Below are 278,620 nucleotides of genomic sequence, written 5' to 3'. Positions count from 1 at the left end.
TTCCCAAAGTATCTGTGCCATTTTTCATCCTTCATTCTAGTTGCTCTGCATTTGGTATGGGCTGTCTGTCTGCCCTTCTAATAAGCGCTATAAAAACTATTTTAAAAGTTGTTTAAAATCACACATCTGGTGAGTAGCAGAGCTAATATTTAATTGTGATCTGTCTGTCTCCAAAATCCATTTATCTGTCATTCTGCACGTACTGCTCCTTAAACAATTCATTTACTCCAGTGGCCCAGACCCGAGGCTCAGCATCTCGCCTTCCTCCCCAACAACATGAGTCCCTGCTCCAGGTTCTCCACCAACTACTGGACTCTGGGCTCCATGCAGTCACCCGGCCACTGGGCCTGGCCAGCCAGCAGCGTGGTCAGCGTCTAGGCAGGCTCAAGCCCCCGGATCTCCGTGTCCCGCACCACCAGTATCTAGGGCAGTTGGTGGTTCAGGGGCCTGGCTGCGAGGATGGCTGGGGGTCTGGTGGGCACAGGAGAAATCCAGGAGAGAAGGAAGCTACATAATGCCTGAGTGAGCATCTAGCCCCTCATCTGGAGAAGTGCAAGGGCCTGGAGGCTGAAAATCAGCAACGGGAGAGCAAAATGCAGGAGCACCTGGCGAAAAAGGGACCCAAGGCCAGAGAATGGGGGCATTATCTCAAGGCAATCTAGGACCCGAGGTCTCAGATCTTTGCAAGTTCTGTGGACAGTGCCCGCTTTGTTCTGCAGACGGACAATGCCCGTCTTGCTGCAGGCGACCTCAGAGTCAAGTATGAGCCTGAGCTGGCCTTGCACCGGTCTGTGAGGAGTGACATCTATGGGCTCCAAAAGACATCAACATCGCTCGGCTGCAGCTAGAGACAGATCAAGGCTCTCAAGGAGGAGCTGGTCTTCGTGAAGAAGAACCAGGAGGAGGAAGTAAATGGTCTATAAAACCAGATTGCCAACTCTGGATTGACCGTGGAGTTGGGTGCCCCAAAGTCTCAGGACCTCGGCAAGATCACGTGGACACCCAGGCCCAGGAGGACCAGCTGGCTCAGAATGTGCCAGGCTGATGGAACAGCTTAATGGGATCCTGCTGCACCCAGAGCCAGACCTGGGCAGAAGGACAGCACCAGCCCAGGAGTGTGAGACCCTGCTGAACATCGAGGTCAAGTTGGTGGCTGAGATTGCCTGCTACCTCCTCCTGCTGGAAGAAGGGGAGGACTTCGATCGTGTCGGTGGCCTAGGCAACAGCAACTCCACACAATCCGTCCAAAAGACCACGCCCCCCCCCCAGAAGTGGGGACAGCAAACTGGTGTCTGGGGTCAATGACACCTAAGTTCTGAGGCACTAAGGCAGCAGAATGGGGCACCCCCGGGGGGCAGGAGGCCAATAAAAAGTTCAGAGATCATCAAGCACTAAAAACAAAATGAAGGAACAAAAAACAATTCATTTGCTCCATCTTGACTCGTGGCAGAGTGACGCATCATTGGTAAACACGCTGTACCAGTCAGCATAGTGTAGGTTACATCACCACAACCAACTCCTGGTGACTTTAAATACGGAAGATGCGTTCTCCTTTACCCTGCATATCCACTGTGGGTCAGATGGGGCCCCCACTGCGTGTTCTCCTCACCCCAAACCCAGGCCGATGGAGCAGCCACCAGCTGGAGCATGGCCACTTGCTGCCACAGCGGGGAGGAGGGCTCAGAACAGCCACAGTGCAATTACATGCTCCAGCCTGGAGGGGGTACTATCACTTCCGATTCCATCTCAGTGGCCCTACCCAGTCGATGGCCACACCCAGTCACCAGCCACCAAGCAGTGTAATCTTAAGGGGGCCAGAAGATAGAGAGGAGGAACAATCTGGAGAACAACTTTAATACCTATCGTATGGACTACAGATAATTGTTGATTCTTTAGAAGGTGCAGGGCAACATGAAGTGAAAAGGGGTTCATAGAAAGTATTGCATTATTCTTTTTAAAAAGATGTTATGTATTTATTTTTAGACAGAGGGGAAAGGAAGGAGAAAGAGAGGGAGAGAAACATCCATGTGCAGTTGCCTGTCATGTGCCCTCCACTAGGGTGCTGGCCCTCAACCCAGGCATGTGCCCTGACTAGGAATCAAACTGGCAATCCTTTGGTTCATAGGCTGGCACTCAATCCACTGAGCCACACCAGCCAGGGCGCATTGCATTATATTAAAGATTAGTCCAATCCAGGATTTTCAATGCCCTCTTGCCAGTAGCCACAGAAAGCCTTGGCTGGGTGCAGAGGCCCTGCAACTATATAAACAGACCTTCCAGCTGCCCTATTTCCTGGACTCAGGAAGAGCCTACGCTGCTTATAAATGTAATTTCCATTAAGGTCTCGAATAGACTGAAATTTAAGCCCCTGCCCCTTACTTCATTCCTAGCATTCATATTGACATCCCAGCCCTGCCCTAGTTCCTTTTGATTTATGACTGTGGCCCTTCATTCTGGGAGTGGGTGCCAGGTAACGCCCTGAGCCTCAGGGTCATCAAGTTCTAGGGCAGCTCCTGCAGGATAGAGCAAGGAGCTGTGGGAAAGGGCACCTCCCCTCAACAGTCCTGCCTGAGGCCTTGGACTAGACTTCAGGGGGTCTCCAGGCCAAAGCTCCAGGGATCAGAAGAACTGAGTGGTATCGTGAGTTACCATGAGCTCGGCAGACAGAAGGCCCAGCTGGGAACTTTGGCCCCCCTGTATCAGCTGTGTGACCAGGGACAGAAGTTCTCCGAGTTATTTCTTTTCTTTATTTCTTTATGTATTTTAATTTAGAGAGGAAAAAGGAAGGGGGTTGGTGGGGGAGAGAGACATCAAAGCATCAATTTGTCCTTCCACTTGTATTTCTGCATCCATTGGTTGCTTCTTGTATGTGCCCTGATCAGGGATCAAACCTGCAACCTTGGTGTATCGGGACGATGCTCCAACCAACTGAGCTACCCTGCCAGGGCTCTGGGCTGCTTCTTCATTCGCAAAATGAGAATGGCTATGACCTCTATTAATGTGCTATGAAGATTAGCAGTTTGTAAATGAGGTATCTGGCACATAGAAGTTTCTTACTAAATGGTGGCTATTATTGTGGTACTTGGAGCTAAATGAAAGCCCTGTGCACTTTCATCAAACTCTGCAGTGTTAGTTCTGGAAGCCTGGGACTTAATTTCCTTTGACCTTGGGCTATTTTAGAGTGAAAAGATGAAGTGTTATTGTTAATTGGTTAAACTAGTACACTGCTATTGTTTTCATTACATATGCATACATAACTTGCATGGATGAAATATAAGCCCAGCCCTGGCTGGTGTAGCTCAGTGGATTGAGCTCGAGCCTACGAACCACACTATCTCGGTTCGATTCCCAGTCAGGGCACGTGCCTGGGTTGCAGGCCAGTTCCCAGCAGGGGACTCATGAGAGGCAACCATACATTGCTACTTCTCTCCTTCCCTTCCTCTCTAAAGATAAACAAATAAAATCTTTTTAAAAAGAAATATAAGCCCAGTATGAATATAGATATAATAATCAAAAGTCCAAATGATGATTACAAAAGAAATCTAATACACTTTTTAAGATCTACAAAGAACCTCAAGCAAGTGAAATAAGCTTTCATTTCTTTTACAGTTTCACATTGTGGTTTTAATTCTTGAGTTTGTAATTACTTTATGTATTATAATACAGTGGCTAATTAAAACACAAAATCTGGAAACATTCACGAAAACTTTTTCAAAATAGATTGGCTTGGGTGGCTATATGCAAACCCCGGTCTGGGGCTGAGGCAAGGCTGCCCCCCTCTGGGACTTTCCAGTACTGCAGTGACTGCTTAAGAGGCCAGGCTATTTGGTGGCCACGGCTGAGAAGGGGCCTAGATGTATCCTGGCCATCTCTTTCCCCTCGGTGTATAGACCAGCTGGAGGCAGTGACCCTGAAGTGTTCTGGGCTTTTGTTACTCTTTTAGGAAAGAGAGCACATCTTTTCCTTCCCGACAATGCGTGCAATTTAAAGAGCCATTTCACACACATTATTTCACGCCATGGTAACCCTGTGAATTAAGACTGAACAGATGTTTTCCTCATTGTACATGGAAAAATACAGCTTAAGAGACAGCAAGTGACTTGCCCAGGATCAAACAGCTGGTAAATGGAAAAAATGTTCTGGAATCCAGGCCTCTAGGCACCCATGGTTGTGTTCTTGGTGCCTAACGATAATAAAATCATTACTTTTGTTTTCAAAATGTAACTTTTGAAATTACTTTTTCAAAATTTTGAAAATTTTTGAAACTTTGGGTCAGTGATTTTCAGCCCTAGCTATACATTAAAATCCCCTGGGGTACTTAAAAAAGTAACTCCATGCTGGAGTCCCACCCAAACCAATTACATGGGAATCTGCACTTAGAGTTTTAGGCATTTGTGGTTTTTATTAACTCCCCCAGGGGATTCTAATACACAGTGTCAGATGCTATTGTGTAGGTGCTTTATAAATACCTCATTTAAATTTAATCACCATCCCATCAGCTAGATAACATTATCCCCATGTTTCTGGTGAGGAAACCAAGGTGCGGGAAGTGTAAGTGCCTTTCCCAACTGATGCCAAAGTTCCCAAACTGTGCACCAAGATGTTCCTAATTGCCACAATGGGGGGTCCACGGTGTATTTGTAAATTTTCGGGGAAACAGCAATACTGGACATTGTGATCTGCTTGCTGAAGGCAGTTCCCCGTTTCTGCAGTAGATGGTGCTGCAGTCCCATCAGCGATATCAAGACTTCGCAAGGCTGGGTTTTCCCACCACCGTTGACAGTGGGAGTGGAAATGTGGGCGGTGGTGCCGGATCTGATTCCAGACTTAGAAAAGTAACACAGTGCCCAGCAGTCACAGAGATCCCATTCGTTATTGTGGTAATCTAATTGTGGTAACTTAATTGAATTAAAGTATTTTTTTTCAATGCCCTGGGCTGGGGTAGCTCAGTGGATTGAGTACAGGCCTGCGAACCAGAGGATCGTGGTTCGATTCCCAGTCAGGGCACATGCCTGGGTTGCAGGCCAGTTCCCTGCAGGCCAACTCCCATCAGGGGACACAGAAAAGGCAACCATACATTGATGTTTCCCTCTCTCCTTCCCCTCTAAAGATAAATAAATAAATAAAATCTTAAAAAAAAATTTTTTCAGTTTATGTGTATTGTTTTTACAAATGGCTATGTTGTTAGAACATAAATACTTGTTAAGTTGTCTGGACCAGGTTACTTAATAAAGGGAAATTACAGCATTTTTTTTAAAAAGGCACTAAAGCACTAAGGGCACCACCCTAATGCCAAGGTCACGCAGAAAGCAGAAGCAGGAAGGTTTGAATCTAGCCAGTCTGACCTGAGTACCTAACCATCCCTCTTAACTGGGATCAGCTGGGGCTTTTCTTCTGGGTCCTGTCCCCAATGCTAAACCCTAAACATGGAGTTGGAGGTCAACCTGCACTGATAGAGCAGACATAAAGCGGACGGTACATGGGGACCACGAATTGTTACAGTGTCCTTTAGCAAGTTATACATGGTCCCTGACTCTGAGGAAGGCCCTCCAACCAGCCTAGGTGCCTGAGTTTTCATCTTTAGATGTGAGTTTAGAGGGTTTGAAGGCTTTTATAAAATAGGCTTCTTTCTGCCAGAGGTGACTCTATATATTATCACCTGGCAGGTGGTTGAAATGAAGGTCAGCTTCTGGGGAGGAAGCGAAAGAAGCAACAGCGTCCCTTACACATTCACGTCATAAATGTCCAGTGAGCATCCACTGCGGGCCAGGCACGAAGGCATGGATGTGGACGAAGCACAGCCGCTGCCCTCAAGGGTGAAGGCCTGATGAAGGACAGGGGCAACTACAAATCCCATGTGATAGGTGCTAATGCGGGAAGGAAGGAGAGGCATTATGGGGGCACCTAACGGGGGCACAGCATCCAGACTCAGAGGGTCAAGAAAGACATCCTGGAAGAAGGGACACTTAGGCTGAAACGTAAAGGACTATGAAAAGGAATCAACCAAGTTAAGGAGTCAGGGAGCATTCTCGGTAAAGAACGGACAGCATAGGAAGAGGTCCAGAAAACAAAATCTCTGAGAATTAGGCGTATTTCACAACCCTGCGAAGGGGCTGGGGCACACTTAGGACTGCTTTTAGATCCAGAACCTCGTTGAATTTTTTTCATTTAACAACTACTCACTGAACTCCCACATGTATAAAGAGCCTCTGCTGGCTGTGCGTGGGGGCGCCTGCCCACCATGACAGTGTCAGCCCTCCACCCATCTTCCCTATCCTCCTGCAGTCAGACACGACCTTCCAAAGACTCGTGATCCCAGGCTGGAGTCCCACCTGGGTGGCAGGCTTGATTTGACTCCCCCCCCCCCCAAGCTGTGCATTTTGCAGCCCCAGGAGGAGGCACTGGTCTTAGGTGGTACTTGCATTAACCCCTCAACCACCAGGGTGAGTCGGTTAGAAGTGAGGTGACAGCGAGGTGGCGCCACACCCATCCTGAATGTGGAAGGAAAAGGGGTTCTACCGTATGTAACCTCCTAGTTTTATCTGATCATTAATTCTTAACTGGACAGGTCCTGGTGAGCAACTTTATATCACCCTAGTCCTATAACCTTTTAGTAAAAGGTTTACCTTTGCCTTAAGCAAGCCCTGTCCATCGTTTCTGTGCATCTAGGTTAACACAGGTCTGACGTGGCCCCTTTCGGGCCCCTTCTAAAGCACGACCTCCATCAAGAGAGCACCCAATCTTAACTGTCCTGTAACCCGATCCCGCCTTGCTTAGTTCCCTCCTGAACGCCAAATGCATCAGAGAAACTGAGAACTGTATTTCTTGGAAACATTTTTCCCTCTGTTGAGATGGTGCTTCCAGGGTATTCTCTGTTTGTCTCGAATAAATTTTCATAAAAATTCCCCACAGTTTTGGACATTCTTACTTCCACATGACTTTGAGAGACCTGGAGATGACTCATTGCTCCTACCAGAACCTTAAGCATAGAGAAAGGTGGCAAATACGGTGTTTACTCCGTAGCTGCGGGTTGGACACAAGAATTCTGTCCGTGGTTGAGGAGACGATTGGCTCACTCTGTTTAAATCTCTCGAGCTCCCAGGTCGTGCAAGGCTGGAGGTTGGGCTGGGTGCTGTCACGGCAGCCAATCTTAACGCGCTTGCCCTCTAATATGCACATGATGGCCTCTTTTATTATTAATAATTATTATTATCTTACATTCTTTTTTTGTTGTATTTTTTCCATTACCATCGATCTCGCGGTGGCTGATGAGCATCACAGTCCAGGTCAGTCCTGCTGCTCACACCTATCCCCACCTGGGGATTCGGAGTCACCCAAAACACCAACCTCACTGTAGTGGCCTGCCCAGGAGGGGAGCCAGCCAGTGAATCAATCAGATAAATGTAATGGCTAATGGCCTGCCCAGGAAGGGGGCTCGCAGCTGAGTCAACAGGATCAGGGAGAGCAAGTAACTAAGTAACTGAGGAGTAAGAACAAAGAAATTCGTATTAACTCTTATCAGCAGTTCTGCTTTCTTGCTTTTGCGCCAGAAGTAACGGTCTGAGTGGCAGACCGCCCTTCACCCTATATAGACGATTGTTCCCCAGATGGAGACTGACTCCTCTGGGTCCGCATGCGTAAATAAAGTTCCACTCCGTACACCCGAAAGCGGCTGAGTTGTTTTCTGTAACATTTGGTACCCTGACCGGGAATCCATACTCACTGGCGCAGGCCTTAGCCTCTGGTGAAGGTGGCGGCGGAGTGGCCGAGAGGGAGCCTGGCGGCCAAAGGGGACGCGCGGCCCCGGTGATTTCGGGTCCAGACACCCCGGGCTCCGTGGAAGTCATCCTCCTGACTGCTCTTCGACCTGGGCAGGTGGTGTGTGGACAGGAACTATCCGGACCCGAGAAGGCACCAATTGGTAAGTGCCTCAGGGACCAGAGCCCGAGACCAGGCCCAGCCTTGCAGTGGAAGGAGACTGATCACCTCTCAGAAGGCAATTAGCCGTAAGTCCTCTGGAGGCCAGTTGGCCATCTGGAAGGGGAAACGTATCCCCACCTGGGCAGTCCTACTCAGGCAGGACTGTATGCACTCTTGGATGTTTGTCTGTGTGTTTGTGTGTGAGTGACTGTGTTTGTGTCTCCACGGGTGAAAAACGTACGGAGTAAGAGTGGGCCCCAACCTGCTGTTCCTGTGTCAGGTCATACAGCATAAGGGCTGGAAGTTTAACCCAGATTCTACACAGTCAGCCTTAGCTAAGACAGACCCAAGCTCCTCGAGAGGGGGGGGCCAGGCAGGGGAAACAAACACCCCATCCCTTTGTTTGTCTGCACCGTTCTGGGAGGGTCACCATGGGCGGGGGTCCTTCCACTGTGTTAGACTGCGCGCTGCAAAACTCTGACCGATTCCGGGGCCAGGAACCGAGCGTGAATGCTGGTCACTTAGGGGTCTTTTGCACCTCTAAGTGGCCAACATTTGGCGTAGGCTGTCCCCCTGAAGGAACACTGAACTTAGGTATAATTAGGGCCGTCCACCTCATAGTAACAGGCAAGCCGGGACACCCCGATCAGTATGTTTATATAGACCGCTGGCAGGAATTAGCACAGGACATGTCGTCAGTGTGCAGGTCAGAAGCCTAAGACAGTAGGAAAGGCTGGTGGTAGGCGAAAAGTGGCGCAATCCCGTGTTTTAGTCACCCGGTCAAGAGAAACAAGTCCCCCCCCACCCCCCGTCCCCCAGCCCATTTTCAAAGGAGAGCCAGAGGAAGAGCTGCCTATCGGTCTGCCTCCCCTATATGCTCTGGAAACTCTTGGCCAGAGCCAGGGAAGCAAAGACCCTCACTGTGACCTAGATACTGGCTCCTGCCAATCTCTGGTGGCAGAGTAGAGACCCTGTTCAAAGGGGTTGGCCTCTCTAAAATATGCCCCAGTGTGACAGAGCAGTCGCCCAGTGAGGTGGCAGTCAGTGACACCCCCCCCCCCCAGAATGGGAGGTAGCCCAGGCCCACATGGCCCCCTGCACCTGGGCTTGCAAAACAAGTTGTCAAGGAGAGGAGCAGCACTACCCCAGCCCAGCCCCTGTGATTGAGCCAGGAGTGAGCTGTGAAGACCTCCTGGATCTGCACTGGCAGCCCCGGCAGTGGGTCCCTTAGGAAACCAGATACCTCCCCGGAGCAGGGAGCCACCAGATTGGCTAAGAAAGGAAATAGACCGGCACACCGGAGCATGGAACGAGACCAGTGTGCCTACTGCAGAGAGAAGCGGTACTAGAAAAGAGAGTGCCCCAAAAGGAAAAAGAAAAGGCCCACTGGCAGGCGACAAAGACCAGGGTTACAGACGCCTACACTCCTCAGCCTAGCTGGCTTAGACCCAGACCAGACCTTCACAGGGCTTCAGAAACTCTCCCACTCCCCTTGGTGAGGCCCTGGCCAGGGATCTAAAATCATTTACTGGGAAGGAGACTGACCCAGTGTTACTGCGGTGTGTAGATAACCTCCTTTCAGCTGCACCAACCAAAGACCGGTGCTGGGAGGGCCCTTGCCAGCTGTTCGAACTGCTAGCCAAGACAGGGTACCCTTCCTTAAAGAAGGGGCACAAATCGAAACAGAGTGGGCACGGCAAGCTGGAGGACACGAAACTGCTCAGGAAAATTGGAAGTTGCCAGACGGGAAAATATATGTCCCCCAGGGGCAAGCCAGCAATCTACTGAGGCAGTGCCCTAGCCTCACTCATGTGGGCAAGACGTTGTCCCTAGAAAACCTGTTCAAAAGGTACCTTTACTTCCCTAACCTGGCTGCGCTCTGTGCCTCTGTGGTGACGCAGTGTGTCACATGGGCCCAGAACAATGCGGCAGGGCACCCAGGGATAAAGCCAGGAATACAGCACTCCGGGAGGCAGCCGTTTGAGGACTTGCAAGTGGACTTTACTGAAGTCAGACCCAGCTGGGGGTATAAGTACCTCTTAGTCTCTGCCTGCACCTTTTCTGGGTGGGTAGAAGCCTTCCCCACCAGGACTGAGAAAAGTTGAGAAGTCACCCGGGCCCTGATGAGAGAAATAATACCAAGGTACGGATTGCCTCTGACTATTGGGAGTGATAACGGTCCGGCTTTCGTCTCAAACATAATACAGGAGGTAACAAGGCTCCTCTATATTGCATGGAAATTGCATGCTGCACACTGACCCCAGAGCTCGGGAAGAGTAGACTGCGTGAACCGGACTCTCAAGGAAACTCTAGCTAAGTTCCACCAGGAGCCTGGACTACCTTGGACTGACTTGCTACCGCTGGCACTACTTAGGGTTAGGAATGGCCCTCACCCTTCAGGCTATACCCCGTATGAGTCAGTCTCTGGGAGGCCTCCTCCCATCCTCAGAATAGACAATAGGGGACCCCAGAGAGCGGGAACTCTGGTGGTGACGCTGCCATATGGGGAGATGAGACCCACTACGGCGTCTCCAGCATGGATTCGCAGCCTCTGCAAGTGGGCTCTGCTCACTCGCCAAACCAGGGATTGGCAGTGGCTTCCTTAGCTCCTGAAAATGGAGCTGCAGGGCCCCCACCTTCACAGGTGGGCGGGACCTCCACCCCACCTCCACTGGTGACTGCACCTCAGTGAACCACCCCCAGTGGGTGGAGGGTGGCTTTGTGGTGCCCCCACACCCACCGGTGGAAGGGGCCTTGGGGGCTTCCTGAGCTCCTGAAACCAGAGTCCTGGGACCTTCGCAGGTGGACGGAACCAGAGTTGGGGTGCTGCTATTTTGGGTAAAATGGATGAGCCACTTGAATGCCCCACCATGGAGGAGAAATCATTTATGGGTGCCATCTTGGAACTGGCTAAGGCTTCTTTTCAGGTTATGAGCTGTATGCTGCAGCTGTGTGGACACTGCAGCAGTCAGGTTCTCTGTGTAACTGGTTCTGATGGGAAGGGCTCTGGTTTTGAAGGTCATGAACTGAGGTCCAAGGGTGACCATCTGATTCATAGGGTGTTTGCAAGGTCTAAGCTTCAGAAAGTTGCAAAATGTCCCTGTGAATCTAGGGACTTTTAGTAGAAGATGCCTATAGTGCTACGGACTTTTGGCTGCCACATACTGAATTTAAGTATAGTCCTTCCCATGTGGAAAAAGAACCAAGAATAAAAGAGAATAATAGGTAAAAATATGTATTAAGGATATAAAAGTTTTAAACCCAGAGTAAAGGAAACCTCAACTACTTGTTTCCTGGTTTCGTGGGAAAAGAGCAAATTTCTCACATGTGGTTCTGTTTCTGATCAGAAACCTGTATTGTAAGACCTAGGAAAGGTCGCCTGCAGCCGGTTGGGGAGAATGCTTTTGCCACCCGGGACCCAGGAAGGGTCATTTGGGACTGATGAGTGTATCAGCCTGAGGCAAAGCAGCATGTCTCTGCCATGAGACCGGGCCTGAAGGAGCATGTCTCTGTGAGGCACCAGTGGACGCACTGGTGCAAGAGAATGCCTCTCCCTGTGTATTGTTCCGGAACTCTGTGTTTCGGATTTTGCTCTGTATCTGCTCTGAGAAAGGAAATTGAGGGTTCCAGAAAAGGTTGAAACTTCATGCTCCATAAGAAAGTCAACAAAGGAAAGTATAAGATGTGTAAATAAAGAAAGTATGTGAAAGGATGTAGAAGTTTTTTGGATGTTGCAGAAAGTCCGTAGAAAGCTGTACAGATAGAAGACAGTGTGTGAAAGATTGTAGAAGTTGTGAAAGTTTTGGAAAGGAATTATGTGGGGTTAGTAATAGAAGGTATAAGGTATGGAGATGTATCTTGATGGGTATTAGAAGGAAAAAGATATTCCTTCAAGCTTTGTGTTTTTCTCCCTACCTGATCCCTCCAGAATTTGGCATTCTGAAGGAATGAATAATGACGTAACGTGTCTTTGCATAAAACCAATAAGACCAGTCGTTAATAGTGGTTTTGTTAACCAAGACTTTGACTGGAATGTCACACCTGAAGGAGGCATGTATGGGTTCTGGTCATTACCAGAAAGCTCAGAGGAACTGGGATTGACCTGTGAAGCTAGCAAAAGCCCATGAGAAAAGCCTAGTACTTTGGTTGGTTGTGCGGTTCCAGCCAGCCTTTCCAGGGAAGGAACAAAGGTTGCTTTCCTGAAAGATGGCTAAAAGGAATCTGTAGGCACAATGGAGGCTCAAGGATTTGAGTGGAACAACTGGTACAGGCGAAGCCAGATGGCAGATGTGTGGCTCTGCTTCTGTGCCCTGAGGGGCAGACTGAGAAGTCAATCTAAGGGTTCCCTGTGTGAGTTCCAGCAAAGCGGACTTAAGGATCATAAGTGATCCAGATTGCTCTTGGTGTGTTTATGCAAACGAACAGTCAAAATCAAAAGTGGGACCCAAAGTAGTCCCTGTAATAACAATAAGGGTGATCTTAAGGAGAAAAATTATAGTTCAAGGAAAATCACTATGCTCAGTATTGGACATCAGAATGGCACAGCTAACTGTCTTGAAAGTTTGTTTTCGTTTAAGAGTTGAAATCAGGTTTTTTAAAAAATATTTTTTTTATTTTTAGAGGGGGAGGGAAGGAAAGAAATATCAATGTATGGTTGCCTCTCGTGAGTCCCCTGCTGGGAACTAACCTGCAACCCAGGCATGTGCCCTGACTGGGAATCGAACCGCAATTGTGTGGTTCGCAGGCCCGCACTCAATCCACTGAGCTCCACCAGCCAGGGCTGAAATCAGGTTTGTGATGTCACCGAAGATGTACAATTTATGGGTGTAAAGGACCTGTCAAATTGCCACTGTGAAATGTCATTGGAGGAAGGACCTTGCAATGGAATGTCTTCCCAAAGGACAGTCTCACAGGCACAGCAACTGATTTGAGGATTATTGTGTGAATTAACCTGTGTGTTCTTCTGTTTACATAGGCCGTATGCCCATGACCTGCCTATGCCTATGGATGATTACTTACAATATAGGCCTCACTTAAGGAGCCCATCTTCATCATCGCCCCCTCCAAGACTCAACGGTTTGATTGAACTAAGCAGTTAGGTTGATAAAGGGTTGGGGTGGTCTGTGGGCTTCACTTTAGAACTGATTTTCCCTTTTTTGTCTTGATAATTTGGACAGGAAGGGCTCAGAAATCTGAAAGGAAGGAAATGCTAATGTATTCCCCTCAGCCTGAGTGAAGTATAGTGGGCCACAAGAGTCTTGGATAGGTGTAGCATGCCTTGTACACCTTCTTCCAGATAAGCCATTCTTTACTGAAGTCCCTGCCTTTGCCATTTAATGGTTATGATTTAATTGTGCTTCCAATTTCTTGCCTAATCTGTCACCTCCAGAATATGACCTGACCAGAAGGCCAATGGTTCAGTAATGCCAGCCTTTGGACACCAAGCCTGCGACTTCCTGGTGACAGCCAACTGACCAGGACCCTCTAAGGTCCTTCCCCTTGCAGGAGGGACTCCCTCCATGCTGCACCCCTCCTCTTTCTGGGTACCCTTGACCCCAGGGTAGGTAGGATGATGTCCACATCCAGCCGGAAGTAGTTACAAGAAGAAGAGACCTTCATCCATTATCCTTTATATAATTCCAGAAAGAAAGAGGGGTCTCAGAACCCCTCCCTGATAATAATTCACAGGAGGAGAAAAATGATAAAGAAAGAAACCTCATTAATGCTCTGAATCCAGGGAAAAGGGGGACCTGTACGTTCCTAGGAGAGGAATGTTGCAACTATGTAAATCAGTCAGCAATCATAGCAAAGAAAGTTAAAGAAATCAGAGAGAAGAAAGAGTTAGAATTAGAGAAACTGAGGAATAAATCCTCAAGCCTGGCTCCAATGGCTACTTCCCCTTCTAGGACCCCTAATTATTGTCTTCTTAGGTTTAAGCTTAGGCCCCTGTAGCCTGCGGATCATAGTCCAGAACTTAGAAGCAACAGTTACCCGCAGGGTAACCGCCAAGATTTTGTCCCTCCAGCGATACCATTATCAGAAATTACAGCAGCCCCTGCTAGAGCAGTCAACAGCACTGTCAAGCATCAAAAGGGGGGAATGTAGTGGCCTGCCCAGGAAATGTAATGGCTAATAGCCTGCCCAGGAGGGGGCTCACAGCTGAGTCAACAGGATCAGGGAGAGCAAGTAACTAAGTAACTGAAGAGTAAGAACAAAGAAATTCATATTAACTCTTATCAGCAGTTCCACTTTCTTGCTTTCGCGCCAGAAGTAATGGTCCCAGTGGCAGACCGCCCTTCACCCTATATAGACGATTGTTCCCCACTGATCGGGGCCCAGAATTTGGAAACTGACTCCTCTGGGTCCGCGCACGTGAAAACTTCCACTCCGTACACCTGAAAGCGGCTGAGTTGTTTTCTGTAACATGGCCACCCACCATCTTTTTAAAAAACTATCGTAAGCAACTTTAGCCAGGATAGAAATGTCCCCAAGGAGACAGTGCTTCTGAGAAGCCACCGAAGGCTTCAAGCCGGCTGCTCAGCTCTTGACTTGCTTGTGACCAGGGCAAGACCTGTGCCCCTCCCAGTTTGGGAAAAGACTCAGTCACTCTGGCCCTCCCTGCCCAGCCCAGGTTTGCTGACCTCACAGGCCCAGGTGAGTGGAGGCTTAGCTGGACTGGGACCTTTCACCCGCTTCCTGCGCGCTCACTTCCCTGCGGCAGGCAGTCTGGTGGCGGAAGCGGGAGTTGGACAGGACTCTGCCACCCTAAAGGGGTTGACGATCCTGGCCCAGGCTTTGGGGGCTCCCTAGGGTTCCCCCTCAGGTTGCTGTGCGGTAATCCTCAGGGAGGGGAAGCGGCTGCCTCAATGAGTTCGGGGACCGTCGCCTTCTACAGGCCCCTCCACGTGGAGGACACACACAGACCCCTTTCCTGAAACCTGAGAACAAGGTGATTTCGGAGGTGACGCATGATGGGCGGGGGGCAGGCCTGCGGTCTAAGGGGCCCGGTGCTTCCAGTCATCTCCAAAGCCCCAGCCCTATCCCGCCGGGCCAGCAGGGATGCTGGTATTTGAGGTCGGTCTGCCGGGACTGCCCCTGCCTCTTCCCCTGGGTCCCAGGGTCAAGGTGAGGACAGGCCCCTCCCTTCCCGCTGCGGGCGGCGCGGGGTCGCTTCCGGCTGAGTCAGCCGGGTCGGGGAGCGCGGCTCCGGCAGCCGGAGTCGGGCTCGGCCGCAGGGAGTTCCCTTCGCACTTCCTCCCACGCCGGGCAGCCCCGGGCGGCAGTGTTCTCGGGATCGCTGGCCCAGTGACCCGATAGACCGATCGAAGGCCCGAAGGCCGGCCGCGGGGCAGCAGCAGCTAGCGCGGGCGGGAGAGGAGCGAGGAGGGGCGGGCGCGCGGGCCCTGCGCGCGGGCCCTGCGCTCTCCCGTCCTCGGCTTCCGGCGGCGAATCCTCCCGCCCAGCCAGTCGCGGGCCTGGCTTCGACTCCCCTTCCCTCCTGGGACAGACTGGGTATCCTTGGGGAACTCGTGCTGAAGAGCGCTTCCTCCCCCGCTCACACCTTCGCTAGTGCGGTAGCTCCGGCCGCTGAGAAAGCAGTCGTCTCTGGCGTCGGCCCCTCCGCCCCTAGGAGCGCCGGGAAGGGAGGTGGACGCGGGAGGGATCTTCGAGAGCGCGCGTTCGAGTCCCGGTTTGCCGGGTTTCTTTCATTCCTTCGTTTGGAGCTGTGTTCCTGTTGTTTGTCAGAGGCTGATTCCTCATCTGTGACATGTATAATAATTATCATTGCGCCGGTTTCTTAGGGTTAAAGTGAAGAATGAGACAGAAAATACACGGAACGCGTTTAGCACGGGATCTGACACACAGCATGTACTCAGTGCATGGTTGTAAGATGTGCCCGTCAGGGGACAACGCTTTATCCCAAAAGCCAGGAATCTCATACAAAAAGGAAAATACCTCTGGGCAGGAGGGGTCTGTATAGCCACCCAAATCATATTGAGTAGACAGACCATGGCTGGCTTCCCACCAGTTATTTGTTTCCCTTCTGGATAAAACAGTCCCAGTAGAAGGCCAGCTAAGGATCAGAATGTGGAGAATGCTTCCTAAAACTCCTAAAGCTGACTGACTCCACGCTCCCGTCTGCGCACGGGCCCCACGTGCCCACGCACTCAAAGTTTCATCCCGGACCCCAAGGCCATAGGCTGAGAGGCAGCATGGATGTCTCCTTGTTGGCTTGATGTAATCAACTCTACTGATTTTTTTTTAATCATATAGATTCTCCCCCTCCTCTTTGTTCTTATTGCCTTTGTCCAAATTAGAGTCAGCTCTGGAGGCACCAAACATCTCAACTGAGTCTGAAATGATGAATGAGTTCCCAGGTAAAGAAAGAATCAGTATTGAGGTCATTTCAGGTATTGAGAGGAGTGCAGACAGAGGTCTCAGTGTCATCGCAAGACTCGTTCTGGGGGACGACGCACAGCCCCATGTGGAGGAACAGAGGAACTGAGGTCCCTGCCAATACGCTACGCTATGGCATAGTAGCTCAGCGCGTGAACTCACGGGCTACGTGGCCTGATTTTGTTTAATATTGCAGGTTTTCTTTCATCGCTGTTTTCTATGGGTCATATGGATACACATTTATGAAATAACATAAAACCTGCTGCTTTTCTAAATACTTGATTTCAGAAAAACTAGTGAAAGTAAATTCACCATTGTTGGTTGTAGATGAATCTCAATTGAAAAGGCAATNGAAAGAATCAGTATTGAGGTCATTTCAGGTATTGAGAGGAGTGCAGACAGAGGTCTCAGTGTCATCGTAAGACTCGTTCTGGGGGACGACGCACAGCCCCATGTGGAGGAACAGAGGAACTGAGGTGCCTGCCAATACGCTACGCTATGGCATAGTAGCTCAGCGCGTGAACTCACGGGCTACGTGGCCTGATTTTGTTTAATATTGCAGGTTTTCTTTAATCGCTGTTTTCTATGGGTCATATGGATACACATTTATGAAATAACATAAAACCTGCTGCTTTTCTAAATACTTGATTTCAGAAAAACTAGTGAAAGTAAATTCACCATTGTTGGTTGTAGATGAATCTCAATTGAAAAGGCAATTTCAAAAAATTAAGTCATTTTTTTGAAAAGGCAATTTCACACATATCTGAGTTGCCAGCAAAAACCTTCACACTTCTAAACCACTTTGGAGGCCAGAACTGAACAAAAAGTGTTGCAATAGATGCTGAACATTTACATGTCCTGGGAGAGAGGTGGGTCCATCATTTGGGGCAAGACAAATGGTCCCGGTAAGCTGGGTATCTAAGGAAAAGCAGGAGGTCAAAGCCAGTACCCATCACATGCAGTTAGGGTCCAAGGACTGAGCCCCCAGGGCAGGTATATGCTGCCTGGGTTTGAGTCCAGCTCTATTGCTTATTAGAAAGTCACTGAGTTTCCCTATGTCTCCATTCTTCATCTCTAAAGTAAGATGAAACGGCCCGCCTCCTAGGGTTGTTGGGAGGGTTCAATAAATTGACACATGAAGAGAATATAGAAGAGTAATGGTACATAGTAAGTGTTCCATAAGTGTTAGATATATTTTTTAATGTATATGAGTTTATTTGAACCAAAAGGGATGACAATCGCAGAGAAGCAAGATCTCAAATATTCCTAGATATTTCTACTTAACAAGCCGTATGTAAGCTTGGGAGCAGCACTTTTTTTTCCACCGTTCACCCCCAAGTCCACCGTCTATAAGAAGCTTCCTTTTGTTAACCTGAAATGACTATTCATTGCACACAACCCCAGTGCACTTCATTTCCCCATATCAGTGTTTTAACAAACTCCTCCAACACTGGCTGAGGGGTGGGTCACATCAACAGAAAGGGACGTTTACTGCAGCAAATCAAGGAGGTGTCTTGTGAGGCACTGACTCAGCTAATACACTCAACATTTAGTCAGGAAATATTTACCGAGCACTTACTTTGTGCTAAGCACCATGTTTCACAAGCCTTGCCCTAGAGTCCCACAGTATGGGAGAATTGGAGGAAGGGTGACTGATTCAGAGGTCTCAGAAAGACCAGCCTTTGTCTCTAATACCTGTCTTCCTGACTGCTTGACGGATTTAACACTGATGTTTTTATGAACAGGTTTGGATTCTTGTCTCCTGGCTGTAAACCAGGGACACTGATCAGATTTACTGAGGCTTTGCAGAGGGCAAGAACCCTGAAGTAGTTTCCCAGGTTTTCGTGCCAAATGCGGGGCTTAGGGGTTTTATGGCTTGGGAACACGGAAGTTGCTGTGGTTAACCAACCAGGGACTACATTAGCAGGCTTTTTCGTTTTGGGAATACTGATGTCCAGGTATACTCACATGTTAGTGAAGCGAAGCATTCTGGAATTGTGCAGCCCTTATTATGGGATGCAGGAAGGGACTTTCCCCACCAGGTATTGAGTTGGTGCCTGAGATTGATGGCTTGGCTTTAGATCTGCAAAGCAAACTTGAAAGAAGTGAAGGTAGTCCCTGGAGCATCGTTTTATAACTGCCTATGGATAACTGCCATAGTTGTGGCAGGGCTTACCTCAGTGGAACAATTTGTTTCATTTTACCTGTCTCAATTTCACTTTGTCAAATCCCTCTTAAGGGTGATGCATTCTGATCAGCAAGATTCTAGGTTACCCGGAGTAGATCTGGTATCCAACAGCAGTGGGAATTCCATTACCGATCAGCTCATCTTCTGGGATCCATAAAGGACTTCAGTGGACCTGTGAGCACTGGCTGTTGTGTGTTTATTTGTATATTTTGCCCCCTGGGAGTTCTATTTCAGGTGCTATAAGAACTAGATCATGCAACAATCTTCCCAATTACAAAATACCTTTTTAAAAAACAAAAAAACATTTTTAAAGATTTTACTTATTTTAGAGACGTGGGGAGGGAGGGGAGAAAGAGAGGGAGTGAAACATCAATGTATGGTTGCTTCTAGCACACCCTGTACAGGGGATATGGCGTGCAACCCAAGCATGTGCCCTGACTGGGACTCACTCCGGCGATGCTTTGGTTCGCAGGCCTATGCTCAATCCACCAGCCACAGGTCAAAAAAAACCAAAACAAAACATTTTTTGAATGCATAGCACAACTTGAAGGTAAAAAAGAAGGGGAAATCTACAGCGGCAACAAACAAACATGGGAAGATGCATGACCACGTGAAGACAGAGGCAGAGATTGGAGGTGTGCTGACACAGGCCAAGGAATGCACGAGGTCCCCAGAAGCTGGAAGAGGCAAGGAAGGATTCTCCCCTAGGATGGCCCTGCCAACGCCTTTGGACTTGGACCTCCAGAGCTATGAGAGGATAAACTGTTGTGTAAGTCCCCCAGTCTGTGGTTCTTTGTTATGGCAGCCCTCGGAAACTCATATCATTGGGGTGGAGCAGTGTACAGATAGGGATGAGAAGGATTCCAACACGAATTGGCGTTATTTACACATTTGCAGGAATATGTCAGATTAACTCATTTTAGGACCCCAGAAAGCTGTGTTGGATCATGGGGAAGGGGGTGGGAACAAGGCCCTGGAGGGAGGGCAGGGGATAGTGCTGTGGGACACTGGGCTTCCAAGGGTTGATGCTATCTGGGGCCAGACCAGGGCGGAGCTGGGCGCATAGGTCCAGGGGAAAGCAAAGGCCTTAGAAGAGAAGCTCTCCCATTGGTCGGTATTGCCCAAGAAACGACTTTGGGGGATGGGCCACACTTCTGGGTTCCCCAGAGGCAGAGAGTCTCACTCCTCACACCAAGGACTTCATTAGTTAGCCTGCATCCATGAGTCCACCTTTTGATTTTGTCTCCAAAAATTTTTGCCTATGAAGACATTCTGATTAACAAGTGAGAACTAGTAATAATTTATTCATTCACTTCAACATTTACTGTGTGCCAGGTTTGAGCTACTGGGTGGCCATAAAACCTGAAGGAATTGCATTCTCTACTCTTAAGCAACCTAAACTTAATTTAAGTAATTCTTGTCAAAATTAAATCACTTGACATTTCAGTTAGCCTAGCAACTATACTTGAGAGGAAGAGTATGGATTGCATCAGGCTTTTTGAAATATTGAAAATAGTTCTGGGAACCTTTTTAGTGTGGATAAAGCTCATTTCCTAATTCAGAAGGGTGAGCAGAGAGCAAAGTCTTTTGTTTTCTACCCCCGCAAACACTGCAATGCAAATAAAATAAAAGCAAGATTTAATGTCACTTCACATAGACCGGCAGACCCAGAGGCAATAAGAAAACAAAACAAAACAAAACTAGGGGGTAACAAGGGTTGGCAAGGATGTAGGGAAAATTCAACCTTCACGAATGGCTGGTGGGAATGTAAATGATGTCCCTGCTTTGGAAAAAAGTTTGCTAGTTCCTCAATGAATTAAGCACAGAGTTACTATGTGACCCAGCCATTATATACTAAAAGAGTGAATTTTATTGTATGTGAATTGTATCTCAATAATAATAGAAAGGAAAGTCTTCTACCCATCTCTGCGCTCTATCCAACATGTTTTCTGATAGCCATCTCCGAAGCTACCACTTGTAACTGTTTCTGGTGCATCTTTCCAGAGAAAAGCCACACATCTATAGGTATATACCTACCTATATAGATATTATCTTTTGTGCAATTTAAAAATGTCATGCAAAGCAACATTATTCTGGACATCTCATATAAATTAATTATGCAATACAGGATAGGTCAAAATATGTTTACAGTTCCAAGTACACAAAACAGTGAATTCTTGTAACATTATTAATTAATTATTGTATTATTTTCCATATGAGCAGCTATAAACCCACTTTTGCCCAAGCCTATATGTGGCCTCTTCTGTTGGGCTTCTTTCACTCAGCATAATGTTTTTAAGGTTCATCATCTGTGTGGTCGCATATATCAGAATTTCATTTCTTTTCATGTCCGTTGTATAGATATACTACATCTTACTCATCCATGCACCAGCTGATGGACATTTGGGTTGTATCCTTTCTTTGGCTACTGTGAATAGTGCAGGTGTAAATATTTGTGCACAGGTTTTTATACAAACTTATTGGGCAGGTAAGAGTGGAATTGATGGGTTATAGTGTAACTGTGTTTATTTGATTGATTTTGGAGAGAGGATGGGGGAGAGAAACACTGATTTGTTGTTCCACTTATTGATGTACTCATCGGTTGATTCTTTTATTTGTCCTGCCCAAAGATGAAACCCGCAACCTTGGCATATGAGGATAGCACTATAACCAACTGAGCCACCCAGCCAGGCTAGTAACTATGTTCAATATTCCAAGGAATAGCCAAGCTCTTTTTCCAAAGTGGCTCCTGAAAGGTTTTCTTAGGACCACCGAGAAAGAAATACCAATCAGCCACAAAGTCAGGCAATAAAGAGCTTTATTGGGGTTTGTGCACCTGGGCAAGGTTCCCCGGTCTGCAGAGTGAGGCCAGGGGAGTCGCACCCAAGCAGGGAATGTCCTGGGATTTTATTTTCATTGGCTCCCAGTGGGAGCTGGGGATTGGTCCCCTCTGAACAAAGCAGGGATACAGCATTGGCGGTTTCTGTGAGGATGTCCCTTTTGGCAAAGCCCTCCCTTCCGGCTCTCTGATCGAATGTTAGTCTGTGTTTCCAGGAGCCATTTTGATCATTGGCCATCTTAATTTGTAGTCCAGCTGGAGGATTTGTAGTCCAGCCTGGGGCTTCCTCCTATACCCACCCACCCTAACGTTCCGACCTTGACCTCTTTGATAGGATAAGGGGCATTGTGTTCGATCTGGCTGCTTCCTGCTGTCAGATGGGCTTAGAGAGGAGGGTCTAGAGGTCAGCTGTTTCTGGTTCACCAGGGAGGGGCAGGTAGGTTTGTGTCTGTAGCAACATCTGGTTAAAAGTAATCTGGAAGCCTCACAGATCCTTTTCTGGAGGAATCTCAAGAAACAGGGGCCAAGCATTAATAGTATGCAGATTATTATGATTGGCCCAAGGCCCCGGGCCAGGGTGGTAAAAAAATAGGGAACACAACTACAGGGTTGTTTCAAGAGTGCTGGGGTCTTCACGTAAGCTGTGGGGTCAGCACAGTCGGGAAGCAGGGGAAGGCTGAGGAGTTAATGGTCCGCAGCAGCATTCCATTGCACCAGAAAAACGTACCTGGGGGGCTGGTAGTGGTTCCCAATATCTGCACAGTCTGGTCGCATAAGTGCCTGCAGTAGTGTAACATACTTTGGGACTGTTTTGAAAGAGAGGTACATCCTTTGGGAAAAAAGGTGTCGGGGAGTTCGTGACCTTGAGGGGAGTGGGTATGGGAACTGCTGCAATAGGGGAGCGGTCAAGAAAAGCACATAGGAAACAGTCGGTGATGTTTCCTATGTCAATGATATTGAAGAGTTGAATTCCTTGGCATGAGGCTTAGCTAAGAAAAAGGGGCACTCTGTTCGATTCCCAGTCAGGGCACATGCCTGGGTTGCAGGCCAGTTCCCGGCAGGGGCCAGTTCCCAGCAGGGGATGCACAAGAAGCAACCATACATTGATGTTTCTCTCCCTCTCTCCTTCCCTTCCCTTCTAAAGATAAATAAAAGAAAAGAAAAAGAAAAAGGGTCACTCTGTTTTCTTTGTCAGATCTGTGTTTGCAAAGATTGTTCATGTGTTAATATGGTATTAGTCAATAGGGTTGTATTCCATGGTTCTGGAACAAGAGTTCAGTATATTTCAATGGAACTCTAGGGATACGAATATGAGAGGCTTTGGTATAGTTTTCCCTTCACTCCCTGTTCCCATCTGGAGTCCCATGGATCATAAATGGTAAAGTGCCACGGCCGGAGAGTATTCCATGTATGGCATCTGCAATAGTAGAAGAGGCAGCCTCCATATGTGTCTGGCCAGAGTTTGTACTTACTTTTTGTCTGATCATAGAGGAAGCAGAGAATGTGCAATCCATGCCAGGCAGACCAGCAGTCTAACCCTCTAAAGCTACTTTTGGGAGCAGAGAGACAGATGGATGTAGAGCAACCAGTAAGAGGGCAGTCCGCAAAAGTGACAGAGTGAGAATTTACCTGTCTGTTTCTGTGATATATTTCATGTACGAAGAATCTCCAGATGTATTTGGTTTGTAGGTTAGGAGGGGGGTTTGGCAGGGATGGGTAAGCAATAAGGAGGAGAAAGAGGATTTGTAGAGACTTCATTGGGAGAACATGGTGTTTTAGTAAAGTGGACTCGGGTATCTCCTATGGGCTGCGCTGACCACTTTCCTGAGGCAGGGGCCGGCTTAAGGCGGAGGAGGTGGACCCACACTGGCTGACCCAGCAGTTTCACTGCTGTGGGGGTCGTTAGGATAACAGTATGAGGCCCCGTCCACTTGGGCTGGAGCGGTCCAGGTCAGGGCTCTTTGAGTAATACCTGGTCTCCAGGCTGTAAGAGAGTGACTGGGCCTGTCTGCAGACACCACCCCCCCACAGGAGGAAGAACTCTGTAAAGTCGACCTGCCAATCCTGTCTTGGGAGGTGTCCATGGAGTTGGTGGCCAGGGACCTAAGGCTTCATTCCTCCCTGGGCAGATGTCTTGGAGCAAATGGCACATGTAGAGTGGACTTCCTTGATGGCTTGGAAAAGAGTGGGATGAATAAACAAGGGGGCTAGAAACCTCATCAGAGCTTTCAGACCAATGTGTAAAGATTGGTGAATTTCAGAGAGAAGTGCAGTGGCCTGTTCTTGGGGTAGGGCTATTTTTCTATTGAGGAAGACCCATCCCTCATTTCCTGGGTGCCCGCCCTGCTGGAGGAGAGTAGGAGAGTGGAGTACTCTTGGAGGGTATAGGCGGGGCGAATATCAGTGGTCAGAAAGAGGATGGGGTGTGGTGGGGCATATGCGATGAGTTCTCCAGGCACAGCATCCGCCTGCGCATTGTCATGGGAAACAGGGTCCTGTGAGGCCTGGTGACCCTCACAGTGGACCACTGCTATGGCAGTGGGCAGATCTGTGGCCTGGAGGAGTTTGGCAATGAGAGAGGCATTAACAACGGGTGAACCTTTAGTAGTGAGGAAGCCCCTTTCCTTCCACAAAGCCAAGTGGCTATGAATAATCAAGAAAGCATATTTGGAGTCTGTGTAGATAGTAACCTTCTTACCCAGGGCTAAGGGAAGTGCCCGTGTGAGAGCTATGAGTTCAGCTTTCTGAGAGGTGGTACCTTCAGGGAGCTCATTGGCTTCAAGGGTTTCAGTCAAAGTTACTACTGCATAGGCTGCTCGTCTTCGGCCATCAGCTCCAAGCACTGAACTTCCATCTACACACAGAGTGAGATCTGCCTCGGGGAGAGGCTTGTCAGATATATGGTCTAGAGGCTGACCCAGGAAGTCTAGTACTTCTGGGCAGGAGTGAGCGGCTCTATGTCCGTAGTGGGAGTTGGAAGGAGGGCAGCTGGGTTGAGGCGTGGTGAAAGCTGGAGAGACAGGGCCATCCCCTCGATGAACAGGAGGTGGAATTCCTGTAGACGAGAAGGGCTCAAAAGAGAGAGAGCTCGGTGGGATAGCAGGTCTGTAAGGCGATGAGAGGAAAATACGGTAACAGGTTGCCATAGAGTGAGTTTGAGGGCTTCCTTCCGGAGTTCAGCCACGCTCCCTAATGCCCAGAGGCACGGCTGCCATCCACGTAGGGTAGGGTCAAGCTGTTTTGATAAGTAGGCAACTGGGCAGTATGTTGGGCCTAACGGTTGAGCTAAGACTCCAACCACAATTCTCTGTCTCTCGTCTGTAAACAGAGGGAAAGGACAGGAGGGATTGGGAAGATTCAGGGAGGGGGAAATGGGTAGAGCTGGAGTAGGAGTTGGACTTTCTAATAGTGGAAGGATAAGGGGGGAGGAAGGAGGCGGGTTTTGCACGATCTGAAGAGTGGTGCCTAATAATTGCAGAACATCCCGTCCTAGGAGTGGAATAGGGCAGGAGGGTATGACAAGGAATGAATGGGAAAAGGGAAAGCCATCCAGAGTGCAGCTAAGCAGGGGGGTTCACCACAGGCGAGACGGGGTCCGTCAACCCCCATGACCGAGATCTGGGAAGGAGTAAGAGGTCCTGAAAAAGATGGTGAAACAGAGTAGGTAGTCCCCGTGTCTACTAGGAAAGAGATGGACTTACCCGCTACCTGTAGCATTACCCTGGGCTCAGCAAGGGTGATAGGGGTCTTCGAGTCCTGGCCGCTTCAATCACCTAGGCTGGTGCCACCAGGGAAGAGTCCGCACCTTGATAAGCTGGTCCCCAGCGTGGAGGCCCCGGAGATGAGCCTCTAAGGGGACAGGCATCCCTCTAGTGGCCAGGCTGTTGGCACTCAGGGCAAGGCTTCATTGGTGGCCAAGGTTGAGGACACTGGCGGACCCAGTGCCCTTTTTTGCCACACTTGAAACAGGCCCCCAAGTGGGGTGTTCTTTGGCCCGGACTTAGGCTTCACCCCTGCACCGGCTGCAGGGCCGCTAGTATGGCCTGGGTTTGCAGGGCTATCTTTTGCTGAAGGCGAGCCTGACGGGCAGCCTCAGCCTCTGCTTCCTGGTTATTGAAAACCTTAAATGCCATATTTACCAGATCTCGGATGGGGGTTTGGGGGCCATCCTACGCCTTTTTTCAGTTTCCTTCTAATATCTGGGGCCGACTGGGAGATAAAGTGAGTAGCTAAGACAGTGGCCCCAGCGTTAGAAGCTGGGTCAAGGCAGGTATGGAGCACCATTGCCTCGTTTAGTCTGTTGAGAAACAGTGCTGGATTTTCTCCAAGGCCTTGGGTGACCTCTCTGAGCTTATTGTAATTGACTGCTTTCTGGGCAGATTGGTGCATACCTGCTATCAGGCACTCGACTATTTTTCGAGGCATCTCCAACCCACTTGTCCTACCTGGTAGCCTCAGCCTGGTTCTGCCTCTGGCATGGCTTCAGCCTGTTCTGGCATTAGAGGATTGGTGGTGTGGATTTGGTCTGCATGAGCCCTAGCTGCAGTCTGGATATGGTCACACTCGTCTGGGGTCATGGTGGAAGTTAAAATAATGTGCAGGTCATGCTATGTGACGTCATACGCCTGGACTAGGTACTGGAATTCCCTGATAAAACTGGTAGGGTTAGTGGAGAATGAGCCTAGGCGTTTTTCAATTGAAGAGAGGTCAGCTAGTAAAAAAGGAACATAAACCTGAACTACACCTGCTCCTGCCACTTCCCGGAGGGGGCAAATGTGGGAGTCTAGGGGCTCTAGATTGAGGCGGAAGCAAGTATGTGAGCTGACCAGGGAAGAAAGGTCTTCAGGGGGAGGGGGAGAATCTGGTTGAGAAGGGAGGGCTGGGGCTGCAGTAGCTGCTGGCAGGAGCTGAGAAGGAGATGGAGAAGGAGGAGTAGCAGGGTCTTCAGGGGGGTCAGAAAAGGAGGAGGAAGGCTCTGGGGCAGCATGCTTGGGAAACCAGATGGGTTCAAGTTTCCCTCGGGCAAGGAGAACTTGTGAGGGAGCCGGGCAGGAGCGCAAGGCCCAAAAGCTCTGAATGTAGGGGACCTCAGACCATTTGCCAGTCCGTCTGCAAAAATTATTTAGGTCAGTAAGGGTAATGAAATCAAAGTGCCTTTAGGAGGCCAGGTTTCACGATTACTGAGCTGATGTAATGGCCAGGCTGTGGTGGATAGAAAAATTAGCTGTTTTCGCTTGAGGCCAAGATCAATTATTTTCAAATTTTTCAGAAGGCACCCTAGAGATGATTTAGGATCTGGCTTGGACTCCTGCCCCCCAATTCCTGGTCCCACGAGGAGCAGCAGATGGGAATCGGTGTCCCTCAACCCAATCTGCTGATCTGGTCTGTAAAAATGAGGATCTAGGCCCAGGGATGTCTCTCTGGTGCCTAAAGCCTCTCAGCCGAGGGAGAGCAGTCTCTTCTGTAAAGGTCACCTGACGCAGCGCTTGGATTTGGTGGACAGCAGTCTCTCCTGCAGACAAGGGCTCAGAATCAGTGTTTGGGGACCAGAAACTTAAGGGCAACGGCACTTACCCTGGTTCTTAGTCCAGACTGGTGGGGTGGCCATGAGGCTTCCTTGGGGAGTAGGGAGAGGAGCGGTCTTCAGCAGACAACAACTCCTCCCAGGTTTCGGCACCAAATGAAAGGTTTTCTTAGGCTCCACTGTTACCGAACAAGGGTCCGAGGGGGGGGGACAATACTTGGCCCACCGAGGGATGCCAAAAACTGCTACAGAAAACAGGGGCCCCTCCCAAGGACGATACACTAATATCTATAGGGCTCTTCTGTCCGCCGCCAATTGGAAAGACATCACTCAATGCCAGAGATTTGTGAAAAGGAAACAAAAAGTTTATTTAATGCTATTCAGACCTAATGCCTTCCTTAAAATATTAAAGTCTTTAAGGGTATACACCTACACACACACACACAGCGCTCCCTTCTCCCACTGTCCCAACTCCGGGTACCGTAAATCAGGAAAAGAGCACACGTCCGTTTTTCAGGCCGCTGGCACGTGAGCTGTGTCGCCTGCCTGTCCAGGCAGGATCTCCAATTAATCCAAAGTCATGTGGCACCTTTCACTGGCAAGAGTTCTTTGTACCAAGTTCCAGTCAAAGTCTCTCCTGCTTTCCAGGCCACTCAGCCAAAGGGAGCACGCCAAAGCTGCGTGGGCCTCTTCTACCAAAGCCGCACTCCACCAAAAGCGCGTCTTTCTTCTTCACCTGGCCGCAGGGATCTCCATTCTGGCAAAGCTGCGTGGTCTTCCCTTTCACCTGGCCAAGAGGGGGTCTGCACTCTGCTGAAACCGCATGGCTCTCCCTCCTAATGGCTACAGGGGTCTACATCTTTCCAAAACAGCGTGGCTCTCCCCCTCACCTGGCCAAGAGGGGGTCCTCACTCTGCTAAAGCCACATGCCTCTCTCGCAGGCACTCTCTCAGAGAAGCAGCCCCCAATTCCAGCCTGGTTAGCCCCCACTCTGCTAAAGCCACATGGCTCTCAAGCAGGCCCTCTCTCAGAGAAGCAGCTCCCAATTCTAGCCTGGGTAGCAGCCACTCACTTCTCCCTGGCCCAAAACTTGGCCACAGCTATTTAACATATCTATGAAACCAGTTAAAGGTTATAGATATGTTAAATGACCATTCCAGAGGTTAGCTGCAAAACTGTTGCTATGCAAAACAGCTCTCAATGGCCCTGCTCCATTCGTCCCTTCCCCCAACTGACACCTGGGTGGGATGAGGACATCTTAATATTTCCTCCAATATTCCTGTACACTTTGAGTTCTGGACACCATTCCAAATCTTTTCTGGGCCCCCCCCCTTGGCTGCACCCTGTATCACCACCGAGAAAGAAATGCCAATCAGCCACAAAGTCAGGCAATAAAGAGCTTTATTGGGGTTTGTGCACCTGGGCAAGGTTCCCCGGTCTGCAGAGTGAGGCCAGGGAAGTCGCACCCAAGCAGGGAATGTCCTGGGATTTTATTTTCGTTGGCTCCCAGTGGGAGCTGGGGATTGGTCCCCTCTGAACAAAGTGGGGATATAGCATTGGTGGTTTCTGTGCGGATGTCCCTTTTGGCAAAGCTCCCCCTTCCGGCTCTCTGATTGGACGTCAGCTGGCGTTTCCAGGAGCCATTTTGATCATCGGCCATCTTGATTTGTAGTCCAGCCTGGGGCTTCCTCCTCTACCTGCCCACCCTAACAGCCCCATCCGTTTAGAATCCCACCAACAATGCACAGGGCTCTACTTTTTCTACTAGCCTAGTGGTTGTGAAGTAGTATTTCATCGTGGTTTTGATTTGTATTTCCTAATGACTAATGATGTCAAGCATATTTTCACATGCATATTAGCTATTTGTATATCTTTTTAAAGAAGTATCTGTTTAACTCCTTTGCCCATTTTATTTAATTTATTAATTTTTTTAGAGAGAGGGAAGGGAGGGAGTAAGGGAGGGAGAGAAACATGAATGTGTGAAAGAAACATTGATTAGTTGACTGTTGCCCGCACCCACAACCAGGGATTAGGCCACAACCCAGGCACGTGCCCTAGACTGGGAATCAAACCAGTGACCCTTTGGTTTGCAGGCCAGCACTCAATCCACTCAGCCTCACCAGCCAGGGCTAGATTTATTTTTATTTATTTTTTTTAGTTTACCAAATATGTCTTCCATTCTATCTAATCTGATGTTTAACTTGCCCATTTAGTTTTTAATATTGATTATTATGGCTTTTATTTTTAGGTGTTCAATTTGATTTGGGTTTTTTTAAAGATTCTATCTATTTATTTTTAGAGAGAAAGAAGGGAAGGAGAAAGAAACATCAGTGTGTGGTTGCCTCTTGCGCCCCCCACTGGGGACCTGGCCTGGCCTGCAACCAAGGCATGTGCCCTGACTGAGAATCGAAAAGGCGACCCTGTGGTTCAAAGGCTGGTGCTCAATGCCCTGAGACACACCAGCCAGGGCAAAAAGCCATGTATTGAAAAAATAACTTAAAATAAATAAATAATTCTTTTTTTTTTTTTACTTTGTACCTAGTAAGGGTCCCATGCAGCCATCTACTGAGTATGTTGCTATTTGCTCATGGGGATTTTTCTTTTTTTAGTTTTTATGAGTTTATTTGAGCCCAAACCAACAGTTGCGGGGAAGCAAGATCTCAAATGCTCCCAGCTTTTCCTTTGTTTTTGTCTTTAATTTTTATTTATATGTGAGCTTTACTTGTCCACACTTTTTGTGGGAGATTCCTACAAAGCCTGGGGTTGAGAGCAGCTTCTCCAGAGAAACTTCGTACAAAGTTTCTTCAAAGAGACACCGTTCCATCCCTTGAGGTGTGGTGGCGTACCTCCCGCTCCACCTCTGTCTTCCTGTTTGTCCTCTGTCTGTGTCTAAATTTTCCTCTTGCAAGGACTCCAGTCATACTGAGATAGTGTGTGTGGCAAATAAAATAGCTGTAATCAGTAAAAGCTACAAGAACTGTTAACAGAGAAGATGATCCTCATAACTGAATTTACTGCTTAACGCTGGCAGAGACCAGCTCAGCCCCACACAGTGACTCATTCCACCTATGGTAACCCCTAGTCCGAACATTAGTATTCTAAACAACACACCCCTCATCGCCCTGAGCTAAATGTAAAAGCCCATCTAAGGACACAAAAGGACCCACCTGAGCTGCTCTGAGAAATCTCCACCCCTTTCCTGGGAAGATCCGGAACATCCCCACCCCCTTACTGAATATCCCACTTCCCCTCACCAATTAAATGAACTTCAACAGAGGAAGCAAATCCCACACAGGGGCTGCTTTGCCCGTGGAGTAGCCCACTCTGACTCACAACTCCACTAATAAACTCACTTTCACTTGAAACTCTGTGCTGGCTCATCTTTGAGTTCTTTCCTGCAAAAAGCCAAGAACCCACCAGTTACCCAGACCCGTGAAACACAAGCATCGGGCGGCATTGGAGTAAGGCCCACCCTCCTCCAGTACGGCCTCATCCTAACCTGACTTCATCTTCAAAACCCCTATTTCCAAACACAATCATATTTACAGGTTCCCAGAGTTATGGCATCCACATACATTTTGGCAGAACACAATTCAACCCAGAGCACCATGCTAATTTGCTTTCTGGAGTTACTGGAATTAGTTTTGCCCAGGCTCTCTGAAGGATTGACAGTGTTGACGTTAAGAAACATCCAACCTTTTAGATAATTTTTATGAGTTTATTTGAGCCAAAAGTGGCAACAACTGTCAGGAAGCAAGATTTCAAATGCTCTAAAGAATGACAGTTCATAGTTACTTTTATGCATTTGAGGTCAAGGAGGTAATATAAGGAGGATCACAGCCAAGGCAGGAGAAATTGGATTACAGGATAGTCAAGATTATGTGCTATCTTGAGGGTGGCTACGCTAATTTCAAAGGTGTGTTAACCTAGATGCAGGAACACAATGCACAGGGTTTGCTTAAGGCAAAGATAAATCTCTTACTAAAAAAGTTATATGCCTGAGGCATGACTTCCACCCCTGACCTGCCCATTTAGGAATTTATGCTCAGATCACCCTGGAGATTAGTTTCTATGTGACCGCTTTGCTGTCTGAACAGTGAGTTCCTGGAGGTTCCAACTCACTGCTTCAGTGTCTGCTTCAGTGTTTGCTGTCCTTTCACTGTTCATGTTTTTTATCTTCTTTTTCTAAGATAAGTCCCTTTAAAATTTCATATAATAAGGGCTTGGTGATGATGAACTCCTTGCACTTGACCTCATCTGAGAAGCACTTCATCTGCCCTTCCATTCTAAATGAAAGCTTAGCTAGATAGGGCAATCTTGGATGTAGGTCTTTGGATTTCATGACTTGGAATACTTCTTTCCAGCCCCTTCTTGCCTGTAAGGTCTCTTTTGAGAAAGCAGCTGACAGTCTGATGCGAACTCCTTTGTAGGTGACTGTCCCCTTATCTCTTGCTGCTGCTGGGATTCTCTCCTTCATTTTAATCTTGGGCAATGTAATTATGATGTGCCTTGGTGTGTTCCTTCTTGGGTCCAACTTCTTTGGGACTCTCTGAACTTCCTGGGTTTCCTGGAAGTCTATTTTCTTTGCCAGATTGGGGACGTTCTCCTTTATTATTTGTTCAAATAAGTTGTCCGCTGTTGCTATTCCTCTTCTTCTTCTGGTACCCCTATAATTCGGATGTTGGAACATTTAAAGAGGTTCCTGGAGGTTGCTAAGCCTCTCATTCATTCATTTTGAATTCTTATTTCTTCATTCTTTTCTGTTTGGTCATTTTTTTCTTCCTTCTGGTCCACTTGATTTGAGTCCCAGTTTCCTTTCCATCACTATTAGTTTCCTGTGCATTTCCCCCATTTCAATTAGTTTAGCCTTCATATGTTCCTCTAATTTGTGACTAAAATCAACCAGTTCTGTGAGCATCCTGATCACCAGTATTTTGAACTGTGCATCTGATAGGTTGGCTATCTCTTGGTCGCTTAGAAGTATTGACTCTGGGGCTTTGAGCTGTTCTTCTTGAGCCATAATGTTTTGGTCTGTTTGCCCCGGTCTGGCTGAATGGTTCGTTGTCGTCAGACTTACGTACAGTTCAATTTTCTGTCTTTTGGTTGTGTTTTTGTTACTAAAACTTTGTTGTCTTTAAACTTAGTTGTGCGAGGAGGCACAATGTTTCCACCTACGCCTCCATCTTTGCCAGAAGTCCTCTTCATTCTTTTCTGTTTGGTTGTTTCTTTCTTCCTTCTGGTCCACTCCATTGATTTGAGCCCCAGTTTTCTTCCCATCACTACTGGTTCCCTGTGCATTTTCCTTTATTTCACTTAGCGTATCCTTCATTTTTTCATCTAATTTGTGACCAAATTCAACCAATTCTGTGAGCATCCTGATCACCAGTGCCTTGAACTGTGCATCTGATAGATTGGCTATCTGTTCATTGCTTAGTTGTATTTGCTGTGGAGCTTTGATCTCTTCTTTCGATTGGGCCATTTTTTTTGTTGTTGTTGTTGTCCCACCTGTTATGTATGAGGGAGTGGTGCCTTAGGTGTTCACCAGGGCAACCCAGTCACTGGGTTGTGATACTATATGTGGGGGCAGGGTCCAAGAGGGAACAACAGCACTTGCTCTGCTCTCTGTCAGATCCCAGTCCTCTCCCCAGCTTCCCCCAAGCACACTGGACCCTTCTGGTGCTGATGCCATGTGGGTGGGCCTGTATACATTCTAGGACCCTGTGGGTCTCTCCAGTGAATTCTCCTGTGAGTCTGGGAGTCTCTCCCCACACCTCAACCCCCACTAGTGTTTGCATTTGGTGCTTTGAGGCTTTAATTCCATGGGCTGCGACCCTGGGTTGCACTCTGTCTCGCTCCCCAATTTCGCCTGGTTTATCTGCGCGTGAATGTGGGACTGCCTGGTCAGCCACCTTGCACAAAGTGCCTTGCTTCACAATCTCTGCCTCACTTAGTCTGCCCATTGCCACCCCGCGCCCAGGGTCTGCCAGCCACCACCTGGGGACCCAGCGTCCACTCGCTGCCTTCTTGCACGCCCGAGGTGCCTCACGCCTGGTGCCACCGCTTTTGTGCCACAACCCCTCTCCATCTGACCGCCCGACTTTGCCCCCTTACTGGTCTGGATGAATGATTGTCAGACTTCTGTACAGTTCAGTTTTCTGTCAGTTCTGGGTGCTTTTTTGTTTCTAAATTGTTGTCGTCCTTATTTTGGACGAGGAGGCACAGTGTGTCTATCTATACCTCCATCTTGGTCAGAAGTCCTAGTTCATTCTTTATGTGCCCTGATGGGGATCAAACCTGCAACCTTGGTGTATCAGGACAACACTCTAAGCAAAGGAACTATACCCAGCCAGGGCTATAAAAATTTAAGTGACAAGACCCAGAGTCTTATCAACTAAGAGTATGACTATACTATCAAGCTTCTTCTATATCTATAAGTTGAATAATTGAAGGGTAGAATGGAGGAAGAGTCCTAAAGACAAGGAATGAGTTCAGTCTCCAAATGCTTTGCCCAGTGGTTATTGGTAGTGGCATTTAATAAGCCATCCTTAAATAAGTCATTATTTAAAAAGAGGAAAATAATTATAAACAAAATTAAAAGCCACAGATAGGGAAATAGTTTCATAAATACAGTGGGAAAGGGTTCAACTCCATATCCTAAGAACTCAAAAAATTGATAAGAATTATGTAAACTCTTTAATAAAAAAAATGGCATGCCAAGTAAATGAATGGTTGGTTGAGGGCTACTAGAGAGATACCTCTCCCAGAACTCAGCATGTTCATTTTTCAAGAGAGCATTGGGGACCATGTGAGGACAAGTGAACTTCAGGTAGGTGAGAAGGGGACTTAATCAGTAAATGCACAATGCTTAGCGAGCAGCAGAGCTGGATTTGACCTCTTTGAGACAAGCAGGAGGGCAGGAGAGAGATTGCTGCATGACCTGACCCAAGGATCAGATGTCCCAGGCTAGGAAAGCAGCCAGTAAAATCAGAAGTGTATGCTGGTGAGCTTTCTGCTTTGGAAGCAAAAGTGTGACTTTACTGGGAAGGAGTCAGAGGGTGAACTGATCCTCCGAGAAGGAAATCCAACTCTGGTGGGTGGACAGCAGTCCTGGGAAGAAGACCCCGGGAGGAGGAATGCAACACTGTCCACAGACCACTGTCCACTGTCCACTCTCCTCTGTCCTAACAGGTCAGGGGAGCCCAGCCTCAGGAGCAAGGACAGTTGAAGTCTGGGCTCTGATGATCGAAGCAACTCTCATCCGTGTTTGGCACATGAAAACGCCCTCTCTGTGGTCAACCATGTGGTGTAACTTGGGGCTTAGCAACCTCGGGGTTGGTGACTAAGCTGGTTCCAGGCCCTCGTCTCATCCCTAGATTGTGGAATGACTTTGACCCGATGGCCTTTCCACTAGGGGCCTCATATGTATATTCTAGGCTTCACCCCCAGAACATAGGGTTACTTTCACAGTGCACCCCTTTTGTGGGAAGGGGCCATGCAGGTGTCCTGGTCTCTAGGAGTTGGAGGAAATAGCGACAGCTTCCCCTCTTTCCTGGCTTGGAAGAAGGAAGGGAGCTGCAGTCAGCCCATGCTTACCATTTACTAGGTGATTCAACCCAAGAACCTGAACTTCCTGCAGTGATGAACCCAGCACAGTTTCACGTACACAAAAACATCAACAGTCACATGCCCCTTGACTAAGTGACCTGCACCAGGAGATGGTGAAAGCCACATGCTCAGGTCCCCTGGGGCACCAGGCCACACTGACAATGACAACATCAACAGGCTTGAATCCACTGACAATACCAAGGCTTCCAGAGTACACACACCTGCCCTGATGTACACACACCTGTCCCAATATACACACACCTGTCCCAATGTGTATACTCAGAGGGCCCAGGGCTCTACACATCCCATTATTCACCAAGCTCATTCTTTAGGGTAGCCCCCACCTTGAGTGAGTCCCCAGGCTGCTGGTTCACTTTGCTATGAAGGAAGACTCACCATATTCCTCTTTTCATCCTTCTCCTGGACTTCTCCCTGTTCTGCAGAAAGGAGGCAAGAGATGGCTGTATAGGTTCATTATAGCAGCTTGAGAACAGGAAGCTGCCAGGACCCCAAACAAACACAGAGTTATGGAATCTAATCCACGAAAAGGAAGGTGAGAGCATTGTGAAGCTCCGTTAGTTTTAACAGTGAGGACCTCAAGACTGGAGAGGGGAAGAGATTCACCCACTGCTCCTGACTGGGCGTGGTTGAGTTTCAGTTTGGTGATGTGGGTGGGAGGGGTAGAAAAGGTTCAGGTTCAGTCCAGCTAAAGGTTTCAGGGAATTCAGGGAACTTACTGACCTTTAGTTCTTGTGAGTGACAAGAGATTGATGAACAGATAACTGCTGAGCACCAGGTTTATACAAGGGAAGGAGTAAGAGGCTGATATATATATTTATGGGAAGGGATTATATATTTTTTTTAATTAAAGATTTTATTTATTTATTTATTTATTTATTTATCTTTAGAGGGAAAGGGAAAGAGAGAGGGAGAGAAATATCAATGTATGGTTGCCTCTCGTGAATTCCCCGCTAGGAACTGGCCTGCAACCCAGGCACGTGCCCTGACTGGGAATGGAACCGCAATCGTGTGGTTCGCAGGCCTGCACTCAATCCACTGAGCTACACCAGGCAGGGTGGGATTATATATTTTTAAATCTTAAAATAACTCTTCCTTTCAAAGTGATTACCATCTAACAGCAGGAACAAGTAAAATGTTTGTAATAACTTTTAAGAATAGTGCAGGAGTTTCTCTGGACAGAACATGCTTATCAACTGGGAGACTTAAGCAAATGTTGAACTCTATGATGTCAGGAAGTGATACTTTGATATGCAAAAGAACCAGGGGTGGGGACACTGGGGGCGGTTTCCAGGGCCCAGGGAGAGATCTGGGAGCCTGAGATTCACAGTGGTGTTAGCTGCCTGAGGATCCTCGGGATCCTCTGAGGCCTGGCCCAGGAGGGCCTGGGGAGGCAAAGGTCCTGACTGAGGAGTCTTTGCTTGGAAGCAGCTTCTGCCCTTCTTGGCTCAGATCGGAGGCAGCAGGGCAGCCCCCTGCCCTCCATTAGCCAACTGGGAGCACAGCCATGGAGTTAGTCAGCTAACTAGGTGTGTGTGTGCCCTGACCAGGATGACCAGCAACCTTTCCATGCATGCGATGACGCTCCAACCCACTGGGCCACACCAGCCAGGGTGTATTTGTAGAGCTTTAAATAATGGTTCTTGATTTTAATTTTGCCTTTTAAAGATTTTGAAGGCAATACATTTTGTTTTCCAGATGAAATGTTTTTTTGAGAGTCATTGACAATTCTGTGGATCCCAGGTGCTGGTGCCTGTGGTGACCAGTGAATCAAGGGTCCTGCCTAGTGAAAAGTAATGTTAATGTTAATGTTACTGTTCAGGAGCATATCCTGTCACCCTGACTCATGTGGCTCTGTTGCTGGGGCATTGTTCCACAAAGTGAAAGGTCCCGGGTTCAGTTCTGATCAGGACACACCCCCTGGTCAGGGCCCCTGATTGAGGCACGTACTAGAGGCAACCGGTCAATGCTCCTCTCCCTCTCTTTCTCCCTCCCTTCCCCTCTCTCTAAAATTAGATAAATGAAGTATCTCTCTCTGTTAACTTATATGACCCTATAGTTTTGAATACTGTCTTTTTTCACTCTGCATTGCCCATCCAGCATTTCCCAAATAGAGCTCGGGCACAGAGGTCCAGGGTTCCAGCAGGGCTCACACACACACACACACACACCCTCACACCACACTAGCTTTTTAGGGCAGGTCCTGGAAACACACACCCCAGAGGAGGAAAGGCTTAGAGAGAGCTCACTTTCCTCCATCCTGCATTTCACAGACGAAGGGAACTCAGGCCTGGAGAAGTGACTCGCCCCAGGCCGGTGGTTAGTTAGCACCAGAACCAGACTCAGAATTAGGGCTCCCAGCCCAGGTAGGAGGTGAAGACACTGTTTGCTTTGAGTGTCCTCCGCTCATATTTCGGGGCTGGCTCTACCTTCCGTGGACACCTTCCCCGGGTGCCCCACACTGCCACAGCCCGCTGGTTCCCCTCCCACCTCACACGGCTGCCACTGTTCTTGACCCAATTTCCCATCCAAAATGCACTTGGCTGTTTTCCCTTCATTGCACATCTGTTGTTACAATGTTGCACAAGCAGTTAATTTAGAAAACTTGAGTAAATTTTATTTTTTTTCTCTGATTATAAAAGTAACAGATGCACACAGAAGACAGTTTGGGGTGGGGGAAAGCTCATAAGCATGGGACTCTTGTTAAAATGTCATATGTGATGAGCATTGTTAAATGTCTTTGTGAAACAAAGTAAAATGGAATCAATCCCAGAGCGGCTATTCTTTTTATAAAATATGAAATATCTCATATAAAAATTAATATTCATTCAATAAATATTTCTTGAGCACCTATGATACTCCAAGCACTGCTCTGGGTTCAGGTGTACAGGAATTGGACAAAATAGTTCAAGTCCTTGTCCACAAGAAGCTACGTTTAGTGAGGGAAGATAGATGGTTAACAAATAAACATAAAATGTTGGGAACCGCCTGCCTGGTTTCAGTTGTTGAAAGGTTTTCTTAGGCTCCGCCGAGAAAGAAATGCCAATCAGCCATAAAGTAGGCAATAAAGAGCTTTATTGGGGTTTGTGCAACCCGGTGAGATTCTCCCAGTCTGCAGGATGAGGACGAGAGAAGTCAGACCCGAGCAGGGAATGTAGTGGGGTTTTATTTTCTTTGGCTCCCCGTGGGAGCTGGGGATTGGTGCCCTCTGAACAAAGAAGCAGTACAGCATTTGTGGTCTCTTCCTAGGACTCAGGTTACCGTGAGGATGTCCGTCTTGACAAAGTCTAGCCGGAGCTTCCTCCTATCCCCGCCCACCCTAACAGTTGTAATTGCCCCCCATGGATAAGGCTGAGTGAGGGACCTCTGGAATGTGAGCCGCTAAGGAGACAAAGCTTGTCTCCCTGGCAGCAGTGCTGCTTCTGCTTCATCCATCTCTGGCCCCCAATGCTTGGTCGGTTAGTCAGTGATGGGTAAGACCTCTCAGAGGAGGGACAATCTAAGCCAGACACGATCATTTGGGAGACCCTCAAGGAAGGACTTGGGGGGCTGCAGCAAAGAGAGGGTGATGGACCCTTGCCCCCCAGCTTTGGTGAAGCCTGAGTCCTCAGTCTGTCTGCGAGAAGTCTCCAAGAATTCCTTGGCCCTCTGCCTCCTCTGCCTGACTTAAGCCTGAAAACAATGACAGAGGGTGGTGCAACCTTTGTGCTGGGAATGGCGAGCTCCCTGGGTAATTAGGCCTGAGAAAGGATATGTAAAATCCCCTGAAGCCTGCTTTGCTAAGTATGCTCTTAATTAAATGATAAAGGCTGGGCAGAAAATGAGTTTGTTTTCCCAAAGTTCTGTAGCCTTTTAGCTGATAGACCTTGACTTAAAAGAAGCCCTAATAGTTCTTTGTATACCATCTACTCTTTACTGTCTGGCAATGATTAATAAGTTGTATCTGAACTCCTGTGCAAAAAAAAACAATAGAAGCCTGTCTAGGCAAGGGTCAGCGTGCTCTCCCGCTGAGAGGGTGGCCAGGCCCTTTTGAGGCTCTCCCCCTTGAGGGAGTAGCCCTGCTGTCCTTTTTCGTCCACAGGACCTGGTAGTCCCTGTGAATTTGTCTTGATTTTCCAACCATAACACCACGGGCACTGCAGGCCAATGCACGTGTCAATAAAATAGGTGTGCTGGTGTTGAATACTATGAACTAAAAATGAAGCAAAGTAAGGAAGATGGAGAAGATGAGAAGTGTTGCTTTATATGGGATAATTAGGAAGGCTTCCCTGGAAAATGACATTTGATCAGGGCCCAGAAGGGAGTGGTGAGTCATTCATTCATCCATTCACCCATTCATCCAACAAATGTTTCAGGAACACGTTCCAGACCCTAAGGGCACAGCAGAGAATAAAAGAGACATTCTTTTCTAGGCCACCTGTCCTCTCCTTCACCGGAGATACCTTTGTTCTACTCAATGGCTTGAAGTCTGAATAGCTCAGGAAGGGAAGGAAGAGGAAGACCTACCCTAGACGTTTTAAAGAAAACTTAAAGTATCTAAAATTAACCAATCTCTACCTTCCTCCCAAACAAGAAGACTTTTTTCTACTCACCACTTCCATCTTAATTTAAATGTTTACCAACTTTTTTTACTTCGTGCTATTTTTACTTTCCCCAAAGTAATCATTATTATTAAAATAGTTTTGAGTAGTCATAATTTGTTTACATTAATCCGTATGTTTTCTAAATGTTTACTCACCATTTCTTCTTGCATCTCACAATAGTGAGAACCTGAACCTTCTGGGTTCAGTTTTCTTCTTAGGAATGTGCTTTGAAGCTTCCTTAGCAAGGGCCTGTGGTGGTTAACTCCCTGTTTTTGTTCATCCTCTGAAGATGTCTTTAATTTGCTCTCCTTTTTAAAGAGTAGCAGCTCTGTTCAGATAGAATTGCCATACCAGAAGTCACCCTTCTCAGGCGTACAGTTCGGTGGTTTAGAGTACGCTTACAGAGTTTGGCAATGATCATCATTGTCTAATTTTAGAACATTTTCATCATCTCGAAAGGAAACCCTATACCATTACTGTTACTTCCTACTCCTTGCCCTCTCCCTCCAGACCCTGGCAACGACTGACTGACTTTCTGTCCCTAGGGACGTGCCTATTCAGGACTGTTTATATAAATGGAGTCATACCATGTGTGTACTTTTCTCTCTGACTTCTTTCACTGGACATATTGTGTTCTAGGTTCATCCATATTGTAGCACGTCTTATTAGCATTTCACTCTTTATGACTAAATAATATTTCATTGCACCACATTTGTTTATCCATCATCAGCTGATGTACAGTTGAGCTGTTTCTCCCTTTTCTGGCATTTTGAATAAAGCTGCTATGAACACTTGAGTGCAAGTTTTTATGTAAACATATAGTTTCGATTCTCTTGGGTATATACTTAGGAGTGGAATTGCTGGGTCACACAGTAACTCTATGTTTAATGTTTTGAAGAACTGTAAAACTGTTTTTCACAGCAACTGCACCATTTTACACCCCTAACAGCAACGTGTAAGGGTTCCGTTTTCTCCACTTCCTCACCAATGCTTTTTTAAAACCAACATAAATAGCAATCCTCGTACATATAGAAGGTGATTTCTCATTTCGCATGTCCTATCTTGTGAGTTTATTTTAATACAAATGTAGCATACTATACAATATAGTATGCTACACTCAACAATATATTGCAGAGAGCACGTTGTATGTAGAAAAACTGCTGACTCTTCTGCGGCTCTGTGGTCATCCACTGTGTGAACGTGCAGTCCTGGTGCTGGTAATGTGCTTAACCAGTCCCCTACTGACAAGCTCTTCTGTTTTTCCCCAATCTTTTGATATTAAATAGTGCTGCAGTGATTGCCTCTGCATACTCTTTTCTCCGCACCTTAGGAGTCTGCCTGCCAGGATTGATCATTCCCTGAGTGGAATCTGAGTTAGGGCGTGTGCATTATTACAGATAGTGTCAACTTGATTTCCACAGTTCTTTAAATGGACCCTAGATCCTAACACCGAATTGTGAAGATACTGTAACTTTAGTAATTCCTGGGTGGGTGGACTACGGTGTCACTTCTTTTGAGGGGTTTGGGGACAAGGGCGCGGCTCATAAAGAGCTTTCCTTGGCAGGTAGGTCCCATGAAGGGGATAGAACCTGAAGAGGGTTTGTCTCGGGCCTTACCTGCCCTTTCTGGGTGGAACAGTGGGTACCCCCTGAAGATGTTGGGTAAGCATCATTTTTTCATTTAGTCCTTCAGTCAACAAATATTTATTGAAAGACTACTATGTGGTGCTGGATGAAATTATAATCACACCAGACCAGACATGCCTCCCATTGACCTTTTCAGGCTTTGGAGGAGAAGCAGACATTGATACGACCCAACTGAAGGTGAGGTGGCAAATACGGAGGGAAACGCGCTCGCTGCTGGAGCCTGAAACAACGGTCTGGTCAGGAAAGGTTCCCAGGGGGGTCCTTGTTCGCACTGAGATATGAAGGAGGAGTACAAGACGAGACGAAGCAAAGGCTCTTTTCCCTTTGGTAGAAAAATGTGTTTAACACTTCCTCACAGGGTTGTTATGAGAGTTAAGTTAAATAATACATGTGAAGCATTTAGCAAAGTGCTTGGCATGTGTCAATTGGTGAATGCTTATTTCCTTTCCACCTTTCCATTCACTGACGGTGAGTGTTAAAATTCCAGATATCGCCCTGGCTGGTGTAGCTCAGTGGATTGAGCACGGGCCTGTGAACCACTTGATCATGGTTCAATTCCCAGTCAGGGCACATGCCTGGGTTGCAGGCCAGTTCCCAGCAGGGGACACATGAGAGGCAACCATACATTGATAATTTCTCTCCTTCTCTTCTTCCCTTCCTCTCTAAAGATAAATAAATAAAACCTTTAAAAAAATAAATAAAATTTCAGATACCGCACCCCACCTCTCCCGCTGGTGTCACTCAGTGGATTGAGCACCAGCTTGCAAACCAGAGGATCTCAGGTTCAATTCCTAGTCAGGGCACATGCCTGGGTTGCGGGCCAGGTCCCCAGTAGGGGGTGCATGAGAGGCAACCACACATTGATGGAGTCTCTTTCTCCCTGCCTCCCCATATCTCTAGAAATAAATAAATAAACTCTTTTAAAAACTATTCCAGATCCCTAAGAAAAGCACTGCCACCCTAGTTACATTCTTATTTTATATTTTTCCACCACCTAGTCTTCTCTCTTCCCCTATTTCTGAGCTCCCAAGCACTAGAGTACACAGTCTGCCTTAGGAACTAATTAGACTAATAGCCACCATTTTTTCCCTTAAGCTATATAGTAAGTACTGTACATCTGTTATTTAATCTTCATAACAATCTTGGGTAAGAACTATTATTAGTCTAATTTTATAAATAAAAAAATCAAGACAAGCAAAGGTCAAGGACAATTGCTAGGAAATTGCAGAGCAGGATTCAAACTCAAGGCTGAATGATTTCTAACCACTATCCTATAGTACCTTGGGTTGCTAGTTAATCTTTTTAGGTCTTATTTACTCAACCCAGTGGTATGGTTCTTTAGGGTAAGAACCTGCCTTTATATTTTTCAGTAAAACAATAGCTACTATTTATTGAGCATCTACTTTGTAACCTGTACTTTGTATGCATTATTTCTAATTCTCGCAACAAGTCTTTTATATATTATTTTCACCCTTTTACAGATTAGGAAATTTAGACTCCAAGGGACTAATAAATTTAGCTAAGGTGGAGACAGGACAAGAATCTGATACAGGTAAGCGTAGTATCATCTCTAGGAACTATCATCCCTAGGAACCTATCCAGAGATGATAGTCAATAATATTTGCAGTTAGTAGATGGGAAAGCACAGGGCCATAATCTCCCAAACCCTGGTTGTCTCCATCTGTCATGAGCCTTAGACAATGACAGTGAACACTGGGGACAGGGAACTGCTACAGAGAGGTGTCCATCTCTTCCCTTGAGCTTTGTGAAGATAGAAACTTAGAGTTCAGTGCCCGCCTGTGTAGCTCTGTTGATTGGGCTACGTCCTGCAAACCCAAAGATTGCGGGTTGGATTCCCCCCTGAGGGAACATGCCTGACTTGTGGTTAGGCCCTGGGTCAGGTCACTTGCAGAGGGCAGTCTATCAGTGTTTCTCCCCCTCTCTTTCTCCCTTCCTTTCCCTCACTCTCTAAAAAGAAAAAAAGAAATAGAAAGTTAGAGCTCACAATACGCAGAGCCCAAAGGGTTATTGTGGAATTCCTGTGTTCACTCACTGAACATGGACTATTTTGAGCAAAGTCCCTCATTGGGAGTTTTGTAGTTGGTGATGCAGATAATAACACTTATGGAATGTTTTCTATGTGTCAGGAACTGTTCTCAGTGCTTTATGAAGATTAATTCATTTAATTTCCAGGTAAGGATAGTTACTATCCCATGTAACAGTTGAAGAAGCCAAAGTACGGAAAGGTTAAAGGATTCCCCCTGACTGGGGTGGCTCAGTTGGTTGGTGCACAGTCCCATAAACCTAAAGGTTGTGGGTTCAGTTCCCTGTCAGGGCACATGCCTGGCTTGTAGGCCTGGCCACAGCTTGGGGGTGTACAGGAGGCAGCAGGCTGTAAGAGCCAGCTGCAAGTAGAAATTTCAACAGGATATAGTTAGGCCCCCACCCCAGAATGTATTCAGTGTACAAGGCCAGTCAGGCATGAAGCCAGATAAGGAGAATGTGGAAGGCCAGTAGGAGGAAAAAAAAAGAAAAATATATATTCTGCCTTCCAACAAGGGGTCCCACCAATGAGTAAGGAGGCTATTGTTCAATGGTACCAATCGCTAACAGCCACATCTGCTTCTGTATATTGCTTGCTTGCAGTATTCTATAAAAACCCTTTAGTCTGTAAGCCAGGCGAGACTTCCATATTGTAGCTCTGAGGAGCTACGGTGACTCCGGTCACAGTTGGGGAAGTTCGCCCCTGCGCAGGTTAAGAGTTTGGCCAATAAATAACATCTAAATGCTCTAGGTGCCTGGACATTTGGTTACTCGCTCTTCGAATGTAACACAGGCCAATGTTTCTCTCCCTCCTTTTCCCTTTCCCTTCCTTTCTCTCAATAAAATCTTAATTTAAAAGAAAAAAGAAGAAAAAGGTTAAAGATTCTAGCAAGTGGTGGCATTTGGAACACCTGGAATGATTTGAGAGCTTGAGCCTCTCCTAATAAGTGTGAAGAGTAACTGAGTGGACCACAAAAACAGACGAAATTCTAGGGTAATGAAGGACCAACAATTCCTGCGGACTGAGTAAAACGATTAATTTCAAAGTGTCTGCCTGCCTGCCTACCAACATGTTTCCCACCCTAACTTTCTCCTTTCCCGGCTTCCCCACCCTCTCCGACAGATGATAGACATCCCGGAATGCAGGGTAAAGGTCACAGTGGGGATTTGGCTCCTCCTTTCCTGCGCGTTCAGTCCCGTTTCTGCGGAGCCCACAGAGGACAGGGATATGCCGGCTTCTTGCGCATCCAGTCTCGCACGCGAAACAGCCAGTCCTAGAGCTCAGCGGACCCGCCAAGAGTCGTCTGGTCCCTGAGCTTTGGCCCTCTCCCCGCCTCTTCTCCAGGAGGGAGGCAGTGAAACCACCGCCAGTCTTGCCTTCTCGGTGGCTTGGATGTTCCTTCCCACCGGCTCTCCACTCCCAGCGTCTCCCTAGGAGTTTACTACCTGAGACCCGCCATTAGGTGCTCTCACGACAGAACGTATATAATCTGGGGGTCCCAGCCCCCAAATCTGGGCGTAAGGCTGGACTAGGACGTCCTAGCATGTTGATACCTTCAATCTGAAGGTATCAAAAATCTCCAATAGCTACATTTTAGATTAAGAAGCAGGCCCAAGGAGGGCAAAGTAACACTCATGTGCAGTTAGGCGTGGACACCAGGACCAGGCAGTATTTCACATCTCCGTAAACAAGGAGACAAACTCTTATAGATATCAGAATGTGTTAGGTTAATCCTCAGGATTTGGAATGCAGGATGGGCGGGGGTGGCATCTGGAATCTTGTTATCTCTAAGGGAGGGAAACTCCAAAGTCGGCTCTTCAATCCCTTTAATGGAGAAAACTGGGGGCTGCAGCGGGGTGGGGGTCTGATGCCCTCCACCAAACTGTGCTTTGCTGGTGAAGAACCATCCTCCTCCCGGAGCCGTACTTCATCACACCCCAGCTGAGAGCCCTTGGACTGGGGCATTGCGGGTGTTTCCACAGATCCAGTATGCGGGGGTGGGGGGGGATGAACTTTCTGATTGCTTCCAAAGCTTCACGCAGCAGAAAAAGCGAGTGACGTCGACACACACGCCTAGTCACTGCCTACCTCGCTGTCTCGGACTCGCACGGTGTGTTTTCTCAAACATTTGTAACCACGAGCCGGTGGGACCGCCCGAGACCACTCCCCGCCCTCGCCGGGGGGCGGGGCCGCGTGCGTGCGGACGTGCGGCGGAGCGCGTGCGTGCCTGCGGGTCTTCGTGCGTGCTTGGGGGCCTGAGTGCGCGTGTGCGGACTTCAGGGCTGGGCCGCGGCTATAAATAGGCGGTGCGGGCCGTTTGGCTCTACCTCCTGCATCTGAGTACGCATCTGACTTGTAGCGACGGTCTGGGTTGTGACCTCGTGCTCTCGTTGGCGGACTTTCCTCCCGACTCCTGCACGGCCAGCTGTTAGAGCGAGCGGGCTAATCCAGGCCCTTCCGCGAGGAGGTGAGTGCCCCTGTGGGCTCCCCCGGCTTCCCACCCCCATCTTCTGGCCTTCGTGCCGTGTCTGTCGCCTCTTCTTCCCCGACTGTGGCTGAGCCTCCTGGAGCTTCCCTCCTCTTTCTGCCCCCACCCAGCTCCCCACTCAGCCACCCCAGATCTGCTTTCTCTGGAGTAGCCCTAACTCCCAGCGTCTCCCCCAGGAGTTTACTCCTACTCCGGAGAAGTTTAACTCCAGATCCCTCTGGGATCCACGTGGCCCACTCCTTGCTCCAGTGCTGAGTTAGGCGTCCGTGACATGCCCTTCCAGAGCACTCTTAGCATCTCCTTCCTGTTACGGCACTTGGCACGTCGTCTGTGTAGTAACTGCCTGTATTCTTACCTGTCGTAAGCCGCAAGAGGACGTGGTTCATGTCCCCAGAGCCCCATTTTGCCCTAGTAAGTTGCAGGATGCTTAACACGTGTGGGTATTCAGGGTTTGACTCTCTTAGGATTATTTTGACCTTCAGAAAGTTTATTTTTAACTTGAACCTGAATGAGATGTGAGGGAGGCTTCCCAGGCAGGTTGCTTTCTCAAGGGCATGCTTTTACAGCCCCGTTCCCAGGTACAAAAGGACTTGGCCTTTACTTAAGGAAGGTTTCTGACCCCTGGCCTGTGGCACAGGGATTGTGCATTGCACCTGGTAGAAGCAAAGGTTTTTACTTTAAAAAGAAGTAAGAGTTTTAAGGTGTGCTCATGAAAAGAAGCAAAACTAGTTCCATAGCCATGGAGTTTACAGTGTAAACATACTTGAGTTTCTGCTGTGAGAAGACATCCATGGGCCCCTGTACCCCTGGCTGGCTGGGTCTCTCCCTTGGCTTCATGGAAAGATAAAAGGGTTAGGGCCAGATGCATGCGCTTCCCAAAAGGCTCTAGACTAACCTTGCCTCTCTTTCCTCAGCATCCAGAGGCCTTCCAGAAGCAGAAGACAGCTCTGCTGCTCTACACAGGAGTGGGATCTTTTCAGCGATGAGACATATGTTGAACCTGTATCTCATGGGGGTGGTGCTGACCTTCCTTTCCATCTTTGTGAGACTGATGGAGTCATTGGAGGGCTTACTGGACATCCCATTGCCTGGGAGCTCCTGGACCACCAGAGGTCAACTAGCCAGCACAGAACCCCGAAGGGCCTTCCAGAACATCCACCCAGAGAGGTGTGATAAGACCTCCCTCCACCAGCTATAACCTTGGAACGTTGACCTAAATCTGTTCAGCCAGGTGTACAGGTCCCAGCAGGCGAGCCTAGCATCAATGTTATCAGAGAAGTAACTGTTACTAGGCCGTTGAAGGGCCCCTCCATCTGAATGCTTGCCCTGGAAAAAGAGCCTGTTTAATAGTGTGGGCGGCTTGCCTGTGGGATGGGGTGATTTCGCTCTTCTTGCCAGTCTGCCACACTCCTTGTCCTTGGCAGAGTGGCTCTGACCTCTCTTAGACGAGGGCTTGTGCTCCAGCTTCAGCTGTCGGGAGATGATGGTGTTTCCAGCCCTACTTCCTAAACATCTGCCAAGAGTTGCTTTGGACTTGGGTGGCTTATGGTCAGTTTCTTTGGTGTTTGGCTTCTCTTTCACTTTGGTGTTTGGCTTCTCTTTCACGTGACGGCCTCTGTACGCGTGATGGTTGAAGAGGTATGCGGTGTGTGCCCTGGCTCTAGGGAGGGGGAAGACAGTGTTCAGTGTCCAGTTCTCATTTTACATTTTTAAGTCCTTCCTCCAATGCGTTATGTCTCTGTATGTACTGGTCTGAAGGGGACAGTGGGGAAGACAAAGCCTGCTCAGGACATGGGTGTCACAGCCACCATGTGGCTCAAGTGAATTTTTCTAATGAAATAAAGTTGAATGTATGTTTCCAATATGTGTCATGTTGACTTCTGCCCTTGAAATTAGTGATTGGGGCAGAACCTTTAATTCATACATCTGAGGTTTAGCATCTTAAAACTTGGGGGCACGCAAGTGATTAAAACACTTTGTTTAAAACGAGGTAGAGGGCCCTGGCTGGTGTGGCTCAGTGAATTAAGTGCTGATGTTTCTCTCACACATGTTTCTCTCCCTCCTTTTCCCTCTAAAAATAAATAAATAAAAACTTTTAAAGTAGAACAAGGTAAAGGAACCTTTGAATTTGGAGGCAGGGGCAAACTGCTCAATCTTAATCCACTGTTGTGGAGATTGGCCAAGATCCTTACTGTCCTTTGTTTACTGTTAATCTCTAAACAAAAGAAAAACGATAGCTTCTTCCAGTTCCTTCATCTTTAGTCTCTGGGGAAAACAAAGCTATCCAGTCCACAAGGCCTTGATTTTTTTTTTTTTCAGTTTCTTAAAAATTAATTTTAGGGAGAAAGAAGCACTGATAGTTGTTCCAGGTATGCCATCATTGGTGGGTCCTTGTACATTCCCAGACCAGGGATCAAACCCTCAACCCTGGTGAATGGGGATGACGCTGTAACCAACTGGGCAACCAGAGCCTGGCTGTGGCGTTTTTATTCTGTGCTCATCCATCAGAATAACTACTCAATTCCACTTGCTCTCCAACAGGCTGGTAAAAGGTCAATAGCTCACGGATGACTGTTTCTGCTCTTTCCCAGGTCTGAGCAGCTTGGCATTTTTTTTGGTATCCGACACTGTCCCCACCCCACGTTGAAGCGAGTTCACCCCTCTGCCTGTGGCGATAGAGCCATATCTCAGACTCACTGCAGGGTGGGTCCCCGATTGCCGGTACAGTAAGTCACGTGGATTTACTGATTTCCCACTGCATGTGAAAGTCACGTGTACATGATACTGTAGTCTGTTAAGTGCAATAGCATTATGTCTAAAAGATAATGTGTATACCCTTCATTTAAAAATGCTAACCACACCTGAGCCTTTACTGCAAGGGTGTGAAACTCATTTTCACAGGGGGCCACATCAGCCTCACCGTTGCCCTCAAAGGGCTGAATATAATTTTAGGACTGTATAAATGTAACTGCACCTTAACTAGGGGCGAGGAGCTCAGCACTGCCACCCGGTGGAAACAAGGCGCCAGGCCCGACTCAGCCCACAGGCCTTGTGTTTGTCACCTGTGCTGTAAGTGGATGTCCATTTGCCTAGCCAGGCCCGGTTCCTGGGACGCAGGACTTGTGCTGAAACCGGGACACTTCTGAACAAACCCGGACAGTCACCCTGCCTACAAAGCTGTGCATGCTTTGTGTTTGCCATTCCAGACGTTTCTCAGTGTTATCTCTTATCATTTAGGGAGGAGAAGCAGCTGCCCCTCTGAGCCCTGCCAGCTTGCGATTTCTGCAGTCTCTCTAGATCCCCTGTGTCTGCTTGCAAGCTGGCTGGTTTTCCTCTTAGCTGATTTTGTGGTGCATTGTTGATAGCTACCAACAGTGTTCAATCTGGTAAAACTGTTCTCTGACTCTCCTAGCTTTTTGGATCAACTAGATTCAGGTATTCCTTGTAAGTTGCTGCAGGCAACAATTCTACCAAATATTTTGCTGCCATATAGCATGTGCTGCTATCCTTCCAGCCTCCAATAAGATCTCTTTGCTACCTTCCGAATAAGTTGATGTCACACATAGGAGGCTTTTTCTGGTGTTTGTTTTTAAACATGCAACACTGCCCCCTGGATTCCAATCTGTTACCAGTCAAGCAGGCATTAGGTTAGACTATGCTGTGGCAACAACCTAACATCTCACTCAGTAGCTTGAAACAACAGTTGCCTAAGAATGAGTTCCCAGGATGCAGATTCCCTAATCAAGGGAATCCCTTTTGCTTTCATCACATCTCAGTGGAACATCGTAATCACCAGGCTGCTGTGTCTCCCATTCTTCCCCCCTTCCCCTCACAGTGTTTCTCCTGTCCGTATTCCCCCATTACATATTAGATGGGTGGGGGCACATAGCCTGTCTCTTTTAGTCTGTAGATCTCCATCTCAAGCCACATCTGAAACTGGTCTAGAGACGATTGTGCATCACTCAGATTCCTGAGTTGAACGATGCTGTGGCTGAATGGAATTCTGGGGTTACTCCTTTGGAGTGTGCATGGTGAATGTATTCTGCCTGCAGGAGGGATAGTGAGCTGAGTGGTTACTGACTAGTAGGTCATTAGTGGTAGCCATTAGTGTTCTCCAAATGTTTCTGCCCTTGCCTTCTGGGCACATGACAGCATTGCACTTCCTGATCCCTTTGTGGTTAGATGGGGCCAGGAATTAATTTCTGGCCAATGAGTGTGAATAGACGTGACTTGTGTCAATTCTAGGTTGGAGCATGTAAGCACTGGTTCAAAAACCTTCAAAAAATTTTTCCTTCCGCCGCAGCAACCAGCAGTAGTACTCCAGATGGAACCATCCATTCATGTCGGTTCTGGAGCAGGCATGTGTGAAGCAGGCATGCGTGGTGCAGGCATGTATGGAGCGGGGCCCTCACCTGACCCCTGGTGAACATGCGTTGTAAATGAAAAATCAGCCTTTGTTGTTAAGCTACTTAGGTTTGGGGTTTTTTGTTACTGCAGCATAATTTGGCCCATCCTGACTGATAGATATACTGCTTACAACACCAACTGGTACCAGGCACTGACTAAGACCTCACTACCACCTGCCTCAGATGACATAAGATAGTAGGGGGAGAAGCATGTAAACAAGTTAATAACATTTTATGGTTCTGTGATAGAATATGTGTATAGTGTCAGCAGAAGGTGGAAGTTAAGGGAAAACATCTCCGAGGATCTGAATTTTTTAAAATGACTGGATGGTCAAGTTAGAGAAGAGTTTGCCATTGGAGTGTTAAGTGAGCAAGGGCTTGGAGGTGAGCCTAAGCACAGCACATTTAGAAAATGGCAAGTGCAGATTTTAAATTTCTGTTCACTGTTAACCTGAGGCCTTAACTCCAGTGCCACCCTGTCACTTTACTACAGAGGAAACAGAAGGAAGCTCAGTGACATGGGCCACATCACTGAACTAATGTGTTGATTCCCAGGATGCACGCAGCACTTTTTTTCAACATCATAATTTTTTTCCTTTTCTTTTTTTTTCCTATTTGAAGAAATTGAAAATTTATGAAGCTCCCCAACCAACCAAATTTCTGCGTTTGATTTTTTATTATTTTTTATTTTTTTAAATATATTTTATTGATTATGCCATTATAGTTGTTCTATTCCCCCCTTCATTCCCCTCCACCTTGCACACCCCTCCCCCACCATTCCCCCCCTTTAGTTTATGACAACATGTCTCTAGTACTTTAGATTCTGTATTTCCCCTACTATTCTTGTGCTCCCCCTATCTATTTTTTACCTACCGTCTATGCTACTTATTTTCTGTACCTTCTCCCCCCTTCTCCTCCTCCCACTCCCCTGTTGCTAACCCTCCATGTGATCTTCATTTCCTGGTTCCACTCCTGATCTAGCTGTCCTCTTGGTTTGCTTTTGTTTTAGGTGTGGTTGTTAATAACTGTGAGTTTGCTGTCCTTTCACTGTTGATATTTTTTATCTTCTTTTTCTTAGATAAGTCCCTTTAACATTTCATATAATAAGGGCTTGGTGATGATGAACTCTTTGAATTTGATCTTATCTGAGAAGCACTTTATCTGTCCTTCCATTCTAAATGAAAGCTTTGCTGGATAGAGCAATCTTGGATGTAGGTCTTTGGATTTCATGACTTGGAATACTTCTTTCCAGCCCCTTTTTGCCTATAAGGTCTCTTTTGAGAAATCCACTGACAGTCTGATGGGCACTCCTTTGTAGGTGACTGTCCCCTTATCTCTTGCTGCTTCTAGGATTCTCTCCTTCATTTTAGTCTTGGCTAATGTAATTATGATGTGCCTTGGTGTGTTCCTTCTTGGGTCCACCTTCTTTGGCACTCTCTGAGCTTCCTGGATTTCCTGGAAGTCTATTTCCTTTGCCAGACTGGGGAAGTTCTCCTTTATTATTTGTTCAAATAAGTTTTCCACTCATGGCTGTTCCTTTTCCCCTTCTTGTACCCCTATAATTCGGATGTTGGAATGTTTAAAGATGTCCTGGAGGTTCCTAAGCCTCTTCTCATTTTTTTGAATTCTTGTTTCTTCATTCTTTTCTGGTTGGATGTTTCGTTCTTCCTTCTGGTCCACTCCATTGATTTGAGTCCCACTTTCCTTTCCATCACTATTGGTTTCCTGTGCATCTCCCTTCATTTCAATTAGTTTAGCCTTCATATGTTCCTCTAATTTGTGACTAAAATCAATCAGTTCTGTGAGCATCCTGATGACCAGTGTTTTGAACTGTGCATCTGAGAGGTTCGCTGTTTCTCTGTCACTTAGAGTTATGGGCTCTGGGGCTTTGAGTTCTTCTTGAGCCATATTTTGGACTGTTTGTGCCTGTTATGTATGAGGAGCGGAGCCCTAGGTGTTCACCAGGGCAGGGTAACTCAGTCGCTGGGTTGTGACGCTGTATGTGGGGGAGGGGTCACAGGGGAGCAATGGTGGTCCTCTCTGTTGCCTCCCACCACCAGGGCCAAGAGGTCCGTCCCACTGCAAGCGAATGTGCAACTGTGTTCAGACTGCTGCATTGCACCCTCACTGGGTCCGCCGCTGGGGCCTGCACAGTTTCTCACTGTTCACCGCTCACTCCTTCGCTGGTTTACCTGCATGCGAATGTGTGACTGCAGTCAACCTGTCCAGCACCCCCACTGGGGCCACACTGCTACCCCGGCTGCCTGCGCGCCTGGGTCAGGGGATCCTTCCTGCCCGATCCTGCTCTGCTGCTGGCTCCACCCCTCTTACCGGTCCCGGTTCGTTGTTGTCGGACTTCCATACAGTTCAGTTTTCTGTTCTTTGGCTGCGTCTTTGTTTACTAAACCTTTGTTGTCTTTAAACTTGGTTGTGGGAGAAGTCATAGTGTTTCCACCTACGCCTCCATCTTGGCGGAAGTCTCTTTTCCTTTTCCATGGATTCTTCAAATGGGACATAACAAAATACATCCATAATGAACTTTTTCACCCCTGAGGTAAGTTTTACGTAGGCACAAGACACAGTTACAGAGCAAGTCTGTGGGAGGCTTCCCTGTGAGCGGGAGGGGTGGAAGGCTGGGTTTCCTGAGAGCCTTCCTTGCTATCCTGGCATCTCCTTGGGAGAGACATTTTCCTCGTGTTTGAAAGGAAAGTGGAATAGGCTTCATTACTGCTAGTTTGTAGCAAGTAAGAGAAGGGAGAGAAAAGCCTTGCTCCTCCCTAATCCTTCCTTTCCTCTTTTTCTCCTTTCCTGTTGCTGCCATCACATTCCTGATGTCATTCCTGCCATTGTGAGCCCCGCCTGGCCTGAAAGGAGGTCAGCCTGCCGAGCAGCAGGGACGGGGAGCTGTGGAGGAAAGGGGAGGGGGCAGCGGTCCATCAGACCTTGGAGTCGGGCTGGGTCTGCACGGAGCCCCAGGGATGTTCCCCAGCCCGTTCTTCCCAAGATCCAATGAGTAAAATCAGGGGCCTCCCTCCCGAGGTCAGAGTCCAAGGCCCTGGAGTGGAACTTGGGGTGGAAGATGGCCTTCTTTGTCAACTGATTCATTCTCCAGAATTCAACTTGTTTCCCAACTCGACAGTGTTCGAGAGCAACTTTATCCAGGTACCCTTTCTTTCCCTTTCTAAAACCTGTTCCCAGGGGTTGGTCCAAAAATGCCGTGGCCTTTTAAAGCCCCAGGGAGGAGAAAGAAGCCATTCTGCCTGGAGAAACCAGAGGATTTTGGTCTCAAGTTTGCCCATTTGTGCCCAGGGCATCATGGGGTTTTTTCCTCGCTCTCCTCCCTTTCTGGAACTGTCTTCACGTAATCTCCCTTCCAACCCCTAGAAACCCGTGCTGGCCCGTACCCAAGGATGGAAGAATAAATTTTGTTCTTACCAGTGCCTCCCCTTAAAGTTAGATGATGCAAAAACAATAAAAAATAATGATAAAGTTAGATGATGCAGAGGACACAAAGAAGGGCAACATGGCGTTGCTGGTGCCAATGAGCTTGTCTGTTTGGGGAGAGCCACACAAAGGGGGATGCAGGCCACGGCCCAGCCCAGGGTGCCACACGCCAGCGAGAAGCACGGGTGCTCCGATCTCACCACTGGGCTGAAGCGCTGCTTTCTAGCACCCGTGCCTTCCCCCTCTTTCTTCTGCTTCTCTGACCCAAGAACCTGGGGCTGATTTCTAGGTCGATAAGCCTGGGAACTGGATGAATGTCTATGAAGGGTCGACCCCCGTGATCCTTGGGGTAACCTCCACTGTGCCCTCCTTGCCACTCCCCAACATCCTGCTGATGGCCAACATCACCTGGCCCCAGGGTCAGCGTTCCACCTGGGGCACACCTGACCAAGCTCCAGTCATCAACCTCAGCAGGTAAAGAAAGGCCTCAGGGAAGGGCCAGGCTGTGTGGTTCTGCTGCTGGACTTCAGATGGAGAGAAAGGACAATGTGGCTTATGTACAAGCCATGCAGAACCTCGTTCATTCATTTAACAAGTATTTATTTAGTATCTGTGTATGCTAAGCACTGTGCTCAGTGCTGTGGGTGGAGTGTCAGTCTGTCTCAGCCTAGTTGTTGAGGACCTTGGGTCTTCTTTATTTTCTCAATATAGACCTGGGGGCGGAGGGGGGGGGTTTGTAAAAAAAAGGTGCAGTGTATGACAGCCAAATGGGATTATTAGGTGTTGAGATTGAGAAAATGCTGGATGTACCTTCTTACTCTTTCAGTAGAGATATCAGGTTACAGGGCGAAGGGGATCTGGAAATGGAGTCAGAAAACCTTAGTTCCAGTTCCCACTTAGACCTGAACTTGGGCAAATCCCTTAGCTTCTCTGAGCATCAGTTTCAAAATTTGTAAAATGCCCTGGCAGGTGTGGCTCAGTGGATTGAGTGCTGGCCTGTAAACCAGAGGGTCGCCAGTTCGATTCCCAGGCATGGTACATGCCTGGGTTGCAGGCCAGTTCCCAGCAGGGGGCACATGAGAGGCAACCACACATTGATGTTTTTTCCCCTCTCTTCCTCCCTTCTCCTCTCCTCTCCTTCCTCCTCTCTAAAAATAAATAAAATCTTTTAAAAAAACCCAAATCTATAAATATGGAATTAATAGTACTTATCTTTCCTTCACTGAACGGGTGTTGTGAGGATTACAAGAGATACTTTACACCAATTCCCAGCGTTTGTCATTGACGTGGGCAGATTCTTTTGTTACTAAAGCCCTGGGAAGGACAGAAGAGTCTGTCTGTGGAACCCTCCCACTCTCAGACCGTGGCCCTCTCCATATGCACCCCCAGGCAGAGGTGGCAGCCCAGGGAGGTCGAGCCACGCTCTAGGTAGGCGCCAGCATGGTGGATTCGAATCCTGGGCTCCTCGGCCATGGGAATTTCCCGATTGTGTCCAGGATTCTCCCCCTGAAGTTTGTGGAGCTACAAATCTGTGACCGGCTCCAACGCATCCTGCGCCTTAGGACAGTGACTGAGAAGATCTACTACCTGAAGCTCCACGAGAAACACCCAGAGGCTGTGTTTCGATTTTGGATCCGCTTGGTGAAAATTCTGCAGCAAGGTCTATCCATCACCACCAAAGACCCGAGGATCCAGTTCACGCACTGCCTGGTTCCCAAGATGTCCAGCAGCTCCACTGACACAACAGTAAGCGGGGCCCTCCCCCCCCCCACCCGAGATCTCTAGGGAGGGGGGGATGGGGTTGGAGGCATAGCATCCCCCTTGGGAGCACTGATGAGCGTTAAAGTCCAGCGCTGGGGGGCTGAGAAGACTTCATTTCAAAGGTCAGCAATATGTGATATGCACACACCTATGAAAGCAAATTCGTTTTTCTTAAGGAAGTGCTGTGATGCACTTAACTCACTTAAAAGTGTTCTTTTTTTTTTTCAGTGTCATGAAGGAATAATGCTCCCTGAGGAAAATCAGAAAATTACAGAAAAATCACCCCATTTTTCTTTAGCCCCAAGCCATCCCTTGGAACACTTGGCATATTTCCTTCTAGTCTTTCATTGTAAATTAATGTTTACCTAACATATTTGAGGACATTAAATACGTATACATCTTTGAATATTGCTTTTTTTCAATTTAGATAACATCATAAACATTTTTTCCATTAAAATATTTTGTATTTTTCAGTGACAGTTGACATTCCATATTACGTTAGTTTCAGGTGTACAGCACAGTGGGTGGATGTTTATATAACCTGTGAAGTGCTCCCCCAGAAAGTCTAGCACCCACCCAGCGCCACGCTGGGTTGTGATAACACTACTGACCACACCCCCGACGCTGCGCGTTCCGTCCTCTGTAACTGTCAGCTTGTACTTCTGATCCTTCCACCTTCTCACCCAGCCCCCTAAACCCCTTCCCATCTGGCAACCATCGGCTTGTTCTCTGTACCTGCCAGTTTGTTTAAAAAATATTTTAATTAATTTATTATTTTTATTATATTTCTTCCATTACCTTTTACCCCAGTTCCCCCGACAATCACCACACTGTTGTCCTTGTTCATGAGTCCTTTTATGTTTTTTCTCGAGTCCCTTCATCCCTGTATGAGTTTGTTTCTGTTTTATTTGTTTTTTAGATTCCACATATAAATGAAATCATATGGTATTTGTCCTTCTCAGTCTGGCTCTTCTCACTGACCATAGTACCCTCCAGGTCCGTCCATGTTGTAGTGAATGGCAAGATCTCATTCTTTTTTATGGCCAAGTGGTATTCCAGAAAGTATCCAGCCAGGTGATACGAAAAATAGAGACATTTATTGAAGAAGATACAAGATACCAGAAACATTATGCATAGGACAAGGATGCCTCAGTTCCCTTCAAGGTTACAACCATCTTGAGGAAATATGGTTCATGGGTAGTGGTTTGAATCAAGTCATTAGCAACTGCAGCACAATGTTCCTTCTGCTCTGGTAGCAGAAGTCTTGGAACGAATTTTGCCGTGACACGTTCCTGTCAAGATCCTGAGTCAAAATGTTGGACACAGTAGTTTTGGGAACCCCCAGATCAGCTCTACTTCTCACCCTGTCGGTTACCAATCTTTGTTGATTGCAGCCCGTACACGTTCAACATTCTCAGGAGCTCTGCTTGTTGCAGGCCTTCCAGAATGTGGATCACTTTCAACAGATGCTTGACACACTTTTAAAGATGTGTGCCACACTTTTTTTTGTGCCACACTCTTTGTATCATCCCTGAAAGCTTTCCGAATCATTTGAATAGGTCCCATGGAGGAATGTTCAAGCTTAGTGCAAAATTTGTTGAACATTCATTGCTCTACTTGGTCATTTTGAATGCGACGGCTACACAGTACGCATGCTCACTCAACAGTGTCTACTGCCCCCACTGACTAGTCCAGTGAAGTCATCATTGTTCACGCATGTGCATTCCAGTCCACTCTCCTTGGCTGCCAGATTACATCAATGTCACATAAACCATTCTCCTTATATTAACAAGGGCTGGACTTTTTCTGAACAGACCTCGTACATGTACTGCATGTCCTTTACCCAGTCATCCATCTATGGACACTTAGCTTGTTTCTAGATCTTGGCTTTTGCGTATGAAATATCCTTCTTTGTCATTTGTTACAGTTTTTGTTTTAAACTCTATTTTGTCTGGTGTGCATATTGCTACCACAGCTTTTTTGGTTTTCTTGTTCATGAGACACCTTTTTCCACCTCTTCGTTGCCAGTCTGTGTGTCTTGCGGTCTGAAGACGGTCTCATGTGGGCAGCTTGCGTGCTGGTCTTGCTCTCCTCTCCACTCAGCCACTTCACGTCTTCTGATTGGAGGGTTTGCTTTAAGCTAATTGTTGATAGGTATGTAGTTATTGCCATTATTGCCATTTTATTATTCATGTATTTTATCTCTTTTTCTGCTTAAAGAAGTCCCTTTAGCATTTCTGTAATACCAGTTTGGTGGTGATAAATGCCTTTAGCTTTTTATTGTTTGGGATCCATTTCTTTTAAAAGGTCTTCATACATGTCATTTTGATAATTTCATGCTCTTCTGATGTATGAATGAATTAAAATTTACTTTATGTCCCTAAAGTCAGGTATTTAAAGTTGTTTCTAACTTTTCGTCATTGTATATGATGCTAAAATGAGCATTTATAGGTAATGTCCACAGTTTTGACTGTTTCTCAGAGTAGATTTTTAGTAGAATTCAAAGGGTGTGAACATTTTTAAGGTTTTTAATACATATGGCCAGATTATTTCTAGAAAGTTCATGCTAAATTATACTCTTTCCAATAATGCCTGTATCACTGCATTCTTATCACAATTGAGAATGATAGATGTACATTTTTTCTAATAACTATAGGTAAACAGAAGTGGCAGGTCTGATTTTCAGTGAGTTTAAACAGTTATCTTTCTTTTCTTTACCCACTATTTAGTTTGTTCTTTGGCCATTTTCCTTTTGGCAGCCTTGTATTTTTCTAAATCTGTTTGTCAAAGAAAGCTTTTCACACATCAGAATTTTTAAGGGAATCATAGTATATTCACATATTAAAATATAAAATTATATTTGCACAAAATTTGCTATGATATGAAAATATGTTCATTAAATGAAGAAGGTTGATTTCAAAACACTGGGTTTTTTTGGTTTGTTTTCATTGTTTATTCTATCATAGTTGTGCCGATTTTTTTCCCTTTTCCCCCCTCCACCCAGCCCACCCATCTTTCCCAGTCCATTGTGCGTGTCCATGAGTCATTCACACATGCTCTTTGACCAGTCCCTTCCCCTCCCTCCCACCATTGCCCCCTCCCTCCTCCCCTCCTACAGCTCTCAGCCTGTTCCATGTTTCCATGTCTCTGGTTCTGTTTTTCTCATTAGTTTATTTTGTTCATTAGCTTCCAGTTATAAATGAGGCCATATGCTATTTATCTTTCATTGACTGGCTTATTTCACTTAGCATAACAGTCTCCAGTTCCATCCATGCTGTCGCAAAAGGTAGGAATTGCTTCTTTCTGCTGCAAAGTATTTCATTGTGTGAATGTACCAGAGTTTTTTAATCCACTCATCTACTGATGGGCACTTGGGCTGTTTCCAGCATTTGGTTATTGTAATAGCTCTGCTATGAACACAGGAGTGCAAAAGTTCTTTTGAATTGGCGTTTCAGGATTCTTAGGGTATATTTCTAGCAGTGGAATCACTGGATCATAAGGCAGTTCCACTTTTACTTTTTTGAGGACATTCCATACCGCCCCAGTCTGCATCCCCACCAATGGTGTGGTGGGGTTCCCTGTTCTCCACATCCTCACCAGCACTAGTTTGTTGATTTGTTAGTGATGGCCATTCTGACAGGTGTGACGGGGTATCTCATCATGGTTTTAATCTGCATCTCTCAGATGGCTAGTGATGCTGAGCATCCTTTCATATGTCTATGGGCCATCTGTACGTCCTCCTTGAAGAAGTGTCTGTTCAGGTCCTTTGCCCATTTTTTATTTTATTTATTTATTTATTTTTTAATATTTTTATTGTATTTATCTTTAGAGAGGAAGGGAAGGAGAGAGGAAGAGAAACATCAATGTATGGTTGCTTCTCGTGCATCCCCTGCAGGGAACTGACTCCTGCTGGAAACTGGCCTGCAACCCAAGCATGTGCCCTGACTGGGAATCGAACCGCGATTATCTGGTTCGCAGGCCCGCGCTCAATCCACTGAGCTACACCAGCCAGGGCTTTGCCCATTTTTTAATTGGGTTGTTTGTCTTCTTGGTGTTGGGCCGTGTGAGTATTTTGGAGGTCAAATCCTTGTGCGATGTCTCATTGGCAAATATGTTTTCCCATCTAGTCGGTTCCCTTTTCATTTTGATGATGGTTTCTTTAGCTGTACAGAAACTTTTTAAAAGTTTTTAAAATAAGCAAATGTAGTCTCATTTGTTTATTGTTTTTATTTTCCTTGCCTCAGAAGATAATCAGCAAAAATATTGCTATGTGGGATGTCTGAAATTTTCCTGCCTGTGTTTTTCTCTAGGACTTTTATGGTGTCATGACTTACATTTAAGTCCTTTATCCATTTTGAGTTTATCCTGGTGTATGGTGTAAGTTGGCGGTCTGGTATACATCAAGAATTTTAATCACAAGTGTTTGTAATTTTCATCACAAATTTTTGCCATATTCCCCCCGAGGATTTGCTTTTCCCTTTTAGTTTATTTAAGGCTTTATTTCCCCCTGGCCACACAGGAGGCTTTGGCAGGATCTGCTTAGGGCAGAGGCACAGGAAGCGGAAGCTGGACAGATTGGGTTGCCTAGAACCTCAGGGTCCAGACTCTCCAGCACCGTCCTCCTTTTGTTTCACGTGTGTGCTCTACATCCCCATCGCCGGTTTCCAAAGGCAGCTTTTATAGTTCCTGCTGCTCCGGTTCTCAGCATTCAGATCTGTGCTCTGGGCAGAGTAGCCACAGCAGCCCATCAGAGAGAGGAGGTGGTCCTCCCTGAGGCCTTGGTTTTTTCTGATGTTTCTGGGGGTTGATTTAAGGAACAGGTTCCCAGGACTAGGCTGAAAGACTCAAGTAAGTTCCTTCATGGTTCTGGCCAGAGGAGGCCAAGAACTATCAGGGAGCAGACGCGGTCATCTGACTATGCATTTCTCCATCCAGCCTGTAAGCAGCCTCCCGCCATCCTCCCAGCCCAGCGAAAACTCCATGCTGTTGGAAGCTGAGTGAACCAGCGGCAGTTTCTCACGTTTCCCAGGAAGGTCTCAGCTCACAGCAGACAGGTGAGTCCTTGGCGCAGTGCAGAGCGCGCGTGAGGTGAGTGATACCTTCTCCCAAGTGGTCTCAGTTTTTTTTTTAAATTCTATGGTTCTGTATATGACTTTCCTCTCAATGTTATTGGTTAAGTCTGTCCTTGAAAACAGTCTGTGGTTGATTAAACTGAATATCCTAGGCAAACCCCAGTGTTTTTAATTTATTTTAAAAATTTTAATAGTTTATTTTTTATTGTATTTTTCCATTACCATTTATCCCCCTTATACCCTTTTCCACCTCCACCCACCACCCTCCCTGCCTCCCCTCCCTGTCATCGCCACACTGAGCCCAGTGTTTTCACGTGGAAGGGGCTCAGCAGAAGGGATGGGGTTAAGCTAATAAAGCAGGTTTGTGGAGCTAGATGCTGACTACCTCCATTCCCAACTCACAAGGGTCCCCTGAGGAAGACAATCCTGAGTTCTCTGCCTATCTTTGCCTATCATCTATGTGAAACAGGAGAGACCTTATCCCAGAGGGAAGACCGCTGCTTGGCTGAGAAGTCTTCCTAATTTACTCAGTAGTCAGAGTAGAGTCTTTCTGGGATGAGTGATGGAAATCCAGAGCAAGACCATGCAGCCAGTATGTTGAACAAGTTCAACTTTTGGATATCATAAGATTTATCCTATCAATAAATGCAAATTTATTTTTGTCTTCCTTTATAATTTTTTCAGTGAGAGAAATTTTCCTCTTTCCTCTGAATAAAACCTTGTTCCCTGAACAGGGCCCATAGCCTACGGACTCCCCCTTAAGCTATAAAAGGTCCTCGGGTCCATTTAAATAACAAACACAGCATTGGTTCTGAACTTCAAATGCCCAGTGCCCAAAGATTAGCAAAACTCTGAACACATCACATCTCCCTTCCCTCAGCCTGGTCTCCTGACTGCAGCTCTGGTGATTCTGTGAGAACTTTCTTTCATGTGGCCACCAGCCCTCTCAGGCCCTGGCTCTGCAGGGGTTCGTGGTACCCAGGCACTGGCTGTCAGAGTCCCCTCATTCCTTAAGGGACCCCTCTTGGGTAGGGTCTACAATGGCTCCACCCTGGTTTTCTGTCTCTCTCTCTCTCTGGAGCTGTGTCTGGTCCTCAGGTAATATCCTCCCAGAATTTGGTCATTGGAGAGGAGCACTATGCCTCTAGGACGCAGAAGCAACTTCACATCACCACCAAAGAAACCAATTCTCCCATCTCTCCTGTCCTCCGTGTTTCCTGGGCAGGAATTTTACCCCCACCTACTGGGTCTCTCAGCGCCCAGGGGCCACAGCCAAAACTCTCTGGGTGGTCCCAGGAAGCCCCTGTCTTTCAGCTTGAGGGGAAGGAGGCAGCATCTCCTACAAAGGACTCTCCATACATCCTCTCTCCCAGTGCTTTCTGTCCCACTCAGGGTCCAGGGGTGGTCCTGCTGACCCACTTCTCCCAGGGCACAGGCTGCCTTTACATGTACTTACCAGATCTTTTTCTTTTTTCTAACTTGAAGATAGTGTCTTAAATTGTAATGTAAAATTTTCTCCTTTGGGTACTCTTATTATTTGTACTTTGGATTATCTTTCTTTTTTAAGAGTTATTTATTTATTTATTTATTTATTTATTTAAAGAGAGTGAGAGAGGGAGAAAAACATCAATGCGTGGTTGTCTCCTGCACGCCCCCAACTGGGGATCTGGCTCACAACCCAGGCAGGTGCCCTGACTGGGAACTGAACCAGCAACCCCCTGGTTTGCAGGTTGGCACCCAATCCACTGAGCCACACCAGCCAGAGCTCTATGTTGGATCATCTTTGTCTAATGGGTATTCCACTTTCATTTTAAAAAGATTTTTAGAGAGAGAAAGGGGGAGAGATAGACATCGATTTGCTGTTCCACTTATTTATGCATTCATTGGGTGATTCTAGTAAATACCCTGATCAGGACTGAACCCACAAGCTTGGTGTATTGGGACAACATTCTAACCAACTGAACTACCTGGCCAGGGTCTTTTTTATTCTTTAAACTTTCCTTCTTTTATCATTCTACTTCTCATAAAGTATTATGTGCTTTGCCTGTTTGCTCTCTCATGTTCTTTCTGGTTAGGCTTTGTTTTGGAAATAATGATTGTTTCTTTTAAAAATGTTTGACTGTTTTCTCAGTTGTATCACTGCATGTATAAATATTTAAAGTTGTGACTTATTTTGTTCTTTCATGTATTCTATCATTTTCTTAATTTCTTTTAGCTTATTTTGAAATGCCTTTTGCATTTTGGCATTTGCTTCACGGCACTTTTTAGTGTGCGATAAAACGCTTCATATCTTTTCTTGTATAATTTTGTGTGGGTTTTGATCATGAACCTTTTCTGATGCAGTTTATTTTTATGTGAAATGTTTTTTCTCAGCCTTTGGGAACAACAGATGGGTCAGTGTAGCTTTCTGGTTTGGGCTCTAGGGCTCTCTCCTGTTGTTTTTGTGAAGTGTTAATGACCTTCTGGGACTGCATTCCTCTCTCTTATCTTTAGCTGACCTTGCTCTTTCCTTTGCCTCTGCTGTTTGGATTCCATTTTCAGGGGTCCTTCCCTGCTGTGCGGGCGTGTCCTGCAAGGAAGTGTGTCCTGATGGTTTTGAGAGTTCACAAGGCACATCCTGCTCCCGCCCCTTCAGATTTGACCTTTACACGCACTTCCAGTTTCCTTCCTCTTGGACTGGCCTGCTGCCCTTTTCGCCGAGGATCTGGGGAAGATTCAGGAACATCGGATGCCCTGTTGCCTCTCTCTGCTTCCTCTCACACAGATACCGATGCCATATGGGTCTTGCAGCTGTCCATAGCTGTCATTTTTTTAAAGATGTTTTCCTTTTTAAAAAAAATATCCTCACCTGAGGATATTTTTATTGATTTGAGGATATTTGTATTGATTTTAGAGAGAGAAGAAGTGGGAGAGAGAGAGAGAAACGTCAGTGTGAAAGAGGAACATCAATTGGCTGCCTCTGGAACATGTCCTGATGGGGGATCGAACCCGCAGCTTCGGTAGGCACCCTGACCGGGGATCAAACTCACAACCCTTAGTCAGTGCACAGGACGATGCTGCAGCCAACTGAGCCACCTGGCCAGGGCTGTACCTGTCATTTTTTATCGCAAGCCCATTGTCTCAAATAGGCCTTTATCTGTGGGACTGATGTGGACCTAAACTGGGGGTGGGGGGAGACCCCAAGAAACCATTGTGATTTTTCTTCTGTGGAACACTTCAAAGATATTACCAACTCGAGAGAAATTTTTTGTATTAGCTTCTCAGTTCAGGAGTTCTTGGGCCATGTGTCAGACCACAGACCACATGAGGGCAGACCCGTAGGCCAGAATTTTCAGAAGAGGCTTCCCTCTCGACACAGAATCCTGGTTGATACAGTAGATACACTTGTGGCACTGGATGCCTGTCTTTCTAGTGTACCCTTTTGCCAAGAATGTGCTTTGAAAGTCCTGGATTTATGCAAATACCTCGGTAAACTCCCCACGGGGCAAGAGCCCAGGATTTAATGTCCTGTGTCACGAAGCCCCGGTCAGCAAGACCGGCAAGCCCCGCAGGCAGCCCCGGCAGCAGTTCTCATGCCACTGGCTTTAATTTGGGGCCTCTAATTCTTCTTTGCTTTTTGTGAGTTCAACAATGCATTTAAAAGTACGTGAACTATATTTTATCTAAATTCCTAAGTGTTTTGTGGCAAAGAGTGGTTCTTTTTAGTTTATTCAAACACATTGCCAGTCTCTAGCTAAATAACTCAAAAATTATACTTAAAACTCATTGCAAAAAGTGAAAGAAAAGAGAAAAAAAACAAACAAAACCTCATTGCATTAATTTTCAAATACAGTGAGAGGGATTTTTATTTTCTTTTTGGTGCTTTTAAAATAGTTTTTAATTTTTTTTTAGATCTTATTTATTTATCTTTAGAGGGGAAGGGAAGGAGAGAAGGAGAGAAATATCAATGTATGGCTGCCTCTCGTGAGTCCCCTGCTGGGAACTGGCCTGCAACCCAGGCATATGCCCTGACTGGGAATCAAACCACGATCATGTGGTTCGCAGGCCCGCGCTCAATCCACTGAGCTACACCAGCCAGGGCTAATAGTTTTTAATTTAGAAGAAGTATGTATTTTCCTTGGGATCAAAACTTTAAAAAAATTAGCCATGCTGTGTGTTTTCTAGACACACTGAGTTGCAGTTTTAAGTTGTTACTGTTTTAGAGAACTCTGAAGGTTTTCTTTGTGCTCATGCTGACTCCAGGCGGATTACAGTGGGCATCAGGCAGATCCCAGTGGGTTCGCATTTTGCCTTTGAGCTGTAACACATTAGATTCTCAACGCATAAAAGCAGCAGTTAAGGTTTGGAGGGGTGTCTGTTCCACTTCAGCAGAGCAGGCCTTAGCTCCAGCCTCCCTCCTGCTTGGCTTTCTCCACTCAGTTTGTAATAGATCCCCTAGTTTCTATTGCCCTGGGTTCTAATGCCCACTGCCGAGAATAACCGTGACTCCCAATGCCAGAGTCTTATGAGAAGGAAAGGAACTATTTATTCAAAAGTTATACAGGTTTAGAACAATGGTGGAATTCTGCCATTGAATCCCATGCCTGTTAGAAACAGAGAAATATCCACACACACAGTCTGGCCTCCCCTTGCCAAAACAGGCCAGTCAGAGGTACCATCTCTCAGGAAAAGAAACAGAAGTCTGTAGCTTAGCTGGGCAGATTCCTATCTGTGTCCTGGCTTCCTCCAATCGTCTGTGCTCGCTTCACTGGACTCCTGCTTTCAGTCCCAAACTGCTTCTTCATGGTGGGCTGGGGAATCCTTCTGCATCCTTTCCAATCGCATGGCCAAGACCTCGCATTGCTGCTACAGGGTCAAGAGGCTTCTCCTTCCCACTCGTATGGTCAAGAGAGCAGGGGGCCCAGAGCCTCTAGTGGCTCTCCTACTCTCCATCCCACATGGGCCAGAGCTCTAGCGTGGCGAAGGAGAGCTTGGTGCACAGGGGGCACGGTGGGGGGGGGGGGTGCTGGAGAGAGTGCGAGAGAGCGCATGAGCTCCCTCTTTGTGCTCAAACAGCATGGATAAGCCCCAGCATGGCTGCCAGCTCCTGGGTTTAAATCCCAGCACGGATCTTCCTCCGTGACTCCACTTCCAACTCCTCCCACACTGGGTTACGTCTGCCAGCACTCTGGCTTCTTCTGCCTTTCTCAGCTGCCATTGGTAGTCCTGGCTAGTGTGGTCCCTTGATGTAGGAGTCACCTCCAAGCTGCTCATGCAGCTTATGCAGGTGCAGGAAGCCCCTCCGGCTACATTGCGTCACACGTGACAGGTTAGAGTCCCGCCCATCTCCCTGGCACTGAGCAGGCACAGCTTTTAACTCTACTAAAGCACTGGCCCAGTTGTTCAGATATGCAGAGTAACCCTCCATGGCCCCCTCCACTTCCCCCATCCCTCAAGTGATAGCTATGGGGGTTTTCTCCATTTGGGGGGACCTCTAGCTGAGCACCCCATTACAAATTCGTTCTTAGAATCATACCATACAGATGTATTGTCACTGCCAATCATTTCCACATTCACACCTGTGTTCAAGGCACTCATGCTGGAAAAGACATAATTAAAAAGCAGTTTTAAATTAAATTTTTAACAATGTTTTCTTCTATTGTTTCCAGTGACCCCCAAATTCCTGGGTTCCAACAGAAACAGACACTGAGACTGATATCAGTGATTCCAACAGCTACCACACGACACCCTCGCCAGTGGCATCTCTAGTCAGTTTGAATATGCCCATGGGGACCTCCTTGAGCCACAGCCTCAGGGAGCCAGAGAAGCCGGATGACCACTTCCCACCAATTCCTGCAGCCAGTCCCCCTCGGAGAGAACTTGCCGGGACGCTGACACCTCGCCACACGGGGCGCTCTTCCTGGCTTTCGGCAGTGCACTGGCTACACCGCCGGTAATGCCGGTTTCTCACTGTGGGCAGAATGACCAAGGGAGGAGGAAGATGATGTTTAAAACAAGGTGCTTCTGTTCCTCCACCAATAAACCTCCAAGTGAGTCCCTGACTGTTGTAGGGTATGCTGTGGGGATGAGGGGGGATGAGGGGGGACGGGCACACAGCTCTGGGGTGGGGAAGGACTAGTAAGGAGCAGGAGCTCACTCCTCGGGGAAAGAAGTGGGAAAAACTTCCTTCTGCTCAGTTAAAATCCCCAAAGCAGCCAAGCAAAGCTAAGAAAGTCAGTCCAGAGGGGAAAGGGCCTGGTGAGAAAGCCAGCTTCCTCTTTCACAGGGAGAGGAGAAAACAGGCAGGGCTGCTCAAAGTCCAGTGTGAGAACAGTCCTCACAATGATGGTGCCAACTGGGAAACGCCTTTGTGTTGCCTCACCTCAAGCAAGAAGTTGAGTTTTTACCACCCCTCTGTAAAGTTATGAAGGCCTGCCCCAGGCCATGCAGGATTTGGTTGCTGATGAAGACATGGTTTCTGGAAAGGAAGATGGTGACCACCCACCACTGGGAGTCTTTATTTATATGACTCTTCTCACCTAGGACTTAATGAAAGCAAACTGGAAGACGCCATGTCAATGTGTTAGGAATAGGGCAGGGGCTTTGGCCAACCTCTGGACAAGTGGGGAATATTTACCTGGAAAACACTACCTTAGCATTGAGTAAGCATGTGTCAAGTCCCTGCTGGGTGCTAGACACTGTGCCCGGTGCCGGGGGTGGGGGGGGGGTGGTTAGAGAGAACAAGACAGAGGAACGAGTTTCCTGCCTTCAGGAAGGGTATGGGAGAGAAAACAAGCTCTATTTTGCAGACACGGAAGGCCATTAAGGTCGACACGATGTTTGAGGCACTTGGTCTGCAAATCCAGGCTGGCGGACTTGCTGTCCTATGGTTCCCACTGCAGGAAAGAGCGATGGAGGGAGGAGGAACACGACTGCCCTCCCCCTGTGCATCGCTGAGTGGTAGCTCCTGTCTAGACTGGGCCAGAAAAAACAGCTGAGCTGAGAGGATGCTTGGGATTTGTGGGTTTCTTTCTGCCTCTAATAAAAATAAAAACAAAACAAGTTTCCTTCTGGCAAGTTATAGTCAAGTAAGCTGAGCATAGTTGGTGCTGTTAAGAGACATTTAGAAAATGAACTTAGAAGAGGCGAATGGTTTCCGGGTGGGTTTGGCCAGTGAGAGGTACAGATACGAGGTCAGAGGGAGAGAGGAAAATGGGATCCAGACAATTATCCCCTCTCTCCTAGTCTCAAAAGGCTGGCTGTGGCCCTAAACAGAGGAAACTGCTCCTCTCAAGGTGGCTTCTTCTAGTCACCTCTCTCCTGGTTCCACTAACCATCCCCTCCTGTTACCCTTCATGTCCATTCATTGTATGGACTTAGCTAACTGGCTGCTCCTTCCTAAATTAAAAAAAAAAAGATTTTATGTATTTATTTTTAGAGAGAGGGGAAGGGAAGGAGAAAGAGAGGGAGAGAAACATCAATGTGTGGTTGCCTCTCACACACTCCCAACCAGGGACCCAGCCTGCAACCCAGGCATGTGTCTTGACTGGGAATCAAACCAGTGACCCTTCGGTGCTCAGGACGGCACTCCATCCACTGAGCCACGGCAGCTAGGGCTCCTTCCTGAATTTTGAGCAGAGATGTCACTCATCCCCAGGAAGATGGGACAGTGGGGGCAGCACCCTGACCAGGTGGCCCTGGCTGTGTGCCAGTTGCTGGGTTTCCATCCAGGTGTTTTTCTTTTGGCTCCTGCCTATCCCCGGTTTCCTTAACTTTCAGTTGTTGTCAAGACCTCCCACTAGTCTTCCAGCAGGTTCCCTTTGGCTTAGTCTGGGCTGTCACTTCCAGTGTTTACAACCATGAAGTCTAACTGATGTCGTGCTGTTCCCAGAAAAGTGGACGCCAGGTCAGCGAACACGGCAACAATCGTTGTCTTAGTTGTGTGTGTGTGTCCTCCAGCGCCCGGGTCCTACTAGCTGCCCAGGCAAAGGCCATGTCTGGCATAGCCAGCTCTGGTTACCCCTGCGTGTTCCTCCTCCCAAACGAGAGAAGAAACCACCATCTTCGCTGAGTGCACTTATCACTGAAATTAATTTCCCAGAGACTCTTAGGTGATAATTCCACCACATAAGGGATTGGTGAACCTTTTAATGGCCAATAAATACACCACTTAAAAGAGAAAAGGAACAAAACATTGTTATCCAGAGTCAGTTAGAGCCCACCAGGACATGACATTTGCAAAAACAGTCCTCCCCCTAAACAATGTAGGAATACACCTTAAAGTTTCTGAAGTGGAATTCAGAGAACATTTCCTCAAGGAATAGTACCAAGATGGACCCACTTAAAAATGTGTGATGGGGCTAGTTAAACTTCACAAATGTCCTTATGTCTTAAATATTAATAATAAACAGCTGGTCAATTAATAACGGTGATGAGACAGCAGGTAGAGGAAGCAGAGCTGCTGGGGACACTGAATGTGCAGAAATGAGGGTCCCGACCTGCATCTTGGGGGTGCCAAGGGATCCACTGATGACCTCTCAGAACCACAGGTCACTGATTTAGAAAACGAAACATAAGGGGTCTTATCTTCAGCAAGGATTTCCCTTACTCCTGATATTTCCTCTTGTCACTTTCCGTCTGCTGGCCCCCACCCTGCCCCTTCGCTGTACATCCCCACCTGCCTGGGCTGTGGTGGGAGTTGACCCAGTCTCTCTCCCTCACCACAAAGTCTCATCACACCCATGCCTGTCATGGCACTCAGGTCTTCCTGGTCAGGCTTAAAAAATAACTTCCATAACAGGCCAATCTTGAGAAAGCCACGAATGTGGTTTCAAAAGAGGGAGCCAAAGCCCTGGCTGGTGTAGCTCAGTGGATTGAGTGCGGGCCTGCGAACCACATGATTGCGGTTCGATTCCCAGTCAGGGCACATGCCTGGGTTGCAGGCCAGTTTCCAGCAGGGGACTCATGAGAGGCAACCATACATTGATATTTCTCTCCTTCTCTCCTTCCCTCCCCCTCTAAAGATAAGTAAATAAAAAAAATCTTTAAAAAACAAACAAACAAAAGAGGGAAACAACCACAGAGTGATAAAGTTTCCTAAAATGGGCATTTACAGTGAGAACTTTGAAATATTAAGTCTAAGGCCACTTACAGGAGCTATAACTTAAAGCAGCAAGACATGTAACAACCTTGGGATAATCTCCTTGGGATATTCTGAGAAGTGGCAGTTTTGGGTTTTGCTCTGATTCCTGCCTGACCTGTAGGGTAAATCAATTAATTTCCCCATTGGAGATATGGATTTTTAAATTTTTTAAGTTATTTTTCGAGAGAGGGGAAAGGAGGGAAAAAGAGAGGGAGAAACATCAATGTGTGGTTGCCTCTAATGCGCCCCCCACTGGGGACCTGGCCCACAACCCAGCTATGTGCCCTGACTAGGAATCGAACCAGAGACCCTTTGGTTCACAGGCTGGTACTCAATCCACTGAGCCATACCAGCCAGGACAAATTCACTAAAATTTTAATTATCCCCAAACAAAACAATGTTTTTGAATGTTGATAGTTACAGTAGTAACCAGAAGTACACCAGAGGTCCATGACGTACAGAGAAATATTTATAGTTTGTTCTGAATTGGTTTTAAAGCTCCCTAAAGTCTCTAGTCAAGCACAACGGCTTGCACAAAGATGGAAAGGAATTTCTGTCACATCCATCCCCCGCTCACAGCCATTGAAGGGTCATATCTAGATGCAAGGAGAATGTGGCCCCTAGTGGCATGGGATTGTCACATGCTCATACTCAGGACATGCCATTTGTAAATGCTTTGCTTTTTAAAAAGTGTCTTCACATCTACACTCTAATGTGATTCTCGTTACTATCTGAGAGGGCTGTTATTACAAGCTATACTTCCATGGACCCTGAGAAAGAAGATACCTACTAAAAAAGTGCTCGCAGTGGCTCACTGGGCTCAAATAAAAACAGCAAACAAACAAACCAGAGCCTGGCATCCATTTCTGCACAAGGGCCTCTTATGCAAACTGCACTTCAAAGAGAAGCCTGTACAGAACCCCCTTCCTGCACCGTGTTTCTCTCACCCATGCCTGACGTTATTATAAAGGAGTTCCTGCCATCGTTACAGGGGGGATCTGGCCAGATCGCTGGGCAGAGAGGAGGGAACCCTGGGGCAGTTCTGGAAGCGCCAGATGTGGCAGGATTGAAAGTGCAGCTGGCCCTTGACAGATTCCCATACCCCGGGAGAGGGTGCACAAACCAGCACTGCTTGAGAAGCAGCAGGACAAAGCCTACACAGAGTATGCGCGGGCTGAAAAGGCCACAGCGCACATGTACTGTGCAGGTTTACACAACAGCAGGAGGAGGGGCAGAGATGCTGTGCAGGTTGGCAAGCCTGGTGGATGCTAGCCTGGACTGGCTGGGAATGTGGACGCTTTTACTGCATGTGGGATGTTGGGCCTGGACTTTTAAACAGAGTTTGGGTGGAGACTTGCGCCTCTTTTTCCCTTCCTGGGTCAGGAGGCCAGAGTGCTCATAGGACCTGGTGGATGCCAGGCTCTGCTCACCCTTTTTTACCTTTTGCCCCTGGCTCACCTTGTTGGGAGCCAGTTTACACCAAGGGCAAGTCCACACTGGGCCACACCCTGCCAGTAGCTACCTGAGGGACACTGCAGCACCATGCCACAAGGGTCCCAGACTGCACCTCTTCTCTCACTCTGAGATCAGCACACGGACATGGGGACCAGAACAATTGCCAATTCTGGGGCACAAGCAGCAGTGGGCACCAGGCTCCACAGATGGAGCCCCTCCTTGTATGACCCACAGTGTGGTCAGCAGTGGCCAGGCCCTGGGGGACGGAGGAGCTGCAGCAAGGCTTGGTGCGTGCACTTCAGGGAGAGAAAGAAGCCAGAGATTCATTTGTGTAACAGCCTTGGGCCCCCGAAGACAAGCAGGAATGGAGTAAAGTGTCTGGACACTGACTCTGGCTCTGGGGGTGGCTGGGTTCCTTCTGTGCTTTGCAGAAGAGGTTGGCCTGGGGCCAGGGGATTCCCACTCTCCCAGATTGAGCAACCTTTCAATAAGGACCTTTTCCTTTTCCCATCAGTCTTTGTGTTACGCCTGTGTTCAGTGGCAGCTGGCCAAATCCCATTTTGCTCACTAGCGGGCTGACTGGTGTGGCTCAGTGGGTTGGGCACCGTCCTGCGAACTGAAAGTTTGCCAGTTCTCAGTCAGGGCACATACCTAGGTTGCAAGTCTAGTCCTTGGTTGGAGCCATGTGAGAAGCAACCCACTGAAGTTTTTCTCACAGGCTGACATTTCTCTCCCTCTCTTTCTCCCTCCCTTTCCCTCTCTCTAAAAATTAAATTTAAAAGTATATGAATAAAGGAGTTCCTGGAATCCTATTTCAACCATTAGGACTGAGGCTTTCCCCATCCAATTGGAATTGAGCAATTATATCCCCATCAGCACTTTCACCAACCAATGAGAGTGGTTCTGTTATGACCAATCAGGAGAGAGCCTTTGAGACCAATCAAACTGTGATGATTTGGAGTCCTCATCTACATGAGGTCAGACCAATCAGGGATCAGAGATGGGGACTTCTGTCTATGTAAGTCAGCTCCCCACTGGCTCTGAGAGAGCACTTTCCCTCTCCAAGACTGTGGTTTCTTGACCGAAGCTGCAGCACCAAAGATGTCTCAGCAGAGCAGAGCAGAGCAGACTAGTGTAGTAGGAGGGGCCTGGCCCCAGCATTGCTGCACAGCCATGCTGTGTCACAATTGAGCTGTTCCACCGACGTGCTGTTTTCACAGCCGTGATGTATCACAATTGAATTGTTTTGCACTGAATAAAGTTTCCTCTTGACTGCACCCCAAACTGGGAATTTCTGTTGCTACTGAGTAGGCACCAGCAACAGTAGAGCCCAGCACAGCTTCGTATGAACTTTGGGCAGCTGGTAGATAATTCTCAAAGTCCAGAGGGCAGTAGGGCAATACCATCTTAGTCTCTTCCCACAGGGGCAATTACCCATCATGCCCATACCTTGTCAGTTGGCAACACTGACACTTTGGTTGCAGGCTCAGCCAAGTCTGATTGGTAAACCAAGGGGCCCAGGCAGCCTACAGGCCAGACTCTTTCACACGCTTATATAAGTAGAGCAGACAACTGCCACCAGGTGGCACCCCATTGCAACGGGACACCATTGAAACAGACGCCAGTGGATCGAATTTGCAGCTCCCAGCCCCCTGCCTGCAGGGATTTTAATTAACTTCATAACAACACCACCCCACCCCAGTTTACTATTTGACATGCCACTTATCAATCTATAGTGGGACTTTACTGTTTTTGACTAGCCAATGCAATAAGCTCCTAGACCTTATTTTCTTACTGCACTCTGGGTACAAGTTTCTGATTAGACTCCACTATGACTTCTAATAGTCATGCAAGAGCACTTACATGTTGCGATATGTATTTCTAGTATAGTCCTCCCTCTTTACAATACAGTTGGGCAGCGTATCAACTTTTAATATGTATAGGTAGATTATAATCACTGAATTTTATTTCAGAATTATAAAAGAGACATTATGAAATATCTGTACTGAAAGGTGGCTGGGTCTGGCAGGGCTGAGGACCACTGCACTGGAACGCTGGCTGCCTGGATACCGAACTGCCCCGTGGACTTTGGTGTTGCTTTTCAGCCTCCCTGGCTGTCTCCACTGTCTCCTACTCCCACCTCACACTGGGCCTGCTCCTGGAGGCTCCTTGGCTCTGCTGGTCCCACACCCCCCTAGCTCTCAGGGAAGCAAGTCCCTGACAGCACCACTTGTAGCCCGGGACAGTCCCAGTGGGGTCGTCGCCCGCTCCGCAGGCTTTCTGCCCACTCTCCCCACTCCTACTGCGACATCCTGTTCATTCTCACTCCCACTCCCTCCTCATCTCCAAGCTCTTAAGGACCATCCGGTGAGAGCCTGGGCTAAATGCTCCCTCTTGACAGTTTTCAAATGTCCTCTTCTCTAGTTGGGGATGTATCCTGTTCTCATGGAGTAATCTTTGTCAATTCAGCCTAAAGATAGGAACAATGGCTAACCCAGCTGGGCTTTTCTGCCTCTACTGAGACAATGCTGTGATTGGTAGGGGCACCTACAGTGGAAATTTTTTCTTTCTCTTGTTTTCCATAAGCTGATTATTCATTTCCTAGCCAGCCTCTCTCAATTTGGCGGTGGTGCAGGGGTGAGGGGAGGTTGTTAATCTATAAGAAGACCACAGTTATATTAACTAGTTTTCTTTCTCCATCATTAGGCTATACCCAGATTTTCTGTTCTCTTTATTCTTTGGCCACCACTTAACTTCTTTGCTTGTTAGTTTTTCAGTAGTTAAATTTTTGCTATTAAAAAGATTACTCTCACCCTGCCAAGTGTGGCTCAGCTGGTTGGAGTATCGTTCCATAAACCAAAGGGTCACAGGTTTGATTCCTGGTCAGGGGCACATGCCTCGGTTATGGGTTCAGTTCTCAGTCAGGTGCCTGTGAGAGGCAACCAAATGATGTTTCTCTCCCTCTCTCTCTCCCTTCCTTCCCCTCTCTCTGAAATCAATGAGCATGTTCTCAGGCAAGGGTTAAAAGAAAAAGATTATTCTCCCTCTTCCACAGGAAGCCTATAGACAGGTAACTGGGGTTGCTGTCATGGTAGGACTTGAATCCTCCCAGGGATCTCGTGACATCATAACCAGGGTAAGGAAGGTCTGCTGTCTGTGACCCGAAANCTGGTCAGGGGCACATGCCTCGCTTATGGGTTCAGTTCTCAGTCAGGTGCCTGTGAGAGGCAACCAAATGATGTTTCTCTCCCTCTCTCTCTCCCTTCCTTCCCCTCTCTCTAAAATCAATGAGCATGTTCTCAGGCAAGGGTTAAAAGAAAAAGATTATTCTCCCTCTTCCACAGGAAGCCTATAGACAGGTAACTGGGGTTGCTGTCATGGTAGGACTTGAATCCTCCCAGGGATCTCGTGACATCATAACCAGGGTAAGGAAGGTCTGCTGTCTGTGACCCGAAAACATGGTTTTATGGGCCTGCAACTTTCCATGTGGAACTTTGGATTGCATTAAAAACATCCGTTTCCGGGGAGTGGGGTCAGAGGAACAGCCTCTCCCCGAGATGCTCAAAAGTAGCAAAGGCTTGGGCCAGTATGCTCCCAGCCTTCGCCTCTCAGATGTCGTTTCGGAAACAGGCAGATTTGTCCTCTGCCAGGGGTTGCATTTTCCCCCAGCCGGAACACTTTCTGTTCTGCGGGACTCAGGAGCTTGCTGTGTGGTGAGAACCTGAAAGGGGATTATTGCTCCCTGCGTGGCAAGTTCAACGCTCCTGTTTGAGACGTTGTAGTTTGGTAGCAATTCACAATGACTGCTTTCTCCCCTAATCTCTGCGTCTCTGGTGATTCCCGAGAAGTTCCCGCGCATTTTGCCAGCACTCAAGCCCAGGATGATGGGTAGTGGAAAATAGCCTTTGCCATCACTGCAAGTAAAGGAAAGTAGGGTAAGGGGTGGAGAATATTAATGAAACTTAGGTTGTTAAGACCTAAACTATAAGAGAGGCAAGGTGGAGGAAACATTAAGTCCCAACTATATTCACTCCAAAAGGTGAGGAAAGCCAGAGAATAGTCTCAGGTCAAGCCAAAATATTTCACCCAGGGGATGGGAATGGGTTTGGTTGTCTCCCTGAATTCTCTAGAATGTTCCTGGACCATCAGCCCTCATCTCGAGATCATTCTGTGTTTGGTTTCTGCCCCAGCCCTCAGGGCATAGTAACAGCAACCCTTCCTGTGACATTTACATGCCCTGTAAACTGGATAATTGTGCATCTGAGCCGCGAGTAGAAACGCCACAGATTCCAAGTGGGAAGAAACCCATGGTTGGGAGGCGGAGGGGGTGCCCCTACATCATGAGCAGGATGTTTATTCAGATGCCAGAGATGAAAACCATTGCCCTTTCCCAGTGGAAGCCGGCACCAGTACTTGGCTCACTGAATGACACCAGGTGGTGATGAGGGGAGGGGGATAGAAGGAGAATAAATGGTAATAGAAAAAATATATAATAAGGATTAGATATTTGCCCTGGCTGGTGTGGCTCAGTGGATTGAGTGCCAGCCTGAGAAGCAAAGCGTCACCGGTTCAATTCCCAGTCAGGGCACATGCCTGGGTTGTGGGCCAGGTCCTCAGTAGAGGGCACATGAGAAGCAACCACACATTAATATTTCTCTCCCTCTCTTTCTCCTTCCCTTCCTCTTTCTTTAAAAACAAATAAATAAATATTTTTTAAAAAGATTATGTATTTAAATGTTTACTTAAAAAAAGAAAGAAAGAAGTTGGTGAATGCAAGCTTAGTATCTCCCTTCAACCAACCTAATGAACTCTTGGCCTGTCGCAGGGGCACATTCTATCTATTTATTTTTATTCTTATTTTTTTTTTTTTAAAGATTTTATTTATTTATTTATCTTTACAGGGGAAGGGAAGGAGAGAGGGAGAGAAACATCAATGTATGGTTGCCTTTCGTGCATCCCCTGCTGAGAGTTGGCCTGCAGGGAACTGGCCTGCAACCCAGGCATGTGCCCTGACTGGGAATCGAACCGCGATCCTCTGATTCGCGGGCCTGTGCTCAATCCACTGAGCTACACCAGCCAGGGCTCTATTTATTTTTATTCTTATTTTTATTTTTTCAACTACGTGTAGTAAGTTGTGGAGAAGGCTGAATGACCCCATTTCCTACCAATGTGCATACCCTCTGTGGGGTCAGGGATAGTCCTGTCTTGCTCACAGTGCTCGCACTTGCTCGCACCCCCAGCTTCCGGTGCCCGCCAGGCGCTCAGGCGGGTTAGGGAGCGGATGTTTTCAGGGTTACTGTTGCCCGGTTTCAAAGACTTTTGAAGGAAACCATGACGCTTTACAGATGAGTTGTTAATTCAAAACTAAATCTTAGCTTCATCAGACTCCCTCGGTTTTTAACTTTATACTGCAGGGAGCACAATTTTTATTTGCTCTGAATTTGTGTGTAAGAAGGTTGCTTCCTTCTGTTCTGGGAAACTAAGGCAGTGTAAGATACTGTAGTGCCTTTTCCAAGGGTTGTTCTGAGGCGTAAAGCTGATAGGGGTAAAAGGTGACTATGGTTAATGGGATGCTTCTATTAAACCGCCTCTTTGGAATTCGTTGGTTTTGTATTTGTTTCTTTAGATAAATATGTGTTATAACTTTTGTAGTCCACTTAAAGCAATTTAATGAAAGCGGTTCCAGGCACTGAATGAACATTTCGATAAGAAGTCTCTCAGGGATCCTGATGCCCTGTTTATCCTTCCGAAAGGTTATTCCTGGAAACGAGTGCTGAGGTTTTTGCTGATTTTGTGAGAAGCTAGCAAAGGCAGCTAGTTCTTCCCCTGGTAAGAGAACTAAAGCTTGGAGGTAGTCTTTTGTTAAGGATCCAGAATGGGGGAAAGGCAGGCTGAGCGTGGGGAGGGGTGCCTCGAAAGATGTGGTTAAAGAAGTGGTAAGCAAGGTGAATGGCCCAGGGAAGGGGAAGAATGGAATGGAAGTTGACACAAGCAGAAGAGGGTAATGAGAGGTAATAAAAATCCTTTAAGATTATTCATAAAAAATAAAAAAAAAGATTACTCTGTACTTACTGCGGATGTCAGAGGGAGTAATTCTGTGACATGGCCTTTTCATCCTCAGATAATAAATAACAGAATTCCCCAGTACAAACTGGGCCTGAGGCCACCCAGCTAAGAGCTACATTTCCCAGCTTCCAGTGTAGCTGGGTGTGGTCATGTGACTGAATTCCAACCAATAGGATGTGAGCAAAAGTGATTATGCCATTTCCAGGCAATGCTCTTAAAAGGAAGGAGTGTGCAATCTCCCTCCCTTTCCCCTTTCTCGCTGGCCAGGAGGCAGACAGGCAGGAGCTGGAACAGACACCTTGGGACGAATAGATGGAAGCCACATGTTGAGACTGGCTGAGACTACCAGCTCTGGTTGCTTACCTTTAGACCACTATGTAAGAGAGAGCAAAACTTCTGTTTTGTTTAAGTCACAGTATTTTGGGGTCCTCTGACCCCCTGGACTAGACTCCAAGTAATATAGCTTCATGCGCTACCTGTCACCAGAGCCTTTACCTCATTATTTGTACTTGCCTTTTCTTATTTCAACTTTTATGTTTTCCTTTTGAAAAATTAGATTGTTAGCTAGTGGTCTGTCTAATTTTTCTTTTTTAAAGAACCAGATTTTAGATTTTTTTATTCTAGTGTAATTAGAGTTTTAAGGTTGTTTTTGCTATCTTCATCTTGAAATGAATTTCTAGCCATTTATGGAATTATTGGGTCACATTCTTTTCTCTGCAACATTCTTTCTACATTGTTCCATTGTCTTAGGCCATCGAAAATTGCCAAACAGAAGCCTGAGGCCAGTCTCATTTTATTCCCCTGGGCAGGGCGACCGTCTGCTTCCTCCACCTGGATGTTTGTAGTGGGGTGCTTTAGTTACCCCTAAGATCTAGGAACTTTCTGAGACCAGTTCTGGTCTCAATGGTTTCTTTGCTCAGTTTACCTGGAATATAGTAAACCCTGTTCATTTACCAAATTGGTAGGGAATGACTTCTTCTCTCAGGTTTTTGACTACTTTTTAAATTCTGTTTGTTCCCTTTTCACCCGGAACTCTACCTGCCTTTTGGATCAACATAAATGTCTTACGTATTTATCGTTTTCCTTCCAGTTATTTCACCTCTTTGCTCTTCTTTACTCTGTTCTGTGTGATATTCTCCAGCCTGTCATTCATTACCGACTCCGTTTTCTGTTGTGCCAACTCTGCTTCTTGCGGACTATAATGTAACTTTTAGACTTTTAATGGTGTTTTTTTCTATTTCTTTCCTTCTCATCCCAGTCTCTTTTCAGCTAATTTTGGTATCTCTGATTTTTTTCATTGGTTTTATAAAGTCTCATACTGTATTTAATTTCCTTGAGAGTACAGAAAAGACTCTTTTCAAAAACTTTGTCCTATTTCCTGACATCATTTTTTTCCTCTGATAAGTATTCTTTATATGTCTTTTCCTATTGATATTCTTTGTGATCTCACCGTAGCGCCATACTAAGAAATTGTGATTATTTTCATGGAAGGAAAACAATGCCTGGATGCACCAGCCCGTTATATATGACTTCTACTTCACAGGGAATATCCTTGCCAAAGGAGCCACCCGCATACCGCAAGGAAGCAGCCAGACAAATCCAGAAGGAGGGACACTCTGCGGCACAGCGGACTCCATCGCTTCTACTAGTAAGTGTCCTGAAAAGGGACGGCGCTAGAGCAGAATAAACAGAAGGCAACTCGAGGTCTCGGTTTGGATCCTGATTTGGATAAAGCAAGTGTAAGAATACTTGGAGTTAATTGCAGACAGGTTGAGGTGGCCTGGAAATCAGATGAGATGCAATGCGATCAGAGCCCACCAAAACACAAAGGTAGAGTGTGACTGAATAAAACAGGTCATAAGAAGGTCATGAACGTTTTTTTAGAGTATGATCTCATTTTGGTGCACACACACAGGTAGTTGTTGCAGTAATGTTTCCTAGGAGATAGGAATGTGCTGGGTTTCTTTATTTGTATTTTCTAATGTTCTACAGAGCACGTGCACGGCTTATGTAACAAACCTTTTTCATACTGACACAGATTTGCACAGGACAGCTTTACCATGAAGAAAATAAAGCTTAAGTTTCAGGGCCCCTTATTTACATGGCCCTTCCAAGGGCCAATTTTGTGTCATACTTTGTGGGATTTTTAAAATTTTTATCTTTTGCCCTGGCTGGTATAGCTCAGTGGACTGACACAGGCTGTAAATCAAAGAGTCGCCAGTTCGATTCCCGGTCAGGGCACATGCCTGGGGTGTGGGTCAGGTCCCCAGTGGGGGCCACATGAGAGGCAACCAAACATTGATGTTTCTCTTCCTCTCTTTCTCCCTCCCTTCTCCTCTCTAAAAATAAATAAATAAAATCTTTTTTATCTTTTATGTTCCAGCACTTTTGATTGTGGTAAAACTGTACTAGGTGAAATGCGCTGTTTTACCCATTTTTAGGCGTGCAGGTCGGTGGCATCATGCACAGTCACATTATTGTGCAGCTGTCACCTCCACCCATTTCCAGGATTTGTCATCTTTCCAAGCCCAAACTCCATGCCTGTGAAACAACCCTCGATTCTCCCCTCCCTCCAGTCTTTTTCATTTTTAAGAGTCTCCAAAATTGTATAAGCTGTAAACCCAAAATCTGGGTCCAGTCCCAACTGGTAACCAGAAATCCTGATCACTCCTGAGCAATCTTTGAAACGATACCTGAGACTTCCAGGGTGACATTAGCCTCAGACCAAAGGACAGCCAACAGAGTTCAGGAGACTGTCACCAAAACACTCGTCACGGAATGTGCAAAAGGCAAGGGCTGTGGCAGCTTGACAGAGCTGAGTGCTCGGGAAGGCAAAAGCAATGAGTTTTGCATGTTATTGAAATATGCAGTTATACAACTTTCCTCAGAAGGTCCTGATTTCTCATACATTAACCATAATTTCTTAATTGCTTAGAATTATTGATAAGCAGTTCCATAATTTCCTGTAAGGCCAGTCCAGAAGAGTAGATAGTACTTTTATATAGTTGTATCAGCTAGTTTAAGTCTGGCTCAATAAAACAGAAAACCTTAGTTTATTTCTCTGATGCATAAAAGAAGTCTGGAAGTATGATGGTGTCATGATTATCAAAGAACTGGAGCCCTTTTATCTTTCTGGGGGGCAGGAGGCTTTTATCTTGCTATGCTACCATTCTTATATGCTGCTTTGCAACCCAAAAGTCTGCTCAAGCTCCAGCCATCAAGTCTGTATTCCAGCCAAAAGGAAAAAGCAAGGAGTAAATAAGAGCATGCCCCTTCCTTCAATGATTCCTCACAGAAATTGCACCTAACACTTGAGCTTACATCTCTCTTGCCAGAACATATTCATATGGCTTTACTTAGTAGTAAGGGAAACCAAGAATTGTAGTATTTATTCCAGAAACTTGTGCCTAGTCAGAAATTCTATTAATGAAGGAATGGAGAGAATGGATAATAGGATATACAACTAAGCATGTGTCAAATAGTTTTTTAAAGGATATAGTGTGCTAGTTTTTGAGGTTTGCTGGGAGCAGGTAGGAAGGAGTAGATATCTTAATGCACCATTTGTATCACTGCTGAGTATTTTCTTTAAAGCAAACAGCTCACCTCCTCACAATGAGCTTTCTGGACATGGTGCTAAAGCCCTCCTCCACACACCAGAGTGGGTCAACAGACTTCTTTGAGAAAAGGAGAGAGGCATTTTCCCAATCGAAGGGGATTTTTGAATGTTTCAATAGCCAAATACATCTAATTCACGTATCTAAGCCAGTAAGTTTTACTGTTGTGGGTAAACTTTAACTGTGAAATCATCATATCAGCGTACCAATTGCCATCATTTTTGTGCTGTGTGTTTCCAGGGAAATGTACACCACAGGACGTAGTCTCTGACCCCTTCCTTAGAGAACATAACCATGGAGGACGTTTTCCCCCGTGGTACACGAATGAAAATGAGGAAGGTGAGTGCAGAAGTTGCTTTACCAACCAGGGAGCTCTTACAGGTGCTTGAGCAGCAGCAGCACAATAGAAATGACACCAGGTGAGGGGCTGATGGAATCACGGGATCGCCTGACCTCATGACCTTTCAGCATTCTACCTGACTTAATAATAAAATCATCATATCAAAATATATCTTCAAGCTTGTACATTGCATATATTGGTTGTCAAATCGCCTTTCTAAATTGATCATCTTTGACCTTGATGGTCAATACGTTGTTTAATAAATTCTGAAATTTTGTCCAAATTGGAGTATGATTTCTCCTTGAAATCATACTCCGATGACGTGAGTGGCAGTCAATCAGCTTGGTCCTTTGGCCCTGGCCTAGCTGCCCCAGGACTTGGGTTCTTTCTCCCTCTCTCTCAGGAATAAGGAGTACTGTCACTTGGAGAGTGATAACGGCCTGTTGATCAGCAGAGCTGCTCATCGGGGTCCTACTCCTCCGAGCTGGCACCCTCACAAAGCCAGCCTCTGGGTAAGAATCTAATTGCTTCTACTGCTCCTTCAGTTTGACCTCCTAAGGGACTTGGGCCTGCGGAAGTGGCCAGCCAGCCATAGGGAGGCACCTACAACTCCTTCCATGACCAGAAAAGCCTGAGGCAGATACACCAGGGCATGTGGGGCTCGCATTGTATGAAGCATGTATCAAGCAGTGGGTTTTATTTTTTCTTCTTTTTTAAATACATTTTATTGATTATGCTATTACAATTGTTCCATTTCCCCCTTCACTCCCCTCCACCCTGCACACCCTCTCCCACCCACATTCCCCTCCTTTAGTTCATGTCCACGTGTCATACTTATAAGCTCTTGACTTCTACATTTCCCATACTATTCTTACCCTCTCCCTGTCTATTTTCTACCTACCACCTATGCTACTTATTCTCTGTACCTTTTCCCCCTTCTCCTCCTCCCACTTCCCTGTTGCTAACCCTCCATGTGATCTCCATTTCTGTGGTTCTGTTCCTGTTCTAGTTGCTTGCTTAGTTTGTTTTTGTTTTTGTTTTAGGTGTTGTTGTTAATTATTGTGAGTTTGCTGTCATTTTACTGTACATGTTTTTTATCTTCTTTTTCTTAGACAAGTCCATTTAATATTTCATATAATAAGGGCTTGGTGATGATGAACTCCTTGAATTTGACCTTATCTTAATGGAAGGGCACTTTATCTGCCCTTCCATTCTAAATGATAGTTTTGTTGGATAGAGCAATCTTGGATGTAGATCCTTGCCTTTCATGACTTGGAATACTTCTTTCCAGCCCCTTCTTGCCTATAAGGTCTCTTTTGAGAAATCAGCTGACAGTCTGATGTGTACTCCTTCATAGGTAACCCTTTCATTTTGTCTTCTGCTTTTAAGATTCTCTCCTTATCTTTAATCTTGGGTGATGTAATTATGATGTGCCTTGGTGTGTTCCTCTTTGGGTTCAACTTTTTGGGGACTCTCTAAGCTTCCTAGACTTCCTGGAAGTCTATTTCCTTTGCCAGATTGGGGAAGTTCTCCTTCATTATTTGTTCAAATAATTTTTCCACTTGTTGCTTTTCCTCTTGGAAGGCTGGGTTGAAAACTCTTCCGCAGATGGGGTTGCTTTAAGAGTAAAGGGGTGCTGAAAGGCAGGGCAGGCATTTTCCTATTAGCAGCAGAAGGAGCTTCCCAATGGCCTTCCTTCCTCACTTTCTGCCTGGCTCACTACCTTCTCAGCAAGTTCTGGGGGAGCCGTGTCCTTGGGTTCCAAAAAGGGCTGGACAAGGTCAGGGCACCAACCAGCCAACCACGCACTCTGGAGGAAAAGGGAAGCTCCTCCACATTTCCCTTTCCTGCAGGCTCGCCCTGGTTTTTCATGATGTCATCTATTCATTATTGTGAGCTGATTGGTGGACCCAGGCCTTGGCCAGCTGCCCAAGGTCAGGAGGGCAGACAGAGATCCCAGGACAAATGTGCAGCAAGCCCCTGAACATGTGTGGAAATGTTGTCATCAGTTCCACCTAGAAAGACTTGGTGGAAATCAAAGACAAGAAAAGTCAAAGGATCCTATTCATCTTTTCCTTTCCTGAATGCCTGGGAAGAATTCAGGGGCCTCTTGCCTGTGGATAGAGAACCAAACCCCGGAGTGGGCCTGGGTGTGGAGGAGGGACTGCTCTGCCAGATGGTTCATTCTCCAGAATTCAACCTGTTTCCTGACTCCGTGGTGTTTGAAAGCAACTTCGTCCAGGTACTCTGGGGTCCCACGGAGGGCACCCCTCGATTCTTCTAAATCTGTTCCCAAGATGTGACCAGGAGAGTGTGTCCCTGAAATTGGAGAGAGACAAAGAGAAGTCAGTGGGCCTGGAATGCAAGGCTACCTGCATTTGACCCTGACTTTGCAGCACCCCAGCTGTGGCTTCCCCTACCGACAGTTGTTGCCCCAGGGAGAGGCCAGGTGTCCTCTGCTCTGAGTGGAGGGTTTGGTGTCTTCACCCCCCCAATTTGCTTCCACCTCCAGGTCAGCCCAAAGCAGTGATCAAGGAGGCAGTGAAGCCAGGTGCCCTCTGAGGGCTTGGAATAGAAATGCTGATTGATCAGAGGACAGAAAAGGGGCCCCCAGAGAGACCTGGGGTTCAGAGTGCAGTCCACTGTACTCTTGTCGGGAAGCATCACTGTGCAAGTGGCCTGGGCACCCTGAATCCCAGCATCCTCCATTGAAAAGGGGCCGGGCTGACATGAAGAGCATATGCAAACACAGGGACAAAGGCCTTAGTACAAGGGGCACTCGATGCATTTTTGTTCTCTCTGGGCAGAACTTGGGAGTTGCGAGGGACCTTACAGCACAGGGGAGTGCAGGAGATTCTAGAGCCCCTCAAGGAAGGGCCAAAGGACATTTTTCAAAGAAAAGCCAGGAAACAATCTAGGGAGGATTCGTGGAAATGTGACACCAGCCAGGAAACCCCTGGCTTATAGTTCTTGTGGGCAGCTGCTAGCCGCAGGCAGTGTGAATGCTGCTCGTTGTTTAACCAATATGAGCTGAAACAGTGGTTCTCACCGAGCAATGATTTGCCTTCCAAAACCAGAGAACATTTGCCCTGCCCAGTGTGGCTCAGGGGGTTGGGTGTCTTTAGATTCTGGGTCAGGGCACATGCCTAGGTTATGGGTTCAACCCCTGGTCAGGGTGTGTACAAGAGGCAACCGACTGATGTTCTTCCTCACATCAATGTTTCTCTCCCTCTTTCTCCCTCCCTTCCCCTCTAAATAAGTGAATGAATGAATGACTGCATATTCAAAAATCAGGGAACATTTGGCAGTGTCTTGGAGACATTTTTGGTTGTCACAGTTTGGGCAGGGTAGGGGGCAGCTTTCCCACTGGCATATCTCGTTGGTAGAGGCTGAGGACTCTGCTAAAGACCCTACAGTACGCAGGACAGCCTCCTCCCCTAACAAAGAATCACCCTGCCTACGATGTGAATATTGCCGCAGTTGAGAAACTCTCAGCAGAAATGCCCTGCCGCTTGTGCCAAATGCTCAGGCTGTGCCCACGGGGCTGCTTTGTAGGTGAAAAGGGGCAGGAACTGGATCGACATCTACGAAGCCTCCTACACCATGGCCCTCGGGGTGACCTCCTCTGTGCCCTGCCTGCCCCTTCCCAACATCCTCCTCATGGCCAGCGTCAAATGGCGCCAGGGGCAGAGTCAAACATGGAACAGACCGTCCATAGCCCCAAAAATCATCTTGAAGAGGTAAGCAACACCAATGGGAATGAAGGACAAGCAGGGGGAGGGGTGGACCCAAAGCCAAGGCTGCTTAGTGACGAAACTCAAAGTAGGAGAGCGCAGCCATCAGCAGTGACGTTGATTTTTTTAGACGCCAGTAACCTAAGACAGTGGTCATGCAGAGGCATCTTGGTCAGGTAGAGGTATGGTGTGGACAGGAATGAGGGGCCAGTCTACGTGCTCGACCTCTCTTCTCACTGCACTCGTCCCACTGAGTTCTTGGGAAATCTCTCCACCAAGGGGCAAGGAAGCCGTGAGGTCGGGCACGTGCAGCCTGGGTTGGGAGCTGCAGGTTCTAGTCCTTGGCATACAACTGGAGAGACTCATAATGTTTGAGTCATAAGTTACTTGCTGCATCTCAGTTTTCTTACCAATCAAACGAGTGGAACTAAGTGTCATTAGAACTGTGGCATCTAGTGACATCGTGTTTCTCTAGGATGAAACAGCCCTTTTTCATGTGTGAGCCTCTTCAAGTAATCCGTGGGATATTCAAGAATCCCTAGCTATTCCCAGGAGTCCAAGCAAACCTTTCATTTCTCCAAGCTGCCTCGGCGATGAACACCTCCACTATATCCTGGTGTACCTATAGCAAGGACAGCCCAGTCCCAGCTGATGGCTGTTCCACCCAAAGCTAGTTCCCCAAACCGGAGCTCCTTTGAAAAGAGTATGAGGCAATCGGGTCAGTGCCTGGACAAGCTGGACAGTGGGGCCAGCTTTGTGGCAGAGGAGGGTAGATCCCTTTGTGCCGTCAAGAAGGAAACTGAAAAACCCTCTGACCCCATTTACCTTCCTGGGGTCTTTCTCAAGCAGGCTCCTGGGACACCAGTGCGAAAATCATGGCAGGATGGGTGGAGGTTGAAAGGCAGATTCTGGGGACACACCCTGGACTTACTGCAGCTGAGGGGTATCTTCAGGTGTTTGCAGTTTAAACAAGGTCTCCAGGTGAATGTAATCTCCCTTAAGTTTAGTCCTGTTTTACTAAGCCCTTCCTTTCCTGCCTCCAGAAGCCTCGGTTCTGAAGGAGAGACTCCTCATTTTAATGCAGACTGGGTTGGATCAGGAGCGATGGGGTTGTCAATGTGTGTCTTCCCTCATGCCTTCAGGATTCTCCCATTGAAATTCGTGGAGCTCCAAGTCTGTGACCAGCTTCAGCGCATCCTGCGGTTGAGAACAGTCACAGAGAAGATCTACTACCTAAGACTCCACTCTGACCATCCTGAGATTGTCTTCTACTTCTGGGTCCGACTAGTTCAAATTCTCCAGCGGGGCCTGTCCATCACCACCAAAGACCCTAGGATTCTCATCACTCACTGTCTGGTACCCAAGAACAGCTGCAGCCCCTCAGGAGACTCTAAGGTAAGTGGGCATCGCTGCCACCTCCAGCCAAGCCAGAGCTGAGCGCTAGGGCTTAGGTGAGCTGGCATGTGAGCACCGTGTGAAGGCGATCCCTGCCTTTCATTGACATATATTATACAACCACCTGCAAGATTCACTCATTGTAAGTGCACAGTTCAACACTTCGAGGAAATGTAGAGAGCTGTGCTGCCACCATCGCAATCCAGTTTCAAAACATTTCCATCCCTGAAAAAATCCCCTTGTGCCCATTTGCAGTCATTCCCTGTTCCTATTGAAATGCTTTCAGTCTCTATAAAATCATATTTCTTCAAATTTCATATAAACAAAATCCCACACTATATAGAGTCTTTCGTGCCTGGCTTCTTTCACTCTGTAAATTTTTCAGGTTCATCCATGTCATAGCATCCACAGAGTCCCAGCCTGTCGATAATTCATTTCTTTTCATTGCCGAATAGTATTCCATTGTATAGATATGCCGCATGTTGTTTATCCATTCACCAGCTGATGAGCATTTGGATTATTACCAGTTTGAGCTTATTATGAATAATGCTACTATGAACATTTGTGTTCAAGTTTTTGTATAGACATAGTTTTCATTTGTCATGGGAAAGTGACAGGGAACAAAATTGCTGGGTCATATGTTAGGTTTATCTTTAAATTGTAAAGAAACTGGCCAACTGTTTCCCAGGGCTGGGTGCACCGTTTTATATTCCTGCCAGCTTGGGAGTTTCAGTTTCTCCACATTCTCACCCACACTAGCCTTGTTTGTCTTTTTGATTAAAGCCATTCTCGTGGATGTGTAATGATTTTATTTCAGATTTCCTCAGTGGCTAATGATGTTGAGCAACTTTTCATGGGTTTATTAGTCATTTATATATCTCCTTTGTGAAATGGTATTCAAGCTTTTTGTTAAAAAACCCATTTTTAAATTGATTTTGTCTTCTTAATTGAGTTGCTATAGTTCTTTGTATAGTGTGGATACAAGTCCTTTATCAGATATATGATTTGCAAAAATTTTCTCCCAGTGTGTGAATTGTCTTTTTCTGTTCTTTTTAAAAAAGATTTTATTTATGTATTTTTACAGAGGGGAAGGGAGGGAGAAAGAGAGGGAGAGAAACATTGGTGTGCGAGAGGTTGCCTTTCACGTGCCCCCTACTGGGGACCTTGCCTGAAATTCAGGCATATTCCATGACTGGGAATCAAACCTACAAGTCTTTGGTTCATAGGCCATCACTCAACCCACTGAGCCACACCAGCCAGGGCTGTCTTTTTATTTTCTTAGTGGTGTCTTTTGTGGAGCAAAAGTTTTCAATTTTGATGAAGTGCAATTTCTCACATTTTTTCTTTTATGGATCTGGCTTTTGATGTTGTAGCTAAGGCTTCTTTATTCAACCCCAAATCACAAATATTTTATCTTATAGATTTAGCTCTTACATTTAAGTCTATGATCCATTTTGCATTACCACTTGTGTGTTGTGGGAGGTAAGAGTCTAAGTTCTTTTCCTTTGCACATGTCGATGTGCAAGTTTCCCAGCACCATTTGTTGAAAAGACTATTTTTCCCCCTGTTGAATTGTCTTGGCACTTTTGTCAAAGAACAATTGACAGCAAATGTAAGGATTTATTTCTGTATTTTCAATTTTGTTTCATTGACCTGTTTGCCTATTCTTGTGCTAATACCACAATATCTTAGTTAATGTAGCTTTATAGTAACTTGTAAAATTAATTGTTGTTAGTCTTCCAATTTTGTTCTTTTTCACATTATTTTCACTATTCTAGATCCTTTGCATGTCCATATAAATTTTAGGATCAGCTTGTCAATTTCCAGGAAAAAAGGCCTCTGGAATTTTGACAAGGGCATGTTGCATTTATACATTGATTAGAAGAGAATTGCCATCTCAATAACATTGAGTCTTCCCATACTTGCATGGAATGTCTTTCCATTTATTTCAGTCTTCTTTAATTTCTCTTAGCAATGTTTTTGTACCTCTCAGTATACAAGTTCTATACTTCTTTTGTTAAATTTGTTCCTAAGTATTTCATTTTGTTGATACTATTTTGAATGGAATTGTGGTTTTTTTCTTAATATTTTATTTACTTATTTTTAGAGAGAAGAAAATGGGGGGAGAAAGAGAGAGAAACATTGATCTATGAGAGAAACATTGGCTGCCTCTTACATGCCCCCAACTGGGGACCTGGCCCTCAACCCAAGCATGTCCCCTGACTGGGAATCAGACTGGCGACCCTTTGGTTCGCAGGCTGGCACTCAGTCTACTGAGTCACACCAGCCAGGGCTGAATGGAATGGTGGTTTCTCAATTTCCTGTTTGCCTCACTCTTTGGTAGTATATAGAAATACAACAGATTCTTGTGTATTAACCTTGTTAATTAGATATAGTACTTTTTGTGGGTCCCTTGGAATTGTGTGTGTGTGGTTGCGCGTGTGTGTATATGTCATCTGCAAACAAAAGACAATTTTACTTCACTTCCAATTCAGATACATTTGTTTGTTTATCACCTACTGCCTTTGCTAGAACCTTTAGTACAATGTTTAATATAAGTGGCAAAAGCAACAGGGGGAAAACATCCCATCATTCATTAGGTATGATGCTAACTGTGGGATTTTTGTAGATGCCCTTGATCAGGTTGAGGGAATTCCCTTTTATTCCTTGTTTATTGAGAGTTTTATCATAAATAAGTATTGGATTTTGTAGAATTTTTTATCTGCATCTATTGAGATGGTCATGTAGTTTGCCCTTTATTGTATCAGTGTAGTGTATTATGTAAATTGATTTTTAGATGTTAAATCAACCTTGTGTACCTGTAATAAATTCCACTTCATTCCTTTCCCCCATATAATTCCCCATGTAATTACCCATATAATCCCTTTTATTTGTTAAGTGATTTGGTTTGCAAGCTTTTTATTAGGGATTTCTCATCTATGTTTATTAGAAATATTGGTCTATAGTTTTCTTGTGATGCTCCGGCTTTGGTATTAGGGTGATGATGTGGACTCTGGCCCATGGGATCTAAGTGTTGTGGCTGCAACAAACAAATTCATAAGGACTACAGAAGTCCTGTGGAGAAAAAGGGACGGCAAGGTCACTCTCTTAAGTGAGAGAGAGGGCCCCAACCCCTGCCTGGCCAGGCTTTTATTGCTTTTCTGGGTACATTACATTGAGGATGGTCCTCATTTACTATGCACAGGTTCGCTGTAGGTGATTGACTTTTATAGATAACAAAGGAAAGAACGTTGCTAATTACTTCAAAGAGAAGGATGTTGCAGATCAAGGGGAAAGTGGTTGAATTGGTTACACTCCATACTTGGGGGGTTTAACATAGATTTTAGGAAGCTACTTTAAAGATACACAGTGAACATTTTCTGCCTCAATTCAGGGTGAGGGAGTTTTAGCAAAAGCAAGCCTCAAAGCAGCCTAGATATAATGCAGGCCTGTTTTCCACCGGAAAGCCAATCCGCGGGGTTGGCTTCCTGTGTGCTGACTCGAGCCTGTCAGTTTTCTGATAGGGCTAGGCTACATTCGCCATACCATGCAAAACGGTTCCCTATAGGGTAATACTTGCCTCATTGAATAATTTGGTGTTCCCTCCTCTATATTCTGAGTTTATGAATAATTGGCATTACTACTTCTTTAAGTATTTAATAGAATTCACCAGTGAAGAAGCCACAGGCCTTGAAGAATAATGTAAGACTGACTTGAGCTCAACATAAATACCATGAATGCAGGGATTTTTATGTCTTCTTCACTCTCTATCCCCAGTGCCTGCCACATAGTTGACATTCAATAAAGAAGGAATGAATGAATATGATGAGCTTGTACTTCTGGAACACCTTTGGTGTATCACAGGCAACAGGAAAGAAAGCAATTTTAGCCAGGTATTAAAAGCAGCTCGACCCAGGCTGATGTGGCCCAGTGGATTGAGCACCAGCCTGCAAGCTGAGAGGTTGCTGTTTCAATTCCTGGTCTGGGCACATGCCTGGGTTGTGGGCCAGGTCCCCAGTTGGGGATGTGTACGAGCTCTCAATGTTTCTCTCTCACATCTTTGTTTTTCTCCCTCTCTTTCTCCCTCCCTTCCCCTCTCTCTAAAAATAAATAATAAAAGCATTTTTTTGAAAAGCAGCTCAATATAGGAATTTTCTTAGGTTAATTTTTTAAACATTCATTAAATTTCTACAATAAATAAATATTTGATTCCCCTACATTTAAATATGAAGCCAAGTAGCATACACTTTATTAAAGTATATATGAACACGCTATTTGATAAAACTAATAAGGATGGGTTATCCACTAAATTATTCAATGATAATATTATCATTATCATTAGGACACTGAAGAATCTTTATAACAATATAGGAGGTATAAGCAGACATGGCCTCAGAATTGCCGCTCTGAGCCTCTGACATGTCCACCCAATGGAACAGTTTGACTTCCGACACTCTAGGGTCTGGACCATGCATGAAACCCTTTCTGTATTAGGAAAATACAGAAGCCCTCAGGTCTTAACCACCTGGCTTTGCTTTTTTTCTCCATCTAGTTAGTGCAGGAGAAACTCCAAGCCTCCCAGCCCAGCGAGAGCCTCATGCAGCTGATGGCCAACGGGGAGAGTGAGGCCCTCTCTCAGATTTTTGCCGACTTGCACCAGCACAACCGGTTCAGGTACATGACTTGTATCGGGCCAGTCTGACGTTCTTTCCACAGCCCAGATGGTCTCGCCTATGAGATCCCCAAACCAAGGAACTTGGTTAATGTGCACAGGGAGGGCATGGAATCCTGCCACTTGGGGGGGTCCAGTGCCATCGCTGACTCAGGGCAACCTTATCCCAGTTCTCTTCACCTTATTCTTTTCTAATTAATTCATAAACTAATTATCCATACAGCAAACCTGGGAGGCTTTACTCCAGAGGCCGAATTTTAGGAAAAACACAAAGTAGCTCTTCAGTAATAAGAATGAGTTAGTAACAGAGATGAAATAGTAAAAACTGATTTCTAATCCAGACCCTAGTCCTACAGAGAAATAAACAAAACATTGTTTAAAACCCCGTCTACTCCTTGGGGTCCTTGACCTGCTCACCTGACCTCCACCTGGAGTTCACATGCCTGAGGGAATGGCCCTGCGTGTATAGATGACTTAGGGTTTCAGTGTTCAGACTGGCCAGTATGAGAAACAGGATTGGAGAGTCCTGGGACCACTGGGCACCACGACCAGAGAGCAAAGATTAAGTGGGATCCAGAGTCCTAGTCAATTTGATTTGTGGTTTTAAAGAAAAGGGAGAAGAGTTTGTAAATATCATCAGAAGAGAAAAATGAAGTACCAAAGAAGAGATTTTTGTCACAACAGGGACCAGCGGTTCAAAGACAGGACAACAAAAAGTGCTGTTAGTACTTCTTTTGGAGAGCTGTTAGTGAGCTGAAAACCAGTGAGGTCAGCGGAGGCGGTCTCTCCTGGGGGGTGGGAACTCACACAGGACTGGGCCCAGGTCGCTGCTCTGCCTGTGAGCCTGTGGGCCTATTGCTTAACTCTGTTGGGCCTCCAGAGGTCTCCAGAGCAGATACAGTGGCAGATTTAACCCAACTCTTACTAAATATTAGCTTGCATTAATAGCAAACCAATTTCTATCTTCACCCCTGTCTTGGGCTGGAGATAGAAAAGTATTAACACAAGGAAAAAAAAAACTTGTTAGTTGTCCACAGCTAAAGAATTTATACTGAGGTCATCACTCTGTATATCATATAGAAATCTGAAATTAAAAAATTTCTGAATAAGATGCTTGACCTGAAGAGTGATGGCCTCTAATAGGACAGGATATGTGGAAGTAGCTTTTTGTCTCAAAATGTTAAAAAATTTACATTTTTAAAATTACTCTTTGATGGATGGCTTCCGTCTATATTCACTGGCCACAATTCAGTCACATGACCACACCCAGCTGCAAGGGAGGCCAGGAAATGCAAGATTTAGATGCTTGCCCCTAAGAGAGAGGAAAAGAAGAAATCCCGGGGGTCTGTTGGCCATCTCTGACACAGACAACTTTGAATATTTCCTGAAGGTCGGGGGAGACCTAAAGGAGAAATGGGCATTAGCCCATTTGATCTGGTGATCAAGGTGGAGAGAGTTGAGCAGGTTAAGGGAAAAAATGAGTGTAAGACTTAGGCTTCACCCCAAGGAAGAAGCTGGGTGAGTTTAGAGAAAGGGAAGAAGGGCCAGGGTGCAAAGCAGTGTGGTCATAGAAGGACATTAGCAGAAGCGGGCAGGGACCGAGGCAGGCAGGACTGGGAACCCATGCAAATACGAACTTAGACTTAAAGTGCAATGAAAGCCTTAGCACCATTTTTAACTGGGAGGCAACATGGTCCAATTTACGTGTTGAAAAGGTCATGCTGGCTGTTGCAGTGACAGCTGATACAAAGAGCGGAAGCGTAGGTATGCAGAGACCAGCCCAGAAGCTATGGCAACCTGGCTTGGGCTGTCACGTACAAAGCAGACCGGAGGGATGTGAGAAGCAGGGGAAAGTTCATTTTGGCTCAACGATTGCTTCATACAGACAGTTAGTTTCTTCAGTTCTCCAGAACGAAGGTCTGAGCGATGACGTTTCTCCTCATTCAGGCAGGCTGGAGTCTGGTCCCAATTATATCAGTTTTTGCATGTTTTGACAACAATATGCAACTTAGAGCAGATCAAATATATGCTGGGACACAGGACCAGACAGATGGAGCCACAGCCACCCTCCCTCAGCAAAATCAGCAGCAGGGGTTCTGCTCCCCATCACCCCAGCACCTCCCATCTCCCCCTTCCCGATTTTTCCTTCCAGCATTTAACACGTGCCACGCCTACCCAATAGAGCCACAGCTGGCTTTTTTCAGATTTACATCTGCCTCTAAAACTCATATTAGGACAAAAATATAACTAGAAACAATATTTACAATGAGAATTTTATGCTCTATTTTTTTTCCCTTTTGACCTTCATTTCCTTGATCCTGAAATGGCTGGAGTTCCAGGAGCAGCAGAAAGACAGAGACCAAAAAGGACAGCTCAGGTAAGCGGAGGGCACAGGGCGCCGTGTCTCGGAGTGCCTTCTGCTCTGGAGGTGTGGGAACGAGGTTCCCCTCCAGCTCCTGATCCCAGCTTTTCTAGCTGTCATGATGTCCTTCTACAACTTTTATAGTTCAAGTTCCCTTAGAGTCATTGACCACCAGAGTCAATTTGGCACCAAATCTTACCAATTTTTTTCTTTGAAATGTTTCCTATGCCTTTACTTCATTGCTAGCCCCCAAATCCCACCCTAGTCCCCCTTATCACCTCTTGCCTGGACCACTGCAGCAGTCCTCTCATTCATTCATTCATCTGCTTATTCAGAAACACGCCCTGAGCACTTGGTAAGTGCCAGACACTGTGGATGGCTGCGGAGTCCCAATGAAGACAGACATAGTACTGCCTTCAAGGGATGTGCAATTCAGTGGAGTCAGATGGGTAAATCCCCAGATTACAAAACCTCTTCTTGTCCGGGCAGCATTCGCAGCTCATGCCTTGAGATACCACAGGGACACAAAGACAGGAGTGCCGCTTTCCTCCCAGGACGCTGTCCAGGAGGCCTAGGGTCTGAGCCAACTCAGAGGATGAGGACAAGCGGGCGGCCAAAGCGCATGAGTCAGGGCGTTCTGGGAGGATCGGAGGCTGTGTGAGAGAGCATGACACGTTCTGGAAACAGCAACTGATTCTCTGTTCATTTCCAGGTTTTCGTGGAGCCCAAATCCACCCATTTTGCATGCGTGACACCCTGGCTATTCACACCCTGGCTATTCTTCCCCACGCCTTACTCATCTCTCTCCTGCCCCCTTCACCTAAATCTCCACTCTAAACCCTACCTACCCTTCCAGGCACGCCTCACACCGCCTTTCTGCCCAGACAAATCTTTCCTCGGTCATAACCTTTCTTAGGTTATTCCCTAATTGCTTCACAGGTTTCAATGCAGTTTCTTCAACCAATACTAAAGGGTTTGGGGGTTGTTTTTTGTGTGTGTTTGTGCTTGTGAATTCTCCACAGTGGCAAGCACTAGGCTGGGAACACAGTAGGAGCTCGGTAAATATCTGTGCACCACACCAATGATAAATTATTTCTCCAAACTGGCTTGGGAGGCAGCCGGAATTTCATGTTATATTTAAAAATTTAGAGGAGTATGTAGCTCCTGGGGGGCTCTACTAATTTTCATCCAAACCAGGATTATAAACTCAACTGTAGGTGGTATAAATGGGTAAAGGGTGCACATGTTATGGATCTAAGAAATGGTTGACTTTGCTCTGAACTCTATTATTAAGTAAAGCAACAGCTTGGTTTCCGCATTGAGGAGACACAGCCAGTGGTGGGGACCGTGGCAATGGAAAGTGAGGGTTTCAATTAAGGCTCCAGTTAATTGTTTCCATGTCAGAACACAGGCCTGGTGTTGCCAGATACTCTGATTTTTCAAGAGAAGCCAAAAATCTGGATTTTTATATGACACGTTCCCCGCCCATACGAAAGCTAAAGCACAGTTAGTGGGCAAACAAAACATCCGTGCAGGCCGAATCCAGCCTGCCAGTCCCCAGCCCCTGTTCTGAATGGCGCGTGGAGCTGAAGCTGGCCCACATTCTCTCCAAGCCTGTGAATGCTTTCTCGCGTTTCGTGACTGATAATCAAATGGTGAATAACTTCCGATTTTATGCATACATTCAGTCTCTCTCTCTCTCACATATATACACACACCATGCCCTTTGAGGCTAGGGGTGAGGAAAACGAAAAGAACATTTCAAATATATTTTGGGACTTCAGAAAATTTCAGCCAGAATTTCAGTCACTGGAAAGCTGGTGTCACGGGAGCTACTCCCAACAAGTCCCTAGGCTGATTTCTTTTTTGAAGATTTTATTTACTTTTAGAGAAAAAGAGGGGGAGAAACATCAATGTGAGAGAAACATTGATTGGTTGCCTCTCCTACATGCACAGACTGGGGACTGAACTTACTAAGCTAGGCACGTACCCTGACTGGGAATTGAACTGATAACCTTTCACTTTGCGGGATAACACGCAACCAATGGAGCCCCGCTGGTCAGGCCCCTGGGTTGATGGCAGTTAACCATCCCGGGTTGTGCTCAGGACTTTTTCCTTGGAGCTGAAGAAACCCTTGTTTTCTGTACAGGCCAAGTACTGTACACTTTCCGTCAGGATGGCCCACCCCTCAGCCTCTTGGGATTTTTGGATGAAAAAAGAGGGCGGGGGAGGAGAAGAGAGAGCGCTATATTTGGAAAAACCAGTATCCCTAAGCTTACCTGCACGGCTAGACCTTTTAACTCCCCGTCAGAAGGTGATGGGACCTATCAAAGTGCTTCCCAAAGTTGAATGTGCCATCTGAGGGTCTTGTTAAAATGCAAAATCTGATTCATTGGCTGTGGATAAACTTGAAACTGTGCAATTCTTTAACATTTTTTATTACATTTTGCATTCAACACTATTTTGTATTAGTTTCAGGTATATAGCACAGTGGGTAGACATTCATACAGGTTACAAAGTGTTCTCTTGAAACTGTGTGTCTAATGTGCTCCCTGGTGATGCCAAAGCTGCTGGGCTGCAAGCCGTCCTTTCAGCAGCGAAGCCAAGTAGACCAACAACAGGCTCTGGCTTGGGGCCATCTGTGTTCAAGGCCATTGTGAGTTCAGCTAGCAGAGGGCAAATTCATTCGGTTGACCTCTCCAAGCCACAGTAGTTCCCTCCTTTTACTGGCATTGCCTTGTTCACACGACATAGTGGTAAAAAAACATGGGCTCTGCAGCCAGGCTCCCCAGCTTTGAATCCTGGCTCTGCCTCCTCGTTACGTGACCGTGGGTCAGTAACTCAACCTCATTGGGCCTCAGATTCCCCACCTGTAAAGTGGGACCACAGCAGTGCTGGCCCTTCGGGGGTTGTTGTGAGACCTAAATGAGCATTAATGCATATAATTGTTGGGAACAGTGTCTGACCCATAATAATCATCCCACAAATGTTGGCCATAATCTGTGAGCATGCTCCGTGAATGAAGACTACAAACAAATGCATTTTCTTTTTTGACCCAGAGAAAGATATTTCCTCTGAAGACAGCATTCCTTGCACCCGTGACCTCCGATGGAGGGAGTCCTTCACCTGTGGAGAGTGGGAAAGAGAGAACCCCTCTGGGCCGCAGCCCCTCTCGCTCCTCAGCACGTTGGCAGCCTCCACGAGGCCACAGCTGGCCTTGTTCATAGGTACGCTCATGGGGTTAGTCTGGCTGCCTTCATGGGATGGGCTTGGAGTTTGACCTCGGGCATGGGTTTAGATCCCAGGGGCCTGACGTGGCCTCCTGGAGGCTACGGGGTGGGAGTTGGGGGTGCCAGCCACAACCACCCAGCCCTTTTTACCCCCTGCTCTGCTCGCCAACTACGGTGAGTGAAACCCTGAGTGGGATGCCTCGGCAGCCCCCAGAGGCCTTGGGAGCCCCTGCCGAGTGGCTCGGAGAGGACAGAGACTCTGCTGTCGCACTAGAGCTGCCTTCTCTCTGCTGGGTGGAGTTGTGGGGGCTACCTCTGCCGAGTTTCCACGGGCTCCTCCTCTGAGGAGGTGGGCTGCGGGCTCTCCCTTGTCCTGTCCAGAGCTCCTGGGGGCCCCAACCATCTGCTGCAACAAGTGAGGAGGAGCTAGGCCAGAAGGGGTGGGGTGGGGTGGGGGTCAAACTTCCCTGGGCCCAGCCCTTATCGCTCTGTGCTTCAAGCTCATCCACCATCCACGAAGTCATTTAACGAACACTCATTAACTACTTCGTACGTGCCTCTGTCTGACCAGAGATAGGCAGAGTGGTTTGTGTTTTCTGAAGTAAAATATTGTTAATAAACTACTGACTCTCACAAGATACTTGTTATTAATGGTTGACAATTTTTAAAAAATGAAAACAAGTATCTGTGCTCACAGGAGAGCTTTTTAGGCAAGTGAGATCTTATTGAATATTTTTCTCTACCAAACCAATAGGAAATTCCATTTGAGCTGCCCTTCCACACTGGGGAGGACCTAAGCAGCCCTCACCAACACCGCTTTGCAGCATTCGACTTGGACTCTGGGCGAAGAGGAGGAGAAAGCCGCAACAAAGGGAAAACTAGAACCACCTCACACTGGTAGCATAGCCTTTCCTTGGAGACCCGTTTGGGCACACGGCTCCCAGAGGAGAAGCATCATTCCAGCAGGTGACTGCGTGATCTCACCGCAGCACGTCCCCGCACCTCACCTCGCCTCACCTCCACCCCAGCACCAGGCAGGCACAAGAAGACGTGATCTCTGAAGGGCCAGGACCAAGGGAGAGAAAAAGAAGGAAAGGGACGCAGGCCCAGAGGAGACGTGGAAGAGAACAAAATGGAGGTAAAGAGGAAGGAGGAAGCCAGAAAAGAAAGGAAATACAGAGAGGTGGTAAGAGAAGGAAACAGAAGAGACTTGAGAGAGAAGCTGAAGGAAACAAGAGAAGAAATACACCTCTGAGAGATGCTTCACCAAGCTTCTATTTATCTGATGTAAGACTTGAAAGACCATATACCAAAAAAGAGACGTGATTTCTTCTCTGCTCAGACTATTCTGGACGAGTAAGAGGGGCCAGATATGAATTCCAGCCAAGGGCCTCTCCACTTCCCTCTTTGCCAGTTTTTCTTATTAGTCCCTCTTTTTCTGATTCAAGCTCGGACCTTCTTCCTTAGTCCATTCCCGGACTTGGACTTGCTAACCTGGCCCTGGGGTTCCAAAAGGAGGCCTGCGCCTGAGGCCACACAGAGGTTCCTGCAGGAGGTAGTCAGACAAGGTGTGTGAGACGGGGAGTTTCTCTTTTGTGGCCCAACTTGCTAAAGTTGCGAATGTCTCAGCCCTACAAACACTGACTCCGTTTCTTTTGCGTATGACGCCCCTTGGCACCGTCAACACACCTTGTAAGTGCTTATTAAATGATCAGTTCCAAAGAGAGAACATAGAGGCTCAAAGCCGGTGTAAAATCAGAGGTTCGTAAATTATAGATCAGGAGAGTCGCTAAGGAGGGTCGGTGAGACGACCCATGGACCAGCCTCTCTCTCAAATGTGCAGTATTTCACATTCAGTAAAAACCAGACTAGGAGCGTTTCAGAAAGGCTGCCCAGTCTGCCAAGTGGAAAGTGTCATTGGACATCTTGCTTCGATTTAAGATGTCCCAGGAGGGTCTTTTTCTTCACTGGAGTGGTTTTCAGACTGAAGCCCTTCGAGGGCTGGCAAGTAAGCTCCAGCTAGATCACTGTCGCTCGTTCCGAGGATGAGTTAGGTTCTGGTTCTTGGTGGTTTCGGTATCCACGGAGATGATGCTTCCCACGGTCGCTGTTCCTTGAACTGCTGCCCAATAGTTCCATCCTCCATACTCTTCAGCCACCGACTCCCCTGATTTTTACCGTAGTTTGTCAATAACTATACCCCAGCCCACTATTCCTGTTCTCTAGCTACACCACCTCCTGACTTTCCCCAAGTCCAAGAGTCCTTCAACCCCACTGATCCTACATGTTGCTCCTTCCAGATTTTCACTGCCCCTCACTTTCCTCGTGTCCTCATTCCCCTCCCCTCCAGCCTGGATTCCATAATGAATTGTTATTGTCACTTCTTCCATGCACCTGCAATACCTTTGTGTCTCTTCCACTTTATTTTAGCCACTTGGCTAAGTCCAACCGTCCACCAATTCTGTGCCTTCACCATACCTCTAAACCTGCCTGGAAAAAAACATGTGACATACGAACCAGCCACACCTCAGTCATAACCACAAACATCAGGAGGGTCCTTAATGTTGCCTGGAGATTATATGGTGTTTCCCTTATCTATTTACTGAATGGCTATTTCACACCTCCTCTCTCCTAAAAACTCCCAGTGCCCCCTGCTCACCCACTTTCCCAATTCATTGAGAACGTAAGTGCAATGAAAAGATTACTGCAAGCTTTCACTACCCTTTCTACCATTTACCTAGAACCAGACCCACAGGTATTTCTCTCCTTGTTGCTATGGAAGAACTGTCTTTGCTCTAAGCAAAGTCCAACTGTCCCCCTTTGGTGCTAGATCTCTTCTCACCTCCCCTACTCAAGGACAGTGCCCTAGTGCCCTGGAAACTCTCCCTTCTTTTTTCTTTTTTTTAAAGATTTATTTATCTTTAGAGGGGAAGGGAAGGAGAGAGAGAGAAACATCAATGTATGGTTGCCTCTCATGAGTCCCCTGCTGGGAACTAGCCTGCAACCCAGGCATGTGCCCTGACTGGGAATCGAACCGCAATCGTGTGGTTCGCAGGCCCCTGCTCAATCCACTGAGCCACACCAGCCAAGGCTCCCTTCTTTTTTCTATACCATCAATTTGATCCTCACTCCTAGACCCTTCCCACCAGCAATAAACAAGCTGGTAGTTTTTCTAAACATGCCATCAGTTCTTCATTTAAAAACGAAACAAAATGCCCTGGCCCGTGTGGTTCAGTCAGTTGGAGCATCATCCCACAACTGGAAGGTTGTAGGTTCAATCCCTGGTCAGGGTACATACCTAAGTTGCAGGTTCAATCCCTGGTCCGTGCACCTATGGGAGTCAGCCAATTGATGCTTCTCTCTCAATTGATGTTTCTCTCTCCGTTCCTCTCTCCCTAAAAGCAATAAAAATTTGTCCTCAGGTGAGGATAAAAAGAATAAAATAAAATTTCTCTTGGCTTCTATGCTCCATTTTTCTCCACCCCTTTTTGGTAAACTCTTTGAAAGGGTTTCCAGTTTCTTCCCATTCTCTCTTAAACACCTCCAGTAGGTTTTTGCACCCACTCTCCCACCAAATCTGATCCTCGGACTGAGAGTCAATGGTTAACACCTCACTCTTAGGGGCACGTGACACATGATTACTCCTTTCTCCTTGAAACACTTTCTTCAGTTGGTTTCTAGAATACTACACTCTCCTGGCTTTCCTCCTCCTCCACTAATTCTCAGTTTACTCTTGGGCTTTTATTCTCCATTTCCTTTGCTGATTTACTCTCATCAACGCCCCTCCACCACCTCTGAAAATTAGAAATTTTGAAGACTCAGTCCTTGGGTTTCTTCTCACCCAAACTCATGGCTTTCATACCACATATACACCAATTATACCAATTACTCCCAACATCTCTAGTCCAGACCACTGTGGACCCACTAGAAATCCAGCTGCCTACTTGAAATCCCCACCTGAAATTCTGGTAGGCATCTCCACACATCCAATCTCTCAACATTATCTCTCAAAACTTGCTCACCCCAAAGTCTTCTCCATCTTGGTTTTCCAGTGAAAACCTTGAAGTCATTCTTAATTCCTATTGTTTTCTCTGCCTCATTTCCAATGTGTCAGGAAATCCTTTGAAAGTACTTTCAAAATGTATCAGAATCTGACTCTTCTCACTATTTCCATGGCTACCACCCTGGACCAAGCCATGTGCATCATTACCTGATTGTGGCACAGCCTCATGAATGGGCTCCTTGTTTCCACATTCAACCACTTCTTAGATAACATCACTTCTCTGCTCAAAAGCTTTTGATGGCTTCCTATCTGTGTTAGGGTAACGTCAGCTAGGTAAGGGATAAGCCTCACTGTATCAATGGAATAAAATAAGTGGAAGTTCGTTTCCCCCTCATGAAGTCTAAAAGGGTGCTCCTGTCCAGGGAGTGGCTATGTAACCCGAACCTGGGTTCCTTCCATCTTGTGACTCTGCCATCAGCACTACATGGCTTCCCGGGTGGCCACAGAAAGAGAAAGAATTTGAAGACTCGCACGTGGCAGGTTTGTGCGCCCAGTACTGGAGGCAGTGGGCATCTCTTCTGCCTCTCTTCCTTTGGCCAGCACTCAGCAAAAGGGAGGCAGGGAAATGCAGTCTGGCTGTATTCACAGGAGACAAAGAGGAAACAGTTTGGTAGTTAGCCCATTTCTTCCAAACCATCTTATTCATAGTAACAGCCAAAGTTTTACAATGGCTTGAAGGTCCTACATGGTCTCCCTCTCCCCTTGACTCCACACCTGCTCCTTCTCTCTGACCTCAGGTCACAGGACCGCAGACATTCCAAGCACGCTTCAGCTCAGGGCCCTTGCCCTCGCTGTTCCCATTTCCTGGGATGTTCCTCATCATCTGATGTTCACTCACATGTCACCTTCGTAAGCCTTCCACCCTTTCTAAGGTTGCAACACCACTCCTGACAGTCCCTTTTCTCCTCCCTGCCTTATTTTATTCCGTAACACTTAACACCTTTTATTGTGTATGTTTTTCTTTTTTATTTTGTCTATTGGCTGCATACCAGAATATAAGCACCACGAGAGAGTTTAATCCATTCGTTCACTAATGTATTCCCAGTGCTTAGAACGGTGTCTGGCACACAGGAAACGATACACTCATTTGCGGGGTGAATGTTCAGAAGCACTGCATAAGCAGAGTTGGGGTGCCTAGAGAAGAACATCAGCCTTTTGAAGGTGACACCATTCCAGCTGCCACACACAGTCCCTCAGTGTTCACAGAGGCAGAATCCAGGGCTAAGAAGGCCGTGGGTGCAACCAAAGTGATACTTCTCATGGGTATCAGCCACCAGAGTACTTTTTCTCCTCTGACCACCTTTCAGTTCTGGTCCCTACAAGAGGCTTAATCTGTTTTTCTGTCATGAGAAAGCACATTTGTTCTCATGACTTCATCAGATGCCCCCTGCCAATGACCCTTCTAAGTATCTCCTCTGGCCTATTGGTTTGTTCTTTTTTTTATTTCTCTCTTCCTTCCCTTCCCTTCCCCCCTTCCTTCCTTCCTTCCTTCCTTCCTTCCTNAAAGTGGTCCCTGTCCCCGAGGGGCTCAAGAAATAATCACTATGGCCTAAGGAAGTGCTGGTGGGAAGTTTTCGGCAAAGGGAGGAGCAGGCAGAGTTCCTTCCTTCCCTCTTTCCTTCCTTCCTTTCTTTCTTTCTTTTTCTTTCTCTCTCTCTGTGTCTCTCTTTCTTTCTTTCTGTTTTGACTTTTATTAACAAGTGCTTACAGTTTGTTGACTTTTTAAAAAAAATCAAGCTGTAAACTATCACCACAAATTAAAACTGAGGTTCTTAAAAATTGCAACCACCCTGGCTGGTGTGGCTCAGTGGATTGAGTGCTGACCTGTTAACCAAGGGGTCGCTGGTTCAATTCCCAGTCAGGGCACCTGCTTGGGTTGCAGGCCAGGTCCCCAGTAAGGGATGCCTTGAGAGGCAACCACATTGATGTTTCTCTCCCTCTTTCTCCTTCCCTTCCTCTCAAAAAAAAGAAAAAGCCTCTATTAAAAGGTTTCATGTTGTTTAGAAAAAAATCACAACCATATATAAAACAATTTTAAAAACTTTAAAGGTGTATTAAGAAACCCCCTGCTTTAAAAAAAAAAAAACCACATTTGTCATTACCAAAACCAGACATCTTTAGGTAAAAATAATAATTAAAAAAACCTCATGCTCTGTAGACAACGGAGATAGTTCTAGTCATCTGGTGAACAGGCAAAAAGCAAGCCCTTAAGGTCTTCAGCTCCAATGTTTTGTTCATTTCTTTTTAATTTTTAAAAATTTTTATTGTTGTTCAGGTACAGTTGTCCCATGATTTCCCCATTGCTCTTCCCTACCCCATCCCCCCAACTCCCACAGTCAATCCTCTCTCCCCCATTGTCCGTGCTCATGAGCCCTCTAGTCCTGTTCCTCGGCTTGCCCCTTCCCCTTCTTTTTCTTTATTATGTTTTATTGATTATGCTATTGCAGTTGTCCCGTTTTTTCCCCTCTGCTCTGCAGCCCCTCCTACCATCATTCCCCACCTTAGTTCATGTCCATGGGTCATACATATGTTATTTGGCTTTATTAACCTTACTATTCTTTTTTTTAGAGATTTATTTATTTATCTTTAGAGGGGAAGCGAAGGAGAGAGGGAGAGAAATATCAATGTATGGTTGCCTTTTGTGCGTCCCCTGCTGGAAGCTGGGAACTGGCCTGCAACCCAGGCATGTGCCCTGACTGGGAATCGAACCACGATACTCTAGTTCGCGGGCCCGCACTCAATCCACTGAGCTACACCAGCCAGGCAACCTTACTATTCTTCACCTCCCCCTGTCTATTTGGTACCTACTATTTATGCTTCTTATTCCCTGTACCTTTCCCCCACTCTCACCCCTCCCCCTGATAACCCTGCAGGTGATCTCTATTTCTGTGAGTCTGTTCCTGTTCTAGTTGTTTGCTTAGTTTGTTTTGTTTTGTTTTTAGATTTAGTTGTTCATAGTTGTGAGTTTGTTGTCATTTTACCATTGGTATTTTTATCTTCTTTTTCTTAGATAAGTTCCTTTAACACTCCACGTAATAAAGGTTTGGTGATGATGATGATGAACTCCTTTAACTTGACCTTATCTGGGAAGCACTTTGTCTGCCCTTCCATTCTAAATAATAGCTTTGCTGGATAGAGTAATTTTTTTAAAGATTTTATTTATTTATCTTTAGAGGGGAGGGGAAGGAGAGAGGGAGAGAAATATCAATGTATGGTTGCCTCTCATGCGTCCCCTGCTGGGAATTGGCCTGCAACCCAGGCATGTGCCCTGACTGGGAATCGAACCACGATCCTTTGGTTCTAGACCCGCGCTCAATCCACTGAGCTACACCAGCCAGGGCTGGATAGAGTAATTTTGGATGTAGGTGCTTGCCTTTCATGACCTGAAATACTTCTTTCCAGCCCCTTCTTGCCTACAAGGTTTCTTTTGAGAAATCAGCTGATAGTCTTCTGGGAATTCTCTGTAAATAACTGTCTCCTTTTCTCTTGCTGCTTTTAAGATTCTCTCCTTATCTTTAATTTTGGCTAATGTAATTATGATGTGCCTTTGTGTGTGCTTCCTTGGATCCAACTTCTTTGGGACTCTCTGAGCTTCCTGGATTTCCTGGAAGTTTATTTCTTTTGCCAGATCAGGAAAGTTCTCCCTCATTATGTTTTCAAATAAGTTTTCAGTTTCTTACTCTTCCTTTTCTCCTGGCATCCCTATGATTCAGATCTTGGAGTGTTTAAAGTTGTCCCAGAAGTTCCTAAGCCTCTCCTCATTTTTTAAAATTCTTGTTTCTTCATTCTGTTCTGATTAAATGTTTATTTCCTTCTTCTGCTCCAAACCATTGATTTGAATCCCAGTTTCCTTCCCTTCACTATTGGGTCCCTTTATATCACTTTTCATAGCCTTTACTTTTTCCTCACTTTTGTGACCATACTCAACCAACCATTTCTGTGAGCATCCTGATTACCAGTGGTTTGAACTGTGCATCTGATAGGTTGGCTGTCTTTTCATCACTTAGTTGTATTTTTTTCTGGAGCTTTCATTTGAGCCACATATTTTTGTCTTGGTGTGCCTGTTATATAGTAAGGGGAGGAGCCTTAGGTATTCGCCAGGGTGGAGCACCACACATAGTTGTGGTGGGGCACCCACATAGCTCTGATGTGGCACTGTATGTGGGGCAGGAGTCCTAGAGGGAACAGTGCCGCTTGCTCCACTTTTTGCTGGCTTTCAGTCACTTCCTCCGCTGCCAGCAGGCAAATTGTGCCCTTCTGGTGCTTATTTCTTGGTGGGTGGGTTTGTGTACATTCTAGGACCCTGAGGGTCTCTCCAACAAACTCTCCTGTGAGGCTGGGAGTTTCTCCCATTGCTGCAACCCCCACAGGTTTTTTTCAATCAGAGGTTTCAAGGCTTTATTTCCCTGTGCTTGAACCCTGGGTTGCTTGGTCTATCTTGCTCTCCAGTTGTTTCTCCCAGTTTATCTGTACACAAATGTGGGACACCCCTGTCTGTAAGCCACTGCCTTCCCAGGTCCGCCAGCTGCTGCCCACCCCGGTCCTCCAACCACTGCTTTGCTGTGAGTCCTCTCTGACCTGGCTGCCTGTCTCCGCTGCTCCTACTGGTCTATATGAATGTTTCTTCTTTAACTCCTTGGTTGTCAGACTTCCATACAGTTCAAATTTCTGGCAGTTCTAGTTGTTTTCTGCTTTTAAGTTTGTTGCTGTCCTTCTTTTGGTTGTGCAAGGAGGCAAAGTGTACCTACATCTCCATTTTGGCTGGAAGTTTCCTTTCGTTCATTTCTTGCTGAAATTTCATATTCATTTCTTCTTATTGAATGACTCAACCCGATGATGGTAGAGATGGTAAAGCAGCGTTAATTCAACCCCTCCCTGCCCGATTCTCAGTTGGTGGATCAGCTGCTTGTCTCTTTGCCAGCTTGTAGTTTAGGATTTTGTGGGCATCTGCATCAATAATTGAAGTTGTGGGGGTACTGACATTGAGGTGGCTGCTGACCTTGCATCTCATCTCCTTGATTTTCCTTATCTTCTTCATCACTGCCCTTTCTAGGCTGTCTTTAGAGAGGAGGGCCTCTGCAAAATCGTGATCTGTAGCTGCTATACGTATTCTCCCTCACTGGTCTACCTTGTTCTCCTGCACCCTGGTTTCAGCACCTGTCATCACTTCTTTCTGTGCCAGGATGGTTGGGAAACTGTGGTCGGGGCCCCTAGGGTCTCTGCATGTAGTAAGGTGGGAATCATCACCTGCAGTCGGACTGGCGCTGTGGTTGCGCCTGGCCTCCAGGAGCACTCTCTGATCTTTCATTCTTTTCCCCACCCTCAATGTTCTAGTAATCCTGCTGGTAATTGCGTGGAGGAACCCTGCAACACGGACAATACCTGTAACGGTTAGGTCTGCTGCGCATGTATTTCCTGCCTTGCATGAAACTCTACCAGGGCCTGTAATATTTGCTGCCTCTGCACCCTTTTCTCCTTGAACGACATCAGATTCCACAGTCTCTTCCATCTCCTCCTACATTGCAAAGGTACTTCCTGGTTATTCTTTAGCACAGTCTGGTGTACGAATGCATCTTCCTTGGTGTCATCCCTGTTGATGAAACCATATCTGTTTCTTACATTGGGCCATTTTACTGTTCCCCAAACCTTTGTTTTTGATGATCTTCTTGTCTGCACTAGCAAGGGCTGCTGATGTGAAGCCCTGGGGGCCTGAGGTGCCGGGCTTGGTGTCCACTGCGGTTGTGGTGCTAGTGACTGGGCAGCTGCAGCAGCTGTGGCTGTGCCCTGGGTGTGATGGTAACTAAGCCAGCGGTGGTGGAGCTGCTCAGGGCTCTCTGGGGTCTGTTCTCGCTCTCAGCTCCCGCTACCAATCGAACTCCTATTTCTTTCCTTTGAGGTGTTTGGCTACACCGTATACTTACCATATCTTGAATCAACTCATTTCCCTTCTTTTCCACGCACCTTCCTTATTCTCCCAGTTTCTTATGATTAAAACTTTACATTTTTTAATGTTTTTTCATTTTTTTCATCCAAGCAGTCCCTAAGTCCAAAATTTTGGAAATTTTGAAGTATGTCCAAAATGTGTTATTTCCACTTTAACATTTTCCCTTGTATATAGTGTTACTCTCCCTTTTCATTGCTGGCTAGGCCAGGCCTTTATCCACAGGGAATAACAGGGTTGGAGAGCCCCATCTTTGGCAGAGGGCCACTACCTTATCCTCTAGGACGACGCATCCAAGGTGGTGATTGTTTTCACCAGGCTGCAGTTTCTTTAAGGCTGTTAGGTGTGGGTTCACTGGTACCTAGCACAGTTCCCGACTTCAAAGAGGCCTTTTAAAAATCATTTCTCATCCCCGGCTGGTATGGCTCTGTGGATTTAGTGTTGCACTGCAAACCAAAAGGTTGCTGGTTTGATTCCCGGTCAGGGCACATGCCTGGGTTGTGGGCCAGATCCCCAGTTGGGGGCTTGAGAGAAGGAACTGATCCATGTTTCTCTCCCTCTCCTTCTCCATTTGTTCCCTTCTCTCTAAAAAGTAATGAATAAAATCTTTAAAAAATAGTTTTTTAGTTGAGGGCTATCCTGATGGGGTTTTTCTACAGACCTACATTGTTGGAAATGCCTCACAGAATAAATACGTGATTCCTTTATCCACAGAACTGTGTGTTAAAACAAACAAACAAAAGAACTGTGTGTTAGAACTGTGGGAAGGAACTATAAGACAGAACTGCTAAAACTATGAAAGACCTCATAATCTAATTATTTTTATCTTAGGTTTTTGTATATCCCAAAGATCTGTGCTATTCTAGGGAGTAACAGCTTAGGAGTGAGTATGATTTGAATTTACTCATGTTTAGTGGGCCCTAAAGTACACTGCCTGAAGAAATTGGGTCCCGATGATTATAGTTGGGAAATTTTGAAGTATGTCCATATTCAAGTGGAGATTAAAGAAGCTCAACTAAAAGAATCGTGAAATGACTGACCGTGGCAGCTAGATTGAGCAAAACAGGGATTAAGGTTCAAACTCAGGAAGAACTAAGGCAGTGGAAGAACTCAAAACATGAAATTCCTTAAACAAAATTTATTCACTTAAAAAAATTAAGCAAAATAGTAAAAAAAAAAAACAAAAAAACCCTGTGAATGAAGCCTGTTCTATAGTTAATCCCCCAAAGAACTTTTAATCTCGCTCCACCTCCCCCATAGACGTAAGCTTAGATAGAAATCTTCAGAAGAAGACCAATAATTCTTATTGCCTTCAGCCTCAGGCTCCCCAGCTTATTAAGACCTTTCATTACCTATAGGCGTTTACCATCTAGAAAGAAGAGGTAAGGATTAGCCAAAGAACATACATGCATAACTCACAGACACAAACAACAGAGTGATGATGGCCGGAAGGAAGGGGGTTGGGTGCTGGGTGGAGGTAGGTAAAGAGGAGAAAATGGGGACATCTGTAATAGTGCCAACAATAAAAATTAAGAAAAAATATTTACCACTTAGGCTTTCCCTTCATGGCTCTGCCCCACCTTTTTTTTTTTTTTTTTTTAAACATCTGTAGCCTCCTACCTGGTCGGAAAATTTACCTTCCACTCTCTCCCTCGCTTGCCTTTGTTCCTATTATTACTCTTGCTGAATAGTTCATTCATGACTTTATTAGTCTAGCCTGAGTCAGACCTTCTTAGAAGCCCTCTCTGGCTACCACCAAGGATCACTGTCCCTCCTTTAAATTCTAGAAGCATTAGTTGTCAACCTCTCATCTCAGCGCTTAAAAGAAAATTAACTTACTTTGTATTAAACTCCTTCATGAGCATACGATTTATCTCAACTGGATTTCAAAGTACAGAGGCTTTATGTGCGGAGAACACAGTAGGTTTATACTCCATTTGTGCTGCAAACATAGTAGCCCTCATATTTGTTTTAATTTCATGACATGAAACTAAGTGAATAATTTTGTTTCTCTTAATCAGTGATGTGCATTCTGTTCTCAACATTATTTAAGCAGTAAGCTCAGAGCCAAAGATACAAAAAGGAATAAGGCAGATCTCTACCCTCGAGCTTAGTCTGGAGGAGGACACTTGCAGTGTTTTATACTGAAATTCGGCAAACTGTACTGAAGATATGTAATGTCATGAAAGCAAATAAGGAAGGACTTACTATGCCTAATGAGGTTAGGGAAAGCTGATACGGCTAACGTCTTAATCCTGATGTCTATGAACCAGCAACTTCTACTGGTATTCACGAGTCAAAAAATCTGGAAAATGCACTTATTCCAGGTCTAGGGGGTAACTTGATGATGAAAGAGGTGAAAGGGCGGGGCTGTTAGAAAACATGATGGTGGTCAGAAAGCAAGGTGTGTGAGAGGGAGTGGTGGGAAATAAAGTGAAAAGATACTCTGGATACTCTTTACTCTGAAGCCAGAGTGAAGAGCCTACTACCCCGTCAGAGAGGTAATGCTAAAGGGAAAGAAGTTAGGGTTGTTCAATACAGTCAGGAATTGATACTGTTGATGTAAAAATATTCAACCTGTGGAGAATTTTTATCAGTGTATTGAGCCAATCTGATGACAATTGCTGGGAAGCAAAATATAAATGGATTGAGAAAATGCCTCGGAGAATCGCAGTTTTGCAGTTTATTCTATACAATAGAATCAAAGGAGGTGTTAGGAGGGTTCAATGAAATCCCCCGGTGGTTTAGGGAGATGGGAGAAAGCAAAGCTGGGAAACCTCTGGGATTGGATAAACAGCAAGATGGAGAAATCCATACTTCTTTTGCACGGGTGGGTACAGGAGTATTGGTGGGTATCAGTTTATTAACTGATAGTTAAACATTTACAACACATAGTGATGGTATGAGAGGAATAAGATAACAATGAGGGGCTCCTCTGTCTCCTGGTGTCCACAGTTGCGCATTGATGGGGTCAGGAAGATTACTCTGACATTTCAACAGTATGTCATTTTAGATGCACATAAACACTGACCTTTGTCAAGGAAGCTACAGGCCTAGGACATGACCAACCCCCATGACAAGATATCAGGAATTTTTAAGTTCAGATCAATCTATGAGGTTACTTTCGGGCTCTGAAGTTCTAAGCCCTGTCATTGCAAGCCGCCTCTGAGCTTCTCCGGTTTAGTATGCTCCCCTTTTTAATTTACCATACAGTGGGATTAATTCAGCACTAGGCGCTCCTAGGTACGTAATAACTAGCAGGGTAATTAATCCAAGAAGCCCTGCGGAGTCCTAGTCACGCGCTGTGAACCAGGACGTGGCAGCCAGGCGGCCCCGCCCACCAGCTGCCCCGAGTGTGGGGCTGGGGCTGGGGCCGGGGTTGGCCATCCCGCAGGACCCAGGACCAGCTGGGCTGAAGTTCGGTCCACGCAACTAGGCGCGCTGGCGGGGACGTGGCGCTTTCCAGCCAATCCCGGCTACGCGATTGTGGGACCAATAGCTACCCAGGGAAGCTTTACATCATATGCGGGTTTGCTGTTGATTGGTCAAACCGCTGCTGGAGAGGCGGGTAAGGGCGGTGCGAAGAGCCACTTCCGGTTAGGTGGTCCTTGCGCGCGTGAGCTGAGCCGGTGGGTGAGCTGAGCCGGTGGGTGAGCTGCGGCAGTGGCGAGTTTCGCTGTAGGTGCTACCGGGGAAGGTAGGTACAGCGGAGCTCAACCCTTTCTCCGCAGACTCGTCCTTTTTCGCTTTCTTTTTTTACCTCGCCCATGGTGCGGCAGCGGTCTCCCTTGTTCGTGGCCTGTGTTTCTGCTAGTTCGGCGACTTGGGGCCTGATCCGGCTCGCGACCCTGTGGCCTTTGGGGGGCACCCTAGGTTGGAGGCCGCTGCTTGCCTTCTGGCGCGCTTTGGGAAGGGGCCTCCATCCTGGCGAACTGTGGCTCCCGGCATTATGTTCTCTGGGGTACTGTTTCGTGTCTGGCTTGCCACGTCCTCTGTTCTTAGGCCCAGCCACTCACGAAGCCTGCGGACTAGGGGGTCACTCTTGTTTATCTCCTGAAGGTCAGAGGGCAGTCAGGTAGTGTCATTGGAACAGCTCCCTGCCACCTTTCTCTCTCTAGCTTGCTTGTCTGCCAACCCCGCCCCAAGGCCACATCCCCAGAGTGCGGTGCCTCGGCCAGGAAAGTCGTGTTCGCTGGCTCTGAGAGTATAGAAGCAAGGGGGGGGGGGGAGCATGAAAATACTTTGATTTTAAGAAAAGCTTTATATAATTTTAAAGAAAAGGCAAATGTTTCGAGTTTCCATCCTTAGCTGCATACTTCAGTCCGCGACAGAAAAAAGTTTTGAAAGCTTTATTAGGGAATTGTATTTTTGCTTTGTCGTATTGCTTCTGCTGGAGTGTCTAATTATGATTTTTAGCATTCCCCAAGTAAAACTTAATTTCCTACAGCTGCCCCGATTAAGAGACTAGTAATGTGGTGCAGTTTCGAGAGATGCTTTTGCCTCAAGGCAGAAGTCCCTTGGGTCTCCGGATAAAACTTGAAGGCCTTCAATCTCAATTTCTGAGTGTATAAACTCACGGAGTAGTGTCTTTGAGAACTGAATTTCATTCACTTCCTGGCGTGGACCATAAAGTTAATATTAATGAATCATAAATAAGGTTGCTGGGAGGTAGAAAACTGTCATCTCTGATAAGTTAATCTTTGTCGTAGAATGGAACTTAACATAAGACAAATGCATCCATGATCTTATTCAGTAGATTTAGTTAACCAAATACCCAACAGTGGCCATAACTGAAGGATTTATGAAGTACTGTGTAGTGTGCAAATAAAGGGTCCAGATAGATGGTCTGTAAATTGTATGATAGGTAACGTTATAAATCCCCCCCAGTGGAATTTACTTATAAAAAATTGTATGTTTATTCTTATGTGTTTAAACTTCAGTCACTTTCAAAGTAGTCTTCATTTGATGCAATATACCTATCGAATATTTTCCACTGCCCAAAACAGTTTTGGAACTGGACAATTTTGATGCTTTTTAGTGCTTCTGCAGTTATTTTGTCTCTCCTCTTCCACATGGGCAGAATGTTCCCCTTTGAGGACGTTTTTATACTGGGGAAACAAAAAAGTTGCTCAAGGCAAGATGAGTGAATAGGAAGAGTCATGCTGGTTTTGGCCAAAAACTGCTGGTTTGGGTGTGAGCCGGAAATCACCCATTCTTGAGATGGAATGGAAGAGTCTTCCCATTCCTTTGGGAAGGTGGCATTGGAGGAGTCTTCCAAAAAAGTTTAACTGAAGCCGAACGCAGCCTCTCACAACAATACTAGTTGGTACACTGAAACAGATGGGCTCCTGTTGTAAAACACTCACCTATCAGAGGAAGCCTGTACTATAAGGGGCCCACCCTCCAGAAGATAATTCCTGTTGTTTTGGGGTCCCCCCTCATTTGTGCGTCAAGAGGATGAGTTTGCTTGGGCATAATCTGGAATCTGGGTTTTACAGTCATTCAGGGGTCTTTAATAGGATCCTCTTAAGAATCACAACTAGGAGAGCTGTGAGCTGACAAAGATGGACTTAGTGTGTCTGAGTGGATAGTACTCAGATACAACTTTGAAATCAACTCATTACTCTCAATATAATCAGTTTGCTTCCATTCATCCAGTGATGTGTCTAAAGATATGTATTGATATTTTATATACATTGCACTAGTATAGAGTATTAGTATAGTGATATTAACAGATTTTTCTGTATTAGGGGCAGTGGAAGGGCAGAGATCTAGCTGTGAGATAGTCTTTAGAGTTGCTTGCTAGGCCATAACATCCTAGATCCTCTGTGAACTCTTAAATAAGCATTTTGTTGATGTTGTAATTTATGTATTAGAGTTAAGACTGCTGAAGTAACACTTTTCCTGTTGCTGGCTGATCACCACATCCGGTAAGGAGAAGAGGGGGTTGGGAAGCATGGACAGGCAGGAACTACATTGCTGCCAAGTACTGTCCAACTAATCCAGTAAAATGTATTGGTGGATAAAAATGCAGACACCGTATTAGAGACTGTATAGGGTACAAATTTATATTAACTGAGATCCCTGCCTTCCCAAAAGGTAGCATCTATAGGGGAATTAAAGAGACTCTTTAAAGTAGCCTCTGGTCCTTACTATGGAGTGGTACGAGCGAGTTTTACAGAAGTTTAGAGCAGCGTTTTCAACCGGTGTGCTGCGAAAGGCATACCGATGTGCCGCGAGAATTTTTAAAACATGGTATCTGACTCTTTAATCAGGGGCATTGACCTTTTTCCCCTTAGATTGTCAAGTGAGAAAAGATAATAGCCAACACAACAATAGCCATCTGATGTGAATAAGAATTATACCTATTTTTATCAGATCAACAAAAAAATACATTTTTTGGTGCCACAGAATTTCAGTAATTAGTTTATGTGTGCCATGAACTGAAAAAGGTTGGAAATTGCTGGATTAGAGGAACGGTTTTACACATTACTTCCAGCTGGAGTGATAATATGAGATAGGTCTTTTCATCTGTGATAAAAATTGTTTGTAGACATTTGGCACTGAAGGGAGGTTGTGATAAAAATTGTTTGTAGACATTTGGCACTGAAGGGAGGTTGAGCTAAAAATAACTACTAAATTCTCAAGGAGTTTATGCATGTGACACATGCACAGCAGAATTACAATTAGAAACCAAGACTGTTGTTCCTACATTTTGTAGCATTCCTATGACAAATAATTATGTATTGAAGTTTTAAAGAAAATTTTTCATTCTGTAGCCAGAAAAGTTTAAAGTTTGTGCTGATTTGCTTTAGTTATAGAACCAGTGAAGCCTGAGTAATAATAGTTTGTCATTCCCAGAGCTTTTCTTTACAACCAATTTTTGTACTTTTATGTACTCAATTGTCTTATAAATGTATGCCCTCAGATAATTAATTAGACTGTATTAATGAACTAATGTAAATTTGCTTTATCAGGAGAGAAGCATTGAATACATAGTTTATCATTATCATAAAACTTTTTTTTTTCTACGTGCCCTGACTGGGAATCAAACCTGCAACCTTTCGGTCTGTGGGTCAGTGCTCCAACCAAGTGAGCCACACCAGTCTGGGCTCATATAACTCTTATCATATCATGAAGGACGATGTTATTACTTTTTTAAAAATTTATTTATCTTTAAAGGGGAAGGGAAGGAAAGAGGGAGAGAAAATATCAATATATGGTTGCCTCTCGTGTGTCCTATTTTCCCCTCAAAAATTTGGGCAGGAAGTGCACATTATACGTGGCAAAATGTGGGTAAATTGCCATTAAGCTCTCCTGTCCCCCCTCCCACTCCCCCATTCAAGTCGAAGTAGACACTTAAGCAGTGAGATCTTGCTTTTGCTGCATTAGAGCGGAAAGCCTTTTTTTCCTGATTATCCAGCTCAGAGAACTGGAATTTATTGCCACACCCATCTCTCCCACATTGAGCAATGAGTCTTTGGTCAACCAGAAAAACTGTGGGATTCACTCAGTGCTAATTTCTGAGAAGTTTAATTTTATCCAGGCATCTAAATTTCCCTGAAACAATTTAAGTGTTCTGTGACCAACAGACTTTTACAAAAAAAATGACTTGAAGGAAGAGGAAGAAGTGGCAAGAATTTAGAGCTTTCAAGGAAATTTTCGAATGGATAAAATAAACTGATTCTTCAGTCTCATTCCTGAAAGAAATTCAAGCTCATGCCATTAAGATTTTCTTACAAGCCTACTGGAACAATTCACAGAAATAACTTTCAGAAGGAAATTATTGGTGACATACTACAAGAGGATGGCATCTTTTCTAGCCCTTTCGTTTGTGTCTCTAATGAGGCACTATGCAATAGAAATATGAGTATAATACAGTCCACACATGTAATATATAAGTTTTCACTTGAAAATTTTAAACAGGTGAAATTATTTTTAATATGTTCAGAATACCATTCGTTCGATAATAAATTATAACATTAATACCACATCTTAATTCACACTAGCCACATGTTACATGCTTAGTAGCCACATGTAACTAGTAGCTACTGTCCTGGGCAGTGCAAGTCTAGACCCCACCCCCCAGGAATGTTACCAGACCGCTACCATATTAGATGTTACCAGCCCTGCCCCGTGTGGCTCGGTTGGAAAGTTATCCTGTAGCTGAAAGATTACAGGCTCAGTTCCTGGTCAGGGCACATGTCTAGATTGCCAGTTCGATCCCCAGTCTGGGCGCAGGTGCGTGAGACCCCTGGATGAATTGCCTACGATTTCCTGGTCTGGCCTCTGATCAATATTTCTCTCCCTTCCTCTCTCTAAAAGCAGTGAAAAAGATAACCTCAGGTAACGATTTTTTTAAAAAAGATGTTTCCGTTGGTGATGGTGGGACAGATTTTTAGAGAGAGCAATTTATAGGTCACTTGAGAAGTGGGAGATTGGAAAATGGATTTTTCACGACCATTCGTTTACCTACTAGATCATGTGGTAAAAGCTTATACAATTATTGTGTATTTTCCTAATATCCTATTATTCACTGATGTGTGGCCATGATGATGGGAGAAGGAGAAAGAAGGGTCAGTTAGCTTTCTCTAGCTTGGTTTCAGTTTGATTGAAAAGAAAGATGCTTCAGAAATAACGGCACTACAGCAGCTCTTTAGACGCCTTCGTGAAGAGTGGGTTTATACTCGTCTCACGTCTTCCCACATAAAATATCCTGTCATGTAAAATATCCTAGCTTTTCTTTCCACTGGAACACTTTTATGTATATGGATTTAGATAAATCTAGCACAGTTTTTTTTTTAAGATTTTATTTACTTACTTTTTTAGAGAGAGAGGAAGGGAGGAAGAAAGGGAGAGAAATATCAATGTGTGGTTGTGGTTGGTTGCCTCTTATGTGGTCCTCACTGGGGACCCGGGGACCTGGCCTACAACCCAGGCATATGCCCTGACTGGGAATCGAACCAGCAACCCTTTGGTTCATAGCCTGCCCTCAATCCACTGAGCTACACTGGCCAGGGCTAGTACAGTCTTTTTTTTTTTTAAGTGTGCACAAACATAAAACAAGGGGCCTTTTGCTAAAGTTTCTAATAGCTAGGAGGTGGTATATTTTGCAGGTATATGTGTGCATAAAGAGTGATTATGTGAATATGTATATATATAAATTACACATAATTATATGTTATATGTAAAATATATGTTAAATTAAGGTTTTCATTGTCTGCTGCAAAGATAAAGGTGGGATCATTGGTTCTGGGGCTCATTCGGTCCGGGGGTCCTTGATGACCCTTGTAGGCAGTTAACAGTGGTAGATGGTAGTAGTTCAGGGTGACTGTAGGGGGTGAGGAAGCAAAGACAGTGACCCAGACAACTCCTAGAGAGTGTGGGTGAGGGGGAAAAGAGCAAGTGGGTCTGAGAAGGAATGATTCTGGGTTGCGGAGACATGAGAAGTATTGATTGATGGAATGGAGGAGCCTTTAGGAAGGTGGGACTGAACGTTTAATTGAGAGCCCTGACCCCTGTGGCTCAGTTGGTTGGGCATCATCGTTCTGCAGGGCAAAGGGTCCAGGCTCGTGCCTGGTTGGGGGCTCCTTCCCTGGTCCAGGCGAGGTTGGGTTGGGAGGTGGCCCATTGATGTTTCTCACTTCACTGGTTTCCCTTCTCGCTCTCCCTCCCTTCCCCCTCTCTAAAAATAAATAATATCTTAACGTATGTATAATTTACTTGTCTCTGAAGAGTTTTGTCTACAAAATTATTAGTCATTTGAGATAGAAGTTTCATTTTGCCCCAAAGTAAAGGCATACTCACTCTGATGTTTAAGAGAGCCACTAAATCTCTAATTTTCCCTGTTCCACTGATTTGATTTACTAGTTAAATTATTGAATGTAGGCTGGAGTGTTATTCTTGAAGAATGTATTTTACTTAACAAATAGGGTTTCTGCCCTGGCTGGTGTGGCTCAGTTGGTTGGGCTTTGTCCTGCAAACCAGAAGGTCTCAGGATTCCCAGTGAGTGCACATGCCTGGGTTACCAGTTCAGTCCCCAGTCAGGGTGCGTGCAGGAGGCAGGCAGTCAGTGTTTCTCTCCCTCTCCTTCTCCCTCCTTTCCCCTCTCTCTAGAATCAAGAAAAGAAAAAAAAATTTTAATAGGAGTTCTGTCCTAACGATAGATATGGTTTGCCTTTACTCTGCTTTTTCAATCTGGAAAAATGGCTTGAAAATGTTTGCTTTGTTACGTAATACTGAAAAGAGTTTTTATAATGGTATTTAAAATGTAATAGACATGAAAAGGTAGTATACATGAGTGTGTGCTCATTTACAAAAAATAAACGACACAACAGAGGACAGTATTAAAGTTCACACGTCACACCAGCCTCCACACCCCATATCTCCCTTGAGTGTGGGGGTTGCCGCTATTTACTGGCAGAGGTTTACCCCCACACACACCATTTTTGTGTATATATGTTATGCTCATGTTTTATACAGATATAAACAACCTTTGAGGTTGTTTGGTTTTGCTTTTCACATAGAGATCTTACATTGTTTTGCCAACTTGATTTTCGTTTGTGTGGCCGGTGGGTTTTTGTTCATTTGACAGATCTTGGTGAGTTCTCAGATTCCGTGCGTATAGATCCACACCTCATTCTTTTCAACCACTGTGTAATGTCCTATACTATAGATTCACTGGTTCTCTGGTTCAGATACAGTCAGTGTTCAATGGTACATTAGTTTCAGGTGTACATACAGCATAGTTGTTAGACATTTATGTAACTTACAAAATAACCTCCCTAAGTCTAGTTACTCACCTGACACCATACATAGTTTTTACAGTATTATTTATTATATTCCCTATGCCATACTTTACATCCCATGACTGTTTTGTAATTGCCAGTTCGTATTTTTAATCACTTGCTTTCCTTTTTTTATCTTTCTAAACTGTCATTGAATACCTGTGTACAAATATCTTCATATACAAATTTGGATATTTTGATCAGATGGCACGAGACAGAACTCTGATAAACTTTTAGAAGCTTAGCTGAATTCTGACATTGGTGGGAACCGCTCAGGAAAAGTACCACATTCTTCCCCTCTCTCCGGGGTCACCAGGTCTTGCTTTTACACTGCTTCCTTTCATGGGTTCCATCAGACTTCACCATCCAGCAGCCTTTCATTCTGAGAATGGGCACTTGGGAAGTGACTGCTTCCCGTTATCCCCTTCGCTACATTTCTGTCTGTCTTACTGGCATTGTCTTGTTTGCTTTCTTTTGACTTTTGAGGAGTCTGTGTATAACATACTCATCATTAACTGCTCTTAGCATTATTGAATCCAAAAGACTATAAATCCAGGGTAATACAGTATAACTTCTATTAGCTACCATTTGGGGTTATGAGAAAAATGGATGCATCAAAATATGTTTAACCACTGAAACTATGCACCCCAATGTTCATAGCAGCACAATTCACAATAGCCAAGAGTTGGAAGCAACCTAGATGCCCATCGGTAAATGACTGGATCAAAAAGCTGTGGTACATTTACACAATGGAATTCTATGCTGCAGAAAGGAAGAAGGAGCTCCTACCTTTTGCAACATCATGGATGGAACTGGAGAGCATTATGTTGAGCAAAATAAGCCAGGCGGTGAAAGACAAATACCATATGATCTCACCTTTAACAGGAATCTAAACAACAAAACAAACAAGCAAGCAAAATATGACCAATGACACTCAAATACGGAACAGGCCGACAGGGTCCAGAGAGGAGAAGGGAGAGAATCATAGGGGAAAAGGGGAGGGACTCACATGAATAAGTATAAAGGACACATGGACAATAATTAAGGTGGGGGGCGCTGGGGGCGGGCAGGGCAGGGAATATAAAACAAAACTGTACTTGAATAAGAATTAAATTAAAAAAATATGTTTAACCTGTTGGCATATTAATTTCTTATTCCCTGGCACAACTCATGCTTCATTCTGGTTCCCAAACTTGGAGGCAGGATCAGACATATGTATGTAGTTCCTTCATATTAAGTACACTTTCAGGGTACATTTCTTAAGATACTACTATTATGGCTGTTTGCAAGTTTGGTTAGAATAGTGGTTCTTAATCTGACTTGTCTTTTAAAAATATTAATAGAGCCCTGGCTGCTGTGACTCATCGAATTGAGTACTGGCCTGCAAACCTAAAAGTTGCCGGTTCGATTCCCAGTCAGGGCACACGCTTGGGTTGCGGGCTGGGTCTCCAGTTGGGCATATGACAGGCAACCAATTAATGTGTCTCTTGCACATCAGTGTTTCTCTCCCTCTTTCTCCCACCCGTCCCCTCTCTCTAAGAATAAATAAAATCTGGCCCTGGCTGGTGTAGCTCAGTGGATTGAGTTTGGGCCTGCAAACCAGAGTATCACGGTTCGATTCCCAGACAGGGCACATGCCTGGGTTGCAGGCCAGTTCCCAGCAGGGGACCCACAAGAGGCAACCGTACATTGATATTCTCTCCCTCTCTCCTCTCTCCTTCCCTTCCCCATTAAAGATAAATAAATAAAATCTTAAAAAAATAAAATCTGTAAAAAATGTATTAATAGAGGTGGATGTAATGATTATATGTTCTGAAAACTCTCCAGTTGATTCAGGGGTACTATCTGGATTAAGAAGTGCTGGATTGAGAAGCTATGCTGAAAGAATTTTCGTATTTTAAAAAATACTTACATGTAACACATGATCCCTTAGACTAGATTGTTTCACTAGTGATGTCTTGGGGGTGGTGAAGTCTGGCTGGTTTAATCCACAGATTTTAGGATAAGGTCCTGCACTTAACTACATATAATGCAGTATTCCCTTGTCCTCTAACACTGTGTAGTTTCCTACAGCTGCTGTAACAAGCTACCAGGACTGAGTGGCTTAAAAGGACAGGAATTTATTCTCTCCTAGAGGCTAGAAGTTAGAGATCAGGTGTTGGTAGGGCTCTCTGAAGGCTCTTGGGGAGGACCCTTTCCTCTGTCTAGCTGCTGGTTTCTTGGCTTGTAGACTTGTCACTCCGATCTGTGCCTCTTTTCCTAATGGCATTCTTGTTGTATCTTTGTTCAAATCAGTCATTGGATTAGAGCCCACTCTAATCCAGTAGGACCTCATTTTATCTTGATTACATCTGCAAAGATCCTATTTCCAAATAAGGTCACATTCATAGGTACCAGGGGACTATAGGACTTCAATTTATTCCCGCAGGGGAATGCAGTTCATCCACGACAAGCCTCTTGCCTAATTATCTGTCCGTCTAGCAAAGGAGCCATTGGTCATAAAGGGAAATGAGTAAGAGGTAATGTGAAATTGCAGAAACTCATTCTCATGGCGGGGGGCGGGGGGGGGGTCTTTCGGATTAGTTAAAATATGAAAGCCTGGGAAAATCTTTCTGCTCAGTTTTTTATTTTACAGTTTTCTCTGTGAGACCTTAACTTCTCTGGAAGGTACTGTGGTGTATCTGTAGAGCATTCCAAACAGGTTGCTATCTTGAAGTTTCTCAGTAACTTTTTGGTCACATTTTTCTTTTTCTTATGGATTTAATATATTCATTTTTGGCAGGGGCTGGGGGAGAGGGAGAGAAACATCAATACATTGATCGGTTGCCTATCACATGCCCCCACCCGAGCATGTGCCCTGCTGGGAATCAACCTGGCAACCTTTCAGTTCACAGGTAGGCACTCAGTCCACTGAGCCACACCAGCCAGGGCTGGTCACTGTTTTGTTTTGTTTTTTCCTTCAATAAAATGTTCCAGCCTTAGGCTTGTTCATCAGAATCACCTGTGCAGAGATTGTGATGTATGGAGTAGGGCCTCTGAATCTGTGCTTGGAACAGTACCCCAGGTGGTCCCTACACCTGGGAAAGATTGAGAAACCCAATGTATGGAGTGATAAAGCAGTTATTCGTCACCATACTATCTGAATGGTTTGCTCTTTGAAGGGGATTTGACACTGAGCCTGGACATGGGAGGTGGCTTGGTGCTGTAAGCCAAGGATGCTGCTCAAATATTTCATTGGCTTCTAATCTGATGGTGATCAGAATCATCTGAGAAGCATTTTAAACTACAGATGCCTGGATTTAACTTCAGCAATTCTAAAACAATAGGAAAAACCTTTTCAAAGCTTCCTAGGTGATTCTAATAACCCTCCAGCCAGGTAGGTTTGAAGACCAGATCATTTATGCAGTACCAATATAAAAGGTACAGTATTGGAGTCAATAAGTCTGGGTTTAAATCTTGGTTCTTTTACTTTTAAGTCTTATGGACTTGGGCAAAGGATTCAAGTTCTCCTTTGGTGTTTTTTAAAGGGAGACTACTTACAAGGTGGAAGTTTTAACTAGAATTTCTTGTCAGTCTACAATCAGATGAAGGAATTGGTGAAAATTTCTCACCATACAGCGAGATAGTCCGATATTCTACCATAGTTATTTTATGGATGAGTAATATTTGAGATAATAGCAAATTAGTAATTGAACTGGGTATGAGCTTTTTAAATTACTCAGCAAACTGTCTCTTGAATTAACCACCTTTCTTTTTTCTTGAAGATCTGACTATCATGGACCTACGGCAGTTTCTTATGTGCCTGTCCCTGTGCACAGCCTTTGCCGTGAGCAAGCCCACGGAAAAGAAGGACCGTGTGCACCATGAGCCTCAGCTCAGCGACAAGGTCCACAATGATGCTCAGAGCTTTGACTATGACCATGATGCCTTCCTGGGTGCTGAAGAAGCAAAGACCTTTGATCAGCTGACACCAGAAGAGAGCAAGGAAAGACTTGGGTAAGGTGTCAGCTCTCAGGGAGCTGGTACTGATAATGACATTTCTTTACAGATCAGCTCATTCTCTTTTTCCTCTGGCTCAGTCAGTCACCCCGTACAGCTTTGCTGAACTACCCTTTATGCAAACTAATCACAGAACTGCTGATTAACACTTGCTTTCATACGTTTCTCCATTGAGTAAGTTTTTACCTCATTCTACGAAGCAGTCATTTTTGCATAAATGTAACAAATATTGAAGGACCCAGCTTGATCCCAAAGGGACATTATATGGTAGGGGAAAGGAGAGCTTCTCATCCCTGACCCTTTTAGTTTTTAAGAACCATTCTTGACCTAATCACTGTTGCCCAACCCATGTCTTTGAGGGGATCATAAACTGCAAATTGAACCTTTGAATAATTTCTGTAAAGCTTATGCTTTCCAAGAATGTTCCTTGCCCTCTTTGTTTGCATTCTCAGATATTGCTTAATTAAACAAACAAACCAACCCTGCCCTTTAGAAGACTTTGAAGGTAAAATACTTAATGTCAGAGTATGAGTTGCTGTGTCAGTAACAGTTGGGCCATAGTCAGGTTCCATGACTCGCTCAGTGAGTGTCTTTTTACCTGAGATATTGATTTGATAGAGTTCCAGTTGGTTATTTCTTTTTTTAGAGAGAGAGAAACATCAATTTGTTCCACTTGTTTATACATTCATTGGTTGGTTCTTGTATGTGCCCTGACCAGGGATCGAACCCACAACCTTGGTGTATTGAGCCCACAGTCTAACCAGCTGAGCTGCCTGACCAGGGCTTGAGGATCTGAGAATGTCTTTTGGCTCTTCTAAAGCCTTGCTTTTCAAGGAAATGCAAGTTAATTTAAATAATATCTTTTCCTCAGTGATCACAATTGGTATTACTTTCTGAACTATATTCAAGAGCTCTGTTGGAAAGTTGTGCTAGGAACATCCAAAAATATTTTGCTCTCATGGGTAGTGCTGTGATTAGGAGACATTATAGGGTTTGCTTTCAGTGATACTTAGGGATAAATTTATTTTATTTTTTCTACAATATTTTTTCTTAAACACTAACAGAAATAATCAAAAGATTTTGCTACGTAGAATGAGAAACTATCTTAAAACATTTGAAAGTAGAGAAAACATATATTAAAGAGTAAGACTTCTATTAGGTTGCTTTTCTAAACTTCCAGAGAGCATGCTCACTTTCATTTTAATCTTATAAACATACTAACACTCCTGGCTAAAAATTAAGCTTCATGAGACTGTTCTCAGTCTTCATGTCTTGCCTATTAATAACATGCATGTCCAGCCCACATCTTGTCTCCACATATCTCTTTGCAGAATTACTCTTAGGTAACAAAGAGCCCTCAGGCTGGGTGTCACCCAGAAGGTTCTGGTGACACAGGTTCTGGCTCTGTGCAGGCAGTGGAGCGGCTCTGCTGGGAGGTGGCAGTGGGGAGAAAACATTCTTTTTCATCACTAGTAAATATCAAAGGTTCAGCACATGAGCAGGTTCCACATTTGATTAGAAAGATCATATTTTTCATAGAATGCATGAATAAACCAACTATTCCTTCTCCCAGATTTTGGAGATAATGATAAATGTCCCCAGTTTTTAAGATGACATACTGTTGGAAGGAAACAATAGATTCCTCCTCTTTTTCATCTAATTATAGGCAAGTAATTATTTGGAGACAAAATCATTTTTTATACCTGTAGTTGTAAAAATTTACTACTACTTTTAAATCTTAGTAATAAGTAAAAGACTACAGAAAGCATTTAAAAAGTTGTTAATGCCAAGTTTTAAGTTTATTTTCTTGTTAAGAATGTTGACACATCAAACTTTATTTTTTTTAAGATTTTATTTCTTTTTACAGGGGGAGGGAGAAACATCAATGTGTGATTGCCTCTTGAGCGCCCCCTACTAGGGACCTGGCTGGCAACCCAGGAACGTGCCCTGACTTCAGATCAGCAACCCTTTGGTCCACAGGCCAGCCCTCAATCCACTGATCCACACCAGCCAGGGCAGAACATTTTTTCTTATGTGTTTATTCTCAGCTTCCCCACCTCTCCCCCTGTTCCCGACCCAGAAAGTTTAAGTATCCTTGTTTTCATATGTATATATATATCCTTCAAATGAAGATTTGTTTTGAGATGGTGGTCCTTGTTATAAAAAAAGTTCCCACCCTTGATATATTGCTATAGAAGTTAACTAGAGCAGTTCACCATCCTTCTTTGGGTCATAGACCCAGGCCCTTTAGAAGTCTAATAAAAGCTGAAGATTTCCTCAGAAAAGTGCCCACATGAATACACATACAGTTTTTTAAAAATTTTTATTTACTGACTTTAGAGAGAGGAAAGGGAAAGGGAAGAGAGAAACAACAATTTTTGTTCCACTTATTTTGTGCATCATTCATTGGTTGATTCTTGTATGTGCTGTGACTGGGATTGAACCCACGACCTTGGCGTATCAAATGACACTCTAACCAACTGAGCTACCTGGCTAGGCTAGATAAAAGTTTGCATGCTGAAAATTTCAGATAAATAATGATAAACCCTACTGGAGCCCACTTATTGACCAAGGTTCTTAAAAAAAAAAAAAGCAAAGGTTTTTTTTTTATGCCTTTTGAAATGTACAGGCATGTGTTACCTCTTAGGAGAAATAACTTAAGGTCTACTAAGTGTATTTTGTCTGCCCTGGAATAAATGCTTATTTAGTGGTGTCATAATTATACCTCTGGTATTTTCCAGTGCCACAGGAATACAACACCAGCAGCTTCATAAATTTACACAGGATTTTAAAGATTAGACTTTAGAGCTTCATGTCTAAAGTAGGACGCTCCCACTTCCATTGTACTTTTACAACTGCCTGCAGGCTGGAAGGCCAGCAAGATAAAAATGGCTTTATATATATATATTCCCCCCCCTGCTTTTCTTGTTTTATTATTTATACTTCCACGGTCTTTTGGTAAAGTAGGCCGAGGCCAATAAAATTAGCTGGCCTGGGTACTTAGAGGTTAGAGTCTGGGGAAGCCTGGTTTTTATATTTTTAAATGGTTGTGTAAAAAAGCAAAAAGTAATCGCTTCTCATTCTTTTGGCTAAGATCAAGTGTAGTATCTGTTCTTACCAGTTTAATAAAAAGCAAAAAATATGCAGCAAACCATATGTGGCCATGAAAGTCAAAAATACAGGGGCAAACCTGCAGGGTAGGTTTGCAGTTGTTTGAATGGAAAAATAATGCAATGATTAATAAATACAATACAAAAATAAACTGTGTTTAATGTACTCACAGCTATAAACCTGCTGTTGCCCCAACCAGTAATTACTGTCTATCCCTTTTCAGTAAACTGTTCCCAACCTCTGGATTAAACCGTTGGGGATATTTCTATTGAAATAAGTAGAATGGCATTTTGCCAACTTCATCCAAAAAAGGCCATCTTAAACAGTCACTTTTTTAAAAATCTGAGTGATCCTTCTTTTTGGGCTGTTTGTAATAGTTAAATTTTTTCTTTTGGGAGTGGGAGGGGTTCTGATACCTTGCCCCATTTTTACTGAGTGGTACGGTAGCACTGTAGGTAGCCAGTACCATTAATACTGTTAAAACTCCACAGGGTTAAAGTTGCAAATAATTTTTTTATCCTATGTCCACGTAGATAGAGGAGAGTATTTAAGAGATGGCTTCTTATTGCTTTACCTTTTAATGTTTTAGATCAAAAGCTACAAATTATACCTTCTCTGAAGGAAAAATACTCGTTAATTATAGGATTTAAGTTCTGCCTAACACCACATCAGTATCAAGATGAATCTCTTCTCACAGTGTCACTTACACTCTGTGACCCAATCACTTTCCAATGAGTTGATGAAACGAGCGCTGGGAAAAGGCATTACTTGCTACCAAGTGACTGTCTTTTTCAATCCTGCATGTAATAGAGCATAGGGTGGGCCACAGTTTCAATTCTGTTAGAAGTTTTGATTTAAAGTTCCTATTCCAAACTCAGCCCCTTTCTCATGTGGCTTTACATAGGTTGTCTTGGCCTCTGTGAGCAGGCGATTGCATTTTTGAACAGGAATTTTCATATCATGCACATGTTTCAAAATCCTTAAATTAAGATTACAGATCTAGAAAAAGGAAGCTCATAAAGGGCAGAGTGAATTGACTCTTAAGCTTTGCTGTTTTGCTCCGTCAGCTGCACACTAACCCTCTCCACTTACTAACCTTCTCGTATTCAGAGGTACACATTCTTCCCACATTGTTTCCTCAGAGTTCTCTGTTTTTGTGGATATTTGTAGAAACCTAATTCAACATAGTGTATACTGAGCTGCTGGCCATTTACTAGAATAAACTTGCTGCCTCTGTTCTTTTGTGAACCTATTTTGTTTTTTAAATAGTCTTCATTTGAGGGATACGTGGTCCCAGAACTTTTTTTGATATCTTTATATTTTTAACCAAAAAATGTCATCTTTTTAAAAGGAACTGAATGTTATAAAGTCTGGTTTAAGTTTTTTATTCTTAGAAAACCATGCCAGTGGTTGTGACTGTTGACCAAGAAATGCAAAGATGCACATGTTTCTGATACCAGGCGTGGAGGAGATTCCCTCCTGGACCCTGACCACCATCTGAAACCCGCCTCCAGTGGGATGGGAGGGACGGGTCGATTTTTGGATCCATGTGAACCAGCCATGGCCTGTGCTTGCCCGTATCCAGGTGGCTCATCACAGACCAGTAACAGGGCACTTAAGAAAAAAAGTTTCAGTTGCCTATTTGGCAGTTTCGTTGGGGGATGATTTTTATTTCCATGCTTTCACTTGGGCAACACTTTTGGTCACAGCGCACACCTGGCTGGATACATCCAGAGCTTTGTGTCCTTTTAACCTCTTGCTGGATTTCTCTGCATTTTCTACAGAAAGATTGTAAGTAAAATAGATGGCGACAAGGACGGGTTTGTCACTGTGGATGAGCTCAAAGACTGGATTAAATTTGCACAAAAGCGCTGGATTTACGAGGATGTAGAGCGACAGTGGAAGGGGCATGACCTCAATGAGGACGGCCTCGTTTCCTGGGAGGAGTATAAAAATGCCACCTACGGCTACGTTTTAGGTAGGTCCCTGCTGTCTAGGGGAAAAAGCCTATGGAGCTGACACCTTGAAACGTGACTGTTTTGTCTTGTAGAATGATTGTAGATAAAATAGACGCGGATAAAGATGGGTTTGTGACCGAGGGGGAGCTGAAATCCTGGATTAAGCACGCCCAGAAGAAATACATATATGACAATGTTGAAAACCAATGGCAGGAGTTTGATATGAATCAAGACGGCTTAATCTCCTGGGATGAGTACAGGAACGTGACTTATGGCACTTACCTGGGTAAGGGGCAAGGCGTCCGCCTGGCAGAGGCCAAGGTCTTGAGTCAAAGAAACAAATGGGTCACACAGTGAAGGAAAGGAAAAAACCGCTTATCTTAGTTCAGTGCTGAGCTGATTTCCCTTTATTCTGTTCCTTTTAAATTCATATGTTATGTACTTCTTAAATTTGTTTAATTTTCATTTCCAAGGTTCTGGCATCTCCTGCATCTTTAGCATTTTAGATAATATTTTACCATTTTTATTTCTATCATCCCTCAGATAGATCATTTTAGAGTAGATCTTGTTTATTAAGAGGCCGCGTTGTTCCCACAATGCAAAGCAAGCGGCTTTGAGATTTTTGTCGACGTGGTCACATTAAGGTGTTGGACCTGAAACTCAAGCCAAATTAGGTTCCTGTAGAACTTGTGGGAATAGGAGGAAAATTAGTCTTTCCTTAATAAAATACAGATTCAAGATAGATTTCCTTGATAAAATTTATTTCAGTATGTCTGAAGTTTAGAAATGAAAGTTTCCCATTTGTTTTCTCTGGCACATGAGTTTATCAGACTGCTTTGCAAATGCTTCAGGGCAAATGAACGTGACCTTTTTATTGTTTTCTGTTGATTTTATAGCTTGTGTGCTTGGGCCTCCGGTTAGTAATTTTTTTTACTTCCTGCTCTTGCCTGCTGGGGAATGCTAGCTAGCAATCTAACTGAGTTGGTGATGATTTGGTGTTTCTGTTAGTAAGATTCTTCTATTGTACGTGGTTACAATTTGGGACAACAGCGTATAAATGTCCCCTCTTGCATTTTTATTACAGAAATTGGGCAAATTCCTGGGTTAAAGCAGGCGTCTTCCACCCCTGACTAATAGGTAGTGAGTCTCTTTCCCCCACTAGATAGCCAGCTGTCCATGTTAATTACAGGACTGCATGCATTTCTAGTGAAGAGACTTTTATTTGTGTCCACCTGCTCTCATTCCTAAGACTTAAGTGGCAATCTGTCTCCAAGCTTGACAGTTAGCCAAGAATCAAACATAGACTTCACCCAATTAAGAGCGTGTGTATTTAAAAGTCAGGGCATATAGAAGTGTTTGTGCTTCCTGCTCTCTGGCTGGGACCCCCTTGGTTTATTTGCAATTAATTATAAATACAAAACAAAGGGTAGGCTATTGGTGGCCTAAATAGAATGGTATGCTAATAAATCTCAGCTCAGACCTAGGCACTCGCTAGCTGCCCAGAAAAAATCTTACGCTGTTTGTATGATTACGTGCCTAAAAATCTCTTAAGAGCTCTGTTAGCTCACTGGGCAAATGATTCAGTGTCATGGGTATTTCTACTGACAGCCTTTGCATAAGCTGAAGCACTGGCTGGAGAACCAATGTCTTTATAAGGCGTCCTTTACTGAAGGCGTGGGTGGACGGTACCCACGGGGTAATGAGTTGTCTTACAGAGGGCTGAGGAGTGTTTCGTGTGTTCTTGATTCAGTTTAGTTTGGGTATAAATCATCTTAGCTTTTAATTCAAATCCTTCATAATGAATCTGCTTTCCACAAAAGGACCGGTAGCACTGTCTCTGCCACAAGTAAGATATAAAAAACGGAGATCCATGGTGCCTACACCAAAACCAGATCAACAGCCCACCCACAGCGGAGGGGCAGGCCAGTGGTCAGGACAGATAAAGCACTCCGAGCTGGGATGATAGGCACACAAGTCGAGTCATTGAAAATAAAGTTGATGTTTTCCTTTTTCATCCTTGTGTGTGTGTGTTATCAGGCTCCTGGAGTCCAGTCACCATATTTTGCTCTAAGGAGAAGATAAGGGCTCTCTGCTAAGAATCTAGTCTTAGTGTATAAGTTGTCTTCTGTTATCTTTTTTATGTTACGTGGTTGGAGCTAAAACATTATTTGTTTAGAAGAGATAATTAGTATCTGAGAAGTGATTTTTTTTCCTTAAATTCTCCATTTTCAGCATATTATGGCTTTAAATACACACAGAGAGAGTCAATCCCCACAGCCTCGGGGACTCAGTAAGCTGTCTTACTGAACTTGACATTCAACAAAGAATGAAGCTTCAAGCTGCTCACCTCTCAAAACAGAGCAATAGTTTTTTGTTTGTTTTTTAATTGTGCTTGAAGTGTGGAAAGATTGAACTACAGTGTCAAAAGTTAGCAGTGTGATGTTATTGTGAAAGCTGCCCTGTGTATCTCTTTATAAAACTAGTACCATATCTTTTTTATTTGGTCAGTGTGTTGCAGGAACAGTCATTCCCTACCCTAACTGTGGCTGGCGTCTTACTTTCAAAGCGGTGTTCTAGCGCTTGAATCCGAGGGGCCTAGGATGGCATAGAAGGTTTTGGATATCTAGCTTCTTAATGGGAGCCTAATGTTTAATAAAAATAGCAATAGTAACATTTATCGAAAGCCAAATATATGCCGGGCACTGTTCTAAGTACTTAACTTACAATTATTTGTTCCTTTTAAACCTCATAACAGCCCTATGGGGTAGGAACCGTTATCATCTCCATTTTATAGCTGAGTGAACTGAAGCACAGCTAGGTTCCATGTCCAAAGTCACGCGGCTAGAAAGTGGTAGAGTCTGGATTCAAACCCAGACTCTGTGACTTTAGAACCACCACTGCCCCTCATATATAACCAGAAAACTCAAGCCCTCAAACAGTCTCAACACCCAGTAACTGGGTGAAGAATTACAAAAAGGCACACAGTTCGAGAGCCCGGGTTCCGTATTGAAGGGCAGGCATTTCCGCTCAGTTTTGGCCTCACTTTGAGGCTCCGATTGCCAAGCACTGAAAGTCAACGCCGCTGCAGTCGTGCCTGTGTCGTACAGAGCACTGCTTCATTGCCTGATGTGTCCCTCTTGGAAATTGATTCCCCAGTTCACACGTTTGTATGTTTTCTGGAAGTCTTGTAAGTTTAACCTACATGTCTGTTTTCTAGATGATCCAGACCCTGACGACGGATTTAACTATAAACAGATGATGGTTAGAGATGAGCGGAGGTTCAAGATGGCAGACAAGGATGGAGACCTCATTGCCACGAAGGAGGAGTTCACAGCTTTCCTGCACCCAGAGGAGTACGACTACATGAAAGATATAGTAGTGCAGGTGGGTGGGAGCAGGGCTCGCGGCAGCAACGGGCGTTCTCCTGTCGTTGCGCACACCCTTTCCCTTTCGCCGTTGCTCTGTATTGGAAGAACGACTTGCTCTGTAAGTGCTGGCCAGGACGAGTCCAGGCTCTGTCGCTCTGTTTCTCTGAGATCAAGTCATTTATCTTAGGTGCCGAGGACTTTCTGTTTAGTATGACAGTACGTACCATCAGGTCATGTGTTTCACTATTTCTTGCTGGCTTCATATTGTAAGCATGAGAGAAGATCCTGTTCTCTAAAATACCCCACAACCAGTAATCAGGTACTGCGTAATAACGGTGGTACTGCATAGTTCTCGCAGAAGGCAGTTACCGGTGAAATGTAGACTGTGCCTGCATTGGTCACTTCTCGTGTTAGTGTGACTTGAACCTGGTTGTGGCTACCAGCTCGTCCTGGGCTCGTGGGTGGTTCATTGTTGAGCAGCGCCAGCATTCCTTCAAGAAGACTCATAGAAAATCAGTAGTTTCCTCTGGTTTAGCCATACCCCCACATGCGTACATGTAAACGTATACATGTATATGTGTGTGTGTGTTTTAGTGAATGATAAGTACTTGCCAAAACTAATTTATCCAGGTACTAACTGTAGTTTCTTATTCTCTTCCATCTAGGAAACAATGGAGGATATAGATAAGAATGCGGATGGTTTCATTGATCTAGAAGAGTATATTGGTAAGTTTGTTTCTAGAGTTTCTCTTACAAGAGGCTGAGAAGCTTTGGAAGATGTGTTCACTGGTAGCAACAGCTCACCCCATCGGTCAACTCTTAGCACATTATTAAGCCAGACCCGTGGGAGAAATAGGAGGTTGTGGTCAAGTATCTGTAACAGCACTGTCCAATCAAAATGGAAATGTGAGTCACGTGTTAGTTTTAACCTTTTAAGGTCACATCAAAAAAGTAAAATACAAAGAAACAGATGAAATTAATTTCAGTAATATTTTATATAACCAAATACTCTACACAATACTGTAATTTCAGCATTACCATAAATAATTGAGGGCTTTCGTTTTCTATACTAAGTCTTTAAGAGTGTGTTTTAACTTGGAGCCCCTCTCAGTTAGGACTGGCTACCCGTCAGGTCCTTGAGAGCCACGTGTGGCCAGTGGCCGCGGTGCAGGCCAGCACTGACACAGCACCTCCCCGGCGCCCTGTGGAAGTGACAGTAGAGAGTGACGGGGAGCCAGGTCTGGCATTAGGACACCCAGGAGAAGATGGGGAACAGAATAAAGGAGACCGGTGGGTGAATAAAGGATCAGGATTGCTGATTCCTCTTAGAGCCTTTTGTTTTCACTGCATTCTATTTGTGTTTTCCATTTAGGGTCTTGTTTGTTTGTTTTTTAAAGATTTATTTATTTTTAGAGAGGGGAAGGGAGGGAGAGAAACATCAATGTGTGGTTGCCTCTTACAGGCCCCCTACTGGGGACCTAGCCCACAACCCAGGCTTGTGCCCTGACTGGGAATCGAACCGGTACCTCTTAGTTTGTAGGCCATACTCAGTCCACTGAGCCACATCAGCCAGCGCTTAACAACCCAACTTTAAAAAATAATCAGGAAATTCACATTTAGACTGGGTGTTAGATAATAAGAAGTTGATTTTGTAAAATGTGGTGATGGCATATGGCTCCATAAGGAAATGCCCATCATGTAGAGATCGATTCTAAAATATACTTAGTGATTGGCGGGTAGACAGTTTAGGCTTGTACCATACACTTCTCAAGTTTTCTTGAGAATTTAAAATAGCACCTTTTAAAAGCCAATGGTTGGGTTTAATTAGCTACCTTTAAGTGAAGTGGAATGTAGGAAACAATGGTCTTGGAAAAGGCAGTCTTTTTCTTTCTTGGTGCTTAGTCATCCCTCTTTATTTCTGCACTTTTTCTAGAGAGAAAGACTCCCTTTACTCTCATATCACTCAAAATCAACAGCTGGAAGTATTCTTTTTGAAAGATCAATTAAGTTTCAGGAACAGACTTCTAAGTTCTCTCTGGCCTAAAATACCCTTGTAACCGCGACAAGTTCCAAGCAGTTGGATGAGAAAGGAGGGGTAGGTCAGATTAGCACGGAGCAGCCTTTGGAAAAAGCAAACCCACCCTCTCTCTGCATTTCTGTGCACACAGGTGACATGTACAGCCATGATGGGAATGCCGATGAACCAGAATGGGTAAAGACGGAGAGAGAACAGTTTGTTGAGTTTCGAGATAAGAACCGTGATGGGAAGATGGACAAGGAAGAGACCAAAGATTGGATCCTCCCCTCGGACTATGATCACGCAGAGGCAGAAGCCAGGCACCTTGTCTACGAGTCAGACCAAAACAAGGTCAGCCCGGCCAAGCCCAGACAGTCTAGCAGTGTCGAAGTCTGTTTCCAGGGGATTCGCCTAAAACTATTAAGATACATAAAACATTAACGGTCTTCATTAACCTAAGCCTGCTACCAAACTCGAGTTGGAAGTTGGAGATTTACAGGGCAGCACTAGCTGTGCGACCTCGTTTTGGAAACCCTTTTGCCCGCTGTGCACAGCACAGGGGAGCTGAGGCTTCAGAAGGAACCTCTTTGTAGCCCGCGTCCAGCACACGGCTCCTGTTCTCTTCGGATCCCCAAGAAATTTTCTTTGCCTTTTTTGGCTTCATTATTTTGTTTGTTCTTTTACCTATTACAGGCTCATTTTGTCTACTCGAAGCTGGTTATTTCCTTCTTAAATCAGAAATGCTTTTTAAAATTAAGTCCTTTGTAGTACATTATAAATAAGCTGTTTCTGGGGCCTGTTAAAATTGTCCTTGATCAATGATCTGAGGTGTTTGGTCATTAAAATAGTGCTGTTCTCCATCTAAATTTGGAGGTTTCCATATTCTGTACATCCTTTTAAGGCTAATCTCCAGTTTCAAAAGCAGTTTGTTATCATCAGGCCTTTTTAAGGCTCAGTCTGTTTTGAGTTCTTGCCCAGTCGCTTCAGTAGCCAGTTGCTGTGGCCTGAGGTCTGGAAGGAGAGGAAGCTCATGTAACCATCCCCGGGGAATCTGGCCTAGATCGTTTCTAGGATGTGTCTGAGTCTTCATTTGGGGTTGTGTCTGGAATCTGATTGGTAGCTAGGGAGTGATGGGAGGGAGGACTACGCTTGGTATTAGCAGATTTTGTTGTTCTGTTAGGTAGTAGCCTGATTCCCTCCGAAGCATTTATCCAGTTCTTCCTGACTATCTTCCCTTACAAAGCAGGTATCCCACAGTTTGCTCAGAAGCAGGTGTTTTATCCTCAGGAAACAAACCTGTATCTCTGGCATTGAGTTGTTGAGCTATATTACTTCTTTCCTTCCATTTTTAACTTTCTTGATAAGAAAAAGGTACTAATTGCTATCTTCCCTCTCTGTGTGTTTGTATATAGGACTGGGGGTGGGGGTGGCGAGGGTAGAGTTCACATTTAATTTACTGGGAGTTAGAATCTTAAATCTTGCCAAACCTTACGATTTTTCTATAGCCGTGTTTCTAAGTTTGGAATGGGAAATGTATTTGCCTCAATTCTCTCTTCTCTAATTTCAGGATGGCAAGCTTACCAAGGAGGAGATTGTTGACAAGTATGATTTATTTGTGGGCAGCCAGGCCACAGATTTTGGTGAGGCCTTAGTACGACATGATGAGTTCTGAGCTGCAGACAGAGGAACCCACGTTTCTCCAAAAATAATTTATTTTTACAGCTTCTGGTTTCACATGAGAGTGTTTGCGCTACTGAGACTGGTATTACAAACTTTGTAAGACGCGAAGAAACAGCGAGAACCATCCCGTCCCCATCCCTTCTCCTCCGAGGGACTGGAGGGAAACAGTGCTTCTGAGGAACAACTAATTAGTCCACTTGTGTTTGTAGATTTACACTTTGTATTATGTATAACATGATGTGTTTATTTTTGTATTTGTTCTCTGGTTGGGGGTATGATATGAAGGATCAAGATCCTCAACTCATACTTGCAGGCAAAAATTAGCCCTTCCCTCTTTCTCAACTCTTACCATGTAATTTTTATAATTCTGACTTAACTCATTTTTTAAGCCTGAGATCAGTAAGAAATGTTGGAAGAGGAAAAAAAAGAAAAATGTATACCCCACAGTTTATATTTAGAGATAATCTTGCCTCTTGAAAAGTATGTTTCATCAGTAGTAGGGGCCATGTATTCTCTCCGTTGCCACAGGTCCAGCGCTGGTCCCGGCAGTACGTGGGCAAGGACAGCTCCCTGTGCTTTGGGAACGCTTGGCTCAGCTTGGTTCCATTCACCCTTTTTTTTCCCTTCCCTGTAGGACTAGCTATTTGCTAATTTTGTCAAGCACAGCTGTGGTAGGAAGAGTTAGGGCCAGTGTCCTGAAAATCAAGTAGTGAGTGTGATCTTTTTACAGAGCTATACATAGAAACAACTGGAAAACTAAAGGAAAAAATGCAAGTGTTTTCAGGGCACACACTTCGTTCTGGGGGTGCATCTGTTGAGATGCTCGAGACTCTCTTGTCTGTTGAATCACTGTAAGTGCCCCATTAGGCGCCTGTCTCCCCAGGTGTTCAAGTACTAATTTTGCTTCCACTGACGCTGAAATGTACTCCTTTCCAATCATGTCATTGAAAGTGCCTTTAACGACAGACATGATTGCCGAATGAGGATTCTCTTAAGAAATTCTAAGTTACAATAAAGAGACGATTATTTGGACCACCTTATATGAAAGCTTAGAACCTCCCAATGTAGTGGAGGTTTTCTTTCCTCCTCTTTCAGACAGCAGTTAAATCGCAGTATTAGTTTGGAGCTCAGTTGCAGTGTTTTTGTGTTGTGGGCTGGTTTCCAAAAACCACATGCTGCAGAATTTCCCAGGGATCCTCGTACCTCAGAACGCTAACCACTTACTGCCGGGCCTGTTCCTGCATTGGCTGGGGAGCTCGGGCTCAGACCCGCCGGTGAGCCGGCCTACAGAGGGGGCTCTTAGGTGTGAGGACCACTGCTTACCTACCCTCCCTGTCCCCGACCTGCCACTCCCATTCCCCCCCCACCCCCTCTCTCCTCTGCCAAAATAAAAGTTTGTCTTTGGTCAGCAGATGGCCAATCCCTATGGAAGAAAGGGGCATTAAAGAAAGAGCTGATGGACGTGTCCTCTGTTCCCACTTACTCTACCCCTGTTGTACGTAGCATGAACGCTGTCTTTTTGGTCCCCTCCTGACAGATGGACCTCTCTTGAGAGAATTTATTGTATTCCAAGTTTTTAGCCCTCAGGTTACTAAGATAAATATATGTATATCTAACCATTACTATTTCATATATCTTTCTGGGTAATACTCGGGTGGTGCTGGGTGAGGGTTATAACCAGAACCGAGGCGTATCCTTTGGTCTTCCGTGAACATGTTGAGGTGGGCTGCCTGACCTGGTAGGAAGCCAGATGTCATGTGACTGCACCCCAGCCTTTGCATTGAGCTCTTGAGAGTGGATACACTCTTTTAAGTTTAACCCCAGTATAGGAGGGCATGGACATTCTCTGCCCTCCAGGTCCCCATTTTTATTGTCACGACCAGAGAGAACTAATAATGCCAGCAACCCTGGTTTAGTGAGAGAGTCTCGAGATTCACTAGGGACAGAGCACCCGGGCCTTATGGTAAAGCCCCACCTAGAAAACCAGCCTTCCTCTGCTGAGACAGCAACTCCCACTGCTGGGGGCTCAGCAGCCAGCGCCGCACTCTGATCTCTCACCACCCCCTGGGTTACTGCGACTGTGACCTTGGTTTACATCAAGCCTGGGGCTGGGGGGCAGTGGCCACGCACCCACGCTGTGCGCCCTGTGAACGCTGGCTCTCTCGAGTTTGGATGTTGGTTATTTTTTATAGAGTGTAAACTGAGTTTTATATTCTATAATGCAAACAGGTACCCATCTGTTTCTAAATAAAACTGTTTACATTCATTCTGGGGTGTGTGGCCTTTATTCTAAGAGCTGGAATGCTTGCTTAGAATTACAAGAGTTGTTAAATGTCCCCGAAAAGGAGCTCTCCTAAAAGGTTTACCATGCCCACCCCCTCCACCCACAGAGGTTACGGTCTTCCAAGTGCGGCACTTTCCTTCCTGTTCCTAAAATCTAGCGTGCTTATTGCCGCTGTGATCCTTGTCTCTTCCCTCAGGCCATGTAGTGCTCCTTACATAGTTATCTGATACCAAACACAAGCCATTCCTGGGTGTGGGATGGCCATTACTTCAGAGAGGCCTTTTTCAGAGGGAAAGGGTGGGTCTAAAGTATAAGGTAAGAGTTTTTTTTAACATTTTGGTGTAATTTATAAATGGTATCAAGTTGTTTAATTCTACTGTATTTTGAGAACGCAGAGTGAATTAACTTTAATAAATACACATTTTAAGACAGACACACAGGGTTAGCCAAGTAAGGGGAGGGGGAGAGAAAGCACCTGGAATAGTTTGTGCTGCCTCAGGGGCTTATGGACGTGATGTTTGCCAGAGTTATTGCAACAACTGGCATAGGCAGCGTAAAGAAACCCTTTCACACTCATATTTGGGACCTACTAAAGGTTTTATTTATGTCTCTCCATGCTTCTGCCCTTCCTAAGGTATTTTCTTGGAATATATCATCTCAGAACAGACACCCAGTCAGGGGGAGGGGAGGAGTCACTGAAAAGGAGGGCAGTTGTCCGTACACTGAAAACGCAGCCATATGCCTTTGTAGTTTCCTTGTATGTAGAGACCAGCTTTCCAAGTGCCGGGAATCTTGCCACTTAGGACTGGAAACTGCTGGTTGTTGCAATGGCTTCGGATGTGTTCTGAGTCGGATCCAGCTGGAGCAGTAGCTTCGTAGGTAGGAAGGTAATAGGAAAACGGAAAAGTGATTCCGCAAATGGTCGTTGCTCCCCTTCCCGTCTGTTTCCTGCATTGTCGATAGTTTGGGTTTTGGCAGAGAAAGTAGGAATTGCCTTAAATGTAAAATCCCAGTTGCTGCAAGTAGGCCAATGTGGCGCCTTAGCTGGGGCCCACTTGGCTGGAAGAGAGAGTAGAAACTTCAGTTCTGTGGGAACTGGATGCGTCAGACTCATCTGTCATGGACTTCCCATGCACCATCTCCATGATGCAAGCCCGGAACTGGAGGGAAAGGGCAGAATTGGAGGTAGCCGCTCCCACCCACCCAACCCCCGGCAGAACAGTGCAGAGGAGATCCTGTCAGGAAGTATGGGGGAAAAGATCTCATACTTTGTCTCCCGAAAGCCTCAAACAATGCCTTCCATGTACCCAGGGGCTCCTCGGGTAGGTTAGGGTGTGTTTTCCCAGTCCTGAGACTCGTTAGTTTCCCCTCCAGGACTTCTCGCCGCCTCCTGGTCTGCAATACTCCCTACACGTTCAGGTAAACCTGCCTGCCTGGCAGGAGCTCTGTCGGGTCCGTGCACCCCTTCCCCACTCCTGAAAGGTCCTTCCGTGGGGAAAGGACTGCCTGCTCTCCGTCCAGGTTTCACATTTGTTTTGGATCTAGTCTGGGACTGAAGAAACAAATAATTCCCAAAGCAGAATGTTTGCTCCACAAGAGACGACTAGATTTGAGTTTGTTTTTGGGGGGAGGGGTTGGTTGTTTAGCTCAGATTTAGGATTCGGGGGTTGGACCACCCGGTACCTTTAGATGATACCCTGCTTTCGGTGTTTGTGCATGTGTTGTGATTTCTGCTTCGCACATGCTCCAGAAGGCTAGAAGTTGAATGGTAAAGGATTAAAAACTTGTGAATTGGAAGGGCTGGAATGTAGGGGAACTAACTATTGATCTGTCAGTTCTTCAACAAAACAGAAAACTTTCACTTATTCTTCTCCTTTGGAGCAACTCGGTTTTTGTGGCTTCAGTTCTGTCCGCCCTGGGCTCTGATCTTGGCTCGATGATCACACCTTTGTCCCTGTGGTTCCTTTGTTCCCCACCAACCCTTTGAGTAGAGTCCAAGGTGCTCCGAGTTGAAAGTCGTAGTGAGAAGAACTGGGTGTTAGGGACTAGTGAGCCTCATAGGAATGTGAATGGGAACTTTACCTGCTTATTCATGAAGCAGTAGATGATGGGGTTGTAGACACAAGCGCTCTTGGAGAAGAAGGCAGGAATGGTGACCAGCCGGAAGTCCAGCCCATGGCTAGGGTTGTTGACCATGTACATGGCCAGGGCCGCATAGGGCACGTAACAGAGACAAAAGGATCCCACCATCACCACCACCATGCGGCTCACCTCCCGCTCGGCCTTCTGGGTCGAAGCTGACTCCTGCTGCTGGGCCGCTACCTGGGACAAGCACAGGGGAAACATCACATCCTCCTCTCGCCCCTCAACTCGCAGCTCTCTGAACGATTTATTTATTTATTTATTTTTTACCCAGGGGACACCTGCTTCAATTGCCTCTCTCCTGTCCCTGTGTCTCATCTAGTCCTGTGGCTCTCCCTCATTGAGGAAGGCAGGATGGAGGCAGCTTTCTGGCCGGTGACATTGGAAGGGATCACATGCGTGTCCTGACAACTGTATTTGAGCAGGGATGACTCTACCTTATTCTTCATTCCAGTTCATCATTCTGCCTATCCCTGCTTCCTTCATTGCTTTTACATGTCCCCCTGGTTATGTCATACCTGGCTATGGTATTTCCAGATGTTCTGGAACACTCACCCAGTCTCCCCTCTCACCGGGAGCCCCCTGACCTTCACAAAAGCCACTCACAGCTCTGAGCGCCCCTAGCAGCTGAGAGTAGGAGAAGCAGATGAGGGAAAGAGGCACGATGAAGCAGAAGATGAAGAGGAACCAGGCGTAGTACTCGCTGCGATACCTGGTGCCCACGGTGTACCAGTCGGGGCCACAGGAACACTGCAGGCCCTCGGGGATGAACCTGTGAACGGACCAGACACTCACCCACTGGACAAGCATTTGCACCCTGGGGGCTCACCCCAAGAACGGTGGGGGAGCTGAGATTCCTGGGTCATGTTTGTGTATCTAATAGACCTCAGGGGGTGCCCAGCGACTGTCCCTACCAGCAGACAGTATTGCAATTCGAACTGTAGAGTAAACTTTAGCATTTGTCTCCCACAGCCCTTTCACCTGTCCCACCAGTTCTTTAAAAAGTAGAGGTCAGCCCTGGCTGGTGTGGCTCAGTGGACTGAGTGCCAACCTGTGAACCAAAGGGTTGCTGGTTCAATTCCCAGTCAAGGCACATGCCTGGGTTGTGGGCCAGGTCCCCAGTGTGGGGCATGTGAGAGGCAACCACATATTAATGTTTCTCTCCCTATCTTCCGCCTTTCCCCTCTCTCTAAAAACATAAAATCTTTAAAATAATAATAATAATAAATAGTAGAGGTCGAGGCAGAAAAGGTTATATGCAACTCTCTACCCACACCAACCTGCCCTGCACTCTCACCGGCTCCAGCCGAAGAAGGGTGGGATAGAGACGCCGATGCCAATGGTCCAGGTGGCCAGGACCACCATCAGTGCGTGCCTGGAGCTGAAGCGGAAGCTGCCAAAGGGTTTACAGATGACAATGTAGCGCTCAAAGGCCAGGAAGGCCAGTGACCAGCCTGTGACCAGACCTGCAGTGAAACCAGGTTAATGGGTCAGCCTGGCAGGAGGAGTGGATTACAGGGTGTGGCCAGCACAGCCCCAGGAGGCAGATTGGACTGGCAGTTGGAGTAGAGTTGGGGACACAGTGGGTCAAACTTCTAGTCTGGGCTTTGTACCCCAATATGCAAGAGCATCAAACTCCTCGAGACTCCCCATTTGGGATGCACACTAGGCCAGCAGCCTGGTCCCTGGTTCCACCCCCCGGCTCCGCGTCCTCTGCCTCCCCAGCCCCCCTCCCCTGCAGTACCTGCTGCAGAGCCCAGGAAGGCCTCCAAAGCACACACGCGGTGGCCGAAGATAAAGTATCCCTGACAACTGGCAATGAAGACGGTGGAGACAGAGAAGGTGCAGAAGAGGAAGCCCCCCAAGGACACGTTGACCAGAATGTAGTTGAGTGGCTGCCTCAGCTTTTTGTAGCGCAGTGTGGCCAGCAGCACCATGGCGTTGAGGGGTGTCCCTGCAAAGAAGACAAAGCCCATGAAAGCTGCCTGGAGGTGGAAGGCCCAGACAGGGGCGATGTGGTACTGAGGCCCATCCCACGGTCCCACCGAGGAGATGTTCTTGAACAGATAAAACTCCTCCTCCCCTGACATTTCGCTCACAGATGTCCCCACACCCTCTGATCCCTCTTATAGTTGATCCTTCCCCCTCCGCTGCTCCCCACCCCGCCAAAGAACCCCCTCTTCCGAAACCACTTTTGGGTTCCCTGAATGATCAGTGCTGATCCTAAGCCTCCTAAGGACAAAGTCTGGGATTAGAGACCCCCAAGCCCCCACCTAAACCTCCTTTTGCAGTTGCAAAGCCGATTGTGTGTTCCTCGGAGGACAGACAATTGGGCTCAGAGAGTCTGGACCTGCAGACCTGGGTGCCCGATGAGCACGAGTCAGCTCCCCGGGGCCTGGGAGATGCTGACCCATTTGTAGTACAGATGCTTCCACCACTTGTTGGTTTCCCCTGTGAATGGAGCTCTCGGGGGCACCCATCTCCATCCCCCTGGATGTCTGCACTCCATCTGCCCCTTTGTGGAAATCAGCCCCTAAGTCTCCCCCTTCAGAGATCTCAGATTCTCTGCTAGCCTGGGAACCAGCTCTGGGCTATAGGAAGGGACAGGGGATGGGAAGTGTCCTGCAAACACCTTAGTAAACAGCCTTCAGGGCAGGGCACAGGGCAACCTGACAATGCCTGGAGGTCTCCGCATTCCAGGCTGCCTCTGTTTCTTCTCAGTGAGTCTGTCTGTGCCTGCCCTGTGCTGCGCACCCGCAGCCAGGCTGAGGCTGGTTGGCTCATTGTCCCTCTCACGCCACGTTCAGTCCCTCAGCTTGGCAGGGCCCAGGCTGCCACAGCCTTCCTCCCGTCTGCTCGCCCGGGCCCTGCCCAGCCCTCACAGCCTAACTCACTAAGACAGCTTCCCGTGCGGTGGCCCCTCTGCAGGAAGCCCCACCCACACTTACACTCAGCCCTACACTTCAGCCCTTGTGACTGAATCTTCTTCCCCGCCTCGGTAGGGTACAGATATGTAGATAAAATTGACCCACACGAAATACAGGTAAAAAAGTGAAGGGATGGACCAGCAATGGTAGAGTAGTACATATCAGATGAACCCTCCCGCCATAGGTAAAAATTATAAACTCTGGACAAAATCGAAAAAGCACCTACTTGAAAGCACCATAAAGTACCCTAACACAGGCAGAAACTGAAAGGACTCAACACTTGGATGAAAGGAACTGTCCTCATTAAACGGGTTTGCCCCCCAGGGTGCTCATCAGTCTCAAGGACAAGGGATGGCAGGAACTCCAGCAGAAGACCCCCATCTTGGTCTGGTGGAAGAGTCAAAACTCCCACCAAGAAGTTGGGGGTTCAATTCCTGGTCCGGGCACCAACTTATCGATGAACTTAGCAATAAAGATGATTTAATTTAAAAAAAATCCTCAGCTGACTGCTGAGCTCTTCACAGAGCCTCTCCAAAGACCCCAGCAAAAGGCAAAGCTGGTCTGACAGCTGAGCAGCTTGGGCTGCTTCCCTCTGCAGCAGAGAAATTTGAGTCCTTTCCCTCCGAGCTGTTGGAGCCGGCAAGCGCCTCAGCCTGACCATTTGGAACTCCCACAAGGCCGCACCTCACCACTAAAACCAATGTTCCTCGGATCCTGAGCTAGAAAGGCCAGCTGGAGACTTGTCAGCCACTTCAGGGAGCCTGCCATTTTTACACACACGCTCCACACAGACACTCACCCACAGGTAGATCCAGCCAAGGGTCCAGGAGTTGCAAGACCACTTGGCCTCCACTGGACTGCCTGAGTCAGCACAACTCTCAGCCTGGGCCCAGGACCAGAGGCCACCCCTGAAGGCAGTGTTTGAAGTGCCTATCCCCGGGCAGGGCACTGGCCAGGGGCTGAGTGGAGTGAGTCAGCCTCAGCTGTCTGCAGGGCTCTGCTGAGGTGCCCACCTCTGCAAGTGGTTCTGATAGAGGTCTGCAAGGGCAGGGCCTGGGCTTGGGCTCCCGTCCAAAGTGATATGGTTAAAAGACACCCCAGGCCTTCTCACTCCACTATCCAGGACGCGTAGCTGCACCTCCGCCCTCTCCCTATTCCGACCCCATCCCAAACAGTCCCTTCTCACCCTATCACGCCTCATTTTTATTTTTATTTTTTTAAAGTACAAAGAAAGTTTATTTTCTTTTTTAAAAAAATTTTAATATATATATATTGTATTGATTATACCATTACAGTTGTTCAATTCCCTCCCTTCATTCCCCTCCATCCGCACACCCCCTCCCCCACCATTTTCTCCCCTCTTAGTTTATAACCACGTGACTCAAGTTCTTTAGATTCTGTATTTCCCCCACTATTCTTGCCCTCCCCCCTATCTATTTTCTACCTACTGTCTATGCTATTTTCTGTACCTTCTCCCCCCTTCTCCTCCTCCCACTCCCCTGTTGCTAACCCTCCATGTGTTCTTCATTTCTATGGTTCCACTCCTGATCTAGCTGTCCTCTTGGTTTGCTTTTGTTTTAGGTGTGGTTGTTAATAACTGTGAGTTTGCTGTCCTTTCACTGTTAACATTTTTCATCTTCTTTTTCTTAGATAAGTCCCTTTAGCATTTCATATAATAAGGGCTTGGTGATGATGAACTCCTTCAACATGACCTTACCTGAGAAGCACTTTATCTGTTCTTCCATTCTAAATGAAAGCTTTGCTGGATAAAGCAATCTTGGATGTAGGGCTTTGGATTTCATGACTTGGAATACTTCTTTCCAGCCCCTTCTTGCCTGTAAGGTCTCTTTTGAGAAATCTGCTGACAGTCTGATGGGTACTCCTTTGTAGGTGACTGTCCCCTTATCTCTTGCTGCTTCTAGGATTCTCTCCTTCATTTTAATCTTGGCTAGTGTAATTATGATGTGCCTTGGTGTGTTCCTTCTTGGGTCCACCTTCTTTGGCACTCTCTGAGCTTCCTGGATTTCCTGGAAGTCTATTTCCTTTGCCAGACTGGGGAAGTTCTCCTTTATTATTTGTTCAAATATGTTTTCCACTGATGGCTGTTTCTTTACCCCTTCTGGTACCCCTATAATTCGGATGTTGGAATGTTTAAAGATGTCCTGGAGGTTCCTAAGCCTCTCCTCATTTTTTGAATTCTCATTTCTTCATTCTTTTCTGGTTGGATGTTTCGTTCTTCCTTCTGGTCCATTCCATTGATTTGAGTCCCAGTTTCCTTTCCATCACTATTGGTTTCCTGTGCATCTCCCTTCATTTCAATTAGTTTAGCCTTCATATGTTCCTCTAATTTGTGACTATAATCAACTAGTTCTGTGAGCATCCTGATGACCAGTGTTTTGAACTGTGCATCTGAGAGGCTGGCTATTTCCTGGTCACTTAGAGTTATGGGCTCTGGGACTTTGAGTTCTTCTTGAGCCATCTTTTGGACTGTTCGTGCCTGTTACATAGCAGGATTGGAGCCCTAGGTGTTCACCAGAGCAGGGCAACTCAGTTGCTGGGTTGTGACGCTGTACGTGGGGGCGGGGTCAAAGAGGAGCAAAGGCGGTCTCATCTCTGCCTCCCGCAGCTGCCACCGTCCCCAGGGTCCGCGCGTTTCGTCTCACTGCACATGAATATGCCACCACGCTCAGCCCTCCACCACTGGATTCGCCTGCTGAGGCCTGCGTTGTCCGTCTCACTGTGTGCGAAGGTGCGACCTCGGTCAGTCTACCCCACACCCCGACTGGGTCCCAGCTGCCTGTGCGCCTGGGTCGGAGGATCTTTCCTACCCAACCCTGCTCCACTGCTGGCTCCGCCCCTCTTACCGGTCCGGTTGAACGGGTTCGTTGTTGTTGTCGGACTTCCGTATAGTTCAATTTTCTGTTCTTTGGCTGTATCTTTGTTTACTAAACCTTTGTTGTATTCAAACTTGGTTGTGGGAGAAGGCACAGTGTTTCCACCTACGCCTCCATCTTGGCAGAAGTCCACACCTCATTTTTAGAAGCAAGGGCAATGAGTCCAAGTTAGGGTCAACCCAGCCCCAGCTAGGAGGGCACAGATGCTCCACTGTGGGGGGCGGGACTGGGCCACAAAAAGCCTTACCCAAGTGTAGAGACTCACTAGCACCTAAGGGACAAAAACAATCTCCAGAGTCACTGAGCCATGGGGTAGGGGGAAGGAAGCAAGGGGTAAAGAAGGAGGGTAATGATATAAAAACAGGAGAGATTTTAGGTTTACTTAATAGATGTAGTGCCATTTTCAGATTTAACATCATTTGGTTAATTTAGGAACACGATAACAAACTAAGGCTTCACAGAAGATGTGCTGGGTGTATCTCTAGACCAGGGTCCCAACCTCAGTGCTGCTGACTCATTAGACCAGACAACTCTTGGTCTCGGGGCGGGCCTGGGCACTGCAGGGCAGGGTGTTTCACAGCCTCCCCGGGCCCTGCCTACGAGATGCTCATAGAGGCACCTCCGTCGCTGTCGTGGTAACCAAAACCGTCTCCAGACACAAAGTCCTCTGAGAGGCAAATCACCCCCTGCGCCCCTCCCCTCTCGTTGAGAACCGCTGATTTAGATAGAGACTTAAGAATGCCCAGAACTGAATGGAAAACAATCAAGAGAAAATTGTTTTTCCACCATTCTAACTGTCCAGAAAAAAGTCCTAGAAAAGGAGCATATATTTTGAAGAGTTTCCAAGATCCCCCCAATAAACTCATATTTCCTAGGAATGTATTCCAGGAGTAGTTTATTTCCAGGAATACTTTAAGGAAGACTTGCAGGAATATAGGGAACAGGAAATCGTGTGTCAATCATTCGGAGGAGCAAAAGAAGAAAGAGGAACAACGGTGCAGAGTTCCAGAGACGGAGTGAAATTGGAAGTGCGCACCCTCTGAGGTCCCTACGGATGGACCATGCTCTGTGCCTTCCAGCAGCTCACGTAGTTCAGTGTCCGGTAAGTAATGCAAACCAACTGCTCTAGGGAGGGTGGCGGACAGTAATGCCTCCCCAGGGGCTTCACAGAGGAGACACCGGGGGGATGTAATGAACAACATCTTCGACAACTTTTCTGAATGGACACAACTTCCCCAGTTTCACAGGGTTGGGTCAGCTACTGACTGTTGCCCCTCAGTGTGGACTGACACAGAGCACATTAGGAAACCGGGCATCAGCCAGAGCCATCAGGATGGGGGCCGGTACCGGCTCTGCTGGGCTGCCCTGATCCAGGGGGCATTTCAACACTCCGGAGGCTGAAAGCGCATTTCTCCCTGTTCTCGCTAATTATTGTTTCTTGCTAATTACTCATTCTATTTGGTTTTTTTAATAATTCAATTTCTGTTTTGAGTGGATTATATATATATATGTCCAATTGAATTTTATAATGTGTATAAAATGAATGAAGTAGAAATGACTCCATAGCGGAAAGGAAGCTTCTTTGCCAGTCACCAAGTCTCCCCCACCTCCAGTAGCAGCCCGCGTCTGCTTTCTGCTCTGTGGTTCTTTAATTTATTGATTTGAGAGAGAGAGAGAGAGAAACATCGATTTGTTGTTCTACTCATTTATGCATTCATTGGTTGCTTCTCGTATGTGCCCTGCCTGGGGCTCAAACCCGCAACCTTGGGTTTCGGAACAATGCTCTAACCAACTGAACTGCCCCGCCAGGACAGTTTTTGCTGTTTTTGATGTATGTGTGTGTTGCATGCCATTGAGTAGCTCTGACTTTTGGTGACCCTATGAGTGAGTGACATCCACAGTGTCCTGTCCTCACCAGCCTTGCTCGGCTCCTGCTGACTCCTGCCTAGGGCTTCTTTTATGAAGTCAGTCCATTTCATATTTGGTCTTCCTCTTTGCTGCTGCCTTCTATTTTCCCCCAGCATTGTTGTCTTTTTCAAAGAACCCTGCCTTCTCATGAGGTACCCAAAGTAGGGCAGCTTCGGTTTTGTCATTTTTTACCTCCAGCGAAGGTTCAGGCTTAATTTGCTCTAGAACGCCACTTTCTAGTGGTCCAGGTACCCATACAGCTCTCCTCCAATCCCACATTTCAGATGAATCGATTGTTTTCCTGCCAGCCTTCCTCACTGTCCAACTTCGGCATACGTCCATAATAACTGGGAATACGACGGTGCGATGCTTTCAGCCCTGGTCTCTGATGACACACCTTGGCTCTTGATGATCTTCCCTAGTTCTTCCATGGCTGCCCTTCTGAGTCTCGGCCTCCTGTGGATTGATTCCTCGGCTGCGGTCTTCGTTTGAGCCGATACCTGAGTGAAGGCAAGCAAAACCTTTGGCAGCTTCAGTCTCTTCCCGTCTATGTTAAAGTGCTCCCAGTGAGCTTGCGATGACCCCTCGTGACAATGCCTGTTCAATACTCACCGAAGGCCCTCCTTTCACAGTGCTGAGAGGAGGAGGAGGCTGACACGCTCTTGTGAAGATGAGGAATCATGCAAGGACTTGTCTGACGGGAAGCCGCCGCAGGCCTGGAAGGAAAGGGAGGAAATTCTCAGAAAGGGGATGTCCGATTCCCCTCAGAGAACTCCATCTGTGACTCTTTAAACAGACACTACTGGGTCGTTTCTGGCCTGAAGTTCTACTGCCTAGAGCAAGGCCATAGTAAGTTTAGCCTGGGGAAAAAAGGGCACGGCAGGTGCCAGTGGGTTTCCACCAGGGCACGACCCCTCTCCCAGGAAGCCCGCATCCATCTGGAAGCGTGTGGGCATGGGCTGGGGAGCAGGGGGCGGATTATGGCTGACACAACAGCAGGGGCAGGACCCCGCTCGAGACAGGCCGCACAAAGATCCTGCCTCGCACTCCGACAGCACCCCTAGAGTGAAGCGCTGGCTGGGGCCCAGCCTCCGTCTCAGCCCTGAAACATCCTCAGTGAAATCCCCCTAGGAGCAACCTCACTCCCTGGCATGTCCCCCAAGAGGAACAATTTAGGGAATGTCTGCTGAGGTCATGGAACAACGCCTTGAGTGTGCTTTTATTTATAAGCCGCTTTAAAGCTGGGGAACAGCTACCCAAAAAAGACTCTGGTTTTAGACCAGATGAGCTGTTGCCCTCCTCTCTGGCCATGATTAGTCAGCAGAGCCAATTGTCTGGTCCGGATACTCCTGGGTGGATATAATGAAACTTTATCCCCTGGGTACAAAGGAATGCTAGCCAATCCATCCTCTAAAGTAGGGCCGTTCTCCCTGTCTATCCCAGAGACAGATTTGTTTATCACAAAGCCTGCCTACAGGGACGGCAGGTGGGAGGGTTTCTTCAGGCTTATGGTTGCCACTTCAATCCGAGTGATGAGCATTCACCTGAATATCTGTTGGACCAGTGATTTTTTTGGTGCAAACCCCTGGCTTATTCATCATTCCACAGACATTTGCTAAGCGGTGTCTATGAGAACAGTTGTGCTGTGAGGATGAAATGAGCTTCACCTGGCAAAGCGCTTATGCAAGGCCCGGCACACAGAACTGCTTGGGAATCGTCTGTGTTGTCAGCAGGATTGATTGCCAAGTGCTGGACACAAGGCAGGACCCCACGGCCAGTAAGACAAGTCCCTGCCGCCTGGAGTTTTCAGTTGCATGGAGGACACTTCCCCTGGAAGCAAGCAAGTGTCCCTGGGGTGTGACGGATGCAGTCTTCTCCGGGGCCGGGGCTTCTGAGGCTGAGCCCCAGTCTGTCTTTAATTTGGGAAGCCCCCAGCCAGAAGGACCCCTGCCCAGATCACCCTTGGCCTGTTGGCAGGATTTTCCCTGCAGTCTCCATGGGCAGGAGGAGCAGTGGAGGGAAGGAGGGTATTCTAGGACATATTCCCATCTTTGGTTTTCTAGAAAGTCTGAGTAGCAGTGTGACCCGAATTTAAAACAGGCTTCCGATTCAAATGAGTGTGCCGCGTCTAAGCTGAATCTAGGCAAGTTTCTTTTTCTTGCCTTGGCTATGACACCAATCTCACAAGCTTGTTAGAAGGTTAAATGAGGTCTGCAAAGCACAGAACGCCCTGCCCAGCCCACAGTAAACAGTAAGTGGCAGCTTCCCCTACCGTGTATCACACCGCCCCCCGCCCCCGCCCTCAAGTTGCCATCATAATTACTCCTTTGCTCCGCACCACACTTTACAGTTTGCAGTGTTTTCCCAGACAGGGTCTCACTGGATCCTCACATTACTCTGTAAGGCAGACAGGGCAGTTACTACACCGACTGACAGATGAAGGAGCTGAGTAACTTAGCAAATTTCACCTAATGAGGGGGACCCGAGACAGCCTTTCACGTCCACCCAGAGTCTCCCAAACCCAGGAGGCTATTTGGGTTTGGGGGATTCTTTTGTGGCCTGATCATGAGGTAAGAAAGAAGCGTGGTTCTTCACTGGGTGCAGGAGATGCCAGACGGCTTCCCTCAGCCCTGGGGTTCCCCTAGAAAGTGGAGGCTGCTGCAGCCTGGCTTCTTCTCTGCCCATCGCCAGCAGCACCGCCAGGAACTCGGCGTGGTAGCCTTGGCAGGGACTGGCCAAACACGGGGGAAGAGGGGCCCTGCCTGCAGTGGCAGGTATCTGTGTGGCTCTGCAGTGGGATGGGGAGGAGCGGGAGGGGAGGAGGGGTGAGGCCTGGGGAGTGCCGCCGGCCTGGGCCAGCAGCCAGCCTGGAAGAAGAGAAGCCGCCTCCAGAAACCACTAACTACGGCTGAAGCTGATGTGGCATGGAAGGCACATGTGGCAGGGGGCAATTATGACAGGCTCGTTGGTCTAGGGGTATGATTCTCGCTTAGGGTGCGAGAGGTCCCGGGTTCAAATCCCGGACGAGCCCTGCTTTTCCTGAAATTTTTTCTTTCTTCTGTTCCTTGCCGAACACATATACACTGCCTGCCCTCTCTAGCACAGAAACAAACAGATGGCCTATGTCTCCGTGTAAAGCACAAACTATGAAAAGCACAGGATTCAGAGTCCAAAGGGTAGGAGTAAAGTTACGATTCTGCCCTGGTGAAATGGGAACAGTAATATTTATTTTTCAGAGTTGTTGGGAGGATTAGGTCAGAAACTATGTGAAATCCCTTTGCAAATCACAATGCAATTTACTGACCTAGAGAATGTTAGGAATAGAAATGACAAAGAGAATCTAGAGGGGAATTTCTGGCAAGTGGCAGACTGAGCTAATGCAGCCATCTCCTCACCCAAAATCCCCTAGAACACACACAGAAATGCTGCAAAATAAAATTTAAAAATTGAAATGTGGACAATTGCAAAAATTTATTTTGCAAAAAGAAACACAGTTCTTAGAATTAAGGAAGGAACACACGCCAAATAAAACAGAAGAGGAGGCTGTCGCAGTGACCCATGGTAGGTTTCAGACAAAATATGCCCTGGACCAGGAGCCGCATTTTAATGCTTCTGATTGCAGGACATGCGGCAGGGAGCTCGGGCTGGACCTCCTGCACAAGCTCAGAACATCGAAGATCTACCTCGCCCGTGGAAAGAAGACTAAAAGCTACCCACACATCCCCAAGGAAGCAGAGAAAAGGGAAAGAAATACAAGTCAACCCTGAGAGATTGTTTGTTGTCCCAAGTCTGAGCAATTGCTTGCCTTGCATCTGGATTTCTGTTATCTGTGTGATGTTGGTCCTCAAGCAGAGGAATTAAATAGAAACCTGGTTTAGGACCCTTGCAATCCCTAGCAAACACCACACAGCCCCACGGAAGCAAGAAAGAACTCCTGTTGCATAGCCCAGGACATACAGGACTCTCGCTAACACCGCCCCCACACACACACACAAACTGCTGAAAAAAGCTCACAATAAAATATTATAAACTAGACAAGGAAGTAATCCACTGTAAGAAAGAGTCAGCAGACATAACGAGCAGGAGAATTAACATCCCTAGAACTGTGCATGATACAACAACATGAAACATACTATATAATATATAATAAGTATACTTAAAAGCATTAAAGATTAAAGATGAGAAAATAAACCATAATACAAATATTATATTATGAGTCCTGGCTGGTGTGGCTCAGTGGAGTGCCAGACTGTGAAGCAAAGGGTTGCTAGTTCGATTCCCAGTCAGGGCACATGCCTGGGCTGAGGGCCAGGTTCCCAGTAGGGGGTGCTTGAGAGGCAACCACATATTGATGTTTCTCTCCCTCTCTTTCTCCTTCCCTTCCTCTTTCTCTAAAAATAAATAAATAAAATCTTTTTTTAAAGAGAGAAAGTTAAAACATTAAAAAATGAGGGACATATGATGGAAATTAAAGACTCAGTGGTGTATTAAATGGTAGACTAGACCCAGTTGGAAAGAGAATTAGTGAATTGGAAGATAGAGCTGATGAAGTCATTCAACATTTGGGGGGAAGAGGACAAGATGGAGAATTAAAACACATGAGGGAAAGAATGAAATAGATAGATAGATAGATAGATAGATAGATATGGTATATCACACCCCTATGTAAAATTGGGGCTCCTGAAAGAGACAGAAAGAATCGGGGGGATGTAAAATTCCAATCAATAATGATTAAGAATTTTCCGCCCTGGCTGGAGTAGCTCAGTGGATTGAGCGCGGCCTTCGAACCAAACAACCACGGTTCAATTCCCAGTCAGGGCACATGCCTGGGTTGCAGGCCAGTTCCCAGCAGGGGACACACGAGAGGCAACCATACATTGATATTTCTCTCCTTCTTTCCTTCCCTTCCCCTCTAAAGATAAATAAATAAAATCTTTAAAAAATAATGATTAAGAATTTTCCAAAATGGACAAAAACCACAGTCCTCAAGTTGAAGAGTCCAGAACTCACATGTTATGGTGAAATTGCAGAATACTGAGGAGAAAGAGAAAAATCTTGAAATGAACCAGAAAAACATCTGTTTGCCTACAAACATAACAATGACATTGGCAGCTGACTTCTTATTAGCAACAAAATATTATAGAAAAAAGAATATCTTCAAAAGGCCAAGAGAAAGCTGTCAACCTAAAATTCTATGCCCACTGAATTTCCATTCGAATGGCATGAAATAAGGACGTTTTAAGACAATGACTGAGATTATTTTCCACTCAAAGACTTTCACTGAAATGCCACCCATGGATATACTTCATAAGAAGGAGGGAGTGGGATGCAAGAGGGAATGGTGAGCAAATCTATAAATGTGTCAGTGGATGGAAACAAACAATGAAAGCCACTGTTGAGACTGTAAAGTTGTCCAACTGCTCTACGGAGTGACTTGGCAACGACTAGTGAAGTTGAAGTCGTGAAGTGAACCACATAGTCTGTGACTCGGAAATTCTCCTTCTAGGTATCCGCCTCATCCCATCAGTGCTTACACAGATGCCAAGGAGGCAGAGCCCCGTCTACGGCAGCACATTTATAATTTGGACAACTGGAGACATTCTAAATGCCCATTTGCGGGAGAATGAATAAATAAATTGTGGTGTATTCATGCCCTGGCTGGTGTGGCTCAATGGATTGAGTGCTGGTCTGTGAACCAAGAGGTTGCTGGTTTGATTCCCAGTTGGGGCACATGCCTGGGTTGCTGGCCAGGTCCCCAGTTGGGGGCAACCAATCGACTGGTCGATGTGTCTCTCATACATTGATGTTTCTCTCCCTCTCTTTCTCCCTCCCTTCCCCTCTCTCTGAAAATAAATAAATACAATATTTTTAAAGATATGAGAAACATCTGGTACTCAGCAGTTACAATTCATGAACTGGGGCCAAATGAAACAACATGAATAAATGTAACAAAAAGTTGACAAAAATGAAAGTTTGCAGAAGAATGTATATGATACGATACCATTTAGATGAATTTTTCAACACACAGGTCAACATTCTGTATTGTTTGTGGATTCATACTTACAGAGTGAAAGTGTGAAACCATGGAAGAGCTATTATCGCTGAATCCAATATGGCAAGTAATGAACAGTAGTTGGATTTCAGTGATGTGTACATGGATACTTATTGTTATAATCTGTACTTTTATGCATGTTTAAAAGATTCACATTGTTTTCTTTTTAATAAGGGAATCTAGGGATTTAGAAATAAGGGTAAAGGGGGATAAATGGCCACATCAATCCCCAGAGCGGATGAGCCGTGGGGATGGGATTAGCGGGGAGGCTGAGTCCTGCGGCCAGGGTTTACAAGAATTAATTTCGATCATCCCCCTAAGCGGATCACCTGGCTGGCTTCCCCACCAGAGAAGGCATTTCAGAGGTGCAGCTCCTGGCCTCAGTCCACTCCCCCCACACCCACTGAGCCCTTTTCTCCTGCCTCCTAATGCCACCCCACCCTCAACCCAGTGCTGGTTTGGCCAGGGATTGCCCAAATTTAGGTCCTGAGAATAGATTGGTTCAGATCTCCCCTGAATGCTCTCCCAATCGAGGGTGAAGGGTGACCTGTACCCCAAGAGCCAAGGAGACATTAGTCTTAACACCCAGGATCAAACCTGCCGAAGGAGAGCTTGAATCCCTGGATGTCACAGCTGACAGCGTCCTCCCTCGTCCTCCCTCCATCAGCCAGGAAGTCAGCAGTGAAGGTCAACTGCTCACTCATCCCACTGGCCAAGCCAGAACCTGAAGGGCCTGCGCTGTGGCACAGCAGTCACTGGGCTTCTGTCCTTAGGCTGTCAGTCACCAGAGCTCTGTGTCCCCCCTCCCAATGCCAGCCCCCTTCCACCATCCCTGACAACTGCCCTGCTCCCTGTCGGGCAGGCCTGACATCTGCAGCAGACCCCGCCCCCCCCTCCCCGCCCCGGGAAGGGGTGTGAGTGGGCTTGTTCAACTGCCTTTCCCCACCACGGGATCACCTTGACCACAGGATTTGGGGTGGAATCCTGACCTCTGAGAAGCAAATGAAACTTCCATCGTTTCTCAGGACACCAGGCTAGGGGGATGAGTGGGAGGAGGAGAGAAGAAAAGAGATTTCTTATAGGGCAACATTTTTGTTATGGGGCAACATAGATAACTTCCTAAGTGTGAAATCATACGATAAATAAGACAGCATTAACAGCATAGCTGGAAGATTCACTTTTATTTATATGCCAGATACTTTGGCAGATGCTGGAGATTTTAAAAATGCCTGTTATCTCCCAACCTTCCATAAATTGGGCAGACAGAAGAGTAAACACCTGACCTTGACAGCCTAGAGCGACTGGTGCCACTCTAGAGAGAAGGAGGACAGGGCAGAGCCCCCCCCCCCCCCCCGGGGCGGGGGCCTCCAACGTGGACGGGATAAGGCGGCAGGGGAGGGGACCTGCAGGGGACTCCCCTCCTAGGGTAGAAGGGTAAGGACGGGATGTCCAGGCAGAGGACTTCCTTCCTGAGGATTATGGAGGGCTTGTGAACTTGGCAGCCTGTGGGAGTGAACAAAAACAATATATAATCTTGACCTTGTGAGTGGGTATGTGAGAGATGGTGTACGTCCCTGGTTTAGCAATCTCCTAGTACTTTTCTGGATGTACTGGGATGCCCCAGTTGCGAAGTGTGTACCCACTCTTTCCCTGCTGAGAGACCTGCAGAGATGTGAGAACAAACCGCCTTGGGCACCTCGTAAACAGACTTGAATGAATGATTGATTAAGTGATGTAAGATGAACCCTCTAGGCTTCCACACGTCCCTTCTACAAGAGTGAAAATCAGTAGTTCACACTGTGAGCCGGCCACAGGGCGGGGTGCGTGGGGGTTCGGAGCTGACAGAGCAGGGGATTTGGGGCGAAGTGGAGAAAAGGTCGGACGGTGGAGAAAGTCTTCGGGCACAGCGAAGGCTGCGTGGGGCCTCGGAGAGGGCCCTCCTGAGTGTCCCTGGTTTGATTTGGTGGAGTCTCCGGGAAAGCAGAGAGACAAGGCCCGGCATTTCGCACATGCTGCCCTTGGCTTTCTTCCTCCAGCCCTCACGCAACACTGGGGCACGAAAGGCCACCGCGCGGGACCCGGCCGGGCAGCCCGGGGTCAGAGCTGAGAGCAGCGGTGGCGGCACCAGCCCTGCGTGGAGGCAGTTTGAGTGCGCGTTTGGAGGAAACGGGCAGGGAGGATTTGCCCACCCTCGTCCTTTTCCTGCCCCATCACTGAGTGCATTGAGAGGGCGCAGGCCCTTACACAGGGCGCAGAGGGGACCCACCGCCAGACCGGGGCATCTCGTCGCTTCCTCTTGGGCAGACTCAAACCCCGACTCACTTCAGTCCGCTCGCCCCGCTCCCTCCGCGGAGCCATGGGCGTGTCCGCGCACACGCTCCCTAGCCCTTCTCGCGCCCGCGAGCGGGCGCCGCGACCCCGAGCCGGGTGCAGGCAGGGCTCCTGGGCGGCGGCGGACAGCCGACCGCGGCCAGCGGGCGGGGGCGGTGTCAGGTGGCCGGGCCAGGCCCCGCCCCCTCGGCCCGCCCCCGCCTTCCCCCGCGCCCGCCCGGCTCCGGGTCCGGGCCTCGCCGCTGCGGCGTCTGCTTCGGGCGACGGCGGCGGAGCCGAGCGAGCGGCCATGGAGGCGGGTGCCGGGGCCGGCGCGGGCGCGGCGAGCTGGAGCTGCCCCGGCCCAGGTCAGAGCCGCCCCCTCCTCACTTCTCCACCGCCGCTCCTTCCTTTTCCCCATCTCTCCTCCCTGCGGACCCCCAGGTCCTCCCTCCCTCCGAAGTCTTCCTCCCTCCGTCCCACCCCCCACCCCCCACCCGGGCCCGGTCTCCATCTTTCCGAGCTGGGTCTTCTGCCACCGGCCGCATCCTCTCCAACAGCCCCTCTCCTGAGCCCTCTCCATCTCGTATGTCCAGCTCGGTGGTGCTTCCTGCCCTGGGGGCTGCAGCCCCTGCACCCCTCCGTCCCCCGAAGGCTTCTGAGCGTGCGGCGAGGGTGGGGCGGGCGGGGTCCAGGGGTGAAGCCTGGAGGGGAGGGCAGCAGCCCTGGCCTGTACCCCTTCCCACAGCCCCGCCCCCATCACCTGCCTCCCTTCTCGCACCACCTCACCCTTTCTTCATGCCCGGCCCCCTCTCCCACCCTTGCCTCTCTCCTCCTGTCCCCCTTGGGCTAAAGAGATACACTCTTTCCGCCTGTGCAAGGGAGAGGAGCCTGGAACAGGGGGTGCTCAGGAGGGTGCAGGGCGGGGTCCCTGCAAGGCCCTGCAGGCTCAGCTCAAGGGGTGGCTGATCAGGGGGAGAGTCGCAGTTTTGGGCAGAGTAAACCGAGCACTTCCACCAGGATTAAAAACCTCGAGGCTCCAAAGGGCAAGAAGGCACGTCCACTTCTCTCCCCTGCGCCCCACCCCCAGCTTTCCCTGGTCAGACGGTTCCTCCTCTCTCCCCGCTGGCAGGTCCCACAGTGACCACTTTAGGTTCCTACGAGGTTTCTGAGGGTTGTGAGAGGAAGAAAGGCCAACGCTGGGCGTCCCTGGAGCGCCGGGGGATGCAAGCTATGGAGGGTGAGTTTTTCCAGAAAGCTTCCTCTCTCTGCCCCTTGCCCAGTTTCTCTTCCCTTCCCCTTGCCCAGTTTCTCTTCCCTTCCCCTTCGTCCCTCTCACCCCCAGAACTGTGAGCCAGGACACAGCTCTTTCCCTAGTTCACCTGAGCCCCCGCCACCCCTCCTGAGGGTCAGGCTTTGAGGAAGGTGCCAGGAGGTTCCCTTTGGGGCCTTAAGCCCCCCAGCCATGCTGTGCGTCCTGCAGGAGCTGCCAGGCAGGAAGAGGCCTCAGTTGGACAGGGCTTTGAAGCAGCTTTTCAGCAGGGGGGTTGTTCTCACTGCCTCCCGACCCAGATCCCAAGCTGTCTCTTGTTTTGAAAAGCAGGCAAGTGAGCATGTGAATTGTCTTTCTGGTGTCACCACCAACTTCATACACAAGCCTTGTGGCTTTGGCTCTCTAGGAGAGCTTCCTGCCTGACAGATATTGCCTGGGAGGGGGCAGGGGAGAAGGCCAACCTCCCCACACTCGTGTGTCCCCACCACACTCGTGGGACTCCGTGGCTGCTGTCAACAACAGGCCCCAGGATGCTGGTCCGTTTCCCACGACTCCTTGTGAAGTGTCCCCAGACCCCTGTGCACGGGTAACCCAGCTTTCTTGGGGGGGGGGCGGGGAACCGATGATTCAAGGGACCCCAGATGAAACTAAGGCTGCTGTTATTGGATAAAGTGAGACCAGGGGTTTAGAATTTTAAAACGAAGCGGATAATCACCATCCAGACAAGGTTTTTTGCTATTTAGAGGAACTGCATTGCAGTAAAGGAGGGGTGCTCACCAGCCAGAGGCTGGGGACCAGCACACCCCAGTTTCTTAATGCAGTAAAGGCTTCCTTCCACACACAAGCACATTCTCACACTTCCCCTGAAAAACTGCCTTGTAGTCACCAAGAGAAGAGGGGCCTCATAACACTCAGGAAAGGGATCAGAGACCCTTTGCAACCCTGCAAACACTCAGCAGGAAGAAGGAAGGTGGACTTTGTAAAATATTTCGAAAAGAAGCACATTTGAAAGGGCCCCCATGTTCGATCAGTGAAACATTCAGAATCACTTCACTTAGGTGTTTCCTTGCTATTCCTCCTGACAGGTAATGCCTTTTTATTATGGAAGGGCTATTTCCCACAAGCCACTGGGGTAATTTTTTAACTTTACAAAACCTCAAACTGTAACTCATGCCCTGTTTGGCCTGAATCATACCCAGTGTTGAATCCTTTTTCAACTCCTTGACCCCACTGCCCAGAGGCCAGGACTGGGAGAGCAGGTGCCCTTGTGCAAGCTGCACATGGCCGCGTCAGCCCCCGGTGGCTCAGTGGGCCCAAAGGCAGTAACGGGAGGCTCCCAGGTGCTATCCTGGTCCAGAAAGGGCCTGGGAGGGGGGTGGGCTACCTCTAAACTTGACCCTCACCCCTGAGGACTCATGAGTGCAGGTCCTGCCCAGGGAGGGGGTCCTTGGGGGACACCAGGTGGCACTATTATACCATCTCTCCCTGGGAGAGTGAGTTTGAGGGCCTGCCCTCAAGGGACCTGGGAGAGACGCTTCTGACTCCTTAGGATGGTGTTCTCTCCTAGGGGAAGTATTGCTTCCAGCTCTCTATGAGGAGGAAGAAGAGGAGGAAGAGGAAGAAGAAGAGGTGGAAGAGGAGGAGGAGCAAGTGCAGAAAGGTGGCAGTGTGGGCTCCCTGTCATTGGGCAAGCATCGCGGCCTGAGCCTCACGGAGACAGAGCTGGAGGAGCTGAGGGCTCAGGTGCTACAGCTGGTGGCGGAGCTGGAAGAGACCCGGGAACTGGCAGGGCAGCACGAGGACGACTCCCTGGAGCTGCAGGGTGAGTGTCCGTGGTGGGATAAGGGAGCCTGGGCCCAGAGGCACTGTGCTTGCTGGATCCCAGGCCTGATGCCGGTCCCCTCTCCCTGCAGGGCTCCTGGAGGATGAGCGGCTGGCCAGCGCCCAGCAGGCAGAGGTGTTCACCAAGCAGATCCAGCAGCTCCAAGGTATTTCCCAGGCCTCAGGCTGCGGAGGTGGTGGCTGTCTGGGTACTTCTGTCCTGAGGGTGTGGCTGAAGCATAGTGGACAGATATAACCTAATTCAGTACTGTCTCCTCTTTTTTCTTTACTGGCGTCACCCTTTCTCATCATTTCTCCACTCTCCTCTTTACCTGACTTCCTTTCCTTTTGCATCTCTGCTTGGCTCTTCTGCCTTCCCCTTCCCTTTCTTGCCCTCCCATTTCACTCCTTCTCCCGTGGTTAACTCTCCTTTTTTTCCTTTTCAGCTGCCTCCCTTTATACCTACACCTCTTCTCCTTGGTTCTCCTGGTCAGTGCCAGGGGTAGGTGATCAGGATTGAATTCCAAAGTGCATTGCATTTTCCTGACCCTCCAAGGGCACCATGGGAAGAGCAGTGAGCCGATGAGATGTGACTGTAGGGGACTCTATGCATCTTTTAAGTGAAGCGCATGAGAACACTTCTTTTGTTCCCTAGGATGGAGCCGTGGCCCCCAAATCCCTTTCTTCTAACGCCCACATCCCCTTTGTCTTCGGGAAGCAGCAAGGCAGGTGTCCCACATCCCACTGCGCCACCGACTAAAGAGGGAGCTTTTGTCCCTTCTGTGGGCTCCCAGAAGGTTTAGGGGAGCTGTCCTAAAAAACAGCAGGGACTCTCCCAGGAGAAGGGAGATCAGGCAAAAGGAAAGTATAAATGGAGAAAAAAAGAAGGCCAGGAAATAGCTCTGGAGAGGACAAAGCAAAGGTGGGGGGGGGGGAGTGAAAGGAAAGAAGATGCAAGCAAAGGGAGAAGTGGACAGTTCGTAGGGGAGAGACATGGGGGAGGGGGGTTGCACGGGGCAGAGTTTGAGCATTGGTCTGCGATCATCTAGACTCTTGGGCCCAGCTCTGCCACCTCACAAGCTTTGTGCTCTTGGGCAAGTCACTTTTATCTTTCTGAAACTTGGTTCCTTATCTATAAAACGGGGCTAGTTTACTTGTCTATGAATTGCCTATGTGCTTGGAGGACCAGCTGTGAACAAGACAGACCAGATCCCTGCCCTGACAAACAGTAAGTTCTAATAGGGAGAAGCAGAACGGAAACAGCACAAGTTCAGGTGGCAATAACTGCTATGAAGATGATATAACAATACGATAGAGATGGGGTGAGATGGGAGTTTATTTTTCACGGGGTAGTTAGAGTCCCCTTGAGAAGATGACATTTGAACTAAGGCCTGAATAATGAGAAAGATCTAAGGGAAGAGCACGTGAGGCAGAAGGAATAACGACTGCAGAAACTCAGAGGCAAGAATGAGCTTCATTGTGTTTGAAGGATGGAACAAAGGCCTTGTGGCCGAAGCCAAGTGCATGTGAAGGACCCTGGTAAGAGAGTTCTGAGGCAGAGGCCAGAGTACAAGGGGCCTTGTAGGCCCACTGAGAGATTTGGCTTTTATCCAAAAAAGTGGGAGGGGCCCTGGCTGGTGTAGCTCAGTGGATTGAGCGCGGGCCTGCGACTCAGATGATCTCGGTTCGATTCCCAGTCAGGGCACATGCCTGGGTTGCAGGCCAGTTCCCTGCAGGCCAACTCCCAGCAGGGGATGCCCGAAAGGCAACCATACATTGATGTTTCTCTCCCTCTCTCCTTCCCTTCGCCTCTAAAGATAAATAAATAAAGTCTTTAAAAAAAAGTGGGAGGGGCTAAACCTGAGCAGGGGTAATATGATTTACCTTACATTTAGAATTTTTTAAAGATTTTACTTATTTATTTTTAGAGAGAAGGGAAGGGAAAGAGAGAGGGAGATAAACATCAATGTGTGGTTGCCTCTCATGTGGCCCCCAGCTGGGGACCTGGCCCCATGGCCACCCAGGCACGTGCTGTGAGTGGGAGTCAGACCTGGGACTCTTTGCTTTGCAGGCCTGTGCTCAATCCACTGAGCTACATTAGCCAGGGCTACTTTACATTTTTAAAAGGAGCACTTTGGCCACTGTGTGGAAACTAGGTGCAGGAAACAGAGTCTAAACAGTGAGACTGGTCAATAAGTTATTGCAGTAGTCCATTCGAGAGAGGCGGTGGGTGCTTGGATTAAAATGATGATTCACTGGAGGTGATTCACAGTGGATTCTGAAGGTCAAGCCTTCAGGACTCTAATGAACTGGATGGGGTATAAGAGATCGATGAAAGACGACTGCCTTAAACTGGTTGGATAGTAGTGTCATTTATCGGGATGGGAAGACTTGGGGGCTAGGGAAAGCATTTAAGACATGTTTTCTACATGTTGAGTTTGAAATAGCTAATGAGATTCATAAATATGTTAAATTGGATATATGGATCTAGAACCAAGGGAGATATAGGAGATAAAACCTGGGAGTCATTAACATAGAGATGACATTTGATCTGTGGGAGAGAACCATGAAATCCCTGGGAGACAGGAAGAAAAGTAGAAGGGATCCAGTCCCAGAGTTACTCCAGTATTTAAAGATCCCATATAGAAGGATAAATGAACAAAAAGTGAGATCGAAGGATCTACTGAAGCCTTTGATGCCCTGGAAGCCAAGGGCAGAAAGTACTTCAAGGAGATAACAATCAACTGTGTCTAAAGTTGCATAGTCAAGTAAGATGGCCATTTGCTTTGGCAAGATGGAGGGCTCTGAGATATTTCAGAGAAGATGGAAGTCTGGATTGGGATGAAGAGGAAGAGGGCGGGCCAGTGGAGAAGGTGAGCCAGGAGAAGGCCAGTAGTCATGTTTGAAGAGGCAGAGAAATAAAGGAATAGGAAATGAAGTCAAAGGAGAGTTTTGGTTTGGGTTTTGGTCTTTCGTTTCCTTTTGTTTTGTTTGACCTAGCGTAGGACACGCTAGGTCATCTTTTTATGAGGACGGAAACGATCCAATACGGTATAAAAAGGCCTTTGCTTGGATAAGAGACATTCTTCCTTTCAAATAAGAAGGAAGTCAGAATCTAAGTAGAAAGGCAGTCAACTACGTGGGAAAACAAAGTTCTAGAGCAATTTCTACTCGGAAGGGTTGTTTCTAGCATCAGTTCTCATCCAAGCGGGGGAAGGGGGTGGGGGAGAGTGGCTGTAAGCCAATCCCGAGCCCCCCCCCCCCCCCCCCCCCCCCCCCCCCCCCCCCCCCCCCCCCCACGCCCCCCCCGCCAGACCCCCCCCCCGGCCAGGCCGCCCCCCCCCCCCCCCCCCCCCCCCCCCAAAAAAAACCACACCCCCCCCCCCCCCCCCCGAATAAACAGACTGTCCTTGCGCACGCGCGCTGCCCGTTTCCGCCGATAGGGGGCGCGCGCGGCCTCGGAGGTAGCTGGTGTTGAGAGGCCGTTCCGGCCGCCACAGCCCCTCCGGGGCCGGGACCGGCCGGTGGAGGAAGGCCCCCCAGGGAGACCACTTAAGGGGGGCCAACAAGATGGAGGTCATAACAAGTAAGTGACAACTGACTTCTCTGAACTGCAGCCCGATTCCCGGATCTTAGGCCTCTCCCAGTAGGTCCCAGCGCCACTATCAACCGGTACCTGCTCTTTGGAACCCAGCTCCACCCCTTCCAACTCCCAGCTAGGGCCCACCCTGTCCAGCCTCTAGATAAGCCCCTCCCTCAGGCCTGCAAGCCCCGCCCCTCAGGCCTCTGTAGGTCCTGCCCTTTGTGTTCCTGATGAAGAGCTTTCTTAGGTGAAGGGAGACAGTCCTCCGCTTCTTCCAGACTTGAGCACGTCGCTTTTTAGGGCTACACCCCAGAGCAGAGCCTAAGGGAGATTTGAAACCAAACCACAAACGCACAGTAGGGAAGTGGAGCTTGGTCAACCCCCACAGAAGCCCACCCTTTATCTTGATGGCCAGTTGACGTGTGTGTTCCTCACTGGACTTCAAGCTCCAAGAGCCAGACCACCTCTGTACTGTTCAGTAGTGGGTACAGCAAGGACTCTGTTCCTTTCAAATTGGAAGGAAGTCAGAGAAGCTCAGTGGAGAGATGCTTGAGTTTGGCACAGAGGTGACGATCCATTAATACTTGAATAGACCAAGAAGAGGAGGCAGCTGGGATCATTCTGGAGAAGTAAAGGCTGGCAAAGGTGTGCCTGGAGGTGCACAAGAGAACTTGGGAGAATAGGGTGGGAGACCTTTCCCCCTGCCTCTAAGATGCCTTGGCCACCCAGCATTTGTATCTGCAGTATGAGCCAAATTTTTTGTCTCATAGTAGTCAGTAAAAGTTTATTCAGTTAGATGGCCCCCTGCCTCATTTATGCATGAGTACAGCAAATATTTATCAAGCTGCATTGTGTCAGTTACTGTGACAAATCCTGGAGCTATAATCAGCAAAACAGACATGTTCCCTGACTTCATGAAGCTAGTAGCCAAGTCAGTGAGACCGAGGTTCTACACACACATGCTGCAAAACTGCGGGGTGGTTTTCACACACAGGTCTTTCCACACCTCTATTTATGTCTTTGTATACTTGTGTTATATAGTGTATGTGTAATTTTTTGCAAAAATACAATGCAATATATTGTATAGCTGATTTTTCTTTCTAGTTATTATATTATGGAAACCTTTTCATGTCTTCTCTATAAACCTGCCTTTTTCTTTTTTAAGGGTTTTATTTATTTATTTTTTAGAGAGGGGAAGGGAGAGAGAGAAATATCAATGTGTGGTTGCCTTCCTTGCACCCCGCACTGGGGACCCTACCACCGTCCAGGCTTGTGCCCTAGACACGGAAACAAACTGACAACCTCTGAATTCACAGGCCAGCACCCAACCACTGAACCACACCAGCCAGGGCAACCTGCCGTTTCCTTTTAAATGGCTGCTGCTATTCTATTTAACCGTCATCAGTTTCAACAGTCCTTTGTCAATCTGCATGTAGGTTGTCAATCTGCATGTAGGTTGTCAATCTCCCATGTTTGGTTATCGTGTGATGAACCTATGTGTGAATTTCAGCTGTGAAGTCTAAATATGCATTGTTGTACGGCCAGTACTTACCGCAGGCCATTCATGGGAGCCCTGAGGCTCCTATTCTAAGCTCCCAGACTGAATAGATGAGAATAATCTGTGTAAATCGTTTTTGGCCAGGGAGGGTTTTTTTTTAATTTTTAAAACACTTATTTAATTTTAGAAGGGAAAAAGAGAGGGAGAGAAACATTAATGTGTGGTTGCCTCTCGAGCACCCCTACTGGGGACCTGGCCTGCCACCCAGGCTTGTGCCCTGACAGGGAATCGGCCCAGCGACCCTTTGGTTTGCGGGCTGGCATTCAATCCACTGAGCCACACCAGCCAGGGCTAGTCAGAGAATGTTTTAGAAGACTCAGGACGTCAGTAAAATTCTGCAAGTTAGTTTTGGCTTTTACCTGTTAGGTGATTCTTAGAAGCACTAATAATACTTTTTGTTTTCAGTCACGTGAATTGTTGTTTTTGGTGCCAAGCGTCAAAATCTACCTTTCTACTACCTTACTGCATCGATTCACTCTCTGTTCCCTTCTTAAGTAATGTATTTTTTTATTCCATGCCGATGAAGCTATGCTTCTCTGATGGGCTATGGAATAGCCCAGACTATGCTGCCAGGAGTTTCCAGATACAAAATGAAGTCTGCCTTTACCTTTGTGCCTCTAGAACACATAAGATTAATTAACTTATCCTCTTGACCACCCTACCGTTTGTGCTTTGCAGGTGAGCTGAGGTCTCTGCGGGAGGAGATTTCCCTGTTAGAGCGTGAGAAAGAATGTGAACTTAAGGAAATGGAACGAGAGTTGCATCTGGCCCGGGAGGAGATCCTGAATCTGCGACAAGCCGCGGAGGATTCTGTGACTGAACATGAGAGTGACATAGCATCCCTGCAGGAGGACCTCTGCCGCATGCAAAATGAACTTGATGACATGGACCGCATTCGGGGAGAATATGAGATGGAGATCGCCTCCCTCCGTGCAGAAATGGAGATGAAGAGCTCTGACCCATCCAATAGTTATAGTCTCTCAGATTTCTCTGGGTTGCAAGGTATGAGAGTGCAAGCGCTCCTCCTGGTGTGTCGGCAAAGTCCAGCAGAGGGAGGCAGTGTACGAGAAGATGGCGGAAGGTGGTCTTAGATCATGAGCTGGGAACCTCTAGAAAGAAACCTCCAGGTTGAAGTCCACACTGTAAGGGAGAAAAACTTACCCAGTGGCACAGAACCAATGGTGTAAGAAATAGCACCTTGGAGGTATACCCTGAGAATTCTTTCTCAGAGAGCTAGCTGCCTGGCATTTGTTGACTTGACTCTGCTGAAGTCTTTCCTGGGAAAGACGGTTCTGGGGTGGGAGTCCAGGGGCCTGTCACCTTGGGGAACTCTTCCTGCTGCTCTGGCATCATGGCGCTTTGCCTGGGTTGCTTTCTGCAGCGGGGGCGGGGCGGGGCGGGGCGGGGCAGGGTGGTCCTCCAGTCCTGCTCTCAGGCTTCAGGATGCTAATTTTTAGGCTCCTTTAGCTCTCCCCAAAGTAGAGGCTTTAGGGGGCACAACAAATCACAAGACAGCTGGAGAAGAAGGGAGGTTATTTCTAGTAATACATGAGGCACTCAAATGCTCAGAGCTCACAAGCTTTCCATGAGTTCCCCGCTAGTTGCTAGGATTCATGACATCAGAGAGTTTGCCTTTATTCTGAGACTAGATTGATGATCTGGGTATAATGGGAGGCCTTGTATTAGGCCTGGTCAAGTAGAAGCAAATCAACAAGGAATCAAAGAAGCGCAAGGTTTCCCAGCTGTCACAAGCCTCTCTGAAAGCCTCTGGACTGTTGATGTGAGGAAAGCGTGGCCCGCCCAGTGGAAAGGCTTGGGCTGGGCTTACACGGGCCTCAGCTCTTCATCTCAGCTCCACTGATCAGCAGAATAAACTTAGGCTCCTTATTATCTCTCTGGACCTCCATTTCCATATATGTAAAAATTGCTGAATGAAACTTTATAGCTAGACAAGATCCTGGAATAGGAAAAGGACCTTAGGGAAAATGTAGAGGAATATGGTAAAGTGTGGAGTTTAGTTAATAGAGACGCACCAACCAGATTCCTCAGTCAGGACACACGTACCCATTGTCGCATGTTAACAATAGGGAAGCTCGGTGAGGACTCTCCCAGAGAATTCTGCACTCTTTGCAACTTTTATGTAAATCTAGAACTATTCTAAAATTAAAAGGTTATTTAAAAAAAGAAAAGGAAACCTCACAGGGCTATTTTGGGAATTCAGTGAGATGCATAGCTTGTTGAAAGCACACGCGCACACACTGACTAAATCTGGGGCTGAAACTATCACGTCTAATGCTTAGCCCATGGTCGGTTTTCATAAAGATTAGTTTCCTCCCTCTCTTCTATGATAATCTGCACTGTTCCAAGGACTTCTGATTGGAGTTAAAATTGAAAGTGAACTTCAGGATGTTGAAGCTGACAAGTAGGCCTTGCGTGCTAATTAGAGCAAGTTAAGTGATCTTTCAGTATCAGTAGAATGCTAAGAGAAGTAATTCTTTTTTTCTTTTAAAGATTTTTATTTATTCGTTTTTATTTTATTTTATTTTAATATTTTATTTATTTACTTTTAGAGAGAAGGGAAGGGAAGGAGAAAGAGGGAGAGAAACATCAATGTGTGGTTGCCTCTCACGTGCCCCCTACTGGGGCTCTGGCCTGCAACCCAGGCATGTGCCCTGACTGGGAATCAAACTGGTGACCCTTTGGTTCCCAGCCCCCGCTCAATCCACTGAGCTACACCAGCCAGAGCTATTTATTCATTTCTAGACAGAGGGGAAAGGAGGGAAACATCAATGTGTGGTTGCCTCTTGTGCGCCCCCTGCAGGGGGACCTGGCACGCAACCCAGGCATGTGCCCTGACTGGGAATCGAACCACTGACCCTTTGGTTCACCAGCCAGCACTCAGTCCACTGAGCCATACCAGTCAGGGCTAAGAGAAGTAATTCTTAATTGTAAAGAAACAATACAGATATGGGTATTTTTATTATCACAGCATTAAAAAGTGTTGGGCTTTGGTTGGGTATCTTGGTTGGAGCATCGTCCCGTGAAGCAAAAGTTACGGGTTTGATCCCCAGTCAGGGCAGGTACAGGAGGCACCTGATCGATGTTCGTTCTCTCTCTCTTTCTCTCCGCCCCCCTCCCTCCTCTCTCTCTAAAATCAATAAACATATCCTTGGGTGAGGATTAAAAAACACACACACACACACCTGGTACTTAGGTTGGGGCATTTCAGCTAGACTTCTGCAGATGCCAGAGGGTGGTGCATGGGTCTGGTTGAGGTGGGCCCTTCTGTGAACAGATGAAAAACCATCAGAATTCTTGACCACATGTAGGCCAGTGTATTTGGTCTGGTGATAAGGAAGTGAAGGGACCTCTAAGACACCTGGGTTGTCTCCGAGAGGCCAGGACTGACCGTGTGACACCTGGCAGTTCCCATTTCTCAGCATTTTGTACTAAAAGTATAATAGGAAGGTAATCAAACAGTTGAACAAAAACTTTAAATACAGTAAACCCTCATAAGCTCCTAAAAATCCCAAGATTCTGTGGGGGTTTGAAGATGGCCACACAGGGTGAATCTTCTGGGAAGATGAAAAGGGCAGCCTCTTGAAAGACAGCATAGACCCACCGCGGTGTGGAACTTTCTGGGCCTTGTCTTCTAAGCCTCTGTGTGGGATCTCTTCTGTCTCTAGAAAAAGAGGAGCTATTCAGTCTTTAGCTCTCAGATTTCTAGGCAGGGAAATTGGGCGCTGGTGATCAGCGCTTTCTTCCTAGGACCTCTCTCTCTCATCTTGTCCTCTGCAGAAGAATTGCAGCAACTGCGGGATCGCTACCGCTTCCTGAACGAGGAGTACCAGGCCCTGCAGGAGAGCAACAGCAGCCTCACGGGGCAGCTTGCAGATCTGGAGAGTGAGAGGTACAGCCGGGAGGCTGGTGGGGCGCTGTAGGACTGGGCTGTTCCCCGACTAGAACTGGTAAAGGCAGATGCCGGGCTAATGAGCACCCCCTCCTCCTGGAGACCCCATCCTTCCCATGATGTCCGAAGGATGTGCATACCGCCTAAAAGCAGGTGTGGGGATCCAACCCCATTGCCTAGGTCCAGAGTTGAGTGAGTTCAAAAACTTAGTTTCTTTCCATGCGAGGCCTTAGAGTCTGGTTTGCTGTGCCCTAGAGTAACTCAGAAGTGATTCCTTTGTTGTCCACATGGTCTTGTTCCAGTCCGGTGGCCTCCAGATTGGAGCCGGCTTGACACCCAGCCCAGCCTCAAGCCCAACTTGCACTCTTAAAATCTCCAAGAGCCAAACAGAGCTTTGCCTGTCTGGGGACTTTGTACCACTCTAAGTGTGTTTATTTGAGAGAGAAATCACAATAAAAGGCTCCTTACCACTTTTTTTTTTTTTTTTGCCTGAGATGAAGGCATCAGGACCAAGTACACTCGGCAGACGATGTTAGGCCGAACTCTCTCCCAAACGTGGCTCTGGGGTTCTGGGTTACAGGACACGAAGAGCAACGGAAAAGTGGCTGGAGTCCCAAACCCTACGGAGTATGGTGTCAACAGAGTCTCAGACTGTGGATGTGGATTTCCTGGAGTCTGACTCGGAAACCCAGTTGTTGCGGCAGCAGCTCCTGGGAGCGGAGGAGCGGGTGTTCGACATGCAGAACAAGGTGGGGGGCAGGCCCTTTCCGTTGCCTTTTCACCCTCTCCTGGACTGTGCGGGGAACGCCTCCTTAGACACAGGACCAGGGCACTGTGGCGGGAGGTAGTACTCTGGGGCCTTGCCTGTTTCCCTGATGTCAGTGTCCTTCCAGGCCTGTTCTTGGAGTGCACATGGTACTTGTAGTAAGTCATCCTCCTGTTTCGTCTCCCACACAGTGTAAGGAAATGTGTTGTGAGTTGCAAGAGCTAAGGCATCATCGCCAGGCCAGTGAGGAGGAGCAGAGGCGGCTGCAGAGGGAGCTCAAGTGCGCACAGAATGAGGTGCTTCGGTTTCAGACTTCCCATCATGCCACCCAGGTAAACACGGACGGGAAGGGAGCTTGGGGAGGGCAGAAGGGCCTCCGTGGAGTCACCGCTTCCGGGGAGGATGAACGCAGAGTAAGGCCGTGTGCTCTGCTGGCTCTTGCCCTGCAACCAGGGGACAGGCTACCGAAGACCAACTGGAGAAGTCACATAGCATTGCGTTGTAGAAATGGTAGTCATTACTGAGTGTCTGCTTCAGAGAAGAAACCAGACCAGAGACCTGTGGCAAGACCCTCGTCAAGATGTCTGCATCTGGAAAAGAACCCACTGGGTCTGGAGAGGGGTCTGCCATTTCTAGAGAGTAACAGTTCTACCCACATCCTCCCCACCACAGAATGAGGAGCTGAAGACCAGACTCTGTGCCCTACAGCAAAAGTACGATGCTAGCCAGGATGAGCAGACTGAGCTCTTGAAGGTGCAGCTCCAACTTCAGGCTGAGCTCCGGCAGCTCAAAATCATGAAACCCACAGTCATAGAAAGCCAAAGTGAGAAGGTAACAGTACCCAGACGGGCAACTTAGGTGCTACCCAGAGGTTTGGGGAAGATGGTTAGGAGTAAAGTTAAAATAACCCAGCCGCCACCTGTGCAGCACCACGGGTGAGAAACACCAGCCGCCCTCCAGTACCGTGTTCGAGGAGGGGACAACCAGTGCATGTAGGGCAGGGAGAAGTCAATTCTTAGGCCCTCTGTGTCTGCCAGTGACTCGGGCAGAAGAGCGAGGGGGTTGAGGACCCCAGGAGTACTGCCTGAAGCCCCCTCCACCATAGGAGTTACTGTGCCGGCTCCACAAGCTGCAGCTCCAGTATCAGAACGTCATGTGTGATAAGGATAAGCTGCTGGAGGAGCAGCGGCAACTGCAGGAGGACCTGCGGTACCACAAGGCAGAGGTGCAGCGCCTCAAGGACATCGCTGACTGCTTCCAAGAGAGCAGTGAGAAGGTAAAAGAAGCGTCAGGTGAGGGAGCAGGGAAAAGGCTGAGCTGCTGTGTGAGGACCGGTACGCAGGAGGCGCGGGGATGCTAAGGGGCCCGTGGATGCTAGGAGGCCCACGGAGGGGCTGCTGGCAAGGGCGATAAAGAGTTGCCTAGTAGAAAGGTCATCTCAGAGAATCACGATGCTCTCAGGTTCCTCTGATTTTAAATCCGAAAATCGGCCTGTAAAAAGGAAGCCCTTTTCCTTTCTCCGCTCCCCAAAATGGAAGCCCCAGTTCCCTGGCAGGGACTCGTCCATCTCAGGGAGCCCTCAATGGGATGAAACTGGGACTGGAAAGGTCAGGGTAGGACCTCCTTAGTCATGGCCTGAAAGGAGAGAGTGCGGCCACCAGGGTTCCTGGGGTGACGGTGGGCCCGCCTCCCCTGCCCCAGAATGCGGAGATGCAGGCTGAGCTTCAGGAGGTGAGGCAGCTGTACCAGGTCGGCCAGGACGAGCTGGAGCGGCAGAGGCACATGTTTGATCAGCTGGAGGAGGACTTCCTGCTCTGCCAGCAGGAGCTGAGGCAGCTCAAGATGACCCAGCCCATCCCAGAGGACAAGGGAAAGTGTGGTAATAAGGTAACTGTAATTCAGGGAGCTGAGACCTCCTGGACACGTCCTCTGAGGGAAGGAGGGAAGGGCAGAAGAGGAAGTCATCCATCTACCCAAGGGGCTTGGTGGGCTCTTGTCCAATCACAGCTGAGTGCAGCAAGGCAGGAAACAGAGCCCTATGCTGTTAACTTTAAAGCCGTTTTCCTTGACCTTGACCTGAGTCACAGCTTAGTAGGATCAGTATATCTGGATCCAGTCTGAACACTGGAAGGCTTGCACATAATTCCATGTGTAATGATACCTTGTCATTTTCATGGAGAACTTATGCGTCGGGCCATGTGGATAACTTTGATTGTTAGAACCTGAAAGAGAAGGTCTGATTTTCTAGAGCAGGTTGCAGATGCGTGTCAGACGGCATGCCCTTGTGCCTGGAGCACTGATTGGGTGAGAAGGACCTAGGCTCTTCTAGGGTTTATTTTTTGACTTCACAGTAGTTAAGTCCCCTCTGCTTCATTTTTACCTTCTAAACGGAACAGAATACTGATCTTACCCCACTCTCTTTCAGTTATAAATCCTGGTAGTGGTAAATGAAGCCTTCCTTACTCCCGCTGTCCTTGTTTCTCATAGTGTATAAAATGCAAGTCATTGTCAGGTACCCAGTGTTACGCACTTTTGGGATTGCTGGCAGGAGCTGGAAAGGTGTTGAAGCATCATAAAGAACAGGCCCAAGATGCTCAAAAAATCGTGGAACAAGTCTCATTCTGCCAGAATACTCAGTAGCTCCTGCCACAGCCGACAGCAGGCTGTGTCCCCAGGGAAAGGCTTCCGGGAGAGACAGAACTGGGGAGGCCATCTGGGCCACCCCAGCAGTCCACCTGCCTTTCTGCCTGCAGGCTCACACTCCCCCCTGCACCCATTCCCACTAAGCTTCGGAGTCGGGGGCTGCGGGCCTTGCTTACCTCTTCTCCTAGTGGAAGACATCCAGCATGCAGGATACAGCGCGAGTTTGCTCACAGGTCATAAAACAGCACTGAGATTAGTCTGATAGTAGAAGATTTTGGTTTTTAGAATCATAGAATGATTTCGTCCTCTTAACCCAAATTTAGCAATAGTGCATACTTTTCTGAAAAGTTTGAGAGGTGATTATAGGAAAAAAGAAAAAATTAGGGTGAAATTAAGTCCTTATTGGTAAGGAGCCTACTTAGGAATAAAAAGAAATCTAGGATAATGAGAGTAACAGGAAGTAGAAAATGGTGAGCAAATGGTGGGGGCTAGGGAAATGGAAACAATTGTAATTGAACAACAACAAAAAAAAATTAAAAAGGAAAATGGTATATACCGAAGGAAAGGGCCAGAGGAAAGGGAGGCGGGGAAATGAAACAATCTCACTCAAAATGCTCTCGGAGGAGACTAAGGAAAAGAAATTCAGAGCACAGTCACACAGCCATCCCAAGCATACCTACTCAGCATCTAAACCTGTATGAGCACAGCGTGACTCAGGATAATCAGTTACAGGGAGGGTGGCCCTGGTAAATCACAAGAGGCAGAAGGGCACAGAAATACTCTGCCAGCCACATGGCAGAGGACTGCCTTATGGAGTAACCGTCTCTCCATGCCCCTCCCCACCCCATCCACAGTGTGATGCACTGCTCTCCAAACTGACAGAATTGCAGGAAAAGTACCAGGCCAGCCAGAAAGAGATGGGGCAGCTGCAGGTGGAGCAGTACGAGCTCCTGGAGGATCAGAGGAGGTTGCAGGAGGAGCAGGGCCAGCTGCAAGAAGAGATGCACAGGCTCACGGTCCCGCTGCCCAAATGTGGTCTCCTCCAGAAGGTAACCTCGGCCAGTGAATAGCTGCGAACTGCAGCGATGTGGCTGTGAGGAGCTTCCCAGGTGGGACTGTACTTGGGAAAAAAAAAGGAAGGGTGGAGATGGAGATTTTTCTTAACCAGCCGCTCCTCTGGTTTTACATCTTAAAATACGTTTGATGTTCTGGACTCTGCCCAGCGTTTTATATTTAGATATTTAGTGCATCTGGAGAAAATATACTGGAAAGCACTTAGTAAACTACAAAATGCATCCAAACGTACGAGATCAGAGATCAGTATCACTCTATATGGCAGATCTCCCCAGGAGGACGGCCCCTGCCCAGACGGGCTGTGCACGGCCAGCCCAGAGGTTCCTAAGGGGAGGGTCCCCAGCAGGAAGGAGGCAGCAGACTTTCCTGCTGCAGCCGCGGCCACCACAGTCCCTGCCCCTCCCTTCCACCCTGCCTCACAGAGTGAGGAGCTGCTTACAAAGCTGCAAGACCTGTGTGAACTGCAGCTGCTCTACCAAAGCATGCAGGAGGAGCAGAAGCAGCTGGTGCAGCATCAGGAGAGTGTAGTGAAGGAGCAGCTAGACCTGCATAAACAGCTGCATCTCTTCAAAGAGTCTCGTTTCCAGGAAGTGTTGGACCATCCGGAAAGTTCCAAATCGCTTAAGTCTTCCCAGTGTGGTCGAGACAAGGTAACCATAGTGAGAGGCGGGGAGAAGGCTCTGGGGACAGCAGGGAAAGGGGCTGCACAGAAGGGTCAGGGACCAGAAGGCCTGTGTTTGTTCAGCCCAGAGTAAGGATGAGACAGACAGTGTCCCTGACCTGCACCAGCCACGAGTGCTCCTGGGCTCATTCAGCTGTGGCTTTAGATACGGCCTGAGGGCCAGACCCCTGTGCTCACCCAGACAATCCCTGTGAGCACTTAGAACCGGGACGACCCAGACGTCTGTACACACCTGATAATTTGGTCTCAGTCCCTTCAACATCTCGTCTTCCAGATGAGTGTAATTTAGTGTTTGTTTGGATTGCTTGGGACTGACTCCGAAAGTATCATCCTTTTCTTGGGAGCTGGGTGATCATTGAGAAGTATACTTTTCAGTGATAAAATCTGTAACCTTTTAGTGTTCCACATGAGCCCAGTACGGGCCATTCGTTTCCAAGGCAAGAGTTCCTAGCCGGTGGGTCTTTTGGAATGGACCCCACTGTCTTCACTGCACTGTTGAGAAGAGTAACAGCCAGGGCAGGGGGGTTAGTCACCAGCCAGGGGTCATGTCTCGGAGGCCTCATTAGTGCAGATTTCTGTGTAAGTCTTTCAGGTTTGGGGGGTGAATTTGGCCTGAGGTTTCAGTAAGAGCAAGGAAGCACAGGCAGACTGTTTCAGTTTAGGCAAAATCAATTCATTCAGATATGGGCCTGGCCAGGGGAATTCAGGGAATAGCAGCAATCTGAATTGCGAGATTTGGTCAGATTCCAGGGGCAGCAGATTTCAGCCTGGATGACACAGAGACCAGGAACCAGGCATAAAGTATTTCCTTAACTGATCGGATCTCATCCTGGGCATCAACAGCCAAAAAGCCAGGCCCAGAGGGCCAGGGAAACATGCCCAGAGTCCAGATTCAGAATTGGGGCAGGAGGTACAGGGACTCAGAGTGAGACCTCGATTCCAATTCCCCATCTTCTGAGGGAGGAATTCTTTGTATGCTCACATTCAAGGCCAAGGCCGATGTTAGAACTGGGGGTAGGGGAGGAGACTGAGTCCAAAGGTCAGACTAATGGTACACCTGGCTGAGAAGAGAGTAGGGTATGGAGCCAGTGTGTTCTCGAGACCCACTCAGTACTGTTCCAAGGAGAGAGGGATGTACCTAAGTGCAGAAATGGGAGCCCGGAAACATGGAGTGCCTGCCCTGGGGAGATTTTCCCCAATGAGCAAGCAACTGACCCATGCCAGTTACCTGTAGGCTAAGCTGGTGACCTAGGCTGTCATGAGAACAGCGTGAAGGTGAACAGTTCTCTCAAATGTGCTCTCAGACGTCTGCACAGGAGGGTGCAGTTGGGACTGCAGCGTTCGAGTAACGATACTTTCCCACCTGCTCTCGGCAGTCCAGGGTGATCATCACCCAGATACAGGCTCTGCAGGACCTGTACCAGGCCAGCTGGACGGAGCAGGAGCTGCTGCAGCAGGAGCAGGAGAAGCTCCTGGAGGAACGGAAGAGGCTGCAGGCTGACTTGCAGCTCTGCCTGGAAGAAATGCAGTTGCTCCAAGCCCAGTCCCCGTCTATAAAAATGAGCCTCGAATCCTACAGGAAGAGTTATCGCAGCAGCAGTGACAGCTGTGAGAGCTATCACAAGAGTTACGAGAGCACCCAGGCCAGTGAAGAGAGCTTTCACAGGAGCTATGACAGTGACATCAGCAGTACCTCCGAAACCTATCTGAAGAGTTACTGCAGCAGCAGCAGCAGCAGCGTCGCCGATACAGGTTTCAGCCTCGGCGGTAGCTCTGACACCCGTTATAAGGGTTACGTCAGCAGCACTGAGGACGAACCTGCTGAGCCCGAAGATATAGAGGTAAAAGTAGCCAGGTGGCATGTCAGACAGGGAAAGAAGGTTCTTGTCTTATCGAGGAAGGGCCTGGCAAAGAGAGTGGGGCGGAGGGCAGGTGCTTCCCAGGGCGCCGTCACTCCTCCCCCACCCTCCACAGCACTTTTCCAACGTGGTGGCCAAGGTGCTGGTCAAGCTGCAGGGAGTGCGGGCCTTGTACCAGCTCAGCCAGGAGGAGCACGACCTGCTGCAGGAGCGCATGAGGGTGCTCCTGGACCAGCAGACGGAGCTGAAGGAAGAGCTGGATGCCTGCGAAAGGGAGTTCAAGGAGTGCATCGAGGGCCTTGAGAAGCCTGTTAGCTCCCAAAATGACAAGAATGAGGTAACTGCCATCAGGGAGGCAGGGTCTCTCGTAGGAGTCCCCAGAGCCATTGCAGAGAGGCCGAGTGAGGAGAGAGGGACAGGAGCTCGCTACCTGCTCTGCACAGGGGGCTGCCCCCTTCCTGCCAGACTGCACCGTGTGGACAGAGTCCCAGGAGGCAGGGCAATCTGCCGCCTCACTGACGGGCATTGTTCGGGTGCCCGCTATGCTGGGATTTCCGGGTCTTCAAGACTCTGAATAATTCCATTTTTTCCCTTTGCCGCTTCTCTTTCTCTCTGTGTCCTAGAGCACTTCTGTGGGGTTATATTTTTTCACCTGCCAATTTTCTGTAGCCAGTTTATGTGTGTTTGTCTTGTCGCTGCCACCAGATTGTAAGCTCCTCGAGGAGAGGCCCCAGCCCCTCCTGAATCTGTTGTAACGCCAGGAGGAGTGTTCTGCACCCACCAGCAGTGGGACAGAAGGCTCTGTCTCTGACCAAGAGCAGTCTGCAGTCCAGAGGGGGTCTCCGTGTGTGCATGGGAGAGGTTCCGAGAGCATTAGGCACTCGGGCCTAGGTTGCTTAGTGCTGGTACCTACCAAGGAGACCCTGATGTGCGGCCAGAGGTCAGGAAAGGCAGGGTCAACGAGCAGGGCTGGGACTTGCCTCTGTTTCCAGGGCGAGGCAAGGTGCCCGGGTCCACTCTCAGGAGTGTTTAGCACGGTTCCCAGGGTGATTGTGCCTGATAGAGAAACAGTTCGGGTGAGGAGGAATTCCCATTGAAAACCGTGATAGAATAAAGCCCAGCATTCGGGAGGGGTGGCTCCCCAGTTATTCTCCGAGCAGGTCACCGTAAAAATACAACCTGAAGCATCCTGTTTTGGTCATAGATGTAAATCATCCAGGGCCTCAGGTGAGGAAGGAGCTCTTTGTAAAACTGCCTTAGAGGCTCATTTCGCATGGTTTGTGGGGATTTTTTGTTTGTTTTTGTTTTTTTTTTAAGTAGCTTGCCTGATGTCATTCATTTAGTAAGTGGTGAGGCTGAGGTTTGAACCCAGGCAGCCTGGTTCGAGAGTCCACCTTCTCAGTCACTGTGTTCTGCCGCCAGTGCCAGGTCCCTCGTGTTTTCTTTATTGTCTGCTGGCCCACGGGGGCCAGCTGGGAACTTTCTGAGGCAGGGCCCCCTGGTAGGGCCCAGGCGGACTGCATAGGCCAGGCTGCGGGTAACTGGCCCTCCGCTGCCCGCAGATCAGAGAGCTGCAGGCCAAGCTGCGGGAGCTGCAGCTGCAGTACCAGGCCAGCATGGATGAGCAGGGGCGGCTTCTGGCAGAGCAGGAGCAGTTGGAGGGGCAGCTGCAGTGCTGCCAGGAGGAGCTCCGCCAGCTCAAAGAGAAGCAGTCCTCCGATACCAGGGGAAACAGTGCCCATAAGAACACCAACGAGAATGCCAACGGGGTAGAAACAGAGGTGTCCAAGCCAAGCCTGGAGGGTTCTCAGACCGGCTGTGAGACCAGGCAGGTGAGTAGTAACCTCTGTAGCCAGAAACAGGAAGGTAGATGAGGTCCTGGGAAGGAAAACGATCGCTACCACCATCTGACCGGGTGAGGTATTTGTGGAGAAGCTTCTGGGGTCTCTAGGGTGTGCAGAGTGGTTCTGTCTCGGTAGCAATTTGGTGCACCCCCTTTTCCTGTGGAGGTACGGAGAAGGTAGAGTACAGACCATGCATACATGGAGTTAACAGCCCCAGAGGCCCACAGCTGCTGGGCTGGACCGCTGCTTCAGCTAACCCAGCCCAGTTTCCTGGGGCCCCGTTCCTCCTGGGTCACGTGCTCAAGAGAAGGGCCAAATGGATGAAAAGAGAGAAACTTATTCAGAGTAGTTGTGTATAAACAAAGGAGGAGCAGGTAAAATAGGAGTGGCTGTGCAGGGGTAGGAAGAGCAGGCGCGGTGCAGAGCTCAGGAAGCTAGCTCTGACAGCCGTCTGGAGTGGTTAGTGGCCAGAGAAAGGTGTCGCTCCAGAGAGTCTGGGCGTGACTACCCTCTGTGCCGTGTGCACAGAGATCACCAGTCCCAGCTCACGGTGCTGCCCAGGCACTGTGACGAGACGGGCAGCGGAGTGTTCTTGAGGTAGTTCAGCATTGTGTTGAGGGGAGACATCTTCGTAGGTAACAGCATCCCCCATCCTGCCCCGCCTCCGCCCACAGAGTCTGGAGGTAGTGCTGTACTTCAGGGCCAGCGACACGGAGGCAGATGATCCACCAGAGGAGGAGAAAGAGGAAACGGAGGAGGAAAAGAGGGAGGAAATTGAACAGGAACCAAAGGAGGAGAAAGAGGAAATGGAGGAGGAAGAGAGGGAGGAGAGTGAACAGGAACCAAAGGAGGAGTCCGGGAATGAAGTAGTTTCTGAGCCCCCAGATCCCACAGAAATGAAGTCCACAGAAGATGAGGACGCGGGATTTGAAGAGTCCCAAGACCAGGGGGGAAAAGAAGACAACCAAGATGAAGAGGATGACAACTCTTGCCCTGAAGGTTCAGAGGAAAATCCCCTCAAAATTTCTGAGAGCAAAAAGGTAATTGCAGCCAAAGGAAGTGGGAAGTGGGCCCTTGGGCTCACAAGGTGCCCCAGCATTCAGGGTGACCGGCCCTGAATGGACTTCCGCAGGAGTGGAGGCCGGGCGTCTCTGAGGCGGCCCATTTGGGGAAAGTGAAGCTGGAGACAGAATTGGAGAGAGTGGTCTCTCTGCGGGAGATGGCAGGCTCACCCCACTCTGCCGTGGAACTATAGGACAGAGACCTCCTTTGCTGGGTGGTCACTGGAGACCTGCCCCCTTCATTTACGTGGTGGCATTTGTCACTTGTGTCAGGAGGGTGTCTTCCTGCTTAAGTGCATGAGTGTGTGAGGGATGCGGACGCGCAAGGCTTTCAGCCTGGGCTAGTCACTCAGTCCCCTGCCCACGGTGCCCTGTAAATGTGACCTCTGTTGCTGTTAGGAGTGGGTGGAGGGCTGGTGTCACCCACTGGGTGTTACAAGACATGAGGGCGGGGGCCTGGAGTAATCAGAAGTGGTAGGATATTTCAGTCTGTACAGTGGGTCATTGACCTTGACCAGTCCAGGGAGACCAGGCCAGAACCCCAACTAACCCTTTACCTGCTGGATTTTGAGAGGTTGAGGTGGGAGTATCCTAGGTCGTTTACCAACAAAAATACAAAAGTGTTTCTGTGTTTTAACACCCGGAACATCTGCATGGGTGCGGACCAGCCGAGTCCCTGCCCCGGTTGAGGTTCCCTGGCGGCTCTGCTTCCCTGAAGAGTTTGAATCCTTCCTGACTGAGTCCTTGGTTTACAGTCCCAGTTCTTTCTGTCCCTCTAAACACTGGGGAAGAAAATAAGTCTCTTGTGGGGGATGTCGCAGTCAACTTGGAAGCCGTCTTACTTTCTGGCAGTTCAGTCGGTGGCAGTGGCCGAGGTTCCCACATGCAGCCCTTGTGACCCCACGGCAGGCATTACCTGGGATGTGAGGGGGAAGAGCCGCGGCCTCTTCCCCAGTGTTGTGTTTCTTGGAACTCTGGTGTTCCACCACGGGCCAGCTCAGCCTCAGAGATTCCCCGGCCTTCGGTGCCATCTTTCTAGAGGTCAGACCTGATTTGTCCAAAGTCAAGCACATCCCATGTGTCTGCAGAGGGAGGTGACCCCTTGGCCCATTGGGTCCTGCGTCTTCTGCAGGCAGCTCTATTGGCAGGTGCTGCCTCCGGCAACCTGCTTCTCTCTGGGAGACTGCTGCAGGCCAAGAGCTGGCCCTTCTCCATCGTCGGCTTGTTTTAGGTGCATTTTGTCCTACAACCACGGTGTTACACTCCTGGGGGATTGTAGGGACCAGAGCCCAGAACATTTAAAGACTTAGTGGAAAGCAGCCAGAGCGGGCCTGACAAAGGGACAGGTGGCCTGGCAAGAAAGGGGCTCTTCCCAGGGTGACACCACACACATCCTCCTCATCCAGAGAGCCCAGCTTTACTTGTCGAAGTGTCACTTCTCCAGAGTTTCCTATAGGAAGGGCCTAGGTGCGGACCGCCCCTGCTTGCCAGGACACGAGGGGATATGACAGGTGAAAGAGCTGGACCCACCAGCTGATTTAGACCTAAGCCTCGGCCAAGCCTGTTCCCGTTTGCACCCTCTGGAGGCTCCCAGTGGGGAGAACCAGGGCCAGGCAGCAGGGAAGCAACCCTGCTGCTCTTACTGCCCAGTGTAACCTCTCAATCTCTCTCCCTCTCTTTTCCCTTTGTTTTCTCATCTTCGTTATCTGTTGGATTCATGTGTTTATGTCTTTTTATGCCACCTTCCATGTCCCGGTCTCTCCTCGTGCTTCTTTCTCATTTGATACGTTGCAGCCATCCCCTGCCCCCAGTCCCCCCATCTTCTCCTTGCCTCTCGTAGGCCTGGTGGTCATATCGGCTTTGCTCTGGTGCTGGTGGGCTGAGACGTCGTCCTAACACAGGTACTGGGATTGGGTCTTCTGCGGAGGGATCGAGGGAGGGTGCAGGTGGACCTTGCCTCCCCTCTTTCTTTCTCTTTTCTCTCAGCTACTTGCTTCTCGCTTTTGCCGTTTTGTAATAGGCAGTCCTGGGGTCTGAGTGTTCACTCTGGCTTTCCTTGGGTTACAGCAAAGCCCGTGACATCTCGGAGCATGTCTCCACAACACAGGCAGTTGGAATGCTTACTGTTGACATGGTTTGAGTTTCTGTCTTCTGGCTGGGAAAAAAAATGGGATGGTCCCAGCACTGTTGCTACTTTCAGAGCTGCCCAGCCATTTCTGACGGGCTGATGTCTGTCTGCAAGGCTGACCTCGGGGCTCTTTATTGAGTCCCCGAACCAAGCTCTCAGTGTTGCAACTGCGCAGGATGACAGTTGAAGGAATTGGCGCCTCCCCTGTTGGGTGAGAGAGGGACCTGGAGAGCTGTGGCCGCCCCGGGCCTGTGTGTGTGTGTGTGTGTGTGTGTGTGTGTGTAAGTGTAGCTGCAACTCATCCTAGAACCTTTGGGGAAGCGGAACTGAAACCCCTCCCATATTATATACTTTCTGCTGAGAAGTTCTCTGATTTGGGGTTCTGGTCTCCAGAAAAATCAGAACAAGAATGCCAGGAAATATCTTCTAGTTCTGTTTATCTGTTTTGGGGGCCAGGTTCTATTGTAGATGGCTTCCTGAGCTGGGATTTCTGGAGAGAATGTAGTATTAGTGAAAAGTTTCCACCAGCCAGAGACTCTAGTGTCCTCGGGGAGCGAAGGCTGGCATTCTCTGGGCACCTTCTAGTTGGCCAGCCTGTAATCTGGTCCGTCAGCAGGGTACCAAATTCAGGAGGCAGAGAGGGGTCTTAGGGCCCGAGGTGGAGCCCTGGGGTTCCACCTGCCTTCCGGAACCCATGCAGTCTCCTCTCAGCCTGTTTTGGCTCTTTCTCAGGCTCCCCCAGCCACTGCCACCCTCCTCCTCACATCCCGGTGAGTGGGGTGTGGTTGGCCTAATGGGCAGGTTCAGGGTGGCAGCCGAAGTCTTTGCTGGTAGTTCTTATCGCCATTTCCTTTTCTCTGCTTCCTCCACTCCCCAACACTTTGAGGGGTTCTCCTTACGCCCCGTGGACAGTCTTCAGCTCCTTCGGTGATGGGTCTCTCCCTGTACCCTTCCTCCCCTGTGCATTTCTGAGTCCCTGTGGGTGAGGCCCAGAGCATTCAGCCATAACCTTCCTCCAGCTCAGACGCAGCCAGGCCCAAGCAGAGTGAGCAGAAGGAGCTCCTGCGTAAGGGTCCTCCTAGGGGAGCTTGCCAGGGTCGGAGCCCATTGTTCTGCCATGATCAGAACCCCAATATTCAGCTCCCCAGCCAGAAGTGGAGGCAGTGACGGCAGAAACCAGCTGACAGTTGTCAGAGAACTTGGTTGAGTATGTCCATGCTGCTTGTAGCTTAGTTCCAAGGGGCAAAATACATAATCTAAATGTGCGTTTCTTCAAACGTAAGGGTTATAAAATCTCTGCCTGCCTTGTTGAGGACCAGATGAGTTGTGTAGATAAAAGTGCTTTACAAATGATAAAACACCGAGTAAAAAAGCATATGCTTACAAAATGCACCCTCCGCTCCGACCGTTCTGGCCGCCTTATCCATAATAACACATTGAAATCTCGCAACAGCCCGTGGGGCCCCTGCTGTTGTTATCTCTTGACGTTTGATAAAAGTGAAGGTCCAGTGAGGTTGACTGCTACAGCCAGGAAGTCCTGAAGCAAATTCTAAGCACTTAACATTAGCAAGAGGTAAAATTTCAATCCTGCTTTCCCTTATCATCTCATTTTGAGCAATTTTCCTTGGCTGCTTCCAGGTCATTAGGAAGACACCGTACTTCTCTTGGTAACTAAGAGCGCATCATTCATTTATTTCACGTGTGGTTTATAAAACCCCTTTGCACATCGCATATGCTGAGTGACCCCTCCCCATTCTCTACCTGCAGTTGAGTTTTGGGATACAAGACAGGGTTTTTCCCGCATCCCTATTAGAGATAAACCATTGATCTAACCTGTAGAGCTTTTTTAACCTTGACTCTGGTTTCACAGTGTTCCCATTCCCTCCCAGCTTCAGTCACCCTCAGGGCTGACACCCTCATGTCCTCATCCAGGTTATAGGTGAAGGCTGACCCGAGCCTCTCCAGTGCCGCCTCTGCAGGCACTTGACCAGCTCATCTGTCACTTTATGGACGGTCAAGCAACAAACCGTCGTCCCACTCACTTCCTCATACTCTCTCCAAGGACGTCATGCAAAACCTTGTGGAACACCTTAAGTCTAAAACATGATTTTCTTGATCTGTGAATTTATTTTACTTTTTGTTTTTTAATTTATTGGGGGTGACACTGGTTAATAAAGTTTTGGGGTACAGTTCTATGTTATAACACATCACCTGCTGATGGGTGAATTTCATGCCCCAGCCTGACAGGAGAACCTGACATGACTTACCGCTCATGCTGCCCAAACCAGCCCTTCACTCAGCCAGTCTGGGCTCCTGCTTCTGCCTGGTCCGAAGGGCACCAGGTCACGTTATGGGCTTCAGCTCCTTCCTCCTATAAGAACATCAGACTGACATTCTTAGCAATGAACATTAGGATAGAAGCATCTGAGCATGTAAATATTTTCTTACATAAATTATATACCCGCCTCCAGTGTTGTTTTGCTTCCCATTACATATGTTCTTTTTAGCAACTTTCCAAGTGTGGGGGATTTTCTTTGCTCTTTACAGTTGGCTTAAAATCCTGTCTGTAGATCGTTTTTCTCTAAGTAGATGCATTCTGGGTATCAATGGGCAATAGCCGCCCTTCTCTCAAACTGTCTTTCTGTTACACCATAGCTCATGACTTATAACCCAAATTCTGTGTTTCAAGTAATAAATACAGTAAAAAAAAAAAAAGAAAAAAACAAAAGAAAAATAATAAAAGCAGAAACTGTTTCCCCAAGTAGGTATTTTCTTGTCCAAAGTTGCCTGTTCCCTAAATGATGTTTATTGTCCCTCGAGTCGGCGGGGCTTGCTGCAGTCAGCAGGGTCGGGCAGCCTCCACACATGCTCGGGAAGCCCTCAGCACTCCCAGGAGCTGGGGGTGTCTAATGACACTGGCATGTGCCTCCCAGGGCCAGCAACCGGGTTCCTTGAATTTCTTTGAGCCAACATTGTCCACAAAGGGTTGGGGCCACCTGCACCCCGTGGGGCGCTCTCTTCACTTCCCCCTGGATCTCAGCAGCCTCTTGACTCTGGGCTGCTTCTCCGTGAAACTAGTGAGGTGCTGCTGCCTTTCCCAAAGGCCCCCTTTACCCTCATCCTTTAGCCACAGGATCCAGTCCTTTCTCATTGCCACCGTTTGGTAGTCTGAGGTCTGGCTTCTGAGTGTGCTTCTGCACACAGGAACCGGTGTTCTCACGGGGCACACGCACAGGTGTGGCCTCAAGTGGTACACGTAGGGTCGTTCCAGGACTTGGAGCGCACTGTCTCCAGCGTTTACCCAGCAGGTAAGAGGGAGTGGGCCCTGGTGGTCCCGAGGTGTCCCGGCACCAGCAGGCAGGGTGTCTCTGGCTTGGGGCAGGGTTCAGAGGCCTGAGCACTCACCATTTGTCTTTGGTCCCCACAGAACATGTTTGGGATGTGGAAGCCCGTGGTGTTCTTGGCTCTTGCAGCTGTGGCTCTGTATGTATTACCCAACATGCGACAGCAAGAGACAGAGTTCTGCCTGCTAGAGTGAGGGCAGACCTGGGCCGGCCAAGGGGGCAGATCCCAGGGGCCACGACCCTCAGCTTCGGGCACGACACGCTGTGCCAGAGCCCTGCCCACCTGTGTGTCTCACGTGTCCCCGTTGTCTTAGCCTCAGCCACCCAGGCTGGAGAGGCTTAGCGGGGGCTGCTGGCTCCCATCTCCTGTGTTGTATAAGAGCCTGGGTCCCTTGTAATTAAACGTCAGCCTGACTACATGAGACTTTGTGGCTTTTTGTTTGTTAAATATTTCACAACACAACCAGAACAGAGCGGTTTCCCTCAAACCAGACCCCTCACATAAGGATCTGATTCCTGAATATGATTTGTCACCGACAGATGACGTCAGAAACGAAGCTGGCTCCTGTGCTGGCAGCCACATCGCAGATGGATTGGTCTGTCACCAGGAGCACATCTGGGCACTGAGAACAGGAATGACCTGGGTTCCTTGCAGGGGGCTGCCCAGTGACCCGCCCACAGGTCCCATGCCCGCACCTGCGTCCTGGAGAAGGAGGCCCTGGGGTCTGTGAGTGAGCCTCCAGGGCTCAGTCCTATGACTTCCGAAGGGACTCACTCTTAGTGATAACTAATAGTCGCTCTGCATCCTGGCAGTAAGCAGGTCACACACTGAAAAGCTTTAACTCAAGAATTTACGGAAGGGCGGAGTTGGAGAACCAAGAAGGAATTAGCAGAGTCCCTGCGCACCAGCAAAAGTGGAGAGTGGCCACCATTCCAGGCCTGTACAGGGGTCCCTCCCCATGGAGGCCATGGGGGTGCAGCCCTTGTCAGCCACAAATGAAGTGGGGAATTTATGTACTCCTGCCCCCCAGGTTCTTCTTGGTACCCCTCACAGGCCCTTTGAAGACAGCACTGATTCAGGGCGACCCACAGATGAGCAGCATCGGCATCGTGAGCTTGTTGGAAAGGCAGAAGCTCGGGCTCCCTTCAGACCAGTGACACCCAGAACCTGCACCGAACAAGATCCCCAGTCGATGAGCAATGCACGACAAAATCCGAGGCACTGCCTCAGTTACATCAGACTGTGTGTCCTCAGTGGTAACCCTCAGACTGTGTGTCCTCAGTGGTAACCCGACTGAAGAAATCCCTTCACAGCCCACTGGTGCCACTGGCCCTGGCTCCTAAGTGTAATGAAACTGCTTTTTTATTGACTTTGCTCTGGCCACCAGTCGGCTGGAGAACTAAGTGGTGGAAAGGACCACCAAGGATCACTGATTTAACTTGGCATTGATTAGAAGTCAAGATGGAGCCCTGGCTGGTGTGGCTTAGTGGATTGAGCACTCGTCTGCCAACTGAAAGGTCACCAGTTCGATTCTCAGTCTGGGATGGGCACCAGGTCCTCAGTTGGGGGCATGAGAGAGGCAACCAATCTCTGTTTCTCTTGTACATTGGTGTTTCCCTCCCTCCTCCTCCATTCCCTTCTCTCTAAAAATAAAGTCTTTTCTTAAAAAAAAAAAGAAAGAAAGAAAAAGAAGTTAAGATGGAGGTCATGGTCAGGTAGGCGGTCGGCCCCCAGTCAGGCTTGAGCTGTCCTTCCCAGGCCTGAACCTGGAGGCTGGGCAGTGACAGGAAAGGGGTCCTGCTTTCCCCCAGCCTTTTTGCGTAGAACACGGAGCTCTCCCGTGAGGACACTGCCCCTGGTGACTCACGTTAGAGTGCCATTCTCTTCATCCTCTGGGCTCTGACTCCTGGTCCTGCTGATACTCTTGACCAGAGTAGATGAAAGAGGTCTCTCTGTGTTGAAGGTGATTGCCACTTGAGCTAGCCTTAGCCCTACAGGGCTGTCTCTTAGAAGGTAGGGGGCTTGCACCCAGGCTGAGGTATATACAGATAGAACCCAGGACTCGAAACACCTTTAGGACCCTCCAACTCACCCCATTCTGCATAATGGCTTCCTTTCTGCTCTCTCCCTGCGCAAATGCCCCCTCTGCTTTCCCTTCCAGGCCACGTGGCACGGCACACCACCTGCTACTCCCGTCAGGGACCAGCTGCTACTGGGGGGCAGGGTGGGCGGTTCTAAAGATCAGGAGTACTCTGGCTCTGATTCTGGCAGGTGCAGTGTTAGGGTACAGGGAAGGGAGGGGGCAGCAGGGTGGAGATCTCGGCAGTGGACTCCACAGGGGATAGAGACAGAACTGGGAGGAAGACCTAGCTCACTGGAACCCACATGGTTCCTAAGATACCAGCAGATGAAGCAAACCAGCTCTCACCATGCTCATCCTTTTACATTCCCTGCTTTCATCTTCGCACATAAAGAAATCCCTACGAGGGCACTGTGAACTCAGAGATGAGGAAACTTGAGGCCCAAAAGACATGATCTGCCCAAGGTTACAGAGTCCATGGATCTTTCCATCCCACCCACTGTCTACGGCACCTGGGCCAGGACCCCAGTCAGTATCACTGACTGGCCAAAGTGCCCGCTGTGAGCCAGGCCGGCCTGCTGTCCTCATGGGTGACTGTGGAAATGCCCCTGGCTCCAGAAAAAAACAGCCTTCTCAGATGAGTCCCATTGGACCCGCTCATTCAGACTCTGCTCAGACCAAGTTAAATATGGCCACTGACAGTGGCGGATGAGCAGCGGCCCTTGAGGGGAGAAGGAGGGCCAGGTGGAAGGCAGGCAACCTGTTCCCCCGAGACAGGTCAGCAGGTGGTGAGTCAGGGGGCTATAAACGGCCTGTGGCCCCAGCCAGCACTGCCCCAAATACTCAGCTGATGAAACCCCCTGTAAGCCCCTCTGTGTGCCCCTGTCTGGCTTGGGAGGGAACACACTGGCCCACAGGGAGGCCACCCCAACTTGGCAGACCCCAGGACCAGCATTGCGCACGGTCTGTTCCAGCCTCCTGGCCCGGCCTGGGGCCCGGGTTCACGGGCTATATTGAGGGCTGAGTCACCAGCAGGCCCCTGGGTCAGACTGCTGTGACTGGCTGGCTGGGGCCTGAGTCAGGCCCCGATTTATCCTGGAGAGCAACAGGCTCAGGTTTCAGGGGGGTAAGAAGGGTTCTGGGAACCATCCTTGGCACTGGGCACCTTGCTCTGCTGAGACCATTCACTCACTTCTCTGGGGCCTCACAAGGACCTCTCCTTGGCAGAGGGAATGAGAAGCCAGAGAGAGGGGATTCCTTTCTCTACTGGTTGATTTCCCTCCGAACACACCCACCCCAACAGAGGCCCTCGGCAGACTGAGGGACCTTGGACAATGCCCACAAAACAGGACTATGAGCCACTAAGATTTGGGGCTCATAGTAAAGGGGCCATTGGCTCCAAGCAAACCCACTGTGCCCCTTTCTCTCCTCCACCGCAGCTGAGTGAGAGGAACCCATCGTTTCTCAGATCTGTTCCTCAGTTTCCTCATCAGGGCTTCAGAGATGACATCACCGAACCCTCAGCTGGCACCTCAGGTTGGGTGTCAGACGTCTGCCTTTTTACACACACGCATACACACACCGACCCTTGTGAGACCCAGCGATGTGTCATATGTTCCCAGGAGCTGGGCATCTCTCCACAGGAGAGCTCAGCCTCTCAAATAGTCGGATGGTACTGATGTCTGGTGGTTGGTTTTGGCCATGGGACAAAGGTGGTATGGGGGAATGAGAGCTCTGGAGATAGGGAGGCGGGTGCCAATAGGAGAGTGGAATTCCTGAGCACCTCGTCACAGGCAGCCGACAGAGACAGAACATGAGCCGCAGGGCCCAAGCTATTTATAGCTCATCTGTCACTATCAGGGCCCCCAGAGCTCCCCCTTCCCAAGCCACACACACCAGGCCCCTTTTCTGTTTCTGATCCCTTCTGTACTCCTCCCCCTCCCTACCCAGCGAGAAGGGAAATAAATCATTCATGGTCCCCTTTCACAATAAGCACTACCCCTCCAAATTCCTGCACTTTTTTCTGAGCTCCCTAATGAGGATCGCCCTCATTCTGCCCTTCGGAGGGGCGACAGCCTTCTAAGATGCCCACACCCTCTTCCTTTTCACCGCGTCTTGGGGAAGAAGAGGAGTAAACTAGACTGATACAAGGTCCAGAACCTTCCCAAATTTCAATCATCACACAGCTTGAGCTGGGGGCTGTCTGCAAACTGAGAAGGCTGAGGAAGTCTGTCATAAAGGGGTTCCAGGGGTTATGGAATACATGTATGTCACAGAAGTACAGGATATATATTCCCTTTCTAAATTTTCATTAATTTTTGGAGAGCAAATATGGGAGAGAGAGAGAGAGAGATATCAATTTTTGTTGTTTCACTCATTTATGCATTCATCAGTTGATTCTTGTATGTGCCCTGACCCAGGATTGAACCTGCGACCTTGGAGTACTGGGGTACGCTCTAACCAACTAAGCTACCCAGCCAGGGACGTATGTTCTCTTTATATAAGCACCTTCTATATCTCTGTCATCCCAGGCCAGCTCCAGTGTTTTAGTGCCTCAGTTTCCCTGCTGTCACCATTCCCTAGCCTCCAGCTGCCCCGCGCTTACTTCTGAGCCCAGTCATGCCTCCGCTTCCTGGCCAGCTCCGAGGGCTCTCCCTGCCCACCAGCCTCTGTCACGTTTCCCCTTGGCTGCTCTGGGCAGGGCTCTCCCTGTTTCTGTCTGGCTACCTCGCCCTTTCACTGGAAGGATCTGCCCTGTGGCCCAAATGGGCATATTGCCCAGGGGGCTCCCTGGTACAATGGGTCAGAGTCTCTCCTTTCCCTCTCATCGCCTTCATTGAGTCAGACTTGGGGGGGGGGGCAGCACAGTGTGACTCACCGGGTTCTCTTTTCCTGAGCTCAGCTTCATTCTGAGGGGATGAGGCCAAACGGGCTGCTGACAGGGACACTGAGTCAGGGACGGTCTTTCTTTTGCGACCCTGGAATTGGGCTCCAAACTAGGCTTTTCTGCCTGTAAAGTGGAGCATTCCGGCCCCCGCTAAGCCTTCTCCCTAACTGGCCTGGGCAGTGTCCCTACTTCCTCTCAGTGCGCCGCCACACAGCACACACATTCCCCTTCCCTGTCCCTGTCCGCAGGTGGACAGTACTCTGGGCTAGGAGCCAAACTCCCAGGCCCTGTCAACGTCCCTGCCACCAACTCATCCATAAAATTCTGTCAACACCAGATGAGTGTGTTTTGCCTTAACCACTGGCCTCAGTTTTCCTATTGATCTCTTTCGTCCCTGGGAAGGGACGAAAATCGGGAAGTACGTAGAGGGGGTCTATTTCATACGTGACTGGCAATGCTGAGCTTTGCGATGTTGGGTGCCCTTCCCCCGATTCCAGCTCTACTCTCCCCACCTCTCCAGCGCTGCGCCCCAGGGACCAGCCCCCCCCCCCCGCAACGGACAGGAGGCGGGAGCCCCCTCCCCCTCCCCCAAGGCTGCTGGGGCCGCGTGGGGGAGGGGAGGAAGGAGGCGGGGCGGCCCGACTCTGCGCGGCTCCCACCCGCGGGCCGGGCGGCATTCCTGGGAGGCCGGCGCTCTGACGTGGACCCGGGGGCCGCGAGCGCGGCGGGGGGAGCGCGACCCGGGGGCTTCTTAAACCCACTGCCCAGGTCCGGCCGGCACTTCCCGAGCACCGCTCCGCCCCTGGAGGCAAAGGGAGAAAGAGAGCGAGCGAGAGCGCGCGCGGCCAAGGAGCGAAGTTGAGAGCGAGGAGCGAAGAGTCCCGCCGAGTCCCGCCAGCCAAGGGCGCGAGAGAAGTTGAGAGCCGCGCCGCGCCAGTCCGCGAGTCCCGCCGCCGCCCCGACAGCGCCCCCAGCCCCAGCCCGGCCCCCGCCAGCATGATGAATAACAGCGGCTACTCCGAGGCCCCGGGCCTCGGCCTGGGCGACGAGGCGGACGACATGCCGTCCACGGAGAAGGACCTGGCGGAGGACGCCCCGTGGAAGAAGATCCAGCAGAACACTTTTACTCGCTGGTGCAACGAGCACCTCAAGTGCGTGGGCAAGCGCCTCAACGACCTGCAGCGCGACCTCAGCGACGGACTGCGCCTCATCGCGCTGCTCGAAGTGCTCAGCCAGAAGCGCATGTACCGCAAGTTCCACCCGCGCCCCAACTTCCGCCAGATGAAGCTGGAGAACGTGTCCGTGGCCCTCGAGTTCCTCGAGCGCGAGCACATCAAGCTCGTGTCCATCGGTCAGTGTGGGCGGGGAGTGCGCCAAGGACGGGCTAGCTGGTGGGGGACGCGGGACACAGGTGCCGGTGGGCACAGGGAGATGAGAGAGGGCGGACCGCCGCTCCCCTGGCGCCGGTGCCCGACGCTGCCTTCACGCCCCTCGCAGCGCTGCGGCGTGGGGCGGGCGCGTGCTGGGAGTGATGGGGGTCCGGAGGCTCACTGTGCGTTCCCACTGACCCGCCTCTACCCATTGTACCCTTCCTGCTATCGGGCAATCCCAGCCATGCTTAAGAGGACAAGAACAGTACACATTACTGATCACTGGGGGCGTCTCCCCCCAAACAAAGCAACGGCCTCCCAGCCTCCCAGCAGCTCCACTGGGAGGAGCGGGCTGAAGGCAGATCCCAATCACTGCGGACCCTGGGGCTCTAGCGCAGAGGGAGAGCCGGTGGCCCGCGTGTGTTCAACTGGGTTCATGCCCGGGGGCGAGGGCAGGCAGGGCCCAGTCTCAGAAACCTAAAAAGGCACTGAGCGAGCGCCGGAGCCTTAACCCCCGCCTGTTCTCTTTCGGCTCAGCCTGCCGGGGAGGGGGCTCGGCCGGTCGGCCGGGCCCCAGCCCCGGCCCCTAAGCCGGGATTGGCTGCAGCTAACGGTCTGCGCCGAAGGGAAGGAGGGGAAGGCCTGTAGAAGGAAGTCATTGAGTGTAACCAGATTTGGAAGGTGTGTCTGTGCTGGGTGGGGGTGGGGAGACACTCTAGGCTTGGGAGCCCAGAGGCCAAGGTTGGATCCTGAGTGGCCAAGGATCGCCCCTCCCCTCACAACCCGAGCTCTTCCCTGCTTGCTGGGGTCTAGGGAAGACCCCCTACCCTTGTGATGAGCTCTTGAGTCCTGCTGTGATTTACAGGAAAGTGCCCCTTGGGACTTGCTCCCTGGGACCCCAGGGGAGGAGTTTCACTTGGGGTCAGCCGCCTCCGCTGCCAGGCTGTCCCAGCAACTACTCCAGATGACTGTCGTCCGTCTACCTCTCCTCTCCCTCAGGGCATCTCTAGATCTCCTGAATTAGCAGCTGAGGTCAATCAGGGCCCTTTGCCCTGTCCAGTCCCCTCTCTAGGCCTTACTCCCTCCTGCCCCAACGCTGCCCCCCCCCCACCCCACCCTCTCTGGCCTGGAAATAGCCCTGCCTTCGTGACACAGCAGATGTCTCTGAGCTTTCCAGAAGGACAAGCCTGAGGACGGGAGTGGGGGAGGGGCCCCAGTGTGTGTGTGTTGTGGGGCTGAGGGCGAAACGAGAGTGTGTGTTGGGGGGGGGGTGTCACCCCCGCACTCTGGGATTTGACAGACAAGCTGTCCCAGGTGGGGTCTCCAGAGAGCTTAGGGCCTCACCACAACTTTATAGGAAACTGGGCAGCCCTCTCCTCCCCTCCCCGCGGCGGGGCGCCAGCCCCACTCCAGGCCTCATCCTTCCTGAGCGCACCTCTCCCCCTCCCCCATGGCGGTGCCTGGCTCCGGCTCCACCGTTTAGGGGCCGGCTCAGAGTAGAGGGGGAAGAAGCAAAAGTTGGTTTGGGGGCGGGCGGTAAGCGCCTCGGTTCTCGCTGAGAGGAAGAGAACCATTCCCGGTTTGGGCCAAGTGGCTCACTCGCTCTGATGAGATAAGCTGTCAGCAGTTCAGCTGCTGGGCCGGAGGCTGAGGGTGGAGGGAGGGGGCACAGGCGGCAGGGGCTGCCTGAACCTGAGATGTGAAGGGGTTTCCCACCAGGGGCAGCATCCTGCTTCCTCTGGTTCCCTCTGTTCTCCTTACTGGCGGAAAGGAGCTGTCTTGGGGGCCTCCTTTGGGCATTGATTGTCTCAAGGCTGAAATTGAGTGGCTTGTGGGCACCTGGGAGGAGGGTCAAAAAGACTCCCCACTTTCCTTTCTAGTAGTGGGGTAGGTGCTGAGAAGTCCACCTCAAGGAGGGTTTATTCAGCCAGGGTTGAAGGAACTGTGTGCCCTTCTTCCCCACTCTCCCCTTCCCCCTTCACTTATCCCAGGCCCCCTCACCCCTCAGCCCCTCCGAACAAAGAGACCTAGGAGGCAGCTCTGTCTGTCCCGCAGCTGTTCCCCAGTTGCTATTCCTTTTCCTTGAGCCAACAGCCAAGGGAGGGGCTGGAGGGGACAGCAGCTGTCCCGGCACCTCCCTCGCCCAGCCCCCTCTCCTCCCCCTCCATTTGGGGCCTGGGGCTGCTTCAGGGACTGGTTGTCAGGCTCCTCCCATCCCTTTGGGGTATCCCTAGGCAGGCGGAGATGTGGTGGCTTGGTGGGGACAGGGGAGGAAGCCTGGCTGGCGCTGAGTCCTCTCCTCTGCTTGGCCTCAGAAGAGGGGAGGGAGAGGAAGGTCATTGATCCCAGAGCAGGATTCTAGACCCACCCCTCCCCTGCCCCAAGGCGCAGCGGACCACTTGCTGTCTGGCCCATAGCCAGTTACTGGGGAGAAACCTCTTCCTGCAGCAAATATGAATGACCTCCCCCCACCACTCCACCCCCACCTTCAGCCCTCCAACCCAGCAGCCTCCAGGCCTCCCTCCCCGAGATCTGGCTCCAGTTTGCCAGAAGTACTTCTGTAAGCACCAGCTCTGGAGGCTAGCAGGCTCTGGGCGCTGGGCGCTGGGCGTCAGGAGTGTGAGGTGCAGTGGGCTGTGGATTTGAGAGGGAGTGAGCTGGAGCACCGGGAGGCCGGGAGTGAGTGTGTCATGGAATCTGGAAGCTGCCAAACCATTGTGCTGCAGTGGAGCCAGGGGACAGGGGGCGGGCTGGGGAGCTGCTGGGGAAGGAAGGATGAATCAGTGAAAGGGTGGGAGAGCCCAGGGGGCCAGAGCCCTCAGCCAGAAGGACAGAGAGGCCGAGAGCCCCCACTGGGGGGCAGGTGGGGCTGGGGCCGGATGCTGAGGTTCCCCAGGTCCTTGGTCTCTGAAAGCTGTCCCCCAAGATTTAGAGAGGGACAGGGAAAGATGTATAAGGGGTGCCTCCCGCCCCACCCTTTCCCATCTGCCGGGCAACACCAGTAAACAAGGCTGAGTATTCTGCCGCTCCCAGCCTCCTAATATCAGAGCTCAGGAACGCTGACGGGTTTCAGGCCTGCATGTCTTTTACGAATAAGTCGGTTTCCAAAGATCCACACTCTAGGCCACCCCTTGCTACTGGAGATTTCTTTCCTGCTGTTAAAGGGAAACTAAGCTCTCCCCCAAATATTGGGGAAGCAGTTCTCGTCCATTCTTTTTCTCCAAGGAGGGGATGGGTGGGGAGTCTCATCTTCTGAGACTCGTGTCCACATGAGTGACATTTCCCGTGGCTCCTGTGAGACCTCACTGGCCCCCGGCGTTTGACAACACCATTTCAAGCCTTACCAGAGCATGCGAGCTACACCTTCCCTCCTCCTAGAACCCTGTTCCTAAAGCCTTTTAGGGCCTTCAGAGAACAATTCAGTTGGAACCAGGTGGGTCCCACTCTCCAATGTCAGTTTGTAAAACACTCATTCATTCATCCAAGTATTTTTCGGACCCTACCAAGTTCTGGGCTCGGAGTGCAGAGAGACAAAACACACTGCCCACAGTGAAAGCAGCCAGACAAAAAAAGCGTGTAAAATTCTAGAAAATGCAAGCCAATCTATAGTGATCAAGAGCAGTTCAGTTGCTGCCTTGGGAAGGAGGAAGGGACAAGGAAGGGCAGGGGGAGGGATGACACAGGGGTCAGTGCAAAGGGGTCACAAAGGACACTTGGTGGGAAGGTGTGTTTAGTATCATCTTAGGGCGATGTGCATATTGTCAAGGCTTATCCAGTTGTGCTCTCTAACATGTGCAGCTTGGGGTACATCAAGTAGACCCATACAAAACTTTAAAAAATGAAACAGAACAAAGCAGCATCTGCCCCCAAAAGACTTACACACCAGATAACTGCATGGATGTCTGCAGCCGGACAGGGGACCCGCTCGGGTGCTGGGACAGAGGCACGGGTACCTGCTGTGGGGACACACTGGGAGGCAGCCTCACTCCAAAGGGAAAAGGGAGGGACAGTGAAAGACAAAGGACTTGGCCTCCTGGCTGGGTCTTGCAGAGGGACTAGGTTCCAGAAATGGGAGGCAGGGGAAGGAGGGCTCTGCGGAAGCAGAGGGGTCCGGGCAGTGGCGGGTGGGCCCTCCGGAGCTGAACTTGGCCTCCCCGCTCTGCAGACAGCAAGGCCATCGTGGATGGGAACCTGAAGCTGATCCTTGGCCTCATCTGGACCCTGATCCTGCACTACTCCATCTCCATGCCCATGTGGGAAGATGAGGATGATGAGGATGCCCGAAAGCAGACACCCAAACAGCGTCTGCTCGGCTGGATCCAGAACAAGGTGCCCCAGCTGCCCATCACCAACTTCAACCGCGACTGGCAGGATGGCAAAGCTCTGGGTGCCCTGGTGGACAACTGTGCCCCCGGTGAGTGGGCCAGCCAGCATGACGGATCCCTTAGCCTGAGAGGAGAGCTGGGGCGAGCCGGCGGTGCTGAGGCCTGTGGTGGTCAGAATGTGTATCTCAGAGCTGGGGGTTCAGGACCACCTGTGGGGCTTGCCCCCTTCTCCAGCCTGCTGGAGAAACAAATTCCCCTCATTTTACAGACAAGGACACTGGGGTCCAGCAAGGGCCAGTGACTTGTCCAGGACCACACAGCTTATCCGTGGCAGAGCTGATCTATAGCCCGGGGCCTTGACTCCCACTCCGGGAACCGCTTTGCCCCACGGCACTGCTCCTGCTGACCTGAGAGGAAGGAAATGGGTTGGGACTTGTAGCAAGAAGCCCAGGAGTTAGACCCAGAGAAGGCTCTTCTTTGTGAGACCCTGGGACAGCTTTGAGAAGGCTGAGGCGTGGAGTAATGTGGGCTGAGGCTGGCATGGCACCACCAGTGGCAAGTGACCCAGGCCTGGCCTGGTCAGGAGGGGAGAGCACAGGGCCCAAGAGAGGACCAAGGCTGCACAGCTGGAGCCCTGGCCCATGTGCAGCTCCCTTATTGAACTTCGTCTCCTGAGAAGATAGGTCTTCTTCCCCCAGAGAAACCATGGTCCCTTGGGAGAATCCTCTCCCTGCTTGGGGTCAGCTGGGGAGCAGGGGGTGGGGGGCGGAGACACGAGCAGCCTGGGAGGCATTCCCAGCTGCTGAGCCATTGCCCGAAGTTGGTGTGGCTGCCAGCAGTGAGCTCAACTGTTCCGGCCAGTCATGGATTCCGGCCTTGGAGCTGGCCCCTCCCCGCCAGTGCCCATCACCTCCCCTCCTCCAGGTCTAGCCTAGGCCAAGCAGCCCCTTATGCCTGCACCCCTTCTCGGGAGTGATCTGGGGCTACCTCAGCACTCCTTTTGTTAGAACAGCTGGGTTCTGGGCCACCCTAGAGAAATACTGATCCTCTTCCCTTTCCCTCTCCCCTGATCCTCTTCAGTGCCTCAGTTTCCCCAAGCGGGCAGTTAGGAAGGAGAGGGAGTCTTATGCCCTGAGGCTGATGTGAGAAGTGCTGGGAGCCCTAGGACATCAGGGCAGCTGGGAGAGGACCTTGTAGGGGATGGGTCAGAGGCAGGTGTGGGACAGACTCTGATCTCCTCTGTCCACCCTGAGACACAATGAGGTGGAGGGGCCCGGGAGAGGTGCCCTCACAGGGGTTTGGTGTTCAGGGTCTGCACTGGGGCCTGGGCAGGCAGGAGGCTGGCGGCAGGGCCGGTGCCAGGCTGCGTCAGCCAGGACAGAAAGGCCTCATTGTTGGTGCTAGGCAGGGCTGCCTGCCTCTGAACGGCGATGGGCATCCCAGCCGTGGAGCATAACGTGAGGTCTGAGGTCGGGGCCAGCAGGAACCTGGCTGGTGGGCGGAGGTGTGAGGAAAAAGAGAGAGCACATGCTGTGCCTCTGGCTGACTGCTTCCCACTCATCGTGGTCTCCCTCCCCGTCTCTGCAGGCCTCTGTCCCGACTGGGCGGCCTGGGACCCCAACCAGCCTGTGGAGAACGCCCGGGAGGCCATGCAGCAGGCGGACGACTGGCTCGGGGTGCCCCAGGTACACTCGGGGTTTGGGCTGGGGAAGAGCAAGGGGACAGGTGGGCCAGCGGTGGAGGTCGGGTGTGTAAGGATGTGTGGTCGGGATGTGGGGGAGAACCAAGTTGCCAGGTGAGGAGGGCACCTGTCATTCCATTCCTTCCCGTGGCAGGTGATCGCCCCTGAGGAGATCGTGGACCCCAACGTGGATGAGCATTCTGTCATGACCTACCTGTCCCAGTTCCCCAAGGCCAAGCTCAAACCTGGCGCCCCTGTTCGCTCCAAGCAGCTGAACCCCAAGAAGGCCATCGCCTACGGGCCCGGTACGTGTGGAGCACCCTCCAGCCTTCCCCGGTCGGCTGCCCGCCCGCCGGGAAGGCCCTGGCTAAGTCCCCGGCCTCTGCCGTCTGCCCCCAGGCATCGAGCCCCACGGCAACACAGTGCTGCAGCCCGCCCACTTCACCGTGCAGACAGTGGACGCCGGCATGGGCGAGGTGCTGGTCTACGTCGAGGATCCCGAGGGCCACACCGAGGAGGTATGGTGAGGCCACTGCAGATAAGAGGGATCGGTGTGGCATTGGAACCGGAGGCCACAGGCCAACCGCAGGAAAGGCCTGGAGACACCCGCCAGAGCCAGCTGCCACGCGGAGGGTGGGGGAAGCTTCACCACGGGAGCCACCGGGCGCTGTGGAGTCGGGAGAAACGGCAGCCACTGTGACTTCCAATCTGCTCCCTTCCCAATAGGCCAAGGTGGTTCCCAACAATGACAAGGACCGAACCTACGCTGTCTCCTACGTGCCCAAGGTCGCTGGGTTGCACAAGGTAACGCTCCACAAGCCTGCCCCTGTGCCCCACTGTCCGTTCACATCCTAGGCTCCAGCAGAGTGGACCCCACTCTCAGCTCACAGCCCACTCCAGGGCCCCAGCCACCCACCTCCCTCCCTCCTTGGCTCTGCTCTTCCCCTTCACCACCCCTTCTCAGAACTGCTTTCCTCTAGAAGCTAACCTTTGACCCCTGACCCCTAGGTGACTGTGCTGTTTGCTGGCCAGAACATCGAACGAAGCCCCTTTGAGGTGAACGTGGGCATGGCCCTGGGGGATGCCAATAAGGTGTCAGCCCGAGGCCCTGGCCTGGAGCCTGTGGGCAACGTAGCCAACAAACCCACCTACTTTGACATCTACACTGCGGGTAAGGATGGGCCTCAGGGGGTCAGGAGGGCAGCCCCTCACTGTGGGGGTGGAGGGGGGACTGGGGCAGGGTCCCAGCTGGGAGGTGCATGGTCTCAGGGCGAGGGATCCTCAAGCAGCTCTGCGTGTCCAGTGTGGGGCTGACGGCCTTTGTCCTCGGCAGGGGCTGGCACTGGTGATGTTGCTGTGGTGATCGTGGACCCGCAGGGCCGGCGAGACACAGTGGAGGTGGCCCTGGAGGACAAGGGTGACAGCACGTTCCGCTGCACGTACAGGCCCGTGATGGAGGGACCGCACACGGTGCACGTGGCCTTCGCCGGCGCCCCCATCACCCGCAGCCCTTTCCCTGTGCATGTGGCAGAAGGTGAGGGCCCCCCCACTTACCCACAGTCACCCTCGTTGAGGCCAGGACACAGACAGAACTGCCACTAAATTCCGGGTCTAAGGATTTATGGGAAGCAAGGCACTAAATCCAGGGCTGGGTGGGGAGCCAGCAGAAGGCTTCAAAAGGGCAGAAGGAACAGCCAGGGCGGGGCTCTGGAGAGGTCTCATCCTCCTCGTCTTTCCAGTCCCTGTCCCTGAGGACAGTCAGGAGACCACAGTGAAAGATACCAGACCGGGTCCCTCCCCTTGAAGGACTGAGGGGGGAGCGATAGGGCTGTGTGGTGGGAGCATGTTGGTGAGCACTGCAGGCCAGGCCCTCAGGTGGTTCTCTCCCTGCCACTCAGAGGGGCCTCGCCACCCCTCACCCCCCCTGTGCCCATGGGTCACCACCAGGCCCAGGGAGCGGTGCTGTGTCAGGACTCCAGCAGAGGCGGGCCCAGGCACGGCCGTAGCTGACCGGCCTCGCTCGCCTGTGCTACTGTGTGGTGTGGCCCAGGCCACACGGAATGATCCGCCTTCCATGACATTCTGACAGGCCTCAGTTCCGTGCTACTACCTGCGTTCTGTGGCAGGTCTGTGTCTTTGCCACCTGCCTGATGCTTTCTGTGACAAGACCTATCTTATCACAGGTTCTGTGTTATTGCCTGTGTCACTCGGAGGGCCTGGGTCACATCATTGACTGGTTTCCGGCTCTTTGTGGGTTCCGTGTCATCTTGTGTGTCCCGTGGCAGGCTGAGTGCCACGCATTGCTGTGGCCTGGGGCAGGCATCATGCTGTGTGGACCTCTCTTGTTCCACGGTGTCACCGAGGGTTTGGTGGCATGACTTAGTTTCTGAAGTTGGTCTGGCAGCTCGGACAAGGCTGTATGTAGGTGGGCAGCCTTGGGGTGGGCGAAGCGCCCGTCTCAGTCTCTTCACACCACTCTCAGCCCGGGCACTGCTGTGCCTTTGTCCCAAGCAGCACTGACTCTGAGCACCCAGCAGGAAGGGTTTCTTAGAAGGATCCTCACGGGGGGCCTCTGGCCTCTCCTCGCCCAGCAGGGCTCCTGGCAGCCCAATTGTGGTGGGGGCACCAGGGACACGGGAAAGGCTTGCATGAGGCAAGGACTCCTGAGGGGGTCAGGAGGCCTGTGAGGTGGGGCATGAGTCTCCGTCCAGGACCCCTCAGCACCCCAGCTTCCTCTGTTCTCTGCTCCCTAGCCTGTAACCCCAATGCCTGCCGTGCCTCTGGCCGGGGTTTGCAGCCCAAGGGCGTGCGTGTGAAGGAGGTGGCTGACTTCAAGGTGTTCACCAAGGGTGCTGGCAGCGGAGAGCTCAAAGTCACAGTCAAGGGGCCAAGTAAGTGCCAGGGCCCAGGGCTGGAGAGGGGGTGGGGTACAGGGGTGGCAATGGGGTGGGGCGACAGGGAAGAAGGTGGCCAGTGGCTCTGCACCCCTGAGAGCCTTGACCGTCAGCACCACGCAACCCGGGAGAGACTCCAGAGAGACCCCGAGCACAGGCACTGGGAGACCTTAGGCAACAGGCGCTGCTCTGCCTCAGTTTCCCAGAGTGCCAGCTGGGAATGGTCCTCTCCCCTGTGGGTGCTCACTGGGCTGTGATGTATTAGGGTGGCAGGGGCCCTGCCCAACATGGGGCTTTGCCCTTGGAGAAACTTCCTTCTCCCGGGCCTGGGTCCCCGGAGCTCCTGGGGGGGTTGAAGCACTGGGGCTCACACACTGCTGACTCCTGCCCCCCCCCCAGAGGGCACAGAGGAGCCCGTGAAGGTGCGGGAGGCCGGCGACGGTGTGTTCGAGTGTGAGTACTGCCCCGCAGTGCCCGGGAAGTACGTGGTGACCATCACATGGGGCGGCTATGCCATCCCCCGCAGGTAGGCACCGTGGGCCCCCGCCTTCCTGCCCAGGCCCTCACAGAGTGGAGACGGGTGCTGGCTCCCTGGGGCCCTGAGGGGACAAAGGAGGTGTAGCTCTGGCGGGGTATTTCCCGGTGCTGACACTGGCTCCCTCTTCACCCAGCCCCTTTGAGGTCCAGGTGAGCCCAGAAGCAGGGGCACAGAAGGTACGGGCCTGGGGTCCCGGTTTGGAAACTGGCCAGGTGGGCAAGTCAGCCGACTTTGTGGTGGAGGCCATTGGCACGGAGGTGGGGACATTGGGTAAGTGACACTGGGTGGCAACAGGTGGGAATGCTGGGGCATGTCGGGATGAGACAAAGAGATGGGACATGGGGACCCCTGGGGAGGGGATGCTGGGCGAGTGCCAGGTGTCCAAGTTGCCTCTAGTGCCCTCTGACCCTCCCCACCTTGCGCCCAGGCTTCTCCATCGAGGGACCCTCGCAGGCCAAGATTGAGTGCGATGACAAGGGGGATGGCTCCTGTGACGTGCGGTACTGGCCCACGGAGCCCGGAGAGTACGCTGTGCATGTCATCTGTGATGACGAGGACATCCGAGACTCGCCCTTCATTGCCCACATCCAGCCAGCCCCACCCGACTGCTTCCCAGACAAGGTGTGGTCGAACCTCCAGTACGCCGGCCCAGGAGGGGACCAGTGGGCCCTCTTCCTGTCCCCAACCCAGCCTCCCTCTCTTGCCCCTGCTCAGGTGAAGGCCTTTGGACCCGGCTTAGAGCCCACTGGCTGCATTGTTGACAAGCCGGCAGAGTTCACCATTGATGCCCGTGCAGCTGGCAAGGGAGACCTGAAGCTCTACGCCCAGGTGGGACATCGCCTGACCTCACTGCCCGTCGCCCTTCTGGGCAGGGGCCCTGGGAGGGTGGAGACAGGTGCTTCACAAGACTGATTCTCGCTGGTCCATAAAAACATGACAAAATTTAAATATTGTGTTTTCTTACTGATAATCTTAAAAGCATACTTCATCAAAAACATATTTTATATTAATAATTTAATTAAAAGATGACTTGGTAGAGTAAGACATTAGTTTCCCAAGTCAGTTTCTCATACTGGTTTGCACTCACCCCTGGCGGGTGAGAAACACACTCTTGGGTCCAGGAGGATGACTCTTCTTTCAAAAGTTCATTATTCAGTTTTAGGAGCATTGATTTAGCTCAGCCTCTCTCCTGCCAACACATTTCAGAGACTTAGGCTGGGAGGGAGGCCAAGCTGGGCAGATGGCCACGAGCCTGGTCTCCTGGCTCCCAGGGCGCACTGTGACCACCAGAGCATGTGGTACTGGGCTCCTGTGGCTGGGACTGGCGGGGAGGAGGAGACTGTGTTAGCTGCGCTGGAGGACAGCCCGGAGCCAGCAGAGGGCGCCGGTGCGCTGAGGAGGCCTGAGCCCTCTAAGAACCTGGCTTGGTAATGCCCATAGGACGCCGATGGCTGCCCCATTGACATCAAGGTCATCCCCAATGGCGATGGCACCTTCCGCTGCTCCTATGTGCCCACCAAGCCCATTAAGCACACCATCATCATCTCCTGGGGAGGCGTCAACGTGCCCAAGAGCCCCTTCAGGGTATGTCCTCCTCGCCCTGCCCTGCCCTGCCCACCTCCGGGGGGCCTCACAAGGAGGGTGGAGCCCCAGGATGTGGCCTGTCCCTGGACCCCTGTCACAGTTCCCTACCTCAAGGCCCCCTCAAAGAAGCTAAGACTGGGCAGAGTGATGGGGAGGGGGAGGGGCCTGGAGGAAGGGCACAGCGCTGAGCACTGACCCCTCCCCGCAGGTGAACGTGGGAGAGGGCAGCCATCCCGAACGGGTGAAGGTGTACGGCCCTGGTGTGGAGAAGACCGGTCTCAAGGCCAACGAGCCCACCTACTTCACTGTGGACTGCAGCGAGGCGGGGCAAGGTTTGCCCAGACTGGGTGTGGGGGTGGGGGGGAGCTCTGTGGGACCCGAGGGTGGGAAAGATCGTTGAGCCGCCCGGCTCACGGCTTTGTGCCTGCCTTCCCCCAGGCGATGTGAGCATTGGCATCAAATGCGCTCCTGGCGTGGTGGGCCCTGCAGAGGCTGACATCGACTTTGACATCATCAAGAATGACAATGACACCTTCACGGTCAAGTACACACCCCCAGGGGCTGGCCACTATACCATCATGGTGCTGTTTGCCAACCAGGTACGCCACCCGCAGTCTTGGGCAGTCATCAGCAGCCTGCTCGCTGCCCCCAGGGGCTAAGCTGGCAGCTTGACATGCTGTCGTCGGGGGTGGTGGGGGCGATTCTGCAGTCTCTGATGGAGCATGTCCTATGCCTCAGAAGAAACAAAGGGGGCTCTTTCAGAGGCTGCTTTTGCCCACCCTGACTGAGTCTTTCCTTCACCTAGGAGATCCCTGCCAGCCCCTTCCACATCAAGGTGGATCCATCCCACGATGCCAGCAAGGTCAAGGCTGAGGGCCCTGGGCTTAACCGCACAGGTGGGTGTCCAGGCAGGGACTGAGCAAGGCTGGCTGGGGTGGGAGTTAGGTGTCCTCCAGGTCCTCACTGTCATCTTGGGGTGGGCTCCCCAGGTGTGGAAGTTGGGAAGCCCACTCACTTCACGGTGCTGACCAAGGGAGCCGGCAAGGCCAAGCTGGACGTGCACTTCGCTGGGGCTGCGAAGGGCGAGGCAGTGCGGGACTTCGAGATCATCGACAACCACGACTACTCCTACACTGTCAAGTACACTGCGGTCCAACAGGTGAGCTGCGCCTCCTCCCGTGCCCCCGCCCCTCCTGGCCGACAGGTCCTGGGTTCCCTTCCTCCAGTCTCACAGACCCAGTCCTCAGTCTTTGCCCCCTTCCTGCCTCCCGCCCTCTCTCACTGTGGATGTCTGAGCCTCAGGTCCTCATCGGCCAAGGGGATGTCACCAGGCTGTGTCACTGGCTGTGCCACCAGTCTGACCTTCTCTTGTACCCAATAGGGCAACATGGCAGTGACAGTGACCTATGGCGGGGACCCTGTGCCCAAGAGCCCCTTTGTGGTGAATGTGGCACCCCCATTGGACCTCAGCAAAGTCAAAGTTCAAGGCCTCAACAGCAGTAAGTGGATCAAGAGATGCCCAGGAGTGAGGGGTGTTGGGAGGTGGGTGGAGTCTAGGCTCACGGTATCTCTCGCCCTCTGTGCAGAGGTGGCTGTTGGGCAAGAACAGGCATTCTCTGTGAACACACGGGGGGCTGGCGGTCAGGGCCAGCTGGATGTGCGGATGACCTCACCCTCCCGACGACCCATCCCCTGCAAGCTGGAGCCCGGAGGTGGAGCTGAAGCCCAGGCTGTACGCTACATGCCTCCTGAGGAGGGACCCTACAAGGTGGACATCACCTACGATGGTCACCCAGTGCCAGGCAGTCCCTTTGCTGTGGAGGGTGTCCTGCCTCCTGACCCCTCCAAGGTGAGGATATAAAAGCTGATTGGAGCTGGGGGTTAGGTGCTTGTAGGGAAGACAGATGAGTCAGAGGGCAGAGGCTGGGGGCCGTATGTCCTGGGGTGGTACAGCCAAGGACCCAGGGCCAAGGCTACCCTGACCCCAGGTCCTGCCTTTGAGGCAGCTCATTTATTTGGAGCCTGGCCTTGGATTAGACCTGGGCTTGAGTCCCAGATCCACTAACCAGACAAATGATGTCATCTCTCTGCGTCTGTTTCCTCACTTGGAACTGTTGTACGGACTCAGTCTACAGTAGCCGCTACAGCTGAAGGCGCTGGGCTGGGTGGGGAGCCGTGCAGGAAAGAGGCCAGGTGTTGGGAGCCCACGTACTTGCTTCTCTCTTAGGTTTGTGCTTATGGCCCTGGTCTCAAGGGCGGGCTGGTGGGCACCCCAGCCCCCTTCTCCATCGACACCAAGGGGGCCGGCACAGGTGGCCTGGGGCTGACAGTGGAGGGCCCCTGCGAGGCCAAGATCGAGTGCCAGGACAATGGCGACGGCTCATGCGCAGTCAGCTACCTGCCCACAGAGCCGGGCGAGTACACCATCAACATCCTGTTTGCCGAGGCCCACATCCCCGGCTCGCCCTTCAAGGCCACCATCCAGCCCGTGTTTGACCCAAGCAAGGTGCGGGCCAGTGGGCCAGGCCTGGAGCGCGGCAAGGCTGGCGAAGCCGCCACCTTCACTGTGGACTGCTCGGAGGCGGGCGAGGCTGAGCTGACCATCGAGATCCTATCGGACGCTGGCGTCAAGGCTGAGGTGCTGATCCACAACAACGCCGACGGCACCTACCACATCACCTACAGCCCCGCCTTCCCGGGCACCTACACGATTACCATCAAGTACGGCGGGCACCCGGTTCCCAAATTCCCCACCCGCGTCCACGTGCAGCCTGCTGTGGACACCAGTGGCATCAAGGTCTCGGGCCCTGGGGTGGAGCCGCATGGTGAGTGGGCCAGAAGGGGCCAGGAGCTGGCTGCATCACTGTTCAGGGAGCCTGGGGAGTCAACGGGAGGGAGGGAAGCAGGGCTGTGGGTTTAAGGGGCCAATGTGGGGTGAAGGGAGGGCTGCGGACAGCCCTGGAGTCCTTAGGGCTCAGATGCCCCAGAGGAAGAGCCAAGGGCAAGGGCAGGGCACGGAGCTTTGCCTCTGTGTTTATGACACAACTGCCTCTGTCCATGGGCGTTTTACTGGGGCAGATCCCCAACTTTCATCAGCTTAAAGGGACCCTGATCTGAAAACGCTGAGAACCTTGTTCCAGAGGGTGCAGAAGGACCCTTTGGGGTAGAGATGGCAGGAGTCAGGGGGCAGTTCAGCTCAGTTCAGTGACTGCAGTACCACCCGCCAGGGCTGCACTTTGGGCTGGTGCAAGGGTGGGAGCGCAGAGGGCTTCGAGACTGCGACCTGTTCTGAGGGGCCCGCAGCCTGGGCTGGTGACGGATGGGAACAGGGTGTCACTGTAGGATGAAAGCGGTGGAGGCAGGGGCCATGGGAGTTGGCCTGGAGCTACAGGGTCAGGGGTGGCGGAGCTCCGGCTGAGAAGGAGCAGCCTCGGAGCTGGGGAGGGGTGGGGGCTGGCTACTCCACCAAGGCTGCCCCAACCCACACTGAGCTATTTTCTCTTGGGACCCAGGTGTCCTGCGTGAGGTGACCACTGAGTTCACTGTGGACGCAAGATCCCTGACAGCCACGGGTGGGAACCACGTGACGGCTCGAGTACTCAACCCCTCAGGGGCTAAGACGGACACCTACGTGACGGACAACGGGGATGGCACCTACCGAGTGCAGTACACAGCCTATGAAGAGGGTGAGGGGCCCAGCTGGGTGGGGGTGGCAGGGGCCTGATCCCAGCATTCCCTGGGTGGTGGGCCTTCACGCCCTGACCCGCTACATGTGGCTGCTCTCAGGTGTGCACTTGGTGGAGGTGCTGTACGATGACGTAGCTGTGCCCAAGAGCCCCTTCCGAGTGGGCGTGACCGAGGGCTGTGACCCAACCCGAGTCCGGGCCTTTGGCCCGGGCTTGGAGGGTGGCTTGGTCAACAAAGCCAACCGTTTCACCGTGGAAACCAGGTACCCTCCCCATTTCCTAACTTTGACCCTGAGGCTGTGGCCACCCCGATCCCAGCCACCCGTGTACCCCTTCTGTCCTCTGTGGGTGCCCCAGCATTCCTGTTCCCCGTCAAGGGTGACCAGGGAACAAACTTCCCCCGAGTGTCCAGATCAGCTGGGCCCTCAGTGGCCTTCTTCCCCCCACCCTCCCCATTCCCCCATCCCCACTCTCTGGTCCTACCAGAGCTGATGGGGGTGTCCTCTTGTAGGGGAGCTGGCACTGGGGGCCTTGGCCTAGCCATTGAGGGCCCTTCAGAAGCCAAAATGTCCTGCAAGGACAACAAGGACGGCAGCTGCACAGTGGAGTACATCCCCTTCACCGCTGGGGACTATGACGTCAACATCACCTTTGGGGGACGGCCCATCCCAGGTGTGCAGAACGGGAGGGTGGCTCCCCAAGGGCTGAGGGATGCCTGCTCGGGGCAGGAACCTGCAGGGAAGTCAGATGTGGGGGCTGGCATGGGTGCTGAGGCTGCTGCTGGTAGAACGCCCCCTCCAGTTCATTCCCAGAGGCCCAACCCCTGGCACCCTGGCCCTTTGCCTGAGGCACCAGACCTTGTGGGTTCATTCTCTCAGACACAGTGGCTTGGTGAGGACAGCCTGCACCCTCTCGCTCTGTGAAGCTGAGAACCCCTGTGCTCCTGTGGGCTTAGCCACTCGGGCAGGTCAGGTCTACAGTGACTGCAGACCTTGGACCAGTTGAAACTGGGCATGTTTTCCCCATATACAACTCCACACTGCCAGAAATGCACTATCTTCTTAATATGTTCTGCTTTTAACGTTTTAGTAACTTAGGAAGGCTTCTTTCAGGCCTGTGGTCCAAGTGAGTGAGGGTTGCCCAGCCTCAGCCTGCAGCCTGATTTATTTGTCCTTGTTTACATCTTCTTAGCAAGTTCTGAAGCATCGGCACATGTCGCTCTCGCCTCCTGGGGCATTTCAAAGGCGGGGAGGCGTCCTCCCAGCTCCTCAGTGTAAGGGACCCTCCCAGCAGGTGGGTAGGGGCTAATGGCCTTCTCCTTACAGGGAGCCCGTTCCGGGTGCCGGTGAAGGATGTGGTAGACCCTGGGAAGGTGAAGTGCTCAGGACCAGGACTGGGGTCCGGCGTCAGGGCCCGGGTACCCCAGACCTTCACGGTGGACTGCAGCCAGGCTGGCCGAGCACCCCTGCAGGTGGCCGTGCTGGGCCCCACAGGTATGAGGTGTCTGGGGCCGGGTGGAGGGATGTGGGACAGGGCGTCAGAGGCTCTGTTGACACTGCTTGCCTGTCCAGGTGTGGCTGAGCCTGTGGAGGTGCGTGACAATGGAGATGGCACCCACACTGTCCACTACACCCCGGCCACCGATGGGCCGTACACCGTAGCCGTCAAGTATGCCGACCAGGAGGTGCCGCGCAGGTAAGGACCAGCTTTGGGCTCCCACGTGGTACCGAGCTCTGGGAGCCCCACCAGGGCCACACCTGCAGGCCACTGCTGGGCCCTGGGAGTGCCGGGCCCACTTGTCTCAGCCCCTCCCCATCTTCTCTGCCCGGGGGGAGCCAGCACAGCCCCCAGCGCCTCTCCTCCGGCTCAGCTTTCCCAGCATGCAGCCACAAAATTAGCACCTGGAAAACAGCCAGAGGCAGGAGAGGGCAGCCTCCGCACCCTCCTCTCTCCTGGATGGAGAACGCTTGGGCTCTGTCAGGGCCATCCTGAGAGACCCTCCCACAAGACACAGGATAAGATCTGGCTCCTAGGAACTGGTGCCTCCTCCCTACCCCAAGAAGTTATTCCTCCTGCTCATGTCTGTAGGGAGGTGCCCTCCGAACTCCTAACCAACTGTCCATCCCTTTTGCCCCTCAAGCCCCTTCAAGATCAAGGTGCTTCCGGCCCATGATGCCAGCAAGGTGCGGGCCAGCGGCCCTGGCCTCAACGCCTCCGGCATCCCTGCCAGCCTGCCTGTGGAGTTCACCATCGATGCCAGGGATGCTGGGGAGGGCTTGCTCACAACGCCTCCGGCATCCCTGCCAGCCTGCCTGTGGAGTTCACCATCGATGCCAGGGATGCTGGGGAGGGCTTGCTCACCGTCCAGATTCTGGTGAGTCCATGCCTAGCCCACCTCCCAGGTCAGGCTCTGGGCACAGGCAGGCCCTGACCTGCTTCTCCCCCAGGACCCCGAGGGTAAGCCCAAGAAGGCCAACATCCGAGACAACGGGGATGGCACGTACACCGTGTCCTACCTGCCAGACATGAGTGGCCGCTACACCATCACCATCAAGTACGGTGGCGACGAGATCCCCTACTCGCCCTTCCGCATCCACGCCCTTCCCACTGGGGACGCCAGCAAGTGCCTCGTCACAGGTGGGCATGCACCTGCTTCCTTGGCCCCTGCCCACTATCCAGCACCCCCACAGCTCTCCCAAATCCCTGGCCCAGTCAGCCAAGGACTGTTGGTCTAAGAGCCCAGCCCTCCTACACCCTTGCCCCCACGCCCCCCTCCTGAGTGCTTTACAGCCTCACACTCTTCTTTCTTTCCAGTGTCCATTGGAGGCCATGGCCTGGGTGAGTGCCCCGTCTCTTCTCTTCCTGCTGTGGGCTGCGGTGGTGGGGCAGCTGGGAACAGAGTGGGGCTGGGCACCTTCCCCTCAGACCCCTGACAGGGCTCTTCCGTGTGACAGGTGCCTGTCTGGGCCCCCGCATCCAGATCGGGGAGGAGACGGTGATCACAGTGGACGCCAAGGCAGCGGGCAAGGGGAAGGTGACGTGCACGGTGTCCACGCCCGATGGGGCAGAGCTTGACGTGGACGTGGTTGAGAACCACGATGGCACTTTTGATATCTACTACACGGCGCCCGAGCCGGGCAAGTACGTCATCACCATCCGCTTCGGAGGCGAGCACATCCCCAACAGCCCCTTCCACGTGCTGGTAAGTGTCCTGGCTGCAGCGAGGCCAGGCGGTAGCTGGGGAGGCGGGCTGGGCCCTCTTAGCCACAGCAAAGAATGCCAGAACCTGTCCCCACGTCTGAAGGATTCTGGGCCCAGAGTCCTCCGGAGTCCAGCCTTTGGTTTCCCTGAAGCCTCCTGGCCTCGGAGGTGAGCACAGCCCTGCCTTGGGCCTCCTAGCAACCGTCAGCTCTCTCTGGAGGAACTCACCATGTTCCTCTTCGACCCTTGGGCCCACTGTCCCCATTCATGTCCCCAAGGTGGCCCTATAAGTTGATAAAGCCCTCCAGAGGTTAGAGAACCCACGACCAGCCCAGGCTTTCAGGTCCCAGGATCATTCTCGGAGAGGGCACCTGGTCACTCCAGCTGGTGGGCTGGCCTCCATCCACATCCTGAGCTCTCTGTGCCTTGCCTCCCAGGCTTGTGACCCCATGCCCCATGTGGAGGAGCCCTCCGACCTGCTGCAGCTGCACCGGCCCAGTGCCTACCCCACACGCTGGGTACTGCTGCCCCCTACTGGGCAAGCTCTCGCCCTCTGCCTCCTCATTCTCCTCCACCCCCTTCATTTCTTTCTTCTATTCCTCAGCAGCGGGGGCTGGGCGTGGGGTGGGGACATCCTGAGGAGCAGGTGGGGATCGGGCTGGGTAGGGGGCTCCCCGAGTTGGGCACGGCACCTCTTCTCTTGCAGCCGACGCACCTTTCCTGCCTCTGGTCTCACCCTTAGCCATCTTGTTCTTGCCTCGCTTTCTCTGACTTCAGTCACGGCCCAGGTCAAGCTCCCCAGGCCTTTGCAGTCCATAACAATTCCCTCTCATCCATCCTAGGCCACAGAGGAGCCAGTGGTGCCCGTGGAGCCAATGGAGTCCATGCTGAGGCCCTTCAACCTGGTCATCCCCTTCACCGTGCAGAAAGGGGAGCTCACAGGTACTGCCCCAGGGCACTGAGGTGTGAGGGCTCCGAGGCAGACACCTTCGTTCCTCATCTTCGGGTGAAAACTGGGGCCCAGGGAGCAGAAGTGAGCTCCTCAAGGTCATGTAGCAAGTTGGGTAGAGCTGGAACTCAGACTGAAGCCTCTGTCTCTCAGTTAGGGTTCATCCCACCACTCTGGGCTGGTGCTGACCTTGAGGTGGAAGCAGATTGTACGGGAGCTGGGGGTGGGGGATGCACATGGGGGTGTGGTAGGAGGAAGCGAGGTCCCCTAGGTAACTGAGTCTGCTTGGCAGGGGAGGTGCGGATGCCCTCTGGGAAGACCGCGCGGCCCAACATCACCGACAACAAGGACGGCACCATCACGGTGAGGTACGCGCCCACGGAGAAGGGCCTGCACCAGATGGGGATCAAGTACGACGGCAACCACATCCCTGGTGAGTTGGTGGAGGGGGGGCAACCACATCCCCAGTGAGTCGGGGGCCGGGCTGAGAGCGACCCACAGCAACCTCACTCTTACTTGCCTTCTTTCAACAAATACTAATTGAGGGCCTACTGTGTGCGGATACCCTAGCAGGCCCTGGGGAGGCTGACAGCCTGGTGGAAGGCAGTCAGGCCCCTCTGGGCAGAGATACAGGGCCCTGCAGGGAGGCTGCTGGTTGGTTCTGGAGGCTGAGGTGGTCTCGGGCAGCCCCTCTCCTCGCTACTGACACAGCCCCCTTCTCTGTCCGCCCCAGGGAGCCCCCTGCAGTTCTATGTGGATGCCATCAATAGCCGCCACGTCAGTGCCTACGGGCCAGGCCTGAGCCATGGCATGGTCAACAAGCCGGCCACCTTCACCATTGTCACCAAGGATGCTGGGGAAGGTGAGGGAAGCTGCAGGCAGGGGCTGGGGTAGGGGCCATCCAAGTGCTGGGGTGAGGGCAAAACCTCTGACCTCAGCCCCACCTCCTCTTACAGGGGGTCTGTCCCTGGCCGTGGAGGGCCCATCCAAGGCGGAGATCACCTGCAAGGACAACAAAGACGGCACCTGCACCGTGTCCTACCTGCCCACGGCACCCGGAGACTACAGCATCATCGTGCGCTTCGACGACAAGCACATCCCAGGCAGCCCCTTCACAGCCAAGATCACAGGTGGGGGCACATGGGCACGTGCAGCCCACGCCACACACCTGGCACGCGCCAGACACAGGCTGCGCACGTTCAAGTCACTGGGGCCTTAGGGTAGGGCCCTTCGAGGTGGAAAAGTCCATTTTTGGACAAATGTAAAGAGCTCTATTCTCTGCAGCAGGTGAGAAACAGCCAACCTCCCTGACGCTTTGAAACAGATCACCTCGTTTGGTCTTTGAAGTGATTCTTGTGAGGTTAGGGTATTGATAATCCCTTCTGATGGATGAGGAAACCCAGTGGGGCCAGAGGGGCTAAGCAACTCTCTGTGTTGTCTGGTCTGGTGGAGTGTTTGGTTCCTACGAAGCCACATGGCTAAGGATAAAAATACACAAACTAGGGATTTAACCCGTTCAGGACTGAGGCATCTCCAGGCTGCCGGGGTGCAGGCCCCATCCATAGGCACTGGCAGCCAGCGTGTGAGTGAAGACTGAGTCCCCTGGGTCTCGGGTGTCCCCGTGCGTGTGAGGACTCCCCAGTCTGTCAAGTCAGGGGGATCTGCCAGGCCTCTGGAGCCCCCCACCCTGGGGGCAGGGTCGGCCTGGAGCCACAGCTGCCTGACAGTCCTGCTGCACCACCAGGCGATGATTCTATGAGGACGTCACAGCTGAACGTGGGCACCTCCACGGATGTGTCGCTGAAGATCACAGAGAGTGACCTGAGCCAGCTGACCGCCAGCATCCGCGCCCCTTCAGGCAACGAGGAGCCCTGCCTGCTGAAGCGGCTGCCCAACCGGCACATTGGTGAGTGGGCGGCCATGGGAAGGGCCTCGGGAGGAGGAGGGCCTGAGAGGGGCCAGGAAGGGCCGCTCCTCCCCACCAAGGGCTCCATGTTTGACCCCCACCTCCCCACAGGCATCTCCTTCACCCCCAAGGAGGTGGGGGAGCACGTGGTGAGCGTGCGCAAGAGTGGCAAGCACGTCACCAACAGCCCCTTCAAGATCTTGGTGGGGCCCTCCGAGATCGGGGACGCTAGCAAGGTGCGGGTCTGGGGCAAGGGCCTCTCCGAGGGACAGACCTTCCAGGTGGCAGAGTTCATCGTGGACACTCGTAATGCAGGTGTGTGTTGCCCCCAGAGACCCCTTATGTCAGCTGGTGCCTCTGCTGAGGACTCGTCCTTTTTCCTGCTGGGCCCCCCGTGGCCACCCCCTCCCCCTGAACTTCCTGGCCAGTGTCTGTTGGGATTCATGTCCTGGGACCTACGTAGGGGAAAGTGAATGTCCTCCTGCCAGTTCTCTCACGTTTAAGAGAAAGCTCGGCTGTCATGAGTGTGTCTCCTCCTTGCTTACTGGAACCCAGACGGCCTTCCCATGAGGAATTTTTCAGACTGCCTATCCCTGGCCCTCTGGGTCGGTGCCTGGCTCATGTCTCCTTCCAGTGAGCCATCTTTCCTTAGTGGTTACTCTACCCTTGGGTGCCCATTCCAGACGGAGCCTGCAGTGTGGGGAGGGGAGAGCAGCGTGGCAGGGAGTGGTAGGGACTGAGGGAGATGTGTCTCGTTTCCCACCAGGCTATGGGGGCTTGGGGCTGAGTATTGAAGGCCCTAGCAAGGTGGACATCAACTGTGAAGACATGGAGGATGGCACATGCAAAGTCACCTACTGCCCCACCGAACCCGGCACCTACATCATCAACATCAAGTTTGCAGACAAGCACGTGCCCGGTGAGGCTCTGGGCTGTAGCTGGGCGGTGGGAGGCCAGGAGGCTGAAGGCAGGTGGCCTGACCTGCCTGCCCCACCCACTCTGTCCCTACAGGAAGCCCCTTCACAGTGAAGGTCACGGGTGAGGGCCGCATGAAGGAAAGCATCACCCGGCGCAGGCAGGCGCCTTCCATCGCCACCATCGGCAGCACCTGTGACCTCAACCTCAAGATCCCAGGTGAGGTGTGAGGCAGGACAGGGCAGGGCAGGGCGGTGGGGAGGCCTGCAGGCCTCGAGCCTGCCCCGAGGGCGCTCTGTCCTGCTCGCTCTTTTCTCGCTGCCGCATCCCCCACACCCACACCACATGTCTGTCCTACAGGGAACTGGTTCCAGATGGTGTCTGCCCAGGAGCGCCTGACACGCACCTTCACGCGCAGCAGCCACACATACACCCGCACGGAGCGCACGGAGATCAGCAAGACGAGGGGTGGGGAGACTAAGCGAGAGGTGAGGGTGGAGGAGTCCACCCAGGTCGGCGGAGACCCCTTCCCTGCCGTCTTCGGGGACTTCCTGGGCCGGGAGCGCCTGGGCTCCTTTGGCAGCATCACCAGGCAGCAGGAGGGTGAGCAGGCGTGTCCCTGGGGACACAATGGGATGTGGCCAGCCAGCCAGGGTTTTACTAAGGAGGGAGGGTGGGCGGGGCCCGGAGCAGCCTCAGTGTCACCCTGACGATTCCCACCCCTGCAGGTGAGGCCAGCTCTCAGGACATGGCTGCACAGGTGACCAGCCCTTCTGGGAAGACGGAAGCCGCAGAGATTGTCGAGGGGGAGGACAGCGCATACAGTGTGCGCTTTGTGCCCCAGGAGATGGGGCCCCATACGGTCACTGTCAAGTACCGAGGCCAGCACGTGCCTGGCAGCCCCTTTCAGTTCACCGTGGGGCCACTGGGTGAAGGCGGTGCCCACAAGGTGCGAGCTGGAGGCACTGGGCTGGAGCGAGGTGTGGCCGGCGTGCCAGGTGAGAGGCAGGTGGCCAGGAGGAGACGTGGGGGCAGGGCGGCCAGCAGGATGGGCGATGGTGCTAAAGAGCCGCCCCTGCCCTGCTTCCTCGTCTCCAGCCGAATTCAGCATCTGGACCCGAGAAGCAGGCGCTGGGGGCCTGTCTATCGCCGTGGAAGGCCCCAGCAAGGCAGAGATCGCATTTGAGGACCGCAAAGATGGCTCCTGCGGGGTCTCCTACATCGTCCAGGAACCAGGTGGGTGCCCACGATAGGGGTGGGGTCTGGGCCTGCCTGACCTCTCAGGTGGGTTCCTGCTCACTGATGGGACAGAAGACAGTTGGGGCCAAAGAACTGACTCTTCCCCTGTGCCCAGCTCTGAGCCGCGTCTCACTCTACCCTACACCCCGGGAATGCGTGTCTGTCTCCAGAGCCAGGCCCCAACCCAAAGAGCCTGTCCTCGGATGAGACTGGGGTGGGGGTGGCTCCTCCCCTGCTGCCGGTCTGGGGCCTGTGCTGACTGGCCTCCCTTCCGCAGGTGACTATGAGGTCTCCATCAAGTTCAATGATGAGCACATCCCAGACAGCCCCTTCGTGGTGCCCGTGGCTTCCCTGTCAGATGACGCTCGGCGCCTTACCGTCACCAGCCTTCAGGTATCTGTCTGGGGGTGGGGCCTCTCTGCCACCCTGAGAGAAGGGCAGGGGTCAGGGATGGCAGCCCATGAAGCCAGGCACTTAGCAATGGGCTAGACATTCCATCCCCCACCCCCCGGGGTCTGTATAGTAAGGAGGCTCCGCTGCCCCCAGGGGTGGACTTAGCAGCCTCAGGAGCCCTTGTGCCTCTCCTCATCGCCCCTCCAGAACTGGACCCCGGGCCCTACCCCCAGGTTCCTCTCACTTCCCCACCTCCTCCAGGACGGCCACTGGGCCAGTCCAGGCCACACTCTGGCTCCTCCTCTGAGCCACCTATTGTTCGCAACCCACATAGCACCAGCTTCCCTGCCATCAGGCCCACTTCACAGTGTCTGGGTGTCACCCCATCAGCCAACACCCTTTCTCATCCCCCACTGTGCCCCGCATAGCCAGGTGGCACCAGGTGCTGGCAGGTGGATGCTGAGGCCACAGACCCAGCCCCCACCTCACATCTCAGTCAGCCTTGTCGAGAGCCTGCCTGAGCAGGGCCAGTGGCAAGGGCCCGGCCAGGATGGAGGTGGGAGCCTCCAGGATGGAGGTGGGAGCCTCCAGGCTGGGGCACGGTGAGGCAGTGCCAGGCTGCAGAGGGGAGCACTCCAGATCCTCCCGGGAGCCTGAGTGTCCTCTGTGTCATCGCAGGAGACCGGGCTCAAGGTGAACCAGCCAGCGTCCTTTGCGGTTCAGCTGAACGGCGCAAGGGGTGTGATCGACGCCAGGGTGCACACACCCTCAGGGGCGGTGGAGGAGTGCTACGTCTCTGAGCTGGACAGTGGTGAGCCGGCCCCGCCCTGGCCCCTCCAGCTGGGCTGAGGCCTTCTGGGAAGGAGACGGGAAGGGCAAAGGCTCACCCACAACTCTCTGCCCCACAGACAAGCACACCATCCGCTTCATCCCCCACGAGAATGGTGTCCACTCCATCGATGTCAAGTTCAACGGCGCACACATCCCTGGCAGTCCCTTCAAGATCCGTGTTGGGGAGCAGAGCCAGGCAGGGGACCCAGGCCTGGTGTCAGCCTATGGTCCTGGGCTCGAGGGAGGCACGACAGGTGAGTGCCTGGGGCTGGGAAGGATGGATGGATATTGGGGCGCCCAGCCTCTGGTCGCATACTGTCCTGCCCCAGAGGCAGGGATAGTCCTGAGGAGCTGAGTCCTCCCACAGGCCTGCTGTGGGGAGCCCCGGGGAGAGCCCGTCCCAGCTGGCGGCCGTAAGCCCTTCCTGCCTACAACTTGCTACCTCCGGCCCCCAGGTGTTTCATCGGAGTTCATCGTCAACACCCTGAATGCGGGCTCGGGGGCTCTGTCTGTCACCATTGACGGCCCCTCCAAGGTGCAGCTGGACTGTCGGGAGTGTCCTGAGGGCCATGTGGTCACTTACACTCCCATGGCCCCTGGCAACTACCTCATTGCCATCAAGTATGGTGGTCCCCAGCACATCGTGGGCAGCCCCTTCAAGGCCAAAGTCACAGGTGAGTGCCCTGAGGAGGGGGAGGAACCCCTAGCCCAACTTGGATGTCTCTGGTGGCCATTCACATCAGGGTCATAGTCTGCCCCTAACGTCACAGTCAAGTCATCAAGAATAAGCTGGGCCTGGCTACCCCACACGCCGTTCTCCGGGCCCTACCTGCACACCCTGCAGAATCGTTTTTAAGTCACATCCTCCCTCCTCATGGTTGTCCATCCCTTCTTTAACCTTCACCCTGGTGCGGCCTCCACACTCTAACCTGACTTTCTGTCCTCTCGGCTTCCAGAAGGATAGAACTCAGTAAGTATTTAGCTAGCTTTCCTTCTGGAACCTACGTGTTCCTTTTCACTCTGGGACTTGAGTTCCTAGTCAAAGCCCAGACAGGCGAGGCACGGAGCCACCAGAGGCCCAGACCTCGGGGGCACACGCCACGGTGACTGCAAGCCAGGCTCACTGGCGATGGGCTGGTGCCGCCAGGGTGCTACCGCCCGGCCCTGAGTCCACGGCCTGCGAGCCACTCATACTGCCCCACTCTGCCTGCAGGGCCCCGGCTGTCCGGAGGCCACAGCCTTCACGAAACCTCCACGGTGCTGGTGGAGACGGTGACCAAGTCGTCTTCCAGCCGGGGCTCCAGCTACGGCTCCGTACCCAAGTTCTCCTCCGATGCCAGCAAGGTGGTGACGCGGGGCCCGGGGCTGTCCCAGGCCTTTGTGGGCCAGAAGAACTCCTTCACCGTGGACTGCAGCAAAGCAGGCATGCTGGGGGGCAGACGGGCAGCCTCCTGGGGTGGGCCAGGGCACGGGAATGGGGGGCGTGAGGGCTGCTGCGGGTGAGGGCCCCCGATGTGAACCCGGCCTCCCCGCCTCCCTCTCCAGGCACTAACATGATGATGGTGGGCGTGCACGGGCCCAAGACCCCCTGTGAGGAGGTGTATGTGAAGCACATGGGCAACCGGGTGTACAACGTCACCTACACCGTCAAGGAGAAAGGGGACTACATTCTCATCGTCAAGTGGGGCGACGAGAGTGTCCCCGGAAGCCCCTTCAAAGTCAATGTGCCCTGAGTCCCAGAAGTGCCTCCCCCAGCCTCAGCCCCCACCTTTGGCCAAACACACACTCACGTAAACACACACCAGTGGGTCACACCCGGAAGCACACGTGCACAATCAGACACCACAAACACCTCCCTGGAGGTGTGGGACGCATGGCACTGCCCTTCAGCCCCTCGAGCCCCCAGGGGTTGGAGGCCTTGTCTGTCCCAGGGCAGCGTCCCTCCCTCTGAATGTGATATAAGGGTGGTCTGGGGATTCTGGGGGGTCAGGGGAGCCCTGAGGTTTTCAGTGGGCTGAGGCTAGTCGGGGAGCACACACTGGGGGTGACTGCGTGTGTGAGAGAGGGCACCCTCAAACCTCACTGCTGGCCAGGCCTTCTTGCACTGAGGACTGCATCTGGCCCCTCTGGCGGCTGTGACCCCAGAGCCTTAAGGACTTGGAAAAGCAGCACAATCGTCGGGGGAAAAAGGACCCAGAACCAGCAGCGGCGTTGGCACGTGGCCTGGCTCCAGGCGGTTTCTATCCCAGCCAGGCTTCCTGGGGGACAGATTTCTCTCTCTTTTTTTTATGGTTGCACAGCTCTGCCCCATGGGGGGCCTTTTTTACACACTGCGAGGCCCAGCTTTCTGGGGGAACTTTTGCACATGTCATGTGGCTCAGCTGGGAGCCACTTCAGTGGAAAACTCCAAATAAAGTGCGGCCTGTCGCAGAGGCTTGGCTGTTCCTTGTGTGTGCGCTCTCCACCGCCGGCCACCTCCTGGCCCGCTGACGCTAAGCCAGGCCCCGGGGAGGCAGAGGCTGGCTGGCTGTCTCTTGGAGGGCTGACCCAGGCTAAGGGAGAGGGCCTGGGGCAGGGGGCCATGCTGCTGGGCCATGTATTCGGTGAAGTCTGTGATGTTGGCAGAGTATTTGCGGAAAAAAAAACAGGGATTAGGGGGTGGGGACCAGTTAGGGATGTGGGATTGGTCCTCAGATTCCTGGAGAGCTGGTGGTTGGAATAGGGAAGTGGACACTATGTTCTAGGACCGCTGGGAGGCCAGTTTCTATTCAGCCTGATTTCAAAATGTTCTCCAAATTAGAAACTTAAAACATGAGCACTGACTCAAATGGGCATGCTTCTCTCCCAGCAGGCAGGCAGAACCATATGCAAACCCAGGAACCTTTACTCCAGCCAGATCCGAGGTCAAATCGGGGCTCCCTCCTGAAACAGCCTCTTACGTAGCTTCCCTGATGTGTCAGCCTCCCTGGCCCTGGCCAGCTCCCACCAACCTGCCCTCCACGCTGCAGCCACTGGGGCTCACATTAGAGGGATTATGCTCCTCTCCAACTCAGGGCCCTTCTGTGGCTCCCTCCTGCTCCAGGTTCATGTGTATTCTTCCTATCAAGGCCTCCAAGGTCTCCAGGTTCATGTCCAGCCTCCCCACCCATCATTTCAGAAGACCCCTGAGTGGGGCCATGTGCTCATTCCCCACTGCACCCTCCTGCTTCGACCCTGCTTCACAGCCCCTAGTTTCCCAGGTGCCCATGCCTCTGCCAGGAACACCCTCGCCTCCTCATCTGCCTATCCAATAGGAAGCTCTCCTGGAGAGAGCTTCCAGAAGCCCTTCTGGACCCGTGCCCCGCTCCTGTTCTCCCTTGGGCACGTCTCTAGCTGCATCTACTACCCTAATCTGTGACCACGTATCCTCAGGCTGGCCTTCCCCATGAGACTGAGCTCCCTGACCCAGGCAAGACTGCCACAGACGGGTGGCGAATGAATGAATGAATGAGAAACTGGGTAGCCAGAGCAGGGCAGAGGGGCATTTCACTCCATTGATTCCCCAGCGCCTAGACCCATCCCTGGACATTCCAGCTCATGGTGGGGGGTCCACTCCAAAACCCCCACCTTACCTCTTCACCCAGTAGCCTGTCTCCTTGCTCCTCCAGTTCCTTCTTCCTCTTTCCCCTCCCTCATTTGCTCTGAATCCTGCCCCTCAAGACCCCTTTTTCCGTGTGTCTGCCCCCCACCCTGGGATATTTTTCACTCTCCCCACACTGAGTCCGGAGGGAGCTCCTTGAGAATAGAAATCATGTGTTATCCATCTTGTGTCCCTCAGCATCTTCATGGCCACATTTGACAAATGCTGGCTGAATGAGGGAGTGCATGACAACTGTGATGGGCCCAGCTCCCTTCTTTATGGGACAGACCCCCTGAGGCAGGGTCTGTTCTCTTCAGCACCCAGCCGCTCTCGGCCGGCCGTTAGGGGCTAGTTCTGCGCCAGGCACTGAGTCAGGAGCGTCCCCGACGCCACTTCTCACTCTGTGCCCTCCCCCCGCCTCACCCTCAGATGTGGGAGTTTTCCTGCACCGTTTGCTGCCCTGCGCTTGTATACTGATGTGTTTACGGATATCCAGCTGCCCCACCCCCACCTACAGTATGGCCCTGGGTGCTGAGCACTCTCGGGCTCCACCTTACTTAACCGGAACAGCCTATGAGGTGGGCGAACTGTTATCTGAAGGAAAAAAGGTCCCGAGAATGGTGGTAATGGGTCCAAAATCATACCTCTAAGTATCAGTGCACCCAAATCCCAAGCCTGTTATACAAATAACCAGTAAACCAGACCATCTGGATGTTAAAAGCTCTCAACTCCAAACGCCATGCCAGACACCAGGGTTCCTGTTTGTTAAAAGGGAGGAGGATGTCCCGGCTGGCGTGGCTTGGGGGGCTGAACGCTGGTCTGTGAACCAGAAGGTGGCAGGTTCCAGTCCAACTCAGGGCACGTGGCTGTGTTGCAGACCAGGTCCCCAGGTGGGGCCGTGCGAGAGGCAACCGATTGATGTTTCTCTGCCACATCAATGTTTTCTCTGCCTTTCTCCTTCCCTTCCCCTCTTTCTAAAACATTAATAAACATCTTAAAAAAGAAGAAAGAAGCAGCCCTGGCCAGTGTGGCTCAGTTAGTTGGAGCATCATCCCATACACCAAAAGGATGGGGGTTCGATTCCCAGTCAGAGCACATACCTAGGTTTCAGGTTTGATTCCTGGTCAGGGTGTGAATGGGAGGCAACCAACAGATGTTTCTCTCACATTGATGTTCCTCTCGCTCTCAAATCAATAAACACATTTTAAAAAAGTGAGGGAGGAGGAGAGAGTGGACCTTCCTCTTCAGCATGTTCATCTCACAGAGTTCACTCAGGAATATGAAGTCAGTTTGGAGAAAGTCCAGCCATTATTAATATAATGAGAATGGTTTGTGCAACATTGATGTGACCCAGCAGCCACGGAGCGTGAACAATGATGACTCCACTGTACCAGTCAGTGGGGGTGGCAGATCCCATTGAGTGAGCATGTGCACCGTGTGGTCATTATTCAAAATGACTGAGTGAGTACAGTAAGGAATCTGCACCAAATTTTGCATGAAGCATTGAACAGTCTTCCATGGAAACTATTCAGATGATTCAGAAGGCCGCAGCTATGGGCAACTGGTGATCAGCAGCTTTATCACAACAACATGCCCACTCATGCATCATATCTCTTACAGTTTTTTGGCGAAACATCAACTCACCCAGATGACTCAGTCCCCCTACAGCCCAGATTTGGCACCCTGAGACTTCTGGCTTTTCCCAAAACTGAAATCACTTGAGAAAGGGAAGAGATTTCAGACCGTCAATGAGATTCCAGAAAACATGATAGGGCAGCTGATGGCGACTGAGAGAACTGTTTGAGGTCCCAAGGTGCCTACTTGGAAGGGGACTGAGGCGTCATTGTCCTGTGTGCAATGTTTCTTGTATCTTGTATCTTCTTCAAGGAAGTGTCTCTATTTTTCATAGTACATGGCTGGATACCTTCTGGACAGACCTGGTATCATTCCTATCCACCTAGCTGCACAGGCCAGAAGCCTGGAAGTCCCCTGGGTCTCCCTAACTTCCTCCCCAAATACATCCAATCCAAAAACAAGTTTGTCCATTCTATCTCAAAATATCGCCACTCCATCTGCTTCTCCACCATTCCTCGTGATCACTACCTGAGTTCAAGCCAGCATCAGCTCTTAACCACAATTGGTTCTCTTCCTTGCCTCTACACAACACCATCATGATGCTATCTTTTAAAAAAATAGATTTTATTTACTTTTAGAGAGAGGGGAAGGGAAGGAGAAAGAGAGGGAAACATCAATGCGTAGTTGCCTCTCGAGTGCCCCCAACTGGTGACCTGGCCCACATCCCAGGCATGTGCCCCCACTGGGAATCCAACTGGAGACCCTTTGGTTCACAGGCCTGTACTCAATCCACTGAGCTACACCAGCCAGGGCACAATGCTATCTTTAAAACATAAACCTGGGCCCTGGCTGGTGTAGCTTAGTGGCTTGAGTGCTGGCCTGTGAACTAGAGTATCGCGGTTCGATTCCCAGTCAGGGCACATGCCTGGGTTGCAGGCCAGTTCCCAGCAAGGGACTCAGGAGAGGCAACCATACATTGATATTTCTCTCTTTCTCTCCTTCCCTTCTCCTCTAAAGATAAATAAATAAATAAAACCCCCACATAAACCTGGCAATACTATTCTCTCACTGTCCTTCAGTGACATCTGGATGATTTTTTCCTCAGGATAACATCTTTTATCTTTTTTTAAGGCATTTATTCCCTCTAGCCACTAAGGTTCACACAGGCTGTTCATCTTTGCAAGAACACCCTCTTCTCATTTCTACCCACTCGGTTCGGCTGGAAACCTTTTTGAGAGTCCCCTCTTCCATGGATTAGTTACCTCTGACATGTGCTTCCACAGACTTCTCACATTTTAGTAATTAACGCGCTGCTTTGTAATTGCCTGTTCACTCGATTCTCCCTCACTCATCAGTAACATCGTTAACTCGTTCACTTATTTGTTTGTTTATTTATTTATTTTATCTTGAGAGAGAGAAGCATGGATTTGTTGTTCCGCACTTGTTTATGCGTTCATCGGTTGTTGCTACACGCGCGCTGCCAAGGGTTGGGCCTCAACCTTAGTGTATCAGGAGGACGTTCTAACAAACTGAATAACCAGCCAGGGCCTGTTCACACTTTTATTAATTAAACAGTATATACTGTTAACTGTGTGCCATATACGCCCGACAAAGACCAAGACCTCGCCTTGAAGGACAGGAACGGTCTCCACCTGTGGAGATTTCCTTGTTTAAGAGGAGTAGGCTGTACCCTAACCAACCAGACAATCCAACGACCTTCGCCAATCCGTGATGCCGCACGGACTTCTGGGAATTGTAGTCTCCAGACTCCAGCCACTCCAAGGCGCAGGCCGTAAAGATTAAGGCCGTTTTGCTATCAATGCGCATGTTCTGGGAGGTGGAGTGGCGGCTCTGCGCATGCCTGTAGGGTGGGGGTGCGACCGAAAGGTGGTGCGTTGTGGAGGCGGGGATTCCGGTGCTTCAGGCTTTGGTGGCTGAGCTCTATCTGCTGGGATGGCGGGCAGGGGAAAGCTAATTGCGGTGATCGGAGACGAGGACACGGTGACTGGCTTCCTGCTGGGCGGCATAGGGGAGCTTAACAAGAACCGCCACCCTAATTTCCTGGTGGTGGAGAAGGATACTACCATCAATGAAATCGAAGACACTTTCCGGTACGGCAGCCAGCGAGGCCAGAATGGGACCCTCTGTTGCCGGATGGGAGCACCGGGAGGTGGGGGCGGCGCGGGGACCGGCGCCTTGGGGCTTCCAGACCCTGGCCGAAGTGCTAGTTTCCCCCTCGGGGGTCAGGGAGATCAGTCCGCCGGCCCTTCCTGAGAGAAGTCCTTCGTGCCCCAGATTCCCTTTGGGGGCTACGTCGGGTTCACGAGTTCCCATCTCACATGACCGTGTGTCAGGAAAGAAGGGGAACGAGCTCGTGGCGGGCGCCGTCCCTCGGCGCCACCTGCCCTGCCAAGGTTCGGCGTACGGAGCGCCCAGGACCCGGAAGCGGGCAGTCTGTGCTCCTCTGCAGGGGTCCCAGTTCACCCGTAGAGCAGGCTCCGGGTGTGGCGAGCACTAGGCTCTCCTGCCCCAGCGAACAGGTAGGCGGCCCTGGGCTGTCTTGTACTTTCGTCTGTCTTACAGGCTCAGAGTAGTCCTGTTAAGCCCAGGGTTGTTATTTGCACTTACGCGGGAGAAAACGAAAGCTCGGAGAGGTTAAGGCACATACCAAAGTCAAATGATTTGGAAGAGACCGAGTTCGGATTTGAACCCAGTCCCAAACCTTTCTGCGTCTCTTGAACCAGGTCCACAATCCGCTTGTGCCACTCTCCCCAGTCTGTCTGGAAATTTCCCACTGTCCTGGGCACAGTGGGCAGAATATCAGGACTGGGTCCTGCTCTCTGCAGGCATATCCCTAAATTCAGGCAGTGCCCTGGTGACTAGAATGGAGGGTGCCAGCCCCGCCCCCCCCTCCGTTCTTTCCCTCACTCCTTCTCCAGGCCCCTGCTGCCAAGTCCCGGAAACAAAGCACTCGCACTTGTTTCACCCTCAACGGCCCAGCCCTGAGCTGCTGCCTGCCGGTTGGGACTGGTTCGTGTGGGGCGCGGACTGACAGGGGCCGACCTGGGAGGCAGATCTCAGCTGGTCTCTGAGCGGCCGGGTAAAGCGATCTCAGTTGTCATGGGAGAAGGGCAAATTTCACTTCAAGAACTTGCCATGTTTCCGACCAAAAGGGGCCTCCTCGGAGGTCAAGTCTAACCTACTCCAGTGTCTGGCACGGAGGAAGTGCTCAGTAAATCGCTTTCTAAAATTATTAATATTAAATTTCTTGGGGGTAACATTGGTTAATAACATGAATTTCAGATGTACAACTTCCTAATACAAAGTAAATAGTTTTAATAGATAGCTAAATGAATGAACGGGTGGGTGGTCCGAAGAGAGGAAGATCCCAGTGCCCAGTCCTCTCTGTGTGGAAAGTGTGGTCCCTGTTACTGATTTTCCTCTTAACCCTGTCGTGTTTGGGGCTCATGACAGACTTCCCCAGTGATCCATCCCTGTCCTTGTCATTGGACTTTGAGGTCTCTAATGGTCTTATCAACCCCCCTTTTTAAAAAATTCAGTTTGCTTTCCTTTGAAAAGTTAATGCGTTCATGTGGTTTGCAATTTAATACTTAAATGATTTACACGTTGTCTCACTCCCATCTCTGTCCTCTTCTACCTTCTTACTTCCCTCTTCCGCCCATGGATACCCACTTAGCTTCCCTCCACGTCGTCTTTATGCAAACCCGAAGGGACAGGTGTACTTACTGTTCTCTCTGTTACACAAAGGCAACATATGAGACACACTGCTATGGACCCTAATCTGCAATACCAGTGCACTTAGGAGCTTTCTAAGCAGGGGAGGTAGAAGCCAACCCTGACCATGGACCCTAGATTCTGAATGAAATTGATTCTGGAGAGGATGGAGAGTTTTGTGTAGCAGCCTTTACCCTGGTCTCCTGTGCTCTCTGGGGGAAGCTTATTCATCCCCCTGCAGCCCAGCCACTAACTCAGAGTAGGCTGCCATGGTCTCCCTTCTCATGTCTCCAACAGGCAGTTTCTGAACCGGGATGACATCGGCATCATCCTCATCAACCAGTATATCGCAGAGATGGTACGGCATGCCCTTGACGCCCACCAGCGCTCCATCCCGGCTGTTCTCGAGATCCCGTCCAAGGAGCACCCCTATGATGCTGCCAAGGACTCCATCCTGCGGAGGGCCAGGGGCATGTTCACGGCTGAAGACCTGCGCTAAGGGACTCCCCACTGCCCTGCTGCCTCTCCCAGGCGTGCCATGGGCCCCTTTCTAAGTTTCAAGCTTCTGATTCCCAATTTCCTGCCCCTTCCCACTCCATCGAGAGGCTAGATGAGGTGCTTCCATGTTGCTGGGGCCCCGCCATTAAAATCAAGACTGGTCAGGGAACCGGAAGCTGATTGTCCTCCCTGCCCACTCTCTCTTTCCTGTGCCGTTACACGGTGTCATTGTTGGTGTTAAATTAAATAATGTTTTTCTCTCCAAACTGATCCTGGGTGCTAGAAAGGACCCGTGTGCAGTAAGGCCATTGGAGGGACTAGATGGTCAGATCTGGAAAAGAGTCTGCTGGAGATTCGAGCGCAGAGGAACTAGTAAAGGAAGGTTGTCTATGGCCGGGAGGCCATAACTTGAGAACTGGTCCTCTGAATCAAAGGTGACCAGCTCTGGCAGGGAGGAACCAGGGGGAGGCTTGAGCCCAGACCCCTGGCTTCCCCATTTCAGTCTGTATTGGTTGGGGGTGTGGGGGTCCTGACCCAGGGGACGGAAGCAGAAAGCACTGGAAACCTGGAAGCCTGTGTGATACTGGACCTGGCCTGGGACCTGCAGAAGGTGTGAGGGTCAAGGCCCTCAGCTGGTGGGCCTGGCCCGAGGCTGCCCAGTTAGCAAGGCGGGTGAGGCCTGCTGGGGGCATGGCAGGTAGAACCCTGGCCCTGTGTGAGGTGAGGCATGGTTGCCTGGCGACCGCCCCTGGGCAGCCACCTCCTGGCAGCAAGGCTCTGCTTGCTGTGTTCACCTCCCAGCTGTAGCCACCCTGGTGCCTCTCCTTGCCACCATGATGCGGCAACTCAACATGGATACGGTGCGGCAGAACTTCTGGAAGGAAGAGTATCTGAGGGAGAAAATGTTGCGCTGTGAATGGCATCGCAAGTATGGGTCGATGGTGAGGGCCAAGCAGAAGGCTAAAGCTGCAGCCCGCCTTCCCCTCCACCTGCCCACTCTGCATCCCGAAGCCCCACTCCCACCCTTACCTGCCCCCAAGGCAGGCCCTTCCAGGGTCCCCAGCCCTGCCCTGGAGGCTCCCGTGCAGTCGGAAATGTACCCTGTACTGCCAGCCACCCGGGCCCTGCTGTATGAAGGCATCTCGCACGACTCCCAGGGGCGCTACCGCTACCTCAACACCCGCAAACAGGACATCCCGGAGATGCGCTACCGCTTCCCCATCGCCACCAGCTTCACCTATGGCTGGCAGCTGGGTGAGCCCCAACCTGGAAATGCCCTCACCAACAGGCACCGGCCATGAGCCGGGCAGTGTGCCAGGCCCTAGGCACACGAGACACGTGAACACTCCTTTATGGGGCATCCATAAGAGCCAGGGAATGTCTGAGACACGGAAGTTCTGTGATGAGATTAGAGTGATGGGGAGGGAGCTGGGTGCGGGGGGCATGCTCAGATAGGATGGTCAGGGAAAGCCTGACTGGGGCCCGAAAGGTTGAGAGCTAAATGATGAGGAGGAAGAGTTTGAGGGGTATTTTAAGTGTGAGGGGAAGCCAGTGGAAGGTTTTAAGCAGGTGAGTACACTGATTTGCTTTTTGAAAAATCGCCTCGACTGCTCTGTAGGTGCTGGCTTTTGCAGGGAACAGTGTGGCTGGTGGGTGAGTTAGGCAGCTACTTTGAGTTTTCCTAGCAAGAGGCGATAGCTTGGGCCGGGGTGATTAGCAGAGCTGGAATAGGTTCGGGATATGTTTTCCAAGAAGAATCAATGGAACTTTCGGATGGATTGAGAGAAAGGGTAAGGATGCTGATGACGGCGTCCAGGGGTTGGGCTGAAGCAGCTGCAACAGGGAGGACTGGGAGAGGGGCGGGGCTGAAGGGCGTGGGAAGACCAATCAGCGCTGGCCCTGTCAGTGAGGCAGCTGCGTTCAGAAGTCACCCTCGAGCATGGTGTAGTCTGAGGAGAAGAGCTAAGGTGTGGGGAAAGGAGCTCACTAAGGGGTGGTGTCCAGCTGCAGGGTGATGCTGAGTGTCCTTTCGTTCTCTGTGGTCTTGAGTTCCAAGTGAACTACTCAGCCGTGTTTTTCCCCAGCTGCTGTAGTGCCTGGGTGGAACAGGTGGATGGCTGGGGGTACACACAGTTCGAAGTTTGCCTACTCCCCCCCCACTTTCCCTGGGGCCCTAAAAGGGAAGTAAAGGGAATGATTTCCAGCCGAAGTGGGAGGTGGAAAAAAGCCCCAGTTGCAGAAATGTCTAGCTTTGTCTGTCCCTGTGAAGCAGCACTGGGTGCCCTGCCACCCACCCTGTAGAGGACCCCGGGGCTGGGGGCGCTGACGGGGCACAGCCGAGTGGCGTTCTGCCATCACGGCGGCGTTGAGCACCCCGCCTGCTCCGTGTTCCCACAGCCCCCACTCCTCGGAAGCACTTTGTATTTCTTCCAGCTCACAACTGGGACACGACAGGGTCAGATGCCTGGGGCTGGCAGATGGGGCGCTGAGCTCTGCGCCTGGCTTTCCCAGGAACCCATTCCTGGCCTCTGGCGTCTCTCCCCAGGCCCACCAGTGAAGCAAGATATGATCTTCTGCAAGATGTGTCACATCGAATCATTCTTCCGCAAGAACGGGGCCTTCTTGCCCCTTGACCCCCGGGACCTGGCCCTCTGACCGTGTGTGGGCTGGGCGGTGTGCTGAGGGGTGGGGAAGAAATCACCCGCCACCCAGTGGAACGAAGCTGCCATGTGTCTGTGTGTCTGTGTGTCTGGCTCTCCCAGGCCCTGAGGTTGCACTCTGGGACCTTTTTTTTTAATGACTTTTTAAAAAATATTTTATTTTATTTTTAGAAAAAGGGGGAAGGAAGGAGGAAGAGAGGGAAACATTGATGTGAGAGAGAAACATGGATGGAGAAACACGGATCAATTGCCTCTCACATGCCCACAACCAGGGACCTGGCCTGCAAGCCAGGAATCAAACAGGCCTCGACCGTTCGGGTTACAGGCAGGCGGGCACGCAATCCACTGAGCCACACCAGCCAGGGCATGAGCCTTTTGAAACGACCTTCGATCCGAAGGTTGCCCTCTTCCCTTAACCACCACCTCTTTAATCATCCTTTTGAAGATTCGGCGCTAGAGAGACTGGGAAGAATGAGCACTACTCTCAGGGGACGCGCTCCTCAGCACCAGGGGGGCACAGTAGCTGCTGGAAGTTCTGGGTGTTTCTGGAGAGAAGGTGGCCTGTTATCCCAGATGCCAGGGAAGGGGGGCTGCCACCATCCTGTAAACCTCCCCCCCTGTACCCCCTCACCTGGCTCCGAGGGCCTGCAGCCTCCCTGTCCTCTCCAGCAACCTGTTCCAGTTGCTCCCGAAGAGCACACCGCCCCTCCACGTCCTTCTGGGCAGAGCGGAGCCCTGATCGCCCTTGCATCCCGGCCCAGCCCTGACAGGGCCAGCAGGAGGCAGCACCCAGACTTCCCCTACCCCGCCTCTCCATGGGTGACAGCGCAAGTGCAGGACACGTGCGCTTCAAAGGGATCCAGCTAGCGCCCGGCTGGACCCCTGCCCCTCACCACCTTCTCCCCGGGGGTCTTGCCTGTGGCTGGAGCTGAGCTGGGCTGGGTGGGGGCCCCAGGGGGTGCACCCGGCAGAGACGGTTCCTGGCGATGCGAAGGCGGTCCAGGACCTGGTGTTGAGAGCTGTCAGCGGGCGGCGGCCACCTTTCTGTGCCCAGCCTGCCAGTGGTCCCACCCAGGGCTGGGACGCACCCGGAGCCGCTGCTGCTCGCGGTCCTGCCACCGCCGGCGCCTGGCTGCGCCCTGCAACTCCAGCAGCCGCTGTAGCGTCGACTCCCGCTGCGCCGCACTCAGGGCCCCCGAGGCCTTTTCCTTGCCTGGGACCCTGGGCCATGCGGCCTTCAAAGCCTTGGGGCCCTCGGCAGCGTCCCTCCACTCTTCAAGGGGGACCGGGAACCTCTCGGAGCCGTCAGCCCCCAGCTCCCTCGCCTCGTCCGCCTGCTGCTCCGCGGTACCTGGGCCCCCTCCCGGGTCCTGCAGCCCGTGCGGATTGCGCACCAGTCCTAAGCCCCCCGGGAGAGCAGCAGGGTGCTCCTGCTGCTCAGAGTCCCTGGTACTCAAGGCCAATTGCGTCACAGCTCCTGGGCTTGGGAGCTGCAGCTGGGCCCGGGGCCTCTGTAGCTGAAGGGGAGCCAGTGCCTTCTCTTGGCCGGCCCACTGCTCTCCCATGGCCAGGGCCTTGTCTTGTCTGTGGCCGTGGGTCTTGTCCTGTGTCAGCTGGATGCCCCTTCCCCCGGGGCCTGGGCCCTCCCTTCTCCCGGACTTTGATATCCTTTCTCCCAGAGACTCGCAGAAGCCCCCCGGGGTTCCCCAGGAGCCTCCTTCCTCCCGGGGTTGGGTGGGTGCCTCCCCCTGAGCCACCTCCCAGGTTTGTGAGACCCAGCCCCTGCCTCCAGGGGAGGGAAGGTCCTTCACTTCCTGGCTTTGGGGAGTCTCCTTTCTCGGGCACTTGGGGCAATTTTCTTTTGGATCATGAAGAGCATCTTTGTCCTCACCCTGAGGGGTCTCCCACCCCAGACCCCCAGAGACCTCTTGTCCCAGAGCCTGAGCAGACTCCGCACTCTGACCCTGGTTGGCCCTCCCTGTCTGAGTCCGAGGAGCTTCTTTGTTCTCCCCCTGGGGGGCCTCCTCTCCCCGACCCTGAGGGGTCTCTCTCTCCCCCTGAGGGATCTCCTCTCTCTGACTCTGTGGGCTCTCAATCCCCAGAAGTTTCTGAAGTTCTGTTCTGTCCTGACTCAAGCTCCAGCCCAGCCCCTCAGTGGAATCTTGGGGTTCGGGCAGGCCTGAGGGTCCCATGGCTTCCTGAGGGATCTTTCTTCCCTGTGGGCTTCCGGATGCCAGTGGGAGGGGCCTGTGGGTCGTGGGCTCAGCTTGGCCCCTCTCTTCCTTCAGGACCCAGGTCTGGGGAGGAAGAGTGCTTTGTTCCAGGCTGGCAAGGGAATCCCTGTGCCAGGACCACTTGAGTGGGGGGAGCCTGGAGATCCCAGTGGCTTCCCCCAGGGGGCCTCACTTCCCTTATGGCCCTTGCCTGATCCTCGAGTTTGTTACACCCATGTTATGTACTGATGGTCCCTTCTTCCACCTGGCTGTAGGAGGTGCCCTGCCTGGACCCAGCAGCCTCCCCCAGGGCAAACCCCATCCACCCCTGCTGCCCCCAAGCTGAGAGGGCCCTGGCCCAGGATGCTTTGACCCCATCACCTTGAACTCTGAGTTTCCTGGCTTCCCAAAGCTGCTGCAGGTGGTGGGGTCCGGCTCTGGTAAGCAGCCTGAGGGAGAAAGATTGATGTGAGGACCCCTCTGCACAGGTCCCAGCCCCTGACACATTCCACCTGAACTGCAACCAAGAAGCCTGGGGCATCTCCGGCAGTTAAGGGGAGGGGGTGTCCAGAGAGCTGGTGTTTGAACCTCAGGGCTGTCCTAGTTCATTGTTCCACCTTTATTTACTCAGCCTGATACGTGCCTGCTTGCCAGGTTTGCCTGCCTACAGCGGACCCTGTCTTCCTCATCCTCCTGGCCAAGGCAGACCATCTCTCGGACACCTGTGCACTCTCTCCTCCCCCGCGGGATGCCTCGGAGCGGGAAGGGCCTCAGGAGGACACCCTCACTTCGTCCCGATGGGCCCATCCAGGCCCATGAAGAAACCCAGTGCGTGGACCTCACTTGGCTATCATTGAGGAAAACCCTCTTAGCTCTTTCTTGGTTTCTGACAGCAAAATCAAATGAAGTTCAAGAAGTAAAATCTTAGGCCAGAGCCGGGCCTCAAAACGGCAACGTCTTCCTAATCAACAAAAGGAATCTGACACGGGACATGAGATGCTGCCAGGCCGCTGCAGCTGGGGAGGGAGGAAAGCCACTCCGCATCCGGAAAACTGGTCGAAAGGCCTTGATTTCATGAGGTCTTAGACGGAGGCCTTTCTCAGGAACAGCCCATCTCTACGCAACATGGATGTGCGGATATTCGTAACAGTGACCAAGAGGGGATGTTCTCTGAAAATGCCTGTTTTTTTAGCGGTTTCTGAACCAAGGGGTCTGATATGATTCTCACGCCTTTAGAAATTATTGACGGAGAAATCCTCCAAGCTCCTTCCTCTCTCGTTCTGTAGTCTCGCTAGATCTCTTTCTCTGGTAACAATGTAATTGATACCCCCATATTCCCAAGTATTCCCATCCTTGTCAAACTGTCTCTATCAGCAGAAAAATAATCATTGGCACGTTCTTTCTCTCTCTCACACACGATGGAGTCATTAAAAGCTCGTGGCTTTGCTGGGTTTATGATTTAACAAATCCTTTGAGAGTCTGTTTCTTCCAAATTAACAGGGCCAGGGCTCACAGCATCTGTCCCACTGGATTCTCATTGCCCGTGTATGGTCACCCGCTGTCACTAGGGTGTGGTCTCAGAGACAAGGACCAAGTGACAGGGCCAAGACTCTTATGCTCGGGGTGCCCCCAGTGCCTGGCCTAAGGGTGGCCAATAGGTTACTCTATTCCCTCCATTCTGAGCCTCCATGGACAGACATTCCACATGTCCCTTCCCTGAGCCCCAGCTGAGCTTCAGAACCCTCCCAGACACAGCCCCTGAGACAGCTGCTGCCAATCAGGGGGACTGTACATAAAATAAATCCTACTTGTGCTCCCTGGGTGCCCCCACACCCAACAAAAAGGTATGAGACGAAGAATGAGTGAGGACTTCCCTGCCTCCTCCCAGTCTAGTCTGGCCGCCCCCGAGCCCAGGGGCTCCCACCGTCCTGGCTGCCGACCCCTCCTGTCAACATACCAGGTGTGGGCTCTGCAGGCATGCCAGGGCTCTCCCACCTCGGGGCCACGTCACTCCCAGCTTCCCCTGGATCTGGGGCTGATGACCCGCCTGCAGCCTGCCCCCTGCTGGAGTGCAAGGGCCGCCTCGGATGCACCTCCTGCGTCTGGCTCCGGAAGGGGGAGCACCTGCCTGCCAGTCCCCGCCCCCCGCCGCCCCAGCAGGCTGCTGAGCCTTCCCACCCCAACATCCAGACTCAACCCAGGGCAGCCTGCCCCAGCGCCTGCACCCACCACGATCCTGGGAGCTGGACCCCGGGGGCTGTGGGTGCAGCTGAGGGAGAGCCCCGGGAGGAGCCCGGGCTGTGGAAGGAGACCAGGAAAGTGGCACGTCCTTGCTCATTTCTGTGGCAACACAGAGTGCACAGGTTCCCTGGGAGAAACACTCACCCCTCCAGGAAGCGATGGTGCTGGCTCCGGTTGTTCCCAGCCTGGGGTGATGAGCACCCGGAACTCTGGAAGGGTTTGGGGGTGGCCTAGTCCCCAGGGCACCAGTGTGGTAGGCAGCCTTGAAAATGGCCCCCAGAGACCACTCCTCCTGGCACCTACACCCTTGAGTGACCCCCTCCCCTCCCCCTCCAAGTGAAGGAACTTGGAAAAGGTCCCTCCTGCCCAGTCTAGGCTTCACATCAGCCCGCTGTCCCAGCCAACAACATGGGCTGGACATTTCCTCCTCCTCGGCCCAGAGACGGCTGCCCCCCTGCCCACAGTGCCTTGGCAGCTGGTGGCTGAGCTGCGCTGGAGGCACAGTCACCGTTCCCAGTCACCACAGCACCCTTCTTCCTAGTGGGGTCGGCCCGGCCACCGGCCCTGGAGGAAGGGGCACCTGCTGGGGCTGCTCAGTGCCCCATGTCAGAGGCACCCGGGCATCAGCACCTCTGCCCCGGGGCTCTGCCAGCCCAGCCTTCCTCCCACGCTGTGGCCATGTCCAAAGGCTTCTACGCGTGACCATGCAGCTGGTGGGACTGAGCCACCTGTGAACGGTGGATTGGTGGTAAAGCCTGCCCAGAACCAGCAGGCCTTGCACTCCGGGCATGGCGCTAAACCCTTCACATGGACGAGTTCCAGGTCCTGCCGGCTGCCCTCTGAGAAAGGTGTTATCTCCCCCATTTCGTATATGGAGGTTTGCAGTCCCCACAGAGCGTCAGAGCAGAGATCTGAACCAGGTCTCTCTGTCTCTGGAGCCCACCCTCCTTCCACTTCCCTTACCACTGCAATTGCCCACCCCCGTGTCCACTCACCCCCCTGCTCACCCCGCTCATCCGCTGCCTGGGGTCTGCACCCATCCCACCACAGGGCTCGCTGTGCTGGCTCCACGCATGCTGGGCCTGGTCCCTCAGGCCACTGACCTGGACCCGGGGAGGCCAGAAGAGGCCCAGCCCTGCCCCAGTTAGCAGCTCCAGGTCCCACAGGAGCTGTGGAGAGATGGGATGCCAGGACTCAAGGGGGGGTCCACCCTGCCCTCTGCCCTCTGCCCCACCCCCAGCCAGCCCCTACCTGCTCCTGGGCCCGCTGGCTCCGTTCCATCTCCAGCAGCACGGCAGGCAGCTCCAGGCCTGGGGGACAGGCCTGACCCTCTTGCACCTGGGGAGGCAATGTTGGGTCAGGCCCCACCGAGAGCCTATCCCTTTGGAGACAGTGCCCTGCCTCCCTCACCTGCCGCAGTGCAGCCCGGAGCTGGCCCAGGCCCACAGGGCACCGGAAGAGGTGCTGGTACAGAGCCAATGCCTGCTTGGGGCTACAAGGGAGCCCTAGGTCCCCAGGTGTGGCTGCCTGCGCCATGGGGTAGGGAGCTGGAACAGATGACCCCTCCCTCCTCTTTCCCTGTGCCCCTGCGGCCTGGAGAGAGGACGACCAAGAGCTGCACACGGGAGCAAGGAGACAAAGCCTCTGAGCTCAATAATGCAGGACCCTGACATCTGAGCCACGGCCTGGACCCCCGCCAAGTCCCATGGAGATGCAGGCCTGACTCAGAAAGGGTTTCTCGGTCTTGGAGGCGGTGGTGAGGTCAGGAGTGTGATCCTGCCTGGAGAGGTGTGTGCACTGGCTTGTCTACGATCCCAAACGAGTATCTGTTTTTCGTCCACATATGCACATGCATGTACGAAGCGACACTGTTACATAGGCAACTAATGTGCTCAATTCCGACAGCAGCTGCCAACAGCAGGCTGTCTGCTCGGGCACCAGCGCTCCATACGGTGATTTTTCCTCAAAGCAACACGCTGAAATAGGTGCTATCATTCTCGTTCCCATTTTACAGCTCAGAAGACTGGGCCCCGGAGAGTGAGCTGCCCTAACCGACATGTGCGCTGTCTCCCTCACCTGGAGACCGGTGGCCAGGATACACAGGCCCTGGGAAAACGTGGTCCCTGCGTGCGAGCTGTCACAGGCAGGGCAATAGCAAACGCTTCCCTAGTGCTGGCTGCAAACTGTCCCCATGCAGAGAGAGCACTGGCTGATCATGGGTCATTCTGCTCATCCCTTGCAATGCACCAGATGAGGACACAGCCGGTGTGGTAGGACCAGGGCAGGGAGCGAACACGCGAGAGAGCCTGCGATCCTGGCAGCCTCTGCCGTCAGGAGCAGACTCGCCTGCTTGCTGCTTCGTAACCGCCCCATGGGGCCAGGCAGCCCCAGAGGGCAGCCTCGGCAGAGCAAGCAGGCAGGAGACCGCACTTCAGCCCAACACTCTCCTTCACTCCTGGGGAAATATTAGGGACCTAGCCACCAGAATAGGGTCCCCCGATCTTTTAGCCAAGGTCCTAAAACACCAAGGTCACCTAGCCAGTAGGTGGCAAAGAGAACTCAAAATAGAGTTCATTTTTAAAAGATAGTTTTGCCCTGGCCACGTAGTTCAGGTGATCAGGGCATCATTCTGAACCACGGTCGGGGTGAATGCATAAGTAAGTGGGACAACAAATTGATGTTGCTGTCTCTCAAATCAATTAAAAAATAACAACAAAAAATTTTTTTCTTTTAAAAGAAATAGTTTTTCTTTTTTGAAAAATATTTATTTATTTTTAAAGAGAAGGGAAGGGAGGGAGGAAGAGAGGGAGACAAACATCGATGCGAAAGAGAGAAGCATTGATCGGCTGCCTCCCGCGTGTGCCCCAACTGGTGACCAAACCCATAACCTAAGCGTGTGTCCTGACCAGGAATCGAACTGGCGACCCTTCCCTTTGCAGGATGACACCCAACCAACTGAGCCACACTGGTTAGGGAAGAAAGAGTTTTTCTGTTTCAAAACCCATGTTCTTTCCCCTACGAGGATATCTTCTAAAGTTGCATGTGTGTGCCCCGCCCACGCTCCTCCCAGGGGCGGGTGTGGCAGTTAATGCACACAGGTGCACATGCGTGTGGGGTGTGTACACATGCACATGTGCCTGTACTTCATCACAGCCCTGGGCCCCACCCCAGGCACCGGGTCCCTGTATCACCAGCTCTCAGAGTGGTCCAGGGCCCCCCGAGTCCTTGGCATCCCTAAACTGAGAGAAAGGGGGAGCATGTGGGCACTGAGCCCATTCTCTGAGCACTCCAGGCCCTGCGGGGTTCCTCATGGACCTGCAGAAGGTCCCACATAGGGTGGCACCAGGGCGGGGCAGGCGGAGCAGCCCAGGAATGCAGGTACAGGAGTGAGCAAGGTCCAGAGCTGAGTGGGGACGCTGACTTCGGGCTCCCCGAGGCAGGAGGAAGTGCACACACACACACAAGGCAGCTGTGGGACAGGCCCTGAGTTTACTGCTTCTCACTCAACACAGCTAGGGGCTCGGTGAGGCGCAGGCTCCCGCTGCCTGGCAGGGCACTCTCTCTCGGAAGCTCTGGCAGCCTGGGAGCTGCTCTCCAAAGAGAGGCTTCTGGTCTGATGAGTCCTGGTCGGTGTCATCCTGGATCAGGGCGCCCCCCGGGGCTCCTGGCTGGGGCCAAGCAGATTGCTGGCAGGCTGGTCCTGGGTGAGCAGGACGGGGGGGCAGGCCTCAGGAGGGATACAGTGGGCCTCGTGCTCCACCAGGCCCGCGGGGCACTGGCAGCCGGGAACGCAGGGCCTCACGCAGTGGGCGGCCAGCTCGCCCGGGGGCACGTGCCGATTGAAGCAGGTGCGCGGGCAGGGCGGACCACACTCGTCGAACATGAAGCCACGATCCAGGGCACAGCCCACGGCTGCAGGTGAAATGGAAGGCAGGTTACAGCACGCCAGTCACCCTGCTCACCCCTTGCAGCCCTCCCTGTACCTACCCCACCCGGATGGGAGCCCTCTGAACCACCCCCTTCCCCACCCCACACCGGTCATCGCTGGCTCACCACAGAGCGTGGGGCCCCGCCAGGCAGGTGTCACCCCTGCCTGGCGACAGTGGCTGGCATAGGCTTCCAGGGCATCGCAGAGGCAGGCGTCAGCCAAGGAGCCAGGGCCACAGGCACACAGGTCGTAAACACAGGCAGCGAAGAAGGGTTCCGGAGGCACCACGGTGTGGCAGCGACTGAACGGGGAAGACTTCAGCACCCCACACCGGCCATTGGCCTCACGCCTGGCCCGGTAGCCTGCTGCTCGGCAAGGATCCACCTCACGGCCCTTGGAACAGGGCCGACCAGGTCCCGGCCCCTCGGGGACCTAGGTGGGGAAGGAGGCCCTGCTGGGGTAGCATCCTTGGGCAGCTGACTTTGCTGCTTTTCACAGCATTTTCCACCTAATATTTTGTTTTAGCCTCAAAAGTCTCCCTATAAGAATAGCAAAGGAAGTACTGGCTACTTTTCCTTAGTCCGCATTTTGGGGACAAACCAAGGCCCAGAGCAGGCAAGCAACTTGTTGAAAGTCACACAGCCCATAGCAGCAAAGCAGGACTCGAGTTGGCATTTGGTGCGGCCTCTTCCAACAGGACACCCTGCCTCCTCTAGATCTATGACAGGCAAGAAGCCCCCAAATCACCCTAACATGCGACAGCCCATCCTGTGTCCACCCTGCCCGCACTTCTGTACCAGAGGACTGCTCCGAGACTCAGGTTCCACTGTGCCATCTCCAGCCTGCCCCTGACCCCAGACCCCTGGACATCCTGAGTCTCTGTACCGCTCACCTGCCAGCTATTCCCAAATGCAGCCTCGGTGGGCAGGAGCAGCCCCTCAGGGTCCTGCAGATCATCCTGGACAAAGCCATTGAAGTTCCCACAGAGCCCACAAATCCGGCCTCGGTAGGAGCCAGGCACGCTCACCTCCACCTGGGACTGCCCGTCCCACAGCACCTGTGGGAAGAGGCTGCAACTGGGGAGTGGGGAAACACAGGGACCTCAAGAAGCCCAGGGTCTCTCCTGGCCGTAGGCACTGGGTCAGCACGCCCCCTGCTGTAGGATGAAGTTCTCCACTGAAGGGAGGCTGCCCTGGCCAAGGCCAAGTTTGCGCATGCTGTGGCATCTGTGAAGAGCCACCCACAGCTAGCTCCCAGGAAGGCACCTTCTGTTTGCAGCCCTGAACTGGGCCCCCAAGTAAAATGTACCCACTTCCAGAGATACACTATCTCGTGCGTATTCATGCTTCACAGAGGATGAAGTGCAGTAAGAGTCTGGATCGAAAGTGTGGACAAGTCTTACTGCATAATTTTACAAATTATGCTTCTTGCTGGCGGTGGGGGAGTGAATTGCTCTTTGACTTGGGGGTTGGGAGGAACCTGAACCTGCCTAGGAGACCTTAGTTGACCTGCCCCCACTAACCCTTCTCCCATATTACCAATGGGGAGACTGAGGCCCAAAGAGGATTGGTACAGACCTAAGAGGCCCAGTGTGTTGGTGGCTGAGCCAAGATTGGAAACCAGGCTCAGAACTCCTTTCATTACACTTGAAGGTCTCTCTCACTGATTCCTCCTCTCCCCTCAGAATCCGGCAGAACTCTCTCACCTTCGTGGCCAAGTTCGGCCGGGAAAGTCGCAGGTAATCCCCACTCCACAGATACCGAAGCCTGAGCAGGCCCAAGGCTCCCCTGCCCCTACTAGCCCTGGGCGCACCTGGAGCCCCGGCTGGGCGTGCAACATCACGGTGCGTCCCCGCAGTTCCAAGTACAGCAGCGGCTCCCGCAGGTAGGGCAAGGCCACCAAGCGCCCATCCACCTTGGGGAGAAGGGAGTCAGGAGGAGGGGAGACGTCAGGACTGAGAAGTGGACAGCGCGGGACTGATCTTCCCCCGGGTCCTCGGCTTGCCTCACCGTGACTGCCCCGCCCTGCAGCAGCCTGACGACCACCTCTCCCAGCAGCACCGCCACCTCCTGGGTCCAGGCCACACGGCTCCGACCCCGGTCACTGTTGGTCACGTGCACACTGCGGTGTGAGAGACCCGAGTGCAGTGGTCAGCAGGGAGCGTGTAGGGGGTTAGGGAGACAGAAGGCAGAGGGGTCTGCGCACCTGAAGTCCCCTCCACGGCAGTCCTTGGCCAGCACGTAGCTGCAGCTGCCCTGAAAGTGCAGCAGGCGGCCGTCGAAGGTGCGGTAATGGGGATCTCCGAAGGCCATGCAGGAAGCCGGTCGCGGCAGGCAGCGGGGACAGCAGCTGCCGAGATTCAGAGCGGGGGCCTCGTTCTGGCCTCCGCCCGAGACGGGGTCAGATACGAGGCACTGCTCCCCTGGCAGTCCCAGGGGAGCCCCACACAGAGACTCACTGAGGACCAGGGAGCGCTCAGGCTCCCAGACTCCCTGCGAGAGGGCTCAGGGCACCGCCTCGTGGCCGCTCCGGGAACTGCAGGCCCCTGGTCCCACCGCTCCGAGGTGGCTGAAGCCCAGGTTCCTGCTTTCCTCCGGGTGGCGGTGCCACGTGTCCATTCACCCCACTGCCCTAGACCGCGGCACTCACAGGCCCACAGGAGAGCGGCGAGCAGCGCTGCCTCTGGCAATGCACGGTGCCGGCCACGCAGGAGCAAATGGTGCAAGCGTCTACAGTCCAGCGTTCCCCAGAGGCCACCTGTTGGCCCTGGTGTACACACGACTGGGTGGGGGCTGAGGGAACTTGAGGGTAGGGGACAAGTGTCAGCCACTCATCCCTGGAACTGAGTCTTGGCCCTTCTTCCCTCATCATCCCAGCCCGCGCCTTGGCATCATTCATAGCACCTGCCAGCGTCCCGAACCTTCACCCAGTCCTGGGGGCAGGAGAGGGCCCGGCATTCCTCAAGGTGGCCCTCCCCGCGTCCCCACTGAGGACAGAGGTCATTTCTCTAAGGACTTCAGCTATGACCTGGAGTCCCTGGCCTCATACTCCTGAGGACCATCTGGCTCACGGTCTGAGACAGCAGCCCCTTTTCTTTCTGGCCCTGCTCCTCAAGAACACCCACTTCACTTTCAAGTGCGGGGATGAAGTGCAGTCCCCAGATCTGTGCCCCAGCACAGGAATGCCTCTCTCCCATCTCACCCAGAGGGGGCGCTCTTCCATAATTACCTCAAAGACCCCAGATTCACTGGCCCAGAGTCCTGAGCTTCCTCTCTTCATTAAAGTCCTCCACCCCCCCACATGGCAGGTGCAAGTAATGCAGGCATTGCTGGGGTCCCACCAGCTCTCCCCATCTGCCACCCTGCGGCCCTCAGCCTCCACTGCACAGTTTGATGAAAAGTAATGGGGCTGGGGGAGCATTGTCCACCCAGTTGCATCCTTCCTCCCTGGAGCTCACCCTGANCCCAGAGTCCTGAGCTTCCTCTCTTCATTAAAGTCCTCCACCCCCACTCCCCCACATGGCAGGTGCAAGTAATGCAGGCATTGCTGGGGTCCCACCAGCTCTCCCCATCTGCCACCCTGCGGCCCTCAGCCTCCACTGCACAGTTTGATGAAAAGTAATGGGGCTGGGGGAGCACTGTCCACCCAGTTGCATCCTTCCTCCCTGGAGCTCACCCTGAAGGCCCACAGTAGGGGGTGCCCACCCTATCCACTTAGCACCGTGGTGGTGTTGATAACTCCAGCCAGCATGCAGGGGACTGGCTAGATGGCAGGCTGGGCTGGCTGCCAGCTCAGCAGTGAGATACCCTACCAGTTGGCCTGGGGTCCCTGGACCCACTGACAAGCCTCAGGCCAGGCCTTGAGAATCCAGGCTTCATTCCCTGCCTCCCTCTGCCTTACGGGTTTCTCCTTCACCCCAGTAAATAGCCCTCCATTTCTACAAAAGAACAAAGCGGCATTCTGAGTATAGAGCTGAGCTGCCCATTGACCCATGGACGCCACCCCTCCTGTCTTCTTCCTGGGCTCCTGCTCCAAGGGTGCAGGCCAAGACGGGGCACTGACCCTGGCACGTGGGGCAGCAGCTCCCAGGGTGGGTATGGCGCTCTGATGGGGGACAGCCGAGCTCAGGACAGGATCGGTGAATGCAGAGCCAAGTCAGGTCCTGTGGAAGGGCACACGAACACCATGGGTAGAGGATGGCTGGGAGGGAGCAGGGCCTTAGCAGAATGTGACAAGTGGGTGAATGTCAGGGTGAGTGGGAAGCTGCGGGCTGCTGTGGGAGAGGATTCAACCGCAGCCCACAGAGGAGGAAGGAGACCAGGCTTGGGGAGTCCCCATGCCGGAAGGGCTCACCTGGCACTGGCAGGTGTAGCAGGGGTCCAGCGGGGCCAGCTCAGACCCCAGAAGACCCTCTGTGCAGTGACTCAAGGCCTCTGTGTGGACAAGAATGCAATGTGGAGGGCAGAAGGGGGTGCAGGGGATGTAAGCCCATCTGCTTTCACTTTCCCATGCTATCCCCAAACTTTTGGGGCCCAGGGCACCCCCATGTCTCATCACCTTGGCTCAGGAAGGATAAATCCTCTTTCCCTCTGGTTCAGCAAAGAAAAGTTTGGACTTTCCAAAAGGAAATTTTCTACTGGGGCTGGGGGCTGGAAACTGACCCGGTGTGGCTTCCTCAGTCTGAAGTCCCTAAGGCCCACAGGCTGCCCCTACTGCCTTGCGTCCTTCACACTGCCTGGCTAAAACGGCATAAGACGGGACAAAGAGCTGGGTACCCCCGCTTCCAGTCCTCAGTGTCTGAGTCGTTTCAGGCAGAACAATCAACCTCTCGGAACCTCAGTTTCTTCACTTGTAAAAAGGGAATAATAATACCTAACTCACTGGGTAATTGAGAATTAAATGAGGCACTGCTTATTAAAATAACCAAGTACAGTGCATGGCATGCAATAGGTGCTTAATAAATGTTAGTCTTTTTCTCTTTCCCTGAAGCACATCCTAGCAAGTGTTGATAAGAATAGCTCTTCCCACTTCTGTAGTGGGGCCAGTCACTGCCCCCCCATTGCCCTGACTTCTCTCTCAAGAAGCCAGTAGCTGGCACAGCTGCCATCCCACAGCGCCCTCTGCTGGGAAGGATGCGCCTGGCTTCAGAGTCAAGTGGTCCCTGCCAGCTCCCCCAGTTCCACTTGGGGCAGTGCAGGCTTCACTGGCCAGGGCCTGAGATTTCAGAACAGTGCCCTGGACTCAGGAAAGGGCTGCGGCTGGGACTGTGGAGAGCTGCTGGTGCTTCCAGCGTCAGTCTGACGGTGGCAGCCTTGCCCTTATCTACCCCTATATTGGGGGACTCACGGGCGCAGCTGGGGCAGCAGCGCTGGGGCCCAGGGGGCAGGAGCTGGCTGGTGGGGCAGCCCACCAGGCTGGGACACTGCTGACGGTGACATTGCAGGCTGGGAGGCCCCTCAGGCTGCAGCTGCAACAGGGATGAGTAAGCGAGGGGTGGGTCCCAGGCCTGGGGAGCTGAGCCGCCCCTTGACCTTGGAGGCCAGACCCCTTCATCTTCCTGCTGCATCTCCTCCAGCAGACAGCTCCAGTCTTCGGGGAGACTCAGCCTCTCCCCAGACTTGCTCCTCACTCCACACCCTGATCCCCAGCGATGACTTCCCCTTCTCTCTCCAGTCACTTGGGTCTGAACCTTCATGTGACCTTTGGCCCTCCCGCACCTCCCTCCCCAACCCCTCTGCCTAATCTTTGGACCTATAATGTCATTGCCTGCTCAAAACCCTCCATCTGGTCTCCCTTACCTTTCAAACGGAGATCCCCCAGTGGCATCTCCCAGGGGTCTCCTCCACCTCCTGTTCCCACCCACCTCACACTCCCGCTAGGTGCCCCGCTGCCTCCCCACACTTAGCACCGGTGCTCTGGCTAACTCCACACTGGCCCTGCTGGCTCTTCGCCCCAAGCCTCACCTCACCGCCTGGCCGCAGGGCGGCTCTCCTGCCTCTGGCCCCCCACGGCGCCTGCTCCCCACAGTGCCCCGTCCCTCAGCGGTGCCCTCACCCACCTCACAGATGCACACCTCACAGGGGTCTTCCCCAGGCTGGAAGCTGTCTCCGGGCTCATACTTCCGGCCCTCATGCTCACACTCTTGGGCAATGGGATAAGAGCAGAATAGGACCAGCGAGCATTCAGGCTGGCAACAGTGCCAGGGGGTGGGGGGTAGGGTTCTCTGTCTCCCAGGAACCCCCAGCCCCCAGGATTTGGGCGTATACAAGCATGGGGGTCACTTCCAGAAAAGCCCATCTCTGCTGCCCTCCCCCCCAGTGCCAAGGCAGGGAGATGCTGACCAGGCTCGGCCTCCCTGCCACCCCAGCCCACCCCGGGCTCCCCGTACCAGAGCATCGAGGGCAGCAGTCACCGGGCCCCTGGTGGGGATGGACACAGGGGATGACACACTGGATGCGGGCACAGGTGACGATGCCCTCGTGACACAGGCAGGAGGAGCAGGGGCTGTCCGGAGGCGCCCAGCTGCTGCCTTCAGGGTGCTCCTCCCCGTGGGCCAGGCAGCCTGTGTCCCAGGTGGGCAGGGGTGAGCTCCGAGTCTGGGTTCGATGTGCTGCCCCTGATCACCCACCTGGGGTCAGCGGGGCAGGTGGGTCTGGCATGGGAGAGGACCTGCGGGCTGAGGTGGGAAGGAGGCTCCCGGCAGAGCATCTCTGCATGGAGGGGGAGGATACTAGGTGGCCGGCAGAGCTCCTGGGCTTAATCCCTACCGTGTCTGCTTGCTTGCTAAACCAAGTGCCAGGCAGCAGGCACTTTCGGTTGTAGGCCAGCAGCAGCAGCACCAGTACCTGGCATGCAGTAGGCATCTAATAAATGCATGCAGAATGAATGAAAGTCTCCATCACTAACCATGCACCCCAGACAACTGAATATCCTCAAGCCATAGTCTCCGCAGCTGTTAAATAGGGATTTCATCTGTCCTCCCACTTCACAGGGCAAGTGAGACCAGGTTATGGTTCTGGACTCATAACATGCTGGGCAGCAGGCAGGTAACAAAGGCTCTTATTCTAGCCCTGGCTGGTGTGGCTCAGTGGATTGGGTGCCGGCCTTCGAACCAAAGGGTTGCCGGTTCGATTCCCAGTCAGGGCACATGCCTGGTTTGCAGGCCAGGTCTCCAGGCGGGGACGAGTGAGAGGCAACCATACATTGAAACTTCTCTCCCTCTCTTTCTCCCTCCCTTCTCCTCTCTCTAAAAATAAATTAAAAATGAAAAAAAAAACTGTAAAGAAAGAAAGGCTCGTATTTTAGAACTGGGCAGCCTAATTGCAAACCTTATCTCTGCCACCTACCACAGGTAAGTTAAGTCACCTCTCTGTACCTCAGTGCTCTCAGCTGTGAAATAACAGTAATAACAGTACCTGGCTGATAAGGTTGTTGTGTGGATTAAATGAGATGCCTGTAAAGTGCTTAGCTCGGGGTGTGGCTCCTGGTGTGTGCTCCATGAGAGTTGTCATCACTATTATTATGAACGGGGTGTGGTTTGGGAGGGGCAGCTTTGAGGGCACTCTAATAGCATCTGGAGGGGAAGATGGTCCCAGCAGGCCAGGGGCAGGGGCCGGCAGGAAGACTGGAGGAGGATGGGGGTGAAGGCTCAAGGACCAAAGTGGGCGAATGGGGAGGTGGGAAGGCTGGAGGGGAGCTGGGTGGGGTAGGGGTGGAGCACTGGGGAGGAGAGGCAGGGGTGGAGCACTGGGTCCAGGGGCCAGAGCGAGGGGGCAGCTGCAGCGCCCAGCCTACCTCTGCAGCGAGGGCAGCAGCCTCCCTGCTCTGTGACCTGGAGTGGGCAGGGCAGGGGTGGGCACCGCAGCGGCTCACAGCTGACCTGGCCGGCCTGTAGGAGATGCTGGGTTAGCGACCTGCTCCCTGGGCCCGGTGCCTTAGAGGCACTGTGCCCGGCCCCCTCTGCCACCTCCCTGCCATACCTGGCAGAGACACCGCTGACAGCTGCCTGAGGGCCCCTCAAATTCCTCCCCATCCTGATGCTCCCAGCCCTGAGAGAAGCAGCCTGTGGGCGACAGGCTTCCTGGGTGGGGGGGCTGCGCCACCTTGTCCCACCCAACCTCAGGCCCACTTGGCAGACAGGGAAGGGAGAGGGCAGGGGAGGGCGTGGGGTCCCGTGTGTGGGAGGCAGCTCACTCTGGCACACGGGGCAGAAGCAGGGTCCTGGGGAGGGGGAGGGGCAGGGAGCTGGAGGGCACGGCTTCTTCTGGCAGCGCATGGAACCGTCCTGGGGGAGAGACCCCGCTGCCACTTCCCATTCCCGCATCACCCCACCCACAGACCAGGCTGCGCTGCCCCGCGATGGGGCGCCCCCTACTGAGCCTGCCAGGCCCAACTCCCTCGCTTGGCCCAGGAGACCTGAAGTCAATCCTGTCCCACTAGTTGCCACAGGCTGACCGGGCCCTGGGAGACCTGGCTGGAGGAAACAACTCCTGGCCGGAAAGTAGGACCAGGGGCGGAATGAAAGCTTACCAAGTTCCCGAAGGGCCACCTCACCTGGCAGGTGCAGAGGGAGCAGGTGGGGTCAAGCGGGTCAGGAAGCGTCTCTCCAGGGGCCGCAGTGACCCCATGATAGAGGCATCCTGGTAGAGCAGGGCATGCAATGGAAGAACTGCCATCAATGAAGCTGTCTACGGCCATTCCTCACACACACATACACTCGTGCTCTCGCACACACACACACACACACACACAGCCAGGCCCAGGGACCTCTGCAGAGCTTAGGGAGTCTGAGAAGGAGGGAGAAGTCAGCCAGGCTGTAAGCGGTGAGCTCTGCATGGAGGCCTGGAGGTGGGATCGAAGACTACTGAGACCGTCCGGTCCCCGTGGGAAGAGGATGTGAGGGGGCGGGCACACCCAGGGAAGAAGGTGAGGGACCAGCTGGGCTAAGGAAGCCACCCCGCCTGATGCACGCAAGGGCAGAGGGTGCCACTGAGTGGTTTTTTAAATCTTCACCCGAAGATACGTTTATTTAGAGAGAGAGAGGAAGTGGGAGAGAGAGAAAGAGAGAGAAAGAGACATCAATCAGTTGCCTCCTGTATGCACCCCAACCAGGAATTGAACCCACAACCCTCTGGTGTGCAGGACGAAGCTCAGCCTACTGAGCTGCCCAGCCAGGGCTGGTGGTTCCAAGTCTCGGGATGTGGTATTTGAGGAAGACAGCAAGACCATTTACGAGCAGGAAGGTCTGGAAGCACAGGGACCTGTTGTGTGGAGAATCTGACAGTCAGTGAGAGGTGACTGCAGGGACAGAGAGGAGGGTGTGGGTCCAGTGTGAGGCGTCTAGTGAAAACACAGCATGTGGGTTTGCTGCGTGGCTGTCCCAGGAGAGGGTGACAGCGGCCAGACCGGGTGGCTCTGGGCCGCTGGGAGTCCAGGAGGGGCAGCGGAAGGGCAGGCGCCGCCCTACCCTGGCAGGCGGGGCAGCAGCGCCCAGACGGGGAGAGCGGGCGGCTGCAGTTCAGGGGCTCACAGGGCCGGCGGCTGCAGGTCACGAAGCCTCCAAGGCAGGTGCACAGGTTGCAGGGCTCTCGGGGATCTGGGAACTCCTGGCTGCTCAGGTAGGACTCCCCTAGATACTCACAGCCTTGCGGAGGGGACAGAGAGAGGCAGGGTGGGGGGCAGAAAGGGTTGAGAGGACAGCGGTCGCCAGCTCTGCACTTGCCCCTAGCCTGAGTCCAAGGCCTCAGAGACCCGGCCTGGGGGTAGGGAGCACTCAATCCAGGCTGGTGGGCGAAGGAGTGGAGCGTTGCGGAGACAGTCGGACTGGCCAAAGGGTCAATGTTTCCCTCTTCAGCCTGCAAAGTAATCTTCCTGGCCCATCTATGGGGAAAACCCACATGGAATCCGTGCCTGGGGTCAAATACTCAGCAGGCCACTGCCCAATCAGAAGGCACCAATTTTTCCAAACTGAGGAGACCTGGGAGTTGCTTGAGGTGACGTGGACCCAAGATGTCCCCTTTCCAATGCCCTTCAAGACCTCTGATCAGTCAAGGAGGGGCAGGGGGCCCCAGGGGGCTGGCAGCCTGCCCTTAGCATCTGACACTTTCTGACTTTTTTGACAAAGAGGGCACTCTGGGTGGTAAGGATGTGTCCGTGCAGGCTCATCAGTTGTGACCAATGTACCACACTGGTGGAGCACAATGGCAATGAGGGAGGCTGTGCCATGTTGGGGCAGGGCGTAGATGGGGAAATTTTGTGCCTTCCTCTCAATTTTACTGGGAACCTAAAACTTCTCTCTCTCTTTAAAGATTTTATTTAATTTATTTTTAGAGAGGGGAAGGGAGAGAGAAAAAGAAGAGAAACATCACTGTGTGGTTGCCTCTCCCCCGCCCCCTACTAGGGACCTGTCCGGAAACCCAGGCATGTGTCCTGATTGAGAATCAAAGCCCTGACCCTTTGGTTCGCATTCCAGCACTCCATCCACCGAGCCACACCTGCCAGGGCCCCCTTCTTTCCTTTTTTCATTGACTTTTCTTTTTTAAAGAGAAGTTCTCATCCCTGGCTGGTGTGACCCAGTGGATTGAGTGCCAGCCTGCAAACCGAAGGGTTGTAGGTTCGATTCCCAGTCAGGGCTCATGACTGGGTTGCAGGCCAGGTCTCTGGTAGAGGGTGCTTGAGAAGCAACCACACATTGATGTTTCTCTCCCTCCATTTCTCCTTCTGTTCCCCTCTCTCTAAAGATAAATAAATAAAATCTTTTTAAAAAGAGGGAGGGGATGAGCCTCAGGCTCAAAGCCTTGGCAGGCAAAAGTATCTGACTTGAATTTAATATTTAGTTTTTAATTGTACTCATTTTTATGGAGACATTTTGTTCCTTGCAAATCTAATTTTCTATCTGAAGTATGATATAAATAAATTCTAAATTCTAAATTCTGAATTTTGTTCCTTTCTAAATAAATTTGAATTTAGACGTGAGTAAAACTGAAGAAAAATAGTAAGTAAATACAGTCACAGGTGGTAGAGGGCATGTAGAAAGAACTGAGACCAAATCCAAGTGGCCAACACCTGGGGAAGGGTCTTGTTCAACCGTCTCATTTCTACAGACCTTAAAATTACACCCAGAGTTACACTTAAAAGTGGTTAAGATGGTACCTTTTATGTTATGTGCATTTCACCAAAATTCACATTTATAAAATGTGTGTGTTTTTAAAAGTCAGGCCTAGGGAGGTTACGTCACCTGTCCAAGGCCACACAGCCACACAGCACCGGGCAGGAGGAAGTCGAGGGCTCTGTTTTTCGTGCTGTAGGAAGTGTTTGGGACCCTGGGAGGGGCAGTGGGGGTGAGGCTGTCCCAGTCCTCCCGGTCCCCCGCCCCCGCACTGTCCCCTCCGCCTCACCATCACAGGCAGGACAGCAGCCACCCCTGGCAGGGAAGGGGCACTGCGCAGGGGCGCAGGCCCTGAGCTCGCAGCTGACGCTGCCCTCCCAGCAGAGACAGTCGTGGCACGGGAGGGCGGGCGAAGGGAAGCGCTCCCCGCTGGCAAACTCCTTCCCCTGGTACAGGCAGCCTAGCGGGCAGGAGACAGGGCGGGGCTGGGGGCCACGGTGGCGGCTCCCGGGCCCACAACCTCCCAGGCCCCGAAACCTCCCAGGCCCCGCAAAGCGGGCACTGCCTCCCCAAATTCTCGGTGAGAACTGACACGGAGAGCAGCCCCGGAGGAGGGGAATACCAGGGTGGCGCCCTGTCTGGGGCTGGAGAAAGGGGTGAGGAGTAACGCAGGCCCCGCGCTCGGAGAAAGCGGGTGTCAGGCGCTACAGGGCCGCGGGGGGCATTACCGTCGCAGGAGGGGCAGCAGGGCCCCTGGCGCGGGTGAGCGCAGGGCGCGGGCGGGCAAGGCAACCGCTGGCAGGACACGGAGCCGTCCAGGCAGAGACAGCGGTGGCAGGGGTCCCCGGGCGGGAAGAAGTGCTCCTGGTGGTCGGCCGCGCCTAAGCCCCCAGGCCTCGGACAGCGGGAGGGGGAGGCTGAGGCCAGACAGCACGCGTCACGGGGTGCCCAGGGGGAGGCTGCAGAGGGGCTCTCCGGGCAGCAGCGGCCAAGGGGGGCAGCTCTTACCTGGGCACTGCCGGCAGCACTCGCCCGGCAGCAGGACGGGCTCTGCACAGGGCAGCGGAGGGCAGCGGCGGGCCAGGCACCGCACATTGCCGCTCTGCGTGGACAGAGGGACCGCGGGAGCAGGCCTGGGTTGGTGGTGGGAGGCAGAGGTGGTCCCCACCCTTCCCACCCCCAGGGCGGTGGACTCCCCAAGTCCCACCCCTTTTCCTCTGGACTCCTCCTCCTACCCGGGGGTCAGACTCACCAGACAGTGACACAGGCGGCAGGGGTCGGTGGGGTGGGGGAAGTCTGCTCCGTTGGGGTACTCTTTCCCACTGAAGGCACAGCCTGGGGGAGGGGGCGGCTATAGGCCTGGGAGACGCCCCCGTGACTCAGGTCATACCCTCTGAGCCCTAAATGCCCACAGATGGGGCTTGCTAAATGCCCGGGATGGCCAGGCCATCCCAAGAGACCCCCCCCACCCCAATCTTGTCCACCTTACCATTGCAGTTACTCAGGCAGCAGGGCCCAGGCAGTGGGTGGGTGCAGGGGGCCCTGGGGCAGGCCCGGCGCTGGCAGCGGGCCTGGCCATCCTGACAGCGGCACTCCTGACAGGGGTCTCCAGGGTGGGAGAAGCTCTCACCATCCACAAACACCTGTTCCTCCAGGGTGCAGTCTGTGCAGGACAGGGGAGGGGGGGCAGAGACTAGCGGTGCCAGGCCCCAGACAGCTCTCCACCTGGGCCGGCCAGAGTCACTGGGAAGTGCCTCCTGAGAGCTGTCCCCATGGACAGAGAGGAGGGGCCGTGATGCAGGTGTGGGCCTCTCTCAGCACACGCGTTTGTGTGTCCATGCGCACACGTGTGTGCGTTTACTCCCTTTACCTGCAGGCATACGTGTGCCTCTGCAGGTGAGAAGGCGAAGGGCTCCCACCCATGCCTGCCCATGTGCATGACACACGCCCTAACACACTCTCCACGCAGGCAGGGGTCCGGGCACACCGCATCCCGGGCACATGCAGCCTCGCTCCTGTGCCCGACAGTCTGCTGCATGAACGTGTGCTACACAGGTAGATACACGAGCATGTCTGAGTCGGGGGTCATTGGGAGAGGACACGTGGGATGGAGAAGAAGGGCGACAAGATGACGAAGGGAGCTCCAGGCTTCGTCAGACTGAAAACAGTTCCGGAGAATGCTGCTTTCTAAGGGGAGGCCTGTGCCCACCGGGCAGGGAGGGGGCAGGGCCTGGGGTCTCCAAGCCAGACAGGGTCAGTAAGCACGCACCTGGGCACCTGGGGCAGCACTGGCCGGGTCCACTCTGGGGTCTGGCACAGGTTGTGGGCGGGCAGTCAACCAGGGAGCACCTCACGGTCCCTTCCTGGGAACAGGGGAGAGGGCAGTGGGGGTGAGCCCAGGGAAGGGATCAGCAGGGCAGTGTCGAGCCCGGGAGGTACCTCGCAGCGGCAGATGTGGCAAGGGCTGTCTGCGTCCGTGAAGTTCTGCCCGTTGGCATACACTTGGCCACGGTAGGTGCAGCTCTCACAGCTGGGGCAGCAGGCACCTGGGGGGTGGGGCAGATTGACCAGAGCCCAGATGATCAGCGTGAGCGGGGCAGAGCAGGGGATGGAAGCTACAGAGGGCGGGGCACTCACCGGGTGTCTGGGTGGGGTGCTGGCAGGGGGCTGCGGAGCACAGCACAGCCCCGCACACGGGCACGCCATCTTGACAAGAGCAGGCTGTGCAGGGCCGATCATCGGGCTCCCACTGGACCCCCTCAGCAAACTCCTCTCCATCGAGCACACAGGCTATAGCAAGGGGGCTGTCACCATGGCAACCCAGAAGCCTGTACCCATCTCTCCCCTTCTCAGACTACAGGGCCCTTCCCAGGACCCCAGCTTTGCCATCCCCACAGCAGCCTCTGAATGCACTCTGGAAGGGGTGGTGGATTTAGCAATGCCCCCCTTACTGTGAAGGCACACCCCTCCATCTCCAGCCACTGGAAGCAGTGCTCCTTCGCAGCTGCTTCCCCCCTCCCCCCACGCACCTAGGCACAGCTGGGGGCCAGAGTCTGGCAGGGTGCAGGGGGCGACCGGGCACTCCTGCTCCTCACAAGAGACCTCGCCGACCTAGGAGGGACACTGGGTGAGAGGCCCTCGAGGATGAGGCAGACCTGGGGCTCAAGCTGGGGACTACCTACCAGGCAGGAGCAGCGGATGCAGCGGGCACCCTCTTGGAGTCTGAAGGTCTCCTGGCTCTCGTAGTAGTGTCCCCGGTACTCACAGCCTGGACAAGGGGACAAGGGGATGGGGGCACAAGGCTGGAGGCTGGCAGGGAAGCCTCACTCCATCCTGACGTCCACTTCCCACCTGGATGAGGACACCCAGCTCCAGGGGTCTCTGCCAGCCCTGCCCCCAGCACCCTGTAGCCAAGGCCCCACCTCAGTGCCTGGTTGGCCATGAGAAGGTGAGGTAAGAACTTGTCCCTCACTGGTGATGACAGGAGCTTAGGTATGTAAAGGATTTCTTCCATACTTTAGCTCAAGGGGGCTTCCTGTAGGTCCAAGTCAGCAACGCCCCCTCCCCCACACACAGCAGACTCTTTGGCTAGAGGCTCCCCCTTACCCAGCGACCCACGTGCCCCACTCACCGGCACAGACTGGGCAGCACTGCCCAGGGATCCTGCCTGGGTGTCGGCAGGGCACAACCGGGCAGGGCAGAGGCTCACACTGGACACTCCCGTTCTGACAACAGGGCCAGGTCAGCTTTCGAGAGGCAGGCCCAGACGCCAGGCCCTCCCTGTCCGGCAGCCACACTCACAGCACAGCGGCAGTCGGTGCAGGGGTCCCCAGAGCCCACAGGCTCCCCGCTGCGGTACTCCCGCCCGTTCAGGAAACAGCCTGTTGGGGAGAAGGGTGCCTTAGGCCCTCCTCAGGAGGCCTCCACCGCCCCACAGCCTGGCCAGCTTTCTGTGCCCCTCCGAGCTCCACCCGCGGACTCACCATCACACACAGGGCAGCAGGTGCCCGGGAGGGGCCGGGAAGGGTAAGGGCACAGGCTGGAGCATTCTCGCTGGCGGCACTGGACGTGGCCTTCCTGGTAGGGGCAGAGTGGGCCATCCGAGCTCAGCCAGGTGGCAGAAACAGCATTTGGGACCCAGCTATCCACGTACTAGACATTGCTCTGTGTGGAATCATGTCCCTCCCACACTCAAATTCACATGTCGAAGTCCTAACCCCCCATTACCTCAGAATGTGACCTAATTTGGAAAGAAGTTGTGGATCTAAAGAGTTAAGATGAGGTCATCCTCGACTGGGGTGGCCCCTAATCCAGTGACTGGCATCCTTGTAAAGAGGGGAAATTTGGGCACAGACACACAGAGCAACATGTGGAGATGGAGGCAAAGCCGAGGACACGGAAGCTTCCAGCCAACCACCGGAAGCTGGGCAGGAGGCTGGGAGAAGGGTCTCCCTCGGGGCCTCAGAAGGACCCAGCCCTGCTGATACCTTGACCTCAGACTTCTGGCCTCCAGGACCACGTGAGAACACATTTCTGTGGCTTAAGCCACTGCATGTATGGTTCTGTCATGACAGCCCAAGGAAACACACATAGATGTGTAACCTAGCTGGCTACTTAAGTTCCACGTCCCATGTGGCCTTGACCTCTGGAAGCTGGCAGTCAACAAACAGGAGCTCCTGCTGCTCCCCGGGCCCTTTCCACACAGACCCCATCCCTGAAGTTCATGTCTACACCTGGGCTCACTGTCTGTAGGCCCATCAGTGTCCTGGCAGCCAGCGACTCTCCTCACAGATGTGTGAGGGGGGCCAGCAGGGAGGAGAAGCACATGGTCAGAAAAGGGTCCTCGGCCTTCACAATGGAGTCCTTGGCAGGCTGTCTATCTGGGGTGGCACCAGCCCCCATGAAACAGCATGTCCCCGCTGGCCGTCAGGCTCCACGTGCCCACCTTCCTCCCCAGGCTCTGTCCTGACTGCTCCCTGTACCCGCTGTCTTATTCCACTGGGGCTGCTGTGATAAGACTCCATAGACTGGGTGGCTTAACAACAGACATTTACTTCCCACAGTTCTGGAGGTTGGGAAGTCCAAGATCAAGCTGCCCGCAGTTGGTGAGAATAGCTTCCTGGTTCACAGGTGGCTATCTTCCTATTGTGTCCTCACGACGCAGAAGGGGGTGACCACGCTCTAAGGGCACTGATCCCGTTCAGGAGGGCCCCATCCTTAGGACCTCATCACCTCCCAAAAGCCCCACCTCCTCACACCATCACCTCGGAGGTTGGGATTTCGACACATGAAGTGGGCGGAGGGGTGGCACAGACATTCCGCCTCTCTGACTCCTGACTGTCTCTCCGCAGTTCTCCCTGCTTCCGTCCTACTCACCCGTTAAGAACCGGGTACACACTAGCCCTGCACGAAGATTTTTCTACAGCTGCTGCCCAATAGGAATGTAACACAAGCCACATATGGCTCTTTAAATTCTCTAGCCCTGGCTGGTGTAGCTCGGTGGATTGAGCTCGAGCCTGTGAACCAAAGGGCCCCTGGTTCGATTCCAAGTCAGGGCACATGCCTGGGTTGCAGGCCAGGTCCCCAGTAGGGGACACATGATAGGCAACCACACACTGATGTTTCTCTCCCTCTCTTTCTCCCTCCCTTCCTCTCTCTCTAAAAATAATTTTTTTTATTTTAAATAAATAAATAAATTCTCTAGCAGTAGGGAAAAATTTTCTAGTAGTCAAATTTCAAAAACTTAAAACGGATGAAACTGAATCTCATATGTTCCAGGGAGCCCAATATATCCAAAATGTTATTTCAACATGGAATCAACACAAAGCGTGGATGAGATACCTTACATTCCTTTCTTTCACAGCAAATCTTTAAAACCTCTGAAGTTGTGTGTTTTACAATTAAAGCCCATCTCCAACGGGGCGGCCACATTCCAAGGGCTCGGTGGTCACATGCAGCTGTGTCTACTGATCAGACCACGTAGTTCTAGGCACCTCGAGTCAGCCTGCGTCTCTCCCTCCCTGGAGTGTGTGCCGTCTGCCATGCTCTTCCCTGCCTCACTCCTGGGGCCTGGAAGCTTCTTGAGTGCAGTTCACAAACCAGTTCACAAACAGTGCAACCGGCCCCTGCCCTCGCCTCGCCATGCCCTGGATCAGGTCCTCTCCATCTCTGTCCCCTCACAGTGCCTTTGGGGTGTGCTCAGTGGGGTGAAGGAACGAACATGGTGAGTATTGGAGGGAGGTGGGGCAGGGGGAGCCCAGGAGCAGCATCAGGACGCACCAGGCACTGGCAGATCTGGCAGGGGTCCCCAGGTGCAGTCCACTCTTGGCCGTGCTCCCAGCGAGAGCCACCTTCCACACAGCCTGGGGCTGAAGGACAGAGGGACAGAGAGGAGATTTGATGGGAGCCAGTCTGGGCCACAGCTTCAGCCTGCTCCCCTTCTCCTCCACAGGCCCTCTGAGGGCGCTCCTCTGAGCCCAGACCAGGCCAGTTCATGCCTCTGCCCAGATCCCCTTGGTGCCTGCCAGCGCCCCAGCTGGGCAAAGCAAGCTCCTAGCCCCCCCTTTCAAGCTTTCCCGGACCCAGCATGGCCACGCCTATCTCCCCCACCTCTCTCTAGGCCCTCCCATTGTAAGGTTTGTCTGCTTGCACCTTCCCACCTAACACCCACCAAACTCACTTTTGAGTGTCAGCCACACCTCTGCTCTAGCTGCCCTTCCTTCCTGGGATGCCCTCTGCCTCGTTCCACCCCCCACCTGGCCAACAGCGTTATCCCTAAGGTTCACCCAGGACGCTTTCCCTCCTGTGCCCAGCCTGGATTGGGGCTCCTCCCTCCCAGTTTCTGTAGCACCTGGCATCTGCTTCTATTCCTGCCTTTGGGACAGTACTGGCGAGTGACTCAGTGTCACCCTCTAGTGGCCTACTTCTAGGGCCCACCCTGGGTCATACATGCACAAAAAAGCAGAAAAGAACTGACAACATTAAGGTAGAATATTGTTATCCACACCACACAAATGGGAACTGAGGCTCAGAGGAACTCAGAGGCCCCCGACCATAATGTGGCAAGGATGAAATCAGGGCTCTGGCACCCCAGTTCCAGAGCTGGGTCAGGGCTTACCTTGGCAGGTCGGGCAGCAGTGGCCAGGCCTCAGGACTGGCTCGGGGCATGGACTGGGCGGGCACTTCATGGGCACGCAGTGAGCCAGGCTCCTCTGTAATGTACCAACGGCTGTAAGGCCTCCGGGTCTGGCTCCCAGAGAGAGTATGGCGGGCAGGTGTCAGTGCCGTTGGAGAGGTGGGGCACGGGGTTAGGACAGGGAGTGGAGCCCACTGTCTCCAGGCCTCGGAAGACATGTGAGAGGCTGAAAGAGTGTCCCCAGGGTGGGGCAGGGGACATTCAAGGAGGAGCAGGGCCTGGGTGAAGGTGTGGAGGGACTTACCAGGCAGGAGCACTGGAGGCAAGGGTTGGCGTTAGACAGGAAGTCGGCCCCCTCTTCATAGAGCTGCCCCTCGTACTCACAGCCTGGGAGGGTTGCCAGGGTGACAGGCTGGTCAGATGAGAGCAGGGTGGACAGCACCCGTGGGAAGGCATGGCCCCCAAATAGGCGCTGGATGCCCTGGGGCTAAGGTGGGGTGGGGTCACCTGGCCGGCAGACAGGGCAGCACTCCCCGGGCAGGGTGTAGCTCTCCAGGCAGCTGAGCTCCGGGCATGAGGGCCCCTGGCACCGCACAGTCCCTGCCTGCGGGGCAGACACTGAGCCCTCCCGCCCTCTCCACTGCGGGTTACTGTGAGTCACCCTGCTGACCCCGCAGGCTCCGGGCCTCCACGCCTGGGCGGCCACAGCAGCCCTGTCTGGTTCCCAGATTGGGCTTGGCTCTGCCAGGCCTGGGGTACACCGGGCAGCAGGGACATGGGTGGTGGCTGGGGCCAGGCTCTGATTCCCTTACCTGGCAGGTGCAGGTGACACAGGGCTCAGGTTGCCACACTTCCCCAGCCTTGTGACCTTCAGGGCAGCCTGCAAAACCAAGGCCAGGCCCCCAAGTTAGAGACCCATAGGACCGGGGCAAAAGCACTGCAGAGAGTGGAGGGCACCACCACAAGGGGGCGCCATTCAGAGAACAGGCATCAGAGATTTTGGTGTTTACTACAACCTTCCAGCAGATGGCAGTAAAGTGTCTGACGCTTACAGAATCAGATTTCCATTTCCCATGTGTTGAGGAATGGGTGCCTTATTTATTTATTTATTTATTTATTTATTTATTTTTTAATTGCACCAAAGACATCAAATGGGCTAGCAGTGGCCCTCAGGTGCCACTCCTCCTACAGGCTATGTGGGCGTGTGTCCCTTTTTTTTTTGAGACCCATCAATTCCTGCTGTCCCTGCCCCCCCGTCCCCCAGACTCCCAGGCTGCATTTCCAGGCCTCACTGGTTCCTGAGCCCCTGTTTTGGCTTTCCCAGCACCAGCTGAGTCTGTTCCTGGAGTAGAATAGATAAAAAACCTGGAAGCTCTGTTAAATTTGAATTCCAGAATGTGGACCAAAAAAAGGGGTTCTGGGGAAAGTAACCTCATGGGGTGCTCGGATCATAAATTCCTAACTGGGCGGGTCATGGAGGGTAGTCACGTCCCAGGCATATCACACTTTAGTAAAAGGTTTCTCTCTGCCCTAAGTAAGCCTTGTCCATCGTGCATCCAGGTGAACACACCTTTCAAATAAGCCCCAACCACCCTCAGGAGAGCACCGAACCTTGCTAACTATCCTGTACCAGGGTGTCCACCCTTTTGGCATCTCTGGGCCACACTGGAAGAAGAAGCGTCATCTTGGCCACGCATTAAATACATTGCAACATGTAATCACACAAAAAATCTCACAATGTATTCAGTAAATGTACGATTTTGTGTTGGGCCGCATTCCCAGCCACCCAGGGCTGCGTGTGGCCCGTGGCCTGCAGGTTGGACACCCCTGCATCCAATCCCCCCCTTGCTTTCTCCTTTGGTTCCCTCCTTAATTTCAAGTGTATTAAAGAAGCTGCAAAAGTGTTAGTCTCTGGAACACTTGAGATCTTGCTCCCCGGCTTATGTCGTTCCTTTGGCTCAAATAAACTCCTATAAAAATTGTCTCCTGGTTTGGATGTTTCTTACATTGACTAGATAAACCACCCATACTGTTTTACTGTAAGTGTGTCCCCAAAACACTAAAACAGTACGGGCTGTTTATCTGAAATTCAAGTTTACCGGGGCACCCTGTGTTTTTATTTGCTAAGTCTGGCCACTGGGGCCCCGGCCGAGACACCTCCCAGCAGAGCGTTGCTTGCGCTTCCTCCTGGCTCTCTCACGTCCCTGGCACCACTGCCCTCCTCGTTCCCCACCATTCCAGGGGATCCACCCAGTTACCAGCTCCTGCTCGCTCTTTAGAGTCACCCCCCTTAGCCACTGCCATCCCTGGCCCCATGAATGGACAGCTGCTCTGATGGCCCCTAACTTGTCCCTCTGCGTCTAGCGTCCTACCGGATGGATGTTCCTCAAACACGTCTCTGAACATGCCACGCTCTCTGAGCCATTCAACTTTCAATGGCTCCCTATGGCCCCCAGAGGAAAGTTCAACTTGCAAGGCTCACAGCAGTCTCCTCCCACAGGCCTTTCCAAACTGAGTTCCTGCAACACATCTCTCGGTACCCTGCTCTTGTGCCCCGAGGGCCCGTAAGCACTGTCTCTTTCTGGTGAAAGCCCACTCTGCCCCGAAGAGCCAGCTCAGACAAGCCGTCGGTTGTAAAGCCCGAGCTGACACCAGGCCGGGTGGGCTTCCCCTGCCCTCCTGCGCTCTCCTCTGGCCCCTAACCACCTACGGCCTTTCTACACCTCCTCTTAATCCGATCATTGGATCTCGTATTATACCAACTATAACTTTATCTTCGCAACGAGATCAGAAGCTCCCAAGGGCAGGAAAAGGTCGTACAGAGCCTCTGGTTCTGGTCCAGCCTCCTATGACCTTGAGTCCCAGGCCAGAGCCAGCATTTCACTGAATGTGCTTCAGTTTCGAACTTCTCTAGCCACTGCCAGAATGAGTGGGCAGGTCCCCCCTGAGCTTGTAGTAGGTGGCAGGCGGCAGACCGTGGCTCAGAGCCCAGAATAAGTACAGGAGGTGGGGCCTGGGCTGGCAGGGGGGGCTGACCTGGCTCACAGTGTGGGCAGCATGCTCCCGGCTCCAGGCAGGGTCCCCCTGGGCATGGCCTCTGGGTACAGGTTACGACTCCTTCCTGTGGAAAGGCAGGCTGGTGGCTGCACGGGCATCGGTGCCCTGGGGGGTGGGGTCTCCAGAACCGAAACCTCGTCCCAGGCTGGGACAAGCCAGAGGAGCAAGAGGGGGAGTTGGCCCAGGGGACACGGGTGACCCTTTGTCCAAGGGCAGAAACGAGACATCCTACACCACCCCCATCCTCTCCTGCCACTCCTGACCCTAGAAGTCATGTCTTCCAGGTGCCAGCAAATCCCCAGAGAGTAGAAGGACCCCAGGAAAGGGACCGAGGCCTTCCCCAATGAAAGAGTGAGGAACCAAGGGCATGGAGCCAGATGAGACAAAACGGGTGGGTAGAGGACGGGCAGATGGACAAGAGGGGACAGTCAGAGGACGTCCACAGGTGAGGGGTGATGTGGGAAGACAAGCAACACTGTCCTCATTGCCTTCCATGCCACCATTTGCCAGGCCCAAATCAGAGGGCCCGGGGTCCCCACCCTGTGCACAGGGGTTGAGCCACCTGCGGCAAGCTCAGGGCGGGGGCAGGCAGATCCCATTACGTAACATTTGGCACACCAGGCTGTAGCAACAGGCAGCTAAGGGAGGCACACGGGCAAGGGGGACAGGTGCAGACACTCAGGTGGGTCATGGAACTCACCAGGCAGCGGCAGGTGGAGCAGGCGTCTGGGGAGAAGGTCTCCCCGTTGCTGTAGGCCTGCCCGCTGTGGCTGCAGCCTGAGAAGGAGACAGTACCATCCGCCCGGGCCCTCATGCCCGTCTCTAGGCCCTGGGACCCAGATGGGAGGGCACTCACCACGACACTGGGGCAGGCCAGGCTTGGAGGCACACAGAGCAGCCCCATCCTGGCAGACGCACTCAGTGCAGGCATCAGGCTCCCAGCGAGCCCCCTCAGGCCAGGCCCGCCCCAGCGCCCAGCACTGGGGAGGCGCTGGGCGGCATTCACAGGACTCCAGCTGCCTCACCCTCTCCTGCAGGTCCTTGTTCTGGAGCAAAGAGTTGGAGGGGGGGCAGGGTGGAGGTGCTGGCTCAACTTCCCCTTTTGTGCCCCTCAGGGCAAGACGACAAGGAGAGCTGGTGTCCCAGCAGCTGTGGAACCCCTCCAGCCAGCGTCCAGCTCAAACAGTCATGGTTCACAGGACCTGGGGTCTGGACAGGCGCCCAGGGGAATACGGGACCCCTGGCCTCTCCTTTGGACAGAAGGAGACCCAATCCTTTTGTCCAACGGTTAAAGACCTTTATCCACCTGAAATCTTTCCTGACGATGTCTTATATACAGTAGGCACTCTATAATGTTTGCAAATACATAAAAGAATATGAAAGCCTGGGCTGGCAAAACAGATAGATACCCTGGAGGTTCTTCATTCTTATGAAGGAAGAGCTATAAAGAACTATTCAAATAAAAACTCCACGGCCCTGGCTGCTGTGGCTTGGTGAATTGAGTGCTGGCCTGTGAACCAAAGGGTCACCAGTTCGATTCCCAGTCAGGGTATATGTCTGGGTTGCTTGGGCCAGGTCCCCAGTAGGGGGTGCACTGGAGGCAACTACACATTGACATTTCCCTCTCTTTCTCCCTCCTTTCCCCCTATCTAAAAATAAATAAATAAATATTTTTAAAAAGCACCACTTCATGTACGTTTAAAATGATCCTATTTTAGGGTCCTTTAGTCCCCCGCAATCCCAGCGCTCCCCTCCTTCCCTCTTGCACCACACGCACACAGGCCTGGGCTCCAACGGTACCTGTTCCCTGAGCTGTGTCACTTCAGCCTCCAGCCTTTTCAGCAACTCCTTCAGGGGGCGCCCCTGCTCCTGGGGGGCACCAGCAGGGGCTGGGGCCTGCTGGTCATAGTCCTGGATGTTAGCAAGCCCCGGAAACTCCCTGGAGACAGCCCCACCTGCAGTCACAAGAATGCAGGGTGAGCCCATGGGTGATGGGCTAGCAAAGTTTGCCCAATGACGTCACCCTGTGCCCCACCCTTGTCACCCACCCACCCATGGTCCATGGAAGGAGATAGGGCTGGCGAGGGTGCTAGAGTGAAAATATGAAGGAGGAGGAGGAGGGGGGAGCCCTGAGTGGACAAAAGTGCCCCAAACCAGCTTTCCAAGTAGCAGAAACCTTAGTTGGATACTAGCCCCAGGGGCCTGGCCCTCTGGGTCACGGGGAGCACGCAGACCAGAGACTCCCTGCAAGCCAGGGTCACTGGTCCTCACTTGGGCCAGGAACTCGGCCAGGGGTGGCCTGAGGATCTGGCATGTCATGCTGAGAGTGCCCAGAAGCCAGCACGTCAGCCTCAGAGTGCAGGAGAGGCAGAGAGTCACTCGAAAGGCGGGGCTGCCTTCCAGTGCCCAGTGCCCGCCCCGGTGTGAACAAAGCCGGCCTGCCACCTGCCGTCTCCACCTCTCAGAAAGGCACCCCTCCCGGAGAATGTGGAGGTCATGGGGGCGCTTAACTGCTTTCTCTGTGACCACCCGAAGCCTGGCCATTGTGTCCAGGCCTGTGGCTGAGGGGTCTGGGGACCCCACGTTGAGTAGGGCTCTGGGTGACACTATGTTGAGGGAAAGAGGGGCCTCTGCGTTCAGAACTGGGGTTGGGGCAGCCACTCTCACTTTGACCCCTCCCCTGCAGTCAGAAAGGCAAAAGCCGGGAGGGGGCCAGCTAACTCCACAGACATCCCACAGTCCTCCAGGCGGGGGCGCGCAGTGAGGCGGAGGCGCTGGAGGAGGAGGGTGAGGGGAGGGTCTTTGCCACAGATGCAGCTCGTTCCTGGCTTCACTCAGGGTCACTGTGAGGCAGGGGACCAATGTCACCCACTGCCCGCACCACCCCACTGCCATCACCAGGAGGGACTGGAGATTCTAACCCGAAACCTGAGTTGTCTTCCCTCAAACCTGCTTGGCTGAGTTCCTTGGCTTGGTTAACGCCATCCCCACCTACTGGGAAGTCTACGGCTCTCGGCATCCCACTTGCGTACCTCTCCCACACCCCGTCTCGCCCAGTCGCCCCTCAGCCCGCCCCCCTCCCATCTCCCCTCCCTACTGAGAAGACCGAAGCTGAGCCTCCGCCTGCTCCCCTCCCTCCGCGCAGACGTTCTAAATGGCACATCTGAAGGTTCCCAGCCGCAGGTGCAAGTGCGACCTTTCACTGGGGCCACCGTCTTTTCAGCCTGCCCTGCCATCCCCCCGCCCAGGGCTCTAACCCCTCAACAAACGCGGGCACCAAGCTGCCTGGGCGCGTCGCCGCGCCCCTCCCTCGCGCGGGTCACCCGAAAGGCCCCCTGTCTCAGCCGGGCTCCGGTTCCCAGCTTCCTTCCTAGCCAGCCCTGCCAGGGGCGTCCAAGGATGGACGGGGTCTCGGCATCTGAAACCCTCCAACGGCTTGACTCCCATCCCCCACGATCCTGCTCCAGACCGGCTTCCAAAGCAGGAACAATTAGGGGGTCAGGGAGAAGCTGGGGGTCCTCTGGGACCCTCAGGGAAGATAGGGCCGGCCCCTCCCCTGGAGAGACCTGCAGAAAGGGCTCCTGGCGGTTGCCCAGAAGCCTAACCGCTCCCCCTGGAGCTGTCCTCAGTTCCCCTCTCCATCCCTCGATTCCCGCCCGTCCCTCTGGGTGAGAGCCAGACGCGGAGACTCAAAGTCAGCTCCCATGGCGGGCCTCCTTTTTCCCCCCTTTCAAAAGGCAAATAATTAACTTCAGACGCTCGGATTCCAGCGCAGCCTCTCCCCCACCGCTGCCTGCAGGAATTCCTCCCGAGACCACGCAGGAAGCCCCCTTCCTCTCCTGGACCCCATGCCTCAGCCCCCGAGGTCCCCGACCTCCCCCGCGAGGTTCTTCTCCACCCACGGAAGATCGGAGGCGGGCCACGCACCCCCAGGCAGGGCGGGGAGAGGCAGCCGCGGCCCCAGCTCCTTCCTTCAGAGAGGTCTGAGCAAGGGCGGGGTGCCCCCCGCCTGGCCGCCGACCCTGAGCCCTTGGCTCCCCCACTTACCTCTGCGCATTCCCAGGGCCAGCGCCAAGGTCAGGAGCTGCAGGACCAAGGGCCGCGGAGCGGCCCCCGACCCCGCCATGCTCGCTCCGTCCTGCTGCTGTCTGTGGTCTCCTCTCAGCAGGCTCTGGGGGAGGCGGGGTGGGGACACGCCAGGCCTCCTCCCACCCAGTCTTTGTTCAGGGAGGGCTTCTGGAGTCTGTCATCCTGCCGGCTGCGCCTACCTCCCAGCCGGGCACCCGGACCCCGGGGTCCCAAGCCCCATCCTGACCCAGCCCAGGCTCAAAGCTGCAGCAGCCCCAGCCCCGCAGCGAGCTGGGAGGTGGGGGGGGGTGGGAGGCGGGTGGGGGGGGTGGGAGGCGGGCGGGGGGGGCACATCTCCTGCACAGATGCCAGAGGAGACCCTGGAAATAAACACAAATTCGTCTCTCTGGGGATCCAAGACAGCTGGCCTGCCTGCCCCCTTGGGTTACTCCAACCCCCTGGGGTTCCCAGTTCAGCTTTTACCCTTTTCCCCCTGTGTACAGGAATCGCGGACTGAGCTGGGTCCAAATCCCTGTTCAGCCAATTTCACACGCCCTAAGACAGACCCCCTAACTTCTCTCTCCCTCAGTTTCCTTGTCTGTAAACTGAGGTTCATAACATCTACTTTACAGACTGGCAGGGTGGGTTCAGGGAGACCATACAGATAAAGAATTTAGGGTAGTGGCCGGCATATGCCAAGCTCTCAGTAAACAACAATAGACACGTCCACCTCTCTGAAATGGGGGGTTCCCAGTCACCACTTCCTTCCTCCACCCCCTACGATCTTTCCTGGACTTCGCTCACAACCCCTGTCCACCCCAGGGGTGCCAGGCTCTGCCCCAAATGTGGGGGCCTCTCTTTGCTGTCTGGTCCCAGATCATTTCCCAGCTCCTGAGCCCAGGCCTGGCCTGTGGGTGAGCAGGGGGCAAAGCAGGGGGCAGGGCTGGGCCCTGGGTTCGGCAGGCGGATGGGGCTCCAGGGAGGAAGTGAGGGAGCCGGCCACGTGGGCCCACAAGTCTGGGAAACTCCTTAGCACAGCTGGAAAGCAGGGGGAAGCGCCCAGCCCCAGGCTCACAGGCAACAGAACCTTGAGGGTGGAGCCAGCAATCCCGCAGAAGCAATCCCCTTTCTGCCACAAAGGCCAGGAAATCAGAGGCCACCCCTGCCCCCAGCCCAGGCTGGGACAAAGGTCCCTCAGCCCCCTCAACAGGCACCTTAATGAGGGGCAGCTTCTCTCCCAGGAGTGCGGCCCCTTGGAGGGCCTGAGCAGTGGGTGGCGGGGGGGAGGGGGGGGGGCGGGGAGGAAAGCTGCGAGGCAGTGCTGAGATCTGGCCTCGGCCCGTCAGGAGCTAGGCCAGTGGGAGCAGAGGAAAGCCAGGGGCAGCTGGCGGAAAAGGAACAAGGAAACAAGCTCTGGTTCCTCGGTGTTGAGGAAAACGATGCGGGTTGGAAGGCGGGTCCCTGGGGAAGGTGGGTGGAGGAGAGGTGAAGGCAGACTCCATGGAGCGTGCCCCGGAAGGTCCTGGGACGGGTGTTTTCCGCTGGCGACTTCAGGCAAGTCGTTTAACTCTCAGCGGTTCAACTGTCTCCGCTGGGACATGTGGCTCAGATAGCACCCACCTCGTGGAGTGCGGGTGAAGGTCAAACATCAAGGGCTGCGAAGGGCACTTAGCGTGACGCAGGTGTGCGGTCTCTGGCGCTTACTGCTTCTCTTACGGGATCTCTAACCATCACCTCAGCCACGCGGGGCGGGGGCCACCCCAAAGGTATGTCTTTGGGGATTTGCTTATTTTAAGCTGGTTATTTTTTTAAAAAGAAGAAACTCAGAAAGAACCTTTGAACCTCCCCCTCTACCTGCCCAAAGGAATTCAGATAGAGAAACCTGCTTTAAGGAAGGAAGCTGTCACCTTAGCATCGGAACAGGCCCAAGTGCTGCAGACGGAGAGGAACCTAGATAATTCTGTGCGTCAGAGTCCCCTCTGTCCCTTTGTTTGTGGGCGGTCTTGCAAGAATTGGTTTGCCGAATGCTGTGCCTTCTCACCTACCTGTGAACTGCTGCTTTTCCTTTGAAGTCCCAGACCTCCGCCTCCCTCTCAGTCCAGAGGAGTGTTAGTAGAAGACTCCCCGGCCCTGCCTGCTGTCCCACGTCATTAGGGGGACGCTTTCATGTACACATGTGATGCATCTGGTTATTTTCCCCTGTGAATCCGTCTCAGGTCAGTTTGGTGAGTGGACTCGCCAGCAGAACTCAGAGGGTAGAAGGAAGCAGCAACCCCACGGTGCCTCCCTTCCCATCTGACAGGTGCAGGAAAGCAGCTCAGAGCGGAATAAACTACAGAGCGCGGATTCAACGTCGGGTCCCTGGGACCCCAGCACGGACGGGGCCAGGCCCGTCCACACTGATCCCTGGCCGTGCAGCCTGGCCTGGCCCGTGGCATGACCTAGCCAGCCTCTGAGAGAGGGGCTCCTGCTTCCAGCATCTTTCCTGGAGTCAAAGATGGAGCACCCGCCGGGACTTGCATTCTCATCCATTCCCTGTAAACGTTGTGGTCATTGGGAGCCTGAGCCCCCCTGCCACCCCAGTCACCCCGACTCCCCGCTACTCACTGCTCTGTGTCCCTGCTCTGCCCCGCCCCTCCCCCTGCCTTCCCACTGCGCCTACCCTAGCCCCCACCTGCCTTCTCCCGTCTCTGTCAGCACCAGAGTATTGCTGGAGAGCACCCCACCACTTGGCTGACCGGATTCACTTCAAATTCACGGCCACAAACCCCAGCAGGCACACCACGCTCCCAGGTCCCTGGTTAATCCAGTCTCCTGCTCTCTGCGGGGAGCACCACACACGCCCCCTCCCTTCCTGACCAGTTCAGTGGTTCCACCCCTACCTGCATGATCCGGGCAAGTTATTGACCCTTCCCCAGCCCCAGGTTCCTCCCTTTGGAACAGGGGTAATAATAGTACCCATGCCATGAATGTTATGAGGTTGTCTCAGCCTGGGTGCCCTGGAAGCAGAGCCTTGCCCTGGCTGGGTAGCTCAGTAGGTTAGAGTGTCATCCCAATATACCATGGCTGTGGGTTCGATCCCCTGGTCAGGGCACATACAAGAATCAACCAATGAATGCACAGGAAAGTGAAACAACAAACCGATGTTTCTCCCTTCCTCTCTCTCCAAAATAAAATTTAAAGAAAAGCAGAGCCTAAGACAACGGCTTAATGCACATTTATTCTGGAAGATGATCCCAGCAAGCAGGAGTGAGGGGTGGAGGGAGCAGAGCAGGTCAGGGTGGAGGGCCAGCCTTGGAAGGGGGGTGGGAGGGGCTGGCCACGGCTCTGGGCATCTGAATGTCCAATCCTGCAGGACCTTCCAAGCCATCTGGAAGCAGCTCAGGGCGGAAAATGGAAGCACTTCTTCACCGATTTCGGTGCCCCCTTGGTCAAGGGCGGCCCTTTGGGGCATTAGCTGCTCCCAGTCATGCGTGTGCCCGAGTGGGCTTCCCAGGGTCCAGTGCCAGGTACCAGAGGAATTCCAAAGCAAATAGGGAGAGATTTGCAGCCAGGGCCCGAGGCAAGACGCACCTGGACACAGCGGCCGCCCCCTGGGTACAACGGGAGGGAGGTGCGTCTGAGAGGGTTTGTATGAGAAGGGGCCCATGAACGGGACAACGCACACAAAACCCTTCTTACAGTGCCCAGCACAGTTGAAGCATCCAAATATATTATTATTTTTATTAATGTAATCATCATCTCCTATTCTGGCCCAGCCCGAAAAGCCAGACTTAATGCTCTTCATCTGCAACAGAAGGTGGAGAAGCTTCTGGAAAACTCACTCGGTGAAATAAGAACCCAGGCCCCTGAGGGGAGGGTGTTATTTAGAGAGGCATTTGAGTTCCACTCTGAGTGATCTCTGGGAGCCTCTTCTGAGCCGGGTGTTGAGCCAGATAACAGCGACGCAGCAGCGAAGGAAACCCTGGCCAGATGCCCTGTGCAGGCTGAGGGGAGGGCGTCCCTCGGTCCTGGGAGAGGGAAGGAAGGGCATGCGCACAGGACAGTAAGAGCGCTAACCACAGGCTCAGAATGAAGGGCGTGCACGTCTCTGCGTGGCTAGTGGAACCAGAGGCAGCCATCCGGACAAAAAACCAGCCCTTCTTTAGAAGAGGAACATTTTGGCTAGAGAAAGAAGGAATGACTCGGGCCCAGGCTGGAGCCCTGACTGGGCAGGGTGGCCCCGCCGTGTGGAGTGACATGCAGGCTCTGGGCATGTGGGCACAGTGGGTCGCGGTGCCACGCAGGGCAGCCGAGAGGCTGCAGGGTTTAGAGTCGGTGAATTCCAAGGTCAGCTCCTGCTCCCCTACTTACTGCCTGTGCTCGTGGTTCTCCACTTCTGCCCCCGCCCATTCATTCTCCTGCTTCTCGGCCCTACAGACCCCATCACTCTGACTTCTGTGTCCTCCGGCTTCCTGTTGGATCAGCCACTGAGACGCACCGGCAGGGCTGGAGGGCAGGGGGCGAGGGGGTGGGGGCACTTCCTCCCTGGCCTTTTCCTGCTCATGGAGGGCTCTCGTGGCCGCCATTCCTTCCCCTCACCCCCTCAGCCCCTTGGGGGGGGGGTGACAGTGGCTTCTTGCTACTGTCACTCCCTGATCCTCAACACCCCTTGTTGATTTCCTAACTGCCTGCAGATCTGTAACTGTCCCTTCTTTCGGTTCTCTTTAGCTAAGCCCTTAAAAAAATGGTTCTTTATTTACTTTTTAGCAACAGGGGAAGGGAAGGAGAAAGAGAGGGATAGAGACATCAGTGTGTGAGAAGAACAGCAATCTATTGCCTCTCGCCCTCAACCTGCAATCCGGGCTTGTGCCCTGACCTGGAACAGAACAGGTGACCTATCGGTTCCCGGGACAGTGCCCGACCCTGTGAGCCTCTGAGCCACACCAGTCAGGGCTTCAGCTAAACCCTCTTGAGGGGAACTCTGTTTTCTCCTGGGCTCTCAGCCAATACGCTACCTTTACCACGTACTCCATGAAGTTTCCCTACTTCCTAAGCCCAAATCTGCCCTCTGGCACGCAGAAGGCCCGGTCAGAGCCCCCTACCTTTTCTCCTTTGGGCTGTACTGTCAGCGGCAGCAAAACAGATTTCTCTCTGGCTTTGGAGGCTGAAACAAAAGTTCACTGTGAAAGAGGAGAGAATGTTAGTAAATGATTACACTTTTGTACCGCATTTGATAGCTTTCAAACCTCACCAGCTGTAACAAATGAAACGAAGCGTGCAAAGGTAGAAAGGCAAAGCCCACCATTGCCCCCGCTCCAAAACCTTCTCTTGCTCGCCCACTCCCATCCTGGTTGCAAGGGTATGTTCTTCTACACCTGTCACCTGGCTCAAGCAACCACACACAAGCATGTGGACACCATGTGATTTCGTTTGCAGGTGGCATTTTAAAACAGGCTGTGCAGGATCCCGGCCCCCTTCCCCACCCCACCCCCCCACCCCCAACTCGCCCAGAGTCACCTTTCTCAGTGGCTCCACCTCAACATCCCAATGCCCCCTCTCAGAACCTCAGGCCTACCCCAGGCAAAGGGTGCTCCAATGGAGCCCCTGGGCGGCCGAAGCAGGTGGAGGATGCGCAGTTTATCACAGAACTGAGATTTTAACTCCACAACCATATCCCACAGCCCAGCTACTGCTCCCCCAAAGTCAGAGGAAGTAGCCCACCACTCTCATTCCAGGAAGGATCTTCTTGGTCCACCCTCAAAATGCCTGCAGGGGCCACCTCACTGCGTTCCAGGCACGCTCCAAACTGCAGTGTGCTCACCCAAGTACGGTGTGCGTCCATACTTGACCATTGCAGCTCACAGGTTAATGCTCACAGTTGGAACCAAACACTTCCTTGTTGGACTGAGTGTGTGTGCTTTTTTTTTTTTTTGCACAAAGAGACCAATGCAATCATCCTGCGTATCTAAATCCCGCAACAGAGCCCAGACTTAGGGGTAGGCACAAGGTTTCCAAGCACCCGCCCAGGGACCTTCACCCAGGAGGTTCCCTCCAGCCTGGAGGGGAGCTTGCCAATCACCCTTGTGCCTGTTCCTACACTGGCTTCTCCAATCTCCCTTCTGACTTTCTTTTGTCAAAGACTGACGTCTGGGGATCCCATTTGGGCTTAAAGAAACTGAGAGGGTGGGGGAAAGAGGGGAGGAGTTATGTGACGTCCTGCCTGCAGTCCCCTCTTCGTCCCGCCCACTTCTCTTCTTCCCGTGCCTCCGGGCTCTGCTCTCCAGCTGGCTCACAAGCTTCCCCTGGCGGTTCCCGGCAGCACTTGGACCAGCATGGTCCAGTAGAACCTTCTGCGAAGACGGAATGTTCTGTTTCTACACCATCCAATACTGCGGCCCCGTGAGGCTTCCGAGCACCTGTAATATGGCTAGTGCAGTTGAGGATCCAAATTTTTAAACTTTATTTAATTTGAATTGATGTTTTTAATTTAGTTTTAGAAAGACAGGAAGGGAGAAAGAGGGAGTTTTAGAGAAAAAGAGAGAGAGAGAAATATCAATGTGGGAGAGATACATTGATTGGTTGTCTGTCGCACGCCCCCAACCCGGAATCTGGCCCACAACCCAGGGACGTGCCCTGACTGGGAATCCAAGCAGTGACCCTTTGGCTAGCAGGCCGGTGCTCAATCCACTGAGCCACAGCAGCCAGGGCTAATTTGAATTGATTTTAATAGAAATAACCATATGGCCCTGGCTGGTATAGCTCAGTGGATTGAGCGGGGGCCTGCGAACCACACGATCGCGGTTCAATTCCCAGTCAAGGGCACATGCCTGGGTTGCAGGCCAGTTCCCGGTTCCCGGCAGGGGGCGCACGAGAGGCAACCACACATTGATATTTCTCTCCCTCTTTCCTTCCCTTCCCCTCTAAAAATAAATAAATAAAATCTTTAAAAAAAGAAATAACCATATGCATCTGGTGGCTACTGTATTGGACAGTGCATGTTTGGACTATGTCAACTTGGTGCAAATTAGCAAAAAGTGCAGCTTCTCAAGACCGCTTTCTTCTTTCCATTGGCTGGGAGGGTTTTGTAATAGATCCGCCCTGGCTGTCACGTAAGCGCTGTGCCCTGGGAGTCGTGCAGGGCTCGGCCCTGACCCCTGGCCCCAGGCCTCGCCCCCAATGGCAGTGATAATGGCTACTGAGCTGGGAGCACTTAATGGGAGCCAGGCACAAGCACGGGCCAGGTGGGTCACAGGGATTGTTGGAATTCATGCTGACAACTCTAGGAAGCAGGTGCTTACGCAGCTCAGCCGCAGTCAGTCAGCTGGGCGCGGAGGGACTTGTGGGGCTTGTTCTGCAGGTGCCAGCAGGTGGGCACACTCTGGGTCTTTCTTCCCACTGACTCAATCCCATTGCAAACTCCAAGGGCTGAGTGGGGGCTACTGAGTCTCAGGGGTTCCTTCGGCCCCTGTTCCTTCGGCCCCTGGTGTGGGCCCCAGGGCTCAGACTCCGAAACAAGGCCTATCAGCTCCGAGCAGCCTGCCTCAGCACTGGCCCCCGCTCTGCTGCCCTGAGGGGCTGGGCGGAGGCTGATGAGTAGCAGGGATTGCCTACAGTTCCCCGGGGCCCTCTGTTTCTGGCTGGCTCTGCACCCCTCGGCTGTTTTCTTGACCCCCTCGGTGGTCAGGCCCTGAACTGCCAACACTCGCCTTCCCTCGAGGGCTAGCGAGGAGACACTGCATTGGCCAAGTCTGGGGTCTCCGAGCAAGGCCTGGCCTCGCCCAGCACTGTAGCCCCACCCGGAGTTCAGAGACAAACAAGACCTTAGACAGGAGCTGAGTGGGGGGAATAGCCGCTGTTCCCTCCAGGTGATATAAAGAGCAGGGGTCAGATGGTAAGGGGGCAGCGGGCAGTGGATTAAAACCACAGCTTGGGCCATCTGAGGAACCAGATGTCCTGGCACCCAGCAGTGACCTCGGGTTCCTGCTGTGTGTGTGTGTTTGTATGTACATATGTATATATGTATGTATGGAAGAGAGGGAGAGAGATCAAACTGTTTTTCCATTTGTTGATGCATTCATTGGCTGAATCTTGTATGTGCCCTGACCAGGGATCGAACCCACAACCTTGGCATATCAGGACAATGCTCATGGTTGGTTTGTTTGTTTAACAGTTTTATTGAGATATAATGCCCACACCCTAAATTCACCCATTTAAAACATACGTTGGATAGTTTAGAATATCCACAGGGTTGTGTAACCATCACCACAACCAACTTTAGAACATTTCACTCACCCCCAAAGGAGCCCCCACACCCTTTAACCCTCACCACTGCTTCCTGCCAGCAGCTGCTCCCCAGCCCCAGGCAGCCACTCATGTGCACGGTTTCTCCATGGGTTTGCCTGTTTTGGACACTTCATGTGAGCGAATCATGCAACATACGGTCCTTGTATCTGACTCCTTTCCCTTAGCATGTTTTCAGTGGTCATCTATGTTGTACCATTCATTAGCAAGTACTTCATGGCTTTCTATTGCCAAATAATATTCCGTTGTGTGTATTTGCCACATTTTACTTATCCAGTCACCCACTGATGCGCATTCGGGTTGTTCCCACTGTTCGGCTGATATAAACACGCACCGGCAAGTTTCTGTGCAGACATTTGCCTTAGTGTCTCTTGGGTCCATGCCGGGGCTGGAGTTTCTGGGTCACATGGGAACTCTGTCTTCAGCCTTTTGAGGAAATGCCGGATTGTTTTTCCAAAGCAACCGCACAATTGTGCATTCCCCCCAGAAGCACATGAGCGTTCCAACTTCGCCACGTCCTCCAGGACACGCGCCGTCTGACATTTTTAGCGTAGACATCCTAGTGCGGGCACAGTGGCATCTCCTTTTGTTTTGATGTGTTTCCCTAATGATGCGTGATGTCGAACATCTTTCCATGCGCTTACTTGTCATTTATATATTTTCTCTGGAGAAATGTCTATTCAGATCCTTGGCCCATTTTTAATGGGTTATTTGTTTTGAGTTATTTGTCTTCTTATCATTCAGTTGTAAGAGTTCTTTTTTAAAAATTGTTATTTATTTATTTTTGAGAAAGGAAAAGGGAAGGAGAAAGCGAGGGAGAGAAACATCAATGGGTGGTTGCATCTCATACGGTCCCCACTGGGGACCCAGCCCACCACCCAGGCATATGCCCTGACTGGGAATTGAACCAGTGACCCTTTGATTCACAGCCCACGCTCAATCCACTGAGCTACACCAGACAGGAGGTAAGAGTTCCTTTTATATTCTACATACAAGTCACTTTTCATGGATATGGCCAATATATTCTCCCACTTAACGGGTCATCTTTGCACTTTTTGATGATGTCCTTTGTGGTATAAAAGTTTAAAATTTTGATGAAACCAATTTATCTTTTGTCTTTTTTCATTGCTTATAGTTGGTGTCATATTTAAGGAAACATTGTCTAATCTAAGAATAGGAAGATTTATCTTTTTTAAAGATTCTATTTATTTATTTTTAGAAGGGAAGGGAAGGACAGAGGGATAGAAATATCAATGTGTGGTTGCGTCTCGTGCATCCCCTGCTGGGAACTGGCCTGCAACCCAGGCATGTGCCCTGACTGGGAATCGAACCACGATCCTCTGGTTCACAGGCCCGCGCTCAATCCACTGAGCTAAACCAGCCAGGGCTAAGAATAGGAAGATTTATCTTTATCTTAAAAATTTTTTTAATTTACTGATTTTAGAGAGAGGGAGGAAGGGAGAGAGAGGAAGAAACATTGATTTGTTGCTCCATTATGGATGCGCTCATTGGTTGACTCCTGTACGTGCCCTGACTGGGGATGGAGCCCACAGCCTTGGCGTATTGGGACAACACTCTAACCACTGAGCCACCTGCCCAGGGCTGTCCCCATGTTTTTTTTGTAAGAGTATTTGCTCCTATATCTAGGTCTTCGATCCTCTTGGAGCTAATTTTTACATATGGTGTGAGGTGTGGCTCTGTTGTTAGATGCGCACATTTATAATTGTCACCGTTCGGAGGGATTGTCCCTTCATCATTATGAAATGCCCCTGTTTATCTTTAGTACTTTTTTGTTTTAAAAACTATTTTGTCTGATAACAGTCTAGTACCCCCAGTTTTATGTTTGCTGTTGGCATGATACATCTTTTCCTGTTCTTTTTCTTTAAGTCTACTTGTATCTCTAACTCTTAAATGTATACTCGTGGACAGCGCATTGTTGGGCCTTGATTTTTAATCTGGTCTGATGATCTCTGCCTGTTTGATCCATTCACATTGTCGATAGAGTTGCATTTGGGTTTGCCATTTTATTAACACTTGTTTTCTAAATATCTCTCATCTTTTTGTGTCTCTGTTCCTCCTACAATGCATTTTTTGCATTAAGTGAATATTTTCTAGTAGAACATTTAAATGATTCCATTCGTGATATTTTTTACTACACTTTTGGTTCTTTTCCTAGTGGCTGCTCTAGGGTTTACCTGTGGACAGGTAAACTGTCCGCAGGAAAGGGCCTGAGTAGCGCGCCAGGGCACGACAGTTGCCGGAGGAGGGACGGCATTGGACGAGGGGCCACAGCGGGCGGAGGCGCTGAGCTGGCCACACGGTGGCCCCAGTGAGCAATACAGCGGCTGCAGCTCCGACGGAGCTTTGAGGGCTTGCACCGCCCTCAGGAGCTCTTCAGATTGTATGAGTCGGAACAGATGTCTAGGTCCACGAAAACGCGTGTTTTAAAGTCTGGGCACGAGGTCTTGGTGGCCCTGTGGTTAGACTCCCTGGGCACCTGCCCCTGTGGCTGCATCCTGCACCTTGAACCCGCCTCAGTGTGCACCCTAGGGCTGGTCCTTTGCCTGCACAGACCAAGAGCCGGTGGGAGCAGGGCTCACTGGGAGTGTTGGCCTTTCCCTCTTCCCTTCCCTAGAGCACCCTGAAATTCAAGGCCTCATATGGAAGGGGCTGGAAGGCAGGTAAAGCAGGAAGGGTGGGAGGAGGGGGGTGTGAGGGTGAGGACGGGTTGGGGATGCAGGGATGCTGAAAGCTTCTGCCTTCTTGGTTTCCCCAGTGGCCCTGCAGACAAAACAGAGGGCCCCTGTTGGGATCCCATTGCGAGTGCATCTGGAAATCCTCAGGAGTAAACCTGAGAGCAGGAAGCAGGCAGAGCATGGGACAAAGTGAAGACCCAGGGTCCCCTACACACCAGGGATCAGTTCATATGTCGTGGATAGGGCCTCACACTGCACTGCTTGTTATGACTTCCGTGGGGGCCCAGACTGGGGACATTGGGGGTCAGAGTTCAACCTCTGCTTGGTGAGGTTGAAGCTGAAGCATAATGAGGGGTCCTCTGCCCTTTAATCCTCACCCCAGGCCCCAGCTGATGCCCAGTTGCAAGAGTTGCAGCCTACCAAGCTCTGGTTCAAGGTAGAGGTGGGGGTACAATGTCTGAGGACCCCCAGGACAGACCTCTAAGGAGGGGGCGTGCCCTAATCCCTGGCCCCCTGGTTCCCTTCCCCTAAGCCCCCTGGCCTCCCACCCTGACCCACATCCCAACCCCAGTGCTGATTCCTGGATGCCAGGGACGCGGAGCCCCTCATGAGCTCTTCCCTGTGACGTTTGGGCCTTCCCACCTGTCTGCCTCTCACCCGTGGACCCACAGCAGCTTTCACCAAGCCAAGCCCCACTGGGGTGTGTGCAGGGTGCCACAGGGGTGGTTTACCGCCAGGCCAGCACCCTCGGGGTGAAGCACGCAGGACAGAGAATGCGCACGCACGGGGCAGGGGAGCGTGTGCCCAGCCCAGGGCCAGGCCCCTTTCAACCCTGCCAGTGGCTGAGCGGAAAGCCTCCCCTGCCCAGCAGCTGCGCCCAGCCCAATCTCCCAGGGCACTCTGAGAGCAAGCATGGTCCCAAGGCCCTGCTGGGCTCTGCTCCTCCCCCTGGGAGGCCTGCGCTAGGGAACAGGGCAGCTGCTTACAGATGTGCCACAGTACACTCATCAGGCTGACAGAGCCCTTGGTCTCCACCCTGCTGTGCCCCATCCTTCCCTGCCACACCAGCGCCTGACTGGACCCTGTGAGCCAGCCTATGTCCCTGTGTGGCCCAGATGGAGAAGGTGGGTCCTAGGGGGTGGGGGGCCCTGTGTAGGTTTCTAGGGAGAAGGGGGAAGAGGAGCAAGGCCTCTTTGCAGGGCCGCAAAGGCTCCCCAGTGCCTGCCCACATCCTACCTGCCCCATAGCCTCTGCTCCTCTGGCTCAGGGTCCTGTGTAGGACCCTGAAGTGGGTGGGTACTCAGGAAGTAGTCCTGAACGGCCTAGAGTGGGGGGAAGACCTTGGGGAAAATGATCCACCTTGTTCTTAGGGTTGGTAGGAACTGGCTCCTTCCCATTCATTCTGTTACTCATCCATTTTCAAATTCATCATTCATTCATTTATTCAGGATTCTCCAGCCTGGAAGAGGAGCTGAGACACTTGGCTGTCCCTGGGGAGAAGACTGAGGTAACCGAGGATTCGGGGTTTGCCCCTTATTCCCACGTGAGACCCCCTGCTTTCCCAGTGGCTCTGGTTTCTTGCTACCCCCTCCCTGTCCATCCCTGCTTTTTACTCCAGGCCCTAACACAGCTGACTTCTTTGGCCTGTGTGACCTGGGCTTCTTGGCCTCTGGATGCTGGTGGATTTGGCTCACGAGAGGCATTGGCAAAGGTAGGAAGGTGGGAGAGTGAAACGGATGGTGCCCCCAGCATCGCCATGGCCACAGGTCCTTTGGAGAGTGGTGATGATTCCTCGCTGATGCTGGGCCACAGATGCCTAAAAGCTCCCCAGGGGCTTTTATAAACCTGTTCACACCTCTGTTTAATGCCACCTGTGTTATGTCAGGACCCTCGCATCCACCACTGAGGGAGGGCTTTTTGTCGGGGTCCGGGGGGTTGGGGGTGCAGCTGGGAACCTGAGCAAAGTTACCAAGCTCTCAGAGACCATGCTCAGCCCAGAGAGCTGCAAGGACGTTAGGAGAGGGACCAGCGGGACAACCGGGGCCTAGACCCAGGAGAACCAGGCGAAGGGAGGGAGGGACAGAGAGGGTAAGAGCAATGGACCTGCCTCTTTGTAAAGGGCCTGTTCTCTCTCTCACTTTTTTTCCAGTTCCTGAGAAGGTTTATTTTAGACTTACACAAAGAGTTCTTTAAGACGTATCATCTACAGTATCAGTCTTTCGCTTGCATTAAAAAAACACAAACTAAATTTGTTAAGTTATTCCTAAAACTTAAAAAAAATTTTTTTTTGCCTCTGGCTGGTGTGGCTCAGTGGATTGAGCTCTGGCCTATAAACCAAAGGGTCACCGGTTCAATTCCCAGTCAGGACACATGCCTGGGTTACAGGCCAGGTCCCCAACAAGGGGCACATGAGAGGCAACCACACATTGGTGTTTCTCTCCCTTTTCTTCTCCCTCCCTTCCCTCTCTAAAATAAATAAAATCTATAAAAATTTTTTGTTTTACTTCCGGCCAAGATGGAGGCATAGGTAGATACACTTTGCCTCCTCCCACTACCAAAAAAAAAGGACGACAACAACAAATTTAAAATAAAAAAATAACCAAAACTGCCAGAAAATCGAACTGTATGGAAGTCTGACAACCAAGGAGTTAAAGAAGAAACATTCATCCGGACTGGTAGGAAGGGCAGAGACAGGCAGCCGGGGCGGAGAGGACTGGAGGCAAGGAGGCAGCTGGTGGACTGCCCCCTCCCCACCCACCCCGTTTTTCACTCCAGGCCCAAACAGCTGACTTCCTTGGCCTGTGTGACCTGGGTTCCTTGGGGCGGTCCCACATTTGCATGCAAAAAACTGGGAAGAACAACTGGGGGACGAGACAGACTGTGCAATCCAGGGTTCCAGTGCAGGGAAATAAAGCCTCAGAGCCTCTGCCTGTAAAAACCTGAGGGGATTGTGGTGGCAGGAGAAACTCCCAGCCTCACAGGAGAGTTCACTGGGGAGACCCACAGGGTCCTAGAACCCACACAAACCCACTACCTGGGAATCAGCATCGGAAGGGTCCAATTTGCCTGTAGGTAGTGGGGGAAGGGACTAAAAGTCATCAGAGATCTGAGCAAGCCACATTGTTTCCTCCTGGACCCCTCCCCCACACACAGTGCCACAGCCCAGTGAGTGAAAATATGTAAAGCTCTGCCCCTTACTACATAGCAGAAGTGCGGAGACAAAAAAAATATGACCCAAATGAAAGAACAGATCAAAGCTCCAAAAATAGAACTGATTGATGAGGAGACAGCCAACCTATCACATGCAGAGTTCAAAACACTGGTAATCAGGATGCTCACTGAATTAATTGAGTTTGGTCACAAAATAGAGGAAGAAGTGAAGGCTATGAAAAGTGAAATAATGGAAAATATACAGGGAACCAATAGTGAAGGGAAGGAAACTGGGACTCAAATCAACAATTTGGACCAGAAGGAAGAAATAGACATTCAACCAGAATGGAATGAACAAACAAGAATTCAAAAAAAAAAATAAGGAAAGGCTTAGGAACCTCTAGGACAACTTTAAATGTTCCAACATCCGAATCATAGAGATGCCAGAAGGAGAAGAGGAAGACCAAGAAATTAAAAACTTGTTTAAAAAAATAATGAAGGAGAACTTCCCCAGTCTGGCAAAGGAAATAGACTTCTAGGAAGCCCAGGAAGCTCACAGAGTCCCAAAGAAGTTGGACCCAAGAAGGAACACACCAAGGCACATCATAATTACATTAGCCAAGATAAAAATGAAGGAGAGAGTCCTAGAGGCAGCAAGAGATAAGGGGACAGTCACCTACAAAGGAATTCCCATCAGACTGTCAGCTGATTTCTCAAAAGAGACCTTACAGGCAAGAAGGGGCTGGAAAGAAGTATTCCAAGTCATGAAAGGCAAGGACCTACATCCAAGATTGCTTTATCCAGCAAAGCTTTCATTTAGAATGGAAGGACAGATAAAGTGCTTCTCAGATAAGGTCAAGTTCAAGGAGTTCATCATCACCAAGCCCTTATTATATGAAATGTTAAAGGGACTTATCTAAGAAAAAGAAAATAAAAAATATGAATAGTAAAATGACAACAAACTCATAACTATCAACAACAGAACCTAAAACAATAAAAACGAACTAAGCAAACGACTAGAACAGGAACAGAATCGCAGAAATGGAGATCACATGGAGGGTTATCAGTGGGGAGGGGGAGGGGGAGAGTGGGGAAAAGGTATAGGGAATAAGAAGCATAATTGATAGCTACAAAATAGACGAGGGAAGGTTAAGAATAGTATGGGAAATGGATAAGCCAAAGAACTTATATGTATGACCCCTGGACATGAACTAAGGGGGAGTAGGGGAATGCCGGTGGGAGGAGGGGTGCAGAGTGAAAGGAAATAAGGGGGAGGAAAGAAATGGGACAACTGAAATAGCATAATAAATAAAATATATTTAAAAATAAAATAAAAGCAATAAAAATGTTATTGATTGATTTTTAAAAGATTTTATTTTTAAATATATTTTATTGATTATGCCATTACAGTTGTCTTATTCCCCCCTTCATTCCCCTCCACCCTGCACACCCCTCCCCCACTATTTCCCCCTTTAGTTTATGTCCATGTGTCTCAAGTTCTTTAGCTTCTATATTTCCCATACTATTCTTGTCCTCCCCCCTATCTATTTTCTACCTACTGTCTATGCTATTTTCTGTGCCTTCTCCCCCCTTCTCCTCCTCCCACTCCCCTGTTGCTAACCCTCCATGTGATCTCCATTTGTATGTTTCCACTCCTGATCTAGCTGTCCTCTTAGTTTGCTTTTGTTTTAGGTGTGGTTATTAATAACTGTGAGTTTGCTGTACTTTCACTGTTCATATTTTTTATCTTCTTTTTCTTTTTTTAAATTAATTAATTAATTTATTTATCTTTAGAGAGGAAGGGAAGGAGAGAAGGAGAGAAATATCAATGTATGGTTGCCTCTCATGAGTCCCCTGCCAGAAACTGGCCTGCAACCCAGGCATGTGCTCTGACTGGGAATTGAACCACGATCGTGTGGTTCGCAGGCCCGAGCTCAATCCACTGAGCTACACCAGCCACGGCTTATCTTCTTTTTCTTAGATAAATCCCTTTAACATTTCATATAATAAGGGCTTGGTGATGATGAACTCCTTCAACATGACCTTACCTGAGAAGCACTTTATCTGCCCTTCCATTCTAAATGAAAGCTTTGCTGGATAAAGCAATCTTGGATGTAGGTCTTTGGATTTCATGACTTGGAATACTTCTTTCCAGCCCCTTCTTGCCTGTAAGGTCTCTTTTGAGAAATCAGCTGACAGTCTGATGGGAATTCCTTTGTAGGTGACTGTCCCCTTATCTCTTGCTGCCNTTTTATCTTCTTTTTCTTTTTTTAAATTAATTAATTAATTTATTTATCTTTAGAGAGGAAGGGAAGGAGAGAAGGAGAGAAATATCAATGTATGTTTGCCTCTCATGAGTCCCCTGCCAGAAACTGGCCTGCAACCCAGGCATGTGCCCTGACTGGGAATTGAACCGCGATCGTGTGGTTCGCAGGCCCGAGCTCAATCCACTGAGCTACACCAGCCACGGCTTATCTTCTTTTTCTTAGATAAGTCCCTTTAACATTTCATATAATAAGGGCTTGGTGATGATGAACTCCTTCAACATGACCTTACCTGAGAAGCACTTTATCTGCCCTTCCATTCTAAATGAAAGCTTTGCTGGATAAAGCAATCTTGGATGTAGGTCTTTGGATTTCATGACTTGGAATACTTCTTTCCAGCCCCTTCTTGCCTGTAAGGTCTCTTTTGAGAAATCAGCTGACAGTCTGATGGGAATTCCTTTGTAGGTGACTGTCCCCTTATCTCTTGCTGCCTCTAGGACTCTCTCCTTCATTTTTATCTTGGCTAATGTAATTATGATGTGCCTTGGTGTGTTCCTTCTTGGGTCCAACTTCTTTGGGACTCTGTGAGCTTCCTGGGCTTCCTAGAAGTCTATTTCCTTTGCCAGACTGGGGAAGTTCTCCTTTATTATTTGTTCAAAGAACTTTCCCACTTGTCCCTCTTCCTCTTCCCCTTCTGGTACCCCTATAATTCAGATGTTGGAACATTTAAAGATGTCCTGGAGGTTCCTAAGCCTCTCCTCATTTTTTTGAATTCTTGTTTCTGTCTTCTTTTCTGTTTGGTCATTTTTTCTTCCTTCTGGTCCAATCCCTTGATTTGAGTCCCAGTTTTCTTTCCATCACTATTGGTTTCCTCTGCATTTCCCTTCATTTCAATTAGCTTAGCCTTCATTTGTTCCTCTAATTTGTGAATAAAATCAACCACTTCTGTGAGCATCCTGATCACCAGTATTTTGAACTGTGCATCTGATAGGTTGGCTATTTCTTGGTTGCTTAAAAGTATTGGCTCTGAGGCTTTGAGCCGTTCTCCTTGAGCCATATGTTTTGGTCTGTTCACACCTATTATGTATGAGGGGCAGAGCCTTAAGTGTTCACCAGGGTGGGGTGACCCAGTTGCTGGGTTGTGACACTGTATGTGGGGGCAGGGTCAGAGAGGGGCAATGGCTTTTGTTTCACTCTCTCTCGGATTTCGGTCCCCTCTGCTGCTTCCTGCAAGCAAACTGGGTCCCCCTGGTGTTGGCTCCCAGGTGTGTTGGCCTGTTCACCCTCCAGGACCCTGTGGGTCTCTCCAATGAACTCTTTGTGAGCCTGGGAGCTTCTCAGAGAGCGTTCAGCACCTTGACCACGAAAGTTTTTCCAGTTGGTGCTTTTAGGCTTTAATTCCTGGCACTGGGGCCCTGGGTTGTGTGGTCTATCTCACTGCTCGCTCCTTCACCTGGTTTATCTGCACATGGATGTGTGACCACGGTCTGCAGCAGCCTTGTGCCCTCACTGGGTCCACCCATTGCCACCCCGTGCCTGGGATTTGCCAACCATCACCTGAGCCTGGGTCAGTCCAGCCACTTTTTCCTGCATGACCCGCTCGGCCAGCCGCTGACTGCGTCCCTCTTACCGGTCTGGCTGAATGGTTCCTTGTTGTTGGACTTCCGTACAGTTCAATTTTCTGTCCTTTGATTGCATTTTTATTACTAAAACTTTGTTGTCTTTAGACTGGTTGTGCAAGGAGACACAGTGTTTCCACCCACTCCTCCATCTTGTCCAGAAGTCAAAATACTCAGATTTTATTTATTTATCTTTAGAGGGGAAGGGAAGGAGAGAGGGAGAGAAATATCAATGTATGGTTGCTTCTTATGTGTCCCCTGCTGGGAACTGGCCTGCAACCCAGGCATCTGCCCTGACTGCAAATCAAATGGGTGACCTTTTGGTTCACAGGCCGGTACTAATGCACTGAGCCACACCGGCCAGGGCTAAAGTTTTTATTTATTTTTAATTTACATACAATGGAATTCACTTTCCTCAGTGCAGGTCTGGGTTCCAGCCAATGCAGAGTGTGGTGTAACTACCCCAGTTAAGACAAAGATCACTTCCCACAGCCTTTCACTGCTCCTATGCTCACCCTCTTGCCTGTGCTCTTCTCCCATCCCATAGTTTCTCGTGCCTATCCCTAGCCTGGGGCAGCTGGAGAGTGGGCGGCCTTTCTCAGGGGCCATCATCGTTTCCTGGGCACGTGGGCCATCTTTTCTACACAGACCACACCCCTGGGCCAGCGCACAGGGAGGAGGCCCCAGCAGGCCACTCCCTCTGCCCTCCCAGTAGAGGGAAAGAGTAGGAGCACGTCAAGGTGGGGGGCACTTGGGTGGGGACAGCGCCAGGAAGCTCCGGGCTTCCAGAGTGTGGTGTTTGTGTGCCTTCTGGCTCTGCCTGCCCCCGGGCCTCAGAGAGGACAGCTGGTGACAGTGAGGCAGCCACCCAGAACCCGCAGAAGACAGGCTCTGCTCTGTGGAGCAGCGCTTGTGTGTTTATGGCGCTATCACTTCACCCACTGCCTGCCCCGCGCTGGGCTCAGCCCCATCCTCGCTGCTGAGGTGCGGTTCCAGGTGGTCGGCACTGCAGTGTCAACCGCGCTCTTTGTAAACAGGCACACCACGGCTCAGACAGGCTGGGGGCCTTACCCAAGTTCTACAGCCAGGACCTGGGCTCAGGTCTGTCCGCCTCCACTGTGGCCGCACGTCACTCCTGGTTCAGTCTGGGTCAATACTGTGCTTCGTTTCACTAGTTCGCTGTGTGCCTTTGGGTGAACTGCCCAACATTTTTGAACGTCGATGTCTTCGTCTGTAAAACGAAGGTGATACAGACTCCTGCCTGTGCAGCTGTTGTGAGAATCGGATGTGGCCCTGGGGTTTGGGGACCAGTAGGTTCCCTGTTAGTGTTACGGGTTGAATTGTTTCCCCCAAACTCATATGCTGAAGTCCTAACCCCTAGGAACGTCGCATCTCTTGGAAATGCGCTCACTGCAGATGTAATGAGTTAAAACGAAGTCATTAGGGTGGGCCCTAATCCAACACAACAGGCGTCCTTGTAAAAAGAGGAAATTTGACTACAAATACAACCCAGGGAAAGCCCCATGTGAAGTCAAAGGCAGAGGCCAGTGTGATACTCCCGTAAGTCAAGGAACACCAGAGCTAATGCTAAGATCACAAGGATGTAAGCTGACTGGGCTGTTCAAGTTCAAGGGGTTAGAAGAGGCCACTCCGCTGCTGCTTTGTCAGTGGAGATTCTACTAAGGTCCCCTCCATAGTGGCTGGTTGTGGCGATGAAATGCAGTAACGTGTGGAAAGTGCTTAGTGGTGTCGAGGTATATTAAGGCCTCATCAGTGTTATCTACTTGCATGTGCATCTTAGTGAGCCCAGCGTGTGGCCCACCCTCCCCAGGACATCACATCCCTTCCCAGCAGGGCCCTAGCCAGCGTGTCCCTCAGCCTTGAGCTGCAGCCTGGTGGTGACCAGTCCCGGCTCTTCACAGCTCGGGATGGGCTGTTCCTCTGCCTAGGCCCCCCCACTGCCCTGTCCATCCTTCCTGATCCTCAAACCACAGAGACAACATGGGGTTGTGTTACTGAACAGGGTCCAAGGGGGGCAATATTTGGCCCACCCAGGGATGCCCAAAAAACTGTTACAGAACAGATATACCAGGGCCGGACTCCAAAGGGTGGTATACTAACACCGTCCGGACCCCCTACTGGGCCTGATCAGGAAAGACATCTCTCAAGGCCAGAGATTTGTGAAAAGGAAACAAAATGTTTCTTTTAATGCTATTCAGACCTAACGTCTTCATTAAAATATCAAAGTCCTTTAAGGTATACACCTACACACACACACACACACACACACACACACAGCGCTCCCTTCTCCCCCTGTCCTAACTCTGGGTACCGTGAATCAGGAAAAAAGCACACGTCTGTGTTTCAGGGCACTGGCCCCATCAGCTGTGTTGACGTCCAAGCAGGATCTCCAATTAATCCGAAGTCATGCGGCGCCTTCTCACGGTCCACTGGCAAGAGTTCTTTGTACCCATTTTTCCAGTCAAAGTCTCTCCTGCTTTCCAGGCCATGTGGCCAAAGGCAGCACCCCAAAGCCGTGTGGACCTCTTCTACCAAGGCTGCAGGGGTCCGCACTCCACCAAAAGCACGTGTCTTTCTTTTTCACCTGGCTGCCGGGATCTCCATTCTGGCAAAGCTGTGTGGTCTTCCCTTTCACCTGGGCAAGAGGGGGTCCTAACTCTGCCCCAAACCGCACGGCTCCCTCCCCAATGGCTGCCATGTCTGGGTTTAAATCTCCTTGCCAATCTTCCTCCGTACCCCTATTTCTGACTCCTCCCACGATCAGTTACACCTGCCAGTATGTCTGTATTATTACAAGTTTACTGGGCTGCCATCATTAGTCTGGGCAGGTGTGGCCCCATGTCCTAGAGCCAATCTTCTCCAAGCTCCCACACAGGCACTGTAACTCGGGGGACCTGCCCCCAGTTACATCCTTGGGGGGAGTGACTTCATCCCCCTGGCTCCAAGCCTGGCCACAGCCATTTAACATATCCAAGTGACCCGCCAAAGGCTATAGATGTGTTAAACGACCAGGCCAAGGCTGTGGCTGTACAAAACAGCCTTTCATGTTCCTGCTCCATGTGTCCCTTCCCCCAGCTCACACCTGTGGGGGAAGGGGTGAGGACATCTTATATGTCTCTCCAATATTCCTATACACCTTGAGTTCTGGACACCACTCCAAATCTTTTTTGGGGCCCCCCTCTTGGCTGCACCCTATCAGTTGGGCACACTTCCTCTCTAGACCACTGAGTTCCAGGTGGGACCCAGGACCCCTGGGCCCACTGTGCCCTTGCCCAGTCCTTTCAGGCACTCCTAGGACCTGCTACTTCAAAGCCAAGCCTTCTCAGTGAGTTGGGGAGCCATGAGAAAGCCCCTGTAACT

At 50.8% G+C, this 278,620-nt stretch overlaps 11 protein-coding genes, 2 non-coding genes and 3 pseudogenes across 28 annotated transcripts; 11 read left to right on the top strand and 5 right to left on the bottom strand.

Moving 5' to 3' along the window:
• The window catches only part of LOC118989215 (latexin-like), an 11,996-nt pseudogene extending 4,817 nt beyond the window's left edge, over positions 1-7,179 (bottom strand).
• A 37,844-nt stretch (positions 7,180-45,023) lies between these two features.
• On the top strand, positions 45,024-47,114 carry HILPDA (hypoxia inducible lipid droplet associated). Its single transcript, XM_037049264.1, is given in 3 exon segments — positions 45,024-45,231; positions 46,167-46,385; positions 46,388-47,114. Coding segments are annotated over 2 exon segments (189 nt in total). The 5' UTR covers positions 45,024-45,231; positions 46,167-46,234; the 3' UTR covers positions 46,426-47,114.
• Positions 47,115-52,579: 5,465 nt separating this feature from the next.
• Positions 52,580-65,991, top strand: GARIN1A (golgi associated RAB2 interactor 1A). The gene is given in 5 exon segments (XM_037049297.1): positions 52,580-52,820; positions 53,392-53,576; positions 54,599-54,848; positions 59,799-59,917; positions 65,586-65,991. Coding segments are annotated over 5 exon segments (993 nt in total). The 5' UTR covers positions 52,580-52,667; the 3' UTR covers positions 65,872-65,991.
• Positions 65,992-76,835: 10,844 nt separating this feature from the next.
• GARIN1B (golgi associated RAB2 interactor 1B) lies at positions 76,836-98,816 on the top strand. Of its 3 annotated transcripts, none has more exons than XM_037049263.1 (11): positions 76,836-76,954; positions 78,121-78,225; positions 80,432-80,530; positions 80,935-81,043; positions 82,628-82,773; positions 84,087-84,271; positions 85,408-85,660; positions 90,213-90,334; positions 92,666-92,709; positions 95,754-95,921; positions 96,679-98,816. In XM_037049263.1, the coding sequence occupies exons 5-11, from the start codon at positions 82,708-82,710 to the stop codon at positions 96,690-96,692; spliced, it is 852 nt and encodes a 283-aa protein (XP_036905158.1). In that variant the 5' UTR covers positions 76,836-76,954; positions 78,121-78,225; positions 80,432-80,530; positions 80,935-81,043; positions 82,628-82,707; the 3' UTR covers positions 96,693-98,816. The 3 variants fall into 3 exon arrangements, with proteins under 3 accessions (XP_036905158.1, XP_036905157.1, XP_036905156.1); XM_037049262.1 differs by having other exon boundaries at positions 82,385-82,773; positions 92,672-92,709; XM_037049261.1 differs by having other exon boundaries at positions 82,385-82,773.
• Positions 98,817-104,851: 6,035 nt separating this feature from the next.
• LOC118989213 (Y-box-binding protein 1-like) lies at positions 104,852-109,697 on the bottom strand (annotated as a pseudogene).
• On the top strand, positions 106,555-106,712 carry LOC118989263 (small nucleolar RNA SNORA18). The gene has a single exon (XR_005066979.1). It is a non-coding gene; the product is annotated as a small nucleolar RNA SNORA18 (small nucleolar RNA).
• CALU (calumenin) lies at positions 109,506-135,114 on the top strand. The gene is made up of 7 exons (XM_037049260.1): positions 109,506-109,625; positions 120,480-120,711; positions 125,610-125,803; positions 129,001-129,167; positions 129,817-129,877; positions 131,320-131,519; positions 132,736-135,114. The coding sequence occupies exons 2-7, from the start codon at positions 120,491-120,493 to the stop codon at positions 132,838-132,840; spliced, it is 948 nt and encodes a 315-aa protein (XP_036905155.1). The 5' UTR covers positions 109,506-109,625; positions 120,480-120,490; the 3' UTR covers positions 132,841-135,114.
• Positions 123,784-123,871, top strand: LOC118989249 (uncharacterized; annotated as a pseudogene).
• A 641-nt stretch (positions 135,115-135,755) lies between the features above and the next one.
• On the bottom strand, positions 135,756-139,486 carry OPN1SW (opsin 1, short wave sensitive). The gene is made up of 5 exons (XM_037049259.1): positions 139,019-139,486; positions 138,572-138,740; positions 137,881-138,046; positions 137,215-137,454; positions 135,756-136,292 (listed from the first exon to the last, which is right to left on the bottom strand). The coding sequence occupies exons 1-5, from the start codon at positions 139,362-139,364 to the stop codon at positions 136,173-136,175; spliced, it is 1,041 nt and encodes a 346-aa protein (XP_036905154.1). The 5' UTR covers positions 139,365-139,486; the 3' UTR covers positions 135,756-136,172.
• An 8,476-nt stretch (positions 139,487-147,962) lies between these two features.
• On the top strand, positions 147,963-148,034 carry TRNAP-AGG (transfer RNA proline (anticodon AGG)). Its single transcript has one exon. It is a non-coding gene; the product is annotated as a tRNA-Pro (tRNA).
• A 5,598-nt stretch (positions 148,035-153,632) lies between these two features.
• CCDC136 (coiled-coil domain containing 136) lies at positions 153,633-181,333 on the top strand. 13 transcript variants are annotated; one of them, XM_037049245.1, is made up of 19 exons: positions 153,633-153,733; positions 154,498-154,605; positions 156,206-156,460; positions 156,552-156,626; positions 162,279-162,602; positions 165,399-165,510; positions 166,091-166,259; positions 166,468-166,608; positions 166,949-167,107; positions 167,382-167,552; positions 167,978-168,163; positions 169,774-169,968; positions 170,416-170,643; positions 172,052-172,516; positions 172,650-172,871; positions 174,097-174,366; positions 175,053-175,418; positions 177,234-177,340; positions 180,995-181,053. In XM_037049245.1, exons 1-18 carry the CDS (start codon positions 153,676-153,678, stop codon positions 177,333-177,335), a joined length of 3,606 nt encoding a protein of 1,201 aa, XP_036905140.1. In that variant the 5' UTR covers positions 153,633-153,675; the 3' UTR covers positions 177,336-177,340; positions 180,995-181,053. The 13 variants fall into 13 exon arrangements, with proteins under 13 accessions (XP_036905140.1, XP_036905141.1, XP_036905139.1 ...); XM_037049246.1 differs by lacking the exon at positions 180,995-181,053 and adding an exon at positions 177,460-178,192; XM_037049244.1 differs by lacking the exon at positions 177,234-177,340 and having other exon boundaries at positions 180,995-181,333.
• A 5,236-nt stretch (positions 181,334-186,569) lies between these two features.
• Positions 186,570-213,826, top strand: FLNC (filamin C). 2 transcript variants are annotated; one of them, XM_037049241.1, is made up of 49 exons: positions 186,570-187,230; positions 191,415-191,663; positions 193,162-193,259; positions 193,410-193,560; positions 193,655-193,773; positions 193,982-194,059; positions 194,264-194,426; positions 194,589-194,789; positions 196,009-196,146; positions 196,549-196,675; positions 196,821-196,957; positions 197,115-197,308; positions 197,402-197,515; positions 198,128-198,271; positions 198,480-198,603; positions 198,710-198,870; positions 199,077-199,167; positions 199,261-199,430; positions 199,653-199,770; positions 199,858-200,120; positions 200,499-201,096; positions 201,784-201,957; positions 202,058-202,220; positions 202,469-202,629; positions 203,283-203,450; positions 203,529-203,652; positions 204,098-204,199; positions 204,265-204,331; positions 204,405-204,594; positions 204,772-204,795; positions 204,912-205,159; positions 205,596-205,676; positions 206,001-206,100; positions 206,400-206,540; positions 206,841-206,969; positions 207,064-207,237; positions 207,852-208,013; positions 208,125-208,328; positions 208,780-208,932; positions 209,025-209,147; positions 209,289-209,531; positions 209,657-209,926; positions 210,027-210,164; positions 210,445-210,560; positions 211,239-211,371; positions 211,469-211,645; positions 211,847-212,065; positions 212,605-212,814; positions 212,937-213,826. In XM_037049241.1, exons 1-49 carry the CDS (start codon positions 186,876-186,878, stop codon positions 213,122-213,124), a joined length of 8,175 nt encoding a protein of 2,724 aa, XP_036905136.1. In that variant the 5' UTR covers positions 186,570-186,875; the 3' UTR covers positions 213,125-213,826. The 2 variants fall into 2 exon arrangements, with proteins under 2 accessions (XP_036905136.1, XP_036905138.1); XM_037049243.1 differs by lacking the exon at positions 205,596-205,676.
• Positions 213,827-218,453: 4,627 nt separating this feature from the next.
• Positions 218,454-221,084, top strand: ATP6V1F (ATPase H+ transporting V1 subunit F). The gene is made up of 2 exons (XM_037049240.1): positions 218,454-218,696; positions 220,618-221,084. The coding sequence occupies exons 1-2, from the start codon at positions 218,539-218,541 to the stop codon at positions 220,817-220,819; spliced, it is 360 nt and encodes a 119-aa protein (XP_036905135.1). The 5' UTR covers positions 218,454-218,538; the 3' UTR covers positions 220,820-221,084.
• A 95-nt stretch (positions 221,085-221,179) lies between these two features.
• SPMIP1 (sperm microtubule inner protein 1) lies at positions 221,180-223,623 on the top strand. Its single transcript, XM_037049239.1, has 2 exons — positions 221,180-222,072; positions 223,364-223,623. Exons 1-2 carry the CDS (start codon positions 221,652-221,654, stop codon positions 223,471-223,473), a joined length of 531 nt encoding a protein of 176 aa, XP_036905134.1. The 5' UTR covers positions 221,180-221,651; the 3' UTR covers positions 223,474-223,623.
• A 744-nt stretch (positions 223,624-224,367) lies between these two features.
• LOC118989212 (uncharacterized) lies at positions 224,368-229,727 on the bottom strand. Its single transcript, XM_037049296.1, has 8 exons — positions 229,343-229,727; positions 229,184-229,270; positions 228,940-229,101; positions 228,077-228,141; positions 227,649-227,755; positions 226,073-226,140; positions 224,567-224,848; positions 224,368-224,484 (listed from the first exon to the last, which is right to left on the bottom strand). The coding sequence occupies exons 1-8, from the start codon at positions 229,466-229,468 to the stop codon at positions 224,368-224,370; spliced, it is 1,014 nt and encodes a 337-aa protein (XP_036905191.1). The 5' UTR covers positions 229,469-229,727.
• A 1,135-nt stretch (positions 229,728-230,862) lies between these two features.
• On the bottom strand, positions 230,863-257,492 carry KCP (kielin cysteine rich BMP regulator). The gene is made up of 38 exons (XM_037049238.1): positions 257,207-257,492; positions 254,960-255,114; positions 254,016-254,205; positions 253,860-253,936; positions 250,610-250,706; positions 250,407-250,489; positions 250,085-250,178; positions 249,247-249,329; positions 246,951-247,044; positions 246,769-246,848; positions 246,599-246,692; positions 246,150-246,235; positions 245,997-246,078; positions 245,605-245,757; positions 245,407-245,513; positions 245,237-245,330; positions 244,457-244,630; positions 244,220-244,302; positions 243,976-244,069; positions 243,696-243,884; positions 243,257-243,427; positions 241,327-241,503; positions 240,414-240,499; positions 240,054-240,144; positions 239,840-239,922; positions 239,655-239,748; positions 238,249-238,422; positions 237,919-238,001; positions 237,207-237,327; positions 236,214-236,293; positions 235,923-236,022; positions 234,510-234,661; positions 234,066-234,238; positions 233,870-233,981; positions 233,673-233,774; positions 232,753-232,917; positions 231,986-232,292; positions 230,863-231,844 (listed from the first exon to the last, which is right to left on the bottom strand). The coding sequence occupies exons 1-38, from the start codon at positions 257,283-257,285 to the stop codon at positions 231,576-231,578; spliced, it is 4,728 nt and encodes a 1,575-aa protein (XP_036905133.1). The 5' UTR covers positions 257,286-257,492; the 3' UTR covers positions 230,863-231,575.
• Between the last annotated feature and the right edge of the window lie 21,128 nt (positions 257,493-278,620).

Source organism: Sturnira hondurensis, unplaced genomic scaffold (assembly GCF_014824575.4).
Source record: "Sturnira hondurensis isolate 20B ecotype Veracruz unplaced genomic scaffold, ASM1482457v3 Scaffold0006437, whole genome shotgun sequence".
NCBI classification, from domain to species: domain Eukaryota; kingdom Metazoa; phylum Chordata; class Mammalia; order Chiroptera; family Phyllostomidae; genus Sturnira; species Sturnira hondurensis.
Note: the sequence above shows the minus strand (reverse complement) of the source record. Positions and strands in the feature narration are given on the sequence as shown.

What these genes read in the sequence shown, in the direction of transcription:
- GARIN1B (XM_037049261.1), top strand. Translation starts at nt 82,528, where the DNA reads ATGTTGTCATCAGTTCCACCTAGAAAGACTTGGTGGAAATCAAAGACA. An exon ending in CCAAAAATCATCTTGAAGAG is followed by an intron (nt 84,272 to 85,407) that starts GTAAGCAACACC and finishes TCATGCCTTCAG; the next exon opens with GATTCTCCCATTGAAATTCG. An exon ending in GACCAAAAAGGACAGCTCAG is followed by an intron (nt 92,710 to 95,753) that starts GTAAGCGGAGGG and finishes TTTTTGACCCAG; the next exon opens with AGAAAGATATTTCCTCTGAA.
- CALU (XM_037049260.1), top strand. Translation starts at nt 120,491, where the DNA reads ATGGACCTACGGCAGTTTCTTATGTGCCTGTCCCTGTGCACAGCCTTT. An exon ending in GAGAGCAAGGAAAGACTTGG is followed by an intron (nt 120,712 to 125,609) that starts GTAAGGTGTCAG and finishes CATTTTCTACAG; the next exon opens with AAAGATTGTAAGTAAAATAG. An exon ending in CACCTACGGCTACGTTTTAG is followed by an intron (nt 125,804 to 129,000) that starts GTAGGTCCCTGC and finishes TCTGTTTTCTAG; the next exon opens with ATGATCCAGACCCTGACGAC.
- OPN1SW (XM_037049259.1), bottom strand. Translation starts at nt 139,364, where the DNA reads ATGTCAGGGGAGGAGGAGTTTTATCTGTTCAAGAACATCTCCTCGGTG. An exon ending in TGCTAGGGGCGCTCAGAGCT is followed by an intron (nt 137,455 to 137,880) that starts GTGAGTGGCTTT and finishes TGCTTGTCCCAG; the next exon opens with GTAGCGGCCCAGCAGCAGGA. An exon ending in ACTGCTTCATGAATAAGCAG is followed by an intron (nt 136,293 to 137,214) that starts GTAAAGTTCCCA and finishes CTTTCCCTCCAG; the next exon opens with TTCCGGGCTTGCATCATGGA.
- CCDC136 (XM_037049244.1), top strand. Translation starts at nt 153,676, where the DNA reads ATGGAGGCGGGTGCCGGGGCCGGCGCGGGCGCGGCGAGCTGGAGCTGC. An exon ending in AATGTGGTCTCCTCCAGAAG is followed by an intron (nt 169,969 to 170,415) that starts GTAACCTCGGCC and finishes CCTGCCTCACAG; the next exon opens with AGTGAGGAGCTGCTTACAAA. An exon ending in CCGGCTGTGAGACCAGGCAG is followed by an intron (nt 174,367 to 175,052) that starts GTGAGTAGTAAC and finishes CTCCGCCCACAG; the next exon opens with AGTCTGGAGGTAGTGCTGTA.
- FLNC (XM_037049241.1), top strand. Translation starts at nt 186,876, where the DNA reads ATGATGAATAACAGCGGCTACTCCGAGGCCCCGGGCCTCGGCCTGGGC. An exon ending in AGTACACTGCGGTCCAACAG is followed by an intron (nt 199,431 to 199,652) that starts GTGAGCTGCGCC and finishes TGTACCCAATAG; the next exon opens with GGCAACATGGCAGTGACAGT. An exon ending in CTACATCGTCCAGGAACCAG is followed by an intron (nt 210,165 to 210,444) that starts GTGGGTGCCCAC and finishes TCCCTTCCGCAG; the next exon opens with GTGACTATGAGGTCTCCATC.
- ATP6V1F (XM_037049240.1), top strand. Translation starts at nt 218,539, where the DNA reads ATGGCGGGCAGGGGAAAGCTAATTGCGGTGATCGGAGACGAGGACACG. An exon ending in GAAATCGAAGACACTTTCCG is followed by an intron (nt 218,697 to 220,617) that starts GTACGGCAGCCA and finishes TGTCTCCAACAG; the next exon opens with GCAGTTTCTGAACCGGGATG.
- SPMIP1 (XM_037049239.1), top strand. Translation starts at nt 221,652, where the DNA reads ATGATGCGGCAACTCAACATGGATACGGTGCGGCAGAACTTCTGGAAG. An exon ending in CACCTATGGCTGGCAGCTGG is followed by an intron (nt 222,073 to 223,363) that starts GTGAGCCCCAAC and finishes GTCTCTCCCCAG; the next exon opens with GCCCACCAGTGAAGCAAGAT.
- LOC118989212 (XM_037049296.1), bottom strand. Translation starts at nt 229,468, where the DNA reads ATGGCGCAGGCAGCCACACCTGGGGACCTAGGGCTCCCTTGTAGCCCC. An exon ending in TCCGGGCTGCACTGCGGCAG is followed by an intron (nt 229,271 to 229,342) that starts GTGAGGGAGGCA and finishes TTGCCTCCCCAG; the next exon opens with GTGCAAGAGGGTCAGGCCTG. An exon ending in GCGAGCAGCAGCGGCTCCGG is followed by an intron (nt 224,485 to 224,566) that starts GTGCGTCCCAGC and finishes TCTCAACACCAG; the next exon opens with GTCCTGGACCGCCTTCGCAT.
- KCP (XM_037049238.1), bottom strand. Translation starts at nt 257,285, where the DNA reads ATGGCGGGGTCGGGGGCCGCTCCGCGGCCCTTGGTCCTGCAGCTCCTG. An exon ending in CTGCTGCCCGACCTGCCAAG is followed by an intron (nt 249,330 to 250,084) that starts GTAAGCCCTGAC and finishes CTTCAGCCCCAG; the next exon opens with GCTGTGTGGAAGGTGGCTCT. An exon ending in CTGCTGCCCTCGCTGCAGAG is followed by an intron (nt 238,423 to 239,654) that starts GTAGGCTGGGCG and finishes CCTGGGACACAG; the next exon opens with GCTGCCTGGCCCACGGGGAG.